Source organism: Xenopus laevis, chromosome 7L, assembly GCF_017654675.1.
Source record: "Xenopus laevis strain J_2021 chromosome 7L, Xenopus_laevis_v10.1, whole genome shotgun sequence".
Taxonomy (NCBI): Eukaryota; Metazoa; Chordata; class Amphibia; order Anura; family Pipidae; genus Xenopus; species Xenopus laevis.
Genome location: NC_054383.1, coordinates 79,828,689 through 80,072,481, shown reverse-complemented (window position 1 = coordinate 80,072,481; position 243,793 = coordinate 79,828,689). Strand labels below are relative to the sequence as shown.

The following is a 243,793-nucleotide window of genomic DNA, read 5'->3' as shown; positions in this document are numbered from 1 at the left end:
GTAACTAGATATAATTGGACCCCACAGCAAATTATTTTTCAGGTGCCCAAAATGTCTAGAGATTTAACTGTTTTACCAATATTTATTGAAATTGTATATTAATAAGGACCTCACAGGGCTCCTATACCTCCTTGCCACCCCCCCCCCTGCAGCTACCAGTATCTATGGAAAGGATAAGGTCAAATCTTCAGCTTTAAATAATGTAATCATGTATGAAAGGCAAACTGTATTCATTATTGGGGTACAATTATCCATGTGCTTTCTAGGACACCCATATATGAAGAAAAACATTTTACAGATTCAAATGTTTTCGAACATTTGTACCACCAATGTTTTCAGAGTAAGATCAAAGTGTGATATGCTTAGGTGTGGTTCAAGCCAGTATTGCACACTAGAGCATGTACCTGAGCACTGGGGAGCTCAGCAAAAACGGACAGGGGGCGGGCCAGTGATGTTGGGGGCAGTGTGGGTGATGTCAGGGGGCGGGGATGTCCGGGGCAGGACTGCTGACCATTGGCTAATCACCATGTCACTCACTTCAATGTCCTGTCGAGAAATCCTTTTTCATTTGGAAAACTTTTCACCTGGGCTGTTTAACTTGTAGAGAGGCCCTGACCAGCAATGGGTTTTTTACCCAGTGTTTAACTGTTTTAGCACTCAAGTCTATGTGACCTTTTTACTGTGGCATAGTGTAGGTAGGGAGCAGGGCGTGGGGCGGGCAGGGCCCCAGAAAATATTGTTGCTGCATGTGGGTGGCCTGGGATTTCCCTTGCTATAGGTTTTTCTGGGGGTGCAGCAGCTGGGCCTTGGGGGGAAAGAAAGATAAATCTGGCTCTGACCTTTGGACTGAAACTATCCAGCTACTACTCTGTGCACCCTAGATGGCTAGCCCTACTTATACCTCCCAACTATCATGGATCAGTCCTAATTCAAAACACAGCCCACTGTCCCAGATTGTAGTTTAAATGTTCAGCGTTGCTTAGCTTGTCTTCACTTTTTCCCTGCTAACTCTCAGCTCCCAAAAAAAAAATTCAAGATGGCCGTGCATTCCAATGGAACAAGGAAACTTTGGTATTGGTTTTCTGCATGTGGAGGAAATGCTTTTAATCTTTCCATTTCTGAATTAATCTTACTGGCATTTCTAGAGTTAATGGAATGCTCATTGGCCATTTTTGCAGTGATCTCACTGGCTTGCCTGGGGTTAATGAAGTGCTCACTGGCCATTACTAACAGTGATCTTACTATTTTAATATGCCCATTATTAATTTTATTTAGTGATTTTTTTTTTTTTGGCACGTCCAAGATTAATATGCTTGGGACCAGTTTTATTTAGTGATTATACTGGCAAATCTGGGGTTAATATGCCCTTCATTAATTTTATGCATTAACTAAACTGGCATTAATTATACTGGGGTTAATATGCTTGTTATCCATTTTAATGATTATAGTTGTACGGCTAAGGTTAATATGCTCATTACCCAATTTTTACAGAAATACTTGCTCGTCATTTTGGGGTTAATATGTTTATCTGTTTTATTTAGTGATTATACTAACATGTCTGATGTCTAGGGTTAAATGTCTCATTGTTACTTATTTAGTAATTGTACTGTCAAGTCTAGGGTTAATATGCTCATTTGTTTAGTTATTCTACTGCCACTCTTGTGAAATGGAATTTAGTATGAATTAGTAACCACTGCTGCAAAGCTGCTGTTCACAGGCATCTTGAGGGCTGCAAATTATACTTTGCACCTACTGTAGTGACGTCTAATTGGATCGCCGCAGAAACAAGCCACTCTATTGCAGGCATTACAACTATTGGGTCTGATCATCATGTGGTCCATTTTCCTATCTCACTGGAAAGCAATGCAATCTGGGAAATGTAGTCTCTTCTTTAGAACCTTATATAACTGCTTACCGGGCATCTGCGTTTTAAAGATTAGACGCTCCTTTACATGACTAGAAAACAATGAATGTTATTCTTGTCGTGCGACTTGTACGGTAGCTGGCGATTTCTTGATGGAAGTCTTCTGTAGGAAGAAACACTACAATACCCAGAGTGCCTCGGTAGAGTGCACAACGTGTATCACATGATTAATCGGAGCCAATGCCTGTGGTACCTGCGCTAGAGTGAGGTTTGGTGGAGGTTATCTATACCTTGCTTCTCATTCAGACATTACTAAGGTAGGAACACACTAAAGGTTATTACTACATATATATTATCTTAATATAGCCAGTGATCTGCACCTGTGTATGTATATAGCTGCTACACTGGAGTTGTAGGCACTGGTGTATATATAGGGTTAATATGCCTAGGTCCTGAAGAGCATAGCTTGGGACTCGAGCATGAATTAATGGACCTGTGTGAGGCTGCAGCCGGGCAAGGGAGTCAGTTACAGATCGAGTGTATGAGTTAGTTACTGTCTGTGTGTGTGTGTGTGTGTGTGTGTGTTTATCTGTCTGTATGTGTGTGTATGTGTATCTGTCTGTCTGTATGTATGTGTGTGTATGTGTATCTGTCTGTCTGTATGTATGTGTGTGTGTGTATCTGACTGTGTGTGTGTGTCTGTATGTATGTGTGTGTGTGTGTCTGTCTGTCTCTGTGTGTGTGTGTGTGTGTGTGTGTGTGTGTGTGTGTGTGTGTAGCTGTCTGTATGTGTCACTGTCTGTATGTGTCACTGTCTGTATGTGTGTCTGTGTGTGTGTCGTGTGTGTGTGTGTGTCACTGTGTGTGTGTGTCTGTATGTGTGTCACTGTGTGTGTGTGTGGGCACAGTCACTTCCCAGTGTGCGGCACTGGCTCCTAATTACTTGGGACTGAGGAGCGGCAGCGCAGAGCGAACAGGGCTCCAGTCACGTGTCTCAGGGCAATACCATTATATGAGCAGGTTCCTCCCGCGTGGGCAGTGTATAGGGAGCCGGGGATTCTCTGTTTTTTTTTCTCCCCCTGACTGATTGGGGGGCCGTTACCTTGGCTAGGCTCTGCTTCTGATTGGCACAATTTGGGCTGCTTTTCAAGTGACAGCAGCTCTTTAGCACAGGATGCCAATCTGCCAGAGCTGGTTTTGCGCGCCATATGTGTGAGTAGGGTTCAGTGTGACAGTGTACACTCAAGTCTACAGGCCCCAACACTAGAATTTGCTTTATGGCAGTGCCATGTGGCTTACCCATGATGCATTGGGTTCAGGGCATAATGGCATTTGTAAACATTGGTGCTAAACAGTCAAGTCCAAGTGCAGTTGCTGAAAGCAATCAAACTGCAAATAGCTTGTTACCAGTTACAGTTCTGGGCAATTGCCGTGGTGCAGTTTAGCATCTGCCTTAGTAAATCAGCCCCCATGGTCTCTAAAGAAATGCCATAGTGTTACACTCACGTGAGCTTTTCTTTAGGGCTTTATAAACCACTTGCTGTTGTAGTCACCTCTAATATTTGTACCTATCTGTATCTATACAGCTACAAGTACATTTCCCTGTGTGGCATGTGTATGCGATTTTGTTTGTATACAGTGTATTGTGCATTTGTTGCTTAGCACACCCTTCTTCAGGTGCCAGAGGGGCTGCTGTATGGTTCCATAGAAAGTTACCATATAGTGGGCTGGTAGCGCGCTATTTGGGCCTCTGTGGACTTGGAATGGCAGGGCCTGTTAGTGTGTATGTGTTACTATGTTTGTGTTTTGCACAACAACTTTATACATCACCTTAGTAGGGACTGCCATACAGCTCTCCCTCCTGCGTTTGGGACTGGGTGCAATGTGGGTTTTGTTATGTGTTATTGAAATTGAGTCTAATACATGTGCACTATTTTTTTGCAATCAAAAGGTCGACACCTCACTAAGGATTTTTAATTACTTTACTGGATTTATTTGCCGATTGAATGTACAAGGACTACATACAGACAGTTTGTGGATACCATAAGCAGTGCTGCCTATGCAACAACACTTATCACATCATGACTTTGTTACATTAAGTGAATCAAACCCCAAGAGAATTGTCTGGCTGTCAGAAGTGCATAAGAGCTGCAAATGATGGAGCAAAAACAAATATGAAGGAACAATTTAATCTAAAACTGGATGCACATTTAAAGGTGTACACTCAGTTCATCAATACACTATGCTGCATATTTATTAAAGGGTGAAATAGATATCACCATAGTTCACAGACTCCACAATTCACAGGGAAACTCCTCAGCACTCTATTCACTTGTAAGACATGTATACGGGCAAGATCTGTTCTAAGCCCTTGATACATATGCGTGTATAGAAAACTGCTTGAATTATAAATATCAATATTTTATTTTTTTCCATTATAAAGTACACATTACTCTACCCCCCTCCATACCTGGCTTCTGTTAGGTTAGTTCTGTATAAAAGACCACCTTCCTTCTCCAGCTGCTGCCTGTGCCTCAGGCTTATAGACAATGAGAAGTTAATTATACAGAAATTTTAACTGGGGAGGGTAGTTTGATTAAGTGACTTCTCTATTACCCATTGCTCTGAAGAATCAAGGAGGTGTAGTTCAGTGTAACTGATCGTGTGTTCTATTCCATTCTGCACTGTTTAGTGTAATAAATAAAAAAATTATAGATATATTTTCAATTAAATCAGTAGGCAGTATGTGTGTTGAGCTCAGTACTTATTTATTGTACTCATGCTAGGTCTATGCACCTTTATATTGGCCTTTACTAGACAGGCTCTAGGACAATTTTGTTTCAAAGTGTATCCAGCCATACACAACAGGGGAATCTCACAGTTGGGAGCATTTATTAATGGGCATGACCACAACAATTTTCCAATGAGCTTACCTTCACAGAAATGATTTGTATAAGTCAGTTAGATTGTTGTGCCCAGGTTTGTAAAAACTCATGGTAGGCCCTGGTGTCTGTGAATGTTCTTGCCCCTCCAACCATTTTACTTTGTGTGCCTATATCATTGTCATTCCTTTTTCTTTACTGGAGCAAAGAGGAGAAATGGAGAAAATGCTAGATGACAGTACGTTAGAGAAGAGACTAGGAGAATAACGAATTGGAGTAACGAGAAGAGGAAAAATATGTGAAGAGTGGGCCAATGGTCTAAGATTTCTGGTGGGCCATTGGTATCCCAGTAAGACACTGGTTTCAAGTAAAAAACTTACAATAAATGCTTGCATATATGTATGGAGGGTTATAATAGGATCTGCTATGCAAAATGCTTGTGACCTGGGGTTTTCCAGGGTCTTTCTGTAGTTTTGTTCACCATCCATTGTCTACTAAAATAACATTTACACCTGATATAAAAAGGATTGTTTTGCCACTAATATGGTATCATTAGTTAGAAACGAGTGCAAGGTATTGTTTTGTAAATGCAACAAATTAAAGCAAATCATTTAAAAAATTAGAATTATGTGTTTTAAATAGAGTCTGTGGGATATTGCCTTTCTATAATTTACAGTTTTCTGCATGACATGTTTACGGGTAATGGATCCCATACATTTAGATGCTGGGATATAGATGCAGCCATAGAGCTAATCCTGCTATAGTCCTTAGTAATTATACATAGAAATGTGCATGAAGTTTCTTCATGTTGTTACCACATCTCGTCTTGGATTTATATGCTTGACAAAATCCAGTTCTTTACATTTGTTTAATTGTCATTGTGACTTGAATACTGTAACAGGTAACAAGCTCACAGCGTTCACCAATGTTGATAACATATCTGGAGTCATGGATTTCAACAGTAGTGAAATCACTGTGGTCTTTAACCTTCTTCAAAATAATTTAGATGTTAGCTAAAGGAATGTATTTGCTAGAGAACTTTAACCCCAAACACAATATTGTCAAGCTGTTACATTACTTTTCCTTAACCTTTTGATTCACATCTCATTATAGCCCAATCATGCCCTGTCATTCCTTAAGTCGTGCACCTAGTCCTTCCCCATAATAACTCTTATCTACTTAAGATTTCAACAGTTTTACCCTTAAAGAGGTGGTTCACCTTTTGAAGGGATACTGACACTAAAAAACTATTATTCAAAATATTAATGTACATTAAAAGTTACCTATAGCTTATGTTGATTGTTTTTCACTTATAGGACTGCTTACATTAAGCCTACATTAAAAGGGTTGTGCACATTTGAGTTAACTTTTAGTATGAGCTGAGTTATTCAGCCCATATGTGTGACCAAAACAACGTCCTCTGCAACCAATTGTCACAATCATACTGGCTCAAGTGAGGGCTACATTGGTCTTTGGATTTTGTCCACCATAACAGATCTGAAAAGGCCCCTAATATGATCATATTATTACATTCTTTGCTGTAATATGATTTGGTGGGGAGGCTTTTAGTTGTTCTCTGTTAATAATTTATATTGACGTTAAAGGAATTGTTCAGTGTAAAAATAAAAACTGGGTAAATAGATAGCCCATGAAAAATAAAACATGTTTCTAATATAGTTAGTTCGCCAAAAAATGTAATGTATAAAGGCTGGAGTGATTTGATATATAACATGTCAGTCAGAACACTACTTCCTGCTTTTCAGCTCTCTTGGTTTACACTGACTGGCTACCAGACAGTAACCAATCAGAGACTTGAGGGGGTGCCACATGGGTCATATCTGTTGCTTTTGAATCTGAGCTGAATGCTGAGGGTCAATTACAAACTCACTGAACAGAAATGTACCATGTGGCCCCCCTTCAAGTCGCTGACTAGCTCAGAGTTATAGAGCTGAAAAGCAGGAAGTTGGATTCTGGCTGTTTTATTAGACATCTGTTCACTCCAGCCTTTATATATTACATTTTTGGCTAACTAACTATATTAGAAACATTTTTTTATTTTGCACAGCCTATCTATTTACACAGTTTTTATTTTCACATTGAACTGTTCCTTTAAAGGGATTCTGTCATGATTTTTATGATGTAGTTTTTATTTCTAAATTACACTGTTTACATTCAAATAATTCAATCTACAATATAAAATGTAATTCCTGAACCAGCAAGTGTATTTTTAGTTGTAATATTGGTGTGTAGGCAGCCATCTCAGGTCATTTTGCCTGGTCATGTGCTTTCAGAAAGAGCCAACATTTTAGGATGGAACTGCTTTCTGGCAGGCTGTTGTTTCTCCTACTCTATGTAACTGAATGTGCTGCAGTGGGACCTGGGTTTTAACATTGAGTGCTGTTCTTAGATCTACCAGAGAGCTGTTATCTTGTGTCAGGGAGCTGCTATCTAGTTACCTTCCCATTGTTCTGCTGATGTGCTGCTGGAGGGGGGCAAGGGAGGGGGGTGTGATATCACTCCAACTTGCAGTGCAGCAGTAAAGAGTGACTAAAGTCTATCAGAGCACAAGTCACATGACTGGGGGCAGCTGTTTTACTGACAAATGTCTAGCCCCATGTCAGATTTCAAAATTAAATATAAAAAAATCTGTTTGCTCTTTTGAGAAACAGATTTCAGTGCAGAATTCTGCTGGGGCAGCACTAATAACTGATGCATTTTGAAAAAAACGTTTTTTCCCCATGACAGTATCCTGTTAATGAAAATAAAGGCATTTTTTAAACCTTGGGTAACTGCAAAATAGGACAGCAATTTGTTAGAAAATCTTTTTAAGCAGTTTTATCATAGCAGGGCTTTCACAGCTTTATCCTGTAGATAAAATGGGCCACTGGGCATAGAGACTGAGAATTTTCCAAGGATTGCTGCTTGTTGACAAACACAAAAAAGAAACACTGACAGGGGAACAGAGCAAGCTCTATTGTTACTAAAAGAAAGAGACAGCTTGAGAAAACAGAAGAAACTTTGCCAACATAATTATGCTGAAACTAGTAGGCTCTAGAGAATCAGAATTTTAGGTCTTGCCTGGTTCTATCACATTAATCATATTATCATAATAAGCCAAAGCAGTGAAGTTATGTGCTTTGTATCTCACTTAAATGGCAAGTCAATCCCAAAATAAAATTTGCCCAATAAAAGAAAACATAATTCTACACATTTTTCCAATATACATTTATTAATAATTTTCAGTAAAAACAATTGCTATAGAAAGTAGCATTTGTTTGAATCCTGGTTGTTACCTTTTAAACAATGTTACAAAAGTCTTAGTTCCCCAGACAGACAATAACTGCTTTAGTTTGATTACATATAAAATAACTTAAAACCCATAGGCAAATTTTAATATTGCAGAGTTGTGTAGAATTAGGTTTTTGGCAAAAAAAAATATTTTTTGGGTTGACTTTTCCTTTAAAGAATAACATTATCAGGAAGTAGAATTAGTCATACATGTGCTTGTTATAGTACTGATTGGTAGTTGCCTAGTTAGATTAAAAATGCCAAGAATTACTAACTGCTTTACATGTTGCTTTTTCAGCCCGTATAAATCTGTTTTTTCAAAAACTTTGTTGTTATGATCTGTCCTCTGCAAACCAGTCTTGATATACTACTTATAATACTGTTCTGCAAGACGTAATCTAGAAATCTGTTACATATGTAAAACAAATACTGTCCTATAATTACAAAGCTGAGGCCATAAACTATTTTCAAATGGTGAAATTAAGTCAGCTTTTCAACAATCCATTAGTTAAGATGAGAGGGAATCTGAGAAAATCAAGAAATAATGGCCTGGCTAAAAGTGGATTAAAGCTCTCTAAGTACTTTTAGGCCTGAAGCATTGTTTAGTTTTACTGAAATTAAGTACCATGTCAGTTTTAGCCACAAGCAATTTGTTTGCACTGAACCTCTTGTACTATTTCAGAAGGTTGAGCTATAGATGAACTTTTTACTGCATATAGAGCATAATAATACATCCGGAGGCTAAAGTCCTGTTCAATAAATAATCTTTCTTTTTTTTTTTTTTTTTTGTAATTCAAAGGTTTTTATTGTTTTAACATTTTCATAAACAACCTCACAGTAGACATCAGTCAGGCATTGGTATAAAAGAGGAAACAGTTATTAGGATTGATTCGTTACTGAACTAACGTCCAACCAGAGGCTGTTAAGATAGAAGAGCAAAGAGTAGAAGAAAGTCGACAGAAGAAGAAGGGGAAAAAGAGAAGAGAAAAAAAAAGAAGAAAAACAAAGAGGAAGGTTGGGGAGGGAAAAAAGGGGGGGGGCAAATAGAGTCAGACTAGGCCATGCTACATTTATGAGGTCAGTTGGTCATCCAATCTTCCTTCTGTCTTTTCAGGGTATAGGCCTATGTCCATCTATACATGATCTTGCTGGAAGAAATAGTCTCATGTCTGGTCTTGAAAGAAATATGCATCTTTCCACCTCTTCCACATTTGCATTGAGATTGAGCTAAGTTGTAATTGCCTGTTGGATCCAAGCGCCATTTGTTCATATGTAAGGTTTGAGTCTATTAGTATCATTAGTTCCCTTTTGCTTGGTACTTCTGTCGTTTTCCAGTATCTGGGTATCAAGAGTCTGGTCGCCGTCAATATGTGAAAGATCAGGTGCTGTATTTGTTTCGGAAACTCGTCGAGTTTATAATTTAGCAACGCAAGCGATGGAGTTAGCTTCATTCTTAAGTGCGTTGCCTGTTCCAGGATTCGTTCCGTGGATAGCCACAGATCTTTGATTTTTGGGCACTGCCACCAAATATGTAGTAGGTTGCCGTCTCTCTTGCAGTCTCTCCAGCAAGCTTTAGGACATTTGGATAGTATTGATTGAGAGTGGTTGGAGTTTTGTACCATCTGTAGAACAGTTTTCTCGAGTTTTCAATATGATTCGTGCATTTTGAGAGTTTGTACGCTGTGTTGAGCATTTTTATCCAGTGTGGCGTGGGTATTGTAATTTGGAGATCTTGTTCCCATTTCTCGAAATGCTTCGGTTTAACTTCCATATCGTCTTCTGTGAGCAGTTTGTAAATTCGTGCTATGCCCTTGGGGCTACGTGGGTTGCGAGTAAGTAATGGTTCAAATGGCATGTGTTTAGTGCTGCTTGGCGTTCTGGTGGTTCCCAATAGGTGCTTTATCTGGAGGTATTTGTAGAAATCGTGCGCTGGCAGGTTGTATTCCTTGGTTATCTGTTCATAGGTTTTGATGAGGGTGCCATCGTATAGTTGGCCTATCGTGGTTAGGTTTGCATTTCTCCAGTTTTGCAAGTTAAGGTTTGGGATGTTTGTTTCTAGCATCTCCACTCCCGCCTGGTGTGCTGGATAATGTAAGAGTGGGTCCTTTTTAGAAATCCTAGCCCAGATATTCATTGCTGTTCGAGTGGTATGGTTTGCTGTGCGTTGCCCTACTGCTTCATTCATGTTCTTAGTCCATATGAGTCCTTTAAGCTTGAGGGGAGATATGGAGTCTTGTTCCAGTTGGAGCCAATGTAGTTCTTTAATTGCAAGGTTCCAGGCTCTCATTTGGTCCAGTACTGTGGGCGTGGTAATATTTTTCTAGACAGGGAACTCCGAAGCCTCCATCTTGTATTCCTCGTTGCATAAATTTTTGTTTAATCCTAGGTTTCCGGTTAGCCCAGATAAAGTCTTGAATGGTTCTTTGTGCTTTGCGAAAATAGGTTTGTGGAACCGCTATCGGTAAAGTCCTGTATAGATAGATGAATTTAGGCAATATCATCATCTTGATCGTTGCGATCCTACCCAGCCATGATGTGTATAGAGGAGACCATTTCTGTAACTGTTCCTGTACCTCTGTTAATAGTTTGGGATAGTTCGCCTCATACGTTTTGGTTGCGTTACTGGCTAGTTCAACACCTAGATAGTTTATGGAGTGGGATTGCCATTGGTAAGTGTATCTGGCTTGCAATTTGCGTATGCTCTCTTTTGTCAGTCCTATCGGCAAAATATGTGATTTTGACTCATTAAGTTTATAGTAGGAAATAGAGCTGAAGGTTCTGAGAATTTGTGTGACAGCTTCTAGTGACGGCTCCGGATCTGTTAGTGTTAAAATAATGTCGTCTGCAAACATTGCGAGTTTGTGCTGTATGCTCGCCACCTGTATGCCCTTAACAGACACTGAGTCTCTGATTGTCCTGGCAAGGGGTTCCAACGTAAGGTTAAAGATGAGAGGCGATAATGGGCAGCCTTGCCTCGTTCCGTTAGTAATTGGAAATGATTTAGATAGGAATCCCATGTTATTTACTTTCGCAGAGGGTTTGGTGTATAGGGATAGTATGGCATGTTTAATTGGACCTAGTAGGCCATAAGATTGTAAAGCAGAGTCCAGATAAGTCCATTCGACTCTGTCGAAGGCCTTTTCGGCATCTAAGCTAAACAGTATAGTTGGGTCCTTCCTTCTCTCCGTTACTGCAATAAGTGACAACATTTTCCTTGTGTTATCTGGGCCCTGCCTGCCCTTGATAAATCCTGTTTGATCCAAGTGAAGTAAGGAGGGCAGTATTTTCGCTATTCTATTAGCAATAACTTTGGCGTATAGTTTCAGGTCTGTGTTTAGTAAGGATATAGGTCTGTAGTTTCCACATGCTGTCGGGTTTTTCCCTGGCTTGTGGATCGTTGTTATTGTAGCCGCTAACATTTCCTCCGGGAAGGTGCCTCCTTGAAAGACATGGTTAAAGAGATTTGTGAGGTGTGGTACCAGAATGTCTCGAAAGGTTTTGTAATATGCGGCTGTGAAACCATCCGGGCCAGGAGCCTTCCCTATGGGGGTGGCTCTAATAGCTTCCTTTATTTCCTCTGCAGTAATGTTAACATTCATCTGGTTCAGTTGATCTTTCTGTATTTGGGGTAAGTTTGCTGCTGTGAGGAACTTTTGTATCGCTTCTTTGGTGGGTTGTGGGGTGGTTTTATCTTGTTTTAGATTATACAAGGAAGAATAATAGTCTGCAAATTGGTCTGCTATGTCCTTAGGATTTGTAAAGGATTTGCCGTCTGAGGTGGTTATTTGTGCTATTGATTGGTTAGTTTGCTTCTGTTTTAGTTGGTTAGCTAGTAATTTTGTTGCTTTGTTGCCTTTTGTATATCTGTGTAGTTTTAATCGTTGCAGTTGCCATTCCACTTTTTTGTTTTCGATACCTTGAATTTGATGTCTCAATTCTACTATTCGTTTTGTTGAGGCTTGGTTTGGTTGTTGTTTGTTTCGGGTTTCTAGGTCTAGCAGTTGAGCCGACAGCTGACTAAGGGTGTTTTCCCTGTTCTTTTTTGTAGTAGAGGCAATTCTTATAAGTTGCCCTCTAATGACTGCTTTATGCGCACACCATAGTGTGGATTGTTCTATTTGTGGGGTCGTGTTACTAAGAAAGTAGTCACTTAGGGTCCTCCTACAGTCCTCGATGTTAGTTTTATTTTGAAGTAATGAATCATTCAGTCGCCATTGGTATTGTTGCCTAATCCTTTGGGTAGTATCTAGTGATATCTCAATTGGGGAGTGGTCTGCCCAGGTGCTTGACCCTATAGCCGACTGTTGGATAGCTTGAAGAAGATGCTTATCCACAAAAAAGTAGTCAATGCGGGAATATTTAGAATGAGGATGAGAGTAAAATGTGTAGTCCCGTTCAGTTCCGTGTTGCACTCTCCATACATCATATAACAGCCCCTGTGTTAAGTGTTTTTGCAAGGCTTTGGCTTGTTTAATTGCTTCTTGTGGTTGTGTGGTCTGTCTTGAGGCTTTCGTGTCTAACTCATATTGTAGAGAGGTATTGAAGTCTCCTCCAAGTATTATGTGGCCCATCTTTTCTTTGTTTATTTTTTTGAAAAGACTATTATAAAATCTTAATTGACGTCTATTCGGACTGTAAGCACTGATTATGGTGTAAGTTTGCTCATATATCTTAATGTTGAGGATTAGATAGCGACCTAGTGGGTCTGAGTGTTGATTCATTAACACATGCGGCAATTTTTTATTTATCCATATGGCTACTCCATTTTCTTCACATCGTTTGAGGCGTATATTTGTGTAGGGAATTGTTTCAGGTTAATAGCCATTTGTTTGTGGCTCGTAAGGTGTGTCTCTTGCAGTAATAGAATATCTATATTATGTTGTCTACTCCATTGTGTCAGCTTAAGTCTCTTCTGTGGACTATTGAGGCCATTTACATTTTGTGAAACTATCTTTATCCCCATGTTGATGAGTAGAAGTAGTGCTGAATTAGACTGGACTCACCCTTGATTGTACATTTCTTGGCAGTCTGTTCTCGCAGGAGACTAGAGGATGGACCTTCGAGGCTTCTCCGCTGACAGTCTGGACTGAGATCATGTGGTCTTTCTTGGCCCCTGGGGAGTGGGGGATTGGGGGTGGGGGAGAGTTTATAGAAATAGCAAGAAAAGAGATAGGAAACATAAGCGAGAGACAAAACATTAGCATGTAAAATGCAACATATTTACAACAATACTGCAGAGGTATTGGATCCTGGTGGGGGGGAAGCTCTCTGACCTCTGTTGGTCTTCTGTTGCGGGTCAAAATGTTCAATGAGAAGCATAGACTTTTTCGAGCTTCAAGGGGTTGGGGGGGGGGTTGGGAATATTCTTGGTTATAGTCGAGCTCTCTAGCTCACGGGATAGTTAAAACGTCTCTTTCGCCTTAAGTTAGGCTTTTTGGTTGGCCCTGTATCTCGTACAGGCATCTATTGCGTCTTCAGGTGTCTGTGTCAACCTCCTCCGAGATGGGTTGTGCTTTAAGGCTCTTCCTGCTTTGCCTAGTTTGAGTTGCCCATTCAGGTTGCAAGCGAGACCTCTTTGGAGGTTTATCACCTGTTTTGGTGTTGGTTGGCTGCCATAGGTTCCATTCCTTCAGTAACTGTTCTGCACGTTGAGGGGTGTCCGCCACTGCAGTTGACCCATCCTTAGTGATCAAAATTTTTACAGGATAAAGCCATCTATATTGGATGTTGTTATCTCTTAGTATGGCTGTTATGGTTGCAAATTCCTTCCGTTTCTGCTGCGTGTAGCTGGAGAGGTCCGCAAAACATTGTAAGCTGCTATATTTATCCGGGATATCTTTCTTGTTTCTAAAGCTGTATTGCAGCTTCTCTTTTACATAGTAGTAATGTATCCTCGTAATGGTGTCTCTTGGGGACCCAGGCGGGGCGTTTTTTGCCCGTGGTAACCTGTGTATTCTATCCAGCAGCGTATGGTCCGGCGGGACATCCGGGAGTATTTCTCTGATCAGTGTGCATACATAATCATTTAGCTCTTGAGCAGTGACCTGTTCGGGTATACCCCTTATCCGGACGTTATTGCGTCTGTTACGATCTTCTAGGTCTGCTATTTTGGCTGTCAGTTTTTGGATGTCTTCCTCCATGGTATTATTAGCATCTATTACTTGGTTATGTGAACTAACCAGTTCCGCCATTTTGTTTTCTAGATGATCAGTTCTCTCTCCCACCTGTCTAATATCTTTGCTCAGAGTAGATACGGCAGTGCGAAGGTCATCCTGGATCTCTGTTCTAAGGTCGGTTAGAAATTCCCTCAGTATTGCAGCTGTGAGCGGTGCCCGATCTGCCTTGCTATCAGGTTGCCTTGGGGATCTTCCCTCCTGTGGAGCACGGCGTGTGGGACTGCTTTCCGCTGAAGTGCCACCATCTTGGGAGGGAGACCTCGCTCCCGATAGCGTCGCTGCTTTTGGGTAGAAAGCTGTCATCTTCATTGGGGATTCTTTCTTCTTGTGTTTGCCCATGACTATTGGTAGATGCACTACTGCTGGTATGTGGAACCTAAAATATTTTGCCAATCAGCTCTAATCTTTCATCTCCCGTGAGTGATCGCTCTTATTTTAAACGGCCATTGTAAACAATGAGGGTTAAACTCTTTCGCTGTTACTGTGACCTGTCTGTACTGCGGCAGGCAGCTCAGCAGCTGAGTTTGCTGCTCCACTGATATTCAATGCCTTCTGTTTAGAGAGAGCTTGCTGCAGTGAGTGGTCCCAGAGGCACCTTTATGGAAGCAGGTGGAAGTAGGGGGGATTCTATCCTCCTGTGCTTGGGAGTGCTTCTACTCATGTGCAACAGTCCCTACTCAGCCAGAACCCCTGCGTATTGCTCTGGGCAGTAACAGCTGTTGTGGTAGTAGTAGCTATTATTATTATGGGCCCAGCAGGACAGGGTTGTAGGGCGGTAGGCTGGTCTAAAGTACTGAAGCCTTTAATGGTGTGACAGTGTCCGTTAGGGCTGTGCAGCTTGAGATTGTGGCTTAAATACAGGGCCCCTCTTGTTGTAGGGTCACTTACCCCTTATGGCTGCAGTTTACAGCCTCTCACAGGCTCTGTACTTGTTTTGGGCGGGAACCGCGCCGATGGTCACTCGCGTCTGGGGAGGCCCGCTTACTCGAGTCCGCGGCTTCACCTGCTTGACTAGGCCGCACTGCGTTTTCAGCTCCAGAAGCAGCTAGAATGCTCGTTTTTTAACCGGATCAAAACTAGCCGGTGTAGCAGTCCAGTGGGTACGCTTTGCAGGGTATTAGGCTGTGGAGTACCCAGAATCAGGGGGTTTCCTCTGGTGCCCCCAGGAGCTCCAAAATAATGCGGCCGTTCAGCAGCTCGGTTAGCCACGCCCCCTAAATAATCTTTCTTATCTGTGCTTTTGGCCTGGAATTTTTGCCATTCCCAGATTCCCATAGATACATAAGTATTGATGTGTTTTAAAGTTGGCAAATTCAGAGACACTTGCATCTTATTAGTAAGCTTTATGACTGGTGTCCTATATTGTCCACCTCTCATGACTTGCTACACTTTCCCGCATATTAAAAGACAACAAAGGACACCAACTCGATGGGGCTTTTATTAAACACATGTTGACCAAGATTTTTTTTTTTTTTTTTGAAAATTACCTATAAACATGAACAGTGACCTGCATACAGGATAGAGTAAAAAGGGGCGGAGGGAGGAAGATTCCGCATTCCTAAACTGGCCAGTTTAACCCGACCCAATCCCAACAGCGTCTCTCATGGCTTCCCTTCCTAGCCTTTTCAAATGCCCCTTCACCTATAGTATTTCCTTTATTGGGCTCTGATGGCCACATTTATTATTAAATGTATGGGATCAGGAAACCCGTTATCCGTTATCCAAATCACGGAAAAGCCTTGTCCCATGGACTCCATTTTAAATAAATAATCCAAATTTTTAAAAATGATTTTCTTTTTCTCTGTAGTAATAAAACAGTATATTGTACTTGATCCAAGCTAAGATATAATTAATCCATATTGGAAGCAAAACCAGCCTATTGGGTTTATTAAGTGTTTACATGATTTTCTAGTAGATTTCAGGTATGAAGATCCAAATTACAGAAAAATACATTATCCAGAAAACCCCAGCGCCTGAGCTTTCTGGATAACAGGTCCCATACTGTACTATTAACACATATTTATAAAACAACAACATATTCTGCATATGTACAATCTGTTCAAGAAATATATATATTTCAAGGAATATATATTGAGCACACAGAATTACATACAAAGACAACCAATAACCGCTATAAGAGGTAATGAGGGCCCTGCCCTATCTAAAGACAAGTCAACCGGTTATTTTGGCTTCATGATTGTCTCCTTGGATTGAAGTTGAGCAGCTAGCAAGCTGCAAGTTAGTCATCTCTGGTTCAACCTGTTTTAAGGTACTTTTTTTTTTCTTTTAGGTATGTAGACTAGTTATTTATGCAATTCTTTAAAACCTTTTATTGGAGCCACAAGTATTGAATTTCTAAGCTGACCTGTGCTTGAATGTGTATTCTGGTGTTCCGGAGGAACCTGTTCTTCTAAGACCAGTTTTATCTCCAGGGAGGTGTTGGATGCTAGAGGGCTTGTATAGGGTGACCAATGAACTGCAGACGTCACAGTCATTGTAATAACAGTCCTAACGGTGATAATCAATGGGATCAATTAAGCATGCAAACAGTACATACAGTCATATGAAAAAGTTTGGGAACCCCTCTTAATTCTTTGGAGTTTTGTTTATCATTGGTTGAGCTTTCAAAGTAGCAACTTCCTTTTAATATATACCATGCCTTACTTCAACAGTAGTATATCAGCAGTGACATAAAGTTTATTGGATTAACAGAAAATATGCAATGTGCATCATAAAATTAGACAGGTGCATAAATTTGGGCACCCCCAACAGAGATATTACATCAATACTTAGTTGAGCCTCCTTTTGCAAATGTATCAGCCTCTAGATGCCTCCTATAGCCTTTGATGAGTGTCTGGATGGCGGTATTTTTGATAATTTGTCCATACAAAATTTTGCCAGTTCAGTTAAATTTGAGGCTGCCGAGCATGGACAACTGGCTTCAAATAATCCCATAGATTTTCCATGATTTTCAAGTCGGGGGACTGTGACACCCATTCCAGAATATTGTAGGAGTAGGGAGTAATGTACTTCTCCCTCTGCATAAATGCCTTTGTAGATTTCGGAGTGTGTTTAGGGTCATTGTCTTGTTGGAATATCCAACCCCTGGTAACTTCAACTTTGTGACTGATGCCTGAACATTATCCTGAAGAATCTGTTGATATTGGTTGAATTCATCCGACCCTCAACTTTAACAAGGGCTCCAGTCCCTGAACTAGCCACACAGCGCCACAGCATGATGGAACCTCCACCAAATTTGACAGTAGGTACCAGGTGTTTTTCTTGGAATGCGGTGTTCTTCTTCCGCTATGCAAAGTGCTTTTTGCTATGACCAAATAACAATTTTTTTGTCTCATCAGTCCAAAGAACTTTGTTCCAAAATGACTGTGGCTTGTCTAAATGAGCTTTTGCATACAAGTGACTCTGTTGTGGCGTGACTGTAGAAAGGGCTTCTTTCTCATCACCCTGCCATACAGATGTTCTTTGTGCAAATTGCGCTGAATTGTAGAACGATATACAGATACACCATCTGCAGCAAGATGTTCTTGCACGTCTTTGGAGGTGATCTTTGGGTTGTCTGTAATAGTGATGTGCGGGCCGACCCGATACCCGCGGGTCGGGCAGGTTCAGGTCGACCTCGCACTGCTCCTCGCAGGTGGTGGCTTCCAGGTTCCAGTTTTATAGTCTCGCGTCTGCTCGCCCCGCCCCTTTTGTGGCATCATCGGGGCGGCGCAGGTCTATAATAGGACCCCGGAAGCGCGGGTGCGGGCGGGCGCGGGGTGCAGCATTGCGGGTCAGGAGAACCCTGACCCGCACATCACTAGTCTGTAACCATTCTCACAATAGTTCCGCATATGCTGCTCCTGTATTCTTGGCCTGCCAGACCTGGGTTTTACAGCAACTGTGTCTGTGGCCTTTAATTTCCTGATTACATTCCTTACAGTTGCAACTGACAGTTTAAACCTCTGAGATAGCTTTTTGTAGCCTTCCCCTGAATCATGATACTGAACAATCTTTGTTTTCAGATCTTTTGAGAGTTGCTTTGAGGATCCCATGCTGTCACTCTTCAGAGGAGAGTCAAACAGAAGCAAAACTTGCAATTGGCCACCTTAAATAACTTTTCTCGTGATTGGACACACCTGCCTATTAAGATCAAGGCTTAACTAGCTAATCCAACCAATTTGGTGTTGCCAATAATCAGCATTGAGCAGTTACATGCATTCAAATTAGCAAAATTACAAGGATACCCACATTTTGCACAGCCAGTTTTTCACATTTGATTTAATTTCATACAACTGAATACAGCTTCACTAAAAATCTTTGTTCGGAAAACACCCCAGTGCTCAGATGTTCCTGGGAAATGAAAGACATACCACTGTTATCTTTTTTTGTTGAAAGAGTAAATTATTATGCAAGCTGAAAGGGATTCCCAAACTTTTTCATATGACTGTATACCTTCCTCTCATTTCAAAGGTTCCTATTAATACAATAGTCCCTTCTTAATCTTTTGCATTTGCTATAACGCGACACAACACACACATATATTTGTTATGGTCACTTATAAATAATTTAAAGCTTATGATCAGATTGTTGTTAGTGCTTTAGATAAATTATTAATGGATCTTTACCAGTAACAATAATATATAAAGATACATTATTTACGTATTTACAGTTACTCAGTACCTCTAAAATGTATATTTATCATGATCAGTTTATTTTTTACTTTCAGATTGCACAAAGAAATAAATGTAATGTGTCATTTTTCTAGTTTACAATAACCTGCCCAAAGGTAATTCATTTTGGGAATAAAAAATGAAGGCTATGTAAAACAGCACCAAATGTGAAGCAAAATTTTTCCTAAATAATTTTTAACTTGTGCTTGCATCTACAGTATGTATCATAATGCTTTCATTTTACAGTTAAAACTTGTAGTACAGTCAGGGTCCAATCAGGTCATGCATAGTGTTAGAAAAGGTTTCACTATGTACTGCACAGTGTGACAACAGAAGCCTACTGTTTTGACTATTGTCTGCAGTTTGCTGCCATTAACTGCCACAAACAAACAGAATTTGAGTGGGCGATGCAGCTCATTAGATTCATTGTTATGCAAATTGAATAAGTGGCTTTGGAGCCTGAATTATTTTTGAATAAACTAGCCCCATGTTTCAAATTGTTAAAAATGTTATTGTGTCTATTATTGAACAAGTAAAAATAGTCTCTTTATATCCCCTACCTTAACTGGGGAAATACTGTATAATCATCACACTACTAATTCTATATGAAGCAGAGTCAGCGATTAGTACAGGGCTGAATTTGCAGAGTAGTAATGCATGCCTAGCAACTGCAAGATATATATGTTTAAGGGGTTGTTCACCTTTAAATTAGCTTTTAGTATGATGTAGAGTTGTAGACAATTCGCAATTGGTTTTCATGTTTTATTATTTGTGATTTTTGAGCATTTTATTCTGCAATTGTAGCAGTCTGGTTGCTAGGGTCCTAATTACCCTTACAGCCATGCATTGATTTGAATACGAAACTGGAATATGAATAGGAGGGTGTCTGAATAGAAAGGTGAGTAATAAAAAGCTAAATAGCTATAAATAAATAGCTATAATGATACATTTATAGCATTACAGAGTCAGCAGTAGAAGGCAAATAAATCAAAAACTATACAAAAGGAAAATAAATGAAGGCCAATTTAAAAGTTGGATAGAATTAGCTATTCTAGAAAATATTAAAAGTTACAGTAACTTAAAGGTGAATCACCACTTTACATGGTTTATTGAGGCAGCCTTTGGCTGTTAGGGTACTGAGGGTAGGTACAGGTATGGGACCTGTTATCCAGAATGCTCGGGACCTGGGGTTTTCCGGATAACGGATCTTTCTGTAATTTGGGTCTTCATGCCTTAAGTCTACTAGAAATGTATTTAAACATTAAATAAACTCAATAGGCTGGTTTTGCTTCCAATAAGGATTAATTATATCTTAATTGGGATCAAGTACAAGCTACTGTTTTATTATTACAGAGAAAAAGGAAATCATTTTTAAAAATATGGATTATTTGGATAAAATGGAGTCTATGGGAGACATCCATTCCATAATTCGGAGCTTTCTGGATATGGGGTTTCCGGATAAGGGATCCTATACCTGTAGTTTAACATTATCATACATGGTCTAAGCCAGTATGCATCAGAGCACCAGTGAGGCATAATATATGCAGGTGTCAGGCAGTCTAGAGTTTTACAAAGAAGTTATTAAAATATTTATATTTCATGTCGCCAACACTTGTTACTGTACTTTCATAAATGTACAGAAAAATCCTATTTACAGTAGCTGGCTGGTTTCTCAGTATCTGAAGCACAGCTGTGACCTTACTTAGGGGCGGATGTTGGGGGAGGACTTTGATACCTAACCCGGTTGCAGACTTTATGCAGATAAACAATGATCTGACCTGGGATTTGTTGACTTGTTGCTGCTTCTCCATAGCAACTCCGGGGCTGTATCCCACCTCTCAGTCATCTCCAACTGTCAGCTTAATAAACAAAGCTTCCAGCGGTGGTGTACAGGAGGGAAAAGTGGAATGTTTGGTGGCAGTTTCTCCTGTGTCAGGACAGGGAATAAACAGTTGCAGTACACACAGTAACACGGTTTTACTGTAACAATGTGGTCCTGGACGGAGGTGTTGTCCTGGAATGTGGTAAGTAATGAGATGACACAAGGGAAAACATGTTGTTTATTTGGTTGCAGCTTTTATAATCATAATTCTTCAGCTTTCTTCTCGGTGTGTTTTAGTTTATCGGGTGCTGTTCCTTCTCTCTCAGTGTGTTTTCTTTCAAACCAGACTGAAAAAAACTGAACAGGCTCACTCACTCACTCACTCATAGAAATGATTTGTCTGTGCACACCAGGGCTAGTTTTATTTCGCAGGGAAAGGGTTAAGTACAGAGCTTTTTCTTGGCATGTGATTTTTGAGGTTACATCATATATAACAGTAGCCTTGCAGTCCCTTTGTCTACATTCCTTATACAAATCACCCTACCCTTTAATCTGCTGTACTGAGAGTATCCAGCTGACTGAAAGCATTCTATTCCTGTGTAAAAGTGACAGCAAGTAACTTCTTGGAGTGGGGAACACTCTGGCATGCTATATTTATAGTGATATACAGTATTTAAGTTTCCTCTGGAGTCTTTTCTGGTGTATAATCCAGGCATGTTCATTTGTTTTTGTTTAACAGGGAAGTAACTAACTAAGATATAGACATTAACTTGAACAAATGTGGCAGTTAGTATTTTTCTTACCTTTTTTGTTTTTAATTATTTAACTTTAGTCTGCATTTTTAATTCCAATTCGAATTGTAAAATGCTTGCTGCCTTCTAGGCATACTGACCCTAGCAACCACCTGTTTGTTTGAATGTCAGGATAAATAGCCTGAATGTTAATATAAGCACCAAGCTATATCCGTTCCGTTCACTGTTCTTTTTCGTTGCCGAGGTAATGTATCCTGGTGATGGCACGTCCAGCAACAGAGGAGCGGATTCTAGCCCTGTGTTTATTCCAGGCCGCTGTCTGTTACCTTTAGCACAGATCCGATCCTTTGCTGCTGCTCTGCTGTTTGATGTGCCTGTACAGTGGATTTTCAGCCTGCATTTCTCCACAGGTCTGCTATGTCTGACATTGGCCTATGAGCATGTTATGCCATATCTCCTGCTCTCTACTTTATATTGCATACAGAATAGTTTCAGTCAGACACAGCTACAGCTCCTGTAGAGTTTGTTTTCCCTCAATTCAGCACTTCTTATAGATAATGATGATCAGTTCCTTAACTATGTCCAGTAGCCCCTGCATTTCTATAATGTGTAATATATACGCAAAGTGTGTAATTTAAGAGCAACAGAAACACACATCAACTGTGGAACCTATTATTAAAGTGACGACTGTAAGTTGGGCGCATTGTACACACATGTCAAACGCATATGAAAATTCCATGCTCTGTCATTTTGTGTGCAGGTGCAGATTATTATGTGCCTTGCCTCTGCTCTCTGCTATAGACTTCACTTTTAATGTTCCTGGTATGCTGTAACACACATACATCGGACACAATATACAAAAAACAATTAAAGGAAAACTATACCACCAGAATGAATACTTAACCACCAGTTTATATCACATTAAGTGGCCTATTAAAGAATCTTACCAAACTGGAATATAGATATCAGAAAATATTGCCCTTTTACATCTTTTCCCTTGAGCCACCATTTTGTGATGACCCATGTGCTGCCTCAGAGATCACCTGACCAGAAAACAGGAAGAAGTGTGGGAGTAAAAGAGAGAACTTTGTTCATTAATTCGCACTTGTGACCTAACATGTATGTGTGCCTTTGGTTTGTTAGTGTGCACTATGAATTGTATGATCCCAGGAGGCAGCCCTTTGTTTGTACTTTAAAATAACCATTATAAAAATGGTTTATTTAGATGAAGCAGGGTTTTTATATTTATTTGTTAGAGACACAAAATCTCTGCCTACACCATAATATTTTTTTTTTTTTTTAATTGTCAGGTTTTTTCTTAGCACCTCTCCAGTTAAAAATGTTAGCAGCTGTCTGGTTGCCAAGGGTTCAGTTTACCCTAGTAACGAGGCAGTAGTTTGAATAAGATACTATGTGGGTCATAGTAGATTGCATAAATAAAGAGACAAGCAATGAAGTGTAATAATAACAATAAAATTGTAGACTCACAGAGAGAGATTTTTTAGCTGCTAATCGAGTGACCCCACCGACCAGTTAGCAATTTAAATTGCAAACTAGAGGTAGAAGGGGAAGGCAAATTATGCAAAATTATAAAAATAAAAAATTATAATAGGTAGGCAACCTAACTACTGAAAATCCACATTGTAAGACTTTTAAAATTGATATCACTTTAGATGATGTCTGAATATTGCCTCTAAAGTCTCACATCTTAGCATGAGGCATAGACCATTCCAAGCCAATGGAATTGAACATATATAGTCAGGAGCTTTACTATTGAAAAAGCAGATCCAGTGACTATTGGGGGGCTGAGGAGGCATAGAAAGCCGAGTTGGACTCAATAAGCATTTTTAAAATGTGTTTGTGAAAATGACTCATAACCAAAGTTTAGGGGGTCCAGTAACTTGTTGGAAAACCACTGCATACCGTGCTAGATATTAAAGCCTGAAATAAGATTTACATCACAAACTGCCAATGTCCACACCAAGGACAGTGTTACTGATCTGGGCAGGATTTGAACTATGCAGTAAACAGCTAAAGTCATTTGTTTTGAAAATACTGTACACTGGTTGCAGAGTTCACACAGCTGTTTAACATAGTCAGTATTCCATAACTTACACACTTAAAAACAGAAGTGTACAAAAGCAGATAACATTGACCTATCTGACCATTTTTATAAGTTCAAACTGACTGACTCATCCCATGTGTTGTTTTTTTTTTGTCTATATAAGCCTCTTTCCAGTCAGAATCTGCTTAAAAATAAAGAGATCTCAATCTGCTATGTTGGTAATCCATTGTCACATGAAGTTGCCAGGGACTTGTGTCTGAGAACTTGTATTTTCTTTATAGTTTCCCTTTGGACCACTGGATTTGACTCGTGCTGATACATGTTCATTTTTACTCATTGTGCACATTTTTTATAAACTGTCATATGTTTAGTGTACATGGAAATGTACTTGTACCTGAAACATGAATGTCTTTATGTTAATTATTACTGAACTTGGAGATGATTATACCCTGACAGTGATAGGGTATTTTGTAATAAATTTGTCATTGTTTATAAGAAGCATATCTTCCATTTTTGCACAAACAGGCACATTAAGGGCTCGTACACATGGGCAGTTTACTCTGCATTCCCCTGTGGTCAGTTTTTACGCATTCCATTGCAGAGGAGAACAAGGCGAAATGCAATCAATTCCCATGTAAATGAGACCTTCATAAAGATTAAAATAGAGTTCACTACAGTTTACCAGACGGAAATTTCACACTTCTTCATCCAGTTATATATGGTTTTTAAGGAAGTATTTTTCCCTATAAATATAAGGCCCTCCTCCTGAACAACACCACTTCACCTCTCATTACTGCCCCATTTTCCTTACAGGTTCAGAAAAAGTAGTGCATTAGGTTGGCAGACACCACTTATGACTCTTGGTATTCTCTTCCATTGATCATATGCAGTTGAATCTGATTGGGGCCTGCTCCTGGTTGGTGATCACTTAGAATAGAAAGACAATTGGCCACCCATGTGTTGAACCAAATCAGGCCGAGCTCATCATTGGCCTGGGGCTAACGATCAGCTCATACTGCAAGGGCCCCCTTACTGTAAGGACCATATAAATGAGTCAATGCAATCCTGATCCAACAAGATTTTCAAACCTGCACAGTAAATATCTGCCCAATTTTTTGCCCAGGTATTGGTCAGGTGCCCTCTGGGAAACCCCCAAATGCAGGTCAAAAATGTGCTCCAAGGTATTATAATCTTGAACGGGGAAAGGAGTAAAGTCAGTTATAATTAAAGTCTTAGCAAGAATGGTCTTTTCCTAAAATTGCTCTAATTACTCTAAATTAATTGGTAAAAAAAACAAAACTATCAGTATTTCATTAAAAAGTTAATATGCAAATATTAAATACGAAAGTGAAATATTAGTGCACCAAACATTTTTTTTGTTAGACAATATTCTATAGACAATAAAATCTAGAAGTGTCCTTAAAAAATGTGCTTCTGTGATATCCATGTTTAATTATATTGAGTAATGGTTTCCCATTGTAGCAAAGTCTCTATTTTATCTAATTTTCCATAGCAATTACTGCCTAATGCTTCATATAAGCCTGTCTAGACACGTCCACAATACTACAGGTTGCTGCAATCTAAAACGGCTTAATAACAGATATAACTGACTGAGCTATTAATGCTGTTTAACAGAGCGTGTTTGAGTCATTAACTCTATTATAGGGATAGAGGAGACCAGCTGGTGCCGCTGAAATGCTGCTTTCCAAAGGCTGGGGATTCCCTAAAAAGTTCAATCAGTTGAGCCCCCCATGCTCTATTGTGAACTGCCCTCTATCAAGTTACTGAATTATTTTGCCATAGAACAGCAGTTGGTTTGATTCACTAGAACTAGGGTTGCCACCTTCATATATTTCTCTATTTCTGCCCTTTTAATAACAGTGTATATGCCTTGTGTGCTAGTTTTTATGACAGACTAGTTACTTGCTACTCCAGCAAAATCCAACTGCTGTTTTTTTCTTTTTAAACTCCTGCTGTTATTTTAACCAGCACAGTCTAATCATACAGGGACTCCTAAGCTTTTTTTGAGGCAAAACAAATTATTGTCCAAGAATTACTTATGCAACCCATAATGATTGATTTTGCAAGAAATTAATTCACTGTATGTAGGGCTCTTACACATGAGCGTTTTTGCCTGCGCTCCCCTGCGTTCCGTTTTTCGGCGTTCAGCCGCAGGGGAGCGCAGGAATAGACGCATTTAATTATTTCAAATGGGGCTGTACTCACACAGGCGCATGTAGGCGCCGAACGCAGGTTGAGACGCAACATGCTGCATTTTTCCTGCCGTCGGCGCCTACATGCGCCTGTGTGAGTACAGCCCCATTTGAAATAATTAAATGCGTCTATTCCTGCGCTCCCCTGCGGCTGAACGCCGAAAAACGGAACACAGGGGAGCGCAGGTCAAAACGCTCATGTGTAAGAGCCCTAAAAGAGACCACAACCATTAAACCTAATCAGTAAGGGGATCCATATATGTATTGTACTACTACAGGTGTACTGGTATGAGACCTGTTATCCATAATGTTCAGTACCTGGGTTTTTCCAGATAACAAAACTTTCTATAATTTAGATCTTCATGCCTTGTCTACTAGAAAATCATATAAACATCCAGAATGCTTAGGACCTGGGGGGGGGGGTTTCGAAGAACATACCTTTATGTAATTTGGATCTTCATATCTACTAGAAAATCTGGCAAACATTAAATAAACTCAATAGGCTGGTTTACTTCCAGCAAATATTAGTTTGGATCAAGTACAAGCTACTGTTTTATTATTACAGAGAAAAGGGAAATCATTTTTTAGTGTCTGTCTATTGCTAGAAAAGAGTGGTATTTTCCAGGGAAATCTACATATGACATGACATTGAAGGGCACTAAAATGTTGGTCCCATGTATACCCAAACAGATTATAGTAAAGAATTTTTATTTATTTTTTTAAAGCATGGCTAAACCAAATTTTGCTGGAGTACACTTCCAACATAATTGAACATATTATTAGCATTTTGAGGTGGAGTTTCACGAAGCAGGAGAATTTTGTTTGGATAATTTATCTTACTTCTGTGGTGAAGATTTATACATGTCCTGATCTAAACACCTGGGTGCATTGGGCCCTTTGCCTAACCATGTTAAACCCAGGCCTGAGAAAGTACAGACACACACATTTATTAAATCCTTACTATTTTTACATCTGCAGATTGCCTGTTTCCCCCAAAAATACAGGCAAATTATAGGATAGGTAGTGGTAACCATGCACTTGAGGGGGAAATCCCACAGAATGTGCAATGCAACATGTAATATATTTATCTATTCATTGAACTTTTTTTTTTTTTGTAATTCAAAATTTTTATTCATTTTCAAATAGACAGGGAAAAGAATATTGCCAACATATGGAACAAAGGACTAACTTGCTAGGTATAATATACATAACAGTAGTCTATGTTTCAATCAATCAGTATCAAAACATATTATGCATACTTTGCTATCTATCTATGGTGGGATGAAACTCCTTTTGCCCCAATATTCCTGATTCAGCATATTTTGTGTCATTAGTCATTATGGGGGGATTTAAATAAAAGAGAGAAAAAAGAATTGGGGAAAAGAAAAGAGAAAAAGGAAAAGGAAAGAAAGAGGTTTAGTTATCAGGTTCTAATTAAGTAAAGATTGAAACATCTTATGTTCAACAAATGGTACCTCTAGCCTGCAAATTATCCAGGTGCTGGACCCACGGATACCACTCCAGCTCCCCCTCATAGCTTCTGTCATGAAGTCTGTTCCTTAAGGATTCCATTGCTATTCATTGAACTTAATAAAGAGTGTTCAACCTGTGCATATTCTGCATAAATGACCTGGTGTGGCACATAGTACAAGGGATAGCAGGACAAAGGTGTGAGATGAGGTGCTCCACATAGTTCAGGAAGTGAAAATGTATATTTATTATTTTATCTATATCTGTGGACAAAATGTAGTGTTACATATTACAATTATGTCTTGTACATGTTTTATCAAACTCTTTCCTGCACTTTACTGCTTGATTTTGGTGTTAAACTGACTAATTAATGGCCATGACATTAACTGACTTTGCAGGTGTCTCTAGTTGATTCTGCAGTCCAATCTGTATTCATTTGGTGTCTCTCATGAGACAAAAGCAAACATTCTGCATAGAATCGAAGTATAGCCAGGTTCGCGTTTAAGAGCACATTCTATGTACATTACACTCAGTTGTATTTTAAGCACACTTATATGTGCCTGCATGTGTATAGGTGTTCTCTGAGGCAGGACTCACAAAAACAAAACATTTTAATACTGTATAGAAGGTTTTGTTGTAGGTGTGTACCTTTAGTACAGAGACAAAATATATAAGTGATACATGTTACTAGGAAACACTCTCAAGTCCCCTGAATACTGCGATAATGTATATTCAGTAAAATCTTTTGTTTTGTGCCCAGGAAATCTACTGTTTTGCAAGTGCCCTCACTCACTATTATTGGGGATTTTAGAAAGAAATAGAAATGCATAAATTTTAAGATGATAAGTTATCCAATTAAACTGGTATTCAAATTTGAAGCTAAACTAGGGTTCACACCTTTTCTGGAAAAAAATAAGCCTTTCTATATATTTTTATTTTTCTTTGGCATCAAGCATCACATTTACCGGCCAGGTGGCAGCCATAAGCTAAATACTTTGTTATGGGATGATACAGGTATCTCCTGAATAATACATTGGTCACACAGGCTGATCTTTACCACATCTGTTATTTTTATGTAGTGGGAAGTATAATGTTCCATAACTGAATGGAACTCTATACATATATGGGACCTGTTATCCAGAATGCTCAGGACACAAGGGTGTTCAAATAACAGATTTTGATGTAATTTGGATCTGCATACCTTAAAGGGGAACTCGTCACAAACATAACAAATGACTGTCCTTAGCCTGCATCCTTCAAACCACACAATTCCCTGCACACATGATTTCAATAAGGAACAGAACATCACAGTGCAATGCATTGTGGATAATGTAGATCCTGCATGCTGTCTGTAAGATGTGGAGAAGTTGTTACAATTTGTAACATCAGTGTTTAGTTAGTCCATCCTTCCCTGTCAGGATTTCAAATGATGCAGAAAGAGAAGAAAGAGGATTCCAGCATATAAAATTACATTTATTCATACTTTTTGAAGAAACCGATAACTGTGGTGGGTATATTAGCGGTTACTGTGTTATGTTGGCCTCTTTATCAATTTTTGGTTTGGAAGCCAGAGTTCCCCTTTGAGTCTACTAGAAAATCACGTAAATATTAAATAAACCCAACAGGCTGGTTTTGCTTCCAATAATGATTAATCATATCTCCGTTTGGATCAAGTACAAAGTACTGTTTTATTATTACGGAGAAAGAGGAAATTATCTTTTTAAAATTAGATTATTTCGATAAACTGAGTCTGAGAGACTACCTTTCCATAATTCTGAGCTTTCTGGATAATGGGTTTCCAGATAAACAGATCCCATGCCTGTACTGTGAAACTGTACTGTACTTATGCCGACATAGTTTCATGAAATGTCTCTTGTTTTTTCACTTGTTTTATTCTTTTGTGTTTCCCCTTCAAGGTAACAATGGATCCATCTTGTGGAAGGAGCTTTATGCAGGTCCTGTGTGAGAAGTACAGCCCGGAAAACTTCCCATATAGAAGGGGTCCAGGAGCCGGGGTTCATGTTCCCCCTGGACCACAGGTGTCTCCTATGAAAGGTATTGAAGATGTGATTTAACTTGCTTAATCAGAACCTTTTATTCTTATAAACAGGTTTTTATGAAATGCATTGATAGAGGAGATATTTATGTTAAAGCAGAACTAAACCCTAAACCTAAAAATAAATATGGCTAAAAATGCCATATTTTATATACTGAAATTATTGCATCAGCCTAAAGTTTTGGCTTCTCAATAGCAGCAATAGTCCAGGACTTCAAACTTGTAACAGGGGGTCACCATGCTCAGTGGGCTCGGAGCAGCTGATGAGAATCAGAGTTTAGGAGTACTCGCAAATTATCAAGCAGAAAATAAGGTTGGCCTGCTTTATAAGCTGATGCTACAAGCCTAATATTGTGACGTTTATATTCTATGTGTACAGTATATTGTGTGAAGTGTAAAGTTTAACCTTCCTGTCTCTGGTGTTTCAGTCTGGCAGCTCAGTAATTGAGGTGCAGATTCTTGACTGTTACAATTTGCTACATTAGTTGATACATGTGTCAACAGCAGCATCTGTGAAATATTAGCAACTATTGTATCATTTGCTCAGCAGGGACAAAGATAAGAAATGTATTGATTACATGTATCATTTAAAACAGTCAGCACCCCCCCCCCCCCAAGCTGCTTTAGAAAGACATAAGAAGGTGAAAAACTAAACTTTACACTTCAATATTAGAAAAACAGTCAGAAGTAGAAAATAAAAAGTAATAGCCTTTATTTCTGGTGAACTATCTGAAACCAACTGAACTGAAAAAAGTGTTTGAAGGTGAACTAACCCTTAAATAGACACTCCTGCTAGAGTCTTGCGCTGGTCCATTTTTCGCTATTATCGCTATTGAGAAGACCCGTGGCCCGACCCGCAAACCCACAGAACCACCAACCCGGGTCTTTACCCGCACCCAGAACTTCTCCCCTCAACCCGCAAGGTACCGCAGGTTTTTGCGGGTAACCCGTCCCGCTGCAGGACTCTAACTCTTGCAATGTAATGGCTGTTGGATGGGGGGAGAGAAAACCATTTCTGATTTAGGGAGCTACTGACTTTCCATAATATAATGTAGGAAGAGACTTTCTTATTGACATTTAAACCCAGAGAGGTAGTAGCACTGTTGTGTAAGTCCCAGGTGAGCAATAAAAGAATAATTGGCCCATAAGGCAAATGTTATTCAGTGCATTTTATTCCCCCAAGTGCAGGAAGTGGTCACGTGTTACTTCCCACATTGTCATGTCGCACATCCGATTTATATTTATTTATTTATGTGCAAGTGAATATTTATAAACAATTTTATATCTACACATAAATCAAGTTAAACTTTGTTGAATGAAGATATTTCAACCATGTACTTGTAAATGGTTGGATGTGACCATTCCTTACCATCAATATATCTAGCTCTATTTGTAAGAGGTATAATTCATTCCTGACAGTTTTTAAGTAATTAAATATGTAAATATTTTAGTTATCTCAGAGTAATTTACAAATCACTCTATCCATAGACTGATACTGCCTTCTTCAGCTTTTACTAGCATACACAGTGCCAGATTTCTGTGCTTTGTCCTAGGCCACCAGGTCCTAGCGCCCAGCTCTTTCACACACGCCCCGATCCTAACAGGAGTACGTGCGTTTGTGTGCGCATGCGGCTGCTCGCTGGGAAGCTGTGGCTCCCCAGTGCTAACCGAGAATGTGGCTGGGCAGCAGGTTTCCCTTGAAAAATTTCCGCCCTAGGCTCGGGCCTTTGTGGCCTCACCCAAATCCGGGCCTGAGGATACAAAACAAATGATGAGACGCTGCTCTCTATGTTGTATATAGCCACCATCCCAAGAAGTCTCCATGATGTCCCATAGGGTAAAGAGTAAACATCTTGTTCAGTATTTAGTGTCTGCTATATTTTGTGCTTTGTCGGCTACTACCATGAAAACAAGTAGGAATGCACTGAATCTTGGGTTCAGTTCAGGATTCGGCCTTTTTCAGCAGGATTCCGAAGAATCCTTGTGTCTGGCCGAACCAAATCCTAATTTGCATATGTAAATTAGAGACGGGAGGGAAATCACGTGACTTTCTTCACAAAACAAGGAAGTGAAAAAAAAATTCACACTTTTTTTCCTTTCCCACCCCTAATTTGCATATGCATAATCTTTCACAAAGGATTTGGGGATTCGGCCGAATCCCAAGTAGTGGATTCAGTGCATCCCTAAAAACAAGTGATTGTAATAGTGGTGCACCAAACCCAATTCTAGCTAGTATTCTAGCAATCACAACTGAAGTGCTATGCACCAATTAATTAGGCTGGTTAATTAACAGGCTCTAAATTGCACCAATTCTGTTGCCAATAGTAGTTATGCAGCAATTAGTTTGATTTTGAAGTTAGAAATTGAAACCACAAGTCTAATTGGTTGCTGTTTGTAACTGCACAGATGGAAATTAAAATATTAGCAAGTCAAACTGTATATGTGTTCCAATAGTGGTGGAAAGTGCAGGTGGCCTATAGTCTCCATTATCATGTATCTTAGCACAATAGATATATGTGTGTGTTGTACTGGTATGCATATGATAAATAGGGATCTTGCTGAGTGAAAAGAGTGGTTAAACAAAGGCAAATGTTTTTGAACCCTGGAGTATAAAATCCTTAGTTAAGGTCTGGACTGATCGAGTATGCTCCCAAAATCAGGGGGGTGGGCAGTGGGCATAATAGGATACTGTTGTGGGTGGGAGTCCACTTATATTCATGTATTCTTCATATCGCACTGGGCGGCAACTGTTATATATACTATTGTCATTCTTTGCTGTTAGTTTATCATACTTTACATTAGAGTAGCACTGTTTGTTTGGATATAAACCCAGAATATGCAATGCAAAGATATACTCCCCCTGCCAACAGTATCCTTTCTTTGCATCTGCTTAAGTTTTACATTGTTCTCTATAATAGTATTCTAAGATTTTGGGGCCCAGTACTATAGTTGAATCTCCAAGTAACACAAAAAGGCAATATAGGGTTTAGAAAAGTTGTGGGAATATGCTGTTAATACTTACCCTCAGCACCCTAAGCTTCTCTAGCTCTTCGGTGCTTTTTGGTTTCAGCTGTCTGTTAAATGCTTCTATAGGGATATGTATTAAAAGGTGCAACGTTTGCTACAGGTCTATTCTCTTATATCAACCAATTAGCAGGTATTAATTACTGGTCAGCTGTTTCAAAGCAAACACCATATTGGTTACTATGGGTTTCTGCACCTGGGCAAATGTTGTGCCTTTTATTACCTATGGCCTGTTTATTAGTAGGGTTTGTCTTATTGTATATGACTTTTACACATTTGCATTTACATTTGAGTGATTGCAGCAATATTGTGGCTCTATTTTTGCTACAACTGCAGCAGAACATCCCCGTCTAGTGGTCAAAAGAGTTAACGTATAGCTGCAACTGTGCAGAGAAAGGAGAGATTTATATATGGCATCTTTTATCAATAAACCTATTATTCAGAAAAATGCCATTTTCCATGGTGTCCTATTTAAACCGTTCTTTTAGTTTTGACTGCTTTCCATTTTCTCTATAATAATAAAACATTGCCTTGTACTTGATGATAAGCAAGCTGCACAAATCTAATATCCAATGCAAATAACTTCTTTTAAAGTTTAAGTGTTTTTAGTAGCCTTTAAAGGATGATGATCTAAATTATGAAAAGACCCCTTATTCAGCATTATATATTATATATATTTATTTGTGTTTTTACGAGAACATAAATGATAACTACTTATAATGTGATTGTAAGCGTTTTGTTTATCTCTTTAAAAAAAAGGTATTAGGTTGTCACCTAATAGGGTGCTGCAGTAAATTTCTTTGTCTAATGTGCCACATCTCCTGGTAAAAAAAAAATAAAGCAACAAAACTATTACAGCATACAGAGCACTTTTTTTGAATATTTATTCTAGCGAGAGTGAAATGTTTAAAATTCTATGTTTGGTATGCTAATTTAATTACCCTTTCCTTTTTTATTAGTCTGCTTGTAACAGAAGCTCCAATAAGTCTTTTCATTATAAAAAGTGATTAATTTTGTTTCATTACAAGCAAATCTAAATGAGGCTGCGAGGCGCTTCTTATTAATTAATTATCCTTTAATATGAATGCGTGCTGTAGAAGGAAAATATATCCAGTTGCCTAGTAAAGGTTATCTTTCATTTGCTTTTCCCTTAAATAAACGGCAAAGTGCAGATGTGCAGTTTTGTGCTAGTCTGTAGACGTGACGAGCTGCGCCCTATTGCTTTGCTGTCAGTACTGTCTAGTGGGGAAATTAATGAAAAATAAGCACTGCATGAAAACATTTTTTTTTTCTTTCAGTCGGTTCCACCAACATAACTCGTATCCTTCTTATATACTGAATGTGTCCTTACACTGTCCTTAAGTAACAATTTACCATTAAGAAATTTGCAGGGAGTGCATTAATCTATAACAACCAATCTTGGACTGTGCTAGTTAACTATTTAATGCTATGATTGTATGTGCTTGAAGTAATTTGAAAAATCTGGAAAGTTGCATGATAGCATGGAAATATAGGCGCATTAACTTACTAACTACTGCAGAACAGGTCTAGACTGAGCATAAAAATAGGCTCTGGCATTTCAGGTACACAGATGCCCAATCAGCCCCCCAACCAGCTCAATAAAAAAGGACTGTCTGTGGCATCTAAACATATAAAAATGAAAGTGTTTTAAAGAAATAAAAATATAATGTAGTGTTATCCTGAACTGGTTAAACGGGTGTGTTTGCTTCAGAAACACAACTATAATTTATATAAGCAAACTGCTGTGTAGCCGTGGGTGCAGTCATTCAAGCACAGGATACACAATGGATAACAGATACGGTCTGAAGAATTCCATTGTATACTAGAGTTTATCTGTTATCTGCTGTGTATCCTGTGCCTTTTCTCCTTTTTCAGCTGTGAATGGCTGCCCCTATGGCTACACAGCAGCTTGTTTATATAAACTATGGTAGAGTCTCTGAAGCAAACACACCAGCTGTACCACTGCAGGCCAACAGTACAATATATTGTCATTCCTTTAAAACACTTTCATTTTTAGATGTTACTGTTCCTTCAAACTAGAGTTCCTGTTAGCTGGATTATTTAGCACAAATACAGTAGTACCTATATACTGTAATATTAGTCTATGCATGCTCCCCTAGAAATATATATATGCTATGGATAGCCTGCACCTATAAAGATTTAAGAATATTTTTTGCCGTATGATCACTATGGCAGGTTGTATCAAAAGGTATGAGGCATGGCTTGGTATAAAAAGTAATATTGACTCACTCTTTTTCTCCATAATTAATTGTGTTTATCTTTCCAGACCGGCTCAATCTCCCCAGTATCCTGGTTATAAACAGTTGTGGCATCAACTGCGCTGGAGATGAAAGCGAGATTGCTGCATTTTGCTCTCATGTATCAGAACTGGATCTCTCTGGTAACAAGCTTGATGACTGGGAGGAGGTAAGGGTCATATTATAAACAGAGACCATTTTTGTGCATGAAATATCTATTTTTGCCAAATAAACCAGCATCAAAATAGTTAAGGCGTGAGGGCCCAAATTCTGATCCACAGTAGCTGTAGGTTGTTTAAATCCCAAAAAAGGAACATCAGCCACAGTGCATCTCTTACATATCCGATAGCTTTCAATTGCAAGATGTCTGATGCAGAATCTCCGCCATAAAGGGAGATAGTTATTCTCTATTCTTTATTTTCAGTCAAAAGTAAAGACTTTACTACTTATGGCAGTGCTCATTTGTATGATCACTCCCTAATTGCTTCCTTCTCTATCCCCAATTAACCTTTAACCCCCCCACCAGTGGAAACAAGTCAGGGTACCTCTCTTACCCCATAGCTCATGGTTAACCCCTTCTGTTTCTATTGCATCTTCTAACTTTAACTCCGTCCCAATTATTTTTTTATCTGATGATATGAAACCTAACTGAAACCTAAACAAGGCAACAGCAGAACCTAATTTTGGATTGCACCAGTGATATAGTGAAGTGCTTTTGTCATGGTAAAGGGGAGAGCTACAGATTTCTATCAATAACTGAACCATTATTAAAAAAAAAAAAACCAATGTACACAAAGCTGTATATAGTGCTATAGGCTGTGAAATTGTAACTGAAGGTGTGCAGGTCTGCTTTAAGTAACATAATAAATCTACCCATAGCTGCATTGTCAGAATGCTATTACAGTGCCATGGAAGATTTTCAGTGAAATAACATCCATTCTATCCATGGGGTATAGAAAATATGACACATTTTACAGTAAAATATGTCCCAGTGCTCTATGGACATGTTTTTCCCTCTAATGATGGATATATTTGGTCAAGCAAAGGTATAGTCAAAATGTGCAGTATCTCTTGGAAATGAGTTTAACTTTTTATTTTCTTTTATATAGTGTAGAAAGTGATATTTTCAGACAGTTCACAATTGGGCTTAATTTTTTAGCCTTTTAAATTATTTAGATTTATGTTCAGCAGCTTTTCAGTTTGGAATTTCAGCTGCTATCTGGTTGCTAGAATATGAATTATTCTAGCAACAAGGTAGTGGTTGAAAGAGTTGAATATGAATAAGAGAGGACCTGAAATAAAGATAAGTAGCAAAAAGTAACAATAATAATAATAATAATAACATTGCGGCCTTGTGGAGCAATAGTTTTTTGGCTACTGGGGTCAGTCACCCCATTTGAAAGCTCAAAAGTTTCAAAAGACAAAGTTAAATAATTAAAAAAACGATGAAGACTCATAAATGAAAACAAACTAAAAAGTTTCTTAGAATTGGTCTTTTCATAACATACTAAAAGATAACTACAAGGTGAACTACGCCTTTAAGCCAACATGTCACCAGCTTCCCACTAAGGTGTCCACTTGTGCACACGCACCCAAATTTTGAGGCCAGTGCACATAACAAGTTTAAAATGTGCGCACAAAAGATTTTTTTTGCACGCATAGCTGAGAATGAATTATAGATAACATTGGGGGTCCAGATTCTCCAGGAATAAAGCTTGTACTTTTTAGCTAATGGATGTCCAGATAGCAGCCCCATTTCTGTAATTTATAATCCAATTAGAAATTCTTATTTTGTTTATAAAAAATATGTTAAGTGCTGAAGTTGATGTTCCCTCAAGATGCAATTCCTGTGAGTACTAATGAACAGATATTTTATATATCTAGGCATACTTTGTTATTTTAATGCAATATGTTAGACAGACAAATAATGGGCTTAGCAGAAACATCTCATTTGAATTTTAGAGAGCTGTTTTTGTATAGTTCATACATTTGTTTTTTTATGCAGAAGGAGGATCAGGGATTTGAAAAGAGGACATACACCTCTTAAACTTATCATTGCCTGCATTTAATCTTCAGGTCAGCAAGATTGTTTCCAGTGTTCCCCAGCTACAGTTCCTGAATCTGAGTTCCAACCCACTGCACCTCTCCGTTTTAGGACGTTCATGTGCTGGGACATTCGCTAGCATTCGCAAGCTGGTTCTCAATAACTGCAAAGCTTCTTGGGAAACAGTCCATACACTGTTGATGGAGCTGCCAGAGTAAGTAGAAGGAATTCTATAGAGTGATTTGTCCATCTGTAGACACAGAGAACAAAGCTACAGCTATAAAAGATATATAGCAATGAACATGTATATAGTCGGAAAACAGTACCCAAGAAAACCCAGAGCTTGCAGGTGTAGTTTTTGTAGTTTTCTTTGAGATGCTAACAGTCCTTGGAGTGAGTAAGCCTAAAGTGTTGGTTCACCTTTAAGTTAACTTTTACATCATACTAAAAGTTAATTTAAAGGTGAACAACCCATTACAAAGAGGACAATGAGGGTAAAATGACAGGCTGTGCTATGGTGGTTATGTTATACTGGTGCCATATTTGGAATTTAAAGAGTTCAAAGCATAAATGACCTAATGCAAAATCATGTAGCGATGTTCTGCCATTTTCCCTCCTATATTTTTCCCCAATGCAAAATACGGTGTTAAATTCCCCCAAAGGCTTCTATTGATCTTTAATGACACATACACCAACTTTGCCTTTACTTTTTGTAACGTTGGCATACATAAGAGAGTTTTGTATGCTAAAATAGTAGGGGCCCACCCTAAAGAACTAAGACATTACATTTTGGTACCCAGTACACCACTAACCACCATCACAAGGTATCAAACCAGACTTTCCTGCAGCCAATCTTACTATCTCAACTATCGGGCTTGTCTTTACGCCCCAATATAAGAATGCATAAAGGACATTAACAGAGAAACAATAATCACTTGAGATTATTGCTAGATTCTGAATCATTTTGTAGTGTTAACCTAACTAATCATATGGTTGGGGCCTATGGATTTCTGTTTCAGGTTGGAGGAGCTCTTTCTGTGCCTTAATGACTATAACACAGTATTATGTTCACCAGTCTGCTACCGCTCACTGAAGCTTCTCCACATAACTGACAACAACCTCCAGGATTGGTCAGAGATCCGCAAATTAGGCACAATGTTTCCATGTCTGGACACTCTTGTTCTTGCAAATAACAACCTATCAAAGATTGAGGACTCAGAGGAGTCTCTACCAAGGCTGTTCCCAAAACTAAGGTCAATAAGTCTGCATAAAGCAGGTAAGAACAGAGCGAGACTATAAACGTAGGGCTGTTCTGTGTCTATCTAATGTGTTCTATTAAAAAAAGAAATGGCATGTGAGCCTAGTGACAGCTAAACATTAAAGGGGGCTATCGTGATAATGAAGATTTAATAAAAGCTTCATCATACTGAAATAAGAAAATTTCTAAATACAATCAATTAAAAATTCTGTACAGTTTCTGAAAAAAATCAAGTGTATCTTCTCTATCCCTCTCAGCATCTGTTTCTTCTTATTCTGTCTTCATTCAGGAATTGGGTGTCAGATGAATGATCCGATATATCTTATAGTGGGGCTCCTATTCCCTAGAAGATGTATTGAGCTCACTCTATTAAAATCACCAGAATCCTGTCTCACTACTGTACATGCAGAATTTGTGCAAAAGGCAGTTATTTTGTTAGATTTTTTTTGAACTGGAATCCATTAGAAAATGGTACAGCATATTTAATTGATTGTATTTAGACATTTTTTTATTTCTGTATGATGAAGTTTATATTCAATTTTCATTTTCGTTCCCCTTTAAAAAAGAAAAAGTCAGTGGTGTATAATGATAAGTGTTCTTTGAATTTTTATTAAAATCCAGGGACGTAACTACAGAGGAAGTAGACGCTGCGGCTGCAGGAGGGCCCAGGAGGTATAGGGGCCCCTTGAGGCCTAACATTTCTGTGTGCAACTGCATCAGTAAGGTTTTTTTAAGGAAGGGTTTGTTTAACTGACTACATTCCCTGCTGCTCGCATGAAATCCATTCAGCTTAGTTTACAATAATAATTAGTGTTTCTGAAACTCAAACTAAGCAGGAAGCCAGTTTATACTAGCTGCTTTTTCATCTCTGATTGCAGATCAGTTGGCTGCATATTAGTGCAATTAGGCCACAGCTCTGGATGGGCAAATTATGCTCATCTGACTTAGTAAATGTGCAGGAAGAAATAATTTTTCTTCGTGATCATTAATATGAAAAGGAAGGGGAAAGAATGCTGATTCAAAAGAGCTTCAGTAAATTGCAGTTTTTCTTCTTTATTATGTTCTGGAAAGTAACAGTTAAAAACATTGGATCTGTGGAGAACATTAATAATCAAAATTTATGGCACTATCCATAATGAGCACTTTCTTTCATATTTATATTGAAGATTATTAGGTTAAATGCATAGATTATTCTGCACAGGGAACTCATATATGGGTTTGTATTTATTCATAAAAGCTATATCGAATAGCCCTTAATTGTGAGATGGAAATAAAAAAGTGGAGTACTGTCTTGATTTTACCTGGCTACTTGATCTGATCACAGCATATGGAGGGGTTCCCCTGTTTTAATGAAAGCTATATAAAATGTTAATTGTTGTTAAAATCAATAATTGGTCTTTGTAATATCCTGTTAAAGGGTTTGTTCCCCTTCAAATTAACTTCTAGTATGATATAGAGAGTGATATTTTGAGACAATATGCGATTGGTTTTTATTTATTTTTTAATATTTGGGGTTTTTGCATTATTTACATTTGTATTCAGCAGCTCTCAAGTTTGCAGTTTCAGTCATCTGGTTGCTAGAGTCCAAATTACCCCAGCAACCATCCACTGATTTGAATAAGAGACTAATAGGAAAAGGAGAGGGCCTGACTAGAAAGATGAATAATAAAAGGTAGCAATAACAATAAATGTTTAGCCTTATAGAACATGTGTTTTTAGATGGGGTTAGGGATCCCTGAAGAAGCCAGTCAAATGACACTTTCAAGGGAAAAAAAAAACACTAGGGGGCCCATTTCTCAAAGTCTGAATTTATCTCATTATTTTCTGAAAACTATTCCAACCAAATCCGCACAGGTTTTTTCCCCTTATTTATTAGTACATTTTCCCAAACATTTCCTGTGCAGGAAAACCCAAAAAGTTAGTGAAAAATTCAGATCGTACAAATTTTTCAAATTTTCCGCACAAAAACTCACTGTTTCATATTTTTGCCCAAAAACCACAAAATCTTCCTATTATTGCACGAAACCCAGCACAGATCAAGCTATCTTTGGGACTTCTCCAATTGACTTATATGCAACCTTGGCATTTCTGAGATGCCGGATTTTCGGATTCTGGCTTTTTCCATCCCCAGGGTATAATAAATCCCAAAATATTTTAGGTTTTTTCCACTAAAAATTCCAATTCCAATAAAAGATTTTTTTTCGGGTTTTGCCATTCTGAATTTAATAAATAACCCCCTAAATGTCCAGTTGCCTTTGACTTGATTCTACTAGATACTATATTCATCAGCAATGAGAAAACATTGAAACCACTTTTTTGTAACATTACAAAACAGGTGGCTGCTGCATAATGGAAGCCTAACGCGTTTTGGGAACACTACTTAATCATAGGCTAGATACTATATTCACCTGGCTGACGTCGCTGAAATCCCACAAGGGCCAACTTCATGCGCTATAGGGAAATCATTTGTATTGTACATACTCGTAGGAGTCATAAGAGATCCTTCTGCTCCGATGATGCAGCTACAAAGTACAGACCAAAGTCTATCAAGTTCAACCGCTCTAAAGGAACCCTCGTCCATATATATATATATATATATATATATATATATATATATATATATATATATATATATATATATATATATATATATATATATATATATATATATATATATATATATATATATATATATATATATATATGTCATCAGAGGACCCGGGGAACAGGGGGTCGGCTTCCTCTATAGTATTATAATCCCCCCTCCCCGCCGCTGTTGTCCTTTAAAGTGACACACTCGCATTCCTGAGCATGGGGAGGGGGTGCACCAGGCCTGTTCAATTTTCTTTTAGTGGTGGAGCCCTACGTGGTCTTGTTTCACCACTGGTAAATTCTACATTTCTTTTCAAATTTCCCCTTATTCTTTTGAACATCCAATAAGCTAATTTCACAGGGTAGGGGTAACATAATCACTTATAGCACAGTGGAAGTAGGAAAGGCATGGCCCGTTATAAGCATGCAGGACAGACTTGTGCAAATTCATTATTTGGATTAGAGCAACAGTGTCAGTGTAGCTATGACTTGCAGCAAAGCAGAACTGAATTATGGATGCCCTACCACAGTTAGAGCAATCATGTGAAACACCCAGAATGGCTCTATTCTTAAAGGGAAGGTCTATCTGATTTCAAATTTAGGCTTCACTAATATGATATTGAATTACTGCTGTTTCTTGAACAAGGACAATTTTCAAATTGTTGTTCCTCTTTAATTCTCGTATTGCCTTGGCTTACAGAAGCATTTTTCCCCGTCAGTGACATTTCTGAATACAATAGCTCTTTTCTCTGTTAATACCAGTACAAACTAAAAAATTTAATTTGCTAATCCTAAATGCAGGAGGCACTAAGTGGCAAATTTCTGAAGGTGTAAAAAAAGCTGACTGAATTTTGACAGAGGAATTTTTTTATTTGTTTATGGTATAGTATAATAGAACCGGATTAAGCTTTCACTGGATCTTCTATGTAATGATAAGAATGCAAGATGGTATTTAACTTGGAGGCTCTTTTACTGGCTTGGGCACATTTGTGACAGTACAGTAACCTTTTGCAACCAAAATCAATGTGGACATGGCAATCCAAAAAGTAAGCAGCTTTCAAGGTCAAGGAGACAATACACAATGAAACTCAAACATGTGCCATTATCCAAATGTTTCCATGATTTACACTTTCTTCTGATACATTTGGAATACATTTGGATCGACTTCTGAGTTCTGGGAGGATAGGTGTTATTTATTGGGTGCTTGTCTTGGATCTATGTCCTGAAAGTTGATTAGAGGTAAGGTTTGGGCAATGCTGACTTTAAATATAACACCACTGGCTAATACTTAACCACATACTGCTCATACTTTAGGGTGGATTAAGGATTTTGCTAATTTTTTATATAATGATAGCATAAAATGGAAAAAAAAATACTGGCTTCATTGCATAAGTATTTCTGTTAAATTGCAACCCAGAGGGACTCATTTACTAACATAAAGCAAATTTGTCACAGTCAAAATGCCCTGTGTGCTAAGATTAATTTATTACAATATTTCAGGTGTTTTTTTTTTTCTATTATTATTATAGGTTTGAACTCCTGGCGTGACATTGAAAAACTAAATGCTTTACCTAAACTTGAAGAGGTCAGATTATTAGGTATTCCTTTGGTGGAGCCATATACCACAGAAGAACGCAGGAAACTTGTGATAGCAAGGTATGCAGTGTTCAGTATTTGTAAAGAAGCAGTATTGTACAGTAAATAGATGCTTTAAACAAATGTCTAAAATCCGTACTGTGCATCTTCAGAGCGGTATGTGAGATCACACATACTAAACATATGGGCAAAACATATATTTCCTGCTCCAATTTGTGCCTGCCTTTTTTAATTATCATCCTCCAGTAAATGGTGGTAGGTATTTTTTGTCAAGTGTTCTTATCTTGTCAATAACATAACCATAGTCACATATCCCCCCCCCCATAAACACACTTAACAAAATGGCTCACAGGCAAATTAATATGCACCAGTATTACAGTAACAAGATTGTGGCAGCAGCCGCTAAAGAAGCTGAATCATTTATGCTGCGTTATTGGTGTATTTTTTTCTTTTGCTACAGTGTTGAAATATTAGATCTTTACTTAATTAAACTGCTGCTTATAAAGTTCTGCTGTTTATATGTGTGTGTGTGTGACTTGTTTTAAACAAAATTTTACTGTGACTGTAAAGACTAAACCGAGTTTGTTAGCTGAATTGACCAAAATATCCGAATAATGAGTGCTATAATGATGGTACTGGTTATTCTAGTCACTCTCTCTCTGCCAAACAAAACTTAAATTGTAAATTACCTTCATTATATGACCCCATCATTATTTTTAAGAGAACCTTTAAACCTTATTTATAAAAAATGGTGCAAAGTCAAAAAAACGGAAGCACCCAGACACAATTGTTTGCACTCCTAGAACAGAAAGAGCTCTGTTTGTAACCAGTGCATGTATATGTGCCAGCACTTCATACAGCATGGCCTAGAGGAAGTTTATATCTAGAGGTTCCCATGGAACGCCACCTAGCTTGCATGTCATTCCAAATACTCAACCTGAGGAGCTCCAGGGGTTACTAGGCCTTATGTAGCCCTATGGCAGGCGTTAAGTAGAGTACCCTTGCTCCTGACAGAGCTTCCTTCTGTGCCTTGCACTATATTTTTAATCCTGCATTAGACACACAGCATTTTGCTGCACTGTCAACCAGGTCCGGACTGAGAATTAAAATAGGCCCTTGCATTTGAGGTTCACAGAGGCCCAATCAGCCCACATAGAGGCCCAAACAGCCCCCACCAGCCCACTAAATACTGACTTTCTATGGGACCTTATAGCAGCCCCTGTGGCATTTGCCAGAACCCACAGATTGCCAGTCCGGGCCTGCTGTCAACTGAATATATATAGTATCATCATCAAAACATTTCTTTTTAGAGAGACTCACCACGTAGATAAGGAAGCTCAAGTGCGGTGCCCCAAGCCTTCAGCATAAGAGAGCAGATATCACCCTATTGTTTGTAGGGTAGGCAGTCAAGGAGCAATCCTCCAGGCAGTAGTAAAAACAGGTCTTATTGAAGTACAAGTGTGGATGACAGCCTTACGCCTTACGTGTTCCTAGTTTATGCCTAAGTGTTGTGAGAACACGAAACACGTAAGGCTGTAATCCACACTTGTACTTCAGTAAAGACCTGTTTTTACTACTATTGCCTGAAGGATTGCTCCTTGACACCTATCCTTCAAACAATACGGCACTGGCAAATGAACAATTGGTAAATAAGACCATTTGTGCTTATTTATGGACAGGGGAATCATAGAATATTTGCTGAAATATGTAAAGTTACCTAATCATCAGCAGTGTCAATATTCACTTACTGATTGATAGATAGTTTACATGTTTTCAAAAAATGGACTAGGCCTGTGTCACTTAGTTTATTTAATGAAAACGTTTACATGACTCAACAGGAAAGCATTTCATTTAGTCATTCGACATTTTAAAGGTGACCTTGGCGATTTACATTGCTATTCGTGTTCCCTCAATGCAGTGTGTGTATGGGGTCGTAGCGGTGCATTTAAGTCTTTTGGCAGAAACATCTGACAGAGGAAGACTATTGATTTCATGAAATAGACAGATAAGGGCATTCTCCTCCACTTCAGTTTTATTACAGGCTAGTGATGGTCTTGCTAATCTTTTCCTCTCATGTGAACTCCTAGATTGCCGTCTGTATCCAAACTGAATGGCAGTGTTGTCACGGATGGTGAAAGAGAAGACTCTGAAAGATTCTTCCTGCGTTACTATATGAATCTCCCAAAGGAAGATGTCCCATTAAGGTGAGGCCTTGAACAAAAGGTAAATGAAAGAGAGTCAGATAAAGAGAGTGGCTCATGCCCAGACGCAATTTACTTTCTTCATAGGATTGGATCCCAAAGTGTATAGAAGCTGATTTCATATTGATTTGGTGGTATAATGGAAACTATTGTGTCACTCCTCAAAATCTTACCTAGTAGTTTTTTTGGGGGCTTTAGATCAGCAAAACATGTTAACCAATACCATTAAGATAGATGTGTTCTGGTGAAAGACAGGTTTACCTTGTGTATAGTTTTTTTTTTTTAGACCGTTGTTTCAAAAGGCTTTATAAGCATGACATCCCCTTAAGGTCCCCATAGACGTAAAGATTTTTTTTGCCGAACGACCGATTTTAGCGAAGACCGACCAATCATTTGAAATTATCGTACGGTTTGTGGGATTCAAACGATCGTACATGTTACGATCTGTCAGAAAATTGATTGGTCAGTGCAATCTATCTATGTTTGCAGGGACAAGCAGGCAGCTTCCCTTTGTTTTCCTGACAATATCGCCTGAAATGGTCTTTTTAGTTGATGGACAATTCGTACGATCGTTTCGAGATAATCGTGGCCTCACGATGACGATCGGATCTTTTAAAAATCTTTACATCTATGGCCAGCTTTAGTTCAATGCTGACTGAATGCCTATTAAAAAACAGCATTTTTAACATACAATTTATAAAATTATCAATTGCAACTCACTAGTGCTTCCAGCTTGGTATTGCAAAGGAAGTGTTGCTCCAGTATACAATAACTACTGTATCTTAAAGATGATTGTGGTGTATGTCTGTCCTTATAGTCTGTGCTGTGCTCTGTGGGGCTGTTCCATTTGAGGCTGCTTTTTGTGTATATCCATGCTGATTGTGCTGTGTGCTTGCTTATATGTTCATATCCAGGGAAGCTGTGTTATGTTTGTGTGTGTCCTGAATAGTTTTGTGATCTGTATATGTTTAAATAAAAAGCAACAGAGCTGCATGTGCATCCCTGACATCAAAGACTGGTTTGAAGTTCTTTCCTGTGATAGCGACATGGCTCCTGTATTTGATCTTATCCCCTTTCTCACCCTTACAATGTTGGTCTCATTAGTCATAAAATAAAAGTCAGGGTCCCTGGGCCCTGTAAGGATCTATGGGGTCATACACCCAGCTATATATGTTAATCCCATTCTGATTCTTAGTTTGCAAAGCCCCCTAGCCTTCTCTGCCTATGCTAAATTTCCATTGCTATATCTTTGATAATGATAGTTTTTAACTGCCTGTGTCTTCTAAAAAGAAAGTAGGAATAGGAATCATTTGTAAACAAGATGGCAGTGTGCCTTCCTGGATTGCCTCCATTGCAGAGCACAGAGTCCTGTTGCCACTGCCATGTGTCTTGCAGCTCTGTATTCATGGGGTTCATGAAGCTCCTGCCCCTTTACCTTTTCCATCTGTTTATTCACAGCACATGCTCTGGGCTGCTGTCAGTTGCCTAAAGCTGGCCATACACGGAGAGATCCGCTCGTTTGGCGATGTCGCCAAACGAGTGGATCTCTCTCCGATATGCCCACCTTGAGATGGGCAATATCAGGCTGATCTGATCGTGGGCCCTAAGGCCTAACGAATGGGAACGGGGGTCGGATCGCGGGACCGCATCAACAAACAGATGAGGCCGCGATCCGACGGGATTTTTTGTCCCATCCGATCAAGATCTGGCCAACTTTCGGCCAGATCTCGATCGGGGGGCCCCATACACGGGCCAATAAGCTGCCGACTCGGTCTGTCGGCAGCTTTTATCGGCCCGTGTATGGCCACCTTTAGTTTAGGGAGCAACAATATACAATAAAAAGGTTCACCGTACATGGAAGCTCAGATAGCAGTGTATATGCATCGGTATTTACAATTCTGCTCTGTATCATCAGTTTCTATCTCAGAATAACTTTATAATTTCTGATGACCCCTCAACAGCAGCCCAGAGCATACTGAGCATGTGCAGTGTACACTCAAACGCTGGCCTAAACAGATCCAAGATGGAGAGCTACTGTGATAATTTTGAAGGCCTGTTTCGTAACTGTTATATTTACAATATAGTATGGTTACTGCCATTAAATTCAGTATATAAAGTATAGTATTTCTAGATAAACAGATATTTAAGCTTTATTTCTTTAGGACATGTAAAAAGTCATAGTGTTTTCTGTTATTTAAAAGGCTATGATTTATAATCATTTTTAGTAATTTAGCCGACAAATAATTACAGCTTTTTTCAAACAAGCTATTTCTGTCAATTTTATAACCATGATTCAGCTATTTTGCTTTCTGGTTTTGACCTAGGAGAAGTTAGTATATCACTGTGGGGATTCTCCCTAAAAAGCCTTTGTACACTGTAGAATAGGATGTTTAATGGTCAGTGGTGCACATTCTTATATACACACATATACTAGGTAATTATTATTAAAGGGAGTAATGTGCATACATGATGATCCTGTTTATTCTTTGCTCCCATCCCTGACTAAGCAGGATGAGAATCTGCTTCCAAATAACATACTGCTTTAGTCCGTGCACCTCTACACACATAGCAACCTCTCTGTCATCAATGCTTTCTTTGTCCAGGCCTCTCCATCTGTGCAATGTGAAAAGGAGACACCAAGAGGACTTGTGCAGCCATTAATGACTGTGCCTTTCCAGTTCACAGAACTAGTGTCCCTTTCTTCCCTGCCTCCATCTCAGGTTGCAGGTGGCTGAGCCACTCTCCCCTGTGCATCATCGTGTTACTGCATAGAGAGATCTCCTCAACATCTCAAGCAACTTACTGTAGATTTTGCGCTTTAACTTCCCAGTAAGTTTTTGCTGAATATCTGCTGCAGATTTTCTAAACTAGTGATGCTAAATGAGAAGGAAACAGTGGTGAGCATAAGAAATCCCGGAACAAGCTTGGATAGTGTCAAGCCCTTTGGTGCTTACTAATATGTTTACAGTGTGCTCTATGCAACCTTTATCTTCCAATGTGAAGCTGGCCATAGACGCAAATCATCAAACGATCGGACTTCCCCATCTCCCGACCTGCCACTAACCATTCTGATCAAATAAAGTAGTAAAAGAACAGATCAGCCGATGTTCTGCCCCTGACAGCAATCATACGAAAGTTATGTCCGACAAAAGTTGGTGACAGTCTCCCACTGAAAATCGTACGATCGGCAATAAATGCAGAGATAAAGTAGCCAGCCGACAGAAATCTTTTAACCTGTCCGATCGACCGATCTCCGAGGGACTCTCCACACACGGTCAGCTTTACTGATGAAATCCTCTGTCAATCTGGAAGTAGTTGATATTTACCTGCCTTTTTAGTGTAATTAGTGTGCAGTTGGAGCACCATTGTGTATATTGATTGACTGGGCAAAGCCATTATATATAGGCAAAGCTACAGAAGTATTGAAGCAGGTCCAGAGGCATATGTACATGTACATAGTATGTTAGTTTTTATGTATTTATTATAATTGATTTATGCAGTACTTTACAGACATTGAGCAAGCTATTCCTAGTTTCCATTTGTCTAAAGACATTGAGGGGTTATTTACTAAACCTCAAATTTATCTGGTTGGGCTTTTTAGGGCAAAAACTCAAATTGTTTTGAGGTGAAAAAAACCGCAAATTATTTGAGCGTTATTATACCCCAATGCTGCAGAAAGCCTGAAAATCCGCTATCTCAGACCTGTCGGGGTCATGTATAAGTCAATGGTAGGTGTCCCTGTCCTAATTTGAAGATATTGTGGTCTGCACAGAGTTTACCCTGATAATTCCATAAATTTGGGGTCTTTATGCAAAAACCCAAAAAAGTAAAGCAATTCAGGGAAAGTATTCCAAAAAAAATCGTACATTATGAGTTTTTCGTTCGATTTTATCTGTTTTTTTCCCGATCCAATTGATTCAAGTTATTAATAAATATGGCAAAATCAGGCATGGATGTTTGGTTAAGGTTTTTTATTTAAAGGACCAGTAACATCAAAACATTTTTTTTAAAAATTTGTTAGTATATATCAAAAATTAAACACCAAAACAAATGAAAACTTTTAAATTGCAAAGCCTTTATTAAAAAATAACTTACTGAAACTCCACTTCCGCTCCTCTTGAAAAAAGGCGACAGGGCGACCATCCATACTGCAGCAGTTGATTTCTCCTCCCTGGCTATCTCTCCTGGCCGCTCTGCTCTGCCGGCAAGATGGGGCAGCACCTCTAAGCGATGCACATGTAGTTTCCTCCAGCCCACGGTCATCGCCATTGCCTGCCAGTTGCTCCCCACTTCCCAGCATTGCTCCTCTGTCTCTCCCGGCATGTTTTTTTCTTCCTGCACCCCACAGCCCCCACAATGGATGGTCGCCCTGTCGCCTTTTCTAAAGAAGAACGGAAGTGGAGTTTCAGTAAGTTATTTTTTAATAAAGGCTTTGCAATATAAAAGTTTAATTTGTGTTGGTGTTTATTTTTCGATGTATTCTAACTAATTTTGTTTTAAAAATTTTGATGTTACTGGTCCTTCAAATTATGAGATAATATTCGGATTGTAGTAAATAAACCCCCTTAGTGTTGTTTTCAATTTCATTACTGCACACGGATATAAGCTGCTGAATGGTAAAATACAAACCATACAGAGCCATATCATTCAGCTTGCCTTAAACTGTCATTAAAATCACACTCCATCATTTTTATACATCCCTAGGAGGACCTTGCACAGGTTGACACCTGGTTTCCAAACATATTTCATTAAATGAATCTACAGTGTAAGATTTTAAGATGTACTCCCATATAACGTCTTTAACGTGCCTACAGAGAACCTGTTTTATTCATTACTTTGGTTTTTCTCCTGTGCTCAGGGAGACGTAAACGTAAATAAAAGTAAAGACAGGTTCAGAATTATCCTTGGCCAGATCCGCTCTGAGCCCAGTTTTCAAAATGGACATGGTATTTCAGCAGGCAGGTTTGTTTGCAGTGTAAAACACAGTGATAATGGTCTTTAAGGTTGGAAATAAAAGCACATTAAGAGGCTTGATGGTATCAGCGCGTCACTGTGAGAACACAACAGCAGTCTGAATGTGGGAATGGCATCCAATGAAGGCTTCATCTGTTTGGACACAGGGGAAATGCAAGCAGACTGCAGGGGTGACCTCATACTCTTCACAGACAGAGAAGTTCTGTTGTTGAGGAACATTCCTTAATTTAAGGTAAATCCTCTGGGAAGCAGCATGCAGCCAGGCCCCCTTCCACCTCTGACAGGGCCACTGACACATTACTGATCACATTTAACTCCTCTAAAACAAAATGCCAATGTGCTGCCCGACTTTCTAACCTTGTCTGAACACCCTCAGTCTGCCTTACAGTCGCAGTGTTTCATTTTCCTTCCTGGCTGAAAAAACACTGGTTCATCTTTACTCTGAGTGAAAGGAAATATGCAAAGAAAACCAACTGCGTGACACTTTTTTCAAAGATGCCTGCCACATTAGAGAACATCAGAGAACACTTTAGAGACTTCTGGTTGCATTGTATTTCCAGTTGTATGTTAAAGAGGAAGTACCACTTTTTTTTGGACAAACCAATATGTTGTAGGTTTTAGCTTGTTCATTAAACCACAGAAACTGCCAGGGACTGACATACATTGCTACTGCATGCACATCTAAGTGTCTTCTTTAGGTTCACCCATGGATGCTGTCATGTTGTTTCAATAACTTTTGATCTGTGCATCTCACAGACATTTTAATTAACTTGATCATTCTACCTCCTATGCACTTTTTAAAGGAGAACTATTGCAAATATGAAAATATAATGTAAGCCTCAGCATACTGAAATAAGAAACTTTCTAAATACAATCAATTAAAAATTCTGTACTGTTCCTGAAATAATCAAGTTCATCTTCACGATCTGTCATTGGGGCTCTGTCATCCAACTGCTGCATGAAGAGAGAATGAAGCCCTTTAATACACCCTGGCTACTTGTTTGTTGGTCAATGACAGAGCCCCAAATGTAATAAGGCACTAAGTTTGCCCAGGAACATTAACCCATAGCAACCAATAAGATAGTTGCTTTTAAACAGGTGACCAGTAAATGCTACCTGCTGATTGGCTGCTATGGGTTACTGCCCATGGGCAAATTTAGTGCCTTTTATTAAATAACTCCCCATGTGTTTTAATGCCACATTTCAAATGACCGGGTTTTCCAGCCTCTCAGAATTGCTTTGAAATTATATAAAACGCTAGGACTACACTATTATTTGGCTAAATACAATGAACAGTCTTGAAATTGTTTCCCCTTTCAGATATCAAGAGCTGGTGACAAAGTATGGAAAGTTAGAACCTCTCGTAGAAGTGGATCTTCGACCCCAGAACAAAGCCAATGTCTACATACACTTTGAAGAGAAAGTGGAGACGATGAGCATCCGTTTAGATCAGACTGTGGCCGAGTTCAAGAAACAGCTGAAGAATTTGGTGCAGCTCTCCACCAACAACATGCGCCTGTACTTTCTAGACCATGAAGCCCCTTTTGGCCCTGAGGAAATGAAATCCAGCACCCGCCGTTTACATTCATATAATGTTCATGATGGAGACAAATTTTATGTGGAACCCAAAATCAAATGACCGTTCTTGCCTCTTCTTATAGTTATATATACATTCACACTGTATATAGCGATATATATATATATACACACACACATTACACGGGATTTTTTTTTTAATTAAAATTGCTTTTAAATATTTAAATTTACCTCTTCGTCCCCTTGGTGCCACCTTAGGGATTTGTACATCATAGCAGGCTCCTTAAGTTGTGCCCTACCTGGAGCACTTTGTGAGTTTTTAAAAAACCTGAAAAGCTTTCTGTTTTTTTTATATTTAATTAAGTCAAGATATGTTACCCTTTATAATATAATTGTGTATATTAATATATATAATAATTTATTGCTATGATTACCTTAGTTCTGTCATGTCTCTGATGATGCAGAATACTTTTTTTAGTTTTTCTTTTTTTATTATGCTTCGGTTTAATTTGCTTCCCTTTACTTTTATAAGATCTACTGGTCCAGCATCTATGGTATGTGTGTGGCGATCACTCTGAGCCCCCCCCCCAGTGCCTGAGTTTATTCATTAATTTTACCAGTGACAGACATAGTGGGGAATATTGGCACTGACAATCTGATATCGAGTTTGAGTTCAATTAAAATACGAGTCACAGTATATACCCTTGTTTTTTTTAATCTGTCCTACTTTTAATCCTTTTTCCTACTAGACTTCCTTTTGCCATGCTTTAGTTATTCGATTTTTGTAAACCTTAAGCAGCATATCATTTTTACATTTCACTATTTGTGTTACGCTAAACATTAATGTCCTAGGCCTAGGGTTTTCATAAAACACAGTTCCTTTCTACAATGGCAGTGCAATGTGCCAATAACAGGCTCAAGGTGCCATTGCCGATTACTCCTTTCCCCTCTGCTATTTGCGTGTGGTGCTCCAGAGGATGAGACAGAAGTACTAGAGAAGTAGAGGTATGGGATTTGTTATCCTGAAACCTGTTATCCAGCAAGCTCTGAATTAAGGGAAGACCATCTACCATTTTAATCAAATAATTAAATTTTTTTAAAATAATTTGTTTTCTTTCTAATAATTATAATAATAATTCCTCAAAAAGTAATTATTAATCCTGATTGGAGGAAAAACAATCCTATTGCATATTAATGTTTAAATAGTTTAAAGTAGACTTAAGGTATAGTGAACCAAATTATGATAAAACCCCTTATGCAGGTCCTGAGCATTCTGAATAACAGGTCCCACAACTGTACAGGATTCCCTTCTACTCTTACATTCCGTGCCTTGTGCCAGAATTTTATTGTGAATTAAGGCACAGTGTGCGACAGCCCCCAAGAGGAACAATTTTGCACCCCATCAAGCTGGAGCGCTTGGGATTATTCCATTGGTAAATGAGGCCACTTGTTATTCTTTTAGTTTATTGTTTTAAAACATTGGTTCCACCTTCTTTCTCAGCAAATAGGCTGGCAGTACACAAAGCCAGTGAAAGGGAAGGGCTTCCCAAGTCACTGTGATCAGACAGTCCGATATTTGAAACAGTGATTTAGTGTACTAGTGAATGTTTTTTTTTTGGTTATCTGTGCACCCAGGGCAAGAAGTGGTTGTAAAACATATGTGTTTTAAAAGAGACATGTTTTCTGATTTCCCCTGCCACAGTGGAAGGATTTTTAAAAAAAATACATTTTGTTGCAATAGTCTGAGGAGTTTATTCATCAAAGTGCCTAAAATACTAATGAGTACACCAACAACAGAATACTATTGAAAAGTGTATTAGATAATGAAGTGTTATGTATGTGTTAAGTGTAAATATTAGTGGTGCTTCTTACGCTCCCACTCCTTCCCTTTGGGTTTGCTCCTGTTTTATTTGAATATTTCATTTATGCATAGCTGATGTTTGTGGGTTTTTGTATCGCTCTTCCTAAAGATGAAACTACATTAACCTAGAAAGCGCACTATTTCAATATTGCATGTACAGTACTTTCTGTCTTTCCTGGCTTCCATCTGTCCTGTCTCTGTTCAATATACATTTTTTCCAATCTCTGTCCTATGCTTTCCCTGTTTGACAGTGTTTGGAAGATTCTGTTTCCTTCCTGGTTAAGCAAATCTGAAACAGCAACAATGCTAATTGTGCAGAGTTCTCCCAAGAGATATTTCTCTAACTCACATTTCACTCCAAGGGGTCAGGCAAACAAGGACTCTTTAACTGGCAGAGGCCTGCGGAGACCTAGAAGGGAGCAACAAGCAGAATGGAACATAACGTAGTTCCTTGAACAATGTTAACAATCCATGTTCTTATACAGATCAGAGCAAAACTATTCCCATATGGCAGTGTTCTGGTGCTTATGGGGGTAAAGAGAAAGAGAAAATCAATTTGATCTACGTTAATGTCGGAAACTATTTTTACAGACTGCATTATGAGGATATGTGGCATCTATTGTTTTGAACCAAAGTTGGTTAGTTACTGATTACTGAAGGGTTTTGTTTAAAGGCTGCCTCTTGTAAGCTTCTCCATTTTTACTCTGCCATAGGCATGCTGCCGGCATTTCTACTATTTTGTGATCTAGTAGCAAATCCACCCTAAGGCAGTTGTAATTTAAGTGGACCTCAACTATCATTTTTCATCACAAGCAGTGTTTTGTTGATTCCCAGTAGTAAACAGGTTAACCTAACGCTATTTGATATTATTGCTCTTTTGATCTGGATCTGGTGAACGTAGCCTAGAACTGCTAGTTGAAGGTGTCAGCAGTTCTTTACGAGTTCTGCCTTGCAGTTTGTAGAGTTATATTTTTTTATTCAACATTTTGCCAGTTTTGGGTCAGCATTTATCCAGGCTTTATGTGACCATTTTAGAATATATATTTATACCATTTGTTAATAGTTCTAAGAGGGCTTTAGGGAAAAAGCACAAAATATGAAGGGACCATTTATTAAATTACATTAAATTAATAAAGCATGATTTTGCCATTATGTTTTAATGTTAAGTAGCCACAAGAATCTCATTCATTTATATAATGCAAATGTTCTCTAGTCTGTGATGCAATAGTTCCAGTTGATTTATCGAATACTCTGAATCCAACATTTCCTTTGAACTATAATCAGAATATATTTTACATTTTGAATAAAGATGTAGACTTCTGCATCCCATGTAGGCCAATGTATTGCCCATGTAGCTAAATATGGCCAAAGATTGCACAGATTTAGTAAGACGGGTTAGTCTTCTCAACCACCTATGCATTTATGGCCATCACAAGGGCATTAACCAAACACTTTTCCCATTTGCAGTGGAGACTTAGACAGCTACACAAATAACTGTTCATGCTTGTAATTAAACTTTTAGCATATATACTAATATTACTAATCTCTTGATGGATTAACCAGGTCTTCAGTAATGCCCTGTATGCCCTCATTGCCTTTATATTGATTCCAAATAAAAAATGCATTTCTGATAAAAAAAGGCCAGTGTGAATAATCTCTAAATAATAGTTTAGTTTTGGATAAATATCTTCATCCCACTGTGATTTTATTTCCTAATGTGATATCAGATAGTATATAGTACAAGTATAGATCCTTCAGTTAATGAGAGCTATAGTATCTTAATGCTTAGACATATGTAAGTCTACCGGGACAATTAAACAACAGGAAGTTCTCAGATGTAACCCCAAAACCACTTGTGTGTTTGAAAACTGCCTATGATTGATCATAATTGTCACTGAAATAAAAAAGCCAGTGCCAAAGGCACGGGAGACAGACAAACAGGCAAATAGGGTAATATTGTTTTGCGATGTTGCCACCTCTTGTGTAAGAAACAGACCAATTGTTTCACCATATGTGTGTTACCCTCATTTGATATTGACCTCCACCAAAGAGTTAAAAACTTTCCTTAGAAACTTGTTTAGGTGGGTACTCACAAACAGGGAATATCAGCTTTCACGTAAAATCATGAAGCGCTTCTCCTTGTGTAAACTGTGAATCAACATGCAGCAGCGAATAGTGTAAAAATACCTTTTTAATATTTTTAAAAACAAAGCTTAAAATGCACTCACATGGCAAAAGTTTATAGAAAGCATATCTATGCACCGTCCTCCTGGAGGCTCCCCCTGTATGCACCCGTCCGCACAAAGAAAGTCCCAAGAGGGTCAGAATAACTTGGGAAGGTGTAGAAGCGGTTCTTTGCGTTCGTTCCTCGTGTGCGATGCTGGGCGCCTTCCAGTGACGTCACCTGCCTTACGCGTTTCGCCTTGCGACTTCTTCAGAGGCTTGATTTCTACTGCGCATGTGTGAATCTTTTATTCCATCTCTATATCCTGCACGTTACACAGCCCGCAGCCACACGCGCTACTAAAGACGCAAAAAGAAGTACTACACCTTCCCAAGTTATTATAACCCTCTTGGAATTTTCTTTGTGCGGACGGGTGCATACATGGGGACACCTTCCTCCATATTGTGATACTGTATTTCTTATCACAATGTACAGTTTCATTAGTCTGACAAGCGAGCATTTAATTCAGAGAATGTAAATGGAGAGATCTTATAGAATCCATAATGGGGTTATGTGTCACACAAGGAGGATAATAAATGTGTGCTGTTGCGTAATACTAACACAGGACACCAGTGTGGTAACATAAAATTTACCATGAGCGTGCTTGCATGATATTATTGCAGTGGGGCACACAAGCAACACAATAATGTAAATGTATTTACATTTGTTGTAAAGAGTGCTTATTATTTCATTGACCTCCTGGTAGGTTTGTTGCTAGAAGACTGACCTTATTTATTATTTTACACACAGAATTGGCCCAGTACAATTAAAATAGCAACCATTCAGTAATTAGCTTTCATTAGTTCAGTTTAAGTAAAAGTCTGAGTACTTGTATGTAATACAATTAGATAATTTGTCATAAGAGTGTAGACAAGGTCCTATATGACAGCTAAACCCATGGGCTCACAGGCCACATGGGCATAGGTGAATCTTTAACAGGAACAGCTAGTTGTGTTATTTAATTGCATATATAAACAGAACATGCTTCCTAAGTAGTAACTGACAACAGTTTGCACATTTGCTGAGCCACTGTGAAATTACACAGTGTGACATTTATCTTCAAAGATGTTATTTGATTACAGAGAATCTACATAATGGTAACTGAAATGGGGTTTGCCTAAGGCAATAAAATGATGTATGAGCTGAATTAAGTCCATCAAAGGGAAAGTATACTATGTTCATATATACTGTATATGTATACATGAACACCTAAATAGTTCTAAATACTATCTTGCTGCTAAGAGTTTAGTCAGACATCCTTGCCTGGGTAATAACCATGTAGCGATTCACCATTGTTAGATGCCGAGCTATAATATGCAAAGCTTATAAGAAGGGTTTTCACCTAACATCTAGGGCGCTCTTTGTAAAAGGTTGAAATAGAACTTTGATACATTTCTAATTATTTTTATTGGGGTTTACCTGTTCTGAGATGGAGAATACATGTATTTACATTTTGTTTAAACAAATGGGGTAACTATTTTACATACATAGGCTAGCATCATACAAAATGGGATGGACAATGGTTAATATTTTCTGCAAGCAAGAGCTTTAAAAAAATGATATTATTGAAGAAAGAAAAGTATCTAACCTAGATGGCCAGCTTTTTATTCTTCTATACAAAGTCTTCCAAGTGTCATCATATATTTCTAACTTGTTGAACTCACCATACAGGACAGGTTTACAGACTTTTTCAGTTTATGTTCCCCTTTGAAGTTCAACCTTTGTTCTGGGCACACTTAGTTCATAATAATATTCCCAATATAGGAGAACGCAGGCTTATCCAGCTTTCAACATTAGTTCCAAGATTATCTAGCACAGTCAATAGAAACCATCAAACTATGGTTTTAGGTATATCTAGGAGAACATATAGGCATTCTCCCCAAATCTCACCCTAACTGGCCTTTAGACTGAGCCCCCTGTTCCAGGTCCCCTTAGCCACACAGTTCGGAATCTACTGATAAAGGATATCACACAATATGCTTGTGGAGAACTGACTTCAAAACTGCTTAAAATGTGTATCTTTATGTGCTTTCATTCTTAAATGAAAACTTTACCCCAAAAATGTATATTTAAAGGAGAAGGAAAGGCTAAAATTAAGTAAGTTTTATCAGAAAGGTCTATATAAATACACCAGTACACCACAAAGTAATGTTGCCCTGAGTCCTATGTCAAAAGAAACACCACATTTCTTCCCTTCTACTGTGTATACATGGACTTCTATATCAGACTTCCTGTTTTCATCTTAAACCTACAGGGCAGGGCTTGAGCGTGCTCAGTTTGCTACTCTCTCCCTCCCTCCTCCCCTCCCTGCTGTAATCTGAGCCCAGAGCTATCTGTGAGCAGGGAAACTCAGGCAGGAAGTGATGTCAGACCAAGAGAATATGGCAGCTGCTATCCTATACAAACAGAGAGAGGTTCTAGAGCTGTTTACTCAGGTATGGTAAAGCATTCTATAGAATAAATAGTGTTATAGCTTGCACTATTGTGGCTAATCTATTGGCAATGAACTCCTTTGCTAGCTTTCCTTCTCCTTTAAGCAACAGATAGTTTACACCAAATTAAGTAGCATATTAAAGAATTTTATCTTAACTGTAATTTTTATTTAAGTAAATATTGTCCTTTTACATCTCTTGCCTTGAACCACCATTTTGTGATGGTCTCTGTGCTGCCTCAAAGATCACCTGTCCAGAAGCATGGAAGCAAAAGCCCCAGGGGTAGCCCTTATTTTTTAAAAAGGCAATTTTCTATTTAGGATTACCCAATGGCACATACTACTAAAATGGTTTATTTACATGAAGCAGGGTTTTACATATGAGCTGTTTTATGCATTATCTTTTATAGAGACCTATATTGTTGGGGGGTATCGTTTTGCTTTAATAATAAGCTCCTTTCTCTCCTTTATTGTTACTTTTTATTACTATTATTAAATTGAAGAGCTGCTGAATAAAAAGCTAAATAACTCAAAAACCTTCAATAATAAAAAAATGAAAACAAATTACAAATTGTCTCGGAATATCACTCTCTACATCATACTAAAAGTTATCTCAAAGGTGAACAACCCCTTTAATAAACGATAACCTTTGACTTTCTGATGACTCAACAGTCTCTGTTGGCTCCTAATAAGAAAAAGAGAGAAGGATGTGGGTCTGTAATTAATTGCTATTTGTAAGTCTTACATAAATCTCATTAGAGACAAGTGAAAAGCATGTGACGTGACTCCAAAAATAAAAGCATATATAGTATTTATAAAATTTTCTACTGTACAGCATCATCAATCATTATATATCTTAAAATGTCATACACTTTCCCTTACCACTACCATACACACCTTCACATTTCACTTACACATGTATACACACTATTGTGCAACTGCACATATCACTCTATTTTGTTTTTAATTACAACACCTGACTTCTACTTTTCTAAAATGGGCGTTGGTTAAGGCAGTCTCTCCCTCTTAAAAGCCGCTTAGCAGTTGGCGGGGGAAGATTTAGCACAGAGTTTGAAACCAAAGCACTGGATATGTTTACATAAAGAATTGTTACTACACAGAGAGGTAATGTTCCTTTTTTACTATGACTAAAGATAAATAAGTTAGGGACCACCATGTGGGGTTTTACCTTGACGTGGTATGGTGGCTTATCAATATTATGATCATAACTTTGTAACAAAAAAACCCTGTTTCAAAATTACATGCACTTGCATATTTACTTGAATCAGGGCTTTAAACTTTTTGAAATTGGCCTTAGGTGTGCATCCACAATCTCCCCTAGAGGTGGTATAGAAGTCGTCAATGGGAATGTTCTCTAACAACTTTATTTATTTTCCCAGTTTGTTAAAACATTTGAGATTTTCAGCCTCATTGAAAATGAACGGGACAATGGGATTCTCAGCAAAAGGACAAACTCGAATTTTGATAAATCTGCCCTGAATTGAATCACTGAATGAAATGGGTAGAGTTTACACTCATTAGGGGATTATTTATCAAAGGTTAAATTTATGTGAGCTTTTTTTAGACCTTGAAGTCACAACTCAAATGGTTTCTTACTGAAGAAAATGGAAAACTCCAATGGGAAAAACTCGAATCAGCGATTTCGTGTTAACAACCTGAAAACTTTAATTTCTCAAATTGATTGAGTTTTAGAGCGAAACCCTGTGAAAAAATCCCCAAACATCATGAAGGCAATTAACATATTCCAATCTTCAATCTTCAAGGGACCTCTGCCATTGACTTCTACGTGACCTTGACAGGTTTTAGATGTATTTTCAGATTTGAGATATTTACAGGGTCGGGGTATAATAAATCACGAAAAAATAAATTTTTGACTTCAAAATAAACTTGAATTTTTCATGAAAAACACACAAATTCTATGTGCTCTGTAAACTGAGCAAAATTGCACACCAGGCAATTTGACCACCAAATTTGTAGGCAGCAATGGAATTGGAATGGACTGATCTGGCCAAATTAACTACAAGAATAGAAAAAAGGAGAGCGAATTAATCAATGTACATTTCAAATGTATTCTAGTATCTATGCAAGTGCGTGTATTTACAAAAACGGGCCTTGGTTGGGCCACAGCCATAAGGATGATTGGAGTTTATAAAATATTTATTTATAATAATATGTTTACCTAAATAATTCTAAGGGTTCCTACTATGCTTTTCTTTCTTGCTGCTTAATGTATAGCAATCAACCTTTCGTTTTGTTTACAGATTTATTTGGCATTCCTCTAGCATTCTGAATGATATTTGATCCATTCAGACTTGATTAAAATAAATGTCATTGTACTGGTTTTTTTGTCATTTTTTTCTGACCTGTTGATTTAGTCAAAGGCATTAAAAATCAGACATTTAAGGATGATCGATTTTATCATAAACGTATATTTCCTTGACTGGGTTTTGCATTTTCTTAATTATCATTTGTGTTCACTGCAATTGAATGAAATCTGCAAAGAAAAGAGAAGGCAAAAACATTTGACTACCACACTTTATTTTGAGTCCACATAAGTAAACCTTATTTTTATTAGAATGACACTCCATTGTATAGTTAGAGGCCCCTCTGTACAAGGGATATACAGTGTGACTAACCATTTTACTGTGGAGCTGAATTGATACTTACATCTATTGTATTTCCATGTTACCATTCAATATGTATTTATAATATACAAACAACATGAATAATCTCTACACTATATCCTTATAAATGGATATCTCATGCTATTATATGACAACAAATGCTTTGGTAACTTCTAATATTTTGACATCATTGCCTATTTCTTTTTACACCTGTCCAGACTCACCTTATGGTTGTACTAAACACAATTGTACATTCCTTCCCTTTGTATGTACCAAATGCTCAGGCTGATATTGCTACAGGTATGGGTTATGTTATCTGGAAACCCCTTATCCAGAAGACTCTGAATTATGGAAAGGCCATCTCCCATAGACTCCATTTTAATCAAATAATTCAAAATTTTAAAAATGATTTCCTTTTTCTCTGTAATAATAAAACAGTACCTTGTACTTGATCCCAACTAAGATTTTGGATAACAGGTCCCATACCTGTAAATGCAATTGTAAGACACTCTCTAAAGTATCACCTGGGGCCTGAACACAAGAATGGTCAAGTACAGTACATCCAAATTGCCTGATAATATACTACTGATGGGGTTGAAAAAGTGAGGGACAGGTCTAATAAATACACAAAATCTGCAATGAATGCAATCAGTCCAATCCTTCTGTTTGGAAAACCTCAGGTTTTCAAGCAATGCTTTATATTATAAGCTCTTTTGGGCAGGACACTCTTTATCTCTTATATTGCTTATTGTTTTTTTTTTGTATACGTAATCTGTATGTTTCTTTTATACACCCACTTATTGTACAGTACTGTGGAATATGTTCTTTATAAATATGTTTTATTAATTATAATGATGATGATGCTTTTTTTGAAAGCCCTTTGCTTAGGTTCATTTCTTCAAAAGAATAAATAGATTTGTTTATACAATGTGTCTTATAATTAAAATATAATTCATAAAAATCTTGTTTTTTTTAAAAAAAAAAAAGTCTAAAGTTAAAGGCCCTTGGCAAAAATGAGCCATTGAAGGATTAATTTTCTCCTGACATGGAGATTTGTTCACATGAAATAAAACAGTGCTAATATCTAAAGCCTCTTATTGCACATGATGTGTAATTAATGTGCAAAATTTGAAAAAAAAAACTGATGGTAATGTTCATAGAAGTATAGCTAAAACCAGAGCTGCCTTGAAAAGCTTTGCTGTGCACTATTCACATTCGTAAGGACAATTCAGGGGAAACTTGATGGGCAAAATGCCTGAAAATACCCTATTAGCCATTTTCCTATATCATCTAGATGATTTGAGATTTGTAGATACTGGTTCTAACCACACTTGAAGTGTCAAGCAGATAACATATGTATCATATTGCATGTTACAGGTTAGCTGCTTGCTATCCATCATTAACAGAAACTGTAACTCAGTGCTCACATACTTCATTTAATTATCTACTCTCTTACAGGGGGCACTCTACAGTAAATGTAATATTCTATCTTCAATCCGCTCATTTAGGGTACTAACTACACTGTACTCCTACTGCGCCAGCTGTATTACAGTTCATCTAGCAGAGTGCTCCGATTCGCTTCTCGTCAAGCCTAAGAATCCAATGCACCCATTCGTATGATCATAACACACCATATCTACTCCTGAGTATTCCTGATGTGCTTTCATTTTTTATTGACTTATTCCTGATTTCTGATTTTTTTCTGATCTTGTTTTGATTACTGACTTTGCTATTCATTGCCTGCACTGATCTTTTGCCTGGATACAACTACAAACTTTCTTAGTCCATCAGATACCGCAAATGGGACTTATATAGCTTTCTCCTTGGTCCCTATGCCAAACTTACAAAAGCTACTCGGTCCTGGCAGATAATAATCTTTACTCACTGGGTCCCATTTCCAGGCTTTCTGCAGCATCACCACCCAACCCAGGATGATAAAAAAAGAATTAGTGGCACATTTGTTAAGGTTCAAGATGTGTTTTCCAGTTTTCAAGGTTATTTGGGAGTTAAAAATAAATTTTTCGGGTTAAAAAAAACAGACCCTGGAAATAACTGAATCTGAAAATACACCATCTTAAAAATTGCAGTGAAAAAACACCAATACAAATATACTTGAGAATATTCTATGTAGCTCGAATAGTCACCATTAATTAAAGGAAAACTATATCCCCCAAACAATGTAGGTCTCTAAAAAGATATTGCATAAAACAGCTCATATGTAAAACCCTGCTTCATGTTAATAAACCATTTTCATAATAATATCATTTTTTAGTAGTATGTGCCATTGGGTAAACATAAATAGAAAATTGCCATTTTAAAAAATAAGGGCCACCCCCTCGGATTGCACGATTTACTGTACTCACAAACACACCAAATAAACCATACTTGTTAGGTCACATGAGCCAATTAACAGACAGAGTTCTGTCTTTTGCTTCCACACTTCTTCCTGTTACAGTTAGAGCTGTAGTATTTCTGGTCAGGTGATCTCTGAGGCAGCACACAGACTATCATGAAATGGTGGTTCAAGACAAGAGATGTAAAAGGGCAGTTTTTACTTAAATATATATTCCAGTTCTCTGTGGGTCTTACCACCCTATCTCACTGATAAATGTGGATGCAAAAGTTCTGGCCAAGGTGTTGGAGGTTAGACTACAACAAATAATCACACATTTGATCCATCCTGACCAGACAGGGTTCATGCCTAAGAGGTCCACAGATGTCAATTTAAGGCGATTGTACTATAACATGCAGGTACCACATGACAACTCGGGGTCCAGGGTGGTGGTCTCCCTGGACTCCGAAAAAGCATTTGACTCGATAGAGTGGCCTTACTTATGGGCGGTATTGGAGCGGTATGGGTTTGGCAAGCAATTCATTAAGTGGATCCAGTTGCTTTATAGCAATCCCACGGCACAAGTTCGGGTAAATGACACTACCTCCTCCACCTTTCCGCTGAGTAGGGGGACTCGCCAAGGTTGCCCACTGTCACCGCTCCTATTTGCCTTGGCAATAGAACCACTGGCCACCAAAATCCGCCTGTCTCCGCATCTTTCAGGCTTAAAATATGGCCCTGTGGAGGAAAGGATATCCCTCTATGCGGATGATGTCCTCCTTTATTTGGCGGACCCAGGCCCCTCCTTGGCAGAGGTGCTAAATATTTTTTCTGACTTTTCGAGATATGCTGGCCTTCGCATAAATTGGTCTAAGTCAGTCATTTTTCCCCTAGAACCCTCCCTTGAACAGACCCAGACAGCGGACCCCCGCTTAAAGTGGGTTACAACCTTTAGGTATCTTGGGATTAATATTCACCTTGACCCCGAACAGTTTGTTCCCTTAAACGTAATCCCAATTAATCAGCAACTATCTAAATCTATACAGGCGTGGGGGCCCCTCCCGCTAACGCTGTGGGGTAGAATAAATATCATAATAATGGTATTCCTGCCAAAATATCTGTACCTGTTCCATAACTCTCCGACCCCATTATCCAAGCAAATCTGCACCACTGTTCAAGCACTGATAACACCTTTCCTGTGGAACAACAAAGGAGCCAGAATCTCCTCCGCTAGATTGATGGCCCCGTATGCCAGGGGGGGGCCTGAGTCTCCCCAATTTTTACCTCTACTATATTGCGGCCCAGCTTAGCTATGTCAATTGGTGGCTGACTCAGGACTTAGATAACCCCAATGTTATATTGCAGGCCAGGCTCTTGGGCTCACTGGAGGCCCTAAGGAACTATGTGTATAGAAAGCCTAGGGATTATCCAACATTACCTCCTTGTATGAAAGCCCCTTATACGGCCTGGATGCATATGGTCAGACTAACTAAAACCAAACAGCCAATACTTTCTCCTATGTTGCCCCTATGGAGGAACTCCCAGTTACAGCAGTTTTATAATGTGGAGGCCATGAGCTACTGGACCTCAAAAAACATCAAATACTTGGGGGACATTGTAGTCAATTCGAGGTTTATGGACATGGTAGCGTTGAGGGATAAGATTGCTACTCCCAATTTACCCATGTTTCGGTATCTTCAGCTACGGCACATATTTTCGGCACAATTTGGCTCAGGAGATCTAGAAATGGTGGTACCAACAGTCCTAGCACAATTAAGTAAGGAGGAAACGGCTAAAATGGTCTCGAGTTTATATTCACTCCTCCTGTCATCCACTGCCTCGCCCTTTCAGTCAGCCTATAAGCAATGGCAGGTAGACATGCCCGGTCTGAGTGAAGACCAGTGGGATGAGACAACGGGCAGACTCTACCAATTCTTGATTAGCTCGAGAGACAGGTTAATACAATACAAAATTCTGATGCGGATATATCTCACCCCTAATAGGCTCCACAAAATGGGAAGACTACCCCTTCCCACGTGTAAAAGATGTGGGTTGGCAGATGGAACCTTTTGGCACATGGTATGGTCGTGCCCGGTTATTTCCAGATATTGGTCCGATATCACACTGTATATTGTTGAGGTCCTGTCCCTCCCCCCACTACAAACCCCCGAAATCTGCCTACTGGGTGTAGTTGACGATATGGTGCCACTCAGTAGTACCAGAATATTACTAAGATCCCTACTTTTTTATGCCAAGAAACTAATGATCATTCACTGGATGGCTCCCCACCCTCCCCAAAGACCGGGCTGGATTGTGTATGTGAACAAGATGCTCCCGTTAATTAAGTTGACTTATGAAGCTAGGGGTCACCCCAACAAATTTGAGAGAATATGGGGTGTCTGGTTAGAAGCACATTTATTGTCATTACCATGATGATACGGTATGTTTTGAGAAATGCAATGTCGTATGTTTTGCTCATGCTTATGTTGTTTTCGCTGCTGATGTACCTTTTCCCCCCCCCCCTTCCCTTCCCTCTTTCTTTCTGTACCCTATCCCAGTTACACTTTAAAACAATAAAAAGAACACCTTTTAAAAAAAATATATATTCCAGTTTGGTAAGATTCTTTCATATACCACTTAATTTGATATAAACAATCTGTTGCTTAAGTATTCATTTTTGGGGTATAGTTTATCTTTAAAGAATAAAACCATGAAAATTCGCCAGAAAAAACTCAGTTGCATACAAGTCAATGGGAATGTTCTCTGACAACTTTATATATTTTCCCAGTTTATTAAAACATTAGAGATTTTCAGCCTCATTGAAAATGAATGGGACCATGAGACTCTCACTGGCATGCGACTTTTTTCCACTAAAAAATTCACATGGGAATATTTTGTTGCAGTTTTTTCGTTAATAAGCTTGCATTTGAGAAAAAAAGTTGCATGAGTTTTGTCAGCATTTTTTTCCTTGTTCAGGTTTATTTTCACAAACTCGAATATCGAGGGTTAATTAACCCTCGATATTCCTCCGTCTAAGTAAAATCCTTTGACTTCGAATATCGAAGTCGAAGGATTTTGCGCTATTCCTATGATCGAACGATCGAAGGAATAATCGTTCGATCGAACGATAAAATCCTTCAAATCGAAGGATATTCCTTCGATCAGGAAATTGATAGGAAGCCTATGGGGACCTTCCCCATAGGCTAACATTGGCCTCGGTAGGTTTTAGGTGGCAAACTAGGCGGTCGAAGAAATTTTTAAAGAGACAGTACTTCGACTATCGAATAGTCGAACGATTTTTAGTTCGAATCGTTCGATTCGAAGGTCGAAGTAGCCCATTCGATGGTCGAAGTAGCCATATTCGACCATTCGAAATTCAAACTATTTTTCCTCTATTTCTTCACTCGAACTAAGTAAATAGACCCCTTAGTGTTGACCAGCGACGTTCACAACTGGTCCCTCTGCATAATTTTTTTCCCTTTGATGTTGCTGCACAAATTTACACATCTTAGAAAATGGATAAAAGCCATTGCATGTACAAAGAATATGGAATAAAAATGGAAGTAAAAGTAACTGTAATGCTCCATCTATCCTATTGCCTTATCCGTGAAGCTTCCTGTTTTGATTTCCCTGATGATGGAAGTCAAATATATTTTTTAAAATGTAAAAATCTGTATTGTAGAAGCAGCAGTATTCTTCTTGTGTTAATATTTCTGAGAGTCAGAATGTGTTACAGCTCAGTGCATCATCGGCAAAACATTTGATACTGAACACAGAGATAAATTCAATTTTAAATTAATGTTTATAAGCCGTACAATGAAAAAAAGTTAAAAATACTCAGGCGGCATGATGCACATTACTAATCCCTAGGGAGTTATTGATAATGAATCATTTCAGAACAAGAAGCAGTGTCTGATTAAGCCACAAGAAAACAATGAACTAATAATTACATTTTTTATTACATGTAATCTTGTAGCTTTTGTGTTAGAGTGGAACCATGATATGTTGGGGAAACCATGCATTTAAAGGTTCTGTAAACACTACTGCACTGTTCAACCACATGTTGTTCAGTTGTTGCTTGTCTACAAATCCAACAGATTGAAACATATTATTAAGGTTAAGGCATGCTGGGAGCTGTAGTCCAGTAACATCAGGGCTGTATTCTTAATACAATATTGATCAGTAAAACTTTTTTACTAGCTTTCCAGCTTTTCCAACAGCAGCAGTAAATTGAAAAAAGTTCTCCAATGAGATCTGGCTCCATGTTGTTTGTTCCTGCATTGGAGTTGTAAACATTAAGCAAATGTTTCCTAGCACTGAACATGTATGTCCTTTATCCCCATATCTATGGTAAAATATAATGAAGCCAACATGAAAAATAATCTTGGTATTTACGATAACAGCAACATGCCTGACATCTGGTGGTAATCAACATTCTGACCGAATTATCTTGCATCTATAATTGAGTTTTTGGTCACCAAAAAACACAAATATGGTGACCCCCTGTGGCCAACTTTGAAAGCATAAATCATTTGTTTAATTAGGTTTGCGGTGCAATTCATGTTTATGTTTAGTATACAAAATACAGCATTTGTGCTCGTTCATCATGTTGTAATTTGTAATTTCCAGGCAAATGAGCTGAGATGGCTTCCTACACACCAATTTAACCACTAAAAAAATACACTTCTTGGTTCAGGAATACAATTTTATATTTTATTTGCAGTGTAAACAATGTGATTTAGAAATAAAAGCTATACAGTAAAAATCATGACAGAATCCCTTTAAAAGAGAACTAAAACTAAAGAAGTAGGCTCGAAATCTTGTACATTATGTTTTGGGCTTCTTTACCAGCCCAAGGCAACCACGGTCCTTTAGCAGGGAAGATTTGTGTCTCCAAATATGCCCCAGTATCTCCCCATCTTATTTTCTGCTGATTCACTGCACATGCTCCGTGCTGCTGTCACTTACTGAGCTTAGGGACCCACTCACAACTGTACAATACAGTACAGATAGAATATAAATGTCACAATATAAGACTGATTAGTAATTAATACAGATAAATACTACATGGCAGCACATAAACCAGTGCAACTAGAATCAGACTTTAATAATCAGCCTTGTAGCATCATCTTATATTACAGACATTTTCTGTTTGATATTTTGTGATGCCCCCTAAGCTTAGCTTCTCAACAGTTGCTCATAGCCCACTGAGCAGACACGTTCAAAGATGGTGACCCCCTGTGACAATTTTGAAGTCCTGGATCATTTCTGCTATTGAGAAGCTAAAACTTTAGGCTCGTGCAATAAGTGCAGTATTTAAAATATGGAATTTTTGACCATATACATTCTTAGAGGTTAGTTCTCCTTTAAGAAAACCCAAAATTATTTCTTGAGATTCTGAATTATCCCAATGTTTTTTTTCATTTTGAATTCCAAATTCAGCTGCACATTATTGTGATAGTATGGTTAATTGTTTTGTTTTTATTATCAAACTTTTGGAAACATATGTTGAATCAGTAAAATGTATATAAAGTACATGACAATAAAGAGCCTGGTATGATTATCCTAGCGGCCACTGGCTAGCCACAAGAGCCACTGAAGAAAATGCTGAGTTACTTCCTTTTATATCTAATTTACAAAGGTCCCATTGGGCCTTAGGGACCCCCTACACTGATATCTTCTGTATCTATATCTGTGTCTGCACCTGGAGTTACTGTGTTAGCCTGGGTACAGATACAGGGAGTTATTTTCGGCTTTGAAATCTGTGAGTATGCACCTGGGCTGAAGCAGTGGCTCCGGGTGCAGATAAAACATGGACCAAAGGTGAGCGGTCAGGCTGTTTCTTTGTCTGCATTTAACCACAGGTTGAGAAACAGCCCGATCTTGCCGTAGCCTTACACTGCAGCTAATATCAAAGAAAAAACAAAGACACTGTCGCTAAATTGGTAACCATTTTTTGAATCATGGTCTTAGATTTAAAATAAAACAAGACCGAAACCACTGGCCTTACTTAACCAAGTAGCATTTAAAATGTACAAATGTTTATATGTATTTATTTATGAAATTCCTGCCAAAAACATTCCTAATAGACCTTCCTACTGAAGGAATAAATCTTAATTGCAAATCATTATTTGGGCACACATTACTGTGCAAAATAGAATCATAAAACCCCAGTGCCTATAAGGACCTTACAGTCTCCCCCATGTGTATTGAATTCTTGATTGTTTCTGGCTAAAATTCATGTTTCTGAACTGCTTGTTGGCACAGTATTACGTATATTTTTCTAAACTAGAATTAGTTCCAAATGCAAGGGAAAATGATTTAATAAATAGCCAGAGGAAAACTACAGAAGAATTGTCTTGGATATTACAATATTTCTGCAACATATGGCACCTGATGAGCCATAAGGCATTATTAAGCCTGGTTTTATTTGTATCTTGTATCCTATTTAAGTGCTCTGTGGACATATTTGCCATTCCAAAATCCATTAACAATTCAAACATTTTGTATTATTACATAATTTATTAACTATAATAGATATTAGCATGCATTGAAACACATGGACAACTAAAGCATGCTGGTCTTTTACATTCTTTTTTCTCCTAATAATATACAACATAGCCCCAGTTGACAAATCTCAACCAGTAAAATGGTTTAATAAGTGTTATTTATATTATACTGTTGCTTAAAATGGACATTTGAAGAGTAAAGAAATTTGTGGGGCCTCGCTTTTGTGAGACTGGTAACCATTTGATCGTCGTAGCCTTCAGGAATAAGGAGCTATTAAGCATAGTGAAGGATCTGAACGGTCTGTTTCAAAGGTTCTATACTTTCCTTTTTGTTAACAAAGAGGGGGAAAAAAATAGATAACAATCAATTTGCTAAATTGTTCTCAGACAAAAAGACTTCTATGCAAAGTTGACTTCCTAATTTAAATGCAAAGTCAACTTCCTTTGTTTAGTGTTTTAAACTGATGCTAATTTGGTAATTTAATAGGTAAAGTTTTTTTAGAGAAAGGTGAAAGGGGTTTTCTCTTTTGTGTTCTTTAGTTGAAAGTATTTCTGGTCAGAAAGAGTAAGAGCCCAGTCCAAGGAGTTGACATTTTCATCTGAATTCTTTTTTTTTAAGGGAGCTAAGATTTCAGGGAAACAGTCTCACTCCAATTTCACAGCCCAAAAAAACCCAGGGATTGTTAGATTAACCTAATCAATAGGGATAAACTGTTCTCCGGCTCTTCACTCAGATTCCTCCTCGCATAACATCAGACGAACCTAAGGCTTCAATTTGGGGAGAGGACCAGAGGAATTATATCTATTTTTCCAAACCAGTCACACTAGAAAGGAGGAGAACGCAACACTTCTTTATTTTACTGTTTGGGTTCTAACGCATTTCTTGGTCAGGTCTGTAACTTCCTAATGTTTTAATGTAAATTTTTTTTGGGCTATACACACACATGTATATATATATATATATATATATATATATATATATATATATATATATATATATATATATATATATATATATATATATATATATATATATATATATACACAATAGTATATTTTATAACTGTGAGACTATCTACAGATTTTGTAATGCATTTATCTATTAGATTTTAACATTTCCTGATAAATATAAAGCTAAAGAAACACTGATATGCTTGGTGTTAGCAATTTAACATAATTTAAGATGGTCACTGCATTTGCAAGACATAAGGCAAAAAAGATTTCAGCCAAGCAAAGTTTTTATGTTTTCCCTACATACTGCAAATAGCAGAATTTTCCATAATGACTTTTCATTCAACTGTTAGTATATTAACGTGTTTAGGAAAATAAGAAGTATAACATATGGTTTTTATAAATATTATTACAGACCCACAACTTGATATTAATAAGTATGAATTGTATGCATATGTCTAATTTGTTACATGCTGAGATTATGTTATCTAAGAAATTAAACCAATTCAGATCTGTCAAAATACAGAAAAAACATTTGAAAAATGTACGGATTTATTTTATGTAATAGAACAGCTCATTTACTAGCATTGGTGATTAATTACACAAGTGCAGTTGCCAAGTTTTCCTACTTGTAGACTGTTAAAAGCTAGTTGCTGATTGGCCACTGGGAACTACGCTTGTGCAATATGGCACTTTCATGTGAAAATCTGCTCCAATTTTATACATATTTGCCTGATTTGGAAGATAAGGAGGTAATATTATAGTTTCTGGTCTTTAAGGCTCTTATAATGAAGATCTTAGAGCAGGCTAAATGTGCTTAGAGCAGTGAATGTAATAATATGTGGATGTTTCTATTAAAGAGTAGGTATCACAAATCAGAATTGAAGACCGTGGAAGATGCAGAAAGAATAGTCATCTTTGCATCATCAGGTAGGTCTTTAAGATATGTGTTATAACAATAATAAATGCTGTTTGTACTATGAATATGTATTCATATACCAGTCTCATTCAAAAGACTAAATGGTTGTTAGGTTAAATGGAACTTGCCAACCAACTGCAGACCTGCTGACATAATGCTAAATATTTAAATGAACGCAAATAGTAGGACTCTTGTATTTATCTCCAAATATCACTACATCATACTAAACGTTAATTCAAATATGAACTACCCCTTTGATTATGTGCTGTGGTTTACTGGAGCATCTTCTGAATGCTAGATGCACTCAAGCTCACAAATAAGAGTATATAACTAATAGTGTTACAGAATAGACATCTGGGTGTATGTACATAAAATGCCTGCACAGCTTATAAAACAAAGCCCTCTACAATACGTGTGCTGTGAAGTTTGGGAAACCTGTAGAAGAGAGCTTTGACTGTACGAGAGATCTATTTGCTTTGAAAAGTTCAAAGCAGGAATTTCTAGAACTAAAAAACTAAAAACATTCATCAGAGCAGTCACACTAAAATGAAGACTACTCTTACCTGGGATAGTATGCTTAAAGATAGAAATATAAGTGCTTCTGTGTCTTACTATAACGTGAGGTTAATGACGTTGCATATGCTAGATTTTAGTGGGATTCACAAAGCAATCTTCCATGTCACTCCCTGTTTCTTAGTTGAAAGACTGTAAGCCAATATTCCAGGGCACAAAAGCTAGTGATCAATTAGTCACCTGCATCTCTCTGTCAGTTAAAAGCAGCCTGAATTGGCTCGCAATATCTTATATGAAAGCTTTTACCTGTGAATGTGCAATTGAGCCTCTTCTGGGGATGCATATTAAACTTCAGGAAAAGGCAACCAGATATAATAATAACATAAAATTGCTTGTAAAGCCCATAAATTCGTTATAGTTATTATGTTACTATGATACTTTGTAATTCTACTGTCTATACAAATTACAGCCATGTTATCAATAGACAAGATTGATTTGAAATGTGATAACTGTAACATTTGTTTGTTTCAGAATGTATTGTCCATTTCTACTGGGACTCTGGTCTGCACTCATTTTGCTACAAGGTTTGTATCTTAAGGCAAAAATAATGTGTTACTGATGTTAGATATCGATCACAGTTAATTAATGATATTGTTCTGTTTATTCCTACAGCACAGTCAAAAGAAATATTGTATCCCTTCTGGCAAAATGATACCAAAACCCCTAAGGTGGATGATGGAAGTTCAGCAGAAATTAAACTCTCCATACCTTTCATATTCTTTGGGGTTCCACACAGAACACTTTATGTGAGTAACAAATATTATTTGTCAAGATTGTCCAAAATATAAATCAATTGATGGACTCACAGATGAGAATAAAACATGTATGAGGACGGCTGGGTGGTGCCACAATTTTTACATTCCGAAAATACTGTAGTTATAGCAAATCATAGTACATTTCCAACATTGAGAATACATAAACGTGTTCTAGAAATTCCCATATGCAATTAGAAACCCTGAAAAGATCTTACAATCTTTGATGAATCCATCATTCCTTTTAAACATTGATCTGCACAGTGGCCATTTTTAAAAACTGGTAGTTGTTGACGCCATTGACATTGGGTATACATTTGAGTATTTATGTGGGATCGTTGTTATTCTGTATATAATTGATTCTGTATTATTAAGATGGATCATACAATAAAGTTAATTTTTCAAAGCTGTGTTGATAACATTAATCAAATTTAATATTTCTATAGCCTAAGATACAGTGGTCAGAAAATTTGACCAGGGTCCACACATTTTCCATGATCATGTGTTACATGTAGTCTGTAACTTAATATCTTATATTTCAATGCACATTAAGATGCAAATTGTATTAGATATTATATTACGGGTCATGGCCATACTACATCAGCAATAATACAATTTACAAGGTTGGAGTCAACAGGAAAACATTATATGATATCTGCAGTATTGTACATTTTGGTGATACTCTGATTCATGTATCTACAATCATTCTAAGTAGCTTTTTTTTTTTTTTGCTCGTTCTATGGGGTTTTCATCATTACTAGAATGTGCAGAATGTTTTGGATTCATCCATTAACATAATAGTGATGTCTTTTTTCATGATCCTGGAAACCATCGTTAATTTTACAGCACAGAATACAATATCAGGAATGCAGACTTTTCAAATCTCAGGGTAGGACTAGCTGCTTTCACTGAAGTTGTGTGATGTATGATGCTTGTCTGGTGAGTCTTTAGTAATATGACAATAGAACAGCTATTTCAACAACTTCTGTTTATAGCCAGTCAATCATAATATAAGTTATTGTGTATTTGCTTCAAGTTTATGATAATATAAAATTCAAACATTGCTGTTCCATGTTCTCATTAATTGGTAAGCTAACGATACATATTTTGTACACAATTTCAGCTTGTTAAGGAATGTACAAAAACAGGAAGGCAAATGGAAGTATGGACAGGAAGTCAGTTGTATTTGTACACTTCACTTCCTGCTCAGTCCTAGGGATAGTCATCCTTTGCCACTCCCAGCATTTCTACTCTATCACTTGCTGCAAGCTTTGGTAGTTGTAGTTCCGGAGCAGTGAGCATGTTTAATACCCTTGCCTTAACCCATGCACTGGCATGAAAACTAATATTAAAATTGACTAAAATATATGCTTTCATCTACAAGTATTAAAGACGTTGGCTGGAGTTTATAGTCGTGACTATTTCATATAAAATAAACAAAATTATTCCTTTTCTTCAGACTAGTTTTAGAGGCAGGTTTGAAAAACAGCAGTTAGTATAGCAATAAATAAACTTTAAAAATATAAATCTACAAAAATATTGATGTCCTTAAGACATGACCCGCCATATTTGGCTGTGCAATTTCAGCTCCCAGGTTGTCTGACAGACCAACTAATTGTTACACTGTCCTTCTTCAATGTAGAAGCTCCTTATAGTTTGTATGCTATTTGGCCAGGGACCTTAATTCAACTGTGTATTAACAGATATGTATTTATTTTTTACTGCTTAATTTTTAATACCTCACATTTGTGTTGGAAAGCACTGTATGCATTTCTGCTATATATATATATATATATTTAGAATTGTTTCTACATCTCCAAAAGTATAAAAAAACATACTGTTTCTGAAATAGGCCAATAGCATTTGTCCAAAATATTTTACTCAGCATCTGCTTATGTCAGATATAGAGCGGGTATCAATAAAAAAGGTAGTACAGGTATACAAAGAGTAAGAATTTGTATCAGTCTGAAGTGTAAGCAAATTTACTAGTGATTGTGTATTTGTCTCTAGTTTGCACTGACTTGTTCTACCTTGTTGCTTGCTATTCACAGGTTAACAACAATGGTGTGATTTCATTCAATGTTCTTCTTAGCCAGTTCACTCCAGAGGCATTTCCTTTAGCAGATGGACGAGCCTTTATTGCACCGTTTTGGGCTGATGTCCACAATGGGATTCGTGGGGAGATCTACTATAAAGAAACTACAGACCCTGCAATGCTGAAGAAGATCTCCAAGGAAATCAGGAAGCACTATAGGAACCTTCCACATTTCACAGCCACCTGGGTGTTTTCAGTCACATGGGATGAGGTTACTTTTTATGGTGGAAGCAGCACAACACCAGTAAATACTTTTTTTGTATTGTTTTCCCACTCTTATGCTTTCTATTGTATACTTAAAATATACAATATGTCAGAATTATAAGAGTTTACACTGTTTTAACCATAAAAGAGGCATCTAATCAGCAAGTAGTATTTACTTGGCTAATATTTATTAGCAAGTGTCTGATTGGATGCTGCATGTTCCTAGACCTTGAACTAGAGTTACAATGTTTATGTTTAGTAAATGTGTACATTTCTTATGCATAATAATACTTGAAATTGCCTTATTAAATAGGCAAGAGTGGTAGAATAAATTAGTCCTTGTGATACAATGAAAAATCTTTGTGTTGCACATTGCATATACACAAATACACACTAGAATATAATCAGCATAGCATGTGTATATATTATGACATATTAATTAGCTGAAAAACAAAGCAGTCATGCGGCTGTTTTACACATGTGATACTTTATTGGTTATTTTTAGTATTGCTGGCACTTTTCTGTCCTGAATAAATCTTATTTCCAGTCTTATATTATTGTGCCAAGTTTTGAGGATACAACTGTTGATTAAATCATGTCATATTTTGTTGATTAAATCATGTTACTATTACATTGATTTCTGGAGTTAACAAAATTATTCCAAAAATAAATCAGTGATGGAGTAACCATCCCCTCCTCTAAGTAGTAAATCAGTATTTGTGTTGCTTTTGTAGGCAGAGGAAAAATCAAAAGACTGATTTATAAATGTTTTTTGCAATGCTGCATTTGCCTAATGATTGCTGAATAATCCATGTGTGAGCAGGAGTAAAAATCTAATTAGGCTAAACCATAATTTCTGCTCCCAGTACACTTCCATTGCTTCTGATTATTGACTTTGCTTACTGCAATCAAAATACTGCAACAGCTGCACACATAAAAAGTATAGTGATGGCTTTTTATAAGTGAATTAAGCCTATGTTATTCTTGGGTATATTTAGTTTCAAACTATCACCCATTGTGGCACTTGAGAGCTGGAGTTGCCAAGATTTCCAACATCTGATTATGCTAATGTTTTTGCTTTGGTTGAGCTTCTAAAATTAAGAGAAGTTGTATTAAAATAAGGATCTTTATTGGCTGATTGAACTGGTTTATAAATGCAGGGTATGAACATGGTCTGACTATCTTCATCAAGCAAGATGCTATGAATGGCCAACATGGTACAGTCATTTGTTGGAAAAACAACCTCTGGGACATGAATAACCCAACATTTCCTATATTTTATTTAATTTTATTTAATTGATGTTGAGTGGTTATATTTCCTTATGAATGCAAGGAACTGTCATACCATACAAATGTGAATGTTGTGTATTGTATTGTGTAAGCATAATATCCCCTTTATCCACATTAACTATCTACCTGCACTGCAGCACATTTTGGAAGAGTGAGTAGATCCATTCACCTATATCCAAGGGATTTAACTTTTATAAGGGGAATCTGCTGAAATATTCATCACTTATAAATAAGATGTCTGAGATTTACAATGGAAATGGGCATTAAAGACTATGGGGCATATTTATAAAATGAACAACAGATTTTCCAAAAATTACCATATGCTTTTAAACATATGGATATTGTATATTTAATCAAATATACAAAATAATCCAAAAATAATTAAAACTATTTTTTTTTACAATATATTTTGGAGAATTTCTGGAGAATTTTTACTTCACATTCTAATATTTTACCTCGGCATCGAAATAGATTTTTACTCTTTTTATTACTTATTCAAATTTGCATAGAGGGGAAATTATTTTAAGTAGACAACTAAAAACAACATCAGAATCACTGAGATTTGTTCTTAGATTAGTTTAATCATTTTTCATTGCAAAAATGAGAGAAATTAGAAAATGCCTCTTAATATGTCACAGTGACAATTGTTATATGAAACAAATTACTCCAGCATTCTTTGGGTGACTTTTGTCCCTATCTCTGCTGGTTTCCATATCTCAGATTTTGTTAATGTGGATCCTATCGTATCATCTTGCCAAGTCCTAATAGACCTGTCAGTCTTCCAGGGATGATAAGAAAGAGACAGATATGGTGCTTTCATGCTACTTTGATTACTTTTTCAGGTAAATACATTTCAAGTTCTGCTGATTTCAGACGGGGCATCCAGCTTTGCCATGTTTAACTATGCAGAAATCACTTGGACCACAGGGACAGCAAGTGGAGGGGATCCTCTCACTGGTCTTGGTGGAGTGATGGCTCAGGTTAGAAGTTATATTTGTAGTACTAGAAAACTCTGAATAATTGTCACATGGACTGGTTTTAACCAATTTTCACATGAATTGGTGTTACCAACCCTCACAGAGATGGTGGTAAAATAGAAATGCTTTCATATTCAATTATTTTTAATATACTTATCCAAAGACAAATTATTTTTACAGCCACATAGAACATTTATTTATACAATGCTTAAGACTAATTAATCTTAGTTCATATTAAATATGCCTGCAATAAAGGCAATGTATTAGTCTTCTGTCAAGTAAAATAGTATATTTACTATAGCATAGACATTTAATGGGGTAAACTAAGTCTTCATACTTTTAAAAAAGTACTATTCATACTATTAAAAAAAAAATTAATAATATTTTTTTTATACATTACCAGTACCTTTACAAATATTTTTTCCATACTGTAATAAATCATTACTGCATGGAAAATTGAATAAAAACAGCTTTCTGAATGATTAAGCTCCAATTTGACTTGCATTGCACTAAGTTTAATGCAGTATTCATCAGTTTTTGAGAGTATTCTGATGCTCTCACTTTCTGGCAAAAGCTGCACTGTACTGTTTGCTTTAATGATAACAACTCATAGATTCTGCCTTGTGCATAGAAAACTGCAATTTTTTTTCAAATTATTTTTTTATTGGTAATACATTTCAACAATGTCACATACATGTTTTTACTGTATCTCGTGGTTTAACATGTTTCAGCATGGGCTAACCAGAGCCCTATTTATAAACATTGGTTCATCTGCATTTAATTACATTGGGTTTTGCTGTCTTAGATGTAGCTATGACCCAGTGGATTAGTAAAAAAACATAGGAAAAATGAAGGAAAACCAAAAAAATAATAGATAACCTAATAATAAAATAACAGACAAAAACAAAGAAAACATTTGGCATTGCAATTGTTTGACTTATTGGAGCACAAATTAGTGTAATTTATCTATTCTCATCAGGAAAGAATGGGTCAAAATTGCGAACTTATCTACTTTATCGTTTCGTAGCGATGTACATCCTTCTTGGTTGGGGGGGGTTGGATCCTTCCATTTGCTTGCTATACAGCACCTTGCTGCTGATAAAATGAAGATAGCCAATCTCTGTTCAGGGTTTTTAAGTTTTGGTATCTTATCTCCCAATATAAACATCAATGGATCAATTTGAATATCTGCTAATAGTACTTTATTTACCCATTTATTTGCAGATTCCCAATATGTTTTCAGACCTGGGCACGTCCAGAATATATGTATGATTGTGCCCTCCTCACGATCACACCTCACAAGTGGGAGAGGCTGTTTGGGGGAATAGGCTATGTAGTAAAACCGGGGTGTGGTACCATCTCATTTGCATTTTATAAATATTTTCCCTAATTACAGTACAGATTGGGCTTTTAGCAGCATTTTTCCACATTCTCTGCCATTTGGGCAGATCAATTTTACATTGCTAATCTTTTTCCCATTTTCCCATGTAAGCATGTCGATGTAGTTCCAGGTTTATTGTATTCAGTAAATAATACCATCGTGATATTAATCCCTTCTTTGTGTATCTCAATCGGCAAAATGCTGAGATTGGGTCAATAATCGGGAGTTCACCTTGAAGGTAGCAAAATCTAGAAAGATTATACAATTCTAATTCGGAACTACATTCCTGGTACCTTTTGATTTTCCTGGAAAGTGGGTGAAACATTTCATTTGGCTGGAGTAGAATATTTGTTAAGTCTGCAGGGGTGTTTAAATGGTCCAGGCCTGCTGTGAGGTCCTGACTTCCCCAAAGTGGTAACATTGGCGGTATCTTAGGTAAGAGTTTATGCTTTGCCAATGTTTGCTGCCACAATGTAAGGGTGTGAAAAGTGGGTCTTAGTAGAGTGGGGAAAGTTGGAGGTTTGTGTAGAAAACTGCAATTTAATCTATTCCAAAATACAAAAGCCCTAGTTTCTCCTTCAAATTCTCCTCCCAAATTCCTTTGGTCGGTCAAAAAAAAAGACACTAAGCAACTTAGAATAATGAATATGGTATTATTAATTTCTAAGGGCCAGAAGTAGATCTTTAAATTTTATTACTTTTGTAGGCTGGATTTAATGGCGGTAATGGAACAAATTTCTTCAGTCTCCCTGGCTCCCGTTCTCCTGAAATTGTGAACATTGAAGACACTACAAATGTAAACTTCCCCGGTCGTTGGCTTTATAGGATAGATGGAAAAGAGATTGACCCAGCCAATGGCTGCAGCTTTAAAGGTATTGAAAACTTTCTACAAAGACAAGGCCATGTTAGTTCAATGTAAATGCAGCTAGTTACATATTTACACAATGGCTTTGAGTTCTTTATATCAAAGCAAGGTCAGAGTAGTTATGAAACTAAATTAGAGTTGAAAGTGAAGTTCAATGTCAAAAAGATAATGAAATACTTATTTGAACAGACATATTGCAATTATAGATTGGAACAAACAATGTCCTGTATTTTTAATATCTTACACACATAGAATTTTATACCTTTTCTACTAGTAAATTTATGGCATACTTATTTATATACTTATTAAGGCCCTACTTTGTTTCTTGTTTGCTGCTAAACATAATTTATTTAAAAGTCTTAAAACCCAAATCCAGCTTTGTTTGCAAAAAGAATCCCAATTTTGCTATAATTAGTTTTTTGTTATGTATATCCATGCAGCAATCTCTGGCATTAGGTTTTGGTGTTTTAAAATATTTAGCTATTTTATATTTCACTTAAAATTACATTTCAATGGCAGACCAGATTAGCGTCTCTAACAATGCTTAGTGTTGTTAATCTTTGTAAAAATTACCGGTGACTTGCCACATACGCTGAATTTCCTACACTCCAACACACTAAAGTGGGTCAGAACTGTCACTTATGATGGGTTGACATGGATTCCTATCATTGACAGGAGAGTGTATAATATCCCCACTGCATTTTTTTTTTGGTTACACATATCATCACATATTCCTTTCTCACTTGCTACTGCTGCACAATGAGTGATGAGTGCTCTATCCAAAGTAAGCCCTTCCATTGATATTTTGATCCATTTAGATTCATAGAAAGCTAGATGGCTATAGGACTTCTAAGTGACTATGACTGGCTAAGAATGTTTTCTACAGGTCCACACCCTATACACATCACAATGAGTGAATAGAGAAACAATAACTACATTTAAGCTTTGTGGTATTAGGACCATGCCTTCAGTGAAAGAAAATGTAACTTTCCGATATATATATTTATTAAAAATGTCAATAATTTTAAATGTAATTGTAAATTAAATTGTAATTGTCTGTCAATTTCTATTCCCTTCTCAGTTTGCCTGAATACAGAACCAATGTTTTAGAAATCAGCTCTCTTTTTGACAAGACTCCAAGTCCCACAATGCTTTACACAATTCTGCTATTCTTCTTCTTAGATCTGTTAACCACAGAACATACAAAGCATTGTGGGAAATGAAGTCTAGGCTGGGAGAGAGCTGATTACTAATGTTTTAATGGCATGAGTAGGCAGGAAAAGCAGAAGATTGAAAAGTGATACACAGAAACAGTAGCTTTTCAGAATCAATTTATCATTTAACTTTTTTCCTTTGGGTAGACCTAGCCTTTAAAAGGAAATCCTTTCCGAAATGATTGAACTTTTGCTCTTATGATATATAGATGAGAACTCGTATTGCTAGACCATTAAAAGATTGTCTTATTTTGCTATCAGGGAACTTTCTGCGTCAAGGAGAACTGTTCTGGGAAAGTGGAAATTGCTCCATGCGATGTCGATGTTTGGATAACAATAATGAGATTGCCTGTCAAGAGTCAATCTGTGGCCCATATGAAGTCTGTGAACCCAAGGATAAATTCTACCAGTGTCTCCCTGTAGAGAGCAGCACTTGTGTAGTCTTTGGAGATCCTCACTACCACACATTTGATGGACTCCTGTTCCACTTTCAGGGCTCATGTTCTTACCTCCTAGCTAGGCAATGCTGGCCTAGCAATCATCTCCCATTCTTTAGTGTGGAAGCCAAGAATGAGAACCGTGGAGGCTCATCAGTTTCATGGCTGAAAGACATTTCCCTGGAGGTCTATTCATACAATATTGTTATTCCAAAGAACAGTTTTGGGAAAGTAAAGGTAAGAATTAGCAGATGACATAGTGGACATAAAAGAAAGCATGTAAAAGTAGCTGCAGTGATCTTGACAACTTATATAACGGCTGGTATATAGTTTATGTTTGCAAAATAACCATTTATCAATGGTGTCTGCAATATAAATAGAGAGAGACTTTCCAGAACTAGTTGGCACCCATTGAGGTGTTGGGAGCAATGCCCATACAATATTAACATTTCTGTATTATCTTGCTTTGGGATCCTTTGGCTACCAGGGTTTTCACAGTACTATCTAAAAGAAAATGATTATTTAAAAGTATACTTATCTTAGACATACCTTGCATTGCTTTGTGCCTCTGGTCATGAGAACATTTTTATATTTTTTATCGTGATATCAAGGACTGTGCTCTTAAATCAGATAAATGATTCACATACTGTACTTGTCAGTTAAAAGCTCCATTTAGTATCTATTAGCATGTTTGGCAGAGGTCCAGTAATTATCTCCTCCAAAAGGGATTTCGTTACACCCTGAAACTTAAGGGTTCATTGGGGAGGACAAATAGAAGAGAAACAGAAAAGTAGGTTAAATTCTAACAAAACCTTTCAGTTGAGGTTTAGCAGAAACAGACAAAGAGCCCTTCTTAAAAAAATCATATTGTTTATTCACCAAATGCTCTTAGAAACATTACACTCTAACCAATTATTTCAAAGACACAATGCAGGGCAAGAATCTTAAGTGATTCTCCAATGGAGTCTACAGATATAACGCTGGTATTTCAGAAATAAGACTGCGTCTGAATCCAAAGAATGGATTAGCGATTTAACATATGAATTGCAATAATTACATTTACTCAGAAGGAGAAAGTATAGCATCAATTTGCCTTTTTCACAGTACTAAACCTATTCCTAATAATTTATTTACCCTGCTATACAATTTCTCCCTGAAGGGAATAATACAAATCTATTTCACTCTATTGCTTTATAGCTAACTAAGAGCTGTTATAAAGCAATTTGCAATTCCATGATTAACTTTTTATTTGTCTGCCCTGAATACTAAGGTGAATGCTGACGTCTTGGCGCAAAAAATAACCCACAGTTCTACTGCAAATTGTAACAATTCCCAGTCAACATATATACCTAAATATTGCATTCACAAAAGAATCTGTTGTTGACATGGATTCTGAATATTAAAAGTTTAAAATTCTCTTTTTCTATCTATATTACAGGTAAATAACTTGATATTTTCCCTCCCAGTAAGTCTAGAATTTGGTGCCATTAAAATTTATCAAAGTGGCTTATCAACTGCAGTAGAAACAGACTTTGGCCTTCTGGTGATGTACGATGGACAACATTATGCTTCTATATCAGTACCAGGAACCTATATTAACTCTACTTGTGGAATGTGTGGGAACTATAACAAAAATCCAACAGATGACACTCTTCGATCTGATGGGAGACCGGCTGTGTCAGTAGTAGATTTAGGGGAGAGCTGGAGAGTTTACCACCCAGACTGGAGATGCTCTCCTGGCTGTTTAGATAACTGCAGTTTGTGTGATGCAACAACAGAATCACTTTACTTTTCTTCAGAATACTGTGGTTTTATAAATATGACAGGAAGCCCTCTCTGGGAATGTGGTTCTGTGGTGGACCCTATGGCATTTGTTCATAGTTGTGTTTATGATCTTTGCGGCTCTGGTGACAATGGAACCAGTCTTTGTCAATCGATCCAAGCTTATGCCCTTGTGTGCCAAGCTTTAGGAATTCCTGTAAGTGACTGGAGGACACAGACTGGCTGTGGTAAGTCACATGACATTTGCAACTTCTTATTTGCATATCTTGAACTGTCTTACATGCTCATAAGACTTTTTTTCTGTTCCTTCTAAAACTACCCCATAAACCATCTAAAATTTCCAACGTAATGAAATCTCAGGGAAACAAACTATAATTATGAAACAAAACCAGCCAATGGGGTTTATTTCATGTTTACATGACTTTCAAGTAGAATTAAGGTATGATCTGTTATCCAGAAAACCCCAGGTCCCGAGCATTCTGGATAACAGGTCACATCCCATAGTATTATGGATACTTTAGTTAGCGCAATGTGACCATTAATTAAGTACTTTATTCGATCTTTATTATTGGTTTAACTGATTACCTTTTGACCCAACTTAAATGGGTTACTCAGAACTCAAAGTCTTATTTGGCCAGGGGTTCCCTTTCTGCTTATGAGAGATCCATGGCGAAATATGCAGTGGGATGGGCTTCAGCCATTCCCCTTGTCTAATAATACTTCACTGGCAAATGAATACAGTGATCAAGTACATTGAACAAACAATAATTAGCGATATGTTATATAATTTTCATTTATATTTTGATTTTTTACCTAACCTTTTGTAAGGCCATATTGTTGCTTATCATAGGGCAAGTAGCAATCTACAGAGAAATGTATTTAAGCTTCTATTTAAATAACCACCAGTGATTCACTGGTTTAAGCACTAGTTTCTATGATGGGGAAATTTGCATGTTCAAATGGATGATTACAGGCAACAATTTAAACAAAAACACACACTTCTACGGGATGACATTATTTGAAGTTAACCAAGAGTACCTTTTTTTTATATAGTAGACCTTTTTATTGTTTTCTGTTAACAGGGAAGGGGTACAGAAGACAAAAAGGGGGGAAGAGGGAGGGGTACAGTGGTATCCAGATAACACATCAAGATTCATATTCCATTGACCGTTTAGACAAAGAGTACCTATTTTTTATCGAACTTTACCATTTACAGCAGTTTAAGATAACAAAATGTGTGTCAAATAAAATCAACCACTGCTAAATTCTAATTGTTTTACTCATTCTATTCTAAACCTTTAATCAGAGATGTGTTTTTCCCAGCACCACAAATAGCAAACACTTTTCTTCTTAGCCAAGCAATTTTTTTCAATGTGTTTTTTGAGGGAACATATCCCTAAATGTTAATTATTATTTTCTTTAAATTCTCTGCACTAACTTTACTGGTTGTATAACCAGAAACTAATTATAATATATAATTAGTACTTGCCCTGCATGTTGACCTTTTTGTAACTACTAACTACACAATTATTTATAGACAGTTGGCATTTGACAACTTGTCATATATAACATTTGGGTTTGAATGGGGTTATGTAATAAAAGTTTGCCCAGGAGCAATAACTCATAGCAACCAATCACCAGGTAGCATTTACTGGTCACCTGTTTAAAAGCAAACTTCTAGGCAAACTACGTGTCTTTTATTAATGTGATACCATTTATAGGTTATTCTTTAAAAACTAGACGCATTTTGTATATCAATCTGCAAATAATTTTATAATGAAAAATAATTTACAAAGATTTCTGTGTAATATTCAAATAATTATATGATTCGAAACAGGTGCAAATTAAAATTAATTTCTCTCTTTCTCTACTGTTAGTTGTAAATTGTCCAAATGAAAACATAAAAACATAAAAAGTGCAAAGGAAAAAATTAAACATTTTGGATATATATATTTTATATACACAGGTATTTTTCGGAAACTTGTTATCCAAAAGACTTTGAATTATGGGAAGGCAATCTCCCATAGACTCCATATCAATGAAATCCTTAAAAATGTTTAAAACAGATGCAGAACAATCCTATAAGGTTCAGTTCTGGAGTGTGTGTGTGTGTGTGTGTGTGTGTGTGTGTGTGTGTGTGTGTGTGTGTGTGTGTGTGTGTGTGTGTGTGTGTGTGTGTGTGTGTGTGTGTGTGTGTGTGTGTGTGTGTGTGTGTGTGTGTGTGTGTGTGTGTGTGTGTGTGTGTGTGTGTGTGTGTGTGTGTGTGTGTGTGTGTGTGTGTGTGTGTGTGTGTGTGTGTGTGTTTGTTTTCTGGATAAGGAATCTTTCTGTCATTTGGATCTTTATACCTTAAGTCTACTAGAAAATTATGTAAACAATAATTAAACCCAATAGGCTAGATTTGCTTCCGATAAGGATTACAGTAATGATATCTTAGTTTGGCTCAAGTTCAATGTATTGTTTTATTATTATAGAGAAAAGGTAAATCATTTGTAAAAATTTGAATACATAGAGTCTATGGGAGATGGCCTTTTAACAATACTGATTAATAAAAGTGATATAATATAACAAATATCACGGCCCATTTGTATTTTGTGCTCCATTCTGTAATTTAAATCCATTTAAATACAGTGGTGTGAAAAACTATTTGCCCCCTTCCTGATTTCTTATTCTTTTGCATGTTTGTCACACAAAATGTTTCTGATCATCAAACACATTTAATTATTAGTCAAAGATAACACAAGTAAACACAAAATGCAGTTTTTAAATGAGTGTTTTAAATGGGTTTTTATTATTTAGGGAGAAAAGAAATCTAAACCTGTGTGAAAAAGTAATTGCCCCCTGAACCTAATAACTGGTTGGGCCACCCTTAGCAGCAATAACTGCAATCAAGCGTTTGCGATAACTTGCAACGAGTCTTTTACAGCGCTCTGGAGGAATTTTGGCCCACTCATCTTTGCAGAATTGTTGTAATTCAGCTTTATTTGAGGGTTTTCTAGCATGAACCGCCTTTTTAAGGTCATGCCACAACATCTCAATAGGATTCAGGTCAGGACTTTGACTAGGCCACTCCAAAGTCTTCATTTTGTTTTTCTTCAGCCATTCAGAGGTGGATTTGCTGGTGTGTTTTGGGTCATTGTCCTGCTGCAGCACCCAAGATCGCTTCAGCTTGAGTTGACGAACAGATGGCCGGACATTCTCCTTCAGGATTTTTTGGTAGACAGTAGAATTCATGGTTCCATCTATCACAGCAAGTCTTCCAGGTCCTGAAGCAGCAAAACAACCCCAGACCATCACACTACCACCACCATATTTTACTGTTGGTATGATGTTCTTTTTCTGAAATGCTGTGTTACTTTTACGCCAGATGTAACGGGACGTGCACCTTCCAAAAAGTTCAACTTTGTCTCGTCGGTACACAAGGTATTTTCCCAAAAGTCTTGGCAATCATTGAGATGTTTTTTAGCAAAATTGAGATGAGCCTTAATGTTCTTTTTGCTTAAAAGTGGTTTGCGCCTTGGAAATCTGCCATGCAGGCCGTTTTTGCCCAGTCTCTTTCTTATGGTGGAGTCGTGAACACTGACCTTAATTGAGGCAAGTGAGGCCTGCAGTTCTTTAGATGTTGTCCTGGGGTCTTTTGTGGCCTCTCGGATGAGTTGTCTCTGCGCTCTTGGGGTCATTTTGGTCGGCCGGCCACTCCTGGGAAGGTTCACCACTGTTCCATGTTTTTGCCATTTGTGGATAATGGCTCTCACTGTGGTTCGCTGGAGTCCCAAAGCTTTAGAAATGGCTTTATAACCTTTGAAATTGAACTCAGGTGTGATAAACCACAGTTAAGTTAATTTTTTAACAAGGGGGGCAATCACTTTTTCACACAGGCCCATGTAGATTTGGAGTTTTATTTCTCCCTTAATAACGTAAACCTTCATTTAAAAACTGCATTTTGTGTTCAATTATGTTATCTTTGACTAATAGTTAACGGTTTTTGATGAGCAGAAACATTTAAGTGTGACAAACATGCAAAAGAATAAGAAATCAGGAAGGGGGCAAATAGTTTTTCACACCACTGTAAATAAATTAAATAAATAATTTTATCACTAGCTCAAATATCTATTTAAGCTCAAGATCAGGAGAAAATGATTAGCACATCTTTAGAATCTTGGAGGAACCTGTTTTATTTAATCCTCGGACATTTAATTTGGCCTGCTCTTGTGGTATCATCATGCCTGGTCTGAGAATATCTTTGGGGCCTTTAAAAAGAAGGTTATGAATGCCTATCTAGTCTGGGAAGGCATTCAAAACGATCACCAAACAATCATACATCAATCATTCCACTGTCTGGAAGATCATCTTCAAGTGGAGCTAGGTTGTCCCGCAGGTTTAGCCGAAGAACAGAATGCAAGATTCTTATATAAATCTCTAAGAACCCCATAATTTCATCACTGGACCTAAAAGTAGCTCTCGCTACCACTGATGTCTTAGAAAGAGGCTGCACGCATTAGACCTACATGGAAGGTGTACCTGGTGAAAACTGTCCAGAAAGAATATTTGGACTTTAAAGTTTGCCCAGGAACACCTAGCAAAGAGCAGATTGCAATATGCTCTGGACAGACTGTCAAAGATAGAGTTATTTGGCCATAGTTTTAGAAGACATGATTGGTGAAAACCAGAAACAGCAATTTGCCAGTAGAACCTGATACCAGCTGTAAAGTTTCAGGGCTACTTTCCTAGATCAGGGACTGGGCAGTGCACAATTATAGAGTCAAAGTAGGAATTTGGCGATGAACATAAACATTCTAGTAAATACACAAAGGAATAGCTGAAGAAAAAAAGAAATTGGCTGTGTAAAGCCCATTGATATGCTTGGGGTGTTTGAAATGGACTGTGCATGTAAGAAACCCATTTTTTTTGCATAGCTGGAGAAATGATGACAATCTTCTCACACTTGATGTCAGAGACTAACAGACAGTTTCAAAAAATGCTTGCTTGAAGTTGTGCTGCCAAAGATGGGCAATACCAGGTACAGGGGCGATCCTGGCCCTTCCACCGCCTGAGGCAGCAGCAGTTGCTGCTGCCCCCCTCCCCCAGAAATTCACTCTTAAAGTACCAGGAGCAGCATTTTTGCTGCCCCTGATATCTAGTGGGGCGCTGCCGCCTGAGGCGACAGCCTCAACTCGCCTTATTGGCGAAGCACCCCTGACCAGGTATTAGAACGACAGGTGTGCTGTACTTACTACAGACAGCATATCTTTTAATTTTTTGTTCAACAAATAATCATCACCTTTTCTTTTTATACTGTTTAAATTAAGATCAAGTATTTATATGTCCACATTTGTTAAAAAAGAAGGAAACTTTGCACGGAGTATACTTACTTGTTCGCATGACTATATAGAATTCCATCAGAGGTTGCAGAACAAGGTGACCATCAAATGCTGCCTGATGACTGGTTGCTATGGGCTTCTGCTCCTGGGCAAACTTAGAGCCTTTAGTTATATAACTCCATAAATGTTTTAAGTATATTATACAGCATATTAATATATACAGCATATTATTAAATAGTATATTAGCTCTTAATTCGCTATAATGAGAATGTCAATATTTGTAATATTTTTATTTTAATTTTTTAATCTTTTCCCAGCCTCAGCAGTGCAGTGCCCTGAATTCAGCCATTATTCAGTTTGTACCAGCAGTTGTCCTGCTACTTGTGCTGACATCATAGCACCCTTATATTGCAGCAGCCCCTGCACTGAGGGTTGTGAGTGTGATGAAGGTTATGTACTCAGTGCTGATGCATGTGTCCCAGTAAGCAAATGTGGCTGTGAAATGGATGGAAAATACTACATGGTTGGAGATTCCTTCTGGACCAGTGCAGATTGCACTGTTCAGTGTTGGTGTGAAGAAGGTGGGGATGTGTCATGCTTCAATAACACTTGCCGTGATGGGGAGATATGCTCCATAGAGAATGGATACCAAGGCTGCTACCCTAGAAGAGAGAGTGTGTGTCTAGTGAGTCAGAACCAAGTGATACATACTTTTGACTCAGTAACTTTTCCTTTCCCTCTGGATTATTCTTACACATTGTTGAAGACATGCCCAGAAAAGGCTGAGTTTTTAGAGATTGTCATCAGCAAAAAGAAACCAGATTCCAGTCCCACCTGGCTGAGGCCTCTCAGGATACAGGTTGCCAAGCAAGACATTAGGATTGGAGGTGGCAGTAATTCTGAAATTAAGGTAAGTCTCTTTACCCTTACCCTTAAACATTGTTCTTGCTGGATCGTTTTAGTAGTAAGAAATAAGCAAATATTGCAAAAATGCTCTATTTTGAACATTTAAAAAAACAGGAAGATTCTATTCCATGGAAATGAACATTCTTCTGTGTAGTAGGGCAAGTATAATTGGGTCAATTATACTATTATAAGGATAATGCCATAAAAGTAGATTTGGGGATTTTTCAATAGGGTTTCTACTAAAATCTGGAAATTCTGCATCACAAACTAAACACTTTCTATAATGTTAAACATCTTGGTGTTTCTTAAAGTATTGTCAAGGTGTGGTGGCTCATTTACCTTTAAATATAAAATATGGTATATGATATACCCTACTGTATTTGTGATTGTAAGAATGAGTTTTGGATAATTTATTTGCTTATTTTTTTTAAATAATATTTGATGGGGTTACACCATTCAAAAAGTTTCCTGACATTCCCTTTATAGTATGAATATTAGGTACGCTTTATATTAGATCTGGTGATACAAAGGAACTTCACCAAAAGACTAGTGGTTTATGGTCTGATATAACATAGACTGGACCAAATTAACCAGTAAAGGTAGAAGACATCCAACAAGATACAGCCCCAGAATTTTATTCACAACCCCTACAGGCTTAGAGAAAGAAGATAAAAATATATATAGAATACGCATTTATGAATTTTATTTAGCCTTAATGACGTAGAATCATGTCTCCATGTGAAAAGATACCTTAATTGTGTTTTGTTTTGTAGCTCTCCAGGAGCTCTTGAGGAGGTACACAACAGTATGGGGCAGATTTATCTAAGGTCGAAGTGAATATTCGAATTAAAGAACTTCAAATTTCGAAGTAATTTTTGGGTACTTCGACCATCGAATAGGCCGAATTCAACTTTGATTCATTCGAATTGAAAATACTTCAGAAATTCGACCATTCGAAAATCGAAGTTCTGTCTCTTTAAAAAAACTTCGACTTCGACACTTCACCACCTTAAACCTGCTGAATTGTTATGTTAGTCTATGGGGACCTCCTAGAACCTATAGCCAGTATCGTATGATTCGAAGTATGATCGAAGTACGATTGTACGATCTTAAAAATCCTTCGGCTTCGAATGTCGGACTACTCTATTCGATGGTCGAATTTCGAAGTTTTTTTCACTTCAAAATTCGACTCTTGATAAATCTGCCCCTAAATGTAACACCTAGTGAAATTTAAAATCTGCCAAAATTCCAATGAGCAAGAATAGATATAGCTTTAACTTAAAGTATCTCCAATATTTGCAACTATGAAACACAATGATGCTCATACAAAATATTATGCCTGATTTCCTATACATTTTTCCAGATCAATGGATTTGAAGTTGAGCTCCCATATTACCTGCCATCGGGGGAACTTGAAATCTACCGCAACAGAAATGGGACCGTAATTGAGTCTGAGAGCTATGTTAAGATCCAGTATTCAGACCAAGGTCTAATCCATGTAACCCTTTCAACTTTTTATCATAACTGCACTGGAGGACTCTGTGGCTATTTTAATGGGAATCCAGAAGATGAATTTTGTTTCCCGAATGGAAAATGTACAGACAATGTGGCCAATTTCCTAGAGAGCTGGACAACTTTTGATGAAATGTGCAATGGAGAATGTGGGGATTTACTGAAAGCTTGCAATAATGACTCTGAACTTCTAAAGTATTATAAGAGCAGGTCCAAATGTGGAATTATTAATGACCCAACTAATAGTTCCTTTCTGGACTGCCACGCTGTAGTTAATGTGTCTGCTTACTACAGAACATGCCTCTTCCGCGCGTGCCAAAGTGGTGGAAACCAGACTGAGCTATGTGACTCGGTCAGCCGTTATGCCATGGCCTGCCAAAATGCTGCAGTTGATGTCGGTCAATGGAGGAGCAAAAATTTCTGCCGTAAGTTAATATTTGCCTTTTTCCATAATATTAAGTATTAACTTCAGAAAGTTAATATAAGGAATTGAGGATCATATTGCAGAGACACTCGCATTACTGTCTACAGATAATATTATGGTCCATTATTTTTTTTTCATTGTAAACAACAAATTCCCTACATTTTCACTATGACTATACGTGTATAGAAGCCATATGCAAATTATTACATAGTTTCAGCCATCAAAAGTCTATGGAAGTCCACCAGCACTGTCTGTTTTACAAGCCGATATTTATTTTACAGTAATGATCGCATGTCACTAGCTACTTGAAACATATGCCATTGTAGTAGCTGTATAATCAATATGCCCCTTGTGCAGGTATGGGACCTATTATCCAGATGCTTGTGACCAGGGTTTTTTTTTAGATAATGGAACTTTCCATAATTTGGATCTCCACCCAAAATAATGTAAACATTAAATAGACCCAATAGCATTGATTTGCCATCAATATGGATTTTATACAGTTACCACTTAGTAATAAGTTACCATTTTATTTGACAGAGAAAAAGTTTTTTTTAAATAAAAATTTGAATTATTTGCCTTCTGGACTGGGGGATCCGATACCTGTACTATAGCCTAAGGTTTTTACTGGCCTCACATGCAGGGAACATGTGGACATTGGTTTAATGTGTGCTACAACAAGTACATATAGGGGCAGATTTACTAAAATTCTAATTTTGGAAACCTCGAATGTGCCCTTATTTAAGAGAAGATTTGAAACTTGAAATCTCAATCACTTGAAATCACATTCAACCATTTATTTTTAATGATTTTGCCAAATTTTGAATTGATCTTAAAAACCCATATTGAAAAATAGCCTAATTTGAAATATACAACTCCCGATGACTTCTTCATGAATTAGTCAGATTTTAGATGTGAAATTTTGTACTTCAAATGTAAGAAATTGTAAAAATTTGAGTTGTAAAAACTGCCGGCACTTCTTTGTAAAAACTGCGCAGCACTTCTGGGTTTCACGCGCCGCCGTGATGATGTCATTGTGTCTTGGTGCAAAATTCAAAGGTATTTAAAGGGGCTTTGCATGGAAACTCATTGCCCATTGTTAGGTCTAATTTGATTAGTTCCTGGCTGTTTATTCCTTATGAATTCTACTTGTGTATTCTGATTTTGACCCTTGCCTGCCTGACTATTCTACACTCTCCAATCCTGATCCTAGCCTGTCTGACTATCCTGTGAACGCTGCCTGTAATGACCCGGCCTGTCTGACCACGCTATTCCTTTTGATCCTTCTGAGTTGTGTGGCCTTCCGTCCTAAATCCTTGGTAAACAATTGTGCCCCTTTGCTCCTCCAGAACTCTTGCTTGGCTCTGGCCTGGCTGCATCTGAGTAGCTGAGGGCTCCTACCGAGGCCAAAGGCAGCTGCTACAGGCGGAAGCAGAGCCGAGACCATGGAGCCAAGCACTTGTTCTGGATTTAGGCTGCCATGGACCAGTTATGCTTGCATTTAGCAGTAGAACCAGTCCATATAGTAAACCATGGTTCATTTCATGCTAAAGTTGCTGCAGAGAAATCAGTAGCCAGGAAGTGAGCACCTTGAATATGTTTTAATGCTGGGTGCAAGTGATTAAGCTGTGATAGAATGTATACCGCATATACAGTAACCTGATCTGCACACTGATCTTACCAAAAATCTTTATATATATTTCTGCAATAATTGTAGCCAGTGGTGCATTCTGTTTCTCCATTCAGTTTTAACCTCACTTGACAATGGAAAAAATTTCTTCTTAATTCCGTTTATATTCCAGTTTCGGAGCGGTGTCATAATGTATCTCTGTGTGGGATGATATAACAGAAAAGTTATCTCTGTTTAATAACTCCCCATCAGACACAGCTATTTTTAAGTGTCTAATTAAATCACAAAATGTGTTTAGTTGTTGATGGCCATCAAGAATAGAAGAACAAGAACAAAGACATACTCTGAATACACTCTTAGAATACTAGACACATATTCATTTCAGATTTATTTAATTTCTTTATATTGTTAAAAAAACTGTGTATATAACATTACAAGTTGGTTTGGATGGTTAATCCCTGCTTCTTCTTCAGTAATTAAAGGAGAACTGAACCCCCCCCCCAATAAGAAAAGCATCTACCTGCTACCCTAGATAGTCCCCCCTCTCTGTTTCCCTCCACATATTTGATTACCCCTAAAAGTGCCCCTAACACAGTCCTCACATATTGGTGCAGAGTAAGCGCAGCAGAGCTCATGGGCGTTATCTTTCGGCTCTTCAGTATTTTTCCTTAAGTGCACATCGTATTGGCACATGCGCAATTGGTGGGGGGAAGCAGGGAGGGGGGACCATCTAGGGTAGTATGTAGGGGCTTTTCTTATTGGGGGGTTTAGTTATCCCTTATGCATATGGTTAACTTTTACATATAATTTATTTCAAAGAACTTACATGTCCGTGTCCCAGACTTCCACCTTAATTGGGCATACTCTTGCTTAAACTGGCACTTCCACAACTGGGCACTGCTCCAGTTGTATCATACTTCCAATACCACAAAAGTTAGGAAAGTGTCCGGCAAGCATTCGATTAAAATTCAAAAAACTTTATTTCCAAGCTAAAACAACAAGCAAGTATCATTAGTGAAAAATACTTCCTGGACTATGACATGTGCAGTCACATGACACGTTCCATGCCTCATTCGGGCACTTCATCTTTTGAATATATCATTCATGTCATAGATAAAATGTGGTGCGAGGATGAAATGTAGATGGAATAAGGGAAAAAAAGTTATTAGAAAGCAGTAGTAGCATGCTAAATAGCATATAAAATCGTAATGTATTACCCTCTCTTTCAAACTTTGCCTTTAATCGAGCAGAGTGAACTCAGCAGGTACTAAAACAAAATCAGCTTCAGTTGATGCCCGAATCCATACTAATTACCCCTTTTAGAAACCATGAGATGTCTCTTTTCAGGAGTTTAAATAGCTGTTAGATCAGATGCAGATTTTCTTGGCACTCCATCTGCTTTCACAAAGCATTTGGCACATAATGTTTCACTCTTTCTTTAAGGTCTGCCAAAGTAGAAATCTTAGGTGCAGTTCTTGGGTATAGCCTTCAACTTCAGTTCAGTGCATTTTAGTGTATTACAAATCCTACACAAAATATTGTTTCTGATATTTTTTGAAGCACTGAAAAAAAAGGTAAAAAATGGTTTGCAAAAATATTTAGGGGCTAATTTATCAATGATCATATCTAATTTTCATTTAGACAATGAAAAAAACATGGAAATTCAAATATAAAACTTCGGTATCTAAAGGCTGCCGAGGGCATTTAGAATTCAATAGGATTTGTCATTAGCGAATTGAAAACTACTTTAAGGTTTTAGTTTTTTGTATTTTTTAATGCTTATTTTTTTTCACAAATTTATTCAATCGTGCTTTTGTATATTCAGATTTTTAAATAAGGAAACATTAGTGCTTTTTTTAAATTCGAGTTTTTTTTGTGGTAGAAAAAAACATCTTAAATTACACTCACACACCCTTAATCACTGCATTTAGATTTTTTGTAAAGCCACGTTAATTAACCCTCGATATTTGACCATCGAAGTTAAATCCTTCGACTTCGAATATCGAAGTCGAAGGATTCACCACAATATGTTTGATCAAACGATCGAAGGAAAAATCGAATGTTTCGAAGGATTTTAATCCATCGATCGAACGATTTTCCTTCGATCAAAAAAAGCTAGGAAAGCTTATGGGGACCTTCCCCATAGGCTAACATTGGTGCTCGGTAGGTTTTAGGTGGCAAAGTAGGTGGTCGAAGTTTTTTTTAAAGAGACAGTACTTCAACTATCGAACGGTTGAATAGTCAAACGATTTTTAGTTAGAATCGTTCGTTTCAAAGTCGTAGTCGAAGGTCGAAGTAGCCAATTCGATGGTCGAAGTAGCCAAAAACTCGAGCTAAGTAAATGTGCCCCTTAGTCTTTTGGGGTATGCATGAAGCATCTTTGTTCACTGTTCATAAGTGATCTCTGTCCATTTACAAACAGAGGATGTTCAGATTTCAGGATCAAGATTGTACACCTCAATTTTAAAACAATGCCACAGATTTAAGTTGCACTGACATGTTGACTGGGTCACTGCAGGATATTCAGATTCTTTAACCATTCCACTGTTTCTTTGGTCTTCTGTTGTGGATACATTTCCTGCTGAAGAACTTACATTTCATTTTAGCAGACTGAAACAAGTTCTCTTGTAGCAAGAACAAAAACAGTGAAAGTTCTACTATAGCCCATCCAATTTATGATCATGATGGGCATCTGTGGCTCCATTTAAAACAATATGTACAGGTGATACATACTTAAGCCCAAAAGTCTTCTAAGCACCAATTCAGTTAAAGGCCATCAGTACAGTATGCCCAATATGATAATAATCATATATTTGTTTAGATTAAAAACAAGATATATTCCAAACAAATAAATATCTATTATACACGGTGAACTTAGGTTATGGTGCGATGATAGGACCAAAGAAATCCTTTGGCCTAAAAAAAACGAAATTCATGGATCAGCAATAAAAACAATTACCATCTTTGGTCATGTTGCTATTATTATGTTTATTGATATTAGTATTAGTAGTAATAATATAATATAATAACTGTTTGGTCCATCACGTAGGGGATAGTTTTAGCATGGGTATGCATTCCAGACTGATAAGATATAGTCCTCTATACAGCCTTTTATATACAGTAAGCAGGTGCAGCAGCTCAGTCTCTTCATTTGAATCTTATGATCACATGAAAAATATCTCCCATGGTTTTTCAAATGTTATATTATAGTCTTTAATAGCTTGGGATAAGGCATGTTATTAATTGATTGTCCCCTTCCATTTAATTGCTAACCAAGGCCTATGGTGACTATTCTGGAAGATCCCTAAAAGGTAAAAGAATAATTTTTTTCTTTTTTACAGGGTTGGTTATTGGCAAAGGACCTATAAGGGGTATAGTATCCCACCCCTAATCCTTCACCCAAATGGCAAATGAGGAGTACATTTTCAGTTCACATTATTCAACCTAGGGTTGATGGCACAATTAGTAGCATGGCCCTGACTATTGGGCATGTTTACTAACACTGGTTATAAACATCACAAATGATGTTGCCCATAAGAACCAATTCAGGTCTTTGCTTCTGTTTTCTTAAGGTGGCCATAGATATATATACATAGACAATTATGATCTTTCCTGGAAAAGTTCATTTCAATACACAATTGTAGAGCTGAATCATCAAATATACAAGTAGAAACAATAGAATTCTACCTGTTTCTGACAATTCAGCACTAACAATAGCCGATGTTCGGGTGCCTTCAAAGGCACCCAATCAAAATTTTCCAGCCAGCCCGATCAATGAGACCACCTTCTGCCAATATCGGTCGGCTTGTTTCCCACCATATACACACCGAATATCGTACAATAAATAGTTTTGTATGATATTATTGGTGCATCTGTGGCCACCCTTACTTGTAGTTAATCAAATCTAATTGCTGATTAGTTACTTTTGGAAGAATCACTAAAGAATCAAATTATTCTTCTGTTTTGAGGTAAATAGCATAAACTTGTAGTAACTTTACATCATAATGATGCCATAGGTCCCTGCCCAGCACTTGTTTTGTAGTAGTGGATGGTTGTGTGGTTCAAAGGAGTTGTACTTGCACTAAATGGGTAAAGTAAATCATCTTTTTCTTAAAATGAGGGTATTCTTATGATGTTGGTCCTCTCTTTGCTGCTCTACTCTTCTGGGAATGTTTTCCAATAGACATTGAAACATTGCTGGTGGGATTTGATTCCAGTTAGCTACAAAACTTTAGTGAGGTTGGAGAAGCCTGGCATGCAGTCAGCATTCCAAATCTTGGCACAATCAGGGGAACAATTTATTACACCACAGAATGGATTTTAACTGCTCCAGAGTCAAATGGCAGTGACCCTTACACAACTTTGGTAGACCTTTGGCATTACACATATTAATGTTAGATGTGTGTGCAGCTGCTCACCCATAACCCCCCCCCCCCCTAAACGTCTCATGAATCTGGTGCTGACGTCAGATACTGGTAGAATTCTTTTGTTAGCAACTTTTCTGACATTCAAATTTTTTTCAGAGGAAAAACTCTAAACAAATTTTAAAACTCAAATCGAATTCTAATCGAGTTTTCGGGTCATTTTTTTAATACATTTTGATTGCTCGAATTTCAAGTTCAAGTTTTTAAAAACTGACATGAACTTAAAATTCGACCTTTGATAAATGTGCCCATAAATATATACATAGAAATATAACTAAATGTTATATAACTAAATGTTACATATGTATAAATGTTGAACATCACTATTCCTTTTAAGTTTTGCTTTCTGTTTGAATATGACCTTCAATTATTTCAAATCAGAATTCTACGATACAATTTACGTTTTAAATTAGGAGTATGAATTACACATATATAATATTTCCCCTTAGGTACTGGATGTTAAATAAAACTTTTAAAACATATGTTTTAAATATATTTAATTTAACTATTAACTTAATTGTAATTACTTGATTTTACTCTTTCAGCTCTTGTGTGCCCTGAAAATAGCCACTTTGATGAATGCATAACCTGCACTGAAACTTGTGACACACTCACCTCAGGACCAATCTGCTCAGATAGCTGTACAGAAGGATGCCAGTGTGATGAAGGATTTGCCTTGCGGGGGAGCTACTGTGTTCCAAAGAGTGAATGTGGTTGCAGTTATGAAGGTCACCAAGTCTCTACCAATGCCACTTTTTGGGCAGACCTAGACTGTAAGTCATTTTGCTACTGTAATGGATCAGACAACAGTATTTACTGTGAAAGTGCTCCTTGTAAGGACGATGAATATTGTATGGAGGACAATGGATTGTACTTTTGTCAGCCACGAACGGATGCATCCTGCATTGTTTCTGGATATGGCCACTACCTTACATTTGATGGATTACCGTTTGATTTCCAAACCAGCTGCTCCCTTATCCTGTGTACTGCTGCATCTAACTTTAAGGCAGATGTCTATCCTAAATTCACCGTCTCTGCCAAGAATGAAGACAGAGACCCATCGCTGGCATTGTGGGTGAAGCAAGTAGAAGTGGAAGTTTACAATTACAAAATTGTCATCTATCGGGCATATAAGCACACTGTCCTGGTGAGGAAGAATATTTATCTTATTGGCACAGGAATATCATTTTATTTTCGTGTGGAAAGTGATGTGTAATTATATTTTGAACGTTCTGCAGTTCAAATTATATAGCACAGGCTTCACCATAGAATAAAAATGCATTAAGATGGGGAATTAATATGGCACTGTATAGCAGCTGTAAGTTAGTTGGTCCCTGGTTCGATAAGGCTTGGGCCAGAGGCAGCAGATTTCAGCTTGTAATGAAAAATCACGTATTTCAACGCCAAAATCCGCTGCATCTGCCTGCTCCCAAATGGAGGTAATGTTTCCGGGTACAGGCACATTGGGCAGAAAGGAAACAGTGGAGGAGTAGGGTGAGTTTCTCTGCGGGCCAAAGTTGGAGTTTTAACAAGAAGATAAGGGAATGTAAACATATTTGTTCTGGGTTCCTGGGGCCTCGTTTGCAAGCAGATTTAAGAAATATAAGGCTAGAGCCACATGGGGCTAAAATCTGCCTGCTGAAATCCACATGCCAATTTCAGCCCCTACCGCCAGCAGTAGCCTCCTTCTTCTTTCAAGTCTGGAACCATTCTGTTGGCTCCAGTGCGAACACAATTGGTGGATTTTGTCTCATATCATGTTTCTTTGCCAAAATCTGCCAAGTGTGTTTCACTCCTCAGCTGACAGAATGGTTCCAATCCAAAAGAAAAAGGAGGCTGAAATCGGTCTGCGGATCTCGGGCCCATGTCGTCCTAGACTAAGTTAGTTGGAGAGAGAGATACATAAATAGCCAGACGGAGAGACACAGAGAGATGTATTACCATTTATCTTGATAGTGGTTAATTCCTACATGAGAAGGAATCACTTCTAATTTCCTGACAGTTTGCTCTGTAGTGTGTGGAAAACTGGTGATATAGGAATACCCAGTTAACACCATGTGTGTTATAAAAAGTCATTGATATTAGAGAAAGTATTTCTTTTCGATACAATAAGACTAATAGGAACAAAAGTGGAGGTGTCAATTTGATGGAAAATATAAAGCAATTTGCTTTCCTTTTTCTATCAAATCTGCTTCTGCAATTCATGTTCAATCCCAAAATTATCCATCATTGTTTGAAAAACATAGTTGTTGCAGTGTGCTATTAAAATGGGATAATGCACTGATAAATTCTTTCGATATATTAAAAGATCAAAATTAATAATTGTTTTTTTTCCCTTCATCTTTTTGTATCAGGTAAACAATGAAAGACTTTACTTGCCATTAAGGCTGGGTCATGGTAAGGTGAATATCTTTGCCTTTGGATTTCACATTGTTGTAGAAACAGAATTTGGGCTGAAAGTGGTGTATGACTGGAAGACATTCTTGTCTGTGACCATCCCACGAGCCATGCAAAACACCACATATGGCCTCTGTGGCAGGTACAATGGAAACATAGAAGATGACTTACAGACCTCCAATGGCTTCATCAGCACTAATGTCAATGAGTTTGGCCAAAGCTGGGTAAAGAGAGATACTTTTTGCCAAGTTGGATGTGGAGACAGGTGCCCGACATGTACCAAGGTTGATGGTTTATGGAAAGCACAACAGCTCTGCAGCTTCATTCCAAACAGAAACGGTGTATTTGCCAAGTGCCACAGTAAAGTTAACCCAAGCTTCTTTTTTAAGAACTGTTTGTTCGACTCATGTATTGATGGAGGTGCAGTTCAGACTGCCTGTAGCTGGCTACAGAACTACGCAAGCACCTGTCAAACCCAAGGAATTGCTGTCACAGGCTGGAGAAACTACACATCCTGCTGTAAGTCTGTAGCACACTTAACATTCAATAAAAAGTTTCTTGAAAATGCAATCTAAAAATTAACTAAGAATAGATTGTAGACAACTATCATCTTATTATAAAAGAGGACATGATATATTGTAAAATACAGTGAAATCTCAATTTTTCATCTACTGATTTTAAGTTTTCCCTAATTTTACAGTTTTTTGTGGTCCCACCAATATAAAATGCATAATGCATTTTATACCATTTTTATCTGATCCCTTGAAAAACTCAAATTGGAGGTTCTACTGTATATCCTTATCAATTATGCTAATTTATGTCTTCATTTATAGTTGGTGCTTATTGATGTCACTTGTAGAATTAAGTCATTAAAACTTGTGTTTTACAAAAAATACTGGACCCCCTAATTTAAAATACAGTGACATTCAAAGTCACCTTGAAGTTTAATGACATTTTAAAATGCATTTGTACTGTTATATGGCCATTGTACTATTAAGTGTGACTTTATTTTACAATATTAAGTAGATTCAAACCTCTATTTTATATCCCCTGATTTTAAGTTTTTCCATATTTTACACTGTTTTTTGTGGTTCCACCAATATTTACAGTAATGCTTAATATATTCCTTATATATTTTCTTGATTTTACATTTTCCCTTATTTTACAAAAATGGTTTCTGGTCCCCTGAGAAATGTAAAATAAGGGTTCAATTGTATATTATTATTATTATTATTTATACTTGTACAATAGTAGCAAACTGTAAAGTGTACCTTGTGGACGGAGCTTAATCATATGAAGAGTGTCTGAAGAGCTGAGTGTAGTGAAGCAGATTAGCGAAGGCTTAGTCCAAAAAGTGATCAGAAAGAGTAGAAAAACAGTAGTCCGTAAACAGGCCAATGGTCAAGAGAGGCGCCGTTCAAGTGAGGTCAACACTCAGGCCAAGGGGTCTGGGCATGCATAATTCGTGCAAAGTCCGATTCATGCAAGAGTTCATGGTAAACCGAAGTCAGACAGAGAAACAACTACAGGAGATACAAGGCAAGTAGTAGTAGAGAACTAGACCTATAACCAAGAGCTGACTGACAACTCAAGTGTCCTTAAAAAGGGTAGTGTTTGGTGCCAAAATGTGTATGTGTTCACACATGTGTCAATGTTCGCACCAGTGCTTGCATGTGTACAGGTTTGTGCCTAAATGTGCGCAGAGCTGGTTGGCACATAAGCCAAACAGTGCCACCAGGGAGCACCGTGCACAAACACATAATAATTCATTTTTATAGCTGAAATTCATATTTTAAGATAAGCAGGAGTGATAATTTGATTACCTAATATAGTATTAATTGCTATAATCTCAGCCCTTAGTACAGTACTGATTTACTGGTAGTAAAATTAAGTATAACTGGATAAAGCAAGAAAGAATGACAGCCTGTTAGTTACCTCTGGTACGAGTGGATATTTGCACAATTTTAATCTTGCTGTCTGCATACTTTAAACACAATTCTCACTATAATACTATTGTCAGAGGGTAGGATTTTTATATTGTTTGTGTTTTATTTTCTGTTATAATTTTTTTTTAGAAATATTTGGATTTTGATAAATAACCCCCTAGATGTCGTTCGCTACATAAATATCAGATAGAAACTTGTTCTGTTCCTGTAACAGTATAAAAATGTGTTAATGCTGGTTGGTCACTGGTAAGATATATTTACTAATATATACTGCAAAAGTTGTATGTATCGTGCATGTGCAGCAGAACCCAGAACAGAATTGTACAATGGGCTTTCTATAACTTTCCTTGTCTATGTAACTTGCAGATATGACATGTCCTTCTTATAGCCATTATGAGAGCTGTGTTAGTGTGTGCCAGCCCCGCTGTGCTGCCATCAGACTGAAAAGTGACTGCAATCATTACTGCGTGGAGGGGTGCCAGTGTGACCCGGGATATGTCCTGAATGGCAAGAGCTGCATTCTACCTCACAACTGTGGCTGTTACGCTGATGGCAAATACTATGAGGCAAGTGTGGCTACAGCTTATCTTACAATCTAGACCAGAGTTTTCCAGACCTGGAAGCTGATACTACTAGAAAGGCACATGGGACATGACACAAGGGGTTTACAATGTAACAAGAGAATTGGAGGCACATTATACTGCCAAAGACAAAGAAGGACCGAAAGTGACAGAATTCTAGAGAGAGAACCAGGGAGAGTGGCTTGGAAACCCTACTCTGTACTAACGACTAACATCCTGTTTACAAGAGATATTCTTTGACTTCAAGATTAAAGTTTGTGCAATTTTGTGTAATTCATAGAGTTTCGCTTTCACTGATACTATACTTGACACATATATATTATTATTGTTTAATACTACAATATTATCGCTACTGCAGTGAAATGCAATAATTAAATTATACAGTTATAAAACACTTGGGTTGTCTATCTATTTTGCTGACACTGTTAAAAGAGAAAATTCAAAAAGCCAAACCACACATTTACATGTATGTATATGTGTGTTCATCTGGTAACTCAGTCTTTTTACTCTACTCTTGTACTTTTAGCCAAAGCAGCTATTTTGGAACAGTGACTGTACCAGGCGTTGCCGGTGCTTTGGCAGGAATCTTATCCAATGTGACCCCAGGCAGTGTAAGTCAGATGAAGAATGTGCCCTCAGGAATGGAGTGAGGGGCTGCTTTAGCAAAAAGAACTCGTACTGCATTGCCGCTGGAGGAGGGGTTTTCCGAACATTTGATGGGGCCTTTCTCCGCTTTCCTGCCAACTGTGCTTTTGTCTTGTCCACCATCTGCCAGAAGTTGCCAGATATTTCCTTCCAGCTGATTATTAATTTTGATAAGTGGTCGTCCCCTAACCAGACCGTTATCTCACCCGTTTACTTCTACATTAATGAAGAGCAAATCCTCATCAATGACAGGAATACAGTTAAGGTAATTTTTTTTAAATGAACCCCTCTTTCCTAAAATCAATGTGCCATTGATACAAGGAAGGCTATATAAAAATAAAGAGACATTTGCAATTCAAGTTTCAAAAATAGCACCAATATCATAAAAACACATTAAAGGAACAGTAACATAAAAATGAAAGTGTTTTAAAGTAATACAAATATAATGCAGTGTTGCCCTTCACTGGTAAAACTGCTGTGTTTGCTTCAGAAACACTAATATTGTTTATATAATTAAGTTGTTGTGTAGCAATGGGGACAGCCATTCAAAGGAGAAAAGGATCAGGTTGCACAGCAGATAAGCTCTGTAGAACATAATGGTGTTATCTGTTATTCACTATTTAACCTGTGCCATATAGCCATTTTTAAATTTCTGCCATTGCTACACAGCAGCTTGTTTATATGAACTAAAGTAGTGTTTCTGAAGCAAACACATCAGTTTTACCACTGGAGGGCAACACTACATGATATTTTCATTACTTTAAAACACTTTAATTTCAACCATATTTGCCAAAAATAACTCCCCTTTCCTGCCAGAAATGATGTCACTGGGAATGAAACGAGTGTTTCTATATTGGCTGCTCCCTATCAAGTCTGGCACTTAAATGCCTCTAGGTACAGGGAAATTTATATTCAGACTTCATCAGTTGAAATGATGTGCCTTTTAGTAATGTAATCCATCATGTCTGAACTGTCTGTCCTACAATGTAACTTGACTGGCTAGCAAAAAAATGTTATGGGAGACAACTGCATACTGTGTCTACATATCATTATTATGTGCATTTTGTCTAAAAATATATATTTTGAAAGACCTACATGAATACTTGAATATGAGTTTCCACTTTGTTTATCGCTGTATAATCACTTTTAAGATCACAACTGTTTGTTTTTCAGTTGTATATTCAAATGTATATTGATAAATAGACCATTGAACCAAAATCCGCAGAGGAGAATACACTAACAGTAAGGTTAATATACTGACAACTTTCCAACTGATAATGAATAAAGATGCTGAAGGCCCCTAGTGTGCTTATTATATTTGCTATCCCCTAAAAGATCTTGGCATCACAATGAGGCTTGCACCTCAAGAGCTTCCCTAATAACTTTGCAGGAAAGGGTTTGTGCCAAATTTTCCAGATTTAACAAATGCTGAATAACTATGCAAAAGTGATTATAATTTTGACTCCTGAAATAAATGTTAACATGAACTTAAACACAACATTCATTTTTGGTTCTAGATATAAGCTGTACGTTTAGCAACTACTAGGTTTAAAAATGTGCAGTCAATATGTATAAGATTATTAGCTATAATAAAGCCTATGCACAGATATTTTTAAATTGATAAATTTGTGTTTCTGCCTGTTCTGGATTGTCTCCATAGTATGAAAGAAATGACTTAAACAAATCTTCAGCTCCTTCCTCACCCAAGCCCTTGATTTCACACTGAGAACTGGCAAATCAAAGACCTGATGTCAACCCAAACCCTTAGGGTAGGGACACACTGGGCGATTTGGGGAGTTTTAGTCGCCTGGCGACTAATCGCCGCGACTTTTCTCCCCGAATGCCTCCCCTCGCTCTGCGCCTGGCTAAAATGAAAAATCGCCTGCGCTAATCACACGCGGCGATTCCTTTTCCGAAATCGCCCGAAGTTGCCTCACGAGGAAACTTCGGCGACTTCGGAAAACGAATCGCCGCGTGTGATTAGCGCAGGCGATATTTCATTTTAGCCAGGCGCAGAGCGAGGGGAGGCATTCGGGGAGAAAAGTCGCGGCGATTAGTCGCCAGGCGACTAAAACTCCCCAAATCGCCCAGTGTGTCCCTACCCTTAAATGATAGATAAAAATTATCTTTATCCAAGTAGTGCTGACTAGCCAGATTTGTCAGGTACACCGTTACTATTTTGCTGTTTACATTTGTTTTCAATTATGATTTTGTTTTTACTGTAGGTAAATGGCACACAGGTTACTGTCCCATTTGTAACAGGACTGTCAACTAAAATATACAGCATGGAAGGTTTTTTGGTGATTGACACAAGCCCCGATATTCAGATTTACTATAATGGATTCAATGTGATTAAAATCAGCATCAGTGAACGGCTCCAAAATAAAGTCTGTGGCCTGTGCGGGAATTTTAATGGGGATTTAACAGATGATTATGTGACTCTAAGAGGAAAGCCCGTGGTGAGCAGTGTTGTATTAGCGCAGAGCTGGAAAACCAATGGCATGCAAAAAAGGTGAGGACAACAAGACAGACTGAGGTTTTTTTACTTGATTATGAAGTTGATTATTACAGCACATTTATATACATTTTAGACCAGCCTGTATTTTAGGACATATTTTAAATCACTTTTTTAAGTCACTACAATGCATGTGATGTTGGGCAGTATTTAAGGAGAACTAAAGCTTAACTAAAGAAGGCTAGATATGTTGAAAATTATCTTTTGGGCTTCTGTAGCAGCCCAAGGCAATCCCAGCCCTTTAGCAGTAAAGATCTGTGCCTCCAAAGATTCCTCAGCAGCTCCCCATCTTCTTTCACTGCACACGCTCTGTGCTGCTGTCACTTACTGAGCTTAGGGACCAATTCAAAATATACAGTACACAAAGAATGTAATTGTCACAATATAAGGCTGATTAGTAATTAATAGAGATAAATAGTACATGGCAACACAGAGACCAGTGCAACTAGCATCAAAATGTAATCATTAGTCCTGTAGCATCATCTTAAATTACAGGCTAACCTCATTTTCTGCTTGATAATTTGCAACAACCCCTAAGCTTAGCTTCTCAACAGCTGCTCAGAGCCCACTGAGCATGTGAGTGTCACAGACACTTTCCAGGATGGTGACCCCCTGTGACAAGTTTGAAGTCCTTGATCATTGCTGCTATTGGGAAGCTGAAACTTTAGGCTGGTGCAATAAGTTCAGTATATAAAATATGGCACATTCAGCCACATTAATTCTTAGGGTTTACTTCTCCTTTAACCTCGTAACCATAAACCTTCTATTCAATACATAATTCTGAATGTCTTATACCTGGAATGTGTTATTTTCACCTAATACCGTAGGCTGTTATGGACGGTCACTCTACCAATATAAAGTAAAGTATAAAATGTAATTTTGAGAAAAGGTTTATGAAAAACATGATTCTCCTTTCATTTTGCACCCAATTTAGGTGTGTTAGGACTATAGTGCTTTGTGTTTAACAGTATTCATAATTTTTACTCTGAGACTTGAGAATTGAATTTTGTGTGATGGCTCCTATCTCCAAATTAAAACAGGCTGAATACTTAGAGCCTTGGTGTTAAAAAATTGTATAAAAAAAGAACATTTGCCATTAAAGGAAACCCCTGGAGTACAGGCCAAAAGATCTGTCACTGAACAAAAGTAATATTTTCCAAATGTGCTCAGGAGAGCACACAGATCATGTTTACCATTATCCTTTGAAAGTTTATATCAGACATTACATATTTATTCTAGTATGACTTTTCCATGCTATTGTATAGTAAACAATAAAATGTCATGCTACTATACACAAAGAATTATTGATTGTGCTATGATAGTTGCCTTCTGTATAAAACATGGCTAGCCTGCTGTGTTTGAACAGGAAGTGAACAGATAAAAACTGTATGATTAACAAACCGGAGGGTTTTTTTGCATGAAAACAGGAGTCGTCGCGATAAATGTTTAATGCATAAATTAAACCATTTTGCTGTTTGGAAAATAATACTGCTTTATTCAGTTTTCCAGAAGCATTTGAGACATAAATAAAAGCAATTTGTTTTGATGTTCATATCCTATTAAAGATATTAACAATAAACCTGGCTTAAAAGCTGCTTAAGTGCTTTGCTAAGTGTATGAATAATTCACATTTCTAACAGAATATTGCTGTGAAGTACATTACTTTCAATGTTCCCTGATAGACTCAGTAGCTCTGTGTATAGAAATTAAGAGGTAGATTGAATTATTCAGATTTGGCTGGGATTTCACGCTGAGAACTGGTAAATCAAAGGCCTGATGACAAGCGTTGTTTCAGTTTTGTGGCTGTACATAAAAACTGGTTTGTTTTACTTTGTATTTCTGTATGCTTGGAGAAATCCTTTGGTAGAAATCACATTTTCTGAGCAATAGCACAATTTTTAATAATATATTTATTGGTAATTTTCTTTCATCTCGGCTTCTGTCACCATCACTTGCTTTCAAAGGGTGGTTTATAAATGTGGCAGACCTGTGGCTTCTGTAAAACACAGTGTTTTGTACCTGTAAGAGTGCTGCCTAATATAGTCCCTGTGCATTCTACTATAGTACATTAGGGACTAGTTAACGTTTCAACCTGCATGAAGGAAGGGATTCTCCAGCCAATCATCAGGGGAACAGTTTGAGTCCTGCCCCCACGACCATGAAGAGGAAGGGGGATCAGCCAGGAATAGGAGGGGCAAGCAACTGGAGGTGTTCTGATATTTTTCAAGAAACAAAGATACCGGCACACAAGGCTTGCTTGCAGGGAAACCCTTGCTTTAATTCAAAGTGCGGAAGTGCAACGTTTCGGGGACACGCCCCTTTCGCATGCTTGAGAAAGGGGCGTGTCCCCGAAACGTTGCACTTCCGCACTTTGAATTAAAGCAAGGGTTTCCCTGCAAGCAAGCCTTGTGTGCCGGTATCTTTGTTTCTTGACTACATTTTGAGGTTGCCGTACCCTCTATTACTGAGCACCAGGCGTTATCTTCAGGAGATTGCCGTGGGTGTGCGTCTGCTCTATCTTGTTCCTGATATTTTTCAAGACTGGCATAGAGTGTTGTTGATATTCAGGAGAAGCATTGCAGTGTGCAACCAGCTGGGAATGGTTTCATGCTGTTCCTTGGAGGAAGTTTTTTTTCGCAAGGGCCTAGCAGCCCGTCAGCCATTTTTATCAGCTACAGTGTGAGGAGAAGAAGGGTTCCATATGAACTGTAAGTTACTTTTGACTGTTTAAAGGGGTGGTTCACCTTTAAGTTAACTTTTAATTTGATATAGAATGGCCAAGTCTAAGCAACTTTTCAACAGAATCAAGAGTCAAAGCATTCTGGGAGTTGTAGTTCTGCAACATATGGTTATGGTACCTGGGATAGGCCATTTCTGGGCAGTTTCCCATCATTGAGAGGGCCAGGTTTACACAGTAGCCTACCATAAGAGTGGACTGTGATGATTGATGCCCCTGTGGTTTCTCCAAAGGAATCTGTGCTTTAATTTTGATTATTACAATTTTGAACTATTTTTTGAGTTTTTTTTAAACAATATTTTCTTTTTGTATTTATAATATATTTTACTATTTGCACTTATATGCCACATTGTATTAATAACTTATTTAATCCTATATAAATGAATGTTATGGTTTTGAAAATGTGTACAGAATCACTGTGGGCCTAATGAGGTCTAATTGAAGTGTTTACCCAGAATACCCTAGGTTTAATTGGGTTAGAGGTTATTTTGGATATATATATCACATGGTAATGGTCTTTGTACACTTGATAAAGGGTATCTATCCGAAACATGTCGTGTAACCACAACCTGGAATAAAAGTTTTTCAGAGATTCTCCTTCCTTTATTATTTTGATTTACTGGTACAGTGGAGTTACTGTATTGGCACAGAGCAATTTAATTGGAAGAAGAACATTCAATTCCCCTTCAGCTGTACAGACCACCAACAATCCTTTACCTTGGAGTGTATTCAGATATTGGTTGGTCTGAGCTTGTTCAGATTGGGCTGGATGAAAAATCCAAGATTGCTTTGGGCCCTTCCCATGTTCTCTGAATAGATCCAATATCAAAGTGATCAAATAACCCAGATTTTGATCAACATTGGCCAGAGATGCAGTTCTAATGTGTGTGGAGTATGTGATGTAGTAATGACAACAGGTGTAACATATGCTTTACATTACATATTGAGATTAGTAACTGCAACTTCTTGCCGGTGGGTAATGCACCTCTACTTTTCTGTCAGTAAGCAACACATTCTATTTCTTTTATTCTTTTATTCTTTAATAAAAAAACACATATATACAGTGCCAATAATCCAAATGTTTTTTTTTCCAACAGAAGTGACAAAAAGATATTTGTATGCATATGTTGACTTCTCAATAACTTGTTTTACAGCTGTAATGAACTACAGTACTCCCAGTATGCAGCAAAATGTGACAATGTCCAAATCCAAGCCCTACAGAGCGATGGCTACTGCCTCAAACTAACTGACATGAAGGGATTTTTCCAGCCCTGTTATGGCCTTCTGGATCCTGTTCCTTTCTATGAATCATGTTTCCTGGATGGGTGTTATAACAATAGGAAGTACCAACTGTGTGGCTCATTGGCTGCATACGGAGAGGCTTGCAGGTCCTTTGGTATTCTCAGTACTGAATGGATTGAAAAAGAAAATTGCTGTAAGGTTGAGCTCTGTGCTTTCTCTTTAAGTGATCTTCATTGTTTTTTTTACGAATCACCTTTAGCAAAGGAAGTTGCAAAATATACAATGTCTACAAATCCTCTATATTTACAAGGTATCAGGTCATAAACATAGACTATATTTTCAGAAAGATTGTAACCCAAACCTAACTCTGTTCAATAAACCCTCTAATAAGGAGATATAATGACCATGACAAAAGAGACCATGTTACAATCCCAGGTGCCTGCAGGCCTTTCAGTCTGGGGAGTATTGGAGTGCAGTTTGCTCTCCTGCACTTAACGCTGGCTCACCAAACTAACAGCTGGCTCTTCTTTCCCAAGAAGCAGGCCAGATTATATAAATGAATGGCAATATTATTTTTAGGATATATCAAGGCATTTAGTTCAGAACATAGCCATTGTTGCAGAATAGCACCGCTCTTCATAGTTTCAAACGAAAAAAGGTTCTAATCTGTAGGCCATGTTTACAGAACCAACACAATCGATGGGCCTAATATCAGTGTATTGTTTTTTTCTAATCTTTAGCAGGAGTGATTGAAGATCCCTGTGTTGGTGCCGACTGTCCCAACAGAACCTGTGAGGTGGACAATGGAGGAGAGTTGTGTGGATGCATGGACCCTCCAGCTTATGGAAATGGTAGGGACAATCATTGCAGTTGTGCACTATTGCACAATCTATTGGATCACTTATTTATATTATTAATTTAATGCGCTTACAAATGCAGTAGTATTTTATGTAACATTTATCCTTAACTTTTATAGGATAATAGCAAATTGGACTTTGATCCTTGATATCGTGAATCATAGAATGACCACTTTGAATGAATGAATTAAACTGCTTTTAGAAGAATACACATTAGACCATGACATTACTAGTGGTACTGCCAGAACGTGTACATTATATTTGTTATTGCAAAAACTATTATAACATACATTTATTTATTATGTCCTTGTAGACACTCAGGACATCATTGATGCGGAAGTAACCTGTAAGGCTGCCCAGATGGAAGTGTCAATATCAAAGTGTAAACTATTTCAGCTTGGGTTCGAGAGAGAAGGAGTTCGAATTAATGACAGACACTGCCCTGGGATTGAAGGGGAAGATTTTATATCTTTTCAGATAAATAATACAAAAGGGAACTGTGGAAACATTGTACAGGTATACACATGATCATTTTCTATTCTATTAGCTTCACTTTGGTTATTTATAATCACTAGAAGAACTGTTTGTAGTTGATCAGTTATACATAGAATTGGCAAATCTCATTTGTAGTTACAAGGCACTAATAACTACTTCATTTAGGTGCTGATCTCACATATGTTATGCTTAAAAGCCTTATTGTTTTGAAATATGAGAGTGTCATTCTAGTGACAGTTGTATTAATAGCATATTTCACTATCTTTGGTAACCATTTTACAGACACGGGGGGGGGATTAGTTATCAAAATCCAAAAGTTTCTGATAATTTTCTGTTAAAATAGACCGACCAAATGCACATTTTTCCCTTATTTATCAATACATTTTTCAGAAAATTTCCTGTGTTGTAAAAAATTTGATAAAATCGTGAAAAAAATTGAATCTTACAAATTTTCTGTATTTGACAGCCAGAAACTCAGATTTTTTCGTATTTTTTTCTCCCATTGACTTCTACATGAACTCGGCAGGTCTGAGTTGGAGTACTTTTTTATTCAGATTTTTAACACCCTAGGGGTTTAATACATTTTGAAAAATTTTAGGTTTTTTTCCCACTAAAAAAACTTGGATTCTATAGTAAAAAAAAAACTCAAATTTTTCGAGTTTTTGGCATTCAGACTTTAATAAATAACCCCCTGTAAATTAGCCCAGATGTGTTCAAAACTGCAGATTTTCTGGGCATAGCTTCATTGGCTGCTTGTTACTGTAACTGTTTGTTTAGAGTTGTAGAATTCTGACTTTATTATATGCAGCATTATATGCAGTGTTTTAGGACACATTCACCTACCTACACATCATTGTACAACAAAATTTAGAGGCATTACAAGAATATAAAACTCTTATAAAACCATATACATATATGTGAATAGATATATAACACATGAAAAACATCTGAACATGATGTGGTGAACATAGCTGTGACAAACAGACAGTGTAATTGTTTCCACCACTGGTTTTCCCTGAACAGCCGTCAAACCCCACACCCTCCCATGTGCTGTAGCGCAGGAAATTACACTCTGGACAGGTAACAACACTCTAAAAAACAATTGGATTGCTCCATGTGTCAGTTGCCGCGGGTATAACTTTCTTTTTAAAAATAAATGCGGTGTAGGTGCGCTTGTAAGACAGGGTTTCCTTCCTTTACCTACAAGAAACAGAGCAATCCCAATGGTGTAGTATCGTTAGTTTTGCAGGACAGATTTAATTGGTATACAGAGTTACTCACAAAAGTTCCGTGTGATCAGTGCGTTAAGTATACATAGACAGAGTCCTGTGCTTGCTTCTGGATATACCTACGGGAATAAACTCAAATAGTGCAGTATTGCAACTAAAATGTGAAATAGCGGCTTTTGTCCACACTTACCCCTCAGTAGCGGGTTAATTGTGCCTCACAAGGTCTTTAGATTAAACGACAGGAGGATCGTTGTGGTGTCTTCCGTCTTGGGTTTGAGCCGTAATAGGATGGTGCCGGTTGTTTCTCCTCAATGCCTGGCTTGCAGAGCGCTCTCAGTCATGGGGAAAAACCTTGTAGGGGATGTCAGCGGCAGCAGGAAAGATTTTCGCTATTTCTCTTGTGATAAAAGGGGAGTCCACGCCGTGAGAATTTTAAAGAGTCGGATATCTTTATTAGATTTTACAAAGGTTAGATTAATAGCCCAACGCGTTTCATATAAGATTATACTTCCTCAGGGGCAGAGATTCTTCCCGCGTTTTGTTTGAATGTCTTTTATCTGGTCGGTGGGATGTTCTATCAATTAACTCTTTTCAGTCCATCCAAACTTACGACACTACACCATTGGGATTGCTCTGTTTCTTGTAGGTAAAGGAAGGAAACCCTGTCTTACAAGTGCACCTACACTGCATTTATTTTTAAACTTATACAAGGACTAGTGGATCCAGTAATTAGAGGTGCTGCTGAAACTTTTAATTAAAAAGCAAAGCGCGTCTTCTCCATCCTTCTTTTATAACTTTCTTTTTGCAAGGGGTGTTGACAACACTCCAACAATAGTGCAGCAGTAAAGAGAGACTGTAACTTATCAGAGCACAAGTCACAAGGCTGAGAGAACTTGGAAAATAGTAAAATAGCTTGAAATTTCAAAATTAAATATAATTAAAATCAACTTTTTTTTTTAGAAAATTGGGCTTTAGTTCTCATTTAAGCATTCTAAGTACAGCATTAACAAATAATAAGTTCGTGATTATGTTTCTTTGAGATGCAATAAAACTGTGCTTCAATAATTTTTAATACTAAAACTAATTTTCTCAACAGAATTACTTGTGATGTATTCAACTCATATACATGTATATCCTATTGCATAGCAATGGGGATAATAAAATGACATTCTCTTTCATCTTGCAGTCTAATGGTACCCACATCATGTACAAGAACACAGTCTGGATAGAGAGTGCCAACAACACAGGGAATATAATTACAAGAGATCGAACCATCAATGTGGAGTTCTCCTGTGCATATGAACTTGATATTAAGATCTCCTTAGATTCTGTTGTAAGGCCAATGCTCAGGTAAACACACTTTGCTTTCAATCAATTGTATCTTTAATGGTGGCTATTTATATTTTTTTCTTACCACTATTTTATTTATTTTTTTGAAACCAGAGTATAAGGTTCATTTAAAAATGATTATACATATTTATTAAACAAGAATAAATTTATCTTCTCTAGGAACATTGTGACATGGGGAAATACTGCTCTCAGCAATATAAAGCAGCTATAACTCCTTCTGCTTTTCTAGGCATTCTTTGTAATTTTACAGATTTAGCATGCTCCTTTTTTGTTCATTAAATATACTAGGCGTATAAGTGGAAACACAAAGTTGCAGACTTGTCAAAGATTGAGATGGTCAATCTCGATGACAAACACAATTGGGCTGATCAGCTTTTTTGCTGGTCAGTATGTTTTTTGGAATCTTCAAGTATTGTCATGGAATTTTCTTGATAATAAATTGCCAATATCCACTTCACCTAATGGTACATCAAGGTGTTTTCTAATTAAACTATTCCTTCACACCACATAGTCAAGAAATCGCATATTTGTTAACTAACGAAATAGAAAATCCATGCAAAATTCAAAAAAATGTTCACAAGCTGATAAAGTGCTTGCCAATATTTTTAGAGAGCATCATGTGAAAAAACGTTAAAATTTTGGTAAATCCTCCCCAATTGTCGCCAAAGTGTCCACTGAAGCTGTCAAATTCCCTGACTGACTAAGCCCCATGTCTGGCCCACTGTCCTTCATTTGGTTATCCAGCTGGAGGACTCTGTGTCCGATATGGGTCTCCAAGGGATTTATCTGACCCCCAAGCTGCTGAAGAGATTTTAAAACTTTTTTGTATGTCGTATTTATTTTAAAGTATTCTGGTTGTCTCATGATCAAATCACATGGCAGTCATTTTTATAGTTGCTAGGTATACTTGGCTTCCTCAATAACATCCACACAACTGGGCTGTAAATGCTACCAAAACACAACCAAGAAGGCCAGATTAGTAACACTTTAAGTAAAGCAGTGATTTTTTGCCAATATTTTTATATGCACAGTATAATTTACATGCATTGTATATTCGGTCATGCTTTTTTCGTGTTACAAAACATTGAGAGAAACAATTTAGTAATCATTTAAACTACAGTTAAAAGCCATTTCTCCAAACCTGGACCAAGATAATAAAAGCATGAACTACACAATATTTTAATACTTTTTATTTAGCCCTCTGGTGTTTGATTCTTAACGGGGAACCCATGGGCAATCATAATATTCAAAGAATGTTTAAAAGGACTGGGAGAGATAGGCTTCTATTTATTTTCCATACACTATAACAAGTGCGAGTCATTTCATTTTCTGTTTTTCACAACTTTTCTCTAGCTGTAACCTTCTCTGACCTTTAGAAGCGACTGGCAGAATTATTTGTGATTTCTCATAATAATTGGAAGTGGTGGGAGTCTGAGCTTTTAGTGCAACAGAAAAGGAGTAGTGATGGGGGAATTTGGGCTGTTTCGCCGAAAAATTTCCAGAGAAATTAGTGAAACAGCGCCGGTGTCTCATTTTTGACGCTGGCATCCGTTTTTGACGCCCAAAAGAAAATTGAGGTTTCGCAAATCGCGGGAATTCATTGCGAATTCGCTCCTGGCGCCCATCACTAAAAAGGAGTTCAGCACTAAGGAATGCTTTTTTTTTAAAAAAAACTTTTACATTGTCTAAAATGTGAGAATAAATTCTTAACAGTTTTTTCTGTTCCAAAAATCTACAAACTGTTAAATCTGCTCTTTGTATTACACCGGGGCCAGGATACATGTTCAGCAGCTCGAAAAGCTACAAATGCACAAAGGGATTGTCAGTTGATACTCAAATATAAATGAAATAGCTTGGTTTTACTTACCCAAAGGGTACCAAACCCATGAAATACAGGGTAAATATGGGCGTCATCTCTAACATGTATGGATATATACATTAAAGTGTTCCAAAATGGGGTTAAAGTTTTAAATGACTTAACTGAACATACAGCATTTTCTGGGATACATTATAAAATATATAGTGAAACTCAATTTGGCGAGAAAAGATTATTTCTATTCCAGTTTTTCCCACAGTCTTTTACGGTGAAAAACAAAGAGTTAGTATTTTCTCATCAAATTGAATCTGGCCCATATTTTCATATCATTGTAAATAACAACATTTTGAATATTACTAGATTCTGCTATATCATTTCTAAACTAAAAAAACTTCATGCAATGCTGTTTTTGGCTCTAGCAGATAACTACATGGTTAAAAAGGGTTGAAAAAAAGTCCATCAAGTTTAACCTCTCCAAACCAACCTTAGTATATGCAAATACTTATACAGACACTCACATATATAACTATATATACCCACCACACAGAGTTGCACATACAAGTGGGTCTATCGCAAATACATTAAAACTATTTATTTAATCATACATATGTAAATCCAACATTTTTCTCAAGGACCTGTGTTTCAACATGAAATAACTAACTAATGCTATCTATATACAGTTTACCAAAATCTATACTAACTATACTATTGTAACTTAAGATAACAATAGCGTTGGATGTTATGCTTGTTCAAGAAATCATCGAAGCCACTGCCTCACTGCCCTCACTGTGAAGAACCACCTACACTGATTCAAATTAAAGTGCTGCTCCTCTAGTATAAAGCTGGCCATAGATGCAAAGATCCGATCGTACGAATCATCGTACGATCGGACTTTCCCAACTCCCGACCCGCCACTAACCATTCAGATCAAAGTCTTACCAGTCAGATTAGTTTTAGAACAGATCAGCAATGTTCTGCCCCTGACAGCAATCGTACGATATCTATGTCCAACCAAAGCTAGTGACAGTCTCCCACTGAAAATCATACGATCGGCAATACACACAGAGATATTATCGGCAGCCGACAGAAATTTTCTAACCTGTCCGATCGACCAAACGACTGATCTCCGCCGGACGAAAAATGTCGGGACTCTCCACACACGTTCCGAAAATCGTACGAATCCTCGATTCGTACGATCAGATCTTTGCGTCTATGGCCAGCTTAAGGGGAGGCCTCTGGTGCATTGATCTTATCTACTGGAAAAATTATCTTCACTATCTGTATCTATTTATAATGTCTTTTCATGTACTTGTGAAGAGTAATCATGTCCCACTCGCAAGCGCTTTTCTCTAGAGTAAACAATCCCAACCTTGACATCTTTCATGCCTCTTTCTGATAATAAGTGTCCTACCACTTCTTTCTTTTTTTTTTATTATTTACATATTTAAAGAATACTTTTTTTGATTCATTTTACTTTTCCCTGCAATACGCCTTTCCATCTATATTTTAGCTTGTTTCATTAACATGCATTATTGGTCTCCTTGTACTGTCTCAGCTATCCCAGGTAACTTGAATGTAGGGATGCACCGAATCCACTATTTTGGATTCTGCCAAATCCTTTGTGAAAGATTTGGCCAAATACCGAACCGAATCCTAATTTGCATATGCAAAAACATTTACTTCCTTGTTTTGTGACAAAAACGTACACAATTTCCCTTCCCGCCCCTAATTTGAATATGCAAATTAGGATTCTGATTCGGTTCGGCTGGACAGAAGGATTCGGCCGAATCCGAATCCTGCTGTAAAAGGCAGAATCCTGGCCGAATCCCGAACTGAATTAAAAGCATGATTTTTCTTACCAACCTCAACATCAACACTTCTATCAAACCATAAAGGTTTTGCTTTGTGATGTCTTTCCTTGCTTACCAGGGGAATATAAAGACTTGTATATTTATTAAGCAGCATTTTGACGAAATTCCATTTTCTTCTGTTTAACCCTGTAAAAGTTCTTTCCCAGTTAATATTTTGCAGACGTGTCTTTATCCTGCAAGTCTAAAATATTTGTGTATTATTTACTCCTGCATAAAGTTGTCACATGTTTCATCCCATTTTAACTAAGAATCTCTGTGCATTTGCCAGTAGACAGCACGGTTTTTGGGTCCCCCTGCCCAGATCCGCTCCTGTGCTGCCTCATCTTTCCGGTCGCACTGCTGTGCCAGCAAAAATGGACGCTTGCGCATGCGTGCATGGGGGGGGGGGAAGAATCACTGCACAGAGGAGTTTGCGGGAGTCCGACACTGTTAATGCTTCCCTCTAATATTTATAATACTCAATTAAGAATAAGATCTAAGGTTACTGTTAGTTTTCTTTGCAGCATTGGGATCTTCTTAGTTGGTGTACTATATGCCACCATACTCTTAAACTAACATTAATTTTGTAACTAACAATATGTACTTAGACAAATATATCAATACCAGATCTCTTGTTATTGGTACATATTTTAAAGGCTGTAAAAGCCCAAAAAGTTGACCTTAGCTTAGTGTTTTTCAGACTTACTTGGTTGACCCAATCTGTGGAGCAACGTTCATCCAGGACCAACTTTAGATCATTACATGATCATAAACATATATACACATTGCCATCTCAGCCAGTTTCAAGACAGCAAATGATTGATTAACAAAAATCTAACTCTAACTGACGCCAAAGTTGCTCTTCCAGAAGTATCTAAGACGGCATGCTACCTAATATGTCACTCTAGCTGGGCCCTGCAGCCTGAGCTCTTTTAAGGGTTCTGCAGTTTGTAAATCATTACTTTGCCAATGGTGACTCCCATCATGGCTATCAGGTCCACACTCTAGGACTACACAGCTGCATTTGAACTCTAAAGGGAGTGTTAATAAATAATTGTTGCTAATTTTTTATTCACTTGTCTGTAAAAGGCTCGTAGTCAGATTCAACTTGCATCTACAATGTAAGGCCCATCTTGTAGGCATCCTTTTGTATATATCTGAGATACACTTGATTTTGCACCTAGCTTGCAACTACCTTAATAAATATGCTGTTGTGAGTATTTCTTAAAAAATATGTATTTTTATTTGCAGTGTCATTAACCTCACAGTCCCAACTCAAGAAGGCAGCTTCACCACCAAAATGGCACTATATAAAAATGCATCATATAAGCATCCATACCGTCAAGGAGAGGTGGTGCTTACCACCAGAGATGTGCTATTTGTTGGAGTATTTGTCGTTGGAGCAGATTCCACCCATCTGATTTTGATCTTGAACAAATGTTATGCAACTCCATCACGAGATAGCAATGACAAGCTGCGATACTTCATCATTGAAGGAGGGTTAGTACTCTAGCACACATTGTTCCCTTTTAATTAATTGTTGTACTTAAAGGAATAGACATAGCTATGTTACATTACCTTACTTAGCACGGGACTGACAATTTATAGTTCCTGAACACCTAGCCTCTGAGTATTGTCACTTCAGAGACAACAGAGCATTTTGAATTGGGTATTCTGTTCAGGTGTGAAGTTGTGTTATAAGCTTGTTACTTGATCGTGGATTTTGAAAGCATTAAATAGTTAAATCATCAATTAATTTAAGAGAATTTTAACAATAACTGCAAATCAAATTTATCAAGCACAATATTGTTTTCAGTTATACAATTGTGTTTTGTTTGGCTTCCTCAGTAAAATATAGATATTTTATATTTGTTTTTAAGGTGCCCAAACATCAAAGACAACACCATTGGAATTGAAGAAAATGGGATGTCCCTCACCTGCCGCTTCCATGTCACTGTGTTTAAGTTTATTGGGGACTACGACGAAGTTCATCTCCATTGTTCTGTATCTTTGTGTGATGCTGAAAAATATTCCTGCAAAGTTGTGAGTATTAAACTCCCTGTTTTTTATTTCTAATCCTCTAATGATCATTTCAGGTACAACCACTTGTGTACAGACATGTTTAGACCAGAAATGCTGCCATTGATATGTTGGCTAAAAACAGTAAATGTGCCTGCAGCAACAATGGTGAATGCTGAATATCATTTAAATTACCTGTGGTACATATGTATGTCTTGTGAATTACTAGGGATACACAAGATCCATGATTCTCTTCGGCCAAATACTAGCACTTTTACAAGATTGTACTTGGCTGAACTGAATCCAAATACTTTTCTCATGTGACTTTAAACAATGAAAAGGGATTATTATGCATAATAATACTAATAGGCAAATAAAGGTTCAATTTTATCTGTTCATTTTTTAGGGTTAACTATAAAATTGTAAACAAAAAAATAGGGAACAGTCAATTCAATGTAATATTTTTTAATTGAATTACCTATATTTCTCATTTGTAACTTAAATAAGCAATGTGCTTTTGTTTTTTGTTTTTTTTCTTGTCTCGACAATGATTTCACTTTTGAAGAATTGTCCACAGAATTCCAGGAGTGCTTCAGACCTCACACAAGATTCAAAGGAGCAAATCATTTCCGTTGGCCCAATTAGAAGGAAACGTTAGTACTTGTAATAACATGTTACTACTGAATAAGAATTACAGCTTTGCAGCTAAACTTAATTTCAATGGAAATAAAAAGCACTTTGGTATTTGCTATAATTATATACTGTAATTTGCAGTCATTAATTACAATGTTAAATAATGACATTTATTGTTTATCATGAATCATGTCCATTTGAAAATAATGCATTATATTTTGACACTAGTGTTGATTTGTAAAGAAAGGTGGAAGATGTAATCCCGGGTGTAGATGCAGGTATTTTCAACATATGAATGCAAATTATTCCATGGCAACTATGGAATGTGTCTCTTTGATATATATATAACTGTATATACATATTGTGAGCTTCCAGTAGCGAAACCCAAGGCCCCGGCACAGATTTCAGCACATAAATGGAGATTGACCACCTTGAAGAGTTTAAATTGCCGCTTTGCTGGCTTTTATTTTCAAATAAACACAATTCTTCAGCCCACTGGCTTCACATGGGGGAAATCACATAAACATTCCCACTTCACAACCTCAATGGTGTTCTCTTTACTCATGTAAGAGTTTAGCACTCATTGGCTTTCAGCGGACCACAAATCCCAGAATCCTCTCTGGGCACACTTGAGACACTCTTGTTTCCTGGAAGGGGTTTCTCTTGTCCTCTCTCCAGACTATTGGAGCTCTCTCCAACTCAGGGGAATCTCACATTTGTTCCCAGGTGCTCACAAGCACTCATTTCCATGGCCCCTCACCCTCCTTCACTTCAGGAGGCCTCTATGGGAAAGCAGCAGCAGCCCTGAGGTGTTGCTCCACACCTCCTTTTAAATATCCTTAATTAACCAATTAGCTAGCTACCTAGTTTCGGCAGCTGCAATACCTTACATAGAGCAAGGGATGGAAGCCCATCCTGCTTTCTTCCATCCACTCCAGGGACCCATAATCCATCTTTTACTGAGCCGGTTCACACTTTAGACAGCTTTAGTAGCTGCAGCAATACAGTTTTCCCTGCAGTTTAGATTTTACCAGCTTAATGCTGGTGAAATACACACAATATAGTGCCCTTTAGACACCCATATTTTACAACATATATATATATATATGACAAAAGACACATGTCCGTTAATTTCTATACATAACCTGCTTAACTGCTTGTTGATACACAGAAAGGCAAAAAACCTCGTCTGAAGCCTCTCTTAATTTGCCGGAGAGGGGGAAAAAATTCCTTCCTGACTCCAAAATGGCAATTGGACTAGTCTCTGGATCAACTTGTACTATGAGCTATCTTCCATAACTCTGGATTCTCTCACTAGCTACAAAGCCATCCAACCCCTTCATAAAACGATCTAATGTATCAGCCAGCATGACTGATTCAGGGAGAGAATATCAAAACTTCACAACTCTCACTATAAAAAACTCCTTCTGTGCATTTATATGGAACTTCTTTTTTTCTAATTGGAATGGGCTCAATTGTATCTGCTAAAAGGCCCTACTAGTAAATAAAGCATTAGAGAGATTATTATATGATTCCCTTATATATTTCTACATAGCTATTCAACCCTTTAAGGACCTCTCCTCCATCGTAAATAACCCCAATTTGGCCAGTCTTACATCATAACTTTTCCTTACCTTTTACCAGTTTAGTTGCCCTTCTCTGGACCCTCGCTAATTCAATAATAACCTGTTTGAGAGCTGGAGACCAAAACTACATTGCATATTCTAAGTGGGACCAGCAATCTGTAAAGTAGAAGAATAACCCCTCCCACCTCTAAATCTATGCCCCCTTTAATATAGTTTAAAACCTTATTTACCCTTGCAGCTGCTGAGTGGCATTGCTAGCTATAGTCAAGTTTATTATTTACGAGGACTCTAAAGTCCTTTTCCATTATGGATTTACTTAGTTCAGTCACCCTAAGAGTATAATTGTCTTGCATATTTTTACATCCCCGGTGCATGCCCTTACATTCATCAACATTGAATATCAGCTGCCACTTAGCTTCCCAGATTGCCAGTTTGTCAAGATCCTGCAGCAAGGACGATGCATCCTGGATGGAATTAATTTGGCTCCATAGTTTTGTGTCATTTGTCAACACTGATATATTACTTACAATACCTTCCCCTAAGTAATTAATAAAACGTGATCTATCATCCTTAAAATCCTGTCCTGTTTTATGATGTTAGTCAAGCAAAATAAACTTCATTTACACTATATAAATTATTTTGACAAGCATTATTTTTATGAAAACAAGTCTGAGAAAACCAGAAATAGAGGTCAGTCTAAAACTAAGCTCTCTAAGTACCCAGTGGTGTATTCAATCTTGCTCTGTTACCTTGTTCACTTTAATTTTGAGTAAACCTTAATGTATTATGTCCTAGCCAACAGTGCAGCTATTGGGTGGGTCTTGGAGCTTTAGTTCCTCTATATACTAATTTAGGACTAATTTAACCTTTCTGTATCTGTTAAAACCATATTGGTACCATTATTTGAAAGCGTCACACTCTTAACCTTTTTAAATGACAACCATATCTTTTCTGTATTTTTAGCAAAAAACATAGTGCCTTAATCTATGCTCTGAAGGGCACCATTTGCACATTAAATGAGATAACCATGGTTCTCAATAAAGAGCTGTTATAATAGTGATAACTTGGGTTATCAATAATACCCAGGGGTTCACCCACTTGCACATTTGATATATGTTCTGGGTCATTAGAGATCACTATATAGCATGATTTCTGGTTGGTTCCTCAACAACCAGACATAAAATTGTCTTGCAACAAGTTTATAAACTTGTTTTCATTTATTGTCCTGAGAGTACTGTTGCAACAGTCAATGCCAATCCCCCATTATATTACTTGCCCAAATTAGCAGCCTTTTCCAACAACCTTTTTATGAATATTTGCAGCCAGTGAGGAAAAGCCTAAAAGCTTGGAAATTACTCGTCTAGACTATAATCATAATATCAATAATTTTTAATATTAATAGTGCCCCATTTACAAGTAGTAGAAAATGAGACAGTAGGTAAATCTGCATTTCCCATAACCTGCATTTTCGTGTATTTCTGTTTATCAGGTCTTGACTGGTGTGAAGACAATGGAGGCTGTGAACAAATTTGCACAAGTAGATTAGATGGAGCACTTTGTAGCTGTATTACTGGTACCCTACAAGAGGATGGTCGGAGTTGTAGAGGTAAGAGACACCTAACAGTTTCTTAATACTAAAATGTAAGCATCAATGAACATTATGATGTTATCACAATCTGCATATAGAATATACTGTTACCATGTAAATTCTGGGTCAATATTGTCTGCACCAACATTGGGTCAATATCATTTGTACCAACATGAAAAATAGAAACATAAAAGTTACTGGCAATGTGACTACGCCTGATATAGAAATTATTTTCCAAATTAAATGCATGTCTAATATTGTAAACAAAAATAGAATGAGAAATATATACCTCTATAAAGATCAGTTGTTTATTAAAAACAGATACAGTACTTTTACATATGTAAAATACAGATGTGCTGTACCTTCTTCCTTGTTGCAACTTCCAGCAGTTGCAGTTTGGCAGTATATTGGCCTTGAGAGCAAGTGTTTTACAGGCAGTGGATGTGTGTTTCTGGTTTAAATACTAATATGATTTTCTTGTGTACCATTAAACCTGAATGCCCAATAATAAAAAAAAGAATATGCTATATAAACCATATTTTATTTTGGTCCCCACACTGGAACCTCTGCAAATTGTTGTTCCATGGTAGAATCCATTTAAAAGATCCAGAAAATCACTGACACATTCTTCCTTAAATGAATTGTTTAGTGTAAAAATAAAAACTGTGTAAATAGATGGGGTGTGCAAAATAGAAAATGTTTTCAATATAGTTAGTTAGACTAAATGTAATGTATAAAGGAGTGATTGGTTGTCTAGCACAATTGAACACTACTTCCTGCTTTGCAACTCTCTTACTGGTTACCAGTCAGTAGCCAATCAATGACTTTAGGGAGGGCCATATGGGCCAGAGCAATTTGTTGTTGAATCAGACCTGCATGCTGAGGATCATTTGCTGAACAGTTATGTCCCATGTGCCCCCCCTTAAAGTGTCTGACTAACTCAGAGTTAAAGAGCTTAAAAGCAGGAAGCAGTGTTCTGTTCTGTTAGTCATCCAGTCATAGATTACATTTTTGGATAACTATATTAGAAACATTTTTTATTTCGCACAGCCTATTTATTTGCCTAGTTTTTATTTGTACACCGAACTGTTCCTTTAACCTAAATATTCAAGTGTAACAAACTATTTCTCGAGCTGTCTGGGACTAATTGTGTTTCTAACAGTAAAGAAGTTAACTAGAGAACACTCACTAATAGTTTTTTAAATATCTCTAAAACTATAATAACAGAACAATCCGTATCTGTGAAGGTATTTAGTAAACATCCACTGCAGCAACAAGTTGAGAGAAAGACTAACTTTTCTGCTTTTGCAACACATTTAACCCCTATTTTGCAGAAGTGAGGAGCATAAAAATCTCAACTTTACTCTGTGAACATTTTAAACAGATTAAAATGCTGGTTCCTGGAGGTTTTAATAAACAAATTCTAAAAACAGAAAATGTTTAAATGTTGTAGCCTTTGTAATGCTCACAGAAGAATTTAGCACTGTGATTTAATATACAAAAGTCAGAGCAAGATGTGTAAATTTGGATAGAGTAATACAATGCAACATCATAATAAAAATTAAGTTTATAACTGTGGAAGCTGCTCTTGAAGCAGTGATTTTGCACCAAATTTTGTCCTGCTTCTTTCATATATATTATTGTACATTTGGCTTTGTTAAATGGTAATGTTGTGAGTATACACCTGTTCATGTATTGTTCTATAAAAACACACTGAGCATCACAAAATACTTCTGTGTGGGTGTTTTTTTTTGTAACAAAATAGGAATTACAAATGCGACTTTTCATCTGCTATCTATTACAGAAAATCCAATAAAATAATTCTCCTTTGTTTTTATTCACAGTGTCTAGTTCTTCAGCAGAACGTCATAGCTGGCTGGTTCCTTTGATCATAAATCAGATATCTGTGTGGGTTTTTATTTATAAAACCAAACAATAAATCAAAAGAAATTAAAGATTTTTCTGATGAAATATTCCAAGTCATTTTACAGGAAGATTTAGCACAGGGACCAAAACTTTGCACGTTGAACAAGAGAAGAGACATTCTACAAATTGATGCTCGGATATTTAATTAAATACAATTTGTGATTTCTCAAGAAATAAATGGAAAATCTGTGTATCCCATTTAGACATGATATGGAGAATTGGGTCAAACCAGGGCATTAATAAAACAGATATTATTAAAGGTTGTGATGCATTTTAGTGGGCCAGCAAAAGGGTTGAGTGTATTTTTATTTAAGATGCAAACTTATAAGACCAATAGACAGATCATAATTACAGACGTTACACATAAGTGTAAAGAATGTTGTGAAATGCTCCTTTATAACTTTGCAGTTTTACATTTGAAGTCATCCCTCCCTTGATCAGAGATGGAAAACAAAGCTCCATTACAGCCATCCTGGTTTCTAGGTACCGTATTGCGTGTCTCAAAGCCTAAGATGTTGTGGACCCTGATTTTAAAAATCTATAGGGGTAATCAAATTATTGTCTTCAGCCATTATTGATCAAGAAACCCAATTATCCTCTCCCTATAATGATTTGATGGCAAGTGGGTAGCAGATGACTATCTTGTAACCTCCAAGCTGCCTTCTTTTAGAACATGATTTTATATAATGTAGCTACTGTAAATATTTCTGACTGCAATTATGGGAATTAGAAAAAGATGCATACTTCTTGATGTTACCTATGTACGCAGCAAAAATGAAATCAGTTTTACATACAATCCCCATTATTTAATATTACTGATTATCTTATGGACCCTTATCAAGCCCCCAAAAAAGTAAAAAATAAATAACTACAAGAAAAACGTTGTACCTTGAAAGGGGTTTCCTAGAGAGGAGACTTCTGAATAATTACTGAAAGAAATAAGTGGGGACATTGCTAGAATTACTACAAATGTAGCACTTGTACAATAGGATCCCAAAACTTTCTGGGGGCCCAAAAATATTCCTATATTTACTCGATCTTTCCACCACTGAATATTTGGATGGTCACGTATGAGAACTAGTAGGTACTAGTTGTTCCTTGGAAAATTTTATGCTGAAAAGAACAGCCAAATCAGGGTAATAAGAAGGTAAATTAAATCGCTGCACAAGGTTTCTTCCTTCCTTCCATAGATATAAATGGTAAAGTTTTTAAATTACATTAGCAGAAAATTTTATGAGTATACTCAACTGAGAGTATTTGTACCATTTTTGTATCTAATAAAATCAATTATTTGTGAGAAAAGGAGATAATAGAACATTTGCGCTTTTAAATCAAATTTTTCAGTTCTCCTTTATGTTTTCTACTCCACCCTAAATGCTTTTGGTTTGACCTGAAATGATTATATATATATATATATATATATATATATAAATATATATATATATTCAATAAAATAATACTAATTAAAAAAAGAGATTTAACGGTACTATGCCCTCATTTTAAGTAGCTTTCATAAAGTATGGCCATGCCTAATATAAGGGATAGACTCTGCTTCACCATTTAAGATGACTGGTGTTTTAGATCTGCACCAACTTAAATTTGCCCCTAACTCATTAAAACATGGTAGCATGGTAACTGCATTTATACACATTGGAGAGACTAACATGTTGCTTGCTGCATTAACTATATACTTCACTAGCATCACCCCAAGTGTATTTAAATGAAGTCAATCTTGTATTGATATGTGAAGGGAATGCCTCTTGGTGCAATTAAACTCTCATGTGAATGCAAATATTCAGAAAGCCTATTATATGCATGTAACAACCCATGATCGCTAATGTTGCTGTCTAGCTAATGTAAACAAATGAGCATACCATAAACCCTACTTGAGATCAGGAATGGATCCATTTAAAAATGAATTTAACATGCTCTGAATGGTGTGATTTTTGTCTCATTAAGTGAACCAGTTCTGCAAAGACCATTGATTACTTCCACAATACACTGGCTGTTGTTTTCAGCAGGGTTACTTAGTGACGCTGAACAGTGTGCAAACCTACCATTACAATTAAAAATAAACCCATCCAAATGCACAGTACGGAACCCTATTTCCTAAGATATTCTGAGCTTCACCCTTCACTGTCATTAGGAAGGGTTGGACATTTTGTGCCTAGTTATTGTCCTTTATTTTGTGCCATATATTGTAAATAATGTTGTCACATTCAGTAACCCTTGATTCTGGTCTTAGTACTAGAGTTTTGAGTCATCTAGACCTATTCTAGCACAGGGTGTTACATCCAAGTAACATCAGTGCATGTTTAAATATATAAAATAAGGATGAGAATATCAAGCATCATTATGATTGTTTAAAGTTTTAAGTTAATAAAAAGAAAGAGCAAAAGTCAATGTTTGCATTGTGTTTTCATTTAAATGGAAGCTGAAATGTCTGGGCAGGGTCATCCCCATCTCCACCAAGTCATTTTTATTGTTAGTTTTTTGTCCACTGCTTGTACCAGCTCTTGTGGTAATAAAGTTTATCTGTGGTAGCCTGTACCAACCCATCTACTATGGAGGTATGGAGCTACATAATTCTTTGAAAGTAGCAATACCAAAACTAAATATAGTGCTTTTATAAAGTTATATCTGTGTTGTCGTGTCTGATATAATTTGTCCAAGACAGATGGCTAAATTATCATTAATAACATAATTGCCTACTGATGACTTATTTTCTTAGTGCAGTCTATTAAGATTTATAAGGTCTTTTAAATAGATGAATCATTTAGGTGGCTTTAACTTGTAATTCTTGCAAATTAATAAAATTTTTCTTTCTAAATATTTCTTTCTAAAATACTGAAAATCTGGGGAAAAAACATGGCGATTGTGCTCAACATTGCACTTTGCTCACTGCACTTGCAGACGCACGTGTCCTAATATCTTGTATGTGTGCTCAACAACGGATGAATTCATAGATTCAAGGTATATTTTAACCTGCTGAAAAATTAATATGAGATTTAGATTTTAAGCAAAAACTGTAGGATGTTGTATAATGAGTTATAGTATTAAAATTCTCCAGCCAACCATCATTTATTTATAATTTTAAAATAAATTGTAGCTATTATATTAGATATTTAAAAATACTTGACTTGAATACTCAGGTTGTTCAGCTGATGTTCAGCACCTAAAAGCCTGCAGTCGTACATCAGTCCCTTAATTTCTTCCCTCAAATACTTGTAAGTGTAATATTTTCTTTTATGTTTTGCATGGTTTATTTGTTCCCTATTCAATCTTAAGTAATCAGTACCCACATCCCTTTTAATGACATTTCAATGTGCTTATAGCCTAAGAAAATGTAATGCTGACTTGGTTAGGAATCCCTTAGTCAACCCAGTTAATGGTAGTAGGTTTAATTCTGGGTCCCAACAAAGCCATGAAGCAGTAACAATCATTGGCATGTGTGCCAAAATGTGCAGGCAATAATGACAGTCATGTGCTGTATTATATGATACAGTCTAAAGCTGCAATGGGCATTTTTATCTAAGGGAAGGTGCACTTTATCACTGTGCTGTCAGTAGAGAGCAAGGATGTGAGTTAGAAAAATGATATGCAAAAAAGACACATGTCCATGAGGTTCAAACTTATCAAGTATATGAAATGCATGACAGCTAATTGATCCAGAGGAAGGCAAAACCCCCCCACAACTGAGTTAATTTCAAACTTGGCATATTTTTAAGAAGGTATCTAACCAGGGCCTCTCCTGCCATGAGGGAGCAGCCAGGGTTGTCAAAAAGTCGCTCTGGTAACTTTGAGAGCCAAATTTCCATTTTTTAAGATGGAAATTTGCCTCTGCAAAAGCGCTCCCTGCACTAGTGATGCAGCCCCCCCCCGTATCTGCTCCGACGCTAAGGGGCAGATTTATCAAGGGTCAAAGTGAAAATTTTAATTTTCGAATTTCAAATTCGAATTTTTTAGTTTTTTATGCCCAAAACTGTGAAATTCGACTAGGGAATTGTTAAAATTCGATTCGAGATTTTTTAAAAATTTTAATTTAATTTTCGAGATTTACTATACACTGGCCCTTTAAGAACTCAAATTCAACTATTTTCCACCTTAAACCTGCCGAATTGCTTTTTTAGCCTATGGAAGATATCCTGGGATCAATTTGGAGTTGTTTGCAGCCTTCCTGACATTTAATTTTTTTCAGAGGAAAAATGCGAATCAAATTCAATTCAAGGTTTGCAGGTTGATCCTACTCACCCGAGTTTCAAAAATTTGAATGATAATTCAAGATTATAATCTGCCCATAAATGTTGAAACACTGCTGCATCCAACCCTGTCTTGAAAATATCTTATGTATCTGTCACTACATCATCCTTAGGGAGAGTATTCCACAACATTGGTGTCCTAATGTAATGAACCCTCTCTGCATCTTAAGAGGAGACCTCCTTTTCTCTGATATATTTGGATGCCCTCATGTTCATTAGGCAATCTTTCCTCATAACTAAGACCTTTCAAACCCTTTATCAACTTGTAGCTCTTTTGGACTTTATTTCATTAATATCCCTTCAAAGGTTTGGAAGTATGATCCACTCCTGAAAATCTTTCTCTCTTTTAATGCAGGACAATACATTGCTTGCCCTTCCTGCTATTGACTGACATTGCTTGCTACAGCTAAGTTTATTATCCACTAGAGCTCCCAGGTCCTGCTCCATTAAGGATATGTCAACATAATTCTATTAAGACAGTGGTCCCCATCCAGTGACTTGCAGGCAACATGTTGCTCACCAACTCCTTGGATATTTTTCAATTCCTCACTTGGAGGCAAGTTTTGGCTGCGTAAAAACCATGTGTACTGCCAGTCCACATAAGGGGCTACTAAATGGCCAGTCACAACCCTTATTTGGTATCCCCAGGGACTTTTTTCATGCTTGTGTTGCTCCCCAATTCTTTTTGAATGTGGCTCATGGGTAAAAAAGTTTGGGGACCCCTGCATTAAAGGTATAAGTGACCTGCAGATTTTTGTATTTCGAATGCATAACCTTACATTCATCAAAACTGAATCTCATCTGTTACTTTGCTGCCCACAGATCTAATCTTTTAAGATTTTAGGCCAGATTCAATTCTGTGAATCTCGTCATGGACAAGATACAATTTGAGATGCAATTCAATTTAGAAAAATGTTATCTCATGGTTTATCATGTCAAAATTCTATTAAATATTAAAACTGAATTAGAAGAGTTTTTTCTCAAATTAAATCTCATCCATGACTTTTCACGTAATAAATAATAAGATATATAAGATAATTTTTTCTCACTGAATTGAATCTGGCCCTTTGTATGATTGTATGTTGATGTGTGTTGAGCAAACAAGCTGAACAAATGTTACTGGCCATAAATATCGCCATTTCTGCAACTGAAAAGGTTTGACAATATCAATAGCATAGCTTTGTTTATACGCCAATATTTGTACGTGTACAGGCAATGTAAATGCAACAGTGGTAAGATAGCAGAATTCATGTTAAATTCATTGTCCTGTATCTGGACGATTGGTCTTACAACCATTTGCCTACAACAGGACAATATATATATGTAAATCTTTTTAAAACCTGCTTTGATAAAAAGACTACTTGTTTTACACATCTCATTATTTGTTGGGGAATTTCAGCATACAGACATGAAAAGACCCTTGTTGGAGGTGTGAGAATAAGCACGTTATCACACATTGGTAAATTTTCACCTGGAGGCCTTGTTCACACTTATAAACACATTCTCAATTTGCTCACATAAAATGGAAAACACTCTTGATAAATTCATCTGCATTTCATCACTATGGTAACCACAGTACCCAGATGCAGCTGTATGTATTTATGCATATGATTTTATATATATATATATATATATATATATATATATATATATATATATATAACAAATACAACAAACCGCACTCCAAGGTCTTCTCAAATGTGTTTAAAGGTGAATCTTTATTATCTTCAACGTTTCGGCACCATGACTCGGGCCGTCATCAGGAAGTGACTTCCTGATGACGGCCCGAGTCATGGTGCCGAAACGTTGAAGATAATAAAGATTCACCTTTAAACACATTTGAGAAGACCTTGGAGTGCGGTTTGTTGTATTTGTTATATTATCCCGTGTGAACCTGCACCCAGGCATTAATGGACGCTGGCTGGGTGTGCATCAGACTACGTGGAATATATATATATATATATATATATATATATATATAATGTATGTTTGTGTGTGTGTGTATATATATATATATATATATATATATATATATATATATATATATATATATATATATATATATATATATATAATAAAAATAGACAACATTAATAAAAAACTGTTTATGGCAGTTTATAAATATGTTAAAACAGCTTCCCCATGAAAACAAGCAAGAAAAAGAGTAATAGTAATATAAATATCAATTGAAAGGCATGGTGTTCAACTATTTGCATCTTTATTTTAATCCACAGACAATGTGGCTCCTCCTATGTACATTCAGTTATCAGTCTTTATCATATATTATTTTTGTACATCCCAACTTTATAGCATCACAGAACAGGATCAAAGCCAGTGGTCTATTATCCTAGGCTTGGGGTTGTCCAGAACAGGACTTTAGTAGTATTTACATCCCAATGTTGTCCTATAAGATATCCCACTGTCTACTAGTGATGAGTAAAACAAACGTTGATGTGCCTTACCCCAATGGGGTCGCCACTTAGGCACCCTGTCTCCAATTTGTTTCTTATCCCTGTACTGATACTAGGCTATGGGGGTTATTTATCAAAGTCCGAATTTATCTCAATATTTTATGCTACAAACTCCGATCAAATCTGCTCAGGGTTTTCACGCTTATCTATTATTACATTTTCACTCCAAAAACTTCTGGGTATTGCCCAAAACCCAGCACACATCAAAAAACATTATCTTATATGCAACCTCGACAGGTCTGAGATGCCGGATTTTCAGATTCTGACTTTTCCATCCTCAGGGTTTAATAAATTCCAAAAAATTCTGGATTTTTCAAAAGTCAGATTTTATAAAAAAAAAAAAAATCACGAATTTTTCGTGATTTTTGCATTCGGAGTTTAGTAAACAACCACCTATTTGTACAGTTTATACACCTATGCAGTACATACTGAATGCAAATGCAATACTGAAAAACTGAATTTGGAGAAATTATTTTTCTCCTCAAATTGAAACCATTACATAAATTTTTTTCATTGAATTGAACCTGGCCCTCTGTGTCTATCTCCCCTAATACTCTTGATTTTTATGAGTCATAAATTATATAGTGAATAAAGTACCCCCTCTTGTAAATTATAAGGATATTATAAGTTACCGAGGAGTTTCAAGACCATATAAAAACACGAGGCCGAAGGCCGAGTGTTTTTATATAAGTCATGGAACTCCAAGGTTGTAGGGATAGCTATAGTCCCAGCTGGGGACTATAGCTATCCCTACACATACAGTCATATGAAAAAGTTTGGGAACCCCTCTTAATTCTTTGGAGTTTTGTTTATCAGTGGCTGAGTAGCAATTTCCTTTTAATATTGTACAGTTGTATTTCAGCAGTGACATAAAGTTTATTGGATAAATAGAAAATATGCAATATGCATCATAACAAAATTAGACAGGTGCATAAATTTGGGCACCCCAACAGAGATATTACATCAATACTTAGTTGAGCCTCGTTTTGCAAATGTAACAGCCTCTAGATGCCTCCTATAGCCTTTGATGAGTGTCTGGATGGTGTTATTTTTGACCATTTGTCCATACAAAATCTCTCCAGTTCAGTAAAATTTGATGGCTGCTGAGCATGGACAGCCTGCTTCAAATCATCCCATAGATTTTAGATGATATTCAAGTCGGGGGACTGTGACAGCCATTCCAGAATATTGTACTTCTCCCTCTGCATAAAAGTGTGTTTAGGGTGATTGTCTTGTTGGAGTATCCAACCCCTTCATAACTTCAACTTTGTGACTGATGTTTCAACATTATCCTTAAGAATTTGTTGATATTGGGTTGAATTCATCCAACACTCGACTTTAACAAGGGCTCCAGTCAGTGAACTAGCCTCACAGCCCCACAGCATGATGTCAAAAATTTGACAGTAGGTAGTAGGTGTTTTTCTTGGAATGCGGTGTTCTTCTTCCACCATGAAAATCGTTTTTTGTTATGACCAAATAACAAAATTTTTGTCTCATCAGTCCAAAGCACTTTGTTCCAAAATGACTATGGCTTGTCTAAATGAGCTTTTGCATACAACAAGTGACTCTGTGTTGTGGCGTGAGTGCAGAAAGGCTTCTTTCTCGTCCCCCTGCCATACAAATTGTGCTGAATTGTAGAACGATGTACAGATACACCATCTGCAGCAAGATGTTCTTGCAGGTCTTTGGAGGTGATCTTTGGGTTGTCTGTAACCATTCTCACAGTCCTCCACATATGCCACTCCTGTATTTTTCTTTGCCTGCCAGACCTGGGTTTTACAGCAACTGTGCCTGTGGCCTTCCATTTCCTGATTACATTCCTTACAGTTGAAACTGACAGTTTAAACCTCTGAGATAGCTTTTTGTAGCCTTCCCCTAAACCATGATACTGAACAATCTTTGTTTTCAGATCTTTTGAGAGTTGCTCTGAGGATCCCATGCTGTCACTCTTCAGAGGAGAGTCAAACAGAAGCACAACTTAAATACCTTTTCTCATGATTGGACACACCTGCCTATGAAGTTCAAGGCTTAACAAGCTAATCCAACCAATTTGGTGTTGCCAGTAATCAGTATTGAGCAGTTACATGCATTCAAATTGGCAAAATTACAAGGGTACCCAAATTTTTTCTCAGACAGTTTTTCACATTTGATTTAAATTTCATACTGAATAACTGCTTCACTAAAAATCTTTGTTCAGAAAACACCCATTTTGAAAGATATACCACTGTTATCTTTTTTGTTGAAAGTGGAGTAAATTACTATGCAGGCTGAGTGGGGTTTCCAAACTTTGTCATATGACTGTACCAATGTTATCATAAGAAATTAACTGTCCTATAATTGTCTATGTGTGTTTGTAGGCCTGCAGTCCCACCTGATAATCAAGTATTATAGATATCAGTTGGTTTGTGAATTGGGCAGGTTTGGAGATTTCATCTGCCAATGGACTATGTTGGCCAGTGCTCTTTGCACAACAGATCGAAATAATTGAGGATCCTGAATAATGTGCAGGGTAATAGGCATACCAGTAAACACGGTGTGTTGATAATTGTTGATGTTAATAAAGTTTGTCAGAACAAGGAAGCAGCGGGCGGGGTCAGCTCACAGGAGATGAGAGTGAGTTGCACAGAGATACATGCTTCCTTGGTGCACTGTATTTGAATAAATAAGTTGCTGCTGCAAACTCAGAATCTGGTTATTAAAGCATACAACACATGATACCAGAAGTGGATTCACTCAGCACACAAAGCCTGAACAATGTCAGAACCTGCAAGAGGTACAGAGGATGCAGCAGGCCCATCCCAGCCTGTGAGTGTAACAGTCCCTGCACAGATAAGGACAGACAGTCTACATCCACCTACTCCAGTTAAGTTTATGGGAAATGTTGGGGAAGCATGGGAAATCTTTAAGCAGAGACTGTTACTATATATGAAAGCTACTAACACTATAACACTGCCCAGTGCACAGAAAGTGGCCCTGTTCCTAACAATAGCAGGAGAAGAAGCCTTGCAAATATTCAATTCATTTCAACTTAATGAACATGACAGTGATGATTTTGAAGTGGTTATGGGAAAGTTTGAAGATTACTGCACCCCTAAGGTGAATGAGACATATGAAAGATTTATCTTTAACTCCAGAGTGCAGTCTCCAATAGAAAGCATAGAGGAATACATAACAGACCTCAAGCTCAAAAGCAGAACATGTAACTTTGGTCAGCTGAGAGATTCATTAATCCGAGACAGACTTGTAATTGGATGTAATGATCAAAAAGTGCAAGAAAGATTGCTAAGGGAACAGGATCTTACATTAGAAAAAGCTATACGAATCTGTCAAGCAGCTGAACTCACAAAACAGCAGCTCAAAGTGTTAACAGGGATAAGAAGTGAAGAGAAGGTTTCACAAGTGAGTAGAGTGGCCACATCCTCAGTTACACCAAGGGCTCACATAAGTAAATCAGATTTTAAGAAAGGCAAAGGGAAAATTGATGCAAGATTCACCAAATACAAGGTCTGCAATAATTGTGGCAACACCCATGCATTTAACAACTGCCCAGCATTTGGTAAACAGTGCAAAGCGTGTGGCAAATATAATCACTTCGCCAAGCAATGTTACAGTAAAAGCAAACTAAATGCAGTCATGGACAGCAGTAGTGAGGAGAGTCAGGAGGAGATCTATGTGAGTGCTGTCAGTAAAAGGAATGGAAGTGGGAAAAGCTGGACTATAGACATTGATACAAATGGTTCCCTGATTAAGTATAAAGTGGACACAGGGGCAGAAACAAACATTATCACAGAAAAAATATGGAGAAACTTACAAATGAAAGCAAAACTAAAAAGTAAAACATCAGTGCTAAAGGCCTACAATGAGTCTGAAATCCCATCAGTAGGAAAATGCACCCTCATTCTTACTTATAAAGGAAAGACAAGCAAGCATGAATTTACAGTAGTAATTGGTAATTACTGTCCTCTATTAGGCGCACAAACATGTGAAAAGTTGGGACTGGTAAACAAATTATTTGTTGTGGAAGAATCACCACAAAGCAACATAGACATACTGCTAAGTGAATATAAGGATGTGTTTGCAGGTCTTGGAAAACTACCAGTTAAATATGATATTTCATTAAAAGCTGATGCAAAACCAGTTGTACAAGCCAAAAGGCATGTGCCAGTGGCACTGAGAGAAAGACTTAAACATGAATTGCAGCGCCTGACAGAGTTAGATGTAATTGAACCTATCAGTGAACCTTCCTCTTGGGTGCATTCCTTAGTCATTGTAGAGAAAAAAGACGGGTCTCTAAGATTGTGTTTGGATCCCAAAGAGTTAAATGAAAACATAAGGAGAGAACATTTTTATATACCCACTCGGAATGAAATCCTGGGTGAAATGGCAAATGCCAAATTGTTTACAATCCTAGATGCCTCAAATGGATTTTGGCAGATTCCTCTCACTAAGAGGAGTAGAAAATTATGTACTTTTAATACACCTTTTGGAAGGTATCAGTTCAAGCGTCTGCCTTTTGGATTAAGTTCAGCCCCAGAGATTTTTCACAGAACAATGCAGCAACTCTTGGAAGGGGTTGAAGGAGTTAAAGTCTATATAGATGATATTTTAATTTGGGGCACCACAGAAGCAGAGCATGACAAAAGACTAAAGCAAGTCTTACAGATAGCACAAGAAAATGGACTTAAACTGAACCACACTAAATGTCAGTTTAAGAAAACAGATTTTGTATCTTGGTGAAATCATTTCTCACACTGGAGTGAAACCAGATCCTGCAAAAGTTCTAGCAATTAAACGAATGGCCAGCCCCAGTAATAAAAAGAACTGCAGCGGTTCATGGGTATGTTAAACTACCTTAGCAAGTATATTCCCAATCTGGCAGACAAGACTCCCCATATGAGGAGTATGTTACTAAAGCACGCTGAGTGGAAATGGACAGAGAAGCAGGAACAGGAGTTCAAATCACTCAAAGACATTCTTTGTTGTGCACAGACGCTGCAATATTTTGACATATGCCGGCTTTCAAAAATATCAACAGATGCATCAAAAGATGGAATAGGTGCAGTTCTACTACAACAGTATGGAATGGAATGGAAGCCAGTTGCATATGCATCACGCCCATTCACACACACAGAGCACAAATATGCACAAATAGAAAAAGAGACTCTTGGTATTGCTTTTGGATGTGAAGCATTCCACAACTTTGTGTATGGGACAAAATTTATTGTTGAAACAGATCACAAGCCACTACTTACCATCACACAGAAAGAACTATGGAAAGCTCCTCCACGCATTCAACGTTTGTTGTTGAAATTGCAGAAATATGACTACAAAGTAGAATATACACCAGGCCGATTCCTTCTGGTTGCAGATGCTTTATCAAGGACATGGAATGAGGACACTGTTGCATCAGACAGTGAAAAGGAATCAAGTGTGGAAATACATATTAATAGTGTCATGTCAAGGAAAGCAGTATCAGAAGACATGTGGAAGAAATTTAAAACAAGCACTGCCTCTGATGATCATCTACAAGAAGTGATAACTGCATTACATTCAAACAATCCAAAAAAATATCTTCCAAAGTCATATCGGCAATGTTGTGATGAACTTTCTACATGGGATGGAGTATTGCTCAAAGGATCTCAACTTGTGCCTTCATCGCTGCGAAAGGACATGTTAAGAATAATTCATGAAGGGCATCTTGGAATTCAAAAATGCAAAAGACGAGCAAAAGAATCTTTATTTTGGCCCTCTATAAATGAGGATATTGCTCAAATGATAACAAGCTGCACAACTTGCCAAACCACCACCTGACCATATTCAATTCTGGGCACTGCATTTCCTAAACTCAAAGTGTTTTACCTAGAAGTGCAATCAACGAATATCATAGGGGAAAGGAGCAAATAGCTTTGGTGTTTTCATCTCGTTATCTTTGCACATTAGCCCAATTATTTTTGCAACATTCGTATTGTCATCTTTGGCGTTTATTTATAAACATAGTTGTTTGATAGTGTCAGTGCAGTTACCCTATCAAATGTTTGCTTTCACTTTCTAATATGTAGTATTGACAACTACACGTGTTCCATTTAGCACAGTTAGTAAATGAGCCCTACATGGAATCCACATGCTGTTCAATGAATCCATTTTTATTTTGTATTTGTCAGTTTTGTCTCTGCATATTTTATCAAACATATTTATAACAAGTATAATTTAAGAAAGAAGGAGCCATCTGTTGGTTGTCATGCACCTACTGCAATATTTGTGTATTATGCAAATGTTCAATGAGAATCTTTGGAGATTTTTTTTGTAGTGGGCTGCCATCTAGTGGTAAAGGTATAAACGACATAAAAACGAAAAGTATTTTATATACATTTTCTTTAAATGAATATATTATTAAAGCGTCCACAGGTCTGGACTGGGATTCAAAATACAAATACACAGAGCCCCAAACATCTCTTCCATCAGCCCAATCAATAGTGACTGTCTGTGATATATTAAAGCAGCCCTCTGACTTTTGGCAGAATCCGCAGTCCGGGCCAGGGTGTCCATCAAGTTCTCAAAAATTGTCTATAACTTATCACCCATTAAAGCTGCAATTTGTTTATGCAGCTTCCATCTTTATTAAAGTGTGATGTGTTGAATGTGTCTTGCAATAGCTGGTATTATTTAAATAGGCATAACAGTTAATTATACGGTTATTTTAGGCAGTTGGTGTCATAATCTGCTGTAAATATTGTTGAGGTTTTTTTTATGACATTTTATTATGGGCAAACGATATCAGTAATCAAATATTTTTATTGTATACTTCTTTTAATACATTTACTAATAATAACTATGTTTGATAACATATTCATATAAACGATAATATAACATATGTGTGTATATGTCACACTAATGTTTTCTGGTCATATTAAATTGCGACATGAGATCTCACCCTATTGCATAAGAGTTTAGTAAACTGTGAAAATGAACTTATGTAGCTCATGTGAATGTGATAATAAGCAATAACATATATAAGTTCCACATAAATTAATGCAGTCTGGTAAAACGGTCCTAGCATTTTGATTTTCTGGTGTTATTTCTTTACTCAAGTCATTAACACCCCATGACCCAGTGGAGCTTACAATCTAAGGTACCCTATCATATTCAAATACGCAGTAGGACTCATTTTATCAGAAGCAAATTAACCTGCCTGTATGTTTTTGGATTGTGGGGGGGGGGACTGGAGTACCCAGAGGAAACCCACACAACATAAAAACTCTTTGTATTACTAAACAGATAATTTCACAGGAAAATTAACCCTTAGGATAAAGACTGTATTCAACAAATTACAAGGCTCAAAAGTTCAAAATATGAGAACACGTAATAACATGTGCCTTATGTTACTTTTACACCTGCCAAAACTGAAGCTGGTGTTACAGATTTAATTACATATTTGTAATACCCTTAAATTCAGCCTCTGGCCCACACAAAATGTACCTTTTCTATTCCTTTTCTCTTCCCCAAGCCTCAAGCCTTCTGCGACATCCTAGCTCTGCCCCCTACATCATATCCCCATCTCATTGTGTCCCTGTTCCCCCCCTTCTATGTCTTGGACTGCTCTCTTTTGTCACTACCCACTGCCTGCCGGTAATGACGTTTTAAAAAACAGGTGGTAACACTAACATGGGCCCTCTGTACTGAGGGGTGCTCCTGCCCTTGGGGCAAGGTGATATCTGCTCCTGATAACATTAATATAAAATTCTGTTTTTTTAAATCAAAAAGTGCAGAGAGTGTGATTGTGCATCTCCTCAGGGTGACGGAGAGACAACATTTCCCTCACTGTCTCACAGTGGTATCTGAGAAGAATTAAACTCTACCCCGATGCCTTGGTGACTATCCTTGTTCTCTGGCTATTCTACACCGGTCTCACAGTCCTATAACAGGAATAGTCTCACACTAACATCTCCTAATTCACGGGTCCTTCTCCCCGACTTCCACTCAGGTGTTTTATTTATTTCAGGGCACATCTTTTCTGAGGCCTTCTGTCTCAATGTCCCCGTTAATATTCCATACTCTTCCATAAAATGGAAGCCAAAGACTGAGATACCTTATAGACTAGCAAGCTTCTTCTGACTCTTTCCAGCTTTCAAATTGGGGGTCACTGACCCCATCTAAAAAAAAAAAAAACAAATGCTTTGTGAGGTTACAAACTTAAAGGGGTGGTTCACATTTAAAAAAGAACTAATCCCGTATTAATTACTAATCAGCCTTATATTGTGACATTTATATTCTATGTGTACTGAATATTGTGAGTGGGTCCCTAAGCTCAGTAAGTGACAGCAGCACAGAGCATGTGCAGTGACTCTGCAGAAAAGAAGATGGGGGGCTACTGGGGCATCTTTGGAGACACAGGTTCTCCTTGCTAAAGGGCTGTGGTTGCCTTGGGCTGGTGCAGAAGCACAACACATAGGGGCACATTTACTAAGCTCGAGTGAAGGATTCGAAGTAAAAAAACTTCGAATTTCGATGTTATATGGGGTACTTCGACCATCTAACGAGCTACAATGTTAGCCTATGGGGACCTTCCCCATAAGTTTTCTAAGCTTTTTCTGATCAAAGAAAAATCGTTTGATCGATCGATTAAAATCGTTCGAACGATTTTTACTTCGATCGATCAAAGTATTTGCGCAAAACTTCGAGGGTCGAGTTAGCGGGTTAATTAACCTTCGTTATTCGACCTTTAGTAAATGTGCCCCATAATGTACAACATTTCTACCTACTTCTTTAGTTAGGCTTTACTTCTCCTTTAAGTTAACTTTTAGTATGTTATAGAATGGCCAATTCTAAGAAACTTTTCAATTGGTCTCCATTATTTATTTTTTATAATTTTTAAATTATTTGCCCTCTTCTTCTGACTCTTTCCAGCTTTCCCCCATCTAAAAACAAATTTTAAATAACAAATATTACTGATCTTTCTAGTCAAACCTTCTCCTATTCATAGTCCAGTCTCTCATTCAAATCAGTGCGTGGTTGCTAGAGTAATTTGGGCCCTAGCAACCAAATTGCTAAAACTGCAAATGGAGAGCTGCTGAATAAAAAGCTAAATAACTCAAAAGCCACAAATAATAAAACATGAAAACCATTTGTGAATTGTCTCAGAATATCACTCTCTACGTCATATTAAAAGTGAACAACCCCTTTAAGGTTAATTACTGCATTAAGCAACTAAAAAAATTCTCCTTTAAATAGTTGCATCAGAAAAATAATAGAGTTAAACTAGAGTCTGTTCTGTGATGTAATGTTTGGGGTGTAAGATGAAATGATCAGTCCATAGCTTTATGGAAATCTGTAGCCAAAGCTACAATGGTTAGTATATCCACAGAATGACGTCAGAACTGTGAGAGTTGCTTGAGACTGGCTATTTATTATTTAATAGTAACCTTGGTAACTACATTCTCAGTTAGAGGCTCAGTGAGTAACACACAGGAGCAAGCCGTGTACATCTCTGTTTGGAGAGAATTTAAAAATGACAGCAAGATAGAAAAATGATATGCTGATTTGGCAATCCAAACAGATTTGACGAGTAGCTTTTAAACTCATAGGCTGCAGGAACTTAGGGGGAAATTTACTAAAGGGCGAAGTGGCTAATGCTGGCGAAAATTCGCCAGCGTGACGTCATTTCGGCACTTCGCAGATTTACTAACGGTTGGCGTAATTTGCCAAGGAAATAGACTCTGGCACAACTTCGTGCTCTAACGCCAGGTGAATTTTCGGTCTGACGAAAGATCGTTACTACGCAAATTCACTACGTTTTTTATTTTACCTCTATTGCCAGACTTGCCTTCGCCACCTATTGCAGACCAGGTGAAGTGCAATAGAGTAGATAGAAGTCCCAAAAAACGCTGGCGTTTTTCCTATTTAAAGGGTGATAGACTGAAAAAGATCGTAAATAATTTTTTGGGGTACCCTCCTTCCCCCCTACATTTGCTAACATATGGCACCTAAACTATACTGTGGGCACATGTGTAGGGCTTTATAACAACTTTATATAATTTTATTAAAGTTCCCTGGCCTTGTGTAGTGTAATGTATTTGCTGCAGCATATACGTCCATTGTACTTTAAGTGCACGCCATATGCTAATTAGCCAACGCTAGCGTAACTTCGAACTGCTGAGCATAATTTCGCTGGCGTAATTTCGCCAGCGATCGGTACCCTGTGCGCAACTTCGGATCTTCGTGAATTAGCGTTGTCCAGGCGAATTTACACCTGGCGAAGTGTTGCGATGTGCGCAAAGCCAGCGATGGAGAATTTTCGCCGGTTAGTGAATTTTCCCCTTCCAAACAGCAATCACTCATTGACTACAAACCAAAAGGTAATTTGTAATTGACTAAAAAATAAAAATCAGGATAAGTAGCAACAAAGGTAAAAAGCACAGTTGCCAATTGTTCTGCATTTGTATGTTTTGAACATCGGTCTCAGGTGTTTTAGGTAATTTAAAACTCTAACATTTGACTATGGCAAAGATGTATATAATGGGCCAGATTCAATTCAGTGAGAAAACATTATCTCATGTTTTATCACGTGAAAACTCATGGATGAGATTGAATTCAAAGAGAAAAAACTTTTCTCCAAATTAAGTTCCAGTTTTTTCCCATAGACTTCAACAGAGCTTTCACATGATAAACAGTAAGATAAGTTTTTCTGAATTGAATTGCATCTCAAATTGAATCTCATCCATGACTTTTCACTTTTACCTCAATGTATTGAATCTGTCCCAGTGTCTCATATTTCTCAATTGGGGCTCATTTATCAACACTGGGCAAATTTGCCCACGGACAGTTACCAATATCAAACAATCAGTGATTGGCTTTTTAAAGCGAGCTGCTGATAAATCAATGAATGCAACAATTTGATGTGTTACTGCCCATGGGCAGTGTTGATATATGACCCCCAATGTATTTTTAACTGAGGAAAATGGGCTGTACAATATAATAAACAATGTATTACAGTACAGGTATAGGATCTGTTATCCGGAAACCTGTTATCCAGAAAGCTCCAACGTACAGAAAGGCTCTTTCCCGTAGACTCAATTTTGTCAAAACATTTTTAAAAATGATTTAATTTTTATCTGTAATAATAAAACAGCAACTTGTACATGATTCAAACTAAGATCTAATTAATTCGTATTGGAGGCAAAACCAGACTATTGGGTTTCTTTAATGTTTACATGATTTTCTAATAGACTTAAAGGGATACTGTCATGGGAAAAAAAAATTCAAAATGAATCAGTTAATAGTGCTGCTCCAGCAGAATTCTGCTCTGAAATCCATTTCTCAAAAGAGCAAACTGATTTTTTTATATTCAATTTTAAAATCTGACATGGGGCTAGACATTTTGTCAATTTCCCAGCTGCCCCCGGTCATGTGACTTGTGCCTGCACTTTAGGAGAGAAAAGCTTTCTGGCAGGCTGCTGTTTTTCCTTCTCAATGTAACTGAATGTGTCTCAGTGAGACATGGGTTTTTACTATTGAGTGTTGTTCTTAGATCTACCAGGCAGCTGTTATCTTGTGTTAGGGAGCTGCTATCTGGTTACCTTCCCATTGTTCTTTTTTTTGGCTGCTGGGGGAAAAAGGGAGGGGGGTGATATCACTCTAACTTGCAGTACAGAAGTAAAGAGTGATTGAAGTTTATCAGAATTCTGCTGGAGCAGCACTATTAACTGATTCATTTTGGTATGAAGATCCCAATTATGGAAAGAACTATTATCTGGAAAACCTCAGGTCCCAAGCATTCTGGATAACAGAGCACATACCTGTATTATAAATATAATGTATGGTAGATACGTTGCCCTAATTAAGGCAAGTCTTGCATGAAGCAGCATATACTTTTTATGTATGTGCAAAAGAAAGAAATTCTATCAATCATTCCTGTAAATAACAATAATGTGCAAGAATTCAACAATCATGCAAAAAGCATAATTGCAAATTAAAAACAATACCGGAATCAAATAACCCCTTTAGATTCCAGACCAATAATGTATGGAATATATATTCTGAATTTATTTATCCTTTCAGTATCTGGGCAGCTCATCACAGTGGTAATAACAATTATGCTGAATCAATGTACTATTGAATTTTCCTGGAATTTAGCATGTTGTATGATTGTGTTCACTTGATATATACAGGAAGCATATTTGAGATAGGGACCTATAAATATGCCTCATGTGCAATTTACTTGATGTGGACATTTTCTTATAATTAACATACAATCTGATTCCAATTCTACCAATCAATTTCAAAATGAATATATTCATCACTAGGGCCCTCATTTCCTCATGTATCGTTTATTGGTTGCTTTGTATGTGAAGCTGTAGGTTTAATTCATTGTACAGCAGTGCAGAATATATTGGGGCTTTAAACATAAGTGATAATAATAACAATAACTGGACTTGCAGTTTAGTATGCTACCACTTGCTGGCAGCAAATCCTTTCCACAAACTGTATACAAGGGAACTGAAAAAGGACTTAAGCATATACTACAAACAAGACTTGGTAAACAGAAGAATATCTGAGTATTTTATTCCAGTTTCCTTGATGGGATATTGTATCTCTAGAACAGTTGGTTATAATAGACAGGCTTCTCTTAAACTAAGGATTATGTCAAATAGGGATTTTGTGGAAATGCTATTTTCTGGGAGATGGAACAGCAAAAACTAACTTGGAATAGTCTCCATGCAATTAGTATGAGATTAAAGGTTTACTGTTAGGAACTTCCTTAACAGCTTTTTTTCAGGTCTTCTGGTATCAAACTTCTAGAGAGAGATCCCCACCTCCAAGGATAGGAACCAAAATATAATCCACTCCCCCCTCCTTATGCCTCCAGTGTTATTTTCTCTTATTAAATACGTTTGTATAAAATCTGTGTGACTCTTACCTAAAGTGATGGGTTCTAACGTCACTGACTTTTTTTGGGTTCTTTGTAGCAGCAGATGGAGGAGTGACATGTAACAGTTTCTCTGGCTGTGGCTCTGTTCTTGGTGCACTTGGCATGAATGGGACTGCAGGTGCAGGTCAAAGGATGGGCCATCATTGCTTCAGAATTTCCCTGTGATGTAATTTGTTCAGGTCAATAGGGGGACGACAACATTCCAAAATGATTTGGAAAAGAACAAGTCTTCTCAGTTCAGGAGTTTGTGTGCTCCTGTCTTTTAGTTCTAGTCCCTCAAGAATAGGGATTTACTCTTTAGTTTTTTTGATGCCAAAACGTGTCAGCAAATTTCCAGTGGTAGTCAATTTGGTGTACCTCAATACATTCCTGAAAAAGATTCACTTCAAAACAGAGGCAGCGTGATTTCTATTCTCTAAGCAAGATATCAAAGACCATCATGGGATGAGTCACTATCAATTTGCAGCTTGCCCTTTCATCTGTCAACCTCTGGCAGTGGTTGTTGCTTTTGTGAAAACTCAGGGAATTCCAATCAGTTGGCTGATAGAGGCATGTTCCAGAACTCTCTTGCTCAGACATATCAAGAAGATGGTCTCCTGTATGGAAACTCAGGATGGAACATCAGCTATAAGAAATCAGATCTCATTCTGACTCCACACAAGATTGGGGTGCTCTACCTGTTTCAACATTTTTAGGTGCCCACTCCTGCTTATGGTCACTATAATCTCAAGTATACAAGATTACTGTAGCACACTGGACAAATTGTTAAGAGTTTAGACATGGTTTATTGGCTCATAAGAAAGATATACACCAAAACGGCAACTTCCTGCCTTTCAGAGGGTGTCCAGCCTATTCAATCTCCATGAGCAGGAAAAGAGTCTCATTTAGAGAAGCAGTGTTTCATCAGGGGTGTATGACTTTGGCTATAGCATGACTTCACCCATGCCAATTTGCATAGGTGGGGGACAACTCTGTAATCTAGTAGAATACTTGGATTTATCAAGAGGCAACTTTCAACATCAATCACATGAAGCTCCTGTCTGTTTGTAGAAATGTTAAAGTTTGTAGACACAGATAATCAAAATTTAAAATATTTATTTTTTTCTGCAGAAATCAAGCTGGACAGGCTAGGACATCATCATAGTGCCCCTATTGGCCTGTTTTTTTCTACTGAATGAAGAGCAAATGTCAGTTCATTTGGAGTCCAGCAGGACTTTGCTTCACCATGATCCTGTCTTCATCCAGACGACTAGGCTTGTTATTCTGTATACTGAATGCCATTTTTTGACTCAATAATGTAGTTGTGTCTATCATACAGTATTTTAGAGTAGGACCTGGAAAAAGATTTTCTTTCTGTTTAGAATCCCAGAAAGAGTTGGTGAAATATAGAGACTATCCATAAAGGTTCTGCATCTTCAATTTTTTTCAGATTAGGTGGCATTAAGACTCCAGAATTTTTTCGTTCATAAGAAAGAACTTGAGATCTAATATTATATTTATCCAGAACAATGAAATTCAGAAACTATTATCAAAAGCTGAAGGCAAAACTACCCATAAAGAATTAAAGCATACTCAGCCAGTGCCATATCTATGACATGGCCTCAGAGGTCAGAGGCATCAGCAGAACAGATTTTTAAAATAGCAACTTCATTGTATATGTTTACTTAGCTGTTTGATCCTACCCATATACTGTATTTCTTAATAAAGTGCTACTTACTTAAGAATTCTCAAGAGTTGTTACTAATTTTCAAGCTGCTTTAACCATAAAGTTTATACGAACGATACATAATGTGAGGTTCATGATCGCAAGCTTTTTCAAGAAAGTTCAAGCAAAAAATATAACTTTGCTCACATGGCTATTTTAGAATAGCCTGCATATTGATTATGTAATTTAGTTACTGTAAAGGTATAACTGGTTGGGAATCACACTGTGTCACTGCACTGTTGCTTGTGGGATGAAACCCCAATGCCTTATTCATAGAAAGGAAATAGAGTGACTTGGTGCCCATTTATTAAACCTCAATTTCTTCTAGTCAAGGTTTTTAGTGGGGAATTTTTCGTGGAAAAAAATTAGAATTTTTAGAGATATATCATATCATAATTCTGGGTTTTCATCTGATAATCTGAAAAGAGTTTTTGCACGATAACTCACTAATATCGAGTTTTCGGCGAATCAATTTTATGATACTAATTGACGTTCAATTTTGTTTGGACGTTTTGTCACTCCGACTATTGATAAATGAGTTCAAATCGTGGAAGAGAGTTAGGTCAACTTTGTTTTAGTAAATCAGCCCCATAGCGTGTGTATACACAAGCAGTTGTACCTCTGACACTTGAAAATAAATGGTAAATTTATAAAGCTCCTTCATATCGCCCAATCGTTATATTTAAACACCATTGTATATAATGGGTATCCATTTGACTCAATGGAGAACTTTAAGCAGCAAGCTAATGCTGCTGCAAACATTTGCATTAAATAATGGTGATTTTTTTTTTAATTAAAACTGGAAAGGGTAACAGTAATATATTTCAAATATAATGTACTCAACTTCCATCCCTACTTGCAACACTGGCTTAAGACCTAAATATTTCTATCGAACTGGACCAATGAGAATGTATATATGGCCAATGCTGCAAAGGCCTCCATATGCAGCAATATAAAATAAATATCAATCAGATTCTTTTTTCGCTGGTACCATACTCCTGTCTTCCACCACAAACTCTTTCCAGATATTTCCAAACTACTGGTGATGTGGCACAACCCCAGCAGCATGGCCCAAAATTATTCCCATTTGGTCAACAGTAGAAAGACTGATTGTGAAAGCAACATGTTTAGCTCTTCCGAGCTACCCCTTGACATAAGTGCTGGTACATCCAGTTCAGGGGGTTGGGAAAAGAACACAATGAAACCTAAATTGTATATTTATAGCAGTGAGCTGTTTGATATCCTTGCATTGGAAGGCTCCTTCACCTCCTTCTCTGATGGACTTAGTACACATAATTGAACAGGTGTGAAGGATGGAATCAGGCCCAGATTCTGGGCTTGGGCACTCCTAGGTTGATAGGTCCTATCGCCCCGCAGCCTTGCGAGCTCTACTCAAGTGCACGCATGTGCCTGAGCTCTGGGGATTACAACTATAGGCGTACACTTCACCACAAATCTGGGCTTGGGTCGAATATTTAATGGCCCTTTCACTTGCTGCAGCGGCAGACTGGTTCTTATGGAATGCCTATTGCAACTATTTACAGGGCCACAGATAGCAGTAGTGGGTCTTGGCTGCATATTTTTATGCTGGACCCACTGTATAAATGGCAGGGCAACAGAAGGGAGTGCTCAAACAATAAGCAACAGGCTTAGGGCAATGCTACTGACAGAGATTGAGAGAGTTTATTAATATATGTTACCAAGTCACTTAATCTTTGTACCCTGCAATTGCATATTCTACACTGTAACACACAATATTTATACAGCTTTGGGACCTGTTTCCAAATTAGCAAATCCAGACATGGCTTAAAAATCAATGGCACGGCAATCAGCCAATCAGCGATTGCTACATTATATCCCGTCACCCAACATCAATGACACGCCCAGACTGGCAACCACCCCTCCTTCTGACATCATATGCCCATCCCCAACATCACCAGGACCATATCCATTTTACAAAATACCGAAGAGCCAGAAGATGGTGCCCATGAGCTCCGCTGCTCTTACTTGATAAATGAGTACTGTGTAAGGGGCACTTTGAGGGATACTTTACGGGGGAAGCAGGGAGGGGGTCTCTCTATGGTGGTAGGTAGGGGCTTTTCTTATTGGGGGTTTAGTTCTCCATTAATCCAACTAGAAAATAATTTTTTTTTTTAAAAAGAAGATTTTTTTTGCAATCAACATGGATTTTTGCACCTTAGTAACTACCAAGTAAAATGGGCTCCCTATTAATAGTAGAAAAAAAACAAATCTGTAAAAAATTTAAAAAAAATTACTTGCTTAAATAGGAGAATGGGAATGTTGCTTCAGAGCTTTCTGCATAATGGGTCTCTGGGTTATAGATCTCATACCTGTATTGATATACCTGTTTAAACTATAAGGAAAAATGGGTTTCAAAAAGTAAAGAATTGAAAAAAAGATTTTCTATTAATCTTGTTAAGTCCTCTAGAGTGCTATGAAGAGCTGAAGTCTCCCTGGTCCATAATAAGCAAGTATCAACTAACTTGGTGATAGCCTACTGTGCCAGTCAGAAAATATGGCATTTGGTGTCAATGCTATAAACAGGGAAGTTAAATAAAAAGATAGGAGCTGGTATTTTTCCCAGAAATTAGCTTTTACTCATCTAGGTCAGTTACTAACAGCAACTAAAGAAAACAGTTGATAGGGTGTAGATGGGAGAATCTGACCTGTTTCGCTTTGCCTAACATCGATAACAACGGCGAAAAAGTCACCAATGGGCAACAAAGTTTTTTTGAGGTGCTACACATTTTTTCACTCATTGGACCCTACTGACTTTTTTTTTTTTGCTGCGAAACCTGGTAAAAAATTCCGCTCATCTCTAATGCAGTGCTGTTTTGTTTAGGGATAGGGTAAATGTAGGGTTTGCCTCTTACTCTGTGGTTGCTATATATTCAACTTAGTGAGTCCTGTTATATTCCTACTTTCTATTGGGTTTTTTCTCATTTCTCTCTAGTTCACATTTAGCTAGATTTAACTTAGAGAAAAGCAGCTTTTAGATGTCAAATTACTTTCTAAATTGAAAAGTCTACCATGTCTACCATCTTCTAATTGTTAAGGTCTGTAATTCAAGTAAAGCTTATTAAAGTTAATGAGAGGTAAAATTCAATTATCTGTAAGAACTTTTCAGTTTCATATGTTTCATTTAGTTTGAGCAACAGCCACACTTGTTGTGCAGCTAGAAATCTTTCATTTCCTATTGCATTAAAAGGATATTTGACTCTTTCTATAACATTCCCAAAGAATTGTCAGAACCATAAAAAGCATACACGCTGTCTGTATGAGGAACCGATTACTAATAGCTCACATACTGTAGCTAATATCAGAACTAGTTAAAAGCAATACAAGTTAGGTAACATGTTGGCTTAGTGGGTAGCATTCCTGAGTGGCAGTACTGGGACATTACTTGAGTATGTATGCTATATCTGTGAGTTTCCTCTGGGTACTTGTTTCTCACACTCCAATAATAAACTGGCGCCTGATCGCCTAGTCAATCATAAGGAATCCTGCCCAGTTTTCCTAATTTGGAAAACCAGGCATGCAGGTTTGTCCCGGGCAGCCTTTCAAAAAACAGGCTGTCTGGGTCAAAAACAGACAGGTTGCAACCCTTAAAGAGCAATATTTACTCACATATATATTCCAGTTTGGTAAGATTCTTTAATAGGCCACTTAATATGATATAAATGAGTTGTTGCTTAAGTATTGATTTAGGGGGTATAGTTTTCTTTAACATATTAGTATCATTTAAAATAAAGAAAAATAATATTTTTTTAAAAAAAGTCTGCAAGTTGGCACCTGACTCATATCCAAGGAACATCTAAAATTGCAATGACCGGGTTCTTAAGGGCATAAATTGCTATCACCCATGTATAAAACTATATATAGAGCTGTTATCCCTGAGATAGCCTAATAATACATTCACTGATACTCAAAGCTTGACTTCCACAGCTCAAAAAAGTTTTGCTTCATCTGAAAGATATTCAAGCGGCTGTTATACCAAAAATGGTCCCTAGGATATTAAGTTCCGGGGAGGACAATGGCATTGTCTAAATGCTCAAAATGTTGTATAATGTGTCATGGATGCAATTATGCTACAATTCAGGGTGAACATTTTATCTTTTATTGAGGTGATAAAAATGCAGTTATTTATGCTGATACTGTGGTGTTTAATAGTAATTAAGACCCTGTTAGTAAAATAAATAGGAGTGGGGTATAGATGCTCACTTTGTCAGACATACCATTTAGGCATGGTATCAACTGACTTTCCTGATGGAGAGCAAGATACTAATTTACATACATATTTTTTTGAAGCACATACCCAATATATGTATATATGTGTTGACACATGGCCCTAAATACCTCTCTGTATGTAGTCAGGATTTTCTAAATGGTCAGTAAACATTCACCCAGAGTGGCATTTAGGCTAATGGCTATTGTTGTGTTTTCCCTGCTCGCATGAAAAAATTTGAAAGAAAACACAGAATGGGCTTCCTTCTGTCCTGTATACTGCAACATATTAAGTGGGAAATGCTTTTCACAGGGTTAAACACAGAACAAAAATGGGAAGTCTTTAAAATGCTGCTTAATAAATATACATGTCAGTATATTCCCCTTGTAAGCAAGGAACGTCATTGCAAAGCAAAACCTTTTTGGTTCAATAGAAGCGTTGGTGTTGAGGTGGGTAAGAAAAGATGTGCTTTTAAGGCTTTCAAGTTAGTTGGGACAGCTGAATCATTTATAAGGTACAAGGAGTCCAATAAATCATGTAAAAAAGATATAAGGCAAGCTAAAATTGATATGGAAAAGGATATTGCAGCAAGCAGTAAAAAGAATCCAAAATTATTTTTTAAATATGTTGATAGTAAAAATAAATTAAGCAGGAAGGGGTGGGACCTTTAATATCAGAGGGGGGTCAGCTGCTGATGAAAACAAAAAAAAAAGTACAGATTCTCATATTTTTCATCTGTCTACACAAATGAGGAACCAGTTAATGAAGGTTTGCTTCTTGATAGTCCCAATTCTCGTAATACAACTAATGATGCATGGTTCACATATAAGGAAATTCAAAAGAGACTAGAACATGTTAAGATAAACAAAGGTCCAGGGCCAGATGGTATTCATCCCAGGGTACTTAGCGAGCTTAGCTGTGATTGCCAAACCTCTTTACGTAATTTTTCAGGATTCTTTGAGGACTGGCATAGTGCCGAGAGACTGGCGAATTGCTAATGTAGTGCCACTATTAAAAAAGGGATCCCGTTCTCAGCCTCAAAACTATAGGCCAGTTAGTCTGACGTCAGTGGTAGGAAAGCTTTTCGAAGGGTTAATATAGGATAAGATACTGGACTTCATAGCAAATCATAATACTATGAGTGCCGGCATGGTTTTATGCGTTATAGATCTTGCCAGACTAACTTAGACTTTCCTAAAGCATTTGATACAGTGCCACACAGAAGGTTACTGGTTAAATTAAGGAATGTTGGCCTGGAACATAGTATTTGTACCCGATTAGAGAACTGGCTAAAAGTTGGGAAACTGGGCAGCATTTAAGCAAAAGTTTCCTTAAATGAGAAGGATCTAGGGATTTTTTTGTAGATAACAGGTTGTCTAATTCTGGGCAGTGTCATTCTGTGGCTACTAAAGCAAATAAAGTTCTGTCTTGCATAAAAAACGGCATTGACTCAAGGGAAGAAAACATAATTATGCCTCTTTATAGGTCCCTGGTGAGGCCTTATGTGGAGTATGCAGTGCAGTTTTGGACTCCAGTCCTTAAGAGGGATATAAATGAGCTGGAGAGAGTGCAGAGACGTGCAACTAAACTGGTTAGAGGGATTGAAGACAAATTATGAGGGTAGACTGTCAAGGCTGGGGTTGTTTTCTCTGGAAAAAAGGCGCTTGCGAGGGGACATGATTACACTTTACAAGGACATTAGAGGACATTATAGACAAATAGCAGGGGACCTTTTTACCCATAAAGTGGATCACCATACCAGAGGCCACCTCTTTAGACTAGAAGAAAAGAACTTTCATTTGAAGCAACGTAGGGGGTTCTTCACAGTCAGCACAGTGAGATTGTGGAATGCACTGCCGGGTGATGTTGTGATGGCTGATTCAGTTAATGCCTTTAAGAATGGCTTGGATGATTTTGGACAGTCATAATATTAAAAGCTATTGTGATACTAAATTCTATAGTTAGTATAGATATTATATACGGTAGATATTTTTTCAACCTGGTTTAACTATGTAACTATGTACAGTAACTATGCATGTAAGAAAATAAGACTTATACCTGAGTAATGTATCAGTTCAGCTGAGCACTGATAAGTGGCATTAGTGGGGGTTTATTCAGTTGTAGCTATGGAATATAGCAGCCTCAGTCCTACTAGGCATTAAACTTCCCAGAAACATATTTGGTTTCTTAAACAGTTGTAAAATCAGTGAAGATTATAATTCAAATTCTTATTTATTGCATGTATAGATAAAAGCACGGCCGGCAGCATACTAAAGAAACATTCTTCTGTGTATTATGGGCTGCAGCTGCTTAATTCCCTTTGTACCAGCACTAATTATCAGTTTAATTATGCATATAATGTGCATCAGAGCAGGAGATGCAGCCTGCTTTCCAATACATTTAATGCATGCCCACTAGCAGCTGAACATGGGGCTTATACCTTTAATGGCGAGTCCAGGGTTACTGTAACCTAAACATGGCTACTTGCAATGAAGATCCAAGAAAACACTGGCACTCAAAGGCAAGCAAATGCAGGGTTATACCCTTGCGTATTTTATTCTGCAATGTTGCACGTTTTTTCCAGTGTTTTCTTGGATTGTTTGCTGAGGAGGGTGCCGATCCTCCAACACCGTGCACCAGGCGCTGAACTGCCGAAGGCCAGGGTGTGCGAGCGGGCTACAATACTCTGCATTACTTGCAATGAAGGCCATTCCATCTTCACATTAGGGAAAGCAAAAGATCTAAGATCCCAGACTTATGATAGAAAAAAATACATATCACTTTTATCAAAATGAAAAATAAGCATATAAAGGCTACATCTGGGGTATGAGTAATTCAAAAGAAAAGGAAAAAGAATGACCCAATGACCAATAGCGCTGGTTAACAGAGAATCAGGATTTACTGACTGAGTTAAGTCATCTTGAATCCTGCATAATCCATCTATAAGATAGTGACCCTGAGTCGGTTTAGCTTCCTCTCCAAATTTACTATTATAACTTTGCTCATTTTTGGACATTTATTTTAACTATTTAGTATTAAAGGTTATGTTTTCTTTTGAATTACTCATATGCTTCTTGGCCCTGCACACCACTAATTTGTTTTTCTGTATTCCATCCAATGGAAGGTGTTACCAACTTCCTTTTGTCGCACATTAATCTGGGGTATGCAGTACAGTCTAGAGCAAAGGTCCCCAACCTTTTTAACCAATAAGCCACATTCAACTGTAAAAATATTTGCGGAGCAACACAAGCATGACAAATGTTCCTGAGTGGTGGCTGTGATTGGCCATTTGGTTGCCCCTATGTGGACTGTCAGCCTACAGGAGGCTGTGTTTGGCAGTACACTTGGTTTCTGATGCAACTAAAACTTGCCAAGCCTGGAATTAAAAAATAAGCACCTGCTTTGAGGCCACTCGGAGCAACATCCAAGGGCTTGTTAAGCAAAATGTTGCTCACAAGCCACTGATTGGTCTAGAGCAACAGAGGGTCCAGAGTAAAGCAAATGGGTTTGCTAAAGGGATATACATATAAAAATTATGCTTAATAAAATATAATTTGGACCAATGCTACAATATATTTTATCACAAATCTGCATTGAATTTGAAGTTATTTGCAAATGGAATCACTATTGAAAACAATGGGCCAGGTTCAATTCAGTGAGAAAGAAAATGTCATCTTATGATAACAGTGGGAGAGATACTTTCAATCTATCAATCTTAGGATGGAGCTCAGTGCTGCTCTTTCTGGCTCTTCTGGCCTCTCTTACACTCCTGAAGTGTACTATAACAGTTATAGCCCTTTCTTAATACCTAATTTGTGGGGTGATTGTTCCCTTATTTACACTAAAGGTATTATTCCTTCAGGGCATTTTTCTTTACCAGGGTCTTATTGTCCCAAGCTTCCCAAGCTTCCCAACATCCACCATATTCAGCAGGGGGAGGCAAAAGAGGAAGAGCCATGTTATCCCAGTTACTATTTAAAGGAGACATAGGAAATAAGTGAAACCCCCCTAATATTGTGGGCAATGAATAATATGTGGTGTTGGTTTTACTTAGGGCTAAAACATTTTTATATTGTCTTTAAAAATAGCCCCTGTATAGGGGCTCCCCATAAATCTGCTATAGTTGTCATTGTTTCAAATGATGGGTTGGCGTGTTCTAACAATCCCTACGAGAAGCATAGTAGGAGGTGGGTAGCCAATCACAGCCATGCAGTCACAAAAAAGTTAGTATAGGTATATGTATATATAATTTGTGTGAAAGTAGGGAGGGGTGTGTGTATGGATACTGGGTTTTCATTTGGAGGGGTTGAACTTGATGGACTTTGTCTTTTTTCAACCCGATTTAACTATGTAACTAACTATGTAAACAAAGACAGGCTTCAGTTCCCTATCTTGTCAGCCTAGCTGCTGATTCCTATCCTGAAGTGCAGTAAATTGAGCTCCTTCAGCAAAACTGCACAGCCTGGGAAAGCAGGTAGCAGGAAGTAGAACAGATGGGCTGGACTAGTAGGGTTTTGCAGAAAAGTTCAATAAATCAACCCGAAACACTACTTTTTAAAGCACCTTCCTTCTATATTTAAAATAGTATAATGTACCAACACATTCTTGGTTTTCACACAATGGGCCAGATTCAGTCCAGTTCAATTTCGAGGAGAAAAACTTTTCTCCAAATTAAGTTCCACTTTTTTTGGCCCAGATTCAGTTCAGTGAGAAAAATCTCATGGTTTATCACATGGAACTCATGGAGGAGATTCAATTCGAGGAGAATAAAACATTTCTCAAAATTCAGTTAGACTTCAATAGACTTCAACGTGATGAACAGTGAGATTCATTTTTCTGAATTGAATGGCATCTCAAATTGAATCTTGTCCATAAGTTTTCACATGATAAACCTTTTCTCATTGAATTAAATCTGGCCCAAAATGTCTCCTTTAAACAGGATATGAAAATACCCTCCTATCGGGGGGAAAGCGATGCCACCTAGGGGCACAGGTCAAAAAGTAACCAATTAATGTAGGCCATAACTAGGTGTTCTTTATTTCAACTGTAACACCAAAAATGTTGGTAAAAACGTTTAGGGAATGGAACTGGTACAATTCATTATAAGCCAATTAAACATCATGTAGTTAACAAAGAAGGTCAATCTAGCGCCTAAGCAGCAGCTGGAACAAAGCTGAGAACACCAGTGAGTGAGTGAGTGAGTGAGTGAGTGAGTGAGTGAAAGAGAGAGAGTGAGTGAGTGAGTGAGTGAGTGAGTGAGGGGGACTGTTGCTGCTTGCTGTATTGACTTTGAATCTGGCAATAAAAATGAATTTGTTCCTGTCCTTATTAACCTTAGTCCCAAAACTGATTAATACTGCATATATCATTAGAAACATACCTCCATTACATGTATTTTGCCTTTTAGTTAATAACTAGCATAGCAGACATTGAATGCCTTTTTTTATGCTTATTTTTTTATTTTCTGATTTATTTTAATTTGCTTGTTCTGTTAAAGGCTCCAAACTGTGCCACTGCTTCACAGGTTTAATATGCTGCTCCTATTTTCTTTTCCTGATACCACCAGTCGGTAATGCGCTATTTCCACCCTGGCTGCATTTTATTTATGGAGAACATAAACGTAGGGTTTTTTTGAGCGTTACTAATGTCAACGAGATTGGTTTAACCTCGAGGTGCTAGACAGGCTAATTTAGTTAGTGTTCTTATATTTTAGGCATTTACTACAGTGTGTAGTGAGGAAGGCAAAATAATAGAATTGAATACAGACACTGTGTTGCCCTGAACTGCTACTTGATTTAACCGTCAGCTTATTTTAAAGTAGACACATGATCAGTGTCTAGCCTGGAAATATTTGTAAATTATATTTGGTATTATTTCTGGCCAACTGGTATATTTTGGTCTAACCTGGAGCTGGGGGTGATTAAAGCTTAAAGGAACTGCATAATTGATTAAGCCTGATTTCATAGACTTTCTCATATTTGTGGTAGACAGTGATAAGTAGCAATGCTAAATACCTTGCAGAGGGGTACGGCGGGGGTCTGGACATGGGAAACTTAAGGTAGATATGAATTCCTTGTGCTGTTAGAGAATTTGCAGGCATGCATGGAATCTGTGCTATGACTAGCTATAGAGGCAGTGAATGTAATTAGACCCTGCAGCTTTCCAGGAGCTCAGTCTGAAGTAGAAAGGGGGCAGTGTGTACAAGGAAATTTCATCTTGTCGTTGATTTGTGCCCAATGCTGCTGTCCCTCACCATCCTCCTCACTACTTTTACTTTCCCCCACCCTCTCTACTTCTTTTTGCTGAAGCATAGGGGAGCCAGTAAAGATTAAATGTGCTTTCTACAAGGCAGTCACTTCATGCTGCTAATGTCTATGGGGCCCTTTTTTGTATGCAGAAGAAGGAAGAAAGCCGGGAAGAAAGAGTGGGTGAGGGAAATAAAAGAAAGTGAAAGGATCTGGGGAGAAATACCAGGTGGGAAGAAAACATCTCTAGTGGATGAAGAAGAGGTAAGAAAATTACTATTTTCAAGAGTCAGGGATGCAGAGAAAAAAAACAAGGAATCATATACGACTGTAGAACTTGGTGTCCCTGTATAATTCTATTTTCTGTGCAGATTTATGTATCCACTGCAGGCTATAATTGCTTTCAGCTGCAGAAAGGAAAATGGCATGGAAAGGACCATAATACTCGGAAAGCTTGCAATCTCAGTTAACAGCTTTCACCATTGTGCTGCTGCTGCTGCTACTTCTGTCTGTTTATTATAGAAATCCTGCATTTGATTTCTTCAGCTGGCCATTTCAGATTTTTCTTTCACTCAGGATTTCAAAGGATTTTCAGCATGAAGACCCCTGGGCCCCTGGGAGTAAGAAGACCTGGGATCTGCAGCCTTGTCTGTAGTATAATGAGAAGCGGGGGGCTGCTCGTTGTAGGAAATGCAGTGTAAAGTCGCGCCACACTGCAAACATACATGGAGGTGGCCCAACAGACTGGCAATCACTCTGTTGCATGCTTTAAGGGCATGGGGGTTGCAAGCAAGAATATAGGTGTCTGCAAACAGTGGGTGGGGAGTTGCACCGCTCTTGAACCCTTCCCCCTTCTGTTTCTTTTTGAGTTTAGTGGATACCAGATGACAGACTGGAGCTTGGTTTGATCATTTCTCTTGACATTCAGCCAAGAAGCAGAGAGGCCCCAGTATCCTAGATATAAAGAAGTACATGTATTTGTAATATATACATTCCTAAATATACATATATATTTTTTTAAAAGTCAGTTTTATTTAAAAAAAGAAAATATAGTATACAAAATTAGCCCTGACACTTTTCATTGTTCGCATTTCCGACTAGTGCTAAATGCAGCCGATGAAGAATGGAATCCCTCATGTCATAATGGTGAGTTGAAATTTGATTTTGAACAACCTTATGTTGTTCTAATATAAATATTTCCTACTCATGAATTTTGCCGAGACCTCTATGAATAAAGCAGTAGTCTATCTGGTTTGTGTATACCCTTTTGAATTTTGTACGGCATAAAAAAGGGGGTTTGCTGTTTTGCGTGTTGATGTCACAATTGTGAGAATATAAAAACCTGTGTATTAATAATGCTGGCACGGCTTTCTTTTTGTAATGCCATTCGAGTTTTACCCGCTCACTGCCAGGAGGGGGGAAACAATGCACTGCATAGGAAAACATTTCTAGGTATTCTATGCTGGGAATGGTAAAATGTCATTATATATCTCTGTATTTTACATCTCCTGGCTGGTGCATTCGGTAGCTTTGCACCCCTCTCAATCCCTGAGACCCTAACTTGTGATGTTTAGCTTTAAAAATCCACGGGTTAGGCTCTTGGGAGCTGTGAGTTGTGCCCTTGCAACTAATATAGAGTACAGTGAATGCAATTAGCAAACTTTATTTGGAACAATGGTAGCATTAAGGTACTATATTTGTTTTTTTGTTTTTTTTTGAAGTCATAAGAAATACAGATCACAATGTGGAAGGTTCTCCATGATAAAAAAAAAAGTGCTGTGCGCAAACGCCATGCGACTTCCATTCACTTGTCCTGGACTTTTGCTGAGCCCCACCTCTTTTGATGCAAACAAGCAATAGGATGAATGTGAAAAAATGTTCAAAAATGAGGCTACATGTGTGTGCATAGACACAGGCTGCAGTGACTGGCTGCCGGGGAATACACTTTACCTCTTTTTTTTCTAATCATCCTTTTCTTTGAGAGCAGCGCAGAGTACCCTGGGGCGTAGCACAAACAGCTCGGTACATTGCTGCCTGACCTCATAGCATCTCTTCTGAATTCCCAGCATGCCTCACACCTCTAGTTTCAAACTCAAACAATTTCATTGAGACTGCATACCCGTTATTGAATGCTTTGTCTTCTGCTGCTTTGTATATTGCTTACTTTTGTATAAATCAGCATTCAATATGGAACGTCTTTAATGCAGCTGAATACAGTCAGACATGAGAGATGATATTTGAATACATCAATTAACTTTTATCTTCTGCATCTAAAGGAAACAGTCTGTGACATCACAGTGCAGGCTGATGAAAGTGTAAGGCCTATTGTACTGCTTATAAAGGTATACTGTATGATAGAAAATACCTGTTATCCAGAATTCTCCGGACCTGGAGTTTTCTGGATAAAGAGTCTTGCTTGGATCTCCATACCTTAAGTCTACTAGAAAATTATTTAAATATTAATTAAACCCAATTGTTAGGTGTTCAGTAAAGATTACTTAGTTGGGGTGAAGTACAAGTACAATGAACTGTTTTATTATTGCAGAGAAAAACAAAATAGTTTTTTTTAAAAATTGTCATTATTTGATTAAAATGGAGTCTATTGGAGATGGCCTTCCCATAATTTAAGCTTTCTGGATAATGTGTTTCCGTGTAATGGCTCCATACCTCTAAAAGCACATTGTCCTTATTCTTCCTCTTTCAGAAGATTCAGAGGCAGTTACTCCAAATAAGAGTATATTATACTGTATAAAACCAAACAACTGCACTGCAAGAAGACACAGGTAATCTGGGGGTTCCTTCACAGCTCAATGGATGTTTGTTTACTAACAACAGCAATATGGTTATCATTACTATTACCAAATGGCATGTCTTTCCCCACCAATAACACAGTCACAACATTCCTCAGTAGATAAAGATGGCACAGCTTGACATGTGGGCTAATGAGTAAGGCTAAAGGTTTCTTGAACATGATGGTGCATTTTGCATTTGCATTGTGCAAATATCATTCTTGTCCATATTATTAATATTATGGATTTTTTGCATTACTGGATGGATTAAAAGGCATATAATACATGGAACAAAATCATATTGTACATTAATGGATTTACATTTCACACCATTTGCAATACTGAAAAAAGATAATAATTTTCACGAGGAGTGTATTTTTTCAGTGCATTAGTCCATTGTGCATTTTGTATAAATCAGACATGTGCAGGTATACTTATGCCAACCCAAACATCCTCTATCACTTTCAGTGGAGGTTCCATATATCTACAATGCTGGTAGGTGGTTAATTTAGGATGTCAGGGAAGCTGGCACCTGATAGTAGGGAAGTTTAAAACACAACTTGAATTGGCTTTTGTAGCCCTATGGGCTGAAATACATGGTTTAGTAGTTATTTACGCATGTCAGTTCTCTTTTAAGTTAGGAGTGACATGATAATTCAATGGTTTTAAAAATGTTTTGACAATAGGACTGGAAGAAGAACATTGGGTGGGGTGAGGTTAGAAGTTTCAAGTTTATGGTCATGAGATCTTCTTTAAGAGGGATGTTGATACAAGATGCTCAAGAGTGGAATGTAGGTGTTGGCTTGGAAAATATGTGTAAATTGGAAAAGGGAGGATAACATATGTCATAAAAGACTTTGAAAATAAGAGAAGAAATAGAATGTATTACTAAAAAGCATGAGGCGGCAGTGTACTGATATGCATAAATGCATAACTTAGAAATCATTATATGTGTAGATTTCATCTTAAGCATATTTTAAAGGTGTTGGGTACTTTAAATGTTGGAAAGGTCTATGAAAGGTACATGTGATATGAACATGAACATACATTGGTGCCCAAGCCCTATGGTGGATCTCAGGTGTAACCATGCATTAGACATAGAGCCTGACTTGTATCTCTAAGACTTTGCATACAGACACAGAACTATTGGTCTCTTGGGAGTCAATTAAGTGGGGAGCGTGGGTGCAGATGCTTTCAATTTGCCTTAAGCAAAGATGCCAAAATCATTGTATTCTTAAGGTACCTTCTAAAGATGACCGTTTAGAAAGGCAGCTAAAAAGCAATTATTACATCATCTTTGTTGATAACCTGATAATAGTACAACATAATATGCAATGATAGTGATGAGCAAATCTATTCCAAGTTGCTTCACCAGAAATTTGCGAAACTGCATAAGTCAACGGGCATTTTCTTGCAGTGACAGCGCACAATACACTGGAGTGGATAGGGGTTTTCTGCTGCAAAACTTGGAGAAAAAAGTTGCTCAATATAGGAACAAGGTAGCTATTTTACACTGGTCAAATATTAAACCTGCAACATGAACGTTGCATTATTAAATTTAGTGAAGAATTTAATGCGGCCGTAATGTTTAACAGAGGTGCACTGTTTATATACATTATTTTATGTGCATTAGTTAAAGGGGAACGTAACCTCCCTATTGATTTTTAGCTTTTACCACCAGTGCACAGGACCTCCTGTCTCCTCTATGACCCCATCATCCTACTTCTGTTCCTATGCACCATGTAACTATGTAACCATGACAGTGACCAGCAAGCAGGAGTGCAAGCACTGGGCTAGAACTATGTGTTGGCTTCTATTGTGCATGCTCCTGGCCAACATTTGCTGCCATGGAGCCTTGGAAAACAGCCAAAACCAGTAGTTTTGGAACTGATAGAGAGGAACTTGTGGCCAGTTGGGGTGATGTGTTGGGGAGACAGCAGAAGGAGCTTGCCCAGGGAGTAATGTATTTCCTTTCATGCTTCTAAATAATTTTTTTATTTTTCAGTCTCTGGTTGTGGCAAATTATCATTAAAGACTTTCCCTCCTAAATCAGAGAATAACCAGGCCTTTTTTAAAAAATGTTAGCAATATTCATCTTGACATGTTTTCTGGCAGCACAACAGCACATACAAACACCCAAATGTCTATAGTACTTCTGCTTGTATTTTACAGTGTTCCTTTTCCTTTTACAGGTTTACCTTGAAAAAGCAGTATATGCATCTTAAAGATAATAATGTAATCTTAATGCATAAATAAATAACTTTCTGGGCTTAGTGGGTCCCTTACAAATTCAATTGTGTTGCCTGAGGCACAGGAAGATTAAGAAACTTGCACAGGAAGATAGGCCATGTTAATAACTATATGCAAAAACGTAGCCCAGAAATACAATTTTCAACACAGATTTGTATGCTAACCATCCGATGAGTCAGTGTAACTTAGTGTTCTTTCATCATGTCTCACTATGATTTCCTTTCATACACATCAATGCTCTTGTTTAGGTCCATTGAAATGAACGTTTTGGTGCAAATTTCATGTATATGTGCTTTTATAAACAGCCTTTACATTGGAGAAGGTCAGTGCTAGTTAAACTTTGCAGCATTATAAATAGGTATGTCATATTACTCCAAAATATGCAAGTTATTTTCAGAGTAAAACCCCCATTTCACATCCCCTGATTTTAAGTTTTCCTTCATTTTACAGTGTTGTTTTGTGGTCCCACCTATATATTATGTATAATACATTTCCCTGATTTTACATTTTCCTGGATTTTACACCATTTTTTTCTGGTCCCCTGAAAAATTTAAAACGAGGGTTCTACTGTATATCCTTTTAGACACATGCACTAAAGGGACTTCGACAAGCCTTCGCAGAAATGACACAGGTTATTACTCACTTTACCAGTACTATAGCCAACGTGAAACCCTTTTCATCATAAATATAATCAATACAATTTATTATTAAACATGTAATCATTTCAAATGTGATTTTTGGTCACCTGTTAAATAGGAAAAGGAATACATTAAAAATTCAAGGGGCAAGTTTAACTGAAGCATAGATTGACAAAGCATATTTTTGGTTTATTCGTGTCAGTTTATCTCCACTAGAGATACACTGTACTGGTTTTACTCACTTAGCATAAATATACAACTGTAACCCAATATATTTCAGCTGCCCAGCTCACCTTTAACATTGCATGCAAATAACACATTTAAAATGTATATAGTTTATCCCCTTACTATCTCTACAGTGCCAGGCTAGTCTTATTTATCAACAATTCACTTTATACACATAGCATCAGCACCATTTGCATTGTTCTGAGCAGCTAATTTGATGGGCTTAGTAGGCCTCAGATAGGGGCTACTAATATATGTGTGTGTGTATATATATATATATATATATATATATATATATATATATATATATATATATATATATATATATACACATATGATGTTATGCAATCAACAAGATTCTAATCTTTGCAAATAAACAGCATGTGGCAGAAAACTACCTTAAATACTTAAATATTGCCCCGTATTTGCATCCAGAAGTGTTGTACTCACCCCACTATTGGGCCCACACAGGCACAGTAACAATTCTGCCAATATTATGCCATGTTTGCCACTTCCTTTGTACACACACTAAATTGGTTTGTTATTGTTATTGTTAATTGTGTTAATTGTCGTGTTAAGAAGTGATTTCCCATTCTTGATACTTTTCTTTGAAAACTTTAATATTGCTTTCTTTTATGATATTATTATTGCAGACAACAACAACAACACAGGGAAATTATTTCCAGAAATCTCTTACAAAACAGGTCTTAGACATTAAAGCATATCTTAAAGGATCTATCTTTTCTAAAGCGTCTCCTGCAATAAGATTCTGAATAGAAATAAAATATATCTTACAGGTTAATTAATACACAAAACATGCCTTTGTACCCTTATTAATACTGTTTGTTGCTTGATATCTTAATATGCTACTGTAACTCCTAGTTCAGATTCAGTTCAAATAGAAAGCTTTTTGAATAGACTAGATTTTCCAATAGACTTAAAGAAAGAGATGCATTTTTCTGATCAAATTGAATCAGTGTATGGTACAATGTGTGGTCACCTTCCAACGCTTTTTTCGCTTTAGTTGTTTGTAGGTATTTCACCAGAAATGTGTTTTTGTGACAGTTTTTCATTTCTTATGTCTTTCTAAGGCAGCTCCGGGTGGGGAGGGGGGGGTCACCAAATCTGTAAACTTGGCTAAATTGTTACATTAGTTAATACATTTCTTATCTTTGTCCCTGCTGAGTTTCATTACAGCAGTGATCCCCAACCAGTAGCTCGCGAGCAACATGTTGCTCCCCAACCCCTTGGATGTTGCTCCCAGTGGCCTCAAAGCCGTAGCTGATTTTTAAATTCCAGGCTTGGAGGCAAGTTTTGGTTGTATAAAAACCAGCTGTACTGCCAAACAGAACCTCAAGTAGGCTGCCAGTCCACATAGGGGCTACCGATAGCCAATCACAGCCTTTATTTGGCAGTGCACTCCCAGGAACTTATGCTTATGTTGCTCCCCAATTATTTTTACATCTGAATGTTGCTCACGGGTGAAAAAGGTTGGGGAACCCTGCATTACAGGCAGCTGTTAGAATTGATACAATAGTTGCTAATACTCCACAGATGCTGCTGAGAAATGTATCAACTAAATATAGCAAATTGTAACAGTTCAGAATCTGCAACTGAATTACCGAGATGCCAGACTGAAACACCAGAGACAGGAACATTCAACTTTTAACTTCAGTTTTGGAAAAATTGTAAAAAAACATAAAACATGGAAAGCAATTGGAAAAAAACTTTTTCTGGAGAACAATGTGAAAAAATGTGCATGGAAAGTGAACAACCCCTTTTAATTGCTTTATCACATAGCCTTCCCCCAAAAAAGACATTAAATATATTAAACAACAATACTTGCAGTTACTGTACCCCCTTGCCCAGACTGCGGCTTTCTTTGGACCCTTGAGTACTTTACAGGCAGGTAGATAATCATTTCATCAATAAAGCACTAGTGCACTGTTTCTGCTTGTTTTCCCATAAAGAACACTTGCACTAGGATTCTTGTTAGTCTGTGCCAGTGACACATTTAATATATGGTGTATTGGTTCTTTCTTTGGCACAATGACATTTGAAGATGTTGTTTGAGGAAAACATTTATTTAGAAGGAACTTTTCTGCAAAATCCTAGCAACTGCCTTATTTAGTCATAAGGAATGCTTTGTATTTAACAAGACAGGTCTGCCTCAGCATTTTTTCTTTGTTTTAGAATTCTTTCCTGACAGCTGAGATAGATGTGTCTCTGTGTTGTGGATAAAAAAAAAAACTCCCTACATCACCCCAAATGTGGCAGGTTTTTTTGACACATGCAATAATTTTGACACATTTTCTCAAGATTTTTCTTGTAGTTTTTGTTCTATTGATTTATGTTTTAAAAATTATTTATTTTTTGCTACCTGTTATTTTATATTTTGCTACCTGTTGCTGTGCAATGTAAGTTCAGCCTGTCACAGAGGAAGCATAAATGTAAAATAGAGGTATCAACAGAAAACTAAGGGATTAAACCTTTAGCACTTTCCCTGGGGCTCTTGCTAGCTATTAATATTAGTGCATTACTATATACTGTATCAGGGAAATGAATCTGATAATAAGTGGTAAGAGGGCATTCCAGTGAATCTGATGACATTTGTCTTTAGTCTAAGCAATGTACTGACTGAGTTTATATTTTTTAAGGGCTCATCCCTACCATATAAAAATTAGGGGACTGATAAATGGTATCCTCGTTTACTGTGCATTCCCCTAAGGTTTGGTCACTAAAGGGGCCCTCAATCTTTGGAGGGAGTAATTCTTCCTTTTCTGGATCAAAGCCTGATCCCTAGGCCACTAGTTGGCATAGAGGCTTTTTGACAGAGGATTTTGCCAGAGACTCTCCTAAGTGGAAGGGAGTCAACTGTAGAGCATATCCTTAGTAAAGGATTAGTAAGGGGCAGCTAGATCCTGTTACAGGTCTTTCTAGGAGAGATAGCCAGGTTTAAAGCTACCTAGATTAGCAGCTCTTTGCTTCATAAAGGAGTATAGAATGGGTAAGATTTCCATGAACATTGTGGCCCATTCAGGGAACCAGTGACAGGTTACAGGGATTAGATAGATTCCCTTCTAGGTTCCACTTAAGAGGTGTCCCCCAAGGAAGCAAGAGAAGCTCCAAGTGGACTATATGATACTCCTCTCTCAAGCTCTGTTGGAGGGATCACTCTGCTAATGGTCCTTATGTACTGACTACTCAATGACTGTGCCCTATACTCCTATCATATTCTCCTTTGTGAATTTGTTTTGATAAATCAGTTCTGTTAAATGTCCCAAGAACCACTGGCGCCCATTCTTTGGAAATTCTACAGTTTACAGTGCATTGTACCCTGCCGCCAGACTGTTGCAAGGGCTCAAACCCTGAGAATAACAGCTCTCATCCAGAGCAGATATAGGGGTAAAACTAATAGTGAGAGTAACCGTGCCGCTCCATTTACAATCGCCTTACACAGTTATGAGACCTATTATCCAGAATGCTCAGGACCAGGGGTTTTCTGGATAAGGGATCCTTCTATAATTTGGGTCTTCATACCTTAAGTCTACTAGAAAAACATTGAAACGCGAATTTTGCTTCCTGTACGGATTAATTATATCTTAGTTGGATCAAGTACAAGCTACTGTTTTCATATTACAGAGAAAAGGGAAATCATTTTCCAAAATTTAAGTTATATCATTAAAATGGAGTCAATGGGAGATGGCCTTCCCATAATATGCAACTTTTCTGGATAACAGGTTTCCAGCACTGGCACTGTAATGATATTATGCAATGAAGTCTGAAGGTCTAAATTGTTTAGGGAAAGAGTATCAGCTATATTACTTTGGGATCTTCTGAGGAATGTACACCATTAGTTTTCTTTGTTGTTATATTATTTATTTAATTGTTCTTAGCCCAAATTATTCATGATGGGATAAATAAAACTAAATGTGTCCCACCTACAGACAATTTTAAATCATTTTCACTATTGGTCTTTAGAGTGAAGTTCGATATTGGGCCATAGGGTTTGGTAGTAAACTACTCATATCTAAGTCATTGAAATAAGAGGAGCTCTACACAGAACATGTCTCCTGAACTCAGGTAAGCCTTGGAGCATAGAGTGAAATAATGGACTTGGACATCTGTTGTCTGGAACTGTAGCTCACAGACACTGAAAAGACTACTTTGATCTGGCTATAAGCAGGGAAATGATGATCACTTGATAAGGTTATAACAAGATGATCTGGACTATCAACTGCCCTTTTCCCAAATAGCTACTTATGGAGAAGCATCCACTGCTAGCAGGAAGCAGTATATGATACTTTTAATACAGCAGTTAATATTACCAATATAACAGAAACATAATAGTATGAATACTCTCTTACCAGAGCTTTGAGCTTGACCCATAATATGGGTGGTTGTTCAAACATTTAACTTAATAGATAAATTGTCATTCCATACCTAGTTGTCAACAAAAGCACTGGGGAATAATATTGTCAAATGTGTTACCTTTGATTTTCTAATTAAGCATGTAATTATGCTAGGAGGACAAGGATCACAAAGATAATGGTGCCATATGATTATTATTATTACCTATCTATCTACAGAAAAGTATTAAGATTCTCTGTGACTGTTGGCTATTCTTGCCATCTGGTATTTATTTGTAAGCCTTCAACACAACCGCATCACCTTGTATACAGCGAAGGCACAGATCATGTTTATTTACTCACTGAAAGCTTTGGCTTTTATATTTGTTTATGGCTTTCAAAAATTTAGATTTACATACAGAAATCTTTTTATAACAAACAATTATCGATCAAGGACTTTGAATCAAGCACATAGGCGGGGGAAAATAAGGTGAAGGAATAGGGCATGTAAAGGTATAGAAGTATATTAAAGAAAATTTGGAGGCAGATTTATTAAGTTTAGAATTTCCGATTTTTTTTATGGTCAAACTCTCAAATTTGAATAGTGAATTATCCAAACTTGATTCGAGCTTTAATTCAAATTCCGAGATTTATCACACTTTCGCCCTTTAAGAACTCAAATTCGACTATTCGCCACCTAAAACCTACATAGTTCATGTATAAGTCAATGGGAGGGGTCCAGGGACCAATTTGGACATATTATTAGCCTTCAATCGAGTTTAGTCTAATTTGGTTTGAATTTGATTCGAGTTTTCGAATCTGTAAAATTAGTGTGAGTTTCTAGATATTCAATATTTTTATTAAATAATTTCGTGTATATTCAAATTTAAAGGAGTTTAAAAAAACTCACATGTATTTGAAATTCAACCTGTGATAAATGTGCCTCTAGATGTACAGAAAATACAATTAAGTGGCTGTTTTTTTAATTGTATTCTTTTTACCTAGCAATAATGATGCAGGGAGACCCATTTATCAACACTCTCATTTTAGGGGTTTTAGAGGTTCTTAAAAGTGCTATTAAACTCCATTTCTCTACAATCAAGAATGTAATTTATTAAATGTTCGGAATTTAAAAAGCATGAACGAAAAAAAACTGCACAACCTGCAAAAAATGACAAATACCTGTAAAACCTCTGAAAATAGACCAATAGGATCTGCGCAGCACTCACTGACTTCTATAGGACTTGCACTGCTTTTACTTGCCAGAGTTTTTTTGTGTTTTTTTTTAAAATTTTTTTAAAAAAATTTGAGTTTCAGAATTAAAAAAAAACAAGTTTTTAAAAAAAATTATTTGAATGATAGTAAATAGGCCCCCATTCTGTAGAGTGGTGTAGGGCAAAGAAAACAACTTTGATTTTATTATAAATAGTCCTCTTTGTATTCTGATGGGTTTCTTTTAAATTTGTGCCACTAATACTGTATATGGCTTATTAAAAACCCAAAATGCCATACACAGTAATGAGTAAGTCATTTATCAAACTAAAACTCTCAAAGCATATGACTCTTTACTATGCTGGTTTAGCCACTTGAGACACTGGTTCATTAAAGCCTAAAAACAATCAACAGAAAAAAGTGGGGACAACGATTAACTATATTAAATACAGTATAAATATTTATTTTACAAAATACCCTGTTTTATGTACAGTAGTACCCCCATTTTACATTTTGAGGGGACCAGAAAGAAATGGTGTAAATCCAGGAAAATGTAAAATAAGGGAAATGTATTATTCATACTATATATAAAATGAGGGAAAACTTAAAATCAGGGGATGTAAAATGGGGGGTTCTACTGTATTTCATTTTGTTGGAAACAAAGAATGACTTAATCCCTACTTGTAAATAAATATGTATTTCTCCATTGCTAGAAGAACTGCATAAGTGCTTTCTTTTGGAGCCAGACAGATATTAGGTTCTGTTTCAAATAAAAAGAACTCAGCAGAAAGGCTGCAACATAGATACAAAACCCACCATTAGTGTTAACAAGCAGATCTTTGAGGCAGTGCTTTGGTTATCTGTTTAACAATGTATGTCTCAGCGAGCAGCAAAAACAGTGTGAAGATGGGAAGAATATTGATATTGTCTGGAATCAGGCAAAGCTGTTAATGCTGTACCTACATTCCTTTATTTTATACCCTTTTTTCTGCCTTCTTGATCAGGTGACATAACAAAGGAGCTTTGTGAATTACTGTTGATGTCTTCTTATCAAACCCACTTGCTGTCTATATACACTATATACAGTGTGTGTATATATATATATATATATATATATATTATATACAGTACAGAAAAAGACATCTGTTCTTTCCTGAAATAACAAGAGAATAGTATGCAAGTATGTATGTAGAGAATAACGTTCTAACACAGACAACATCTTACAAACAGGTATTAAAACAAACACGTGCAATGCTAAAACAGGTCTGCGATAACAGCCATAGAAACAGAGGATACCTAGCAACCAACAGCTACTCTCAATTTGCAGTGTTAGCAAACTGAAGAGCTTTGTTTTTATTTGCATGAATAATCTCAGCATGTTTCAGGGTTGCATACCATAGCTCTGTAGGAAAATAGATTTAAAAATAAATAAATAAAATATTTTTTATTACAAAATTGGAAGTGCAGAGGTTGTTTGGTGTTTTAATACTATAGTTCAGAGCAGGATAAAGCACTGGCCATATTGTTAGTTTAGCCTGCTTATTACTCTGCACTAGATTAGATGGGGTAAACGGAGCTGCAGCTTTGCCAAAATATGCCCAGCAGGTCCCTTTCCTGTCCATGCATTTAATCCGTGAGAAATCTTGGATGAAAAGTGTCATTTGCATTGGATGAAAATAAGTGCCCTCCATAAGCCGTTTGGCTCTACTGAGGATTTCGAAGGAAAAAAAAAACCTTAGCTATAATGTCTGTCTGTGTAAGAGTAGGATATGATGTTACTGTGACCTATCACACTGCCACTATGAGCACCATAATATGAGTACCACAGCTAAATATATTTTAAGGAACACTATCCAAGAAAACTTGGCTTGTGCACATACATTGGCTACGACTCGACTGTGCAGGTTTGGTCATTAGAGTGTCCACTGGAGGCTTAAAGGAAGAATGCCCAGGGACTTGGACCCTTTGTATATGGTACTAAAAAGCATAAGGTATAGGATCTACCATCCAGAATGCTCAGGACTGTGAGAATCTTTCTGTACTTTGGATCTCCATGCCTTAACTCTTAAAAATCATTTAAAGATTAAACAAACCACCACCAATATGGAATGATTAGACTTAGTAAGGATCAAGCACAATGTAGTGTTTTATTATTACAGAAAAAAAGAAATCATTTTTAAAAATTAGAATTATTTGCCTAAAATGGAGTGGGATATGGGATATTGTCGTCCCATTAGCCATAACTTTCTGGATAACAGGATTCCGGATAACAGGTCCCATACCTGACTGATCAGAGTTACTGAAGTTAACGAATACATTATGTCAATTATGTCAGACAGGAATTTTGGACTCAAGTCTATTAATTGAATTGTTAAAATCCAACAATTGTTTACCCACTGTCAATTTAAAATGACAAAGGATAATGTGTTTCTGCAGGCTGGTGACTGGTTTGCATGCAGTATTTGCAGTCTATTGGCTACCCAAGGGATACTTTTCTATAGCATGTGTGGTTTTAGTAATACCTGGACTTTCACGTTTGCCTCCTCTAGTTTCAGTGATGTCATTAAATGCAGATTGTTCACCTTTAAATAAACCTTTATTATGATGTACAGGGTAATGTTCTGAATATGTTTTTATTATTTTTGGTTTTTGAGTTATTTAGCTTTTTATTCAGCAGTTCTCCAGTTCTACAGTTTCAGTAACCTGGTTGCTAGGGTCCAAATTGCCCTAGCAATCATGCATTGATAAGAATAAGAAACTGAAGAAGGCCTGAATCTAATATGAGTAAAGAAAATTAGCAATAACAATAAATTTGTAGCCTTAAAGAGCATTTGTTTTTTTAGATCGGATCAGTGACCCCCATTTGAAAACTGGAAAGAGTCAGCAGTCAGATAATTAAAAAAAACTACTAAAAAGATTAACAATGAAGACAATTAAAAAGTTGCTTTGACTTAGCCACTCTATAACAAAGTAAAAGTTAACTTAAAGGGATACTGTCATGGGAAAAAAGTTGGAGTGATATCATACCCTCCCTTCCCCCCCCCAGAAGCCAAACAAAAGAACAATGGGAAGGTAACCAGATAACAGCTCCCTAACACAAGATAACAGCTGCCTGGTAGATCTAAGAACAACACTCAATAGTAAAAACCCATGTCTCACTGATACACATTCAGTTACATTGAGAAGGAAAAACAGCAGCCTGCCAGAAAGCATTTCTCTCCTAAAGTACAGGCACAAGTCACATGACCAGGGGCAACTGGGATATTGACAAAATGTCTAGCCCCATGTCAGATTTCAAAACTGAATATAAAAAAATCTGTTTGCTCTTTTGAGAAATGGATTTCAGTGCAGAATTCTGCTGAAATAGCACTATTAACTGATGCGTTTTGAAAAAAAACATTTTTTCCCAATGACAGGATGCCTTTAAAGGTGAACCACCCCTTTAATTAGATTAGATGAGTTAATTAATTAGATGAGTGGTAACCACAAATCATTATTGAGCAGAGGAAGGGCCCCCTTTAACACATGTGTACAGCACTATTGAACATTATTGTTTTGATATCTTTAATATACAGTATGCTGGACATTCATATACTGTACATTAAGTCACATGCATATATTGGGTTAAGTGGTAACCACAAATGTTTTTATGGGGTTGTGGGTATTTTCGATAAGCTTCAATAAATAAATTATATTTTAAGGTTGGTAATATACATTTTTGTTTATGTGGAAGCTTTGAGTTCAGCCTGCACCCTGTGAAATGACTTCTCCCTCAGTAAGGAAAAGGAAAGAACATTCCAAGTTTGCTATATTTGAAGGGCCATAAAACCAAATGAAAAAAAAATGTTCAATATTTATTTACAACTAGGGGGATGCGTAATATTTGCCACAGTTCTACTCCTATAACTGTTTTACTTGGCATTTTGTAATGGCTGCAATGCATATTTCCCACTATGGGAAGAAATCTCAGCCACACCGAAGTGTAAAGATTTCTCTGCAGATTTACACTTTACTTTCTGTTTCTGTTGCCGTGTAGCAGCACCTTTATTTTTAAGTAGAGAATATAAATCTTTGTAATTATTTACTGATTCTGTCTTTTTTCACATTTCTTAGCATGTGTATTTATATTGATATATTATAACTATTCTAGTTCCCCCACGACACTATAACAGATGGATACAATTCACTTTCCTGCCACAGAAAGAACATGACATAAATACCAATAAAGCTATGAAAGCCCCCTACTTCCTTGGAGACTTTTTTCTGCCTTTGCTATCTTTGGCAGGTTACTTTTTCTTTTTAGATTCTGCTTTCTCGACGGAGGCTCCTGCAAGGGTACTCACTTGGGACTCTGCCCAGTTTGAAAGCTAAGGACAACATGTGCTTGGCTGGCTGGCTGGCTTTGCTGTTTGAATCAGGGAGAGTCATAAGGACAGAGGAAGGGGTAATATTTATTCAGTTTGCTGATTAGTTTTCCTTTTTTATTTTTTTTCTTGCAGATTACATCTTGCTTTTTAAATACAATTTAGATTTTTGCAGTCTGTTGTAGCTGAGGGCAGGTAAGGAATTAACTAGTGTATTTCATATACTGCTGTCTAAATCCTGACTCCTGTAGTTGTTTGGTAGTAACGTCTCTCCCTTGGCTGTAACTTCCTATAGGGCTTACATGAGTGTTCAGCATTGACACTAGTAGGATTGTGCAAGTGCACTATAAGCATGGTTGCTAGTGTAATTTGGACCCTAGCAACCTGATAACTAAAAATTACAAACTGCTGAATAAAAAGCTAAATAATTCAAAAACCACAAATAATAAAACATGAAAACCAATTGCATATTGTCTCAAAATACCACTCTCTACATCATACTAGAAGTTAATTTGAAAGAGAGGAACCCCATTAAAAGTATATTACAAAGACCAATTATGGATTTTAAAAACAATTAACATAGTATATAACTTTCATTGAAACAGGGGAACCCCCTCCCCCCATATGCTGTGATAATATCAAGTAGCCAGGTAAAGGCAAGACGGTGCTTATTGAATAATACAATAAAAAATGAAGACTAATTGCAAATTGTCTCAGAATATCACTCTATATATCATACTCGGAGTTAATGAAGGTGAACAATGGCATGTGTTATGCTGTCACATGGAAACAAAAAAAAAACATATATTCTGTCATATATTCTATATATTCTATCATGGGTTACAGAAACAAAACAATGTGTCAGCCAACTAATATAATGCATTTGTGTAGGTGTCAGTAGCAAAATACTCTTACTAAATAATTTGGTTAGTCATAACGCACAGTTTCTATTCGCTAGACAACATACGAGAAATTGTTTTCATGTAAGAAGTGGGATATACTGGAAAAACTGTTTTTTGTTTGTAGATGACTGTTACACATCTGTTATGCTGTAGGAAAGAGCTATTTAGGTACCAGTAAGCATGTATGTTAGTTTTCACTTACACACAACACAACAGCAACCACCTTGGATCCCAGTTAGCATTTCTATATACACAACAGCACAAGGTACATACAGCATCAAACAGCTCTAAACCGGCAATAGCCAATTTCTTGGGGCAAAGTGATACAAATCACAGTTCTTGCACCAGCTTTTGAAACCCTTGGCAACAAATAAAATGCTGGCTTTTAAAATAGGTGACCAGTAAATGCTGATATGGGTTACTATTCCGGATCAAATGTTGTGTCTAATACTACATTACAACTATATTATCAGCCAATGCCATTTATCATGTTGTCTGTACCTTAGATATCTAAGGTATAGGATCTGTTATCCAGAATGCTTGAGACCTGGGGTTTTTCAGATAATGAATCTTTATGTAATTTGGATCTTCATAAAGGAAAACTATACCCCCCAAACAATGCAGGTCTCTATAAAAAGATATTTCATTGAACAGCTCATATGTAAAACCCTGCTTCATGTAAATAAACCATTTGCATAATAATATACTTTTTTAGTAGTATGTGCCATTGGGTAATCATAAATAGAAAATTGCCATTTTAAAAATCAAGGCGTACCCCCTGGGATTGTACGATTTACTGTGCACACAAACATACCAACAAACTATACTTGTTAGGTCACATGAGCCAATTAACAGACAGAGTTGTGTCTTTTGCTTCCACACTTATTCCTGTTACAGTTAGAGCTGCGGTATTTCTGGTCAGGTGATCTCTAAGGCAGCACACAGACCATCACAAAATGGTGGTTCAAGGCAAGAGATGCAAAGGGGCAATATTTATTTAAATATATATTCCAGTTTAGTAAGATTCTTTAATATGCCACTTAAATTGATATAAACTGTGGCTTAATTATTAATTTTGGGGGCATAGTTTTCCTTTAAGGGCTAGAAGTGTTCAGGCAGAGTCAGACAGGCAAGGGTCAACACAAGGAGCTATAGAACAAAAGCACTGTTCTATAGCTCTAGCAGTAAAGTAAAGAACTGGCAAGGGTTTAATGCAAGTTTAGGAATAGGAGTATACTGTATGTGCAAAATCAGGAATACAAACAGAAATAGGTAGGCTTCAATACAAAGGAAGACAATAACTATAGCATGCTTTTGTAGGACAGACGTAAGGACAGAAGGCTACAGAGTACCAGGTCACAGCTTCAAACCCAGCAGGGGAACTAGCATGTAATGATGTTTTAATGTTAAACTCAATACTTAAGGGCTTCTTTATTATTATTAGTTGAGGGTTGACATCACGAATATCGGTGTAAAAAAATGAGGCTGTGTTCTTTGTGCATTGATTGCTTTTTTCCCCATGTTTAGGATATTTTTTTCTACAATCATGTTTTTTTCAAGAAAAGAAGAGCCTGCCAGGTTTTAGGCTATCTTCTTATTTTCTAAAGCAACGAGATTATGGGGGGAAAAAATCAAAGCATAGGAGGGGGGAAAAAGCAATTGATGCAACAAAACAAAATTATGATGTATTTTTACATCAACATACCCGATCCCAGTCCTCAAGTAATAATAAATCACCCCCTGAAGTATGCGCCTAATATGATTCCTTGGAGATGTCTTCATCATTTACATTTTTGCAACTGTAAACTTCAGCATGGTTAGTAGGGTAGGGAGCAGGTGCTGTAGCCAGGGACTGCCAAACAGGAAGACCCTTGTGTAAGTCACTACTGTTAAGCTTGTTCATTTTATTAAAGAGGCATTATATATGCAAAGTGCATGGTGTGTGCTTGTATTCTAGTTATGGTGAATATGTAGCTAATTAGTGTAGTAGGAATTCTGAAATATACATTCAAGAATTTCCACTTATTAAATTCATACAGGGAGTAATTATGCAGAATTAAAATTCAGCAGAGAACTTAGGATGTTACATAGAAAATAATGCATTCATAACATGTAGATGTAGAACATGTATCTCTTTTTTGTTTTTTTGCTCATTCAGTTGTGCTTTTGTAATAACAGGGTAGACAGTTTTATCTTTATATTTGTCACATAATACTGTATGAATACATTTTATACAGCTCATGCATGAGTCTTTAAGTAGGTTTTTAGGTTGAGTAGTTTTTTTTTTCTATTGAGCAAAATTGAGCATTTATGTTTTATTTTTAAAAAAGTCATATGGTAAAAATGCTGATATACTTGGCCAACAATTGTTGTGTTTTCAATGTTAATGGGAAGTAATAAAGCTGTGATGGATAAAAAATGGTAGATGTATTCTATTTACTTACAAATAGAATTTGATGAACCATATAGCTACGGTGTAAAAGTTTTAAGGTGCCATGTATACCTACACTACTAATATACTTTAATGCATTAAACCAATATGGATAGGGTAGGTCCAAAAGCATGTTGTTGATCATCTCAGACTCTAGCCCTACCTTGTCTCCACTGCCTGATAACAGGTAGATACTATATAGTTGGTGGTGTCTGCTTGGCATGAACCTTTATCATTCCGTGGTTTCTATGAGGTTTAGACATTTATGGAACTGGATCTCTGCAGAGCCTTTGTTAAAAATATTGAGATATATTTGTAGCAGTTATAGTGACCTTGGTGTCTCAGAGCTGTCTAAGCCCTTCAGAATTTAGGTTACAGCAGATCTAAAAAAAAAAAATGTAATTTTTTTTTAAATTTCTTTTAATTGCTTTTTTTCTAAAATGTTTTTTTTTTCGCCAGGAGGAAAATGAAAATTATGGACATCATTCTAAAACTGCAACAATAGTTCAAATTCAAATTTCATAAAGTTTAATTGTCAAGAGAAGGATGAGATCCCCCATTGTATTTGCAGCCCATTGTATTTGTAACCCATTTCTGATGAGACCATATGTCTGTCAAGCTTTCTGTTGCCCTTTTCTTAACAAACAAAATTAAAAACAATAATTTTACATCTCTCCTAAACCAGCCCAAGCTTGGAAAAACGTTGCTGTACTCATTTGGTCCTTCTCAAATAGTCTCTATAAATAGAGAATTCACGCAAATGTTATTGCAAAAGCTGACACTCATTGGTTGATAGTATGTGCAGTTATGCAGTCACAGTTCACTACAGTGTTCAACAAAACTGTGTGTCTCATACAAAGAAGAGTAATGATGCTTACATTACAGTCTCTTTAAACTGAGGAAATAACTCTAGGTTCACTTTAAAAAGGGGTAGCATTTTATTATTGTGGAGGCCTATGGTTCTCTCAAGCAATAATGCTTATTATTATAGGCATTAACCAGTGAAATAGAGGCACATAGAATTTATTTTGGGTAAACATAAGAAATCATTCTACTTATATGAATACCACAGTGACCTTGTGTGGTATGTTCTGCTTAGGACCCAGCCAGGTATCCATAAACTGGGATTTAATATACATATATGCATACAAGCACTGTCATAGTATATGTTGTGTTGATTTCAACCATTTCAATTTGTTACAAGTCCCCCATTCCTGGCACTCTTCTATTAGTACATTTAGATATTTTTAATTTGATGATGTTGTATTTAGTCATAGTTTTTGATCTGACCTTGGCATTGGTATGTCATTCACTAGTCACCAGTTCTAATCCTAATTACTACAGCATGTGATATGTATACCAACAAATGTTAATCATAACTCATAACCATAATAATGTTGGCCTTTAGCAAAGATTGCAACGTTTAATTGAATAGGACCTTATGTGTAGCAAAAAAATGGCCACCTTCAATTTTAGTATTGGGCAACATTTCCCTTTTCTAGTTCAGTTATCCATAAAATAATAATATTTTTATACTGTATATTAACAAAGAAAATTAGAGTAACACAAAACATGTCCATTTATTTTGCTATTATATATACCGTACACTGTGAATTATATTTGCATTTGATATGAACCAGTAAAACAAAGCGCATCCATTGTGTACCCTATGAATGTGTGCAGTGCACTGTTTCCTTGGCTCAGCTTGGCTCAGCAGCAGATTTGAATGAACTGTCTTTATGCCTTCCTATGGCTCAGAATTTTGTTTTGCCAGACTTTAGCTTAGTGAATATGAATGAAATCACGCATCTGTCCATATTGACTTTTTTTTTCTTGCATGTGGCTGGTCGATGGATAAAACTGATTGGCTAGCATGATTAGAAATACAGTGATAATAACACAAAGGAGACAAAGCTTGTCACCTCTCCGATTTGTCCATTATGTTTCTGTGTATGCTGCAAAGGCTGGTCCTTGCCTCTCTGCTTTCTAAAAACAGCAGCAAGCAAAGCTTTGGTGAAATGAATAACATAATTGGCAGTTGGTTCAATCAGTACATGTCTAGACTGGCTGAGACATCAATTAAAGGGGACCCTCTTTTAAAAAGAGAGAAAACAGGATGGTCCTTATTGATACTGATCATTCCATATGTAAATCCAGAGTTCCAGCAGGAAAAAGAGGTTGTGATTTTCAGGATAATGTCTTAGATAGAATTCAGTTGCTTTCACTACTAGTGGGTTCACTGAGGACACAGGTTGTTTTCGTCAAATATTTTTCTTGCTGAGCCTCTCTGCTTGAATTGAGCACTGAAAACCTTTTAGCCAGAAACAAAGAAAGATAAACATCTTTTACTTACTAAAGCAAAGAAAATATATACAAATAGCCTTTCCATCCTGTTCTAGAAATACATATTATATTAAACATCTATCATTTGCCTTAATTGAATAAAAATTAGGAGGAAAAATCTTGAAGTTATATGTAATTTTCCTATTTATTTTTTTCATAGACATTTAAAACATTTAGAAATTGACCTTCTAAAAAGCTGGCCATAGATGTGCAGATTAGGCTATATCTGAAGAACGCACGCCTGTTCCAATCTTCCAACCTACAACTAACCAATCAGATTAAAATAAAGTAATAAAGAGAACAAATCACACGATCCTCGGGCCATAAAGTGACAGACAAGAATTGTACCAAAGTTATGTCCCAAAAATAGTAGTGACAGTCTCCCTTTGATATCATCAAATATGCAACACATACAGAGATCTTATCGTTGGCTGATATAAATATTTGAACCTGTCCCATTGACTGAACGACCGATCACCATGGTATGGAAAATGTCAGGACACTTCACACAGTCTGAAAATCATACAAATCTTTGTTTTGTACAATGGTGTCTTTGTATCTATGGCCCGCTTACCTCACTTCTCTTTAGCTTCTAAGCAGCAAGCAAGTCTTTCCTGATGTTCATTGTTATGTGAACTATAAGGGCCTACATGATGACCAACCACCCAATAAGTGGCTTGGCAAGTCAGGAGCTGAACTGTAACTGACTGAGTTCAACTTCACATTGTTCTGATGGATCATCCTACAGGTTGACTGCTAGGCAAATGCGTACTGTAAGACTCATTTACAAATACAGGTATAGGATCCATTATCCGGAAACCCGTTATCCAGAATGTTTAGAATTACTGAAAGAAAGTAAAACAGGCTGGCACACAAAGCTATTCAAACCGGGGTGCAACCCCTGGTACGTTTATTGCGTCACAACGTTTCGGGGGCGTGGCCCCTTCGTCAGGTGATCACCTGACGAAGGGGCCACGCCCCCGAAACGTTGTGACGCAATAAACGTACCAGGGGTTGCACCCCGGTTTGAATAGCTTTGTGTGCCAGCCTGTTTTACTTTCTTCAAGTATATTTTGGGAGGGCCGTCTCCCTGAAGAGCTGTGCACCTAGCGTGATCGGATTGAAAGGGCCTGAGTGTGCACGTGAGTTTGTATAGAATTACTGAAAGCCTGTCTCCCATAGACTTCATTGTAATCAAATAATTGGTAACTATTTTACATGCACTTAATTTTTACTTGCACAAATTCAAGCTCCTTAACTCTTACATAAAGCACCAATGCATATACTCTCAATTTTACCTTTTTGTGCAAAGTGTTGTGCAGGAAAACAAGTTGCACGTATTGCATTAGATTTGAAATCTTGGGAATTGAATTATGATATCAGTTTCCTCCTGATCTATGGATGTTATTAGCTGAATAATAATAAATATATTTTTCCAAATACTCTGCATTTGAGGGTGAAAAACTTTATGAAAGTACAATTAAGCTAGATTCAGTTCAATTTATTTTTTGAAGTGCAATGATCAGCAAGAATATTTCTCCCCAAATACCAGAGTAAAAAGTGGTATCCTTGCCCCATGAATAGAAATTTAAAAAATGGAGTGAGACAGGAGTGTCTACTATACCCACTTTTATTTCTTTAACTAATGGAAGTTTAATAATAAGCTATAACATAAAATACTGGCATAAAAGTGGGGGAAAGAACATAAGAAAATGACAGTTGCCCAAAGACCATAGAAAAATCTACAGTACAAACATACCGACTGGAGTGATAGTTATAGAATTTAAAGTGATACTGACACTAAAAAACAACTTTCAAAATATTAATGTACACAAAACATTACCTATTGGTCATGTTGACCATTTTTCACTAATTTGTCTGCTTTTGTACGTTTTTTACTTGAAGTTCCTAAATCTGGCTGATTTACCAACCTGACTCAGTTTATCAATTCGAGTTTCTACTCCTGCACAAATATGACAGTCCCCTCAGAGAAACATGGGGGATCAGATAGGCAACGTAAAGTCATCAGTAAATACTTTTATGGCAAAATTATAAATATCATTCAAAGATAATGTTATGATAGATGTAAAAAAAGGTTTATATTTCAGGTGTCACAATCTCTTTAACTAAACTGGAGGGATAGAGGAGTCTAAGATTATCTTTGTTTGGTAGATTTTTATCCATTTCAACTATAATTATGAAAAAAAACAGAATTTACTCCTGGCCTGGACCCACAAATATTTAAAGGTGGCAACCAGTTGATTGTAGATCTATGAGGAAAAAAATATACTCCAGGTAAATTAAATATTATCCTTGACAGTAATTCAGTATAGGCAAAAATCCTAGAGATGAGTGGAGATATTTCCAAGACTTTATTAATAAACCAAAATACAGAAGACAATAACACTCCAATCAGGCTCGAGGAATATGTCGAGTCTAAGAGAAATATAGAGCAGACTAGCATATGTATATATTAAACTCATTTCAAAAGAAAACATGCAAATGGGTAAAATTAATTTTATTCAAAAATGGGAAAGGGGTAATGAAACTTAATTTGGACCTTCTTATGATATGTGGGATCTATGTGTTACAATCTGACACTGCAGAGAAGCAATCAGATGGGAGTCTGTATACTGGATAACCCGCCGTAAAGATATAAATGCAGCCCTAAATGTCTCCAGTGACTGGGATGGTAAATAGACAGTCCCAAAAATTCAAGCATCAGAGTTCAAATCCCAGTTGGTCCTGACACTGAGGGGCTGATTCATGAAGCTCGAGTGAAGGATTCGAATGAAAAAAATTCGAATTTCGAAGTATTTTTTTGGTACTTCGACCATCGAATTGGTTAAATTCGTTCGAATTCGAACGAAATCGAACGAAAAATCGTTCGACTATTCGACCATTCGATAGTCGAAGTACTTCCCCTTTAAAAAAAACTTCGACCCTCTACTTCGGCAGGTAAAACCTACCGAAGTCAATGTTAGCCTATGGGGAAGGTCCCCATAGGCTTGCCTGTGATTTTTTGATCGAAGGATTTTCCTTCGATCGTTGGATTAAAATCCTTCGAATCGTTCGATTCGAAGGATTTAATCGTTCGATCGAACGAAAAATCCTTCGATCGATCGATCGCAGGATTAGCGCTAAATCCTTCGACTTCGATATTCGAAGTCGAAGGATTTCAATTCGAGGGTCGAATTTCGAAGTATTTTTAACTTCGAAATTCGACCCTTAATGAATCTGCCCCTATGTCATTGAGCCTACAAGAACAAAATACAAGCTATGTTCTTACTTAAGTCATAGCACCTTGATCTCCTCAGACCCACTTATAAAGCAATTATTTCAGCAAATAACATAAAATGGATGGAGGAGGTGGAAGAGATTAGGTCTGATGAAGAACCTTACAGCGTTCAGAACAATAACAATAAAAATGATTATAGTATTTTGAATCTCTGGATATCATGATTAGGTGATGAGCATAAATTTCAGCAGATTAGCAATCTTTTCAGAAAATCTCAAGCCAGTTGTGGTTACACTTTTTGTCTGCTTTTGTGTTTGAATGGAATTGCTTTGGAGAACAGCACAACAGCGTTAGCAAACAATTCACATTCTGTGTTCTATGCAAAGTGCAGAGAAGTAGGAATGGACACAAGTACCTTCTTTGTACCTTGTATTATGAAACGATTATCTAAAAACGGTTCTATGGCAGACTGATGATGTAAATGGACAGAGGAGCTGGTTTACCAATAAGCAACAATCCTCTCCCTCTAGCATTTTGCTCAAGTTTTGAATTGATGTTACTTTATGTTGTATTTGGCATTAGTTTCCCCAAGCTACTAGGCCATTTATAAAACACTCAATAGAAAAGAAAGCATTTTATTAAGGCCAACTAGTCCAGTCACTGATCATCTTGAGAGCTTCCCCATTTCTCAAAGCTGCAATGCTTTCTGGCTTTCTAGCTTTTTGTAAATAAAAATCATTGTAATATATATATTCTTGTAATAATTAATAATAATCAAGAGATCACTAAAGCAAAACCTTATTAGATATGAGGATTATTTAAAAATATTTCTTAGAATTTCTTTAGGATACAGTAGCATTTTACATTTTTTTAGGGGACAAGAAAGACAGTGTGTAAAATTTAAAAAACTGTGTAAAATCACAGAAAATTAAGATCGGGAGACATAAAATTAAGGTTTCATTGTATTTGTATTTGCTCTATTTCAGACATCTCTGATCATATGTAACTGTGACAGTTTCTACCATTTTTTATCAACCAGTAGGTTCAGAATTTATTTTAATTTTAGATGCCTGTTCGGGTCCACAGACTAAGCTAAGCCACGGCCACTCCTGCCACGAGGCAAGGAGTGGCCGTGGCAGGACCTTTCACAGACAGTCTAAGAAACACCAAATTTGAAGGCCTGGGTCATTACTACTATAGAGATGGTGAACCTTTAGGCTAGTTCAATATATAGAATATGGCATTTCTAGCCATGTTCATTTTAAGGGTTTAGTTCTTCTTTAAGCTGCTGATTCAGGTCATTTAGAACAATTAATCTGCACACGAAAGGGGACCTCTGATAGCCCCTTTTCCTGCAATTGTAATCCAGTTGTTTGGCCCTAGGGCCAACTATTGGATTGAGCCTGATATCGCCCATTTTATTTGGGCATATAGGGGAAGATCCACTCATATGGTGACCTCACCAAAAGAGTTGATCTTATAGTGTGTGTCCAGCTTTACTCTCACCATTAAATTTGCCACAGTGATCTCCAAACAGCATGTTTATAATAAAGGGTTACTAAACTTGTGTTGTTTTATGGGGTTAATGAACGTAAACCAACACACTCAATTGTGAGCACATTTGGATAGTGAGCGTTGTGGGCACTGTAATGGCATCACTAAAGGAGATATTGTTACACATCCCTGTAAAGGAACAAAACACCACACAAAAGGATTTCATACTTGTAACTCCTTTAATGTAATTTATTGCATTAAATGTCCATGCGGATTAGCCTACATAGGTCAAACAAGTAGACAGATCAAAACACGCTTAAACGAACATAAACCCACGATTCGGAACTTCCAACCGGCAGAGGAGGATAAAAATTCTTCCAGCAAATCTAAAAAATATGAAACCACATTAGCCAAACATTTTTATGAAAATAAACATAAGACATCACAATTACGTTGGCAATTTTTAGAGAAAGTGGAAGTTAAGAGTGGACAGAATGTAAAACAAAAATTGTTACAACGTGAAAGTTACTGGATTTGGCTGCTTCATACGCAAGTACCAAAGGGACTTAATGAAGACTTCAATTTAACTTGCTATTTATAATACAGTACTTTGTTGCCATGTACCTAAGCTGATAACAATTATAGATACATTGTTTATGATAGTCCTGATATTTCACTATGTATCTCTCTACTTTGCAGATAACAACTGCATTGAATTTTCTGCAGTAGGTAATAGCCTATAATTTTGTACCCTGTATGATTTGGTAATATTTTATATGATTGATAAAATTCAAATTGCAAGTTATCATTTTTTCATTCACCATATTGGACTCTTTTTTTTTGGTGAATTTCGGACTGGTGTGTACTATTTAATTTTTGTATTTTTTGTACTTTTTGTAATTTTGTTTACACGGTGGGAGGGCCTAGCAGGCAATTTAAAGGATGTATAGACTGTCTGCAACATCACCTGACGAAGGGGCGTGCCCCCGAAACGTTGTGCATCATTTGACGTAATAAACACGTAAGGGGTTAACCCCTTTTTGCTGATGATCCTGTGTGCCTATTCCTCCTTTCGTTTTCGCACCTTTGGATAGTACCACTTTCCAGGGCACCTTGACACACAATGCCTAGGAAACAACCAACGATATGGATCTTTATGTTGTCGATTCCAAAAGCACTTGTGTTTCCAAAATGACCCAGTTAATGTTGAATGGAGCAAAATGTAGCATCTGCTTGCATGTCATCAAGATAAGCTTGCTGAAATAAACAAATTGACAAGACAAAAGTTACTCTTAAACCTCCATTTTCAATATATGAGCACATTCTGAATATAAAAGAGGATTAGAAAACAATGATAATAAAAAAAAAATGTTTTAACTCTTCTTAAGATATTCTTTATAATGTGTTTATTCGTTAATCTTGCTCTTGCATAACTGTGTTTTATATTAGAGTATTGGCACCTGTATAAAGCCTTCCCACACCATCTTTTCCCACTGATTAATACAAAAGAGCAACTTAATCGTAATTTGCCCTTTTCAACACTCCCATTGTTTCATAATTCAAGCAATACATGCTAATTGGTGATGCTAAAAATGACCCAACCAGTCAAAGTCATTATCATAATTTACCTCTTCCTCATCACAATAAATGTGTTCCTTGCTGATTTAAACGTTTGAAATCTGTACGGTAGCCGAAAACGATTTCACAGCCACTCAGCGCACACAAAAGGGACTCTTATTATCTTTTATCTCTAGAAGTTAAATTCCCTGCATGTAATGCATTCAATATATAGCATGTAATTCTTTTTTTTTCCACAAGCACAAAATCAGGGATTAGACTCAATGAAAAGGAGTAAAGACATGGAAACAGTACTTACCATTTAGTTAAATGGGAATTACAATTTAAATTTCAAAAGGCTTCACACAATGAACTAGAAGCATTCATACTTTTCTCACACACATAATTTGCTGCAATGTTCTGACCTTGTAGACACATCCATAGATAAAATTTACAGTATTGCGGTAAGGATCCTCAGTAATAGCAACACTTAAACATTTCATTCAGCTGCACATTCACTGATATAGATCTGTTAAACTGTTGGGTTTTCTTTTGGGAGTAGTATTTTTAGAGACTATGAAGACATTTCCAGAATTTCATTCTTCTTTTTCTTTTAGTTTAACAGTTATATTTAATTTTTAGATGTTATTCTTAGATGTTGAACAAGCACTATATACGCACCATGAGAAACACTGCCTGCAATGCTGCATTTTAACTATTTGAGTGTCAGCGAAAGAAGAAAGAACAAGTACTTTAGAACACAAGATAAATCATGGTCAACCCCTTCAGATATGGAACATTATGAAGTTAAACAAAATATAAACACACTCTAACAGGGCACTTTGGGCAGGAAGGTACACGGTAAGGGATTAAATGAGCAGTATACAGTCTTTTCAACTTGAGTTAAATGATTAGGGATTAGTGATGATCGTACTCTGTCTATTGTTTTAATCTTTAATTAAATCTATGGTTTTTATTATTTATTCAGCTAAACTGGAGAAACTAGGAAACTGTAGCTACTCCATATTTGGCCCTCGCGAGGCATTTAACTAGACAACAAAACCATTGATTTTTTTATAATTAAAACAATAGTCAAAAAGTATTTTCAGCATAAGCATTAGGGTCAAGGGATTTTAGTACACGGACATACCATTTCTCTTACCTACTTGAGACAGGCCAAACAGAACAGTAACTGGCTAATATTCAGGGAAAGTTCTACATGCAACTCTTGGGGGCAGATTTATCAAGGGTCCAATTTAGAGTTCATGGGAGTTTTTTAAACTCCCATAAACTCCCATGAACTTGAAATTCAACCAAAATTTGACCAACTGCAATTTGTTAAAAAAAATTGAATTTTTCAAACTCGGTTGAATGGGATCGACCTGCAAACTTGAATATCATTTTCAGGAAGACTGCAAACAACTCCAAATTGAAAAACACAATTTGGCAGGTTTATAGTGGCGAATAGTCGAATTTGAATTTTTAAAGGACCAGTATATGATTCCTTTTTTTAAAAATCGAATAACATTTTTTAAAAATCTCAAGTCAAATTTTAACTATTCCCTAGTCAAATTTCACTATAGAAAAACTTGAAAATTTGAAATTCAAAATTTGAAATTAGAGTTTTCAATTCGACCCTTGATAAATCTGCCCCTTGATAAATCCCCTTGTGTTCAGGCACAATGAATGATTTTTGGATATGTATGTGACTTTGTGGGGCAGCTATGGCATCTTATTTGCCAGTGGACCAAAATAGATGTATCGGCACATTTTTTTAGTCTGAACAAAACAAATGTAGAGATGTCAGCGTGTGTGGTGCATCTTAGCCACATGCCTGTTCAGCTCAAGCCATACCTGTTCCACCCATGGGTGCACCACATTTCTCTGAAGACACCTGCTCCACCCACAGACACCTCTGTTCTGCCTAAGCAATGTGTTCCGTGCTCTGCTTGTTTCTAAAGGATTTTTCAAAGTGTAAGGAAATCAAAATTAGGGTAATTTGATGCTGACCACTATAATCTGACACTGCCCACCCAAGGAAACATTAGATAGTGGCCACTGTGTTGAATTTGTCATAGAAAATCTTAGAACATACAGACATCTTGAAAGATCAAGAGTTGCTTATGTATGTAGGAGGGGGCTCCCTGGAGGCATATTTTTTAAAAAATGCATATGCTGGAATGGTGACGCATTACTAATCACAAAACTGCAGAGCAAATAATAGTGTATCCATAAACAAATATTCAAAGAACAGAAAAAAGTGTCATATCATTACATGCTTATACTGTATATTGTACTACTTATCGTTTCTTTTTGTTCCAGGCATTCGGTATATGTTTTCTCGGCACAAGCTGCTGGGACTTCAGCATGGAAAGCTAAGCTGTCTCGCAAATCCGCTGGACTAGGTGTGCATTTTGCCAAAAATAGGGTTATTTTCTGTTTTTTATATTTAAGTGATTTTACCCCTCTATACATAGATGTGGGACAGCCAAAGTGCATGTACAGTATGTAATCTCTGTTTCAGAATTATTTTATTTCTCTAAGGCTGGTTAATCACATTGGACACCTTATTACTGTTATATGAGATGGGCAACACAAGACAAAATCGACTATGGTTTGGCCAATGTAGATGAAGAAACAGCAATATCAGACGAAAGAGAGAGATCAGAGGAAGATATAACGGCATGAAATAAAACTGCTATACCCAGTGCACTTATGTTTTGACTGCCTGCCTCAGATATGATGAGGGATTGACACAAATCATGTCCTGTACTGAATAAAATAACAGTATTAATAACCGTCTACTTTTATGTTGAAACCAGCATGGCATCCAATGATGATAACATCATTTCTTAAACAGTCTACTGCTGTCTGTTATAATATCAGCAATAATAGCAGGGGATCTTTGCATAAAACTACTTGCTACAATATCATCATAATTAATTATTATATAGGATAAAAACTTTACCTGTTGTTGTTTTTCATTTTTGTCACTCTAGCTGAGGGTGGTATAGCAATGCTGGAAGTCTGCAGGAAGACTAACACTATTTATCAACAGAGCCTGTCCTAGCATCTATATAAGTCATGGGCACAACCTCTGCTTTACACATAAGCATGGCAAGATCTGAGTTGAACACAGCCCAGTAGTAGTGTGGCTCCTGGCTTATTTGAATACAATTACTGTCAAAATATATGTTTCGTTTTGTACTTTACTTACCTAATGGCAGATAAAAAACAAGCCTGTTTCATTGTTTGGAGAGTAGTATGAAATAATATGGAAAACTGCTTAATTAGTATAGTTAAGGAAAACATATTTTAGAAAAGTGTGGTTTTTTTTTTAGGATTTTGTCGATTTATATAGAATATTTTCAAACATGACTGTTGCTTTAAAAACACTTGTGGAAAATATTTTCATGTAAAATATCACTTCCCTTTGAGTCACAGAACAATTTGCAGAATTACTCATTAAAGCATGTAAGGCAAAAAAAAAAAAAAAAATGAAGGCACAAAGTTTAAACATATCCAAATAGTGTGGTGTGTGACTCACAGCTTCACTTTGGTTGTTTTTTATTCACTTTCAGCAGCAAGTTTATTGCAGAAGTAAAAGGCTGATTCATAGAAATCATGGGACCGGTTATCCAGAATGCTCGGGACCTGGGGTTTTCCAGATAACAGATCTTTCCGTAATTTGGATCTTCATACTTTGTCTACTAGAAAATCATATAAACATTAAACAAACCCAATAGGCTGGTTTTGCTTCCAATAAGGATGAATGGCATCTTAGTTGGGAATCATGTACAAGCTACTGTTTTATTATTACATAGAAAAAGGAAATCATTTTTAAAAACTTGAGTTATTTGGATAAAATGAAGTCTATGGGAGACGGCCTTTCCGTAATTTGGAGCTTTCTGGATAACGGGTTTCTGGATCCCATACCTGTATATAAATCCATGATATATATGTAAATGTGGGAGGCAATGTTCCCTCAAATTCCTTCTCGGCCACGTGCACAAAAAATGATTTTGAGTCCACATTTTAAACTTTTGTGCACAGTTTTCAAAAAGTTGTGTGCTCAGGTCAGAATTAATACAAAATTTTGTATTTTCCCACAAAATTCCTTGTGCGCACCACAACCTGAGATGGCAACCCCAGTGGGCCCTGGACCTCCAGTCTGATACTGAAGCGACCTGTTCAACAGTGCAGTAAATAGGGTTTGGACTTAACATACTTTTGCCTATTTGGAGCTGAGCTTATATTTAAGACGCTGCTTTCTTCAATACATAAAAACGGATGTAGTTAAAAAGTCATTTTATTTATATAAGAAACATCTTATGGATAGCCTTATGAGTTTCGTACCTCGCGGGTACTTAATCATAGGCACTTATATTTTAGACCTGTGTACTTGCAAGCACATTCAGTTACATTCGATTATTAGATTACATTAGAATTTATTATATAATCAACCCTGATATTAAATTTTAATGCAGGATAGACTGGTATATATACATATATATATATATAGATATAGATATATATATATATAGATATATGCATATATACATACATACATACATATATACATATATATGAGGAACTAAAGTCTTTTTTTAACACTATCACTTCATTTCAGGGGCTCAAAAGTAATTGGACAATTGATTCAAAGGCTATTTCATGGGCAGGTGTGGGTAATTCCTTCGTTATGTCTATCAATGAAGCAGATAAAAGCCCTTGAGTTGATTTGAGGGGGGTACTTGTATGTGGAAGATTTTGCTGTGAACAGACAACAAGTGGTCAAAGGAGCTCTCCATGCAGGTGAAACAAGCCATCCTTAAGCTGCAAAAACAGAAAAAACCCATCCGAGAAATTGCTACAATATTAGGAGTGGCAGTTTGGTACATCCTGGAAAGAAAGCCCTGGTGAACTCAGCAACGCAGGACCTGAACGTCCATGGAAGACAAGAAGTGGTGGATAATCACAGAATCATTTCCATGGTGAAGAGAAACTGCTTCACAACTGCCAAACAAGTGAACAACAATCTCCGGGAGGTAGGCGTATCAATATCCAAGTCTACCATAAAGAGAAGACTGCATGAAAGTAAATACAGAGGGTGCACTGCAAGGTGCAAGTCACTCATAAGCATCAAGAATCAAAAGGCTAGATTGGACTTTGCTAAAAAAAAAAAACATCTAAAAAAGCCAGCACAGAAAACATTCTTTAGACAGATGAAACCAAGATCAACCTCTACCAGAATAATGGCAAGTAAAAAGTATGGAGAAGGCTTGGAACAGCTCATAATCCAAAGCAAACCACATTATCTGTAAAACATGAGGGAGGCACACATGGCGTGCATGGCTGCCAGTGACACTGGGACACTAGTGTTTATCCATGATGTGACATAGGACAGAAGCAGCCAAATGAATTCTGAGGTGTTCAAAGACATAGACAAATACAAGAGGTCCTCTACACTCAACCCATTATCAATATATTAAGGACATTGAAACATTTTGTGTCTTAAGCTACTAAAATGCCTTCCCCTTTAAACAAAACAGGGATTGTTTGTCCATATATTGCAACTGAACCCAATTGAGCATACATTTCACTTGTTGAAGACTAAACTTCAGAAAGAAAGGCCCACAAACAAACAGCAACTGAAAGCCGCTGCAGTAAAGGCCTGGCAGAGCATTAAAAAGGAGGAAACCCAGAATCTGGTGATGTCCATGAGTTCAAGAGTTCAAGGGTTTTCAACCAAGTATTAGAAATGAACATTTTCTTTTCAGTTTTTTAATTTGTCCAATTACTTTTGAGCCCCTGAAATGAAGTGATTGTGATAAAAAAAAGGCTTGAGTTCCTCACATTTTATGTAATCTTTTTGTTCAACCCACTGAATTAAAGCTGAAAGTCTGCAGTTCAACTGCATCTGAGTTGTTTCATTTAAAATTCATTGTGGTAATGTACAGAACCAAAATTAGAAAAAAAGTTGTCTCAGTCCAAATATTGATGGACCTAATTGCATACATATATATATACAGTAAATAAATCCATATATATATATATATATATATATATATATATAGATATATATATCAAAAAATGTGGGAGGTAATGTTCCCTCAAATTCCAAACATTTGTGCACAGTTTATAAAAGTTGTGTGCTCAGGTCAAAATTGGCAGAGAAGAAGAGCTGTAGGGGGCATGAGCTTAATCACAGATCCTTACTGCTAAGGGAATTTAAGAAGCCCAAACGTGTAACATTTCTAGCCTACTTATGTAACTCACATACCTCTATAATAACTCTCTAAAAATGCTATATTTTTACATATCTATATATATTTTTCTACAAAGTGTTTGACAGTTAGCTAAATTATAGTCTTCAAGTAGGTCCTATTAAGATTAAGCTCTTCTCTATTTTTTCTCAAACACCCACCAGATTGACAGGTAAATTGATGCAAAATTGTCATCTTCCTGTTTTGGTATATAGTGATACTATGGTCTTATTTTCCTACCTTTCAACTGGCCCATTGACTATGCTCTGTCTTTGAAGAACTGGAGTTTTCTTATTTGCAATCCCAAAGGACTCCAGCAGCATTTATGACATTTAAAATAACTGAGTCAGTGACTGACGCATGTCTACCAAAGAAATGTAAGTACTGTTATAAAAGGTGACCACAGAACTGTGGAATATGTGGTTAAAGGAAAACTATACCCCCAAAATGAATACTTAAGCAACAGATAGTTCATATCAAATTAAATGACATATTAAAGAATCTTACCAAACTGGAATATATATTTACATAAATATTGCCCTTTTACATCTCTTGCCTTGAACCACCATTTCGTGACTCTATCTGTGCTGCCTCAGAGATCACCTGACCAGAAATACTACAACACTAACTGTAACAGGAAGAAGTGAGGAAGCAAAAGGCAGAACTCTGTCTGTTAATTGGCTCATGTGACCTTACATGTGGTTTGTATGTGTGCACAGTGAATCTTAGGATCTCTGTAGGCGGCCCTTATTTTTTAAAATGGCAATTCTCTATTTATGATTACCCAATGGCACATACTACTAAAAAAGTATATTATTATGATAATGGTTCATTTACATGAAGCAGGGTTTTACACATGAGCTGTTTTACTCAGTATCTTTTAATAGAGACCTACATTGTTTGGGGGGTATAGTTTTCCTTTAATGCTGAAAAAGGTGATTATACAGCAGCAATTTAGGCTAAAGACACACTTAATAAACACATCTATAACCCCAATTTGGCCTAAAAGAGGACACAAGGATTTTCTTGCTGATATCTGCCCCATGTGAATGATATTGGATAGTATTGCCTCTCCTGTGGATTTAGATGGTACGTCATTATCAGGAACAAGAAGCTAGACTATTTTCTTCTTAGACAGTATGTTTATGTTACATAAGGAAGGGGAGGGGGTTGTGGCTGCTTTTTCTAAAAATAGAGGACAGAAGAGTAGAGATGTCGCGAACTGTTCGCCGGCGAACTTGTTCGCGCGAACATCGGGTGTTCGCGCTCGCCGGAAGTTCGCGAACGTCGCGCGACGTTCGCCATTTTGGGTTCGCCATTGTTGGCGCTTTTTTTTGCCCTCTCACCCCAGACCAGCAGGTACATGGCAGCCAATCAGGAAGCTCTCCCCTGGACCACTCCCCTTCCCTATAAAAACCGAAGCCCTGCAGCGTTTTTTCACTCTGCCTGTGTGTGCTGAAGAGATAGTGTAGGGAGAGAGCTGCTGCCTGTTAGTGATTTCAGGGACAGTTGAAAGTTTGCTGGCTAGTAATCGTTTTGATACTGCTCTGTTATTGGAGGGACAGAAGTCTGCAGGGGTTTGAGGGACATTTAAGCTTAGGTAGCTTTGCTGGCTAGTAATCTACCTTCTACTGCAGTGCTCTGTATGTAGCTGCAGTGGGCAGCTGTCCTGCTTCTGATCTCATCTGCTGACTGCTGCAATAACAGTAGTCCTTGTAAGGACTGCTTTTATTTATTTTTTTGTTGTTTTACTACTACTACTACTACTACTACTATAAGAGCCCAGTGCTATTAGTCTAGCAGTGTTGGGGAGTGGGACTGGTGTGCTAATCTGCTGCTCCTAGTAGTTCAGCAGCACCAACTTTAATTTTTTTTTTTTAATATTCATTTTTTTTTTATTTTACTTTTTTTTATTTTACTACCGCTGTAGTAGTGTATAAGTTGACCTTTTAGGCATTATTTGCCCTGTAGGCATTATTTGCACACTGTTTTCTTCAACCCGCCATCTAGCTGTGTGACCTTGTTCACATTCTGTCTAAATATCCATAATATTACCGTCTCCAGAAAAAACACCGGAGTGACTTTTTTCAAGCAGCCATAATATATTTTACGTAATCCGTATCCACCGCTGTAGTAGTGTATACGTTGACCTTGTAGGCATTATTTGCACACTGTTTTCTTCAACCCGCCATCTAGCTGTGTGAGCTTGTTCACATTTTGTCTAAATATTGATAATATTATCGTCTCTAGAAAAACCACTTGAGTTACTTTTTTTCAAGCAGCATTCATATATTTTACGTAATCCGTATCCACCGCTGTAGTAGTGTATACGTTGACCTTGTAGGCATTATTTGCACAGTGTTTTCTTCAACCCGCCATCTAGCTGTGTGACCTTGTTCACATTCTGTCTAAATATCCATAATATTACCGTCTCCAGAAAAAACACCGGAGTGACTTTTTTCAAGCAGCCATAATATATTTTACGTAATCCGTATCCACCGCTGTAGTAGTGTATACGTTGACCTTGTAGGCATTGTTTGCCCAGTTTTTTTGGCCGCAGCCACTGAAGCACAGAGGCCAGAAAAAATATGCCATATAAATGCTGAAAATAGTCATTTTTTGCCATACGTTGACTCAACGTATATGGCAAAAAATGACTATTTTCAGCATTTATATGGCATATTTTTTCTGGCAACTGTGCTTCAGTGGCTGCGACCAAAAAAACTGGGCAAACAATGCCTACAAGGTCAACGTATGGCAAAAAATGACTATTTTCAGCATTTATATGGCATATTTTTTCTGGCAACTGTGCTTCAGTGGCTGCAACCAAAAAAACTGGGCAAACAATGTCTACAAGGTCAACGTATGGCGAAAAATTACTATTTTCAGCATTTATATGGCATATTTTTTCTGGCAACTGTGCTTCAGTGGCTGCGTCCAAAAAAACTGGGCAAACAATGCCTACAAGGTCAACGTATGGCAGTTGTTTAAAGAGAACAGTAGATTACTAGCCAGCAAAGCTACCTAAGCTAAAATGTCCCTCAAATCCCTGCAGACTTCTGTCCCTCCAATACAGAGCAGTATCAAGCAGATTACTAGCCAGCAAACTTACTATCATCTGTCCCTGAAATCACTAACAGCTCTCCCCCTACACTATCTCTTCCAAGCACACACAGGCAGATTTTTCAGATACATTTTTGCCCTTGATCCCCCTCTGGCATGCCACTGTCCAGGTCGTTGCACCCTTTAAACAACTTTAAAATCATTTTTCTGGCCAGAAATGTCTTTTCTAGATGTTAAAGTTCGCCTTCCCATTGAAGTCTATGGGGTTCGCGAACCGTTCGCGAACCGCTCGCATTTTTGCGCAAGTTCGCGAATATGTTCGCGAACTTTTTTTCCGACGTTCGCTACATCCCTACAGAAGAGTACTTTGTATTCATTAGAGCTCATTAACAAAGGCAAGTGTAAAGAGCAAACTCAATTGCAAAATTAGAATCAAAGCTGGCAGCTTTACATCTCGTTTAATAAACTCTACAACCGAATCCTTCTGTGTGTGGGGTGGGGTTCAAGACTTTACAGTACCTAACAGAAATAAGCCTAAAGCAACTGCACTTGAATTCTCATGAGAATGTTTCACCTAGACAACACCTAGAGGCCTATTTATCATGAATTTTATTTTTCTACTTTGAATAAACTCAACAAAAACTCGAAATGTTTGCTCATTTAATTAAAAAAAAATAAAAATATTAAAAACTTGATTGAATAAAATCATGAAAAAAACACCACAAATCTGTTTGAGTTTACCAGCTCAGAAAACATTTAGAAATCTCAAAGTAAAAATTTGCTTACATTTTGCATAGGACAACTCCCATTAACTTCTACATAAACTGGGTAGCTTTTAAATTCAAGTTTTTTTTTTATTTATTTGTGCTTAATAAAAACTCAAATTTGAATTGACATATCCTTCTACTACTCTACATACTTGGGTATTTTTGGATGATGCGGAATTATGGGGTGGCGTGACATTCCACTGGATTGGCATTCCAAGATTTGTATACCACACAAAAATGATATGGCTGTAGTCATAGACCCCATCCCCTATTCTGACTGGTGGTTTAGATTTACGATTATTCCAGGTCAGCTGTAGTGAAGCGACTTCCATATAAATACAGGTGAAAATATTCACAGTTCCATAATGATTGAGAATATCACTTTTCTTTATCACTAAGTGAATGGCAATGACATATTGGGGCAGATTTAATTAAGGGCAAAGTGGCCCTCGCTAGCAAAAAATTGGCCAGAAATCGAATTTGCTGGGACATCGCCAATATACTAACAGATGTAGATGCCAATTCGTAGTGAAAGAGACCATCGCTAGCGCAGTTTTGAGCCCTTCGCCAGGCGCATTTTTACTCAGGCATCACTCTGACATCATCGCGTCAGAGGCCTATGATTAAGGGAGTGATTCCCGAAACGCGTAGGGCATTGGATCCTTGCATGAGTTTGGAATAAAAGTATATTCCATGTACCGGAGTGCCGTCCTTCTTTCTTGATGTCTATATAGATATGCTTTTAACCATGAACGCATTTATTTTAAATATTTGCTTTTAAATAATAAAAGGTATTTTACACTATTGCTGCTGCATATTACCCTACAGCCTATACCAGAAAGTGAGCTGTGTTGCAGGATAAGATTCCTATTTGCAAGTTGTGAAAGATAATGTTTGTGAGTACCCACCTAAAAGTTTATATTGTGTAAGGGGAGTAAAATCTTTATTCCCTAGTAGCATTGCAGGTGGATGGGGTCTACACACGTGGTGCATTTAATAATTTCCACTGAACTCAAAAAGAGGTGTTATATACCAAACAATATCACACTATTTATTCTCTTTGTTTCCTGAGCCTTTGGCACTGGGTCCAATTGCAGGTGTTGCTAAGTGTAAGATTGTGTAAAGATTACTAACAAAGTTCTGATGGGCAGAATTGAACGCTATCGAAAGATCAGTAAGAAATGTTCGCTCTCTCAAATTAAGGTTAGTGAAACGTCGCCAGCATTTGGCTGCGGAGACACAATTTTGCATTTTAGTGAATTAACATACTGGTAACGAATTTACGCCTTGCGAAGTGGCGCAAAGTGTGGCGGAGCATTCACTGGAGCATTCTGTGTTAGTACGTCATCAAGGACAACTGAGCTGGCATCCACTATCAGTTCTGTTTCTCTGCAAGGATTGCAAGGACATTTATAGATTTAATAAATTAAATTCTTTTTAAGGTTGTCACATTCTGTACTTACTTTTTGCCATAAATGCAAGATAATTCTCCTGCCTGGCTGTATTATCGGCTTCACAGCAGGATGAATGTGATGTTGCATCTGAAAGTCTTTTAATTTTCCAATGACCTCAAACAAATGAGCATACTGCAACATTGTTATCTGTGACAGAGCGTGAAGTAGTTAAGACTGCTTTCATGAGTTTAAAAAATTAAATACATACAAACTATGCTTCCCTTGGTCACATGTAACCAAGTTTTTCTTTCTCTGTCTATGCATTTGTATGCACTGATGAATTTCTTGCGAATATCATGTGGCCGGTTTGCACCATATGCACAGATTTTAATACTAATTTGTAATAGCTGTGGTTTCAACAGCTGAAATGTAGATTCTCCAGTGAGATTCACAGCAGAACCTGAGTCTATTATAGCAGTAATTCTAGTGTGGTAAATGAATATACAAATGTGGTTGTTTGGTTTTACACTGGGTAGTGACAACAGATGTACAGTATATTCATCTTCATCACTGGAAGTCTCATTGTATGGGGTGTGACTTGATTCACTTCCCTTGCCTGCACTTTGGTAATAGGATATGATTCACTTTTTAAAACAGTTTTGTCCTGCATTGATTTGCTTAATGATTCATTTTCCTACAGGCTCTGGCATTTGCTGAACACATTCTTGTATGTGGATAAAAACCACTTCAGTTTCTTCATTTAGAAAGTGACTTCTGATTATATTTGGTATAGTATGCTATAGTATATGTTTCATTACTAGTACCCTGGCCTTGAAGGCAGAGCCACCTGTTTGGCTGTAAAAGCAGTTCTTTGTTTTTCTGTGCTGTGAAGCAATATCTCTAAGCTCTCCCACGCCTCCTGTGATATCTTTGTTCGGGGTTCTATCTCTTTGTGAGAGAGTTTGTGTCTAATAAACTTTGTCTTTTATTTTAAGTGGACTCTGGTAAGTGAATTTCCACAACAGTTCATAACCTGTTTAGTTGCTGCTTTCTCTCTACATGGCAATGCTTGAGATTTAAGACACACTGGTTATAATGTAAATTCTTATACTTAGGGGCCGATTCACTAACTTCGAGTGAAGGATTCGAAGTAAAAAAACTTTGAATTTCTAAGTGTTTTTTGGGCTACTTCGACCATCGAATGGGCTACTACGACCTTCGACTACGACTTCGAATCGAACTATTCGAACTAAAAATCATTCGACCATTCGATAGTCGAAGTACTGTCTCTTTAAGAAAAAACTTCGACCCCCTAGTTCGCCATCTAAAAGCTACCGAACTCAATGTTAGCCTATGGGGAAGGTCCCCATAGGCTTGGCTAACTTTTTTTGATCGAAGGATATTCCTTCGATCGTTGGATTAAAATCCTTCGAATCGTTCGATTCTAAGGATTTTATCTGACATGGGCGACAATTAAAGGCGCCCATTGACTTTAATGGGCGTCGGAATTGTGACCGGCATTAAAAATGTTGCTGGAGTCGGAATTGTAAAAATATTTTGACGTTAGCGTCAAAATTCACGTTTTGCTAATTTTTTGCTGTTTCGCAAATTTTGCTGGAAATTTGCTAATTTTTCGGCAAATCGAAAACGGGAGAAATTCACCCATCACTACTAAAAATGCAGTTCACGTATTATGTAATTGGGTGCAGTGCTGGTAAGTAAAAGCCGGCTTTAAGATTGTACTCAGTTGTTAGATTTAATAAATTATGACACAACAGATATATTATTTACTAATATTGTTAGACCACATGTGACATACAAGCGTTAGTTGTATCTGTGTAATTGAAATGTTCCCCATAATATGAAAAAGATTTGTCGATTAACTCATGACATTCTGAGTATGGATGTATTTTGCTTTAACAATTAAGATAGATCCAGACTAAAAGAGAACTAGAATAATGTCTAATCCCATTTTAATCACAGATGCTATAATTGGATGACATAATTACCATCTCTAGCAGCATAGTAATAATTATAGCAGCACATTAATTGCTTTTTGTGAGGTGCATTGCTGCTTTGTAAGAAGTAACCCATTAGATGCCATAACATATCACATACTGCACAGCTACTCCAGGTTGAAAGGCACAGATCTATAATTTAACTACTGCACCCATAATTATATAAGGGGACCATAAGCATAAGCTTTTTTCCACCAGAAGGTCCTTCCAGCAGACACAATGGGTTCCACTGAGATGAAAAATAGGGAGGTTCTATTATACTGTGAACTTCATACAGCTGTGCAATTGTGCAAATCTCTTACTGAAGTGGTTGTACTGTCAGACTGGTCCACATGTGTAAATTACTATGTTATAAGTTTATCTCAATGCAATATTTCTCAATTAATATCAAGCTTCCATCCTAACTATAAGCAAATGTATCTTGCAAGAATTCAGGTTTGGGGCACACATGCAAAAACTACTTTAATACTTTAATAAGGGCAGTTTGCACATCTACTGTATATAGTTACATAGTAACATAGTAAATTAGGTTGAAAAAAGACACACGTCCATCAAGTTCAAATTTTTAACCTGCCAAACTGTCAGTTGATCCAGAGGAAGGCAAAAAGCCTTCCAATTTGCCTCAGTGGGGAAAAATTCCTTCATGACTCCAAAATGGCAATCGGACTAGTCCATGGATCAACTTGTACTATGAGCTATCTCCCATAACACTGTATTGCACTGTTTCAGCTAGAAAGACCAACTAGTTAATAAAGCATTAGAGAGATTATTATATGATCCCCTTAGATATTTATACATAGTTATCATATCACCCCTTAAACCCCTCTTCTCTAGTGTGAAAATCCCCAATTTGGCCAGTCTGTCTTCATAACCAAGATTTTCCATACCTTTTACCAGCTTAGTTGCCCTTCTCTGTACCCTCTCTAATACAATAATGTCCTGTTTGAGTGATGGAGACCAAAACTGTACAGCATATTCTAGATGGGGCCTTACAAGTGCTCTATACAGTGGAAGAATAGTTGCATTTGGTGCTGCTGCCTTTCTCCTGTCTCCTGTTTCAAATTGAGCATTGTTGCACCTATTGAAACAGGGAAACAGTGGCTGCAACCTCTGGGCCACCCACCTTAATTATTAACTCCTCCACTCGCCAGCACGCCTCACAACCCCACTTGTGCTTATGCTACGTTAGCCACATAGTGGTCCTTTTATTTGCAGAATCATTAGGGGGTTAGCAGGGAGTGGACCTGGGTCGGCTGGGCCCACTGTTTTTTTTCCCAGTGTCCTGCCAAGCAAGTCCATCCATGCAGGGAAACCCTGGAGCTACCACCACCCCCACCTATAAACCAGATGGTAGCTCCAGGATCCCCACATCGGCATGCATCAGAATAGCAGGGTACACACATCACTTTCACACTGAATACTGAAAATTACATTGACTTAGAAAATTTCCAGCACAATCATGTCAAACAGCCACAGCCTGACTGAAACAATAACATTTCTCCGTTTCAGCATTTGTATTAGTTGCAATTAAATATGATTTGCAAACTATCCCATTCTTTTTACATTTTACATTGTATTATTATGCAATGTCATTATTATTATTATCCCATTTTAGTTGGAATCAACAATGTCTCTCAATATATATTTATATAACAATGGGATAATTAACTAGGTATGGACAATGAACTCTCAGAGGTTTAAAAAAAAATTCATATATTTAAGGACTGTATAAAATTCAATGAAAGTATATTGCATTCCAAGTGAAAACTGGCAACATACACTAAACACCCTAATATTGTAAACACATTCAGGTCTAGCAAAATGCCAACAAGCCATTCATAAAAATGAATATAAGGGCTGGGCATAATTGTAGTCACATTAGTAAGTGAACTGACACATACTTCCCTATTAAGTCTTGAGTCATAAAACCACTATTTAAGTTGGCCCCAGTCCAGGAAGTGAGTGTTAAAGCTTTTTTTTTTTAATGTGAATGCAGCTTCAAAGGAAAATGCAGTATATTTTGAAATACCGCATCTATAAATTGTCTGTAATAATTTAGTAAATGCTACAGTCTGTTCAAATACAATGACTAATGACTGGACATGATTACAACCCTTATTTGTGTAATAAACCAAAACCAAATAGAAGGGTCATATTTTTGGCATATCTTGGGAAAGAGAAAGTCCCAATATTAAACAGATGGAAAGATAGAAATTAAACAGAAAAGAAGTAAGTGTGTAAAAGAGAAAAGGGCATTTTAACCAAAATAGCCAGAAAATCCAAATTCTTTTTTGCATCTAGATATTTGACTGAACCCCCCCCACACACACACACTCTCTTACCTTGTCAGTTTTAATTGACCATTATTACAACTAATTCCATCTGGATGTTGAAATAAAGTTTTCTCCATCTGTACAAGGGAAAATGAATGTGTATTTGGTTTAAGAGACTTTTTTGTCATTTGATTTTAGTTTAGCAATTTGATAATGGGATCTACTTTTTTTTCTACAAAGTACAATGCAGTACTAAAACAATACAAAGAAACCATGTCTTTAGTTTGTGTCAGAAAAGCTAAATAGAGTTAAGAGGACCGAATAACAAAAAAGTGGAGAAAAAACAATCCTGTCAGATCCTCCAAATAAATCCTAGTGTAGCATACCATAGGTGGGTCTGAAATAAGTAATCAAGTAGGAGTGTGACTTGCTAACAGTGTGCCCGGCATCCGAAACCTGCGGGCAACTCCCAGTAGTGCGTGTGTTGGCCCTTTAGCACCTTACCCTCAGGTAAGGTAGGTAGTCCCCTGGTGCCCAGATCAACCTGGTTGAGAGTAACAGCAGTCCAGGGGTTGCTTCAAACATATAACTTATTTATTGAACAATGGCAGAAGATCAGTCTCACAGCAGTCAGGCAATATAAATCTTCAAATACATTTACAGCAATCAGTGGACAACCTTCACACTTTCAGATATTAAGTAGATCCCTCTCATAGGGTAGTACAGCCAGCACAAGGGATCCCATGGGGTATCTTGCTTTTTTGCACTTTGCCTGCTCCTGAATTCACCCACTCATGTCCCTGTCTGGCTTGATTACTGCAAGGGTGCTAACCCCAACTACTCTCCTTGTTGGAGCCAGAAAGCTGCTCAATAAATACACTGCCTCTAACTTTTGCTCCTAAAGTGACTATTACACAAACTTCTACCACATAATTAGAGATGTCGCAAACTGTTCGCCGGCGAACTTGTTCGCGCGAACATCGGGTGTTCGCGCTCGCCGGAAGTTCGCGAACGTCGCGCGACGTTCGCCATTTTGGGTTCGCCATTGTTGGCGCTTTTTTTTTGCCCTCTCACCCCAGACCAGCAGGTACATGGCAGCCAATCAGGAAGCTCTCCCCTGGACCACTCCCCTTCCCTATAAAAACCGAAGCCCTGCAGCGTTTTTTCACTCTGCCTGTGTGTGCTGAAGAGATAGTGTAGGGAGAGAGCTGCTGCCTGTTAGTGATTTCAGGGACAGTTGAAAGTTTGCTGGCTAGTAATCGTTTTGATACTGCTCTGTTATTGGAGGGACAGAAGTCTGCAGGGGTTTGAGGGACATTTAAGCTTAGGTAGCTTTGCTGGCTAGTAATCTACCTTCTACTGCAGTGCTCTGTATGTAGCTGCAGTGGGCAGCTGTCCTGCTTCTGATCTCATCTGCTGACTGCTGCAATAACAGTAGTCCTTGTAAGGACTGCTTTTATTTATTTTTTTGTTGTTTTACTACTACTACTACTACTACTATAAGAGCCCAGTGCTATTAGTCTAGCAGTGTTGGGGAGTGGGACTGGTGTGCTAATCTGCTGCTCCTAGTAGTTCAGCAGCACCAACTTTAATTTTTTTTTTAATATTCATTTTTTTTTTATTTTACTTTTTTTTATTTTACTACCGCTGTAGTAGTGTATAAGTTGACCTTTTAGGCATTATTTGCCCTGTAGGCATTATTTGCACACTGTTTTCTTCAACCCGCCATCTAGCTGTGTGACCTTGTTCACATTCTGTCTAAATATCCATAATATTACCGTCTCCAGAAAAACCACTTGAGTTACTTTTTTTCAAGCAGCATTCATATATTTTACGTAATCCGTATCCACCGCTGTAGTAGTGTATACGTTGACCTTGTAGGCATTATTTGCACACTGTTTTCTTCAACCCGCCATCTAGCTGTGTGACCTTGTTCACATTCTGTCTAAATATCCATAATATTACCGTCTCCAGAAAAAACACCGGAGTGACTTTTTTCAAGCAGCCATAATATATTTTACGTAATCCGTATCCACCGCTGTAGTAGTGTATACGTTGACCTTGTAGGCATTATTTGCACACTGTTTTCTTCAACCCGCCATCTAGCTGTGTGACCTTGTTCACATTCTGTCTAAATATCCATAATATTACCGTCTCCAGAAAAAACACCGGAGTGACTTTTTTCAAGCAGCCATAATATATTTTACGTAATCCGTATCCACCGCTGTAGTAGTGTATACGTTGACCTTGTAGGCATTGTTTGCCCAGTTTTTTTGGCCGCAGCCACTGAAGCACAGAGGCCAGAAAAAATATGCCATATAAATGCTGAAAATAGTCATTTTTTGCCATACGTTGACTCAACGTATATGGCAAAAAATGACTATTTTCAGCATTTATATGGCATATTTTTCTGGCAACTGTGCTTCAGTGGCTGCGACCAAAAAAACTGGGCAAACAATGCCTACAAGGTCAACGTATGGCAAAAAATGACTATTTTCAGCATTTATATGGCATATTTTTTCTGGCAACTGTGCTTCAGTGGCTGCAACCAAAAAAACTGGGCAAACAATGTCTACAAGGTCAACGTATGGCGAAAAATTACTATTTTCAGCATTTATATGGCATATTTTTTATGGCAACTGTGCTTCAGTGGCTGCGTCCAAAAAAACTGGGCAAACAATGCCTACAAGGTCAACGTATGGCAGTTGTTTAAAGAGAACAGTAGATTACTAGCCAGCAAAGCTACCTAAGCTAAAATGTCCCTCAAATCCCTGCAGACTTCTGTCCCTCCAATACAGAGCAGTATCAAGCAGATTACTAGCCAGCAAACTGACTATCATCTGTCCCTGAAATCACTAACAGCTCTCCCCCTACACTATCTCTTCCAAGCACACACAGGCAGATTTTTCAGATACATTTTTGCCCTTGATCCCCCTCTGGCATGCCACTGTCCAGGTCGTTGCACCCTTTAAACAACTTTAAAATCATTTTTCTGGCCAGAAATGTCTTTTCTAGATGTTAAAGTTTGCCTTCCCATTGAAGTCTATGGGGTTCGCGAACCGTTCGCGAACCGCTCGCGTTTTTGCGCAAGTTCGCGAATATGTTCGCGAACTTTTTTTCCGACGTTCGCTACATCCCTACACATAATAAACTTTCCCTAACCAGGGCCCGTAACCTGCCCAAACCCAGTCCTGTACCTACCTCCCTGCAAGGTGGGATCCAGGAAGAGAGCCCTGAGCATGCATGCTCACCCTTTTAATTACTGCCACCTACTAGGCAAGTTATGGAAGAGATCAGATTAATGATGACATTCAAGAAATGATCTTTCACCCAGGGCTCACTAAGGATCACTTTAGATGTCCAAATGACAGGAGGAAACTGCCAGTGGAGATGCCTAACCATCAGGGTATTTAAACTAGTAAATTACTCCTTTCTAACAAGAAAGTCTCCTGAAAGGGAAAATTTCCATATTTATTGTAACTAAAGACTGAAGAAATGCAATGCTCAAATATAAGGCGAAACAATAGCTTTAGGGAAAGCTGGAAAGTTTGGAAACAAAATAGCATTTCAGGGTATTGTACCCTGCAGTTTCTACTGTCGAACCACACTTAATTAGTTTGCGCTGCCACAGTGCTATTTAATAGAGGAATATAGGAATATGTTTGCCATAGTACATTAGTAATTTCTAGCAATGAATCATTGGAAACCTTTGTCATTCCGCAAAAAACAACTGCTATTACCTTGTCCACAAACGGCCAACAAAGGAACCTAGGAAAGGCACACATCAGATTTTCTCCCAGTCTCTAATTGACTTGGACTATTCTTTAGAGAATTATCAGTACTGCCTCTTTCTGTTTCTAGTTAAGAAATGTAACAGAGAGGCAACACTTACTAAACCATTTTAACCACCAACTAAGTAGGTACTATGTTGTCAACAGAGAAAATGAAATCCTGCAAAGACACTATACCTACATTTACAGGGTTAACGCTATGATATGGGAAAACAGATTGCCTACAAATGCACTTTCTCTATAGTATACATCAGAGGGCTCATTTACAAGTCTGGGTGTGCAAGTACAAGAGCACTAAGGTGCATAAACGTATGCCTTAGTGCTCAATCAACAGAACCTGTGCCCCCCCCCAGGGATGTTGCTCTCTGTATGGAGGCATCAGGAGATGCAGCCCAGCTGTGTTCTTATTGACTGTGTTCTTGAGTGGCTCCCCTTCCTGCTTTTTTGAATCTAGTACTAATATTTGCCATTCATAAGATGTTTTAAACAACATTTTTTTTTTTGCATGTGATCCAAAGTTATTGGTAAACTTATCTGTTATGCTTTGGGTAGCCGAGGATGAGAAGAGTATAACAGTGCTTTATTAGCAGTCTCTCATGCAGGCATTACACAACAGTAACTTTCACTTTTACTTTTAGGCTACCAGGAAGTATGCACAAGTATGAGCACAGTGACATCTACAGGCCATTTGCATGAACACCACATATTCCCCCTATAGTAGGAAAGCATTTGGGCAAATGCAATAACAACAACGCATCTTAAAGCAATAATATACATTATTCACATCACATAGTCCTGGGTCCATGCAGGTAGTTTTCTGATTCTCTCAGTACGCCTTATAGGTTCACTTTCTTCAGGCCTATTGCAGTTGACATCAGGAGTAGGAAAATGTCCATCAAATGGAGCTTCTCCAAAGCAGGCCCGGACTGGCAATCTGTGGGTTCTGGCAAATGCCAGAGGGGCTGCTATAAGGTCCCATTGAAAGTCAGTATTTAGTGGGCTGGTGGGGGCTGTTTGGGCCTCTGTGTACCTGAAATGCCAGGGCCTATTTTAATTCTCAGTCCAGGCCTGCTCCAAAGTCATATCTAACAGCAGCTAGAAGACTTGCATTCCATTTGCGTCCATCAGACAGTTCATATGTGTATGGTCCTTGCTGGCGTCTCACTTCAAGTGGTGTAGTAAATTTAGATTGTCCTTGTTTCAGTATTCCAGGTTTCTTAATTCTGACTAAAGATCCAGGCTGAAAGTGTACTTCTCTGGCACCATGTTTTCTGTCCGTATAAGCCTTGCATTTGGCTTGGTGACGTTTCACAATGTCAGCAGTAGATGATTTTGTAGGCACAGTATTTTGTGGAAGTTTGATGTCTGCAACATGTAACTTAGTGCGCATCTGTCTGCCATGTAATAATTCAGCTAGAGATGATTGGGTTGTTGCATGGCACGTTGCTCTGTAGTTATGTAGGAACTCTCTTGTAAATACTTTCCAAGATTTCCCAGTAAGAATTGCTGTCTGTAGTGCTTCTTCAGACTTCTGTTGAATTTCTCCATTTGATTGTGGGTAATACACTGATGATTTCCTATGCACAATATTCCTCTCTCTCAATTCAAACTCATATGAGACAAACTGTGGTCCATTGTCTGATATTAACTCCTTTGGATTACCTTCTCTGCTGAAGACTGTAGACAGAAATGTTATTACTGTAGCTGATGGTATATGAGAAACAAATGCAATTTCATTTGTACACCAAGTTAAGTTGAGACCAAGTTGAGACCAGATGTAAAACCAGTACCATTTCCTGATTCAGCATGGGAAAAACTTGCTATTGATATTGTCGGTCCTTTTACAGATGCTCCTATAGACTGTAGATTTGTTATGTTTTTGGTAGCCGAGGATGAGCAGAGTATAACAGTGCTTTATTAGCAGGCTCTCATGCAGGCATTACACAACAGTAACTTTCACTTTTAAGCTACTAGGAAGTATGCACAGTATAAGTATGAGCACAGTGACATCTACAGGCCATTTGCATGAACACCACATATTCACAGAAACATAACCTCTATAATGTATTCTAGTTTGTCTTCTGATATCGATGGAGTAGTATTTATCCCCCAAAATGTATGTTTTTAAAGCCATTTTATCCATTCTGAATTACTGCTAAGGCAAAACAGAAAGAGGTACCTAAAGAAATGGGCACAGACATCATTCGCATGGCACACACGTCTGCCAGGCAGATATCAGAAACAGTTGCAGCCCTGTTGCATCCACAATGAGGCTAGAATTCTGGGGGGGAATGTTGCATTATGGGAAAAACCTGACTAACTGCACCTATGGCTGCTAATAAAATTACCCTGCATGAGAGCTGCTAAGCAGAAAGCCTGATATTAGCATTGAAAAATTAGCTTGGTATGATGGTTTAAGCAAATGGAAAAAAAAGTAAGTCACACACAGACAAAGTAACTAGAAATAATATGAGACAGGAAAAGAAAAAGAATGACCCATTAAAGCTTCACCTTCTCACCATAATTGTCCCTTGTTCTCTGCCTAATGTATAAAACGTAACTTTTATTAATAGTATAAAACCAGGTATGTCCAGAATAAAGAAACAAAAAACTATATAGGCAGTGGCACCAGAGAGCCTTTGATAAAGCTTGGGGATATGGAGCGAAACACTTGTCAGGCACACTTTTATCTTCTTTTAAGTTTCTATAGGCAGGGCATTGGAACTTTTGCAAAAATGAGACAATGATCGGGTGGGAGGGCATGTCTAATCGTATGGTGCAGTCAACCAGGCAGCTTCCCATTAGCACTGCCAGTTGCTGTTACAACAGTTTAGTGTTTCATTTAACGGTCAGGCAGGCTCAATACCAATCTTTATAACGCACCTGGGATCTGTTAATTTGTGTTCTCTATCAGCGCGTTATTTATGAGTTTTTATAGATGAATATACCTGGTTTTATACTATTAATAAAAGTTACGTTTAATACATTAGGCAGATAACGAGGGACAAATATCATGGAAAGGTGCAGCTTTAATGGGTCATTCTTTTTCTTTTCTGTCTCTCACTTATGCCAATTATACTTGAACCTGCACACCACTTTTTGTTTCTCCTTTTGATGGAAGGTGCTCCCATTTAAACTAACTTTAGAAATAATATAACACATTTTGCAAAAAAATCAAATCAGAGAAGAGAGATATGGAAGAATGAATCACAAAGCCTGATAAGAGATCTTTCTAATAATTTATTTAATAATTTATAGTTTGGATCTCCATGCCTTTAGTATCAAAATATAGTTTAAACATGAGTTAATCTCAATAGGATTGTTTTGCCTCCAATAAAGATTCATTGGGGCTCATTTATCAACACTGGGCAAATTTGCCCATAGGGAGTTACCTATAGCAACCAATCAGAATTGAACAATGGATGCTGCAATTTGATTGGTTGCCATATGTTACTGCCCCTGGGCAAATTTGCCCAGTGTTGATAAATGACCCCCATTATATCTAAGTTGGGATCAAGTACAAGGTACTGTTTATTATTATAGAGAAAAAGGAAACCATTTTAAAAAATGTGATTTATTTCATTATAAAGTAATCTATGGAAGACAGCCTTTCCATTATTCAGAACTTTCTGGATGACTGGTTTCCAGATAACGGATCCTATACCTATGCCATTCATTTTAGGTTTATTAATTTATTGCACTTTGCATTGGAGTTTAACAATTAAGAGGTGTGTTGGGATCATCTCTGTTTCTAAAGCTCTAACACCCAAAACAGCAGACTTTTGTTCGACTGCTCACAGTAGTTTTGTAACTGTTCTAAATTCTGAACTGCTGGGAAGCCTTCATGACTCCATAGTTTGAATTTAAGGGACAGTTGCTGACAAAATGGGCTTTACCGCCACAGTACAGGCATAGTCCAGCCAGTCGTCTCCGTTTCTGCTGTTCGGAGTGGTCTGACCAATCTGCATAGGTTCCTTCGGGGAGGTGACAGGAGGAGGAGCAGGAAGGAGGGGTCTCTGGAAGGGTGGTGCCAGGACAGGCGGGAATCTACTATTGCGCTCCTTATCGGATTGGTCTACTTTGAAGGCGAGGGCAATCAGGTCTTCATATTGCTCAGGGAGATCCTTGGTAACTAGATCATCTTTGAGTCTGCTTGGTAACCCTTGATAGAAGACGGCTCCATAAGCCTCTTTATTCCAGTTGGTTTTGGCCATCAAGGTTCTAGCGTACTCACTGGCACTGTGATTCCCCTACCAGATCTGTAGGAGGTAGGAAGGGGCATTAGCGACACAACCTGGGGCAACAAACACCGTTCAGAAAGCTTAAAGAAACGCCTTGGCATCGAAGGTCAAAGAAGAATTCTTCTCCCAGAGAGGTGTTGTCCACTCTAGCGGTTTACCCTCCAATCTGGACATCACATACCCCGCCTTGGCTCATTCACAGGAGTAATGCGAGGGTTGAGACTCAAACTGGATGAGGCGCTGTGTCACGAAACCTCTGCAGGCTTGATGATCCCCATAGTTGCAAGGCGGTGGAGGAATTCAGGGCTCACCAGGCGATAAAGCCGTTGAAGGAGGAGTAACAGCTGCGGGAGGATTTCCGGTGACCGGAGACACAGAAGGCGTACAGAAGCGAAGAGTATCAAGTACTTGCTTAATGCGGATCTGCTGAGCTTCATAAGCTTCCATGCGGGACACCAAACCCCGGAGCATTCTTTCCACGTCAAGTGGAGCTTCCTCAATGGGGTCCATGGCTCGATTATACTGTCCAGGGCCTATCGGCACCTAGTGGAGTAGTCCGGACCAAGGAGGAAGCTTCAGGACAAAGTTCAAGTTTACGGTAATCAAGAAGGGTTCAAGAGTAATCGTAGTCAATTCCAGGCAGTAGTTCAATTGGCAGGCAGCAAAGGATCGTCAAAACAGGTTCAGGCAAGAGTCAAAGTCCAGGAATACAATCAGAAACAAATTAGGAACACCCTGAAACCCAGGTAGCAATTCCTATAATCGGGCATTGAACCCTGACCTGGAAGTCCTTTTATTTTCAAATTTCGCAACATCATCACGCAGGTGTCAAGGCGCCAGCGTCGCATGTGGGTCATGGGTGCCACCATCTTGGATGTGACGCTGCTGGAGACGGATGTGCCAACGGGCACTCCTGACACCTATAATGGTGAATCTCTAGAAAAGAGGAGGCATAACATGGGGAGAATATAGGTGCATGACTTGGCACAGATACCAAAAATTTACAACGGTAAATGCTACATAACACATTAATAATAACTATGTGTTCTGTGCAGATTAATTAGGGTGTATTGTACAAAGTACATAGTTGATGATGTTGAAAAATGCCTAACTGCTATTTGCTTCAGAGGAAGATGGAAAGAAACCCATCTGAAGCTTTTTAAATAACGTTAAAAGTGATATAGCAAGGGAGTAATAACCATAACCATAATTGCATAACCATTATTGGTATCGGTAAGTAACCCCATTTGACCTTGCCTTAATTTGCTTGGCAAGCGCACAAAAGTGATGCCTGTTGGCAAGCATTAAAGGGGGGACCCTGCCAGCCATTCTGAAACAGCGACTCTAATACAATGACAGCATTAGTTTCAGAAGAAGAGCACTGAATAAACCGCTTCAGTGGGGATAAGAGCCCTTAAAAAAGGAACACTGCTTTTCAATCATGCAGAATTTTTAGTTGTTCTTAGCCAAGTTTCATGTTTGTCTAAAAAACGTTTTGTTTTTTAAAATCACCATAGTGAGAAGTGTGTGTGGGGGAGGGGTACTGCCCATCTTTCCATGTGGAAGCAATGCTTGAAGTCATATACTTTATTTTTTGTCAAGAAGCTAAAAAAAAATCCATTAGTTCTGGGACACTCCTATATTGCCAATGAATTCTCTGAATTCTTTGGTGACTAGTTATCTACTTATCATCTGAAGTGGTGGTTGGTGTACAAAACGGAAGCTAAACTGGATTTGCATGTTTACAGAAAAACAAACACTTGATAGTGAAAACAGATTTCTTTATTGTTTGCCATTAAACCTGAACAAGGAAGGACCAAAAGACTAAAGCTCCACAGGACTTCTATAAGAACTTCACACTATCTAATCTCTTAATCAGAGAAATGAGATTACACAGATAGAGCAGGAGTTACTGGAACATGTGGCCAGAGATAATGTACCATGATGCAACATATTGCAAGATTAAACCAAATAATCCTATTTACAGTATCCAAAAAGCATTACAAGGCATAAAACAGTAAACTGCAGCATTTTAGTCAAATATTGCAGTGAGTCTATGTATATGTGTACATTCATTTGGTGGATTCTTTTATCATAATAATAGAGCAAGTGTTATTCCAAATTGGTATCTCAGAAAATCAAAAACTGTGGTCATTTGCCTTATTTTATTCCAAGATATTAAATGGATTCAGATGGATCAAGATAACCCTGAATTATTTTGGGAAAATTCTGCTCCATCTATAATAGCTCCTGGCCTCATCATTCAGAGAAGCGTCTGAGGTTCTGCTCTGAGACACATACAGTAAGGGGGTTATTTATCAAAGTCCGATTTTATCTCAACATTTCCTGCTACAAACTCTGATCAAATCTGCTTGGGTTTTTTACGCTTATTTATTATTAAATTTTCCCAAAAATTTGCTTTGCGGGAAAAAATCAGATTTTCAATTTTTTTTCCGAAAACTCCGATTTCTTATGCTTTTTTGCCAAAATACTCCAAAAACTGCAGGCTATTGCACGAAACCCAGCGCACATCAAAAAAATCATTGGGACTTCTCCCATTGACTTATATGCAACCTCAACAGGTCTGAGATGCCAGATTTTCTAATTCTAACTTTTCCATCCTCGGAAGTTAAATAAATTCTGAAAAATTCATGATTTTTTAAAAGTCAGATTTTATTTAAAAAAATCACAAATTTTGCAGGAATTTTTGCATTCACTGTTTTGTATATAATCCCCTAAATCTGAGAAAGCAGGTACATGGAATAGTGTTTTGCTTTAATGGGCTTATCTTTCAAAAATCGAATTTAGTGAGGTATTAGAGGTTTGTTCCATTTTGATTAAACTCACAATTAAAAAAAAAACTTGAATGTTTGCTTATTTAATAAAAAACAGAATAAGCAAAAACTTGAATTGTGTCTAGGACAACTGCCAGCAACTGTTATATGAACTTAAAAACTTTTAGATGATGAAGTTTTACATTTCAGTTTTCAAATTTTTTGTGCTTAATGAACACCACACATTTGAGTTTTTAAAAATATCATTTTAATTTGTGAGTTTTTCTGCAAAAAATGTTGAATTGTTGCAAAAATTCTAATTCAAATGTTGATAAATCTAACCTTAAGAGTGGAAGTTAGAAATAGTGCATTAAAGCGGCCAAACACTTATGGGGTAATTTACTTAAACTTGATTTTTTTTCAATAAAACAAACTAGAAAAAAATTCCCATCCACGATTTTACCATATTTATTAATAAAATAACTCAAAAAAATTTGGTTCGGGAAAAGTCTCGATAAAATCATGGAAAAACTTGAATAGTATGAATTTTTCAGATTTTACTACCGAATCGCTTGATTTTTTCGAGTTATTGCCTCAAAACCCCAAACTTTTCTGATTATCAGATATAAACCCAGCACAGAGCACAATATCTTTTCAAATTTGAAAAGGGACATCTGCACTTGACTTCTACAGGACATCGACAGGTATGAGATGGAGTATTTTCAGATTCAGCCTTTTGTAGCTTAGGGGTATAATAAATCTCAAAAAAATCAGAGTTTCCCCCTTTAAAAGCCCAACCAGAAAAAATTGAGCTTTGATAAATAACCCTCTTCAAGATCCACTTGTTTAGAGAGGTCACCTAACATGCAGATCTCGGACCAATTTGGCTGCCCAAACTTATACCTGCGCGATTTAATGTTTTGACCAGATATTGATCAGCTCCATTCATGGGTCAAAAACTTCCAACTCACTTTGGGCAGATATATAACACCCTTATATTATAGAATGAAGTTTGATGTTCCCCTGAACATCAGGAACATTTTTTCTTACAAATAGGAAAATGTTAATAACAGCAATAATAAATATTTTGCTGTTTTTACATTTTCTTGACTGAAAAGAGAGTAAAGATATATATAATAATAAGAACTCAACATTCAGACATAAGTAAATTATAAAACTGCTGGGTCAAATATAAATATTACCAACATTGAATGAGTTATAGTTTTGTAAGAAAAAATCAGTATGGGAAATGGATATTGCTATAGTAGTTCAGGGAGGGAGTGGGGCAGCGTAAGCAGAGGTATGAAAAAAAGGAAGGTAAAAGGGGATAATGAACGGAAAGCTAAGAAATGCTAGAGGATGTTAGCGATGAGGGGTATGTCTAGCAAGATAAGTGCTGTATTTTATATACTAAACATAAACATGAACTTACTGCACCACAAGCCTAATTAAACAAATGATTTATGCTTTCAAAAGTTGGCCACAGGGGGTCACCATGTTGTAACTTTGTTAAACATCTTTGCAAGACCAAGACTACGCACATGCTCAGTGTGGTCTGGGCTGCTTAGGGATCATCATAAATTAGCAAAACTGCACAAGTCAAATTATATCTGCTGAAATTTGATACAGCAAGACTGATTAATAATCAGAATATGCAGACTGCACTGGGTCCTGTGTTTTCATGTAATCCAATTTTTTTTATAGTTTTTGCATTGTTTAATAAATACTTTCTCCAACCCTGCAGAACCAGTGGCTGCAGCAAAATAATCCTTCAATAAGAATCCCAGTTTATCTGTTTAAATCTGGCTCCATGGTCTTTCTACTGGAGTAGGTAACATTAATGGGGATGTAAAGGTAAAAATGAAATCCAATTTGAATCTCTGCACAGTCGCTGACTGCTCTACAGGGAAACAAACATAGCTGCTTGAGTTCTGCTGGGAAGTAAGGAGGGGGGTTGCCCCCTGCTGTTCGTAAGTATGATCTTTCCCTGCAGAGCAGTTAGGGACGTCTGAAGTTTCCTATCCACAGCAGTCAGAGCAAGTAAATGAAGTGGGAATTTCACTGCATACAGTCAGATTTCTTATAAAAACAGAACACATTTTTTTTTAATAAAAGTATATTGGAGATACGGTAGTTTTCTTTTTCATTGAAGAAAGTAAAAATGGGATTTTATTTTTTTGCCTTTACATCCCCTTTAATGATGTGTGTCTGTGTGTGTGAACTGTAACAACTTAAACTTGAAGTTTACATCTGAGTCTGCAGATATTTCTATTAATTGCACTGAGTTATGATAATATTGTAATCTCCAGATTGCTTATTGGATAGAGGGACTACTTTCCCATATTTATCTTCTTAGCAGGCCCTTTAATATTGGGAGAAGCAAATTCTAGTTATCACAGTAAGCACACACATAACTGCAGTAATAAAAATATTCTGAACATTTCTAGGTCTTGTTATTCTTATTTCAAACTACAGTTGTCATTGTGCCTTACAAAAACGGGTATTTTTACGTTCTTAGTAAACAAAAATTATATGATATTTTCTGCAAGTATTGCCTTTCAGCTGGTCATACCAATGATACTGTACAAAGCAAAGTTTGGTATGATTATTATTATTATTAGGTGTATGCAGTCCCGCCAATCTTGACTGATAGTCAGGTACTAATTATTTCAGTTAGTTTGGAGATCAGGTAGGTTATAACATTTTATCTACCAATGCACCATGCTCTTTGTACACATGGTCATACCACTTGCATGCTCTTAATCCATTCGACCCCTGGGCTAACCAGGCAGAGAATAAACACAGGCAGCCTGTGTATGGCCGCCATTATTGAAACGACATCAGTGCATTAAATACATGCATGAAAGAACAATAGAATACAAAGTGGTTACAAAAAAAGACCATGAAATGAACATTTGAAGATCCAGTTGTCTTACCCATTGTTCCTTTAGCAGGCAAATCAATTATGTGGCTTAAAGGAGAACTAAAAATAGAGAAGTAGAGCAGAAATGTTGTACATTATGTTTTGTGCTTCTATAACAACCCAAGGCAACCGCAGCCCTTTAGCAGTAAAGATCTGTGTCTCCCAAGATGTCCCAGTAGCTCCCCATCTTCTTTTTTGCTGATTCACTGCACGTATTCTGTGCTGCTGTCAATTAATGAGGACTGACATGCAATATACTGAATATATACCATATACATGTCACAATATTCTAGCCATGTTCATTTTTAGGGTTTATTTTCCCATTAAGATTTACAAAACAGAAAAGTGTGAAAAGTTCGAAAAAGGGCACAATCTCCCAAAACAGCACTTTGTGTTCTGCTTTTTATGAATTGCCGCAAGCCTCTGTCCTCAATACAGTATCTATTGGTGAAGGAAGAGGCACATCGGTATCCCCCCACCTGCCCCCTAACTTGCACATCATTTAGGTGCAGGGCACAAATGACCCTGTACTTACCAAAGTGCCATGGTAATTTTTCCAGCAGGTATGGACTGCAACATTCCCAGGGTTGTTGTCAGGAATTCCTCTAGAATCAGGGACCCGAGTGGTACTGGCCACAATTTCTACAGGTTGAGCCATATGACTCAGCATAGCAGCTTATGTGAATGACTTTTCACCACCTACAATCCATCTGCAAACAATAGCCTAATTAAGTGGTTATTCAAAACCTGCTTCTTCCTATTACGTGCGCTGGATCATTTAACTTTTTTGCTGAGACCAAGCCTCCTGAGTTCCTATCTTGGGTTCCTGAGCATCCGGAGATCCATGAATCTTCTCCAGCCCAGACCTTGTTCACTCATATTCTGACTCCCTAGTTTTTGACCCCCAGCCTGCTATTTGGATTTCTTCTTGTCTGCAGCCTGCCCTGATCTCGTGCCTGTATTCATATTTTGATTTACTCTGCTCTGTATATACATTTATGAAGAGGAACTTATTATGTTATTCATTCATCTTTGTTTAAACTCAGTCCTTGCCTAGCCTCAGTTTGTCTGCTAGTAGTTACACAGCATCTAGATTCCTTAAAACCAGTTCAACCTGCATTTCTGACAGGTGCAAGTACATGTAGGGCAAGTTCTAATGGTAGGGCTGGGCTAAGCCGTCAGAGCGCCCTTGGCACCCAGTCGGCTACCGCCGCCCTCTGCCATGTGAGCGCGCGCACTCGTAAGTGTGCATGTGTTGTAGGGGGAGAATAAGTAAACCTTTTTTTTCTATCTATCTTGCTATGATCTCCCCCTTCACCTTTCCTGCTTTAATGATATCCTCTATCCCCTCTCAGCCCTCAGCACATGGTATGCGGCTTCTCATGGTATGTTTCTTCTGGTAAGGTTCTATTCACTCCTCAGTCCTGCCTGCATATATCACTTAGATCTACCCCCTCCTGTCACTTAATTCTCCATACTGGCAGCATATTTCATTCAGATCTCGCCCGCCCCTGTCCCGTTACTCAGCCTTCACATTTTAGCCTTGATCTCTTCCCTCAGCCTTGACCCCTCATTCAGCCAGTATCCAAAAGAAGCCACATTCTGTGTACTTAGGAGTGGCACAGACCGAGCACATTTCCTTCATGGTGCGCGCTCACATTACAAAGTCAGCGTGCATCTGCACCATCTGCTTCCTCCTACATATAGTTGTGGGCAGTGTTGGCAGCTCGTTGAGAATAATTTTAAATATGGCGCCTGTTACCAGTAAGCCCAGGAGAAGTGCGGTCCCTAGACAGCAGACAGACAGTAAGGTAGCGCTTTGTTAAATTTTAAGCTACTGAATACTACAGTATGGTGGACACTAATGTCATAGATATGATTTTTAAAATAAACCTTTACACCTCCTTTAAAGCAAGTGAAAGGCAGTGACGTAGGGAGGGGTGTGACGAGGGAGTGGCGGAGGGGGAGAGGAGGGAATCGAGCAGCAGGGGAGCGAACGAGCCAGACTAAAGGGTAGGCAGAAAACTTTTGAACAGGAACCTGCCCAGCGCCCCCACATCTTTACGCCCTAGGCAGGTGCCTCTTCTGCCTACCCCTAGTTCCGGCCCTGTCTAACGGGCTCCCAAAGCTAATAGAGCCCCATTCGCTCCAAGCATTTGCATTACTACTACCTGGGTGAGAACATAAGTTGTTTCAGGCCATGAGAGGTAAGCTTGTCACGTTACCGAGACATTTTCAAATGACTTCACCCATAAAAGGTATTAAAATACTGCTATGGTCATCGTTAGTATGATCTATCCTTTTTGTAATTTCTAACCACCTTCTCTATACATTAACAATTTAATAATGTTATACCAAATAAACAGGAGCAGAAAGAAAATTCTTAGTACTATGGAAGCATACTGTATCTGTACCCAAAGAACGAGACGCTGGTGATGATGTAATGTATATTTTTAATTATCCATAACCAAAGAAGATAGTTACATAGTTAGTTATATAGTTGCATAGTTAAATCGGGTTGAAAAAAGACAAAGTCCATCAAGTCCAACCCCTCCAAATGAAAACCCAGCATCCATACACACACCCCTCCATACTTCCACACAAATTATATACACCCATACCTATACTAACTATAGAGTTTAGTATCACAATAGCCTTTGATATTATGTCTGTCCAAAAAATCATCCAAGCCATTCTTAAAGGCATTAACTGAATTAGCCATCACAACATCACCCGGCAGTGCATTCCACAACCTCACTGTCCTGACTGTGGAGAACCCCCTACATTGCTTCAAATGAAAGTTCTTTTCTTCTAGTCTAAAGGGGTGGCCTCTGGTGTGGTGATCCACTTTATGGGTAAAAAGGTCCCCTGCTATTTGTCTATAATGTCCTCTAAAGTACTTGTAAAGTGTAATCATGTGCAGGATGCTGGCTCGGAAATTAAACGATAGGGACAATCCATCCCCGATTCATAGAATTAAGACTGCCCAAGGCCCTATATCAGGGAACCCACGGAAGATAGCTGAGACATTCGAGCAGTTCTATCAGAAATTATATGCCTGCCCGGCCCCGTCTGGACCCGGGGCAATACCCAAATTTTTTAAAGATCTTGAGCTACCTCAACTTTCCCCTGAGCAATCCTCATTGATTGAGGAAAGTATAACGGTGGAAGAAGTAGCATTGGCGATTAAGCAGCTCAAATCTAATACAGCCCCAGGTATCGACGGCTTTACCAATATGTACTATAAAAAATTCTCAGTTGAATTAATTCCATATCTAACTGACATGTTCAATGGCCTGAGAGAGGGACAACGATTTCGACCGGAATCTGTGCAAGCTAAAATCTCGGCCATACCTAAGCCGGATTCAGACTTATACGACTGTAAAAACTATAGACCGATTTCGGTCTTAAATACAGACATTAAGATCTTAGGGAAAATTATAGCAACACGGATTAACACATTTTTCCCGTCTATAATAAATAAGGATCAAGTGGGGTTTGTTCCGGGGCGCCAGGCCTCAGACGCTATTAGACGTTTAATCCTGCTTACACAATATGCTGTTTCTAAAGGGATTAAATCTATGATCCTTAAATTGGACATACGTAAGGCCTTCGATTCTTTATCGTGGGAATATCTCTATTACGTCCTCAGAAAATGGGGGTTTGGATCAAATTTATTGTCATGGGTGTCTGCGTTATACGATAGGCCTTCAGCTGTGGTCAATATAGCAGGCTCTGTTTCTAATCCATTTCAGATCTACAGGGGGACTCGCCAGGGGGTGCCCCCTATCTCCAATTTTATTTAACCTGGCAATTGAACCACTAGCTATAGCGGTCTGTTCCAACCCAAATATTGCTGGCATTGAGGTAATGGGTCACCAACACAAACTTAGTCTTTTTGCGGACGATTTGTCCCTTACCATCTCTAAACCCCTTACGTCACTTCCAAATTTATATGGATTACTAGATAGATTTGGTAAAATTTCAGGGTTACAAATTAATCATAGCAAAACTGAAGTCTTAAATATTAATCTCCCTCACGATATGGAAAAGTTACTTAAACTAAATTTCGACTTTCATTGGCACCCTAATTATATTTCGCTATTAGGAATTAAATTGACCAGATCATATGATCACCTATTTAAATACAATTATCCCCCACTTTTTAAGGCCCTATCCTCTCTTCTGGAGAAATGGAGCTCCCACCATATCTCATGGATAGGCCGTATAAATTCTGTAAAAATGACACTTCTGCCGAAATTGTTATACTTATTTAGGACTTTACCGATCCCAATCCCATCAGGACATCTTAAGAAGTTTGAATCCAAGGTATTAAAGTTTGTGTGGGCAAGTAAAATACCAAGAGTCAATAAAAATACATTATTTCAACCTAAAGATGGAGGGGGGCTGGGTTTTCCTAAGCTATCCTATTATTATCAGGCTGCCCAATTAGCACAGATTCTTACCTTACATATTCGGGAAGATAGTCCTCATTGGGTGGCACTGGAAGGTGCATTCACAGGACCCTGCTCCCCTCTTGCACTTATTTGGAATCGACCAGAGGGGAAATTTAAACAGACAAGCAGATGCTTACAGCATACTCTGAAACTCTGGGGTGCTGTTGGTAAACATATTCAGCTGAAAACTCCTGGAAGTCTATTGGCTCCCTTGTTCCAGAACCCACAGTTCCCACCGGGGTTACAAATATTCTGATTTAAGTGGTGGTTAGATAGGGATATTAGAACAGTGGGGCAACTATGTAACTCCTCAGGACCTCTGTCTTTACGGAAATTGATCGATAGGTTTTCGGTCCCTTTAACAGAAAGATTCAGGGCACAGCAACTGCATCACTTTGTCTCAACATATTGGCAGGTAAAAGATGTGGATAATAGGGAGACATTTTTTGAAAACTGGTGCTCCCGATCCCCTAGAATACAAAAAGTGGTTTCTATGCTATATAACAAGTATTTTGGGTCTTCTCCATCTTCAATGCTGCCCTATATGTCAGCTTGGCAAGAGGATATATCAAGGGAAATATCCTTGGAAGATTGGGATCAGATTTGGAGTTCAATTAAAAGGTCATCTAATAATGTATCCCTACTAGAAACAAACTATAAAGTTTTATTTCGCTGGTACTTAGTCCCCACTCGTATAGCGAAATTTGTCAATTCAGCAGACCCTAATTGCTTTAGAGGTTGTGGGGAGCCAGGTACAATGATTCACACTTGGTGGACATGTCCCCAGGTTAGGAGATTCTGGATAAGGATCTTCAACATGATCTACTCAGTCTTCGAGGTTCCCATCCCTAAAGATCCATTGTTGGCTCTCCTTGGTAAAAAACCGGAAGCTCTCACTAATACCCAGTTTTGCCTACTTGGATTTATCTTACTGTCAGCCAAAAGAACGATAGCTAGTGCATGGAAGCAAAAACAAATTCCAATAGAGCCAGTTAAATCCAGAATAGATTGGATTATGTCCCAAGAGAAAATGATGAGCATCCTCCTGGATACTCATTCGAAATTCCTAGTAGTATGGAATCCTTGGATTGAATACAGGTATGGATCGGGAATGCCAGACAATCTTCTATCATTGTAATAGTATAAAAATACTTGTTCATGTGTAAATGCAAGTAGTTGAGGTGAAATGTATAGTTTTGGACTGTACTGTATTGGGGGCTCCCTTTTTTTTTTTTTTTTTTTTTTTTCCTTTATTTTTATTTTTTATGTATTTGTTTATTTATTTCTCTTCTCCTCTTTATGCACTAATAGAGATTCGATCACTATGATTAACGAGAGTTTAATAGTAAGGTCATAGAGACCCTAGAGACACGGGTGTTAGTAACATGGGCCCTCTTCGGGCCTTCACTTGGGCACGAGTTTGAACCTAAGCAAAAAAACTTTTTTTTTTTTTTTTTTCTCCTTCTCACTTTCACTTTCTATTCTATCATCACATTTAATATAGATATGGGTCAGTTATATATGACCCTCTTAAGTTGTGGTTCACTTCAGGCCCGGACTGGCAATCTGTGGGTTCTGGCAAATGCCAGAGGGGCTGCCATAAGGTCCCATAGAAAGTCAGTATTTAGTGGGCTGGTGGGGTCTGTTTGGGCCTCTTTGTGGGCTGATTGGGCCTCTGTGTACCTGAAATGCCAGGGCCTTTTTTAATTCTCAGTCCGGGCCTGGTTCACTTTGTTATGATACCCATAATAATTGCTTAGGCTCCATATCACGTCATTAGATAGGGGAATATGGTAACGTCACGTTAACTTGGTATCTCACCTTTCTCTGTTCCCTTCCCCCCTCTTTTCTTTTTCTTTTTTTTTTTTTTTTTGTTTTGTTTTGTTTTGTAAGATTAATTCAAGTATTATTCTGTAACCTACAGTATCGTGTCTTGTCATGTTATTTGTGACTTAAAATAATAAAGAGATTGAGTGTAAAGTGTAATCATGTTCCTGTCAGGTATTGCTGGGATTCAAGCCAGGGACCTTTGGGTTTCTGGCTCGATACCTTAACCATTTGGCCAGGTGAGCAGCCTGTAGAGTTGCTCGCTATGTGTAACCTGGTCTCTCCAGTCCCAGCTCAGCTGCAGCATGTTTGTCCTCTGCAGCCCCAACCCAGCTGCTGCCTAGTTGCAATCTGCCAATCAGGGCTGACTCTTCCCTATTTAAGGGCAGCACTTGGACCACTCCTTGCCAGAGCATTGCATTGTTTCTCCCTAGTACTGCGGCAGCGCCCCTAACTAGGTAGTTCTAGCTCTTGCCCCTTTTCCCTTATTATTCCTCTTTGTCTGCCTGTCCTTGTCTTGTCTTGCTTTACCCTATCTTGCACCTTCCCAGCCTTGACCTTGACCTGACCCTGCCTTGCTTGTTCCTGATTTCTGCTTCCTGTTCCACCTTGTAACTTGCTCTGACTTCACCTTGTACTGACCTTGTCTCGCCTGTTCCTGATTCTTGCTTTCTGACCCTGACTTGTACCTTGTACCCCTCTCTTGCTATCTGCTCCAGTCCCATCTTGCTATCCGCTCCAGTCCTGTCTTGCTATCCGTTCCAGTCCTCCCTCTGCTATCTTGCTCCAGTCCTCTCTTGCTATCCTGCTCCAGTCCTCTCTTGCTATCCACTCTAGTCTCCTTCTGCTCCTGTCTTGCTATCCTGCTCCAGTCTCCCTCTGCTATCTTGCTATCCAGTTTGATCTGATCTACGCCCGCTCCGTCCTGTCCCACCCAGTCTGTTCCTGTTCCACTCCTGCCCCATCCAGTCTGTTCCTGTTGAGTCGTCGCCCTCTTCTTCCTGCCTAGTCTAGTCCAGTCCTGATCTTTGCCCTCTCCGTCCTGCTCTGCACCTGATCCAGACTGACTCTTCGCCCTCATCAACCTGTTCCTGCTTTCCCTTCAAGTGTTCCCTAGGCACATACAGCTCCTGCCTCAAGGACTCGCCCTTTCCCATTCAGTCTCCACAGCGCCCCCTACCTAATCCTTGACAGTTCCCTCGCAAGAGCCTTTTTCCAGAGAAAACAACCCCAACCTTGACAGTCTACCCTCATAATTTAAGTCTTTCACACCTCTAACCAGTTTAGTCGCATGTCTCTGCACTCGCTCCAGCTCATTTATATCCCTCTTAAGGACTGGTGTCCAAAACTGCACTGCACTGCACTCATCCCTTGAGTTAATGCCCTTTTTTATGCAAGACAGAACTTTATTTGTTCTAGTGGCCACAGAATGACACTGCCCAGAATTAGACAACGTGTTATCTACAAAAACCCCGAGATCCTTCTCATTTAAGGAAACTCCCAACACACTGCCATTTAGTGTATAACTTGCATTTATATTATTTTTGCAAAACTGCATAACCTTGCATTTATCAACATTGAACCTCATTTTCCAGTTTGCTGCCCAGTTTTCCAACTTAGACAAATCACTCTGCAAAGTGGCAGCATCCTGCATGGAACCTATAGTTCTGCACAATTTAGTATCATCTGCAAAAATAGAAACAGTATTTTCAATGCCCACCTCCAGGTCATTAATAAACAAGTTGAAAAGCGAAGGACCTAGTACAGAGCCCTGCGGTACTCCACTAACAACACTGGTCCAATTACAAAATGTTCCATTTACCACCACTCTTTGTAGTCTATCTTTTAAAAGATGTTAATGATTAAATGAAATTAACACAAGAAAAAAAACATAATGCTTTTGCAGTTTTATTCACACCATGTAACTACTGGAAAGAAAATAAATTAAGTCAAGTCAAGGAATTGCTTGTGCAGTATAGTTCAGTAAGACACATCTTGATTTTTACTATATACAGTATATAGGATTGCAGAGTACAAAAATACTAAATAGTAAAGTGCAGCGAGTGTAGTGTTATATAGAATTGAATAATAGTAGGTGCAGTGAATGCCTGTTGGATATATTTGTTGGCTTCTATATCATATTGCTGATATTGCATTCACCAAATGACACATTTTTTTTTTCTTCAAGCTTCATTTTTCGGAAAAAATGCACAGCCCTGCTGTCTGGTTACTATAGGAACCATAGCCTATTATTCTACTTTGTCATTCATCAAGACTGAGAGGCTCATGTCAGACCAAAATGCTTGTAGTCCACAGCACTAAAATTAACCTTTTCCTATGGGCTTTGAGAAGTCTGTATGTATACCTATCATTCTTAACCCGTTTGTGCATTAATTTAGCATTGACATATACAGTAGCATGGCATAATGTACACTACCCAGAACAATATAACAACCATTAACTAGATTAGAGAAAGATTTCATAGTGCAAGATCATGGAGCATATTTACTTACGTTCAAATTTTTACTTTGGAAGCCTCCTCCATACTTCGTGCAACTATGTCAGATGTTATTTCGCGGCGAATAAGCGTATTCATCAAAATGCACAGTTACATCTCGTCTTGCGCTTCCGCCAATTTAAATTCAGTGGATATATAAAGGTCATATGTATGTATTTATTAGTGATGTTGGTGAAATTGCTGGAAGTGGCCACTTATTATTAAAAATGTCCAAGGAAGCAAAATAAAGACAATAGAGATCCTCTATTGTCCTTGGTCATGAGCCCACCCTAAAATAAATGTGGCATGAGCTTCAAAAAGTGCAAATAACATTTATAACAGTTACAATTTGTAAACATAATCCCACTTTATGAAAAAACAACAGCGTTTGTTTTCTTTTTTTATGACTTTTTTTGGAATACAGGATATGATGAGGCTGTAGCTTCATTTTACTACTCATCCAAAATTTGGAATTTGACTGGCAAAATAGAATTTGGCGAAAAGGGTAAAAATAGAAATAGTCACACTGATAAATTAGCAGATTACCGATTGTTTACTGAGCAAAAATTCGCCTGGCAAAACAGAGAAAAACTTCTTCAGCGCTGAGGTGTTACTTGTCTTTTAGTAAATTGGCGATTTCCCTGCTCTTTAGTAAATCTGCCCCATGGGGTGATTAGCCTTGCAACAAGTTAGTTTTAGAAAGGGATATAAACACCACTTGAGTTCAACAATAGCTTATCCAAAGGTTTCTGTATTCAAACTACCAGCATATACCAATATATTATCAAGATAAAAAGCACAGAGTCTGAAAACATCAAGGGTGGATTGTTTAAGAAACTTTTTCTCAGCTCAAATTATGCAAGTGAGCCCTTAAAACAGAATGGTGCCTTCTTTGTATACATTGAGCCCTCTAAATAAAGCTGAAAACATTAAGCTAAATGTTAAGCATTAAGGGGGGTTATTTACTAAAACTCAAATTGCAAAAAAACTAGAAATTTTCATGGAAAATATCTAGTATAGGTAAATCTAAAAACTAGATATACCATGACCTGGATGAATGAGAATCTTCATAGTCATATTTCATGGAAAATGTTTTTTTTTGAGATTTAGTATACCCTAATGTTGCAAAAAGCCTGAATCCGAAAATCCCCTATCTCTGACCTGTTGAGCTCATGTATAAATCAATGGGAGATGTCCCTATCACACTATATCTTGGTTTGAGCTGGGTTTAGCCTGATAATCCAAAAATATAGGGCAAAACCCCCTTTGTGAAAAAAGTCCTCAAAAAAGTACGATTCAGGTTTTCGCTCAATTTTTATTGTTTTTTTTCCTGTTATGATTTAGTCAAGTTACTTTATTAATAAATAAGGCAAAACCAGGCATGAGAGTTTGTTTGAGCTTTTTTTATATTAATTATGAGACGAATTCAGTTTTTAATATATAACCTCCTGAATATTACAGAACTATGGAAAGCACTGTCAGCCCTTACAGTTGTGAATGAATAGCAAGATTATTGACATGGTGCAGGTAAGCAGGATCCCAATGAAGAATCAGTCCACTTTTGTAATGTCGTTTGGGCCAGCAAATTTGGAGAGTTAAAAAGAAAAATGCTAATGTTTTTATGAATGACTTAAATTCCTTTTTAAATCTCATGTCCCTTCATATACAGCAGAATCCTCCACAGTGAAGTGTAGTAAATATAATGAAAAAATGTATGAGAAAAATAGTTGTTTTTCAGTTTGTCTTATGTAGATCATACTCTCAACAGTTTATTTAAATCTCTATACAGCCAGAGGTTGAGACGAATACCCTATTCTGCTGGGGCATTGTTTTTCTTCTTCCTATAGTAGCTTATGAAATAAATTTGACCTTTTTTTTGTAAATTGAATTGACTTTCAAAAATAGAAAATGGATAGATCTTTGGGTAGTTTTTGAAGTAACTAAGAGAATTCTATGTGTTTTTCTGGGAGCCCAGTGTTGCATATCAACTCAGCTAGTTGGACTGAGTAGTCTGATAAACTTTTCACTGACAATGGAGGCAGCCACATTTTGTTGCGAAGCAAAGTTGAATTGCCACCGTGCCACTGCCACAAGCTGAGCGAGCCAAATGAGCCAAGGAACGCTCAACAGAAGAAGAAGGCATTTCAAGGTTTTTGTGTAAAAATGGAGATAGTGGCCAGTAAAGCTGAAAATACCATGACCTATATTTTATGCCAAATTGACCATCCTGACTAAGACAGCAACTTTATACCTAGGTGTGGGGCCCACATGACAGCCTCTTTGAACAATAGCTTGTCAGGATTCTGTCCTCTTTTGACACTGCCTGATGTGATCAATATCCAAAATCGGTCCACCAACTAGATGGACAAACAGTACAAAGTCCAGGACCCTAAATAAATTAAATTTTTCAGACTGAAAACCCCAGGTCCCGAGCATTCTAGATAACAGCTCACACACCTTTTTAAATTTAACAATTTGCATTGGATATTGGGACATGTACTGTGTTCAGTGAAAAATATCTGCTAAATTCTGTTTACTAACTGGCCCAAAAAAGATTCCACCTTGGATTATGGTTATATCTGTTTATTCTTTTCTGTAAATTTATATCAGACCACAATAGGCAATGCCCCCTTACAGTCTTTATTACGGAAGGCTATGGGAAATAATAAAGGATTGCAGCCAACAAATATGAGAACAATAGCAGCTTATGCATGTCTGAACAACACACAGAGCAAGTAGTACATAAGCTAAGGAAATCAAAGCAACAGCAAAATAACTGTACACTCATTTAATATTTCCATTAGAAAATACAAATAAGTATAAAGTATAAGTATAAAATTAACCTATTGTGGTGCTATAGGTTATACAATTTTTAAAAGTGTGCATGTACAGTACATGCAGCAGTTATAGAACCAGCTAGGTATGTGTGCTGCAAGTGAGGAAATATTATGTTTAACTGAACATAAGTTGAGATCCACTAGATCTGCATTTGGACAGGAGTAACACTGTAATAAAAATAATGGCTGAAATTGTTTCTATGTAAACAGCTCATGCAGTATGTAAAACCCACTGTTGACATCATTGCAAGATTTATAGGCCTTATTAGGATTAATTAGTGGAGTGATTCATATGTGCAATCTTTGCAGTGAGGAAACAACCCAGAGCTTATGCTTTAAGGTGGAATGATGTAAAAACTAGAAATCTTTACACAAATATATTCAGAATAGCAGTGATACGACAAGGGAAAGGAAATTGAAGTGATGCCCACATTTGTTATCTTTTATTAAAGGGATTCTGTCATGGGAAAACACGTGTTTTTCGCAAAATACATCAGTTAATTGTGCTCCTCCAACATTGAATCCTGCATTGAAATCCATTTTTCAAAAGAGCAAACAGATTTTTTTTTTACATTTAATTTTGAAATATGACATGGGGCTAGACATGTTGTCAGTTTCCTACGTGCCTCCAGTCATGTGACTTGTGCACTGATAAACTTCAGTCATTCTTTACTGATGCACTGCATATTGGAGTGATATCACCCCCCCCTCCTTAATTTTTCCCCTGGCAGCCCATCTGTAGAACAATCGGAAAGTGACCAGATAATTGCTCCCTGACTACTGCGTTGCTAAAAATACTTCCATGCCATACCTAGTGGTAATATGAGAACAGCACTCAGTAGTAAAAATTAAATTCCGGCTTAACCAAGTCATGCCTCCCTCAGTTACATTGAATAGGAGAAACTGTAGCGTATTTGAAAGCAGTTCCATTGTGAAGTGCTGGAGCACATGACCAGGCACAATGAACTGATATGGCTGCCTACACACCAATATCACAACAAAATTTAAATTTATTGGTTGAAGAATAAAATTCTAAATTGCAGAATAAATGATGTGCCATGTACACAGTGTAATTTAGTAATACCATATAATCATGACAGAATCCCTTTATGGCACAGAAATGCACAGTTGAGAGAGACTCCATCCAGGGCTACCTTAAGGCACTTGTCGACCCTTGACAAAATACTACACTCATTCTACTTAATGCACATATTTAACCTGGGGAAATTTAAAGTAAATAATTGGAGAGCAACTTCATTTGATTAAAATGATAGACCTGCCATTTCTTCAGGTCTATTCATTCAAAACATATTTTAGTTGAAAAGGTTGATGATGGTCCCTCCTGTGCTGGTTGGTGTTGAACAACTGCCCAGCTTCCAATTAAGATTTTTATTGAGGATTAAGGGAATGGTGAATGCATGAAGCATGAACCAAAAATAAAAAAAAAATAGGAGTGATCTCAATGGGAAATTCCCCTAAAAACTCTTGGAGAAAACTCTTTATGGCCAGGGTGTAGTTGATCTATTATGTCCAAAAAGCCTTACAGAGACCACAGAGCAACCCCTTAAGGCATTCACATCGTTTTACCACAAATGCATCTTTTGCACTGTGGTAGTTTTATATTCAGACCAGTAGATCATTATAAATATGTGGCATAATGAATATATAATGAATATGTGACAATGAATTCATTTCATTAAAATGAATGAACTAGATAAAGAAATCCATTTCCTTAATTACAACTTAATGATTCTCACTTTTGAATTAGTAATTACTTGATTCTAAAATGTATGTTCTGATATAATGAACCACTGTATTCAATATTTAATAATAAAACTAATTAGAACCACTCTTTTTTCTTGATAAAGTGTCTAGTGCAGTGCTACGCAATATGTTGGCGCTATATAAATACTTCATTCTTGATATTGATTAGACTGAACCTTTCCTAGGTGATCGATCAGAATTAGATTGAAAATATTTCATAGTGATTTCATCTAACGCAATCAGATTCATTATTTTTTGTGATAAATCCCCAAACTGCTATCCATTGTTGAAATTGATCAGAATACTGTTGTATAATGAAATGCTTAAGGCTGAATATTACATGTTAACTCATTTGAGTTATCAATTTAACTGCTTCAAAACTGCTAATTTAACCCAATTATTATGGCTTTAACATTGACTTAAAAATTCTGCTGATAAATTCTATGGATTTGTTACAATAGCAAGTGCTAAGAGCGACAAATGATCATAACCCACAGACTTCAATTTGCCTAAAATAACAAGTATTTTGCACAAAGGAAGATGTGCATTTATAAATAGTCGTATTGGATATTTTTTTATCTCTTATTTATTTTTATCCAAAAGATATTAAAGTTTGTTTTCCAGGTGCAGGTATGGTATACATTATGTGGAATCCTATTATACAGAAAGATCAGAATTACTGGAAGGTCATCTCCCATAGATACCCATTTTAATCAAACCTCTGTAATAATAAAACAGTAGCTTGTACTTGATCCCAACTGAGATATAATTGATCATTGTTGGATGCACAACAATCCTATTGGGTTTAATTCATGGTTAAATTATTTTTAGGATACTTAGGGGCCGATTCACTAACTTCAAATGAAGGATTCGAAGTAAAAAAACTTCGAATTTCGAAGAGTTTTTTGGGCTACTTCGACCATCGAATGGGCTACTTTGACCTTCGACTATGTCTTCGAATCGAAGGATTGGAACTAAAAATCATTCGACTATTCGACTATTCGAAAGTTGAAGTACTGTCTCTTTAAGAAAAAACTTCGACCCCCCTAGTTTGCCATCTAAAACCTACCGAACTCAATGTTAGCCTATGGGGAAGGTCCCCATAGGCTTGACTAAGTTTTTTTGGTTGAAGGATAATCCTTCGATCGTTGGATTAAAATCCTTCGAATCGTTCGATCGATGGATTATTCCTTCGATCGAACGATTGGACTATTTGCGCTAAAATCCTTCGACTTCGATATTCGAAGTCGAAGGATTTTAATTCCCAGTCGAATATCGAGGGTTAATTAACCCTCGATATTCGACCCTTGGTGAATCTGCCCCTTGAAGTATAAGATCCAAATTAATGAAAGATTCCTTATCCATAAAACCTCAGGTCCCTAGCATTCTGGATAACAGGTTCTCTTGAATGTTATATAAAAATCTCATAATATGCCTTAATTTTTTTGTTACTTAGTCATTCAGCTCCAACAATCACCACTTCATGGAAAAATTAACGTTAGGCAGACAGTCTTCAACCTACTGAGAGCTTTGCAATTGACAAGCTTTGAGAACATCTGTGAAAGGGTAACTAGCTAAAATAATTCTCTTAAATACACCCAATGATAATAGTCCTATAAGAACAATTGCATGCATGTGATACATTTAAATACTACAGTCAGTCATTAAATGGAATTCAAATACTGCATCCTATTAAATATTCTTCATTTGCATATTATCATTTAATTAACCCTATTCCTATACGGTGATGAATGGACTGGCAAGGCAGCATGCCAACAAGGCATTTAATGAGCACACCACTGCTCATTAGCAAGTAACTGAATCTCCTTTTCATGAGGACTGTGTTGGTGACAGATGTGGGTAGCTGAATGACTGTGAATGGATCATATAGGAAGTGCATGCAAATGTGTCTGAATGTCAAATGATTGTCAGTAGACATGTCTCTATAGATTGCTTGCTGTTAGTGAGATATGCTCTAAAGAAAAAATGAAGAGGCTGTAGATTAAATAAAAGCAACTGGGTCATATTGGGATTCCTAGAATAAGTAGCAGACCTAGCTAAGGTGTTGCAGCAGCAGAATGAGAACAGTTGAGAAAATATCTCTTCTCTACTGTGTAAAACAGATCATGAGAGGACTATAAATGAAGACAAAGAGTCTCTGATACTCAAAGGCTAACCTCCTAAGCTTCTGTTATATACAGAGGAACATTTATTTACAAAAAAAAAAGAAAATCATTTTTTTCATTTTGATTTTCAATTTATTATAGAGTCCTGAAAAAGCAAGATGTCATTTTGCTGCAGGCTGTCAACGTTTAAGGCACCTCAGAGCAGATTAAAAACCTTTATTTGAAAAACAAACCTGATGAAAAATTTGAAAAAGTGCTTCATTAAATTGGAGAACTGGCTCTCGTGAAAAGAAAATGCACACAAAAGAAGTGAGAACGTTTTGCATCCAGAACCCGACTCAAAATCCAGAATGAACTCAAATGAAGTAACGATATCATCTGTATTCAGATTCACACAGGAAAAATGTGGCAAAATGTAAGCAAATCTACTCCAAAGTTTCTGGTCTGTATAGTAAATGAATCCTACATATTGCAAAATATTCTGAATGCACTAATGGATGATTTACACTCATTTTAATGGTTTTACAGGCTTTGAAACTAATATACTAATTTGCTCAAAAACCATGAATGCCATGCCATTTATTAAAAGATTTGAATATAAAATGTAAAAAGGAAAAAAAATGCTGAACAATCCAATTAAAAATATGAAAACCTCTAAAATTTCTAAAAATTCAAGCTTTTTAGACAATTGCTAGCGGGAAAAAAGTCCAAAAATCTTTAAAATCTGAATGGCTAAGAAAAAGCTCCAATAGGATCAGTGTAGCTCCCCTTGACTTCTATAAGACCTCAACTGCTTTTACTTCATGAAGTTTTGTATAAGAGTTTTACACATGAAGATCACATATTTAGAGTTTTATGGAACTTAACAAAAACTAATTTTAGAGAAAAAATTTGATTCATGGAAAAAAATAGTAAAAAAGCCCATTAATGTAACCGGTTTTAATGATTCCACCAATTCACTCTTTAGATACAGACTCAAATTTTTACCATTTTTTAATAAAACAAAGTCGACTTAACTCCCAACCATGATCATACCTAATTTATCAAAAACTCCGATAGAAAAAAAAAGTCTCAACAAAATTGAGCAACAACTCGTATCATACATCTTTTTCGAATTTGACGTTCGAATCATGCAACAATTTAGTGTTTAGACTATTGTACAAAAAAACAGCCAGATGATGATGATGATGTCAAGAAACATGGGACATATTCCATTGACATCTACATGACCACGACAGGGTTTAGCTGGAGTATTTTCGGATTTGGATTTTTAGCAGCTTTGGGGAATAATGAATCTATAAAAATTCAAGTTTTTCCCCTTTAAAAACTCAACCAGAAAAAAAATCAAGGTTTAATAAATAGGGCCCTAAGTGTCTCGTAATATTGGGGTCCCAATTGGCAGACGAGTATTGGCTGGTAATATTAGAAGCATAAGCTTTCATGTGGACTAAGCATAGAGCATGGTGCTTATATTTCATTTATTTTCCTAAGTTGAATAGAATTTTCTACATTTGCTTATATATGTATGGCACCTGTTATCCAGAATGCTCAGGACCTTGAGTTTTATGGATACTGGTTCTTTCCATAATTTGGATCTCCATACCTTAATAGTTTACACATTAAATAAACCCAGTTGGATTGTTTTGCCTACATTAAGGTTTAATTGTATCTCAGTTGTACAATGTGCTGTTTTATTCTTACGGAGAAAAAGGAAATAGTTTGCAAAAATTTAAATTATTTGATTAAAATTGAGTCAATGGGAGATAGCCTTCCTGTAATTCAGAGCTTTCTGGATAAAGGGTTTCTGAATAGTGGATCTCATACCTATTTACTGGATGTTATTTAGTGGACCAGTAGCATTTGAGGAATATTTTCCTTGTCCCATTATATCAAAGAAGCAACTTGTTCTATTCTTTTTTTCATCGTTTCAGTGTTAATCAAAAAGAGGGAAAATCACAAAAAAGTTATAAAAAACAAAAAAAATGGAAACTCTATGTTCCTTATGCTAAAATTGTTCCCCATCAACAAAATCTTTTCATCTGCTAACAGGGGTGTCGGGGGAAAAAAAAGGTAATATAAGGGACTTGAAAATCAGGGCTTTGTCAAAATCTGAAAATGTAACTAATAAAAATATAATTCAAGGTTAATGTGTTTCACCTCCTTGAAATAGACTTTAACCTTCCATAGCTGTGTTGCACTTTTCACTTATTGGTGGAATACAACACCCAGCATTCTGTAGAATATGATAAAGGGTTAAGAGCAGCAGGAGTTTAGTGATCCATGTAACGCTAGTAGGGAGGATTCTCCCTTTGCATCTGTAATTAAGTTTGGGATGGTTTGGATGGTACTCTGAAGAGCTAGGGGAGCAGTTCATGTTGAGGGGGGTTAAGTTCTCATTGAAGAATAAATAGGGTTTTTGCTGGACATACTTTTTGCATTTTGTTTTAATTAATAAATATGTACAAGAAATAAGTTTTTTCTTGCACTGAACAGGACAAAGACTGACTAATTTAAAGTAAGAGTCATTCCTTCTTCCTGGTTTTTATGAGCTAATTAAACAAATTACCGGTCCCCAAGAAACCCTCTACATAATGAGCTGCCCCTACCTCAAAGTCTAACACTAGAGTCGTTTTAAGGGAGGGGTTTGTTAATACATGGGGCTTCTCAGGGCACTGGTAATTTGTTTTTACCAGCTTGTATAACGAGGAGGTTGGAATTACTCTTACTTTCAGTTTAAGTATTCCCACTGTTTAGTGCAAAAAACCCAGTTTTACCAGACTATTCGACCATTCGATAATCGAAGTACTGTCTCTTTAAAAAAAACTTCGACTTCATACTTTGCCAAATTAAAGCTACCGAAGTGCAATGTTAGAGCACTTTTCTTAGTTTTTTTTGGTCGAATAAAAATCCTTAGATCAATCACTAAAAATCGTTCGATCTAACGATTTTTAAACGACCCCAGGATTGCCAAATTTGTTGAAAAAAACTTTGAATCTTATATTCGAATTCGAAGTTTTTTAATCCGATGGTCGAATTTCGACGTTTTTTGCACTTCGAAATTCGACCCTTGACAAATCTGCCCCTTAATGTATGATGATTAATATACTATTATTCATTCATTCATTACATTAATATTGTCTTTTCTTTCTTACTTACTTTTTTCTTGACTTGGTCTCATGAAAATATCTCAATTTGTTACAAACAAATAACAAAAACCATCAATTCAATTAAACAACATTATAGGGAAAAAGCCCTATTTGTTAGACCAATGTTAAAAAAGAGGGTATAATGCCCCTTTAAGGTTGCTGTGTCTCGATACTGTATTAAATATTTCTTTGACCAGAAAATCTAGAATCAAAATTTACTAAAGTAGTGAGCTTGAACTATTTGACATTTGTTATACTTACATTATTCTCATACACAGAAGAATATTATTAGCACCTAAATTGCTAGTATAATAATAGAATGACATACACTTTCATCTCACTGCAGTCTCTTCATTTTTTTTTTTTTTTCCCGAAATTTTGCAGTATTTCTGAATGCAGACAATTCATTATTTGTCTAGATTTCCCATGAGCTAAGTAGACTGTAATGGTCTCTAACATAATAGTTAAGGAGGACAGAAATATTTTTTTAATGTGAAAAGTACAGGGGAAAACTGTTCTGTTAAATAGTCTTTAAGCAAATGCCCTGCCTGCCTTTAAAAACTCATATCCTGCTAATGACTCAAGGTTAATTAGAATTTGGATGCAATAGATGAAAGGACTTTGCAATTATCTGCTTTCATATGCTTCTCAGTAAACTACCTTATTCACCCCCTCCCTTATTATGAAGACTTTCCCAGGTCCCTCTTGGCTGCTGTTGATCGGTGTTGGCTCATGTCCATGCTGCAACAAAGACCTGGCATTCCAGCTGTCTGAGTCTAATCTCTAGTGTCAGCTCTTGTTAATGTTTCAGCGTGAAATCAGAAGGGGCAAAGCTGCATAGAATATTAAAACCATAATCAGAATTCTACTGAAATTCTGATAGTTTGTAAATGCTGGCAGGGCAGAAGAATTTCTGTCACATAATAAATAAAGTAATAAATACCTGCAAAGCACCAGCTCACCATACCCATTTTAGACAGATAACTGCTTTAGAAGAATAATGAAAATAAATCCTTATTTTGCATCACAGCCTGTCTCCATTACCTTACAGCCTGTCTTTTATTCCCTATGGTGAATTTGCAATGGACTGAAAATGGCGTAGTTTATGTTTGTATTTAATTTGATTGACAAGATATTTTTTCACTGAAACTGGCCTGTACGATCGCACTGCTCTATATATAAAATATCTTACTTTAACCGTAACATTCAAAATACTGTATGCACAAATACAATCTATATATATATATATATATATATATATATATATATATATATATAAATATATATATATATATATATATATATATATAGTCCAAAAATAAAAGGAAGCATTCACGGCATAAAGGTTGTTAGAAGTCCTTTACTGAATCATATAAACATCTACGCATTTCGGTACCTCAAGGGGTACCAGATATGGGATGTTGTAGCTCCCACCCTTCCCAGCTATAGTCAGGTGATCCCACTGGTGTCTAATAAAAGGGCAGCCAAGTTTGGGAGTTTTACTTTGAAAGCAGCTAGTAAGTTGCAGGTAAAACTTAGTCCCTTTGTAAAATGTATAATGAAGCAATTGAATTCTTAATGAATCAGATGAAAATTAAGCATAGGACTGGCCAGATATGGGATGACTTTGACGTAGTTGGCCAGCTTGAATATATTGCAATATATGGACAAACAATCCCTGTTTTGTTTAAAGGGTAAGGCATTTTTCAGTAGCAGTATGCACAAAATGTCTCTGTCTTACATATATTGATAATGGGTTGAGTGCAGAGGACTCTTGTATTTGACTATATGTATTTTGTGGTCACAGCCTCATTGCACCCCCGCCTAATGGTTTTAAAAATTAGTGGCGAGCACAACTTTCCCTTGTATGTTATATATACACGTATATATAGTTTATCTTTGGCTGAGCTTTCAAGGAAGCAACTTCATGTTAATAAATAACATGCCTTATGGAAACAGTAGTATTTCAGCAGTGACATAAAGTTTATTGGATTAACAGAAAATATTAGACAGGTACCCCAACAGAGATATTACATCAATACTTAGCTGAACCTCCTTTTGCAAACGTATCAGCCTCTAGACGCCTCCTATAGCCTTTGATGAGTGTCTGGATTCTGGATGGTGGTATTTTTGACCATTCATCTATACAAAATCTCTCCCGTTCACTTAAACTTGATGGATGCCGAACATGGACAGCCTGCTTCAAATCATCCCATAAATTTTTCGATGACATTCAAGTTGGGGGACCGTGACGGCCATTCCTGAATATTGTACTTCTCCCTCTGCATAAATGCCTTTGTAGATTTCGAAATGTGTTTAGGGTCATTGTCTTGTTGGAATATCCAACCCCTGCGTAACTTCAACTTTGTGACGGATGCTTGAACATTATCCTGAAGAATTTGATGATATTGAGTTGAATTCATCTAACCCTCGACTTTAACAAGGGCTCCAGTCCCTGAACTAGCCACACAGCCCCACAGCATGATGGAACCTCCACCAAATTTGACAGTAGGTAGCAGGTGATTTTCTTGGAATGTGGTGTTCTTCTTCCGCCATGCAAAGTGCTTTTTGTTATGACCAAACAACTTAATTTTTGTCTCATCAGTCCAAAGCACTTTGTTCCAAAATGACTGTGGCTTGTCTAAATGAGCTTTTGCATACAACAAGCGAAAGGGCTTCTTTCTCATCCTGTCATACAGATGTTCTTCGTTCAAATTGTACTGAATTGAAGAACGTTGTACAGATACACCATCTGCAGCAAGATGTTCTTGCAGGTCTTTGGAGGTGATCTTTGGGTTGTCTGTAATCATTTTCACAATCCTCCGCATATGCCGATCCTGTATTTTTCCTGGCCTGCCAGACCTGGGTTTTACAGCAACTGTGCCTGTGGCCTTCCATTTCCTGATTACATTCCTTACACTTGAAACTGACAGTTTAAACCTCTGAGATAGCTTTTTGTAGCCTTCCCCTAAACCATGATACTGAACAATCTTTGTTTTCAGATCTTTTGAGAGTTGCTTTGAGGATCCCATGCTGTCACTCTTCAGAGGAGAGTCAAACAGAAGCACAACTTGCAATTGGACACCTTAAATACCTATTCTCATAATTGGGCACACCTGCCTATGAAGTTCAAGGCTTAATTAACTAATCCAACCAATTTGGTGTTGCCAGTAATGAGTATTGAGCAGTTACATGCATTCAAATTAGCAAAATTACAAGGGTACCCACATTTTGCACAGCCAGTTTTCACATTTGATTTAATTCCATACAACTGAATACTGCTTCACTAAACATCTTTGTTCAGAAAACACCCCAGTACTCAGATGTTCCTGGGAAATGAAAGACATACCACTGTTATCTTTTTTGTTGAAAGTGGAGTTAATTATTATGCAGGCAGAGAGGGGTTTCCAAACTTTTTCACATAATTATATATGTATATTTATGACACTCTATATACCATTCTTGTGTGTATGCATAGTATTTATAGTATAAAACAACTTGTGGTGGAAATAGTTTTCAAGAAATAATATTACGGGGCAGATTTACTTAAGAGTGAAGTTGCTGTAGCTAGAGAAAATTCGCCAGAAAGGCCATCCGTGGGGACATCGCCAATTTACTAACAGGCGTAGAGGACAATACACTAGTGAAAGAAACCTTCGCTAGCACAGTTTTGCTCCGTATCGGTAGGTGAATTTCAGCTCAGATGAACAATCATTACTAAGCAATTTTACTTAAGTGCACATTTTCCATAGTGATGTCTCTTTCGCCAGAGTTTCCTTCACCACCTTAGACCTGGCGAACTGATAAGATAGAGCTTCATGCTCCTCAATCTTATGTCAGTGACATCATATCCTGTATGCCGAAAAATTAATATAATGATAAAAAAAAACCTCTGGTGTTTATTCATATTTTAAAGCGGGATTGTCTTTAAAAGTTGTAACTATTACAAATTTTTATTTTAAAGCGGGATTGCCTTTTACCATTTGAGGGGCATGCCACATTTGTTTTAGGGTGGGCTCATGTCTAGGTCATTAGAGGATCTCTTTTGTCTTCATTTTGGATATTTGTAATATACTGTAAGTGGCCACTTCAAGCATTTGTACCAACATCACTAATAAAGACGTCTATATGACCTATATGTACGCGCCCCATTCAAATTGACCCTAATCTCAAGTGTACTAACAAAGTTTTGCTAGGCAGAAAGAAATTTTAGCAAAATACTCACCAGTGTTCCGCTACCAAGACGCAACTTCTCATTTAGTGAAATAGCAAAATGGTAGCGAATTTGCACCTAGCGAAGTGACTCGAAGTGTGGTGAATCCTTTGCAAGAGAAAATTCCCCTTTTAGGGAATTTGCTCCATTACATAAAACATTTTGGAACAATATACAATAATTCCTGCTGCAAAATTGTGCAGTTTGAAAAACAAAATCTTGCCCCATGCCTGCTGCAGTTAAAGTGGTTTCCAAATTCTGGGGCCTAAATCAGTGGCTGAGGGGATTCTGAAACAATTCTCTTGTTAAGCTGTGCCCATGGTTACAGAAATTTTGAAGCCAGTGAATTGTGGTGCGCATAATAAATTTTGTTTACTTCTTGCTCTGCACCCACCCACCTCTTTGTGAAATGTACATGATAATTATTTTTTGCGCACTCAACCAAAGGGAACATTGGTCTGAAGGGCCCATTGAGATAAATTTTGAGGAAAATGCTTATTTGCTTCCTAGATACCCCATGAAAGTCCAGCTAGAAGGTCAGTTATGGTAACAGTTTTTGAACACATATTTATTGCCATAGATATTATCTGAACTATGGCTGATACACCAGTATTTTGCTATAGGTTTTATAGGCAAACAGCAAATGCAGAGTTACTATTCATAATTAATGTACAGTGATTTTTTTTACCCCACAGCAAAACATAGGGTTATCTAAAAAACATTTGTATGGGTACTACTGGCTGATTCATGAACCTACCTTTTGAGATACCTTTTGTGTACCAGTTTCTGGAAACCCACGTAAAACGGTGCCAGAACGCACATTTGCACAGTGTCGCTATGCCAGCTATTCATGCTTGGATCCCTGGACACAAACTGTCCAAGGATCCTACAATAGGTTTCTAGAACCAGTGTTAGCTTCCCATTTATATTTTCACAATTACTGACTGAGTTTGCCCAATTGTACATGTAGCTCTCTGCTCTTGCTGAGGTCTTGAGTGTTGTATCCACACAGATCAAAATTAGAGGGTCCTTAATCCTTTTCTGGATTACCAGGATGATGGGACCACTTCAGATTTAGGTTTCCATTGGTTTGTTACATTTTATTTTATATGTCAATTATTTAAGATTTAATGGACAATTTGAGGTTTTATTTTTTTGCTTGATGCTGCAACAGGCACCAGTGTCGCAAATTCATGTATGTGTTTGTTTGAGGACAGATGTGTACTTTGATGTTTCGTTCACCAACCATGGTTTGACTTGGTGGTGTTATATTGATAATGTGTTTGCTTCTGAAGGGGCAACATGGAGTCCATGCATAGATGTTTGACTTGTTTAAATGAATGTACATTTTTTACAAGCCAGTTTACATCAGGTTTTCTTTCTTGATATTATGGTTATATGCACATGATTGTCTGGGAAATGAAATTTATGCTAAAGAAACAAATTACAACTCATTGCTGCTTTAGGATATGGTCACCCTGACCTTAAAACTTTTCATTTGAATTTCAAGATTTATCATATTCTGGCCCTTTAAGAATTCGAATTTGACTATTCGCCACGTAAACCTGTCGAATTACAGTTTAAGTCAATGGGAGAGGTCCAGGGATCAATTTGGAGATGTTTGCAGCCTTCCTGACTTTGGCGTTTTTTTGGAGAAAATACTCGAATTGAGTTTGTTCTAATTCAAATCGAATTTTATTCGGGTTTTCGGTTAGTTTACATTCGTCCAAGTTGAGAAAATTCAATTTTATTAATAAATCTCCCCAAATCGAATTTCAAATTCGAATTTTAGGGAGTTTAAAAAGCTCACATGAATTTGAAATTGACCCTTGATAAATGTGCCTCCCCATGATGGGTATAAACAACTTTTGCCCATATGGACTTTGAGATAATCTGCCATGCCATTCATGAGAGCCTCAAGAAATGTTCTTTTAGGAATAGGAGTTGGCGCCTCCACTTGCATATGGGCTATCCACTAAGAGTATAGAGAAGAGCTTAAATACCCTACAAAGTGAGTTATGTGCTCATGAGGCCTAGTATGTCTATGAAGATTTTCATTTATCCAGGACATGATATACAGTAACTAACAGAAGGTCTAAAGCAACATTCTAAACATTTTACCACCATCTGAGAAACATCTTCAGGTCAACTGAGTGGTAGGAAATTCCCCAGAATTTACCCTTGAGGGTACTACAGTCAATAACATCCAATCACAGTGGTTCCGTTATGTCACCTGAAAACAATGACTACGGGTCACTTGACACAAAATAAGTACAGCTTAAGCCCATAGTAAGAAATTCTAGGCTTCATGATAAGGTTAAACTCCTGCAACTTCTGGATATGCCATTGTCATAAGTAAGTAAAAACAGAAGAGGAGGAATAATGAACTGTTGGGTTGGTATCATAAGTCTGTAGTCTGTTCAGTTTTCCAGGCAAATCAGATACTAATAGTGTTAGGATATTTGGGCACATTTTGGGCTAATGTTGGAAAAGCTCAATATTATGTGAAGACATATACAGGCCTAGAATTTCAGGTTAGCAGTTGGGATCACTGGGGTGTCCCTCACAAACTGGCAACCACCAAGTATTTAGTCTTTCATTGTCCTTAAGGGACAGAAGTACAAGTCATGGCATGAATGACCATGAAAGGTGTTTCATGTCTTTGGGTTACTTAAAAGACAGGGTACACGGTTATAATATTAATGAATTGTAACCCTATTTGGTTTAAAAGACAAATGCCAATTAGTAGCATACAGTGGACCCTCTTTCAGCAAGATGGGGCTTCACTAAGTGGAAGAAGACTGTTCCCTGACTTCTCTAAAGGGTTGTCACTTTAGGGCCTAACATTTCTGGGGCCTTGTTGACTCCAGGCTCAATGGACATCTGCCCAGATCAACTGCTGCAGGCCAAAGATGAAGAACCTCCCCTTGCAAAGCACCATGTTACAGTGAAGCAGCAGGAAATGGTCACCAACCTAAGGGTCAATGAATTGGTTATGTACTGTAAAGAGCTGTTAGACCTATGGGCCCCTATAAAATACTCCAAAGAGTTTTGAAATAGCATGTAAGTGTATTATGTTCAGTATTTACTTAAGTATAATAATAGAATTTCTATTACTATGGGAATGGTTACTGTCCAGTGCTAGGAAAATATAATACATAATACATGTCATTTTACCTACAGCATTCTTCTAGCAAAGAAATAATGTAATGAAGTGTAAAATTTTAGCTTTCAAAAAGACAGTTTTACTTGATCCGTTTCAGCTATGAAATGAAAAGTTACATTACCAAAAAAAAAAATACAGTCATTCCGTCCCTTAATCTGCTAATCCTTTCGCCAGACAAAATGGGTTTTTTTTTTTTTTAAATCAACTGCCATTTTATCAACCCAATGGAGCAGAGATCCGGACTCAATTCTATTCAACAATACATTCTTTTCATGAGAGACTGGCCCAGCTAACATGACACCACAAAAGGACCAAGGAATTCAAAACACCAGCTCTTTGGATTAAACCTATAATAATCACATGCCGTTTTTGAGTGAGATTGATAGAATGATTGTTGGAAGAATAGCCGGTCCCAGTTGTTTGAAGTTTCAGAGATTCCTTATTTTGCTACATTTTTAGAGTTTTGTAAAACAATAGAAACCAGAGATTTGAAGATGTTACTAATGTAACCACTCAGTGGTTCTCAGAAAAAAATCTGCAGTGGCTGCCAATACAACCAATCTCTGGCGGCTGAATAATGAATATTTAGCTGTTGGTGAGGCTGCAGCAAAATCAATCGATGAACAGATACAATGTACGGTGGAAAGGTTCTGGGAGTTCTAGTTCATCAGATGCTGCCAACTGCAGTTTTGGATCTACATACTTACAAAAAGAAACTCAAGGTTATATTAAATATATGTGAGCCACAGCATGAGATCAAAAAGCAACTAACATAATTAACAGGCGCAGTTACTCCCAGCATTAAAAGCTACAGTCAAAAACATTTACAGACCTAAATACTCATACTATATATTTTTCTTGGGGGGGGGGGTCACAAATTAGTTATAGCCTGAACAGGGGGCATGGCGTGGGTGTGATCTTGCTGAAACAAGGTGTGGTCTGAGGGCCTGGGTATGAAGTGGTGTAGCCCAAAATATCTGCCATCTTTTTATATCCGGGGAGATTGACATCCTTGAATTTAAAGGTACACTGAGACCCAGCATTAACAGGAACATTGACTAACATCTTTTAAAGGAGAAGGAAAGGCTAAAATGAAGTAAGCTTAATCAGAAAGGTCTATATAAATACAACAGCAAACCATCAAAGTAATGCTGCTCTGAGTCCTCTGTCAAAAGAAATACAGCATTTCTTTCCTTTTATTGTGTACACGTGGGCTTCTATATCGGACTTCCTGTTTTCAGTTTAAACCTCCAGGGCAGGGCTTGAGCATGCTCAGTTTGCTCCTCCCATCCGTGCTGTAATCTGAGCTCAGAGCTGTGAGTGAGCAGGGAGAGACTCAGGCAGGAAGTGATGTCATACCAAGCTTATATGGCAACTTCTATCCTAAACAAACAAAGACAGTGTCTAGAGCTGTTTACTCAGGTATGGTAAAGCATTCTGCAGAATAAATATAGCGTTCTAGCTTGAACTATTGTGTCTAATCTGTTGGCAATAAACTGTCTTGGAGCTTTCCTTCTCCTTTAATGGCACCATGACTCATAGCATCAAAAGGCACAATGGCTCGGTATTACAAAGCAAAGCAAATTCCAGCATTAAAAGGCAACAAGTGACCTACAACATTAAATAGAAGAATTAAATAACACAGCACTTACAACATAAAAAGGGCACCATGATCCCCCATTCTGACCACCAGCATTTAATGGAACAGTTACGGCATTATGAGACACAGTAATCCACAGCTTTAAATTGCAAAGCAATTCACAGGATGATATAGCATAATAATCCCCAGCATTAGAGGGCACACTTACCTGGAGTGGGCAGTCAGAACAAGCAGAAAATCTATGCAAGAAATATTAAATGTAAGTAATTAAAGCTTAGAGAAAAAAAACACAAGACAACTTAAAAAGTCAGTGTTCAAAAATAAGAAAAAACTATTTTGATAAAACTGCCCCAAAAGTTGCTTTAAAGGGTAATTTAAACCTCTCATCATGTGTCCATTAAAAAACTTTACAAATATGCTAAAAGGGATAGGTCACCTAGTAATTAAAAGTAATCATTTTCAGACAGTACAACATATATAGCTTTTTTTAGTTATTTATTTATTTTTTTACATCTGACATATGAGTCTTCGCATATTTGTGTTGTACTAAATTATACATTTTGTGAAGGTGAACTGCCCCTTTAATTTTTTTCTTCCTTCAGTATATGCAGTATGTACAATAGAGAAGCCAGTGTTAGAGGACCTACTCTGTAATAGTACGGAAGGCTCATGTCAATGGATATAAAATGTAAACACTAAAACAAAGTTAATGTGAAGTTACTGGGCCGAATGCAATACACCCACATGCAATCCTCTGGATCAATAATACATTAAAGGGATACTGTCATGGGAATTTTTTTTTCAAAATGCATAAGTTAATAGTGCTGCTCCAGCAAAATTCTGCACTGAAATTAATTTTTCAATCTGGCATGGGGTTAGACATATTGTCAGTTTCCCAGCTGCCCCCAGTCATGTGACTTGTGACACTTCAGTCACTCTTTACTGCTGTACCGCAAGTTAGAGTGATGCCACCCCTCCCCCCAGCAGTCTAACAACAGAACAATGGGAAGGTAACCAGATAACAGCTCCCTAACACAAGATAACAGCTGCCTGGTAGATATTAGAACAACACTCAATAGTAAAAATCCATGTCCAACTGTGACACATTCAGTTACATTGAGTAGGAGAAACAACAGCCTGCCAGAAAGCAGTTTCATCCTAAAGTGCTGGCTCTTTCTGAGGCACATGACCAGGCAAAATGACAACTAAAAAAAATACACTTGCTGGTTCAGGAATGAAATTTTATATTATAGAGTGTAAACAGTGTCATTTGAAATAAAAGCGACATCATAAAAATCATGACAAATCCCTTTAAGGTTGCAGAGAACATAAAATGTTCAACTTTATCTGTTATACAATTTTGGATAGCTAGATAGAAATAGATATTCATACAGTAGAACTCCCATTTTATGTTGTTCAGGGGACCAGAATATAATGGTGTAAAATCAGGGAAAATGTAAAATCATGGAAATTTATAATGCATAATATATAGAAAATTTGTATATATAATAAAAATTCTCCGGAATGTCACTTCCGTTTTCAGCTTTAGGTTTTTCGGCTTCAGGTCTTCGGAGCGTCACTTCCGCCCTCTCTTCCTCGGGTCATCACTTCCGCCCTTCTATTATGTATTTAGAAGGAGGCGAGAGTGGAGGACGGAGAGGACGGAGCGGTCATGATGATGGGGAGCTTTGAAGTTAGATTCTATGGGAGTAACTCCACCAACTATATTATTTCAATTTCCTGGTTATTACCCAAAGAGTGACCTGAGAATCAAATTTTATAATAATTTTTTATTTTTTTGAAGCACAGATCACTTTATAAATTCATCAATTTATATATAAGGAAATAGAATATGAATTGAGCTGGATAATTAAGGACTAAGCACTTGCATTTTATAATTAATTATCCTGTCTTTGTTCTAAATAATTGTGGTTATAATTATTAATTAATTTATAGCCAATTTGAAGCGCTTGCACTTTGTAACCATTAACTAAATAATTTAATCAAGTGTCACCAACTAATGGTTGCATATTGTACTGTGATGTATTTTTAAAGATCAAGCACTTTCACCTTACACCCAATTACTTGGGTTAAGTTAATATTGTTTAAGTTAATTTATGGTTTACAATTTATTAATCAATTCATAATACTTACACCTATGATGTCTGATAATATTAAATGAATTAAGAAGTGGTATGTACAATTCGTCAAATTAATGAACTGGTCTCAAAAAGGTTGCCCTTAAGTAACGCTAGAAAATTGTCGGAAGGCGGAGGAGGTTCTTTTAAAGTAAGGAAACATTTCAAACGAGGTTCTTTCTCTTTCTCTTCTTTTTAATACAATTTGAATAAACATTCCCTGTGTATTTTAAGAAATTGGGAATCTAATTGGGAGGAATTGGTACTGTCCGTACTAATTGGCACTGAAACAAATAACATTAGCAAATCCATGCAGAAAATTATGCTGCTACAGGGGTAGGGTTTATAAATAACATTTGTCTCCTTTTTTGAAATATTATTTGGTATTATATTTTGTTATTGTTTTATATTATTAGCATTATGACTAAAGGGTTTCATGTTTTGTTTATTGATGCATTTATTGAATGGCTAGGCACTTTTGCAATGCCTATTTTTGGCTTGTTTATCTTGAAGTGTTGGTAGTGCTTTGTATGCCAGTTTCCCAGCAGACACTGAAAAGGATTTGTTAGTGCCTAAATAGAACTTGGCATCAGTCCATCTCATATTTGTCCTACCTTATTTTTAAGACAGAGATTTCATTTGTGTAGAATACCATTAATATCGGTGAGAAATTGGGGTTCCTTTTGTTGATTTATGTTTGTCAATTGTCAGTGACAGATTCTGCGAATGCATTTTAATTAGCCCTATTCTTCCCTCTTTTTCTCAAGCTGCCTAACATAATTAATGCTCCTCTTACGACACACTGCCCACTAAGAATGATCCCTTATTTCTGAGTTTTGGTTTTCTATAAATAATTATGAAGAGTTTTCCCTTTGAATTTGTACAATAACAAAAGCAGTAACTCAATCTTTGAGTAAATTGCCCACAGCAGTCTAGGCATTGTTCATTTAAATAAACACATTACAAAGTTTTAATAAGCCCAATAGAAATAAGAATATAAACTTCAACAATCTGGCAATGAATGATGAAGAACATT

The 243,793-nt window shown here is 37.3% G+C and overlaps 2 protein-coding genes and 1 long non-coding RNA gene across 5 annotated transcripts; all 3 read left to right on the top strand.

Moving 5' to 3' along the window:
- Nucleotides 1–1,963: 1,963 nt before the first annotated feature.
- Nucleotides 1,964–54,265, top strand: tbcel.L (tubulin folding cofactor E-like L homeolog). 3 transcript variants are annotated; one of them, XM_018224629.2, is made up of 8 exons: nucleotides 1,964–2,181; nucleotides 29,122–29,260; nucleotides 34,594–34,733; nucleotides 36,641–36,822; nucleotides 37,628–37,884; nucleotides 41,988–42,114; nucleotides 44,142–44,258; nucleotides 50,550–54,265. In XM_018224629.2, exons 2-8 carry the CDS (start codon nucleotides 29,128–29,130, stop codon nucleotides 50,866–50,868), a joined length of 1,275 nt encoding a protein of 424 aa, XP_018080118.1. In that variant the 5' UTR covers nucleotides 1,964–2,181; nucleotides 29,122–29,127; the 3' UTR covers nucleotides 50,869–54,265.
- A 15,035-nt stretch (nucleotides 54,266–69,300) lies between these two features.
- Nucleotides 69,301–125,221, top strand: tecta.1.L (tectorin alpha, gene 1 L homeolog). Its single transcript, XM_018225761.2, has 25 exons — nucleotides 69,301–69,658; nucleotides 70,579–70,648; nucleotides 71,682–71,734; nucleotides 71,823–71,956; nucleotides 74,014–74,301; nucleotides 76,394–76,531; nucleotides 78,616–78,781; nucleotides 80,250–80,662; nucleotides 81,864–82,434; nucleotides 87,846–88,438; nucleotides 89,798–90,371; nucleotides 96,970–97,571; nucleotides 98,779–99,340; nucleotides 101,134–101,333; nucleotides 101,875–102,258; nucleotides 104,219–104,505; nucleotides 108,400–108,680; nucleotides 109,228–109,338; nucleotides 109,658–109,860; nucleotides 112,255–112,418; nucleotides 117,336–117,584; nucleotides 117,965–118,127; nucleotides 118,669–118,756; nucleotides 121,812–121,928; nucleotides 123,755–125,221. Exons 3-25 carry the CDS (start codon nucleotides 71,683–71,685, stop codon nucleotides 123,847–123,849), a joined length of 6,435 nt encoding a protein of 2,144 aa, XP_018081250.1. The 5' UTR covers nucleotides 69,301–69,658; nucleotides 70,579–70,648; nucleotide 71,682; the 3' UTR covers nucleotides 123,850–125,221.
- A 30,501-nt stretch (nucleotides 125,222–155,722) lies between these two features.
- LOC121395540 lies at nucleotides 155,723–186,561 on the top strand. The gene is made up of 3 exons (XR_005962537.1): nucleotides 155,723–155,951; nucleotides 185,802–185,884; nucleotides 186,024–186,561. It is a non-coding gene; the product is annotated as an uncharacterized LOC121395540 (long non-coding RNA).
- The last annotated feature ends 57,232 nt before the right edge of the window (nucleotides 186,562–243,793 follow it).

Coding starts and splice junctions, on each gene's coding strand:
- tecta.1.L (XM_018225761.2), top strand. CDS start 71,683: ATGTATTGTCCATTTCTACTGGGACTCTGGTCTGCACTCATTTTGCTA. Junction 109,861..112,254: donor ACTGTGGAAACATTGTACAG/GTATACACATGA, acceptor TTCATCTTGCAG/TCTAATGGTACCCACATCAT. Junction 117,585..117,964: donor TACTTCATCATTGAAGGAGG/GTTAGTACTCTA, acceptor TTTGTTTTTAAG/GTGCCCAAACATCAAAGACA.
- tbcel.L (XM_018224628.2), top strand. CDS start 20,872: ATGTGGTCCTGGACGGAGGTGTTGTCCTGGAATGTG. Junction 34,734..36,640: donor AGCTTGATGACTGGGAGGAG/GTAAGGGTCATA, acceptor TTTAATCTTCAG/GTCAGCAAGATTGTTTCCAG. Junction 37,885..41,987: donor AATAAGTCTGCATAAAGCAG/GTAAGAACAGAG, acceptor TTATTATTATAG/GTTTGAACTCCTGGCGTGAC.